The sequence below is a fragment of the Cyprinus carpio genome, chromosome A12 (assembly GCF_018340385.1).
Source record: "Cyprinus carpio isolate SPL01 chromosome A12, ASM1834038v1, whole genome shotgun sequence".
Lineage (NCBI taxonomy): Eukaryota > Metazoa > Chordata > Actinopteri > Cypriniformes > Cyprinidae > Cyprinus > Cyprinus carpio.
In genome coordinates this window covers 12,102,293-12,369,162 of record NC_056583.1, presented here as the reverse complement: position 1 = coordinate 12,369,162, position 266,870 = coordinate 12,102,293, and the positions used below count along the sequence as shown (strand labels likewise).

Sequence of the window (266,870 nt, the reverse complement as noted above, 5' to 3'; positions counted from 1 at the left end):
CTCAGTGAGCATATTCGCTTCTCATGCAGCATGCGGGGCAAACTTGGTGGATCTCTCCCCTCGATGTTTCAGAGAACCGGGGTTATGTACAGTAACCTACTGTTCTCTTTTATCATCTCATGTTCAAGATCCACCTATGGGAGATATGGACATCTCCCCGGTTGCCCAGTACACTCACAGCGAGGCCCTGTAAGCCAGAGGATGGCCACCTGGCAAGGTGGTGCTTGACACATCACCAAGTATCTGACCCCACACAAAGTGAGAATGCAATACCGGCCATGTAAGAAATGACATGTGGTAACATGCATATGAGAACTGACAACAAACATAATACCAAGGCATATATTATAGAAACACACATATGTATTGTAAGACATATATTGAAATATACATACATAAAGAAATATAATAATGTGTCAGGGGAGGGTACAGATGACATGCTTAAAGGGATAGTCCACCCAAAAATGAAAATTATGTCATTAATGACTCACCCTCATGTCGTTCCAAACCCGTGAGACCTCCGTTCATCTTCGGAACACAGTATAAGATATTTTAGATTTAGTCCGAGAGCTTTCTGTCCCTCCATTGAGAATGTATGTACGGTATACTGTCCACGTCCAGAAAGGTAATAAAAACATCTTCAAAGTAGTCCATGTGACATCAGAGGGTCCGTTAGAATTTTTTGAAGCATCGAAAATACATTTTGGTCCAAAAATATCAAAAACTACGACTTTATTCAGCATTGACTTCTCTCCCGGGTCTGTTATGAGCGCGTTCACAACACCGCAGTTTAGTGATATCCGGTTCGCGAACGAATTCTGTTCTTTTCCGCGAACCGGTTCTTTCGGACAGTTTGATTCAATAAACCGGTTGCCGAAAACGGTTCACCCGTTCTTTTGCGCTCGACGTAATGACTTCATTGGCGATGATTGCCCTTGATTCAAGCCTTCGGTTTACCCGCGCTCATAACATTAGCACAGAATCAGTTCAGAATCAATCACCAAAAGAACCAGTTCGGTTCAGACGCGCTGTGTCAGTCTGAATCACGCATGCGCAGTATCATCAGCTCCTCGCTTCTCGAACCGGACGCGTCCGACAGAAACAGTTCTTGACTCGAGAACGAGTCAATGTTTCGTTCGTTATCTGGCTCGGCTCAGTGTTCATCAGTTCTCTCTTCACAGCAGTTCAGTCAGTGTACTGTTTGAGTAAATGAATTACTCCGGGATATTGGTTTATTTGAACTCAGAGGGAGTGTCAGCCATGTTAAAAAAGTATAACAGCTTAAGTCATTTGTGGATTAATGCTTATTGTTGACGCGAACCGTTTCAAATGATTCAGTTCGATTTGGTGAACTGGTTCAAGAAGATCCGGTTACATTGAGTGATTCGTTCGCGAACCGGATATCTCTAAACTGCAGTGTTGTGAACGCGCTCATAACAGACCCGGGAGAGAAGTCAATGCTGAATAAAGTCGTAGTTTTTGGATATTTTTGGACCAAAATGTATTTTCGATGCTTCAAAAAATTCTAACGGACCCTCTGATGTCACATGGACTACTTTGAAGATGTTTTTATTACCTTTCTGGACGTGGACAGTATACCGTACATACATTCTCAATGGAGGGACAGAAAGCTCTCGGACTAAATCTAAAATATCTTATACTGTGTTCCGAAGATGAACGGAGGTCTTACGGGTTTGGAACGACATGAGGGTGAGTCATTAATGACATAATTTTCATTTTTGGGTGAACTATCCCTTTAATGAGATGAATAAACCGGGCTGGACAACCCAGGCCTAAAAAGGTGTAAAGGGTCTAAGGGCACAAGGCTACAAAGAGCCCACACCTAAAACAGAATAGTTGTGGGTAACATCAATCAAATGTCCTGCAAGGAAACCCCTTTAAACAAAGCCCACAAGGCCACTATGTCCCTAGTGAATTGTGCTCTGAGGCCCACATGGCCGCACTCCATTTGATTCATACATCAGAGTCATGGCTTCCCAATGAGAGAGGCATTACTTAGAAATGGATTTTCCCCATGTTCAGGGGGTCCATTAGATGAAGAGCTGATCACTCCACTTGAAAGGGCTGGTCCCCACACAACAGGACCTAAAGCATTTAGCCTCTGATCCTCTGCAGAGGAGGGTGAAAAGCAGAAGCTCAAACACTTTACACATGAAAGCTGGGAAGCATTCTAGCATAAGGCCTGAGAAAAACCTATCTCCACTGTGAGAGAATTAGTGCATGAGGGATGAACAGAGAGCCCGTGTAAATCACTAACATGTTTGGTGGAAGCCAAGGCCAGGAATAGAGCTGTCTTAAAGACAGAAGCTAATAGGAGATATCTCCCTGGGGCTCAAAAGGCTGTTGAGACATGGCATCCAGCACTATGGAGAGTTCCTATTCTGGAACTACCCTTCTAGTGACTGGAAGGGAATGGCGAGTGCCCTTCATAAATCTATGAAAAAGACAAGGGCGTGTTGCCCCACCGTAGTGCCATCGAACCCAACATGGCATGCAGTGATAGCCGCTAATAACCAAAAACATCAGTGACTGAGCACTGATATGATATCAGCTGGTACCCCTTGCACCACTTCTCAAACACATGCCACTTGCAGAATAGGCTCCAGCCTTCCGAATAGTAATAACACGTGGGAGGGAGCCCCAATGTTTTTAAATTTGCCCTCTCATGGGCCATGCCAGAAAGAGCCACCCAGTCCGGGTGAGGGTGGTGGATTTCCCCATTCGCTTGGGATAGGAGGTCCATGAGTAATGGGAGGGGCCATGGCTAGGCATACAGAAGAGGGATAATCTCTGCCAACCATAGAGCCTTGGGCCACCTGGGTGCTATCAAAATCAGAGTCAAACTCTGTTATTTCACCCTGTCCAGGGTAGTTGTTATTGGACAGAGCAGAGGAATAGAGCAGCACAACAGGCCATTGGTGGGCCAGTGCATCCATGCCAAGTGGGGGCGTCCTTGTCCCATAGCGAGAAGAACATAGAACAGTGGGCGTATTGGCATGAGGAGAAGAAATCAATGGCTGCCTGACCAAACCTCTTTCATAGCAGTTCTGCTGACTGAGGGTGGAGGAGCCATTCTTCGTAGAATGGGTTCCCCCACGACAAAAGGGCTGCACCCCTGTAATGTTCTTGTGGCTCAGTGGTAGGGCATTGCGTTAGCAGCACAAAAGGTTGTGGGTTCAATTCCAAGGGAACACACATACTGATAATAAAAAAAGTATAGCCTGAATGCATTGTAAGTCGCGTCTGCTAAATGTAAATGTTTCAAATGTCTGGGACATGGGTCGCTCACAATAACAGAAAGTGCTGCCTGCTCCGTACTAACAGCCTGTGAGCTAATGCATGGAGCTTGGAGGAGTGCATACCACCTGACGGTTCATATGGCTGATGCACCGTGATGACCTTGGAGGCGGGGCAGAACATGTTTCAGAGCTATCCAAACTGTGAGGAGCTCAAAATAATGTGTGTGGGCTGAGTAGATTGTGCTCGGTCACACATGTTCAATGTTCTGCTCTCCTGGATAGTTCCCCATCCTGTTAAGGATGCCGTCTGTTGTTTCCACTTTCCACAACATGATGGCCCCAGAGATGGTCCCATGAGTGTAAAACCCTTCCATTCCCCCAGCACTGCTGTGCACAAGCATGTCACTGTGACTGAACAGCAGAGATCGCGTAATGGGCTGAAATGAAGAGATAAAGCCATTTCATGAACACCCTAATTCTCAGACGGCCCAGAGGCAGGACATGGACAGCTGAAGCCATAAGACCCTGTAGTCTGAGACATGCGAATCTTCATGCTCGCCCCTTCCTTGAATTGCAAGTAGCAATTCTTGAAGAAGATAAAGCGCACTTGCCACAGGTGCGCGCACGTTGTACTGGAATTCAGCTCCAGACACAGAAATATCACATTCTGCCCATGAAGTGAGACCGCTCTTGCTCACATTCACTCTTTGGCCAAGGGCTGTGACATAAGCGGCCATGTTTTGCATCACCTTCTCAAGTGCGCGAAAGCACTGTAATGCAGTTTAGCTCCAGACACAGAAATATCACATTCTGGGCAGGAGTGAAATCGCTCTTGCTCACATTAACTTTTATTGCCAAGCACTTTGACGTGAGCAAGTACACGAAAACAGTGTTTTGCATCACTTTTTGGATCACTTGTAATGCAGTTCTGCTCTGGACACAGAAATATCACATTATGGGCATGAGTAACATTATGGGCACTGTTTTCGCTCAAATTCACTCTGACACTGAACGCTGTGATGTGTGCGAGCACACAGGCTGTGTTTTGCATCACTTTCTCTCTTGAATCAGCTTTAATCAGCCAATCATCTATATATGTCAGGGGCTTGAGACCTGCTGAATGATTCTGTGCGCGCGATCTGCGCGTAACGTACAAGCTACTGTCTATAGCCTATGTGTGTGAGTTACAGTGCAGCAGTGCATTAGATTAGAACAGCGATTAACTTACCTGTACAATAAGCTGTTTAGAATGTGCATGCTCCCGTTCAATTTAGATCATCCAGTAATATAATCACACATGTCTTGTGTCTTTCGGAGTATACTTTTATTTGTCATTTTAACTGTTTGGAAACGGAGTGTAAATGTGAAAGTCCTTCAAAGATTTATTATCCTGTTGCGCCCTCTATAGGATCAGCAACTAGTCGACGTCATGGCAGAGTGTCATGGCAAAACATTTAAGTCGACTAGTCGATTATTCTGTGCAACCCCTAGTCTGAACCCCTTTGTTATTGTGTGAATCACCCGTTTGGGAGCTGACAAAGACAGCCAGACTGTACGTGATTTGCGAGCATCCCCACACAAACCGGAGAACTTCTTAGAGGTGCTAGTTCGGCCAGTGTCGCGACATTTTATCCTAGCCATCAGATTGTCCTACCAGGGGTTACTGCACATGTGCACATCAATATTACATCCTTTTTCTCATACTGAACAACAATATTTAATGTATCTGCATTACTGTAAGGGTAGGTTTAAGGTTTGGGGTAGGTGTAGACTTTAATAAAACACAATCTAATAGGTAGAAAAAAAGATTTATTGTTGGTTTCCTGTAGCTGTATCCCTTCTTGCTACAACCTTGAATATATCACATAATTACTGTATTTGCATTACGTTAAGGCTAAGTTAAGGGTTGTGGTAGGTGTAGATGTTAATAAACCATAATTTTACAAGTAGCATTTTTCGTTGGCGAATTGTACTACCCACTGTTTTAATGGGAGGTAGCAAAATCTGACAGGGTAGGACAAATCGATAGAACGCCAGTTCGGTCATTTGTGGTACAATGGCACCATCTCGTGGGTAACGAAGCAACATGTGGGGCTGTAAAGAGATGTTCTCTCTTATTAACGAATTCATGTGATTTGTTTGATTTTTATCTTTTTTTGTGTGTGTTGGGCAACACTGAGACCGAAGCCTTTATTGAATTTGTGAGAGAAGTGAGAAGGGAGCTGTGTGGTGACACTGCTTGTGCACTTTTTACAAAATTTAAAACCCTTGTCCTCCTTTTCCTTATCATTGCAGCGCTGCTGTATTAGCACAACAGCAGGCCCGAAGAGAGCCTGGCCAGGGTTGACCAGCGATTCTCTTTCAGGGAGACCGGAAAGATTAACAAAATCTATGAGAGTAAAAAAAAACATGCACGGACAAATTCAAATTAAACCCTGCAGTTCGTGATGATACATTGATGAGTGAAGACACAAAACAATTGGTCTCTGCAAGAAACTGAACAGTATTTATATTGTTTTTTTACCTCTGATTCACGCAATGTCCGAACTGTTAGAACTCTTGTGAACGCGCGTTCACAGCAGCAGGCGCTTGAGGCATCTTCTTCATCTTCTTCTTGGCATTACCGCCACCTATCTCTCAAGTCATAGATTTTGTTACCATTGCCATGCACTATATGACTGACATACTCCAACGATTGGAGTTAAAAATCGTCATTTGTGTTCTACTGAAGAAACAAAGTAACCTACATCTTGGATGCCCTGGGGGTAAACAGATAAACATCAAATTTAAATTTTTGTGTGAACTATCCCTTTAAGGGGTGGCCCCGTACCTGACATTGAGGACGCGCTCAATAGCCGCTTTTCCACTGTTGGGCCAGTGCGAGCCAGGGCTTAAAACGGGCCGGGCGGGGCTAATAGCCTCGGACCTGTAGCACCAGGCCAAAATAGCGCTACGTTTCCACAATCGGGCCAGAAGCTCCGCTGCGCTTCACTAAAACCCGCCCTTTACACACCTCTCGGGAACAATGTCATGCAAACCCATCATTTCACCAACAAAGAGAAGTTATCAGAAAACTAATAAGAAATAATTCACTGGAACTAGCGCGATCACAAAATGAACACGATAACAGTGGCCATTTGTTTGCATGCTTTGTTAAATATTTAAATACAAAAGCATCAGTGTTTTACTATAATAAGTGATACATTAATCGTAATGAATTAATTTATCAGGATTTAAAAATTAGTCAACACAGAAGTAAAGCGTTATGAACAGCCTGCTTATTAAGTCAAGTCTGTTTCTGTTTATTTGGAGTCACAGTAGCCTATATACATCACATTTAGAAAGAATGATCAACTTTATATTTTTATAAAAGCTCCTGAACAAAAAACATTATTATATTTTAATGGCATAGGCTACGCGGAGCTAAACTCTCGAGACGAGACTTATGACAGATAAAATATGTTAATAAATAAATACACAATTGTGATGGAGAATAAGAAGCTGACGTCTGATTTCTTCAAGCAGTCTTATTTACCATGTTTACTATGGTAACGTTAATACCTAGCATGCAGTCTTTTGCATCGCTTATAAATATTTCTGCCTCGTATGGTGATTATAATCCACATCGGATCAAGTTATTTCAAACACTCGCTGCTGATTGAAAGTGAGTTTTGAGCTCAACTTATTTTAAAAAGTGTTTAATGCTGGTGTTATAGCTGTAGCTTTATGAAATGATCCGCGGCGCTGACGCTCTTCAGGCGCGGAGAAACTCCGCCTTTGTTCATAACCACTCCTCTAGCCCCAGCTGGCCCGCTTTGGCCCAAGGTTTTCGTCAGGCCAAAAAAAACGGGCCATTGGCCCTGAGGAAGCCCCGACGGGGCACGATCAAGCATCAGAAGTGACAGTGGAAACGCGACTGGCCCTGGCACGCACTAGCACGCCCGCTTTTGGCCCGACAGTGGAATCGCGGCTAGTGTCTGTCAAGCCAGACTTGCTGCTATTAGATGCTTCTGCGGAGGTCAGGCGCGGATGCCCTTCCCATAGGTGGATCTCGAACACGAGATAATGAAAGAGAACAGGGGTATCAAACAATAATATAAAATAATGAATAAAACATTTTGAAAATTAAATAATGTGTATTCGCTACAATATTTTATTTTTAATTTAAAGCGGAACCAATTGCTCATTTATATGCAGTGATGTTACACCACGGGACACCTAACACACATGCATGGATCAAGCAGCAGCGCCAAAAATCTCATGGCTCTGCAAGCCATGATGCTTTGGGCCACCTGGGAGCTATTAAAATCATGGTCAAGCTCTGTTCTCTCACCCTGGCCAGAGTCGGTGCTATGAGGCAAAGGGGAGGAAGTGTGTAGAGCAGCATGTCTGGACACAAATGGGCCAGTGTGTCCACAATGAGGGGGCATCCTCATCCCGTAGTGAGAAGAACATAGGACACTGGGCGTTTCCCCTTGACAGCAAGTCTGCGACACTCTTAAGAATGCCCGGGACATGGGTCAACCGTAACAACAGAAAATGCAGCCTGCTCCATATTAATAGCCTGTGAGCTAGAGCATGAAGTTTAGAAGGGCGCATGCCCCCTTTGCAGTAGTAATGCTACCACTGTAGTATTGTCATAGCGCACCAGCACATGATGCCCCTTGGAAAGAGGCGCACACATCCTAATTGTATTCAGTTCCTGACCCAGAAAAATAACCTTCTTGGCACGAGTGAAATTGCTTTTGCCCACATTCACTCTGAAGCTGCACACGAGCAGTGTTTTGCATCACTTTCGCTCTCGAATCAGCTATAAAAGATAAATATAAAAGAAAAGAAAATATATAAAAGAAAATATAAAAGATCAAGATGGTGCCGATGATGGCATGCTCCGTGGCGTGCTCCGCAGTTGTTTTTGCGTTTTTGTTAGTTTGCCCTGTCTTAAGTTATATCCCTACAATCAGTTTCACCAGAGACAAATTGCTGGACATTCGGCACTACAATATTATTGTGTTGAATGTTCAGCTGAAGTCGATGAACAGCATTCTAACAAAGGAGTCTTTATTTTCTAGGTGGGTAAAAGCCAGGTGGAGGGTGGAGGAAATTGCATCATCTGTAGAGCAGTTTGGACGGTATACAAACTGGAGCGGATCGAGTGTGTTAGGGAGGCTGGTTTTGATGTTGTGCATGACTAACCTCTCAAATCTCTTTATCATGTTTGGAATCAGCACTTTTGGACGGTAGTTGTTTAGACAGGACACAGGTCATTTCTTTGGTACCGGTATGATTGTTGTGGATTTGAGACATGTGGGGACGACTGCCTGGCTCAGCGAGGTGTTGAAGATATCTCTTAGGAAATCTGTCAGCTGTGCAGGACAGTCTCTCAGTACACGGCCAGGTATGTTGTCAGGACCCGCAGCCTTGCGTGGGTTAATCCTAGATAGGGTCTAGTCTAGTCTAGAGTGTATCTGGGAGGGATGTGTCATTATCACACTGAATGCAGTCCTGTACTGTTGAGGTAGCATCATCGGGCCAAATTGTGATGAGTTTTTGAACCAGTTTTGGGGGCAGCTGAACCCCCAGTTGCTCCCCGGGTGCTGGATATAGCTGCCCACTGCTCCGGGTGTGTGTTCACAGTGTGTTCACTTCTCACTGCTGTGTGTGTGCACTTGGATGGGTTAAATGCAGAGCACCAATTACGAGTATGGGTTGCCATACTTGGCAAATGTCACGACTTTCACTTTCACTTTCACAGGCCTGTGGCGGGGGCTTGTAGTCAGTGATGGTCTGAATGGCTTGCCACAGGCTCCGTGTCTCTGCTGTCTGTGAAGTGATTGTTGATTTTTTGAGCATATGACCGTTTTGCATTTTTGATGCCACGTGACTGATTGGCTCTTGCTGTTTTGAGGGATGCTTTTTTCTTCTGATCTGAATGCTTCATCTCTGGTCTTTAGCAGCCCACGTATCTCTGCTGCCATCCACGGCTTCTGGTTTGCACGTGTGATGATGGTCTTGGTGACTGTCACATCATCAATGCACTTTTTAATATAAGCACTCACAGTTTCAGTGTATTCCTGCAGGTCTTTGTGGTTGTTGTAGGTGGCTGCCTCTTTAAACATGTTCCAGTCTGAATGCAGTCCTGTAGTGTTGAGGTAGCATCATCTGGCCAAATTGTGATGAGTTTTTGAACCGGTTTGGTGAGTTTTAGAAGTGGTCTGTATGCTGGAATTAGCATAACATAGATGTGATCAGAGTACCCTAGGTGGGGGCGGGGTACAGCCTTGTACGCATTCTTTTCTGTGTAAACAAAGTCCAGTGTGTTTTTTTCCCTTTGTTGCAAAGTTCACATGTTGGTAGAACTTTGGCAAAACTGTCTGTAAGTTTGGGTGGTTGAAGTCACTAGCTATTATGAAAAAGCCTTCTGGGTTATTTATCTGTTGTTCGCTGATGGCGCTGTACAGCTCGCAAAGTGCGTCCTTAGCGTTTGCACATAGGGGGAATGTAAACTGCGACAATAACAATGGCCTTGAACTCCCGCGGAAGATAGAAGGTCAACAGTTCACAAACATAAACTCCACCAGCGATGAACAGTGTTTTGTCACTACCACAGCATTGTTACACCACTCTTTGTTGACATACACACAAGCCACCCCCACGAGTCTTACCAGACAGTGCTTTATCTCTGTCCGCTCGGTAGCAGGTTAACCCGTGCAGCTGGATAGCGGAGTCCAGGATATTGTTGTTTAGCCATGTTTCAGTGAAAACAAACACACAACAATCCCTAGTCACATGCAATGTAGACCGACTGAGTTAAGACCAATTAAGTCCAGTTTTTTTTCCAGAGAGCGAACATTTGAGAGCATGAATGATGGAATCGCTGGTCTAGTGGGGTTAGTGCTTCTGTCCCCTCTCACACCGACGTAGCGTCAGTAAGCGAGGGCGGGTAGTGTCAGTAAGCGAAGGGCGCAGTCTCGTTATTTTTCTCACGAAAAACAACTTTTGCCAACAATGAAAAAGTAGCCCAATTATGTTTTTTGGGGACCGATGCTGATACCGATATTACGGAGTAAAAAAAGACAGATACTGATATATCAGCCGATATTCTTTATGTGTAGGCTATATTATAGTACAGTATAGTCAAAAATTTTGACACACTTCCCATTTGGGTGTCCAAACTTTTGACTGGTACTGTATATAGAATACAGTATGTAGCCTACATAAACAATATATATACATGAACAATATCTTATCATTTTGCAATGATAACTCAAATGTGGTGATCAAACACATAATTATGTGACAAACATAGGCCTTTGTAGTGGAGGCAGGGTTTTTAACAATTTAACAATAAACTTTATTATTCAAAATGAGTCTGACATCAATGCACTTAACAGTAAACTTCACTTCTCTTATTATGAATAACTTAAACAACACAAAAACTACACTGTGTATATCCTTATAACCTTACTGTTGTCACATTTCCCTGGTTAAATAAACATTACATAAAAAGGCTAAAAATACTGGTAAAAAAAAATTGTATAGCCTGAATGCAATGTAAGTTGCTTTGGATAAAAGCGTCTGCTAAATGCATAAATGTAAATGTAAATGTAAAAACAGTTATATTTTGTATTTTTACACTAAGTAATATTCTGTTTATCAAAACAAATAAATCTAATCAAGTAAGTGTTTTTCTGTATTTTTACATTTCTTCCAAAATAATAATAAAAGACAGTAATAAAACAAAGAATATATTTTACAGTTACTTTATAAAAACTAGTGACTTTTACACTTTTTGTCACATTTTTTTATTTATTTTTGTAATATCGATAACTTTCTCATCCAGTTTTTTTTTCTTTAAAAAGACTCTGCCTCCCTTGTCTTGACTGATGGCAGAAGCCATTCAAAAAACAAACTTCATAAATTTATTTATCTTAAAATATGATCCTTGTGGCTTTGAGGTTATGTAAATTTTGGCAGGTCATTTTACATTCATTTCATGCATGCAAATTAATAAAGTGATGAATGGAAATTGGGCAATTCAAATAAGTATAGAATTTAAATAAAAACGGGCAAATGTGGGATCACCAAGAAATAAAATGTATTTTTTATTACAATTTGTATAACTACGGTTTTACTACAAATAGCATGCTGAAAATATGGTGAGTATAGCAAAATGTTTTAACTGTAATAACCTTTTTTATTTGTTGCAATACCATGTGTACTTTTCATACGTTTTGTTGCAAACAATTCTTACTGTTATTTTATAATGAAAAACAGTAGTAATATATTTATAATATTTATAGAAAGCATTCAATATTAGAAAAGATCAGAATCAGAATCAGAAAGATCTTTATTGCCAAGTATGCTTGCGCATACAAGGAATTTGTTTTAGTGACAAGCTTCCCGTACACAGAGACAACAACAACACACAGAGAAAAAAGAAACAAAAATTGCAAATAAATAAATTGGATGAACAGTTGTGCTATAGATGATAATGGAATAGAATAGAGTAAGATGCAGAGATGTACTTGGATTGAGGGGTAACAAATAAATATAAGGATATTGCACATTTTTATTGCATAAAATCATGTACCTTATGTCATGTACTGTAAATGCTACAAGTTTGAGGCATTAATTGTAACATTAGTATATACACCAAATATTTTAACCATACTTTGACAGCAGGAAAACATTTATGAGAGACACCAGGACTGCCGCTGACTGGTGTGGTAACAGAAATTAAAATTAATTTTCTTTTTTAATTTTTTTAGAAAAAATTTATGATGCATACTACATACCAACAAGCAGATGAGCACCAAATTAAATCCCTACACAAAGCTGCATGGGCAGAAAGTTCTCCAGCAGAACTGTTTACTTTTGTATTTGTGAAAAAAAGATTATGAGGTGTTCTGGACAGAAATGGTAGATAAAGCAAAGTACAAAATCTTCGCCAGATTTGAGGAAGAATGAGTCATCCTTCAAGATCATAAATAAAAAAATCAATCAATGATAAAAAGTACATATAAAATCAATAAAACTTAAGGGTTTCAATTAAAATGGTCTCATGATTATTTTAATATATATATTATAGTTCCTATAAAAAGTACCCCTTCATTTTTTTCGTTTTATGTTGCAGCCTAATGTTAAACTGCTTTGAATTACTTTTTTCCCCACATTAATCTACACTCCATACACCATAATGACAAAGCAAAAACAGAACTGTCACAACTTCATAAATGTATTAAAAATAATAAAACTGAAATAAGTACATTGCATAAGTATTCATACCTTTAACTCAGTACTTAGCTGAAGCACCTTTACAGGCTCAAGTATTTTTGGGTATGATACGATAAGCTTTGCGCATCAGAATTTGGCAATTATCTGCCATTCTTCTCCTCAACTCTTCACCTCTCAAGCTCTGTCATGTTGGATGGGGGCAGACCCACATTTTCAGGTTTCTCCAGAAATGTTTGATTGGCTTCAAGCCCAGGCTCTGGCTGGGCCACTCAAGGACATTCACAGAGTTGTCTATAAGCCACTCTTGCTGTGTTCTTAGGGTTACTGTCCTGTTAGAAGGTGAACCTTCTGTCAAGTCAGAGGTTTTGAATGCTCTGGACTGGGTTTTCATTAAGGCTATCTCAATATTTTGGTGCATTAAGCTTTTCTTCTACTCTGACGAGTTCCTCAGTCCCTGCCGCTGAAAAACAGCCCCACAGCGTGAGGCTGCTACAAGCACACTTTACTTCTGGGATGCTACCATGCAAATGATAAGCAGAGCTGGTTTCTTTCAAACATGATGCTTAGAATTGAGGTTCATCAGAGTCTGAGGGACCTTTAGGTGCTTTTTTGCAAATTCCAAGAGTTTGGCCATAGTGCCATAAAGACCAGAACAGTGGAGTGTTGCAGTGATGCTTGTCCTTCTGTAGGTTTCTCCTATCTCCACATATGATCATGGAGCTCAACAAGAGTGACCATCAGGTTCTTGGTCACCACTCTAACCAAAGCCCTTCTCCATCAGTTGCTCAGTTTGGCCAGGAGGCCAGCTCTATGAAGAGTCCTGGTTGTTTCAAACTTTTTCCATTAAGGGCAACAGAGACTACTTGCTTCTGTGACCCTTCAGTGAAGCAGAATTTCTTTCTGAACTCTTCTCCAGATGTGTGGCTTGACGCAAACCTGTTTCTGAGCTCTACAGGCAGTTTGTTTTACCTCTGATATGCTTTTTCAACTGTTAAACCTTTTAATAGGATGTGTGTGCCTTCCCAAATCATACACATTCAATTGAATTTGCCGCAGGTTAACTTCACTCGAAGTGTTGTAACATCTACAATCAATATGAATGTTCCTGAGCTAAATTTCAACTGTCCCAGCTAAGGGTATGATTACTTATACAGTGGAATCATTTAAGTTTTTTTTTTAAATAAATTTGCCAGTTTTCAACCAGTTTTTTGCTTTGCCATTATGGAGTGTACATTGATGTGGAAAAAAAGGTATACAAAGGTAAATATACATACATACACGGCGCCGACCCCCACATTACTGGCATCAGTGTCCACAAGGAAAGGTTGGTTGGGATCAGGGTAGGCCAGGAGAGGAGCGTCTTTGAGAGCGTCTTTTAGCTGGCGGAAGGCTGCTGCACAGTCCTCAGACCACCCGAATCGCCGACCCTTGTTTGTCACTGATGTAAGGGGCTAGCGATGGTGGCAAAGTCTCTGACGTTCCTCCTATAATATCAGGCCAGGCCCAGAAAGCTCCGCAGCTCAGTGATGTTGGTTGGTGTGGTACAGTCCCTTACTGTGGCCACCTTTGTTGGGTCGGTGGCCACCCCGCTCTCGATAACCACGTGCCCCAGGAACTGCGTCTGGCGGGTGAGCAGGTTACACTTGGCCGGGTTCAACCGCAACCCGGCGCTACGGATGGCTGTCAGGACCTCCCGTAAGTTGTGGACAGCCTGATCAAAGTCTCTGGCATGGACCAACAGATCGTCCAAATAGACCACACAGTGGGTACAGGGAACGTCTTTAAGGACCTGCTCCATCAGCCTCTCAAAGGTTGCTGGGGCATTACACAGCCCAAAGGGCATCACCTTAAACTGCCACAGTCCTTGCCCTATGGTAAATGCAGTTTTGGGTCGGGCCTCTGATGCCAGCTCCACTTGCCAATACCAGCTGCGCAAATCCAAAGAGCTAAACCAACAGGATCCAGCTACATAATCCAATGCGTCTTTGCGAGTGACCGCATTTAGCCGCCGAAAGTCCACGCAGGGGATCCACCCCCCCCCAGTTTTCTGCTGCACCATGACCATAGGTGCAGCCCAGGGACTGTCTGAGGGCCCTATAATGCCGTTAACTGCCATATCTCAGATCATTTCTTCAGCAGCCTGGCACTTGGCGATAGGCAGTCCGTGGGGGCGCCAGCGGATGGGAGCAGCGGGGCCAGTGTCAGTGTGATGCTGCCCCAAAACTGTCGTGGCACAGTCCTCCTCTCGGGCTGCAAAAATGTCCACAAAGTCTTTCAACAGGCATTGCAGCTGCTCCTGCTGCAGCACGCTCAGATGCTCACTGCTTCGCTGCCCCAACTCCTCAACAGCAGCAACAGACTCAGGTGACGGGGGGGGGGGGGGGTGAATGGAGCATGCTGTGGTAACAGCTGGGATGCGCTGGTCTGAGCTGCAATACTCCCCTGGGGCTCCTCCTGAGTCTCTGCAGTTCTTGTGTGGCGGCTGGGGGCCGAAGCCAGTGAGCACTGGTGTCTAGGTGGTGGCTGCAGGGCGATGGCCTCTCCATGATGGCTCTGACCCGACCGGAGTGGTACAGTCTCATTACCGAGGTAGAGGGCGGGCCCCGGCACGTCGACACGTGCTCCCCAGTGGGCCAACAAGTCCAAGCCAACAATGCACTTATCTCTGATGTCGGCGAGCCAGAACTCATGGCTTGTCTGGCTCATCCCCACCACCACAGACAACAGCTTCTTCCCAGGCATTACTGTCCTTTCACCCGTGATGGTGAGGAATTCGGTATTGGTGGGGGTCCAGTCCTCTGGAAGAGGACCGGCCGTCCTTGGCAACAGTCCTTTTCGTAGCAAGCAAATGGTGGACCCCGTCTCCACCAGGGTGCTGCAGGGCTGCCCGTCAATAACACAGTCCAGGTACAATCCTCTGGCAAGCCTGCAGTGCCCCACAGTAGGGCAGTCATTGTGGAGGGGTCACTGGTTGAGCCCGGCTGACCTCCTCCTGCTCAGGCTGGACCCCGTCTACCTCTCGTTCTGCTGCTCTCGTCAGCTGGCACTGGAGCGGAGATCGACCTGTCACCGGCCCAGCCTGCAGAACCTCCTCAGCTCGCTCAGCCTCTCTCAGTGCCTCACTCAAATTTCAGGGTGACAACAGGCGGACATGCTGGCATTGCCGCTCAGGTGTAAGGCCTCGCAGGAAAGCGTGGAGGCTCAGCTCTTCCCTCGCTGTGGCCAGGAAGGTAGGGTAGCCCTTCCGGGAGTAGACACGTATGTCATCGTCAAATGCGCACACACTCTCTCCTTCCCGTCGATGTCGGTTAGTAAGCTCCTCCCTGCTCTGCTCTGCTCTGCGGAGGTTCTCTGCCCGAAGCGGCAGTTGTGGGCGGCGGTGAGGGCCTGGAGATCATGCTGCTCTTGGGGGGACAGATCGATGAGGACCTGAAGCGCAGGGCCCTCCAAGGCGAGGGCCAAGTGAGTCGCGGTCTCCTCGCGGCTCCATCCATCGTGGAGAGCGGCCAGATCGACCTGGGCCAGGTAGGGCTCCAGGGGCATCAACCCGCTGTATCGTGGCAGCTTAGCGGGCGATCGTGTAAGGAGGCCCAGCTGGCCATTGATTTGGAGTGTCAGTGTGATGGCCGGAGGTTCGTTCTGCCCATGCCCAGGAGAGCGGTACACGTTCCGGGGAATGCTGGCACCATCAGGCCGTTGCGGAACCCTGCTTCTCCGCGTCGTCTCATTCGTCAGGCGCTCTAGCATGATGCTGTTCTCTCTGAGGGCACGCTCTAATTCGCTTATACTTTGCTCCATAACAGCGTCTTCAGAACGGTCTAAATCCCACTTCTGACACCACTGTAACAACTGGCAGTTGTTCTAAAGAGTGTGGGCTGACCCGAGCTAAGCTAAGCTGCTTTGCTGTTGCTAAACTAATGGCTAGCAGGGTGCTAGCACCTAAACATCATGTTTACTTTGGCTAGCTGTTAAAAGCAAGCACTCGCTTTACACAAAATAAGCCAGCAGGAGGCAGTACTATCTGCTTTTACTTTTTATTCTGAACACAGAATTAGAACTACACAGGCAAGGCCATATCACAAGTCACTCCCCTACACATCTCTCTCCATGACGGTGACAGTCACCCTTTTTTTCATAACAGGGCAGTAAATTAACCAAATCAACCCAAACTAACTTGAACATATACACACATAACATTGCTAACGCAAAAACCCAACCATCTCGCTTAAATAACACATAAATCAACTCTAAACAAATACCCATAATGCACCTGGCTGCTAGCGCTGACTGCCGGGTCATTACACAATAGATTAATCTTTTCTCAAGCAACAAAAGTTAATCAGCGACTAGAACAGTCGAGTGATTTCTCTTTTTCGTTTCCGTGATTTCCATCAATGACAGACTTCAGCAAGTTTCACTTTAAAAGCAACGCTGTCTCTTTAAAATCTGAGATCAGGTTTTCTCCCAGCTCTTTACGATTATTTTGGACTTTATAACTCATTTAAGGCCGTGTTTAAAAAATCACTCGCCAAAACTGTGTATTTTGACATAATTGTGTGTTTTTGTCATTTGAAGTGCTACTGGCATGCTTGTCTGAAGCGGCTAGCCAGCATATATGTTCAGCCGAACGCGCAGACTTTCAAATTATACTGCATTTGATAATCACCTTCGTCCAGTCTGCGCTATTTCTGCGTTATGACCATTAACACTGTCTTTATACTCGTTTTAAACTAGAGTTGTGGATATCTCATGACTCCCTCTCACAAGCTCTTGTCAACACCGCCATCTATTGATGTTGTGTTCTCAGGTAGATTGTAGTTGCCAGGTTTTCACAAGAAAACCTGCCCAACGCTACTCAAAACAAGCCCAAAACTAGCCCAATCACATTTCGAGGGGGTCCCCAATTAAAAATCAAATTTTTTGGCGCAGTTCCCCTGCTTAAATTTGCATTCCAGGGGATAAATATCATGTTATTGGAGTTGCTTCAACCCGCGGACATGAAAAACAAACCTTGGCAACGTTGTTAAAGTAGACTTGGCAATGTTGTGTCTCTTCCTTTTCTTTTCCGGCTGGCCCAGGCCAGTGATGCCACCTTGTGGACAAACTAACTTAATTAGTGCAAACACAATTCAAGGCATATATGCGATCTGCATGTACTCTTTTCACGGGCCGGATGAAGATGATTGGCGGACCACATTCTGGCAAAATTGAATAGCCCTGATGTAGAATATGGTCACGCATAATAAGGCATTAGTATGTGCTTTATGATTACTAATATTCAGCTAATATAGTAATTTGCAAGCAACTAGTTACTAACTAAAGTGTTACATTAAATAAATGTTTGTGTGTGTGCGCACTTGTGTGCGTATATTAGGGGTTGCACAGACTAATCGACTAGTCGACTTCAATACTCTGCCATGACGCTTTAAGCTTGACGTCGACTAGTCGCTGGTCCTATAGAGGGCACAACAGGATAATAAATCTTTGAAGGACTTCCACATTTACACTCTGTTTCCAAACAGTTAAAATGACAAATAAATGGATACTTCGAAAGCTCCACAAAACATGTGTGATTATATTACTGGATGCTCAAAATTGAACAGTAGAATGCCCATTCTAAACAGCTTATTGTACAGGTAAATTAATCGCTGTTCTAATCTAATGCGCTGCTGCACTGTAATGCACACACATAGGCTACAGACAGTAGCTCGTACTTCACTCGCAGATGGCGCATGCACAGAATCATTCAGCACGGAAATATAGTCAATGCTGTTCTGCGATTTCTTAATAAAATAGCTTAGAAACTGAAAAGTTTAAGCATATATTTCTTAATAACTAAATCCCACAGCATCACTACTACTAGAGAGAGGCTGCCATGTAGAATTAATTCACACATGCAATCGCTCTCACTAATGCATTCATATAAATGTAATCTTTACTGTGCTACTTTATCTATAACTGATTTAGAACGAGCAGAAATCTGTGAAAAATAAAACGACCCAAAAGTAAAAGAACTGATAAAAATGAACTGTTATAAGACCAATAGCCATGTGGGCAGCGCTGTGTCATATACCATAGCTGTACACAAGGGGTTTGTCACAGCTCCAGACTTATTTGTTCATTAATGACGTCATCAGCAACTAGTCGACTTCGACTCGACTTTCATCACATAAAAGTCGACTTTAAAAAAAGTCGTTCAACCCCTAGCGTATATACAGTATTGGCTAGCGGCAGCTGCAGGGCCATGCACAAACATTTTGAAGGGCAGTGGCCCAAAACAAAAAAAGGGTCACAAGGAGGGTGGGTTCTTGTTAATATGAATTATCCAGTAGATGTTTTGATTAGAGTGGACTCTCCCTCACTCTCTGAGCCTGCTTCTACCTTCATCTTCAATGGAAGTAGGGGAGAGTGGGGTAAGTTGAGCCAGTGGGTAAGTTGACCCACCCCCTGCATCTTGGCAACTGTACACTTTTAGTGTCATGTGACCATGTATTTTGGAACCACGCATCATTTCTGCCAGACTGTGAAAAAGAGAAACACACTGGGAGAATGGAAGGCACCATGGCCATAGCCAGGGTTTGAAGATAAGTGTGGTCTGGGTGGGAATTGTGCTTTAATAACCCCACTCATTTTATACACTAAACAAATTAAAAGAGATAGATATGTAGATGTTTATGAAAGATGTTTTCTCTGTTTTGGAGGAATGAGCATTGTTAAATGATATCACATTGCACCATTACTTTAGATTAGGGGTATATAATTTTATCAGTTATTTTTATTTAATTTTTTATAATTCGGCAATACATAGGCCTATTACTGTTATAGTTTTCATTAATAACCATTGCTATATAGATAATAACTTTGTCTAGTATTCTTATGAATGTTGTTGTTGGCACGACTTTGTGAAAATTTAATTACAATATGAAATAGCATAGACGTAACATACTTGTTCTACAGATCTCTGGACCAGTGTTATATGCTACTCTTTTTATAGCGTTGATAATGTTTGTGACAGATAATATCATGATGTGTTTTTTTTGCGTTTGCCTTACCGTATGTGGTATCCTGTTAGCAATAACATGTCTGTGGGGTCTTTTGATTACTATCAGTTTAAGTTCTGGCAGTGTTGCAAGATATTGCAATGACAACAAGTAAAAATAAATAAATAAAAATATCTTTCCACCTGTAGTCACTAATGGCTAACAAACTCTCTGTTTAGTCTGTTTTTAGGAAGGCTAACTCTTTGGTGTTCAACTTATTATTTCAGAGATGCAAACAATTAAATATTGAAATTTAAACTTCATTTGGTTGGTTTTATGTTGTTAAAGTTAACTTTAAGAAAGCAAAATATAACTGTCTGTAAAAGGAAATTATTAAATTAGTTTTTAAATGATAATTTATTTAACATGGGTTTGAATCAGATTCAGTCAGATGGTCATTTTACACCCAAATGGTGCATCTTACCCACTGACTCGACTCGGGTCAACTTACACCAAACACGGGGCAAACTGAGCCATGGGAACACTTTTTTATAAGAAGCCATATTTTTAGAACCCTTTGTCATAGATACATTCTGATCATTTAAAATGATAGGAATACTTTCATTTGGATAGGATAAATACTTTCATTGTACTTCTGCGTCATTTTCCCTTATCTTGAGGACCACATAAGTAAAAAGTGGCTAATCTTACCCCACTCTCCCCTATAAGTATTAGACATTTAATTTAATATTTTACAGCATAAATCTATATTATATACTAATTAAACGACTAATTTAGAACATTTATACATTTTTTTTATTTTATTTTTTTTACTATTTATAGGCCTACTGTTAATTTGGTTTTAATAAAATATGACGTGTTATAGTTTACTAGTATCAAGACAAGTAATTATAATGGGAAATATACTTAATTACAAGAATTAAAGTGTGACAAACTGCTAAATATTCTATATGATGATTTACCTGCTGGCTTGCTGGAGCTTTGTATTCATGTTTGCAATGTTGAACTGCCTTTAGCAGCCTCCCTTCGCTCTTTCTCTCTCTGTCTTCTTTTTTGTGAAGGGTTTTTTTTGTCTATAAAGTGTGCCAACAACTTTTGTACAAGTTATTAGCACTTTTAGAAGGCTGAGCCATTACCGACAAAAACAAAAACAAACAAACTACCAACTAATTACTAATTCAGTGGATCAACCACTGACTAATGTAGATCGTTATGCATCTACCTTGTAATGCAACGACCTTCGGGGACTGTGGTCTCCACTCTCCACAGAGGCACACAGATTGTAAGTGATGCTGCGAAGCGGCGGGAAAACACGGAGCGGATTAGCGGAATCAGTGGATCTTTAGCGGAGCGGTAACAGACAACTTTAAGCTGGGGTGATGGAGGGACTGGTGAGAAGGCACCTCAGCCAGTGAGGGGAAATGGGCAGTGGCTCTAGCCACCAGGCCACCCCCCTGTGCATGGCCCTGGGCAGCTGGGCACTCCTTATGTGTGTTCTTTATGGGAAAATGCTTATGCAGTTTATAGGGGTCATATTCTGATCGCATCTGCTTGCTGGTATATAATATGCATCATCAAATCTTTTATTTAAAAATAAAACAGTGTAGTTTACAGCAGAAACAGTGACAAACGATCGTGACTCCTGGCACAAACTCTTGGCAGGTGATACATAAAAATGTATAATAATAATAATAATAATACAATTGTGGGAGCTTTGCATCATCATTTAAAAAAAACACCACTGCATACCACTGAGAACAGTGTAGTTTTTACCGAGCAAACAGCAGAAATTGTGAGAAAGACCATGGCAGCTGCCACGAACTCTGGGGATGCCACCGGAAGGGGCGCTGCGACCTGCCCCTGCCAGAGAGAGCGCCAGCCCCTGCAGCTCAAACGAAGAACGAAAACTAATTTCATTTTAAGTATATCGGGGCCTTTAGAGCAGAACCATCCATCGTTCATTTATATACAGTGCCCTCCATAAGTATTCAAACATTAAAGACAAAATTGCTTTCTCTACTGTGGAGTCAAGACATTTGCAAATATGATTAAAAGATGAATATGCGACAAAAATGTCACATTTTATTATTAAGTCTTTTGACACATACATGTTTTACCAAATAAAAAGGACAGCACTTTTAGAGTTCATCCCACTATTTGATGTGAGCATAAGTATTGGAACAGTTGAATTTAAGGCAGATGTAAAAGATTAAAAGCTAATATTTAGTTGCAGATCCCTTGCATGCAATCAGAGCAGTGAGTCTGCAGCCCATAGACATCACCAGACTCTTGGTCTTATACTTTGAAATGCTTTTCCCCAGCCTTTAATGCAGCCAATTCCAACTGTTGCTTGTTTGGGGGTGTTTCTGTCTTTAGTCTCTTCTTCAGCTGGTGAAATTCATGTTCAATCAGATTTACATCTGGAGATTGATAAGACTTTACATTTCTTTGCCCTGATAAAGTCCTTGACTGATCTGGCAGGGTTGTTTTGGGTCATTGTCCTGATCCAATATGAAGTGCTTTCTAATGAGTTTGGTGGCATTTTCTTGAATATTGGTAGCCAATATGATTTTGTACACTTCCAAATTCATTCTGCTACTGCCATCATACATTAAGTCATCATTAAATTTAAGAGGTCCTTATTTAGAGACAGCCATGCATGCCCATGCCATGACACCACCTCCACCAAGCTTTACAGATGAGGTTGTATGTTTAGGATCATTTGCAGTTCCCTTTTTTTCTCCACACTTTTGCTTTCCAATCACTTAGATAAAGGTTAATCTTTGTCTCATCGGTCCATCAACTCTACTCTACAACAAAACTCTACTGACTCACATTTGTGAAGAATCTTGCCTTTCTATTTTTGGTGCTGATCAGAGGTTTGTAGCTTCTGTAATTCTGTGTCAAATTCTCCTGCGGACTGTAGATTGACAGAGCATCACCCCAGCTTTCTGGAGGTTGTTGGTGATTTTACAAACATGTATTTTAGGGTTCATTTTCACAGCTTTTATGATTTGTCTGTCATCAACTACTGTTGTTTTTTTCAGCCGATCAGGTCATCGTTGGTTGCTAATTTCGCCGGTAGTTTCCAAACTCTTGATTTCTCCATGCCCTTTGTTTTTCCTTTAGTTCTAATTGACTTCCTCTTTTCTTTTAGCATCCAAATTGCTTGCTTTTCTTTCAGAGTCGGCTTCCTCATCTTCATCCTGGTTTGTGTGTCATCATCGAATGCAAGACTTAGAATGCAGAAGCAATGGATATAACTGATAAGACACATTCCCTGCTTTTAATATCTGAAGAATTAATCCAACAGGACACAGCTGAACACTTAGAAAGACCTGTGAGGCAACTGTTCCAATACTTATGCTCACATCAGATAGGAAGATGAAACTCTAAAAGTGCTGATCTTCTTCATGGTAAAACATCTTTGTGTTGAATCACCCAATAATAAAATGTGACATTCTGTAGTTTTGTCTCATATTCATCTTTTAATCATATTTACAAATTACTTGACTCCACAGCAAACAGAACAATTTTGTCTTTACTGTTCCAATGCTTATGGAGGACACTGTATATGGCTCCCTGCAATACAACTATGATTCTTCAATCGCGCTATCTAGTGGTTTGTTATTGATACAACGCTAAAGCGGGTACTGCAAGTCATGATGAGGTAAATAAAAATGTCAAATTAATATTTTGCATTCAATTATTTACTTATCAGGCAAGTGGCCACATGATAAAAATTACAAAGTGTAGTCTTTATCACCCTGCAGAGGTTTCTTTTGCAAAATAATCTGCTGACTGTACACTATTCCTCAGCCTCGCCATGCCCCCCAGTTTGGGAACCACTGATCTAAAGTGATGTAAAAGTCGCATGAATTCCGATATGACTGTTCACACTGCAGTCGCTTTGCAAAACATCTGGGGTCTCATTTATAAAACTATGCGTAGGATCTTTACTAAAAGTTTACGTGCGCCCAAAAGCCAAAAATGGCGTACGCCAAAAAATATTCCGATTTATAAAACCGTGCGTACGCACACCTGTAAGCAATGTTCCCTTTATAAATCACAGATCACCCGCAGATGTGCGTACGTGAACCAGCCTCATATCCCGCCCTGTACACGCCCATTTTTAACCATAAATAGTCAATGCAAAATCACCTCATGATTGCTGATCAGCATGTAAATGAGAGTGGAATCCCATATATACCTGGAAAACTGGCATGCGACCCGCCAATTAATTAATCCAAGAAAGTGAAAACGTGCATTTCTGTTAGCCTAATTTTAATAATGGCGACAGGTGAGAAAAGAGGAAAAAAAAAACGTAATTTCTCAGATACTGAGATTGAAACACTTGTAGGGGAGGTGGAGGCTCGGAAAACTGTGTTATTTGGTGGCCACAGCAGTGGGGTCACTAATAAAAAGAAGCAGTGCGAGTGGCAAAGTATTGCTTCTGCCGTCAATTGTGTCAGTGGGACAGAACGGACAGTTGCAGAATTAAAGAAAAAATGGTCCGACCTGAAGGTATACAAATTTTTTTTTTTTACCAACATATTACATTTGTGTTTTATTAGGCTATATACCTATATAAATAGCAATATTGATTTTCAAAAAGTTTTATTTACATGTGCTTACAGTATGCAAAATATGTGAAATAAAGATTCTCATTCATTCAAGGTGGAGGCAAAGAGAAAACTGTCCTCCCACCGCCAGAGCGTGGCTGCAACTGGTGGGGGCCCATGTACAGCTGATCTCACATCAGTGGACAGCAAAATCGCGGCTATAATTGGGGAGGTCAGCGTGTGTGGTATTGTGTCGGAAAAGGAGGGAGACACTGACGTGACTGAAACCACAGAGGAGCAAGGTTAAACCGATTTTTAATCATTAACGCTGTACATTTGAGTGTGTGGGGTGATAAATGGATAAATGTTGCCAATTGTTTGTCCTCCAGTCCTTCCGGAGTCTGAAGCTGTAAATGAACAGGAGGTTCAGGGTGAGGGGTTCTCAGATGCAGATGCACAGCGTCCGGCTCAAAGCAGTGCCCCTTCTGCGTCTGGCACGTCCAAAAGTGGTCGGGTACTCACTGACGCAGTCCTGCAGTTACAGCGAGAGACAATAAACGCTGTCAACGGGGTTGCAGATGAGCTACGGCAGATGAGAGAAGTGATGCAAGAAATTGCACAATCATTAAAAGATGCAGTTAAAACATGAACCTTGAGTTTTGTCTTTCTTTACAAACGCCGCATGACATCCTCACGGATTCTTGCACCTCGTTGATATCCCTCTTGTCGGCCAGGGGGCTGTGGCTCGGGGTCGTAATGCTGGGGTAGAGGGAGATCAGGAGGGAGAGGAATACCGTTTCTCAGTGCTATATTGTGCAAAACACCACACGCCCCTGACAATCTTGCACACTTTTGCTGGATGGTATAAAAGTCTGCCACCCGAGGCATCCAGAGCACGCCATCTGCATTTCAGGATGCCGATGGCACGCTCCACAACTGCGCGGGCACGAGAGTGGACCTCGTTATAATGAGTTTCCTCTGCGCTCTGCGGGTTTAAAAATGGGGTGAGGAGCCAGCGTCTCAGGGGGTAGCCACTGTCGCCTGCAGGTTATAATTATATTAAAAACAATTGTTACGGTTTCTACTTTTTAATATTGTTAAACTCACCAAGAAGCCAGCCATCACGTACTGCGCCTGCATTTAGTCTGTTCCCTACACTGCTATGTGTCAAGATAAAGGAATCATGTGTTGAACCAGGCCAGCGTGCCACAATGTTTGTGAGGGTCATGTTGGAGTCACATATGATTTGCACATTAATAGAATGCACATGCTTTCTATTAACATAAGCAAATTCATTTTCAGATGGTGCCCTTATAGCAACATGAGTGCAGTCAATTGCGCCGATTACATTTGGGAAACCAGACATTGCTGCAAATTGCGTTTTAATTTCGGCCTGTTCTCGCACAGTGTAGGGGAACCTGATGTATCGACTAACCATATTAAGTATACCATTTAAAACGACAGATATTATGGCACTCAGGGACGGCTGTGATATACCAGACCTATAGGGTGAGATGATAGATTCCAATAGAATTATTTCATATACAAAAAGGTCTTAGAGACAAATTTGAGGATTACTTATAGTTTTTTTATATTATTAATTTACCTGTCTGCCAATTCCCGCTGGAAACAGCCGGTTGCCAAGAACCCCAGAGTGGTGAGGACTTGTATTTGGACTGGGATGGCATGGTTCCGGCGTGTTGCCCTCTCTAATACTGGACCCAATTCAGCACATAGATCCAAGAGCACAGCTCTAGGGAATCTAAATCGGCTTATTAGCCAGTCATCATCATGGGCCAGGAAATCATCATGGTCCCTGAAAACTCGTTCTCTCCTTATTCTGCCATTAGCGTAATCCTCCAACAGTGCCAGGAGTGCCATCATGAAGCATTACATACCCGGGTCACCGGAGAATTTATATGTTTCTAGCAAATAGACTGATCGTTAACACCTTGACAAAATCACTTAATTAATTTGTGGGCGAAAAATTTAAGACGAAAATGTTATAGTGAACACATGCTTCTTGACGGTTTTGTAATGAACACCGTAATAGTTAGGACCGATGATGAGTAGCGATTGTGCTTCATGACTGTATTTGCAGACTTTGACATTTTATGATATAGGCTATGTACATTAAGGAAAATATTTCCTTTTTACACTGTGTTCTGCAGTTCTCTAATAAAAGGGTATTTCATGCTATTCTGTAGGCTATCACATGTATCGCGCCATGTCCTCCTGTGCTCCCGTTGTGGACAATGTGACTGTAAGGCAGCGCTGATTATTATTTTATTTTACTTTTAATACATTTTGAATTACGTTTGGATTTTACTAGATGTATATAGCCTAAAACAATCGGCACAAATAACACTGTTGGATTTAATCTTCATGATAATGTGGATATAACGTATGAAATGGAGTGAAAATTAAATGTCATTCATTCTTATAATCGTTCTTCTCACATTTATTTTCTACAATCTAACTTCAGTTCACGACCTCACCATCGGTGTCGCCAATTCCCTTTGTCTCCAGAATGTGCGTACGCACGGCTCAAAGTTTGCTTAAAGGTGCGCACATTCTCCCGTCAAGTTTGTTTTTTAATAGATCACAACCTTTGCGTGGGAACTGGCGTACGTACGTTTCCAGCCCCGTTTTTAGACAACTAACCCTTTACAAAACAGCACCATGCACCGTATCGCCTGGGAACAATTTTCCCCAGTCTTAGTCTGAACACCCTCTGCCAGTGTGTGTGCTAGTGATGGGAGAAATCAACCTTTTCGAAGTTTTGAATGCATTAGACCAATTGCTTTGCAAAATGATTCACTGTTTCAAAGTGCTCAAAACACCACACGCTGGTGATGCCTGCTAGTCAAAACTTGTGTATATGCAACAGAAACTCATGCCAAAGTATGCAAAAAACAAACAAAAAAAATCATTTACAAACCCAATGCAAATGCTTTCTTGAAAGTATAATATATTAAATTCAATTAAAATAATAAAATAGCATTAAAAATGAAGTGTCTGTATAATATGTGTTTTTAAAATAATTATTATTAATTTGCAAGACTTGTTTTGTTTGTTTTATGGAGAGCTTGTCTAAACAAGCCAGTAAGAGACTATTAACTAATACTCAATTTTAATTAAACAATTGTCTGGTTAAGAATATCTACAAATTGATAAAACTGATTAAAGATCAGGTAAAAACCATAGACACTGGTTCAATGGTTTGCCACTGGGGGGGCGATCTCAATGAACTTGCATGATTCACGGGGTCACAGAGATCATCGCCCTCCAACGGAAAACCACTGACATTTCGAAACAGTTATGGGACAGGCATAACTGCTACTGGGTTGATGTATCCTTTTTTTATCCAGGTTTTTGAAGCTTCACGAAGCCATGTTTCAAAAGTGGCCAGCACTAGTGTGTGCTGGAGTGAAAACCAGTGTTAAAAGCTTTGAGCTTAGTGTGGACCTGTTTGCTAGCATTTGTGTGTCAACTATAAAGGCCATATCGAACTGCTTAACATTTTGGTGTAACTATAGTTATTTGTAGTGTTTTAACTTGCCTTTATTTGTTTGTCTGTGTGTAAATTAAAAGATATTACGATATTGGCATTGGAACTGCCTTAAAGCAGATAATTATTTTGGAAAGTAGGGGGAGAATGCCTTCTTTTATTTGCAAATGAACTTTTCTCCTATTTTTGGTCAACAAGGAAGTTAGGGAAGTTTATGTTGCTGATTTTCATCTTTGTTTTTGTGAAGGGCAAGTATCTCCTTAGTTTGTGTTTGGTTTGTTATTTTAGGCATGATTCTCTCATGAAAACTGATTCCCTAACAGAATGTTAGTATTAAAGGGTTAGTTCACCCAAAAATTTAAATTAGCCCATAAATTACTCACCCTCAAGGCATTCTATGTGTATATGACTTTCTTCTTCCAGACGAATCCAGTTATATTAAAAATTGTCTTTGATCTTCCAAGCTGTTTAATGACACTCAGCAGATGTTGCAGTGCATCAGTCCAAAAGAAGTGAAATAAAAAGCGGCCATTATAGAAAGTGCCTCCTGTACCAAATCGATGCGTTTTTGTAAGAAAAATATCCATATTCAAAACGTAATAATCACTTTAATGTAGCTTGCGCCAACATTTGTACACGGATGCAGTTCCGGGCTGATGACTTATGAGGTCAGCGTTGCGCATGTGCCAGTGAGTCTTGTGCAAACCAACGTATGTTTACATGATCAAAAGAAGCAAAGTTGCCTTACTTTAGCAAAGGAAAACCAGTCTGCACTTGGCTTATATCGAAATCCTCTGACATTCTTCTTTACAAATCCCCTTTTTGTACTTCTTATTTTATAAATATCTTATTTTTTTGTTTTATTTTGATCTCTCCCCTGCGCTTCCATGTACATCACATCTTAGCGGCACATGCACAATGCCGACGTCTTACATCATCTGCCCGGAGCTGCTTCTTTTGGACTGATGCACTGCAACACCCGCTGACTGCCATTAAACAGCTTGAAAGATCAAAGACAATTTTTAATATAACTCTGACTGGATTCGTCTGAAAGAAGAAAGTCATATACACCTAGGATGCCTTGAGGGTGAGTGGGCTAATTTTCAGTTTTGGGTGAACTAACCCTTAAAGTGTTACATTTTAGACACAATGTTTTTGACAAAGCTGGAGCAGAACATTTGTGTGTTGTGTTTTCCTAGTTTTCTTGTAAATTTTATTGTAGTTTGTAGGGTTAATATTAAAGTAATTGTGAGCAAACTAATGTTTAACAATTCGGCCCACACAAGGGGGACGTTTTATCCAATCCGGCCCTCAACCTAAAATGAGTTTGACACCCCTGCTTTACGGGAAGGTCACACTTCAGGGGACTGAAAAAAAAGGGAAGATGGTGATGGTGTGAATTGGTGTGAAAGCAGTAGACAAATGCAGACAAAACTCTGACACTGTTTGCTTTTTATCCTCTGGATCTACTTACTTATGTGAAGTGGCTTTCTCATTTTTGACCCAAGTCTAAACCAAGCAGAGGAACAAACTCCAAGTGGTAAACAGCCTTATTACAGCAATGGCATCACTGTCAAGAAAACTTTTTTTTCTCAAAATTCTCTTCAAAAAAGGAGGAATTATGAATGAGCCTAAATGAATTTCCACCCACAGTACAGTTACTATTAAATATTATTACAATATAATATAATTATTATAATAATATATAGGCCTATTTCTGTAATCAATTTAATAATATAAGTTTGTTAGCAGATTAAATAAAAAAAAATATATATATATATTTTTTTTTGTTTGTTTGTTTTTTTATGGATAAGCTTGAACTTGTGACCTTCTATCTTGAACTTAAGAAAATGTATCATGGCAATCATAGGTTCCACCAGAACACCATGTAAGTTAATTGTCACTACACTAGAACTGTGCTAACTTAGTATTATGCCGGGTTACCACCACTGGAACTTTACCCAAAAAGTTCCAGCTGGTACTCGGTGTTTCCACCACAGGAACAAGGATCTAAATAAAGTTCTGGGTAAAAAATTGCCCCTCACAAATTCCCTGCCAAAGACTATAGAATACCTAAGACATGTCACTCGTATAGTTTTGAATGGGGAAAAATGCAACGCTCAATATGGCCGTTTAATCACAGGAAGCCCCGCCTTCTGAATGAAGGAGCCAATTGCTAATCACTAAAGTCAGTGCGTCACTGCAGCTGCCATTAGAAGCGTCCCGGTTGTTATAGAAACAGTCAGCGTTCTGAGACTTGCGCTCAGGACTCCGCATGTGCACTGCATGATCTAGCCTAAATAATACGCTTTTTATAATGCTATTTAAGCAAAATAAACAACATTTATGACACAGTTGTTATCAGATTTCTTTGGTGATTTCAAATATGAAATTTAATCGCAAGCCCAGTGAACAGTTTTGTAGAATTTGATGTTTCCCCATTCAAAGAGATAGGAGTTGCACTTGGATGCCGAGAGACGTGTCAAAGATGGCCGCCGAGTGACATGACTTGTCTTAAAAGGACTTTGGTCCTGCTTGCAAGGTATTACTTTTTCAAAGGTCTGGAACTTTCGGGGGCGGGACCTGGGCACTAAACATGCTGATTGGTTAAGTTCACACAGCATTGTGATTTTAACCACTATTTATTCGGACAATTTTCAAAATATTACTGTTATTGTGTCATGAAATATAGTTTTAAAGGTATTTCAGGCGAGAATGTAGTTGTTTAAATCTCAAATCTGTGGTTTATTTATAAAGACAGTGCCCATTTAAAAATGTTTTCGCCGATTTCAGAGACGATCAGCTCCATGCCATCAGTGGGCACTCAGTGCTCATGTTTACTGACGAAAGCAGTCATGACTCGGCTAGTCCTTCTGACATTTGCCGCTTGCTCTGATGTCTCTATAATGGTTAAACATAAAATATAATTCGTTTTGGGTAAATCTAACCGGTAATCTTTGGTCTTTATTCAATTTAGCTATATGTTAAAATGAAAATAAAAAGAGCTTGTCTCTGTTCTAGACTTGCACAAACTGTGTTGCAATGCAATCAGTTTCCAAAATATAATTTATGTGAAAATATGAAGTCTGTAAACACCCGTTTACACAGACCAGAGACGTTGAAGATGGACACAAAGAGAAAAATACTGTAGCAGGACGATAACTTACTGTTCATGATGAACGAACTATTGGAAGAAAATCCTCAATATTGATTTGGGGTTTATATGAATGTGTTTCTGAGGGGAGCTGACTATCTTCTGAAAAGTTTACGTGGTATTTTCTTTTCATCTCATCTCTGTATAGTTAATATTAAAGCAGTGTTTCAGTGCAGAGCTCCTTTGTTTACAGCCGTAACCAAGGAAACGCTGTATCTGGTGTTCCAGAGGCGCCTCCTGCTGTCAGAGAGTGAATATGCAGCTCATTCAGAGCTTCTGCTGTTTGTTTCGTTCAGGCATGTAGTATAATTTCACAAAGCTAGTCCTCACAACATTCTGTTTTTGCTTCAAATTGCTTTATTATTCAATCAAATTATGTATATGAAATTATATAACTAAATGGTATAAATTATATGTCTATGAATTATATAACAAAAATTTAATTACTAATTAATTACAGATTTAGGTTAAATAACGATGTCGGTCTTTATTTTTCTTCTTTTCAGGAAACAAATCAAATAAAAAATGAGCGAATTCTACTGTTCCTTATATTCTGTATGTTGCTCAAAAACAAAATATATTGTGTTCAGTGGAAAAAATTTATACTTTTTATTTTTACCCAATAAAAAATATTTAGAGCTGTAACGTCAATACCGTGATAACGTGAAACCGTGATATTTTTGCTTAAGGTTATCATACCGTCAAAATCTCATGCCTAGTTGTGATTAAAAAATGGATTTGGATTTTGAAAAGATTGTGAAGGCTTCCAAGACCGTTTGATTGAGATTTCATATTAATTTACTATGGTTTTACAATAGTAATAGAAATTGTAGTGGTGTTGGCATTACATATTTTTTTGTGCACCATCAAGCATAACAAACAAAAATGAACGTAATGTCACAAACCTTTTCATGAACATTGGTGTTGTTCCCTTGCAGTCCGTGAGCTGCATTCTGGACACAATAAGATTTATTAGCATCAACAAGAAGCAAAATCTTTGGTAAGTTATTATAATAGCAAATTTGCAATTAACATATTCACAAAGACGGATAATATAAGTTGATTACAAAAACAATGAAAAACATATACTGTTTTAGTCAGTGGCACCTGCAGGAGTACGGCTGTACGCACTGTGTACCATAAGCGTTCTAACTGACCTGAGAAACATTTTCCCTAAGAATATTTCAACAGTTATTACCTATTTATGTCACTTATTTCTGTTGAATGAAGCAGCGATGCCAATCAGTTGTTATCTAATCATTCTTTTTAGTCAGTTCTCACTTTTTGGTGAATTGGCCAAATGCGTTTGGACTGCTTTCTCACTGAATCATACAGCCTTCCCCTTGCCTCGGGTCTGAAATTAATGGGGAATTGAGGAAAAAATGCCACCAAACTGGACAAAAATGCCCTACACAATTGAATCTATTACGGCTGTCACAAATATAGTGAAAATGAAATGGAAAAAGTGTTTATTGCAGCACAGGGGCCTTTTTAAATGGACTTAAGCCTGTGTTATACTTTCCGCATCCACGAGTCTGCTAGTGTCCGCTATGGTGCGCGTGACGTAAAAATCATCATCGGAGAGTGTACGCAGAGGCTCTGAGCAGACGACCGCGTGCCACCCATTTTTTGTGGTCAGTAGGCTTCAAAAGCACCAATTGCACATGTGCAGGCTGTGTGAAGAAGCCCGTTGCTACTCGAACCTGTACAATCCGTCGATAAAACAATAGAAAGACTGCCAGATGTGCAATAATTCTGAGAACTTGTTTGTTCACATGTTTGTTGCGGAGCGGACTATCAGCGTACGCTTTCGGTAGTATAAATGCAAGTAGTCCGCGTCCGCGCTGTCCGTGTAAGCGTCCTGATTGCTCATGTGGAAAGAATAACACAGGCTTTACTGTAAGCCCCCCGTACTGTCATCTCAGCCCCTCTAAAACTATCTGAATGATCAGGCCAGTGCTGCTTCCTCAAGAAGGTTTACCATTCTCATGGGTTTTAAGTAGGGCTGCACAATTAATCGAAATTAAGTCACAAAGGCAATAAATCGCGATTAGGCAGAAGCTGCGATTGTCATGTGTATCTTTCAGTGAAGCACAGTTCTGTGAGCAGCAGTAAATCTCCATCCAAAGGCCAGAGGGCGCGCTGAAAATCCAAATATGCCCCAAAGCAGAAATCCAGGAAATGCCTATAGACCCCTTAATCGCCTACGTCACTGTGACGTCACCGCTCTAGCTGGAGGCAAAACATAAGGAATAACTCATAGCAGGCATGCTAAAAGTTTGAGGTTTTGACTTTAAAATGTCGTCTTGTTGTGTTTTTGGCTGCAAGAATAGAAGGAACAGCACTTTTGGTTCAAAACTAAAGTTTCACCGGACCGGATCCCGCCCGACATTCCTTCACAGAAATCAAGAAGACAATTGTGGTTGAATGCAATACGGCCTACAGACTAGACAGAGACGATCATAAATAATGCTCGTGTTTGCAGTACACACTTCATATTAGGTAAAAATAATCTATGCATATGTACTGGTGTGTTGGTTTAGCTAGTACAAATCAGCAAGTTTATGTTTTATAGGTGAAAAGTCGCCAACCTTCAGCGCACCAGCTAGCTTAAATGTTAAACAAACATACAGCGATAGATGTGTGTGCCATCCTTTGAATGGTCTCTTAAAATAATCCACATTGCTAATCATAGTTAGCCCAGCGATAGGTTACATTAGACAATAAGCCTTGACAAAATTCCCCAAACCACCCGAAAGTAATTCATATGTTGTCTAGGAAATATCAAAAACCTGGTTAAAATGTTTCCAATGAGAACAAGATACAAGAACTACACCAGGCTTACCTAAAATAAATAAATTAGGCTACTGTAATGTTATCCACTCGTCATTATATTTTGGTCAGATAACCAGTTTGGTCAGTGAACTGAGTGATCAACTGAATTAATTGATAAATGTATGCTAACTCCCACTTTTTTTATTATTATTTTTTGTCACGGTCCCGCAGAGTCAGTGACTGTACATATTCGGATAGTTCCGAACCTTCTTCTGCTTCCATGTTTAATAAATCCCTCCTAAAACGTGCTAGTTTATGCTTGTCAACATTGCGTCCGCGCCTCTTTTTGCCTCCAGCTAAGCCCCGCCCACCCGGAGACGTTGCAATGTTTACAAACTTTTAAGGGGTCTATAGCTGCAGCTGAATAAACAGAAGATTTAACTGCTTTCATTGTTTCAACGTGATTAATAAATACAAGACTACGGCAATATATGGTTTATCTAATATGGTTTATTTAATAGTTCTTATTATTATAATTTTCATCATAATAAAGACAAAGTACATCTATAATGAAATGCTAATCAACATAGCCATTATCACTGCTTAGAATACAATGGAATATTGTGTTCCTTAATTATTCTGTTTAAGAAGCCACATCATCTCACAGAAGGATTTATTTCAAACACATGACTGTCGTTATGAAGTGAGTTTGGAATAAAAACATGTTATTAAATGTGGTATTTTCATGTGCTTTCAGATGGAGCAGCATTACTACCATAGACTGTAAAAAAGATGGATGACGCACCTTCATTCACTTCCATTGAAGAAAAGTGAAGCCACCATTGTCCCAATAGGATGCGGCCATATTGTGCTGATTTGGGACCAGAGTCTGCGCAGTGGAGTCGTGGAGCCGCATTCCGCCCACACTCCCGCAGAGTCGATCGCAAACACACGCCCCTGAACCTTTTTTAAATTAGCCTGACTGGTCCAATTTTCGTCTGCTGATTACCATATAAGAGACTTGTGTTAAAATAAGGTAAATACAACTCCAATCTCTTCCTGAAGATCCCGAAAAAATCAATTGGCACCTCAGTTTTCTCAGACAAGCTGTCAGTCTCAGCTGTCAATCATGACATCACACTACCATTTTTATAGCATCACATAACTAACTAAAACCAAACTTATTTAAAAAACGAACACCCTAACTTACATCAGCGTGATAAAATCTACATCAAATGACAAAAACCATGTTTGAAAACAAAATATTTGAAGTAAAATTTAATTATTTAGTTTGTCTCACATCCCATTAGATTACATGGAGAGGGTGGGGTTTATGACCTATACTGGGACAAGCCACCTGGGGGCGATCAAAACGCGATGGCTTCACTTTTGAGGACTAGTGCGACAAACTTGATTACTACACAGAGCCCTAGTTCACTTAGAAGATACGCAAACAGCTGTCGTTATCGCAAATGATTTTGTTGATTTCAAAATCCTACGATTATATTGTCTGCGATTATGAACACGATTTTGGATAGCTTGTCAGAGAACTATGGCTCTGTGTAGTAAATGCTGCTCCACCTGAAAGGAGGTGATGGAGATTTACTGCTAATCACAGAACCAGCTTTACTGACAAAATGTGCATGACAATCGTGATTAATTGCGATCGATTAATCATGCAGCCCTAGTTTTAAGGCTTGTCGGTTTAAGCATTAAGTGATTTTAAGCAATTCAAGTGCAAGATGCAAAATCTCAATGTGATAGTTGCGCGCTGTCATAGGTCGCCTCAGTGCATACACACACCTGAAGCATGCACATATGGCAAGCCAAAGTATTCATATATAGGGCTGGGTATCATTTGAATTTTATTGATTCCAATTCTTATCGATTCCTAGTTTCGATTCCATTAAGATAAAAAATCCAATATAAAAAAATAAAGTCAAACATTTAGATGTCAAACATTTTTTCGTCAAACATTTATTCTGTGTCTTTTTACAAAGCATTCTGTTGCAGCTGAATAACATGGGCAAAAATCAGCAAACAGAACACTGCAAGAGGAATTTTGCCTATGCTTTTGAAAAAAAATACCACAGCAAAAACAACTAGATTAATATAAATTTTAAATATTAAAGTGTTAAAGACAAGTAAACAGTCAGTAATAAAATAGGAACAAACAAATCAATTAATAGCATAAATAAATACAACTGAACCAAATTTTAGGTACAGAAACTGTAATTAAAATTGTAAAAACATTAGACTAATATTAGCATAGTTTTATTTTCATAAATAAAATATAGACTAATTAAAGTTATTAAATATATACAGTCAAGATCAGTGAATGATTTTCTTTTGTTCTTTGATTAACATTAATGACAGGCAGCGCGTTTATAGGCTCCTGTCTCTTTAACACCGAACACATGCAGTGCTAAAAATACTGTGTCTTTTCTTCTCATCTGTTTACGTCCACTTAAGACTTTTTATGAAGATATACTGACTTAGTTTTCTGCATACTGGTCGATAAATATAAAAGAAGTCAATTTTGGCCCAGAACAACCTTTTCTACAGTGGAAATACACAGAACGGTCCAAGAACAGACAGAAACCAGGAACCCAAACAACGACCGCTGTTCTCTGTGCACGCACTTGCTCTTCATGTGCGCTGCATGCAAACAGGGCGCAGGTTCTTTCCATTCCTGCAATTAAATCATTTTAAATCACATTAAAAAGTGAACGCAGGAATCGTTAAGCAGAATTGAAATGAACACTTCTTATCGAATACCCAGTTCTTGGAAATTTTTGGAACGATGACGATGCCTCAACATACGGCAACTAGACGATGCCGCATCACACCAGGGGCGGAGTTAACACCGGTGAAACAAATGTGAAATGGCGGCGTCTCCACTGCCATCACATAGATTACTTAAAGTTTGTTTCATTTCAATGAAGTTATGTGTTTTGATGCAATGGCTGTACCAGTGCTCAAATAAGTAGAGTATGATATAAAACCTTGCGAAAGTGCTGGGTGATTACCAGCCTGCTGCCATGCAAATGTACTGAATAGATATGCCATTTGCCCAGGCCCACGAGGACGCAAGTCCGCAGGTTAAGTAGGCCCAAATCCCTATAGGACATTTCATGTCCTTAGAGCCAAAAGCCAAAGCAATTGCGTCAATAATCCCGTGTGACAGCTTTTGCTTGGACACAGGCAGACCTTTTGTACACCCTACAAAGCATACATACAACTATCTGCTCCAAGAGCCTGAACTGTATAGAGCACTCGGTATAAATGCACACTGCACTTACAGGGCACAGCAAGAGTGTATTGAGCGGCTCCGGCCCGGCCAGTGTTTCTGGGCAGAAAGCAGATGTTATGACCTGCGCTTTACATGGAGTTGAAAGCACTTCAGGCACATAACCTTTCCTAGGCTTTAAGTTGAGTGTGCAATCACCTGTTCCAAACTCAATACACAAGTTGTCAATTGACAGTGCCTGCAGGTCCCCAGCTCGCTTAACAGAGGACAGCGCGAGCAGGAGTGCTGTCTTGAAAGAGAGCGCACGCAAGCTCGCTGATTGTATGGGCTCGAATATTTCTCGGGCTTGGGCTTTTTTTTTTTTTTTTTGAAGGAAGGCAAGAATTATTGGTATTGGGTAGTTGAAGGGGCCTTCGCCCCACGACCCGCACCAATTTCTGAAAACTCCTCATTAATGTGTGTAAAGACGTCTAGTGGAAGGAGACCTAGCCTCAGACATAGTGTTCAACACGCGCTGAGGAAGTGCATCCGTTACAAGCAAGCTCCGTCGAGCGGCCAGACATGAAGAAGGCTCCATGACTCCAGATTTGGATGCAATATGGTTAACTGTGCTTGAGAGAGGAGGTCTCTCTTCAGTGGGATAGACGACGGGGGGGCTACCAGCATCTCCACCAGTTCTGGGTACCACAGTTGATTGGGGCATTTCGGTGCCACTAACAGAACAGATTTACTTTCCTCTCTGATTTTGCAAAGCACGAGAGGCAGAAGTTTCCCTGGAGGAAAAGCATACTTGCTTACTTTCAGCCAGCTGTGAGCTAGTGCATCCACTCCCAGTGGACTTTGTGTCAGTGAATAAAACAGTGGACGGTGAGTGTTTTCCGCTGATACCAAGAGATCCACCTCTGCCCTGCCGAACACACTCCAAATCATATTGACTTTAAAAGGGTGTAATCTCCACTCTCCGTGGATTACCCCGCCCCTCAACAGTAAATCCGTGCCATGATTCAGGCGTCTGGGGACATGCACTGCCCGGATGGAGAGGTGTTGATCTGCCAACAGAAGAAGGTCTCTCACCAGCCGCAGCAGCGGGCATGAGCTCACGCTCCCTTGGTGATTTATAGACGCTACCACTGTCATGCTGTCCATCCTGATGAGAACATGACGGTGGAGAATGTCCGGGAGAAAGCACTCGAGCGCTGGGTGTACAGCTTGGAGCTCCAGACAGTTTATGTGCCACAACTTCTCTGTTTCTGTCCACGTCCCGAAGGCTGGTCTGCCGTTGCATACGGCTTCCCAGCCGTGCTCCATGCATCTGTTGTAACAGTCTATCGTGCCAAGGGGTCAGTGCAACCCAGCACTCGCACGTCACTTTGATACACAAGACATGCTCGCATATTGGTTGAATTCAGCTCCACTCCTAAAAGGGATCAGTACCAGCATACTCTTTTGCATTTTCAGTCAGCCTTAAAAGCTCTGAAGATGAGCTCTTTGAGGTATCTGGGATTTGTCTAAGCGTAATCATTTTGAACGAATGCTTTGAAAGCGTGCGGTTCAGCTGTCTCAGGTCCAAGATTGGGCGGAGTCTGCCGTCTTTCTTTGGTACCAGAAAATAGCGACAGTTGGAGCCGCTCTCGCGGTCTGCTAGGGACACTGTCTCTACAGCGCTTTTTGCGAGGAATTTGTATATTTCCTCTAGCGGAACTGAGGCTTTTCGCTCCCGTACAGTGGTCATTAACACACTGTTGAAACGGGGCAGTCTGCGGAAGAACTGTAGCCATTCTTTATTGATTTCATAAACCACTCTGATACCACTGGCAGTGCCTGCCACACTTCTGTGAACTGTGACAGCGGGGGAAGCGGGCTGCACACCGTGAGGGATAATTCGCCATTGGGGGGCAGGGAGTTTAATACCACACGAGTGTGAGAGTGAGTGATGGGGAGAGGGGAGTAAGAGGAGGAGAATTGCTCTGATATTGAGATGAGTTTTGTATGTTTTTCGACTTTATTGCACTGCATAGTGGAACAGTCAAACACAAACATAACAATTGCTCTTGCTGCCTGCAATAGGCAGGGGCGAGGTGAACACACACAGCGGAGCGAGGAGACTTTTTCAGTGACTCGTCTTCAGTGCTGGGTGCAGATTTCCTCCTCTGAGAGACATCATCAGGAACGTGGCTTTGTTTCTTGTGCCAGAGGCCTGCTGTCTCTGTCAGGGCGCGCTTTGGCCAAGGCTGTCTTGGTCTCACCGCCGGCTTATGTTCGCGCCGAACAGCAGTAGAAGATGCGGTTTTCCCATGCGCTGCGCTGAGGATGAGCAGGTTTGCGCCGGCGCGTTTTGGCAGGAAGTGGCTAATAGCCTTTGACTGTTTCTCCGTGAACGTCTCTACCGCTGCTCAGAGGAGACCTGAGGGATTACGGGAGCGTCCAGAAGGGCGTTTTTTTTTTTCAGTCCTCCATGCATCTGTTGTAACAGTCTTTCTCTTGATCACTTGGCCAATAAGAACACCCCGGCGATATCATATTGTGCCAAGGGGTCAGCGCAACCCAGAACTCACGCGTCACTTTGATACACAAGGTGCCCGTGCGCCATGCGCTCTGTGGCACCCGGCACTTTAGCCAGAGCTGAAGCGCTCGCACATGTAGGAGCCCTAGACAGACCCCTTGAGCAGCTTGGACTGATACACCTGGAGTATCACCATCACGTGCAGTGCTTTAAGCTGCTTGGCCCACCGCGGAGAAAGCCTTGTCGGCGAAGTTTGCAGTGGTGCAGCAAGGTTCAGAGGGGAGAGGCGCGTTGTTCACTCTCCAGTTCGCCGAGGCTGAAAGACAGAGATGGGTGGCAACGGCTTCTTCCACGAGGGGAGTTTAACATACCCCACTTGGTCAGTGCCGTCCACAGAAGGGAAGATCCCAGGTTTTGTGCACTCGACTGGTGTCCTTTCGGCCGCGATCCGACTGGAGGTACTACTCGTCCAGACAGCTTCTGGTCAGCTCAGCAGGAGGCGCCCACTCCAAACTGAGCTCATCAACTGCCTTGGACAGGACGCTAAGGAGGTAGACATCACTATAATGAAGGTCCCCCGCGACGCTGCCGTGGGGCTCAGTGTAATCCAGTGGGCTGTTAGACCACTCCTCTCTCGCAGACGCTGCCACGAAAATGGCATCATCCTCCTCTTCAGCGCCCTGCATGGCACCGAAGGACACCACATCTTGAGCGATGGGGGAGGGGCGGAGAACAGCGGTCTATTAAGCTCCTTGGAAGGGGACCTACAGCAGGGGGGTGAGGAGTGCGTGGGCACTGAGCCGACGCAGGCTCGTCATCTGACCCTGACAGATCTGCATCAGAAGCTTGTGTGTCCCAGTCAGAACCCCGGCGTGACAAGACAATAAAACAATAAAACAATAAAACCCATTACAAACGAGGCATTTGTTGCATCCAGTGGGAACATAATTACCGATTATAATGATTTATACTGTGTTTTTACACATTGTGTTGCATTGCACCGTGTAAACTGTGACGGGACGAGCCAACGACAGACACAGTGGGCGTGGCGTCAGGCCTCGGAGAGATTTTTATTTAACAGAAAAACCAAACAAAGGGGGAATAAAGTGTCCAAAAGGGGAACAGTGTCCAAAACAGGGAATCTGGTGTCCTCGTCGTGCTGCGGGGTTCGTGGGGGTCTGGCAGTGTTCACGGAGGGAAGGGTCCAGGTAAGGGGCGGAGTCCGGCGGCCGCACGCGCTCCCCTCTTCGGTCCGGGGCGCGAGGGGCGGCGGCTTCTTCTAGCGGCTTCATCCTCCTCGCTGGCCGCGGCGCTTGCAGGGGATGGACGGCCCGGCATCCTGGCCCGACGGCCTTGTAGACGGGGGTAGACGGGTGGGTGTTTCTCGACCGGACCGCGGGGGGTCCGGCAGCTCACGTCTCTGGTGGCGCGGGAGTCCCTCAACGCACCCTTCCTGGACCCACGAGGACACCAGTGTGCATGCACGGGGAAGAGACCGGTCTCCCGAGGAGAGGCGCGTTGGGCTTTTAAACAGCGGCGGTGATGAGGCTCCATTTCCTTCAGGTGTGCCCCATCACACGCCGCCAGCCCTGACTCGTCCAGCGCCCCTCCTCTCTCCCACACCCCACTCCTATCGGGAGCCTGGTGAAGGGCGGCGATTTAGGACGGGGTGCCGGTGATTATCAGGGAGGAGGCAGCTGACTCGCCACATTCCCCCCCCCAAGCGACATCCCCGTCCTCAGGGCGCAGCCCACACGGGAGTGCTACCTTCCTCAACCAGGCCCCAAACGGTCGGAGTGGGCGGGGCGGGGATTCCTCTCCGGGCAGTCCTCCCTCTCGCAGCGCGCCGGAACAGGGACAGAGGAAACGGGATTTAGTCGACAGCCTCAACCAACCACAGGGTAAAATGACCGTAAAAGAGAAGTCACTTACCCCTTTGTGTGGTTGGGAGGCCGTCTCCTCCATTTCTCCGTCCCAGTCCGGGTACGCGCACTTTTGCAAACGAGAGGGAGTGTGACGTCATCAGATGTTTCCCAACTGCGCTGTCTAGGCTCCGCCTTGCCCGCATTCTCCACCACTGTGACAGGACGAGCCAACGACAGACACAGTGGGCGTGGCGTCAGGCCTCGGAGAGGTTTTTATTTAACAAAAAAAACAAAAAAGAGAGGGAATAAAGTGTCCAAAAGGGGAACAGTGTCCAAAACAGGGAATCTGGTGTCCTCGTCGTGCTGCGGGGTTCGTGGGGGTCTGGCAGTGTTCACGGAGGGAAGGGTCCAGGTAAGGGGCGGAGTCCGGCGGCCGCACGCGCTCCCCCTCTTCGGTCCGGGGCGCGAGGGGCGGCGGCTTCTTCTAGCGGCTTCATCCTCCTCGCTGGCCGCGGCGCTTGCAGGGGATGGACGGCCCGGCATCCTGGCCCGACGGCCGTGTAGACGGGTGCGGTTCTCGACCGGACCGCGGGTCCCGGCAGCTCACGTCTCTGGTGGCGCGGGAGTCCCTCAACGCACCCTTCCTGGACCCACGAGGACACCAGTGTGCATGCACGGGGAAGAGACCGGTCTCCCGAGGAGAGGCGCGTTGGGCTTTTAAAACAGCGGCGGTGATGAGGCTCCATTTCCTTCAGGTGTGCCCCATCACACGCCGCCAGCCCTGACTCGTCCAGCGCCCCTCCTCTCTCCCACACCCACTCCTATCGGGAGCCTGGTGAAGGGCGGCGATTTAGGACGGGGTGCCGGTGATTATCAGGGAGGAGGCAGCTGACTCGCCACAAAACATAAAACCATTTCAGCATTTTTGATCTTAGAAACAACAAGCGCTAATCTACACCAGCGATTCTCAATTCCAGTCCTCGCCCCCAGCTCTGCATATTTTGCATGTCTCTCTTTGTTAACACACCTAATTGAATTATAATAGAATTGAGCTCCGTGCATGAAACTGTGTTCCCATTGACATGGTCCCTACACAGTGTTCATTGCTCAACTTCGGAACATTCATTCATGGATTTGCACTGCGCAATGTCTTGACACACGGACAAGTGTGACATCATATACCTCTGTAAATAAATACAATATAAATTCACATCTTGCACACTTCAATCCACTTTGAATGGAACATATACATTCATTTCGAACTGGAATCATGGCAGAATATCCTGTGATGTCCACTTTGCCGGCTACTTACGTTTGAATAGAATGAATGTCTGAAGCCATAAGAGAAACATGTGCAGAGCAGGGGGGTGTGAACCGCTACTCTACACTGCTCGAAAAACTCGAGTTTGAATCATCAGTGGCAAATCCTTACATATGTAAACATACTTACAGAGTGTAGGTACATTTACATGGATACTTTTTGCTTCCATCGGAATGAATTCATTCTGATTGATGAATCAGTACGTAGTGTTTACATGAACTCTAAATGAAGTGATCCAGTTGATGTGCGCGTTTATGTCACAAGCATCTGATCGGATTTAATCTTTTGACATGTGCACACTGCATTAATATACAGAGTTTCCCGCTGTTGTCGGATACAGTTTTAAAAAGCACACGCGTTATTTATCTACTTTGGGTACTAATTAGGCGACAACCAGAACATGAACTGTTGTGCAGTGCTGCTTAGACTACTTAAAAAAAAAAAGTAAAAGTGCCCCTTCCTGCACCCAAAACCAGTCGTCTGTTAATGAGAGTCTTAAACAAGGACTGGTGGGACATTGTCCTGCTCCACTTCACAGACACTAAGTGAAAGGGGAGTTTTATAATGATGGGACACTCATTTACGGGACACTTATATTCACCAGGAAAACAGCTTGTTCCGCGCGTCATACGTCATTACGCTAGTTCTACATCACTGCGCATGTGCAGTACTTTCCAGTTTTGGTTTTCAATCCGATCAATTGTTTGCATGTCCTCTTGGGGCAGCTGTGGCCTAATGGTTAGAGAGTTGGACTTGTAACCCGAAGGTCACAGGTACAAATCTTGGTGCCAGCAGGAGTTGTAGGTGGGTGGGGAGTGAATGATAGGATTACAAAAGGAATAAACCAACCCTTACAATCCGATCGAAATTTTAGTCGGATATGGCCAATTCAATCCGACTGACCTGTTTACATGTGACGTTTTTATTCTGATTGTGCTTCTAGTCCTATTATTATTGGATTAGTAGGGTCCATGTAAACGCAGCTTGTGAGTCAGAACAGCCGGCATTGTAGTCTTTTCTCCCAGGATCAGGAAACAGTCCTCCATGAATGTGCTTCAAACATCTGTATATTTGCCTTGAACTGTTCTGGAACAGTGTTGTAAATACAACTTAACCACTGATTTCTAGTTGTGTCCTCTTTTGGAAGGCCAAACAAAGTATTTTCGCTTTCACAACAAAACACAACAACATGGCGCTGACGGCAACAGCGAGAATCTTTCTTTGCGTGAACATTTGGGCGGCATTATGCAAATCTTCCCACATCATGACGTAGACATGTGGGGGCGTGTTTAAACGAGGCATTTTAGGAGGGCATGGACAGGGCTCTAATTGAGGGAGGATGCGGGGGGATGGCATCCCTCTGGTGGAAAAAAATGACAAAAAGCATCCCCCCGTGAAACCACCATCCCCCCTAACCATCCCCTTTAGATGAATAATGTTGTGTATTATGTAAAATTTATCGTGCAAATTAAATGTTCAATTAAATGCACCAACTTTGCAAAAAAACAAACAAAAACACATCTTGAAAGTCCAGAAGCATTCACTGTGCGATGTAGCCAATTAGAATGCAGTTAGAATGCCCTTATAATTCAAGCAATGAAAGAAAAAATTCCCATGTTTGAGTTTTTATGTATTTATATTCATTGCACAAGCAATGTACTTTTCTGAATATCAGCACATAAATATGCTAATAATTTTATACAACAGTGTAGAGCAACGCGGTGTTTCATTCCTTGAATGAATCTGTTTTTGAACGAATCATGTGAGCCAGTGATTCAAAGGTCCATTCACTTGTTTCGTTTCTAGTTGAATCAGCCGTTTTGAATGAATCGTTTGATTTGAATGATTCAATAAATCATTTATTAAAACAGTCCTAAACCAGCCAAGGTGGCAGCACAAAATCACATTCAGCAAAATATTGTTTAATTAGCAGTATTGACCCAAATTCCTCAATTTCAGACCCCAGAAGAAAAAAAAAGGCTTAAAAATAATAGTTTGTTTTATAAGGCTAATTTTTCATTAAATAAAAACCACTTTAACAAAAAAAAAAATAAACATTAAATTATAGTACCTACGGGAAACTAGCTAGGCCAACAAAGCTGCTTGAATACACCGTTTAATCAGAGCATAAGCCTGTAATTATGTCATCATAAGCAGTGTTAAGAACATAACTATAAGAGGAGCATCAGCACGGCGGCCACACCACACACAAACACAAGAGTGTTTAGCGCTCCGTAATGTTTACAGACCCTTTTTTTTTAATAAAAATTATTCTTTTATAAAAATTAAGGGGGACATATACCCCTCATATTTTATGCCCGTGGGCATGCACTACTCTCAAACCTAAAGAATCAAGAATCAAGAAACAATACAATTTATTTTTATAGGTCAAGTATTGTGATAATTGCAACAAAATTCACTCATTAGGCTACCTTGTAAGGGAACTGACTGGGTGGGCCTGACTAACAGCTACACGATCCCATAGCTACACGACTGATATGAATACTTGCAGCATGCAAATACCAAATTGAGTAAATAGGGACAAACAGTGGCATGCACACAGACCTCCGGAGGGGCAGGGGAGAAGTGGTGTGATGAGCGCACAATCAGAGCAGTGTAGACAGCTTCAGTGATAATAACGGGAGTGTTTTTATTTATTTATTTATTTATTTATTTTTTGAGAGTGCTTAAACTCACACTAAATTATATTCAGTGATAGCCTAATGTGATTATGTAAATGTTCTTTACTCACTTTCTCTATATAATTTATTTGCTGTATGAATAACAATGGAAATAAAATAAAATAATGAAAAAATTAGTAGCTTACAATGTTTTTTATTAAACTGGTCACGTTAAACACAAATTCAGTCGTATTAAAATCAGTAGTGGCTCCAGACTGTACATTTAGGTGGGGCAGATTCTGGGTCACATAGTGCTAGTTTATAATAAACTCAAGAAAGCTAGAGGTCTTTATAGTCTAAACACATGAACACACACTTTTGGCAGAGATCTAATGTCCTTGCACTATTCAGCCTGTGGGCGGCAAGCTAATGTTGATTGCAGGCTCGAAGTACACACACAGAATGCTATAGAATTTTTGCCTTTATGTCGTCTCAGAATGTTGATTTAGAATGTTATAAGTTGTAGTGGAATTTAAGTAAGGAAATGAATATCATGTCTCAACTCCAAACAAACATAAAACAAACACAACATATAGTTGTATATTATAGTTGTGATATATAGTTTTTTTTTTTTTTTTTTTTTACGTGAGCACATTTAAACTAAAGGATTAACACTTTCATCAATTGAAAACACTACTCCACATAGGAAAAACAGACATGCCAACTACTTACTGATCTGATGCAAACACTTAGCAGAAGCTGACTGATATCGTCTTGGTCTGGAGCAGTGCGTAGCCAGGGTTTTAAATTTACCGAGGTCCTAAATCCCGCCCTCTTACCCCCACCCCCCACCCAAAAATAAATAAAATAATAAAATACAAAAAAATCTCTCTTTTTTGCATATGTGCTAGGGCTGTCAAATTACAATTAGAATTCCGAATATTCTTCTAATTTACAATAAAAATCCACATTCAAATGCAAAAACTGTATTCCAATATACTGCACCCTCTTGTAGCCACAGGAGACAAAAGCTTTCCCCCAACTGAAATTATGACTTTTAAATTTGAATATAACTCGAATATCATTAATAATATTTAAGTATAAAAATTATTTAGCCATTTTGACAGCCCTATAGTTTGCATGTTAAGAGGAAATAACAGAAGGCCAAACATTTGGATAACAATTTAACAGTGGGCAGTATTTTTTTTTTTTGTCAATACCAGCTCTCTGCTTTGATTGATAGTATTTTCATTTTCATCTTTATCAGTAAACAAAGTAAACAAATGATCGACTGATATTTATGTTTTATGAATCATTTTATTAAACAAGTTATCATATTCAAAACTAACCCTATGATAAAATAAGTTTAATAAATTCACAAAATGTACCCATAAAAAACAAATCACAAACCTAACCTATCATAAAAACAAAAACGGCTTCTTTTCTAGGCCCCTCACATTGACAGTTAATCACATTAAATTAATCACGTCAATAAAAAAAATGGGAAATCAGACAAGTTTATTAGTTTGCATTCCTGATTATTTTGATCAATAGTTAAAAAAAAAAATATCGTAAAACTGCTGTCAGATATGAAATGTTTGGCTACTTACATCTTATCCCGCACTTTATAGCCGCTAACTGAAGCGTCGCGTTGAAATTCGCGCTATGCAGCTAAAGCCCGCCTACTTTGATTTGATTGGTCATCTCATGTTTTTTGACATTGACGAGCGATTACTGTCAGCGTGACAGACGGCTGATGCAGCCCAGATGAGGAGGTTTAAATTTAATATCGGTGCTGTGCAATATCTTTGCAGCACGAAGAAAGATTTAATACTATATTAGGCAATTATTTCACAAAGTACACCTCGGAAAAATGGGTGACCTCATAGCTGGCGAGATAAGGTAACGTGAAAATAAGCGGGGCAGTCTCAAAACTGCCCAAATGGCTCTCAATTAGAGCGTGCTGCAGTTCCACTTTTCACCACAGATTTACACCTTTGTGAGGCGCTGTTGAGTTCGGGAGGACACCGGCACTACTGCCCCCATTTTACGTGCCTGCCGAAGCTTGCGATGAATTTTAATATATACTGCGCACTTTAAAGTCTTAAAATTGTCAAGAAAATCCGAAAAATATTTGTTGCAGAATGCTAAACACATTATTTTTTCAGTTTACATAATGGTCTATGTTTTGGTTGAATATTTTGGTGGGGCTTTGCACCAACTGCCCTTAGAGACGAGCCTCGCCTGATTAAAATATTTTATGAGATGACACCCATATCAGTTACTTGCATAAAAAGACGGGATTATGATGCGCCTGCCGCCAAATTAATAGATTAAACAAACATATAGACTAACATACGCACCCTGGAGTTGGTTCACCCTCCACCTATGCTGAATCATCTGAAACGGTTTCTCAGTCAGCAAAACAAGCAAGAAGAACACAGACCAAACTGTGCTGAATGAAACGGGCAATCAACTACTGAAACAAAAGACTACATTTTGAGTCCTATGAATAAGCGACCATTCACACCGAAACAGTTTTCACTTGTTTTTCACTTGTTTTATAGCCTATGTGAACATGCGCTAGTCTTTGACCATTCCGTTGCTTTGCCGTTTAAAGGGTTAAAACAGTATATGGTCTAGAGACGACTTCATTAATTTAAAAAATAAATAAAATAAATCTATCTGTGTCTCTGTGCGTACCCTCAGATAAAATTCAAAAATAATGAATTAAAATTAAATGCATATTCAGCAGTAAAATTTATTAATATTACCAACAGCAACATCTATGAAAGGTTAAAATTTGTGTTGTCAATCAAAAAAAAAAAAAAAAAAAACCTAATTAATCACACATTTTCTGTAATTTATCGTGACTAATTGATTACTAATATATTGTCATCATTTGAACCCCCAAATGAATGTAGAAACAATATAAAGATGGTATATTTTAAATATTTAATGACATCTCTTTATAAAGTCTCATTATTAAATTATTTTTTGATAATACTGCTGATGATGTCTCTATTAAACGCATCTTCCTCTCAATTTTAGCCATTAATTATACTCATTCAACATTAGGCTACAGTATAATTATTAAGTATTATTATTTAACATTTATCTAGGCTCTGAAAAATACAACAACTTTTTAATTCAATTGAATGCAAAACAATCTTCACATAAACTATAAATTGTATATGCATAAACTATATATTAATCTTTTTTCAAGCAACAAAAGTTAATCAGTGACTAGAACAGTCGAGTGATTTCTCTTTTTCGTTTCCGTGATTTCCATCAATGACAGACTTCAGCAAGTTTCACTTTAAAAGCAACGCTGTCTCTTTAAAATCTGACGTGCGTGAGATATTTCTGATACAAATCAGGTTTTCTCCCAGCTCTTTACGATTATTTTGGACTTTATAACTCATTTAAGGCCGTGTTTGAAAAAACACTCACTAAAACTGTGTATTTTGACATAATTGTGTGTGTTTTTGTCATTTGAAGTGCTACTGGCACGCTTGTCTAAAGCGGCTAGGCAGCATATATGTTCGGCCGAACGTGCAGACTTTCAAACTATACTGTATTTGATAATCACCTTCGTCCATTTCTGCGTTATGACTATTAACACTGTCTTTATACTCGCTTTAAACTACAGTCGTGGCCAAAAGTTTTGAGAATTACATAAATATTGGAAATTGGAAAAGTTGCTGCTTAAGTTTTTATAATAGCAATTTGCATATACTCCAGAATGTTATGAAGAGTGATCAGATGAATTGCATAGTCCTTCTTTGCCATGAAAATTAACTTAATCCCAAAAAAAAACCTTTCCACTGCATTTCATTGCTGTCATTAAAGGACCTGCTGAGATCATTTCAGTAATCATCTTGTTAACTCAGGTGAGAATGTTGACGAGCACAAGGCTGGAGATCATTATGTCAGGCTGATTGGGTTAGAATGGCAGACTTGACATGTTAAAAGGAGGGTGATGCTTGAAATCATTGTTCTTCCATTGTTAACCATGGTAACCTGCAAAGAAACGTGTGCAGCCATCATTGCATTGCATTGCATAAAAATGGCTTTACAGGCAAGGATATTGTGGCTACTAAGATTGCACCTAAATCAACAATTTATAGGTTCATCAAGAACTTCAAGGAAAGAGGTTCAATTCTTGTAAAGAAGGCTTCAGGGCGTCCAAGAAAGTCTAGCAAGAGCCAGGATCGTCTCCTAAAGAGGATTCAGCTGCGGGATCGGAGTGCCACCAGTGCAGAGCTTGCTCAGGAATGGCAGCAGGCAGGTGTGAGCGCATCTGCACGCACAGTGTGGCGAAGACTTTTGGAAGATGGCCTGGTGTCAAGAAGGGCAGCAAAGAAGCCACTTCTCCCCAAAAAAAACATCAGGGACAGATTGATCTTCTGCAGAAAGTATAGTGAATGGACTGCTGAGGACTGGGGCAAAGTCATATTCTCTGATAAAGCCCCTTTCGGATTGTTTGGGGCATCTGGAAAAAGGCTTGTCCGGAGAAGAAAAGGTGAGCGCTACCATCAGTCCTGTGTCATGCCAACAGTAAAGCATCCTGACACCATTCATGTGTGGGGTTGCTTCTCATCCAAGGGAGTGGGCTCACTCACAATTCTGCCCAAAACACACAGCCATGAATAAAGAATGGTACCAAAACACCCTCCAACAGCAACTTCTTCCAACAACAGTTTGGTGAAGAACAATGCATTTTGGATGGAGCACCGTGCCATAAGGCAAAAGTGATAACTAAGTGGCTCGGGGACCAGAATGTAGAAATTTTGGGTCCATGGCCTGGAAACTCCCCAGATCTTAATCCCATTGAGAACTTGTGGTCAATCCTCAAGAGGCGGGTGGACAAACAAAAACCCACTAATACTAACCAAGAAGTTATTATGAAAGAATGGGTTGCTATCAGTCAGGATTTGGCCCAGAAGTTGATTGAGAGCATGCCCAGTCGAATTGCAGAGGTCCTGAAAAAGAAGGGCCAACACTGCAAATACTGACTCTTTGCATAAATGTCATGTAATTGTATATAAAAAATCCTTTGAAACGTATGAAGTGCTTGTAATTATATTTCAGTACATCACAGAAACAACTGAAACAAAGATCTAAAAGCAGTTTAGCAGCAAACTTTTTGAAAACTAATATTTATGTAATTCTCAAAACTTTTGGCCACGACTGTAGAGTTGTGGATATCTCATAACTCCCTCTCACAAGCTCTTGTCAACGCCGCCATCTATTGATGTTGTGTTCTCCGGTAGATTGTATAGTTGCCAGGTTTTCACAAGAAAACCTGCCCAACACTACTCAAAACAAGCCCAAAAACTAGCCCAGTCAAGTTTCGAGTGGGTACCCAGTTAAAAATAATTTTTTTTGGCGCGGTTCCCCTGCTTAAATTTGCATTCATGGGGATAAACATCATGTTATTGGAGTCGCTTCAACCCGTGGACATGTTAAACAACCCTTGGCAACACTGTTAAAGTAGCCAAATTCCGCGGGAAAACCGCGGACTTGGCACTGTTGCGTCTCTTCCTTTTCTTAATTTAGTTTTCTTAATAAAACTTAATTAGTGCAAACACATTTCAAGGCATATATGCGATCTGCACGTACTCTTCTCACGGGTCGGATGAAGATGATTGGCGGACCGCATTCGGCCCACGGGCCGCCAATTGAATAGCCCTGTTGTAGAGAGATTCTGGATTTTTTTTTAACAAATGAAACAAGCATTGCCTCCAGTAATTTGGGGAAAAAGTGTTTTTAAAAAAAGAATCATGAAGCGTTCACTTTATAGTCTGCTTTTGCATTGCTTTTTAAAGGTTCACGAGACTTTGCCAGTGATATATAGCAAAAATGAATATATATGGCTAAATTTAAATCAACAGATTCCTCCCAGCTATGTATGAGTGTATATATACATATTCATTCACACACACACACACACAAACAAACATATATATAAAGGAGGAGGCTTGCTTAAGGTCCTCTTCTGGCCCCGTTGCTCTTTAGTCTGAGGACAGGTCCACATACAATTATTTTAATAAACACTACTTTTTAATAAAAGCTGGACTGTCAAATAAATACTATGTTCAGTTAGACTTAAATTACAGGTGTGTTCTCAGTACAGTAGTGCAGTGCAATAAGACATTTGGCGACCTGTGTTTTATGTTTTATTAATACATGTTAATCATTCAGAGCTTCTCTAAAAATAAATAGCTAAATATCTAAATATCTTGTTGTAGTTATCTTATTAACGGTTACAGGATTGACAGACAACACTCAGAGAAATAATTTGTGTCAAAACACATACTGTTACTTGCATACATGAAAGTAGACAAGCTTAGATACATTTTTATAATCAATGAGCCACATAAAATATGCATAGATAAATTATATAAATTAATAAAGAGACACATAAGTGTAGCAATCATTTTGAGGGACTAATAGGAATCACTTTGTAGTTTTAATAGCTCTCATTAAGTGGTTCCAGCCCACAAAGGTGTTGATTCGTCTGAATGGAAAAGTTGGTATTAGAAATAGCTTTTTATTGGGATCCAATTAATAATTTTCTAAGGTATAAATGTTCAAACAGAAGCGCAAAATGAAAGATGGTCTTTTAAACCTGCTCTGTTGTTAAAAGCGGCTATGCTCTTCAGGAGACCATATGGTTATAACTCCTCTGCCATCCAGCAGGGCAAAGAAAGGGTACAGCTTCTCACGAAAGTGTCCCGTGAAGGTGTAGATGTGTGATTTGTTCTCTGCATTGTAGAACGAAATCTGTCCCTCTTCGTAATCAATGTATATTCCCATCCTTCGGGGCACCAGCAGCAGTGGCAGTGTTGTTTCGGGATTGGTGCATGCGAAAAACTGTCGTGTGCTGCGCCACAGGACCCAATAACCAGTAGAGGGATTCATTGGAAAGCGGCCATGCCTCTTTGACGAAGCAGTTGTCACTCCAACTTTCCAATAACCATTGTTTGCAAATTCCACTTCCCAGTAATGACGGCCACTCATGTAGCCCTCCCAACCTAGGACGCAGGGCAAGCTATCAAATCGCTGAGGGCTGAAAGGCAGATTGGCCTCTGTTTGGCCCTCCTGGACTTTCTTGTGGTCTTCAGAGAGCTGCAGCCAAGCTTGGTTGGTCATGGGATCAAGAGTTACATCAACTATTTGAGAGAAAGATGCGAAGGCATTAGGACTAATGCATTTAACACTTTGTTAATGCTGGAGTGAAGGGTTTTTTTGTTGGGGAGAGTCATATTTAAATATGATATAAACTTACCTTCTGCACTCACAATCCAGTTCCATACTGAAAAACAAGAGAAAAATATTGTAGTCTTGAGTTTAGACACCACATTTTAATACTCAACTGACTGGCTAAGAAACTTAATCATCATGACAGCTAGACCAATACACTCCCATGGCAAATTGTAACTATGGGCTATTTTTACAGACTGATAACACATTCCCACAGTTATTAACATCGTAAATCTAGAAAAGTTTTTTTTTTTTTTTAATTAATATAAATTTATAACACAGTACTTTGTTTTATTTTACCTTGCATTAAATTTCAACGATTAAACTCAAATTTGAAATCTTTCTTTCTTTTGAGCATAATCAATCTCTCAATATTTTTTTCCCTCTTTTGGCAGGTCATAGAAATGCTATCATTTTTTAATATCTCAAATATGCTCCATGGTCTGTTAAAAGTAATAGTTACCTGAATTAGGGATGTATCGTGGCATGCCTGTTTGGAAAAGAAAAAAGAACCAAGAAAAAAGTTAAAAAATTAATATTCATATGTGTACTTTTCAGCTTTATTCATTTAAGGTTAGATTTTGGATCCCTCACCAGCTTTCCAGGTGCGTTGCTTAGCTGAAAGCCATAGATGAGGAACCATGCCCTGAAATAAATATAAAAAAACATGAATTAGCAGCTAGCAATTTTAATAAAGGGATCCTATGAGACACCCTGCATCTCTTATACTGTACATTAGGATTAAAACAACATGATATATGATGTATTTACAGACTTTGTTGTTTGAAGATGAAAATCAAATAAGCGGACCTGTTGCCAAACTTTTATCACACAGATAACACACTGATCAAACCGTAATTGAGCTAATTTATGATTTTAAAATCATCATTAAATTATTTTGTATCACTTTTAAACATACAATTTGATATCATGTTTCTCTGTCACTGTTCGTATTGTACATAATAAAAGTCTCTCAAATGCAAATGCTCAAACATCAAAGACGGTAATAAACGGTCAACCTGCTGTAAACCAATGCTTGCTCAATTGCATTTTGCTCGTTAAACAACCAGAATGAATTATTTTTTTCCATCCATGCATTTACCAGCACTATCTCTAAAGCAATTTATTTTTATAGCCTCACACTTGCCCCTAATAAGAAAATATAACCTATATTACATATTCTATCACAGGAATAGAACTATACTTGTATATTTGTGAATTAGTGTTCTTGTTTGTTTCCCTAATAAGATAAAGTGCTGCAATATTGACAAAATGTTAGTCTCTGGTTTTTTATTTATATAATCACAATTTCCTCATTAAAATGGCACCACTTTCCAAAACATCCCCAATATTACACTACGCAATGTCCTAAGCACAAATAGTGACAGAAGTGCATTCATAGCCATCCAACCTTGCCGTCTTCTTTCAGTAAACTCCAAGTGATGAACTCCAGCAGTGGCATGAGGGAAACCAGCTTCTTCTTCTTCAGTCCCAGGAGACGCAACAGCCGTGCCAGTTCATCTCCCAACACTCCAGAGCTCTGCATTTCGACAGAAAGAACAAATATAACATACTTTATCACTTCTGATTATCTTATCCTTTAGGCTAGTTAAACGTACATGCACAGTATATTAAAGTGCCATTTTACAAGTGGACACTTTGAAAGATAAACTAATTCCAGGAAAGCAGAAAACCATGACTGGATTTAGGACAACTTAATGTGTTTGTGACAATGAATAAGAGACCTGATAATATAGATATGCATGCTGTCCCACCTCTGACACACTCTGTATCTCTTTGGCCCACTGCGTGATCCTGTTCTGTACCACCTCACACTGATCTTTATCCTCCTTTGTGTCTTCCTCTCGAACAATCCTCTCCTTTATCCACGGATGCTTTTCAGACAGCTGGGTTGACACAGGAACAAAGAAAGCTTAGTTTGAGCAAGCCATTATATATGATGAACAGTATGATTGAGAATTTTGTCTTTATTTAGTATAGTCATTTTCACCTTGTCTACACTTTGAAGCTCACTGGCCCACTGCAGAATAAGCTTGCGACTCTCTTCAAGACTGCGCTCAGTTCTGGGGTCTGTCTGACGCTCTGCTTGCTTGCTGCACCCTTCACCAGGATCATCCTCATTCTGTAAATCACAGACACACATTTATGGATGTGTGATATATATAGGAAGCATGTCGGTTATCAGACGATATTAGATTTTTGTTTAATTTATTATTAGTTGATTTTGGATATTTAATTGTGCATGCTCACTTCCCCTATTTCAACATTTGCCATCATCTAATGCTCACTTTAACTTTAAAAACACTGAAAATTAAATTATACTGTCAAATGTATTTTTTTTAGCAAATTTTAAAATGAATATCCATTTTTCATACTATACATTATAATGTTGTGATACCAAAATTTACTTACAGCATTTAAAATTATTTTAGTTCTTGGTGATTTATCATTGTTTATTTAAACAATATAGTAAAGATATTGTTTTCATATTGTCTGTTTATTGGTTATTGACCATAACATGACTACAAACATTAGCTTATCACTATCGGCCTAAAATCAGTGTATCCCTAAAATCTTTCTTCCTTTGCCATCTCCAGATGCATTTTTTGTTCTTGATGTCAGAGACAAACTATTAATTGAATACTTCCAGGGCTCACATCTAGTCCCCTTGTAAGGCCCCTCTCTCTGAAACTTAAAAACAGCCATATTCATGTAGACCCATTGATAATGTATTTGAAAATAAATAAATATTATATTACAGACATTATAAAATAATGTTCTTTTATGTTGTTATATTAAATACATATATAAATACATATCTGAAATATTATTGGAAAACTGTTCACCACATACATAGTGTGACAAGGCCCAGAATATCACATGCTGAATTACTAGGTTATCAATATAGGTCAGTGCTTCCCAAACTTGTCCTAGAGCCCCCCCCCCCCCCCCCCCCCCTTATCTAACACACCTGATTCCACTCATCAGCTCGTTAGTAGAGACTGCAAGAACTAAATTGGGTGTGTCTGATTAGGGAGACATACCAAATGCGCAGGGCAGGGAAACCTCCAGGACATGTTTGGGAATCACTGATATACAGCAGGTGTTATCAGTTACCCTGGGCAAACATTAACTTATCATCTAGCATCATACATTTCTCACATGGCAATGCTTATCATATGATAGCATGGATAATAAAAAGTAATTGCCATTGAGTTTGCACGCGAAGAGGAGTTTGCCAAGAAACTATTACTCTATGCTGTGAAACACATCTTTCTCTTTATATATATATATATATATATATCTATATATATATATATATATATATATATATATATACACACACACACACACCATTTTTTAATATTATTTTAATGCTATTTCAATTTTAAAATAATTATTTTAATACTATTCTATTGTTATTTGTTATTGTTATAAATAGTTATTTTTTTTCTTGTCATTAATTGTTTTTTTGGATTTATTTATTTTATTTTTTTTTAATAATGGACATTTTTCTTTTTTTTCAAGAATAGTATAATCCATGGCCTACCTTGCAGACTTGTGCCACCTGTTGCTTCCAGTGGTTTATGAATCTGATGCACTCATCCAAGCTCCGGAGATCTTTCAGGCCTTGCTGACGTTGTCTTTGCTGGAAACAAACACAAAATAATTACCAAGAGTGTGGTGTACAAGTTATTGTGATCATGGCTGAACATTGATCTACCATAAAATCTGTGAGTGAGTTAGTTAGTATTACCTGTGAACGGGTAGAAAATCCACTACTGTTCTTAAAGGTGGGGGCAGAACTGTGGACCTGAATATCTTTTTCTGATAGTGTCCAGCGCACGGCCCCAACAGAGTTACTCTGCTTCTGGAACACTGCGGGCAGACGAAAAGAAAAATGCGAAGGATTCAGACTTAATTAGTTTCGTATGACTGTGGTTTCAGTTTGAAATGAATGTAATGTGTTACAGTTAAACAGAAAGTATGCACTACAGACAGCTCTACTTGTGTAATATTAAGAAATAGAAAAAGAACAAGAGCCATACTGTTGTCCTTCAGGATGCTCTTCAGCGTCTTCGTCTGTTCACCTATACAAAAGATATATTTTAAAAGTTATAACTTTTTTTTAGAGGGATGTATTTATATTTTTAATGTAAACTAACTCAATAGATGATGATGAAAAACATAATAATAATCATTATTATAATTATTCCTGTTGATAACATCATGGGCTTGATTCCCAAGGAATGCATGAATTCATAAAAAGATTGAATGCAAAATAAGTTGCTTTGGATGAAAGTGTCCGCTAAATGCATAAATGTAATAATAATTACAATACTTCTATCAAAGCAGTTAACAATATTAATTTCATAGTAATGACACCTTGTAATTGACATGATGATAAAAGCTATGCATGACACACAAATGAGACTTACCCATTATGAAGTGTTGGGGAGGCAAGTGAACGCTGAGGGTGTCTGGTGAAACTGAACGTTGGCGCTCTCTCATCCTTATTTTAGCTGCCTGCATAGTCTGAACTTTGGACCTGAATTATTACTGTCATGACTGTATGAGGTGGAGAGCAAGAAAAGCTACGTGATTAGATATGGTCTTTCCCAGCAATGATTCAGAGAGTAGTCAAAATGGCATGATGCCAAAAAAGAAGACTGAATACACTCACACATTGCATATCATGCATTAACTATCATGCCACATGTGCATTTACTGATTCACTAAACACTCACTAACAGATTGTACGTGGAGTTGTTCATCAGATGAACCTTTTGCATAATTCTCAAAAGACCTCACATTTGTGTGAGCATCCTTCCTCTGCATGTTTTTGGATGGTTATATGACTGTAAACAGGTTGTATAACTATCAATAAATGAATGCTATCCACAAGTGAGAGAGTTCACTAGAAAAGGATTATAGAAGTATGATAATTTGATCCACTGAACTGAGCAACCTTTACTTACCTTAAATTCCAGAAATGCCAATAAATTAAGTTCCTGCATGATATGCATTTCATGACAGTTCATTTAAATAATTTATCATTGGTTCACAGGCAAGCATCTATATTATCACAGCCAAACATGTAATGATGCTTGACCTTTTTGAGGGGAAATGTTGATTATTGCAGCTGCTGAAGATACAGCTACAACTAATGTCATGAACTTTAGTAACAATGTTTTCAGACCGTAAAATTCCATAAGGGTGAGATGGAAAGATTTGGAAATTATTTTGTGGCGGTAATGGACATTTTCCAACTTTAACTTCATGAATCTTTCAAACTGTCCACATTCCCCATGTTTAGTTGCTGTTTTTGTGCTAACCAGAAATGATTTGAGGAAATAAACTTTATTGCTCCAGTTAAACTTAATTTGATTTGAGGCAGCAAACATGATGCAGAATTGTAATTTGTATTTTAATTTAAATAGAATTCAAATATAACTACTAAAAAAAAATCATATAACGATTATAAGCTCTTTTAACTTGACTCAACTTTGTTTAAATAAACACAGTTAAACTTGCACACAACATGCGTTTTATACAGAAACATTTAATGTCTAAAAAGCCACAAGAAGACATTTCTACTTATTTGTCGTTTAAATTTCATTATGTTTAATTTTTTAATTTAATTTCTAGACGTGGGGGAGTTAAAAAGTGCTTGACTTATATTGTTATATTGTTTGATGTCAATACATATTTGATAAATTTAGCTGAAAATGCAATTTTAATGGCTGTGTTAATGTGGCAGCATTGAACAACAACAACAACAACAACAACAAAAACATCTAAACATGTCTAGAATAAAAATTAAGCTTCATAGTTCACATAAAAATCATGATAAAAAGATGTTATAACAGAGCGGGCTAGAATTCACATGAACTGTAACTGCTGTATCAGTGTCATCTTATCTTTTCTGTCTAAAGGAGAATTCCATGGCATTAGTACAATTGGGGGCGTATTACAGAAAGATCCTAACTTTAAAATCTTATCTTATCTGTTTGTAAACTATGGTCATTTAAGTTAGGACCACGTTACGAAGTTCATTTTCGTTCTTCGTTTGGGGGCAAAAAGCAGTTAGAAAAGGTTGAGCGATGGTATACTGTTTTCGAACATTCCGACACCCCCGCGTTGCTGGAGGCAGGGTGTAGATTAATGTAAACGTGACTCGTGACGCTCACGCTTATCCCCTAAACACAACAACAATGAAATGATGACATGTAGGCAATCTAGGTGTGAGACGGGCACCAATGGTCAGAATATTATAGACAAAAGAATAATGATTCAGAATCAAGTATCATGTTTGCAATACAAAAGAACCATTCTATTTCCATATCAGTCCCTTTATAGTGCAAGTGACTAATGCCTTACGTTTTATTGCAAAAGGCGATTTTCAAAGTGAGGAATAATCCCAGAATTCTCTCCTGTTTTTGCATATGCTTTTTTATTGCCATGCTCCAATTACGTACACAAAATGCATAAAAAAGGAAGCAACCTGTGAAATTGTGCGTTGGCTTGAAAAATGGTTAGTAGCATTAAACTGATTTTAAGTAGAAGTAGTATCTACTCAGGGGTTTGTGGTTATGAAGGTTGCAAAATAGATTTTACTTTCATAATCAAAATAGGGGAAATAATTCAAAGCTCTTTAAAATTTGTATTAATCAATATAAACACATTTTAAAAGCCATAAAAATATGGTAACAGACAAATAGTAAAGCCTCTCTCAATCATATGCATTTTTACTGTAACCCTCAATGAATAAAAGCTGATCTTATTTGATAAAACTGTACATTTGTTTATAATGTAGTATCTCTGTGACCTTATTTAAGTAGATTACAACTGGTTAAGTACAGTTTATTCTCCGATCATGCAGGGAAATTTGGTTTAATTCCAGTTTTGGAAAAACTGTTTAAAGATAACAGTCTCTTTGCCTTGTGGTAAAATCTCCACCTGTAAGACAAAAAACATTTATAGATTACAGAGGGTCTGGCATCTATTTACAAAGTGAGGGATGGTGTTATAAAATCAAGATTTTAAATTTTTTTGCATAATGCCTCAAAAGACTAAACAAAGACAATGAACATAGAATACTTTTGTAAACCACTGGCAGGATTGTATGGTGTATGAAGTTAGAAGATAGATATTGTACATTTCTAATTGTAAATCACTCACCCTCATTATAATCAGAATTTTATGTGCACATAACTTGCAGCACCAAAATCTGTTTAAGCAGTCTAACTAAACCAGGCACAACAGCATTAGCTGACCTGTGTTTTCATCTTGGGGTAATTCATTTGCTGAATGAAGTCATCTGCCATTTTCAGAGCCGCCCTCTTCTCTTCTGCATTGGCTCCACTTCCTGCCAAAGAAAGAAAAAAAACATTTTACAACCTTTTTACAACAACTTATTTTCAATGAAATACTTCCTTGGAATTGTGCGTATATGCATGTATGTACACTACATTCAAACATTCAAAAGTTTCAGGTCTGTACGATTTTTTAAATGTTTTTTTTTGCTCACCAGGGCTGCAGTTATTTAATCAAACTACAGTAAAAGCAGTAATACTGGGAATATTACTACAATTTAAAAGAATCATTTTCTATTGTAATATGTTTTAAAATGCAATTTATCTGAGATTGCACAGCTAAATTTTCAGTAGCAATTACTCCAGTATTCAGTGTCACATGAGCCTTCAGAAATCAATTCAATATGATGATTTAGTACTCAAGAAACATTTATTGTTGAAAACAGTTTTTATTTCTTTATTCATTTTTGTGAAAACTGTGAGACTTTTTTGAGAATTCTTTGATGAACAGAAAGTTCAAACAAACAGAACTGTTTTGAAATAGATTTTTTTCTAACAATGTAGAAGTTTTTACTTTCACTCTTGATCAATTTAAAGCATCTGTGCTGAATAAAAGGTATTAATTTCTTTAAAAAAAAAAAAAAAAAGGTTCATTCACCAGACACATATAGGCCAAACTAAACTAATTTAGCTGCATTATTGTGATAAACATGCACAATTTTCTTACCTTTCCAAACAAAGATTTTTCCATTGGCCCCATTGTCCAGGATAAAACAGTCATCACGTGCCAGCAAGTCCTTGGCAAATGGACTTTTCTCTGACACCTTGGTCAACTTCATCGACCCTGTTGCATCTGAAACCTATGAAGAATTGACCGTTTTTTCATACTGGATGCACATGAAATGGGATGACAAGGTATGTTTTTTAGACATACACATGTAGTCCTATGGATTTAGATGAATAAATACAAGGTTTAGATGAATAAATACAAGGTTAACTGTGGGTTGTGGTACCTTGTAGAGTGAGGCAATATTGGATGCATCTGCTTGGCTGTCCTCCTCTGGAGTGCTTTCTTTGAGCTCTGGCTTTGGACCAAGAACCTTTTTTTTTTTTTGTATTTGAAGACAGAGAAGATTTTTTGCTTTAATTTGAGTGCAAAAAAAAAAAAAAAAAAAATTCCACCTATTTTAAAATAAATCAACACCCACAAACTTAACCTTCTTAACCTTACACTGCTTCCGGGCCCAAACCTCTTCATTTTAAACAGCCTTTATGAACATTATATATTTATAGCATACTTTTAAGCTAAGCTTTTAAAACAAGTATCCTTTAGCACCATTTGTTGTTTCCTTATGGGACCTGAGGGAGTTTTTAGACATGGAAACTGTGACAGGTGATTTCAGATAACCGGTGACTGAACTGGAATTCTAGATATGTGTAAAGCTAAAGAATCACAGAAGGGCAGAGTTCAACAATAGTTTTTTTTTTTGTTTCGTTGCTAGAATACACTGGCATGTTGTTACCTGCAGCATTTCCTGAGTCTCCTCTCCCTCACTGATGTTAGTGATCTGGGCTTTGCCGTGTCGCTCTGTGTCTCTGATCAGAGCGGCGATCTCCCTCACCTTCTGCTTCTCAAAGATGTTAGCCTGAGATCCTACCCATGACACAATCGTCTGCAGAATAAAAATATTTAGATATTAATTTAAAATAAAAGCTACATGGTTTGAAATATTATTACAATTTAACTGTTATAACTGTATAATTCAATATTTTGAAAATGTCATTTATTCCAGTAATGGCAAAGCTACATTTTCAGCCGTTACTCCAGGCTTCAGTGTCACATGATCCCTCAGAAATCATTCTAATATGCTCATTTGGTGATCAAGAAACATTATCATTAACTAATTATCATCAGTGTTTAAAACAGTTGCGGTGCTTAATATTTTTGTGAAAACTGTACAATTTTTTTTTTTCCCAGGACATTTTGATGAATAGAAAATTCAAAAGATCAGTATTTATTTGAAACATTTTATAGCATTATAAATGTCTTTACTGTCACTTTTGATCAATTTAATGCATTCTTGCCTAATAAAAGTATTAATTTCTGAAAAAAAAAAGAAGAAAATGTTACTGACCCCAAACTTTTGACGTGTACGACATATATAGTCAATAGACATAGACAAATACACACACCTCGCCCAGGTCGAGTATGAAGCAGTCCCCTTTGTTAAAACTCTGCCAGCTCAAATCCACTTCTTTGGCCCTGATGTTACGCTTCCCTTTGATTTGGTATAACCTCTGAACGGGTCCAGATCCAGACTGTGTTCTTCTGAAGCCGGACTCCACACCTCCCTCCTGTAGAAACAAAAGAGTGTGACTATGCAAAGAGCATAAGCGCTCTTTAATTGAATTTTGCATACAGTATAACTATAACAATCAGGTTATTTTTATATCAAGTCTGTTTGTATACATGTGCTCTCTCTGAAAAAAAAAGTTAGAAGTACCCTTTCAAACAGTACATATTATGTACACTTTAGGTACTAATATGTACCTTTAAGTTAGTATTTGTATACGTAAATAAGGTATACAGATGTAGATTTTTTGCCACTCTAGTGGCAGCTTCGTACCTTTTTTCCTGTGTGGTTGCGTGTGTTAACATTATCTCATATCTCACCTTATAGCTGACACCTCGGGGGAAGAGGTTCATGAACTCTGGGGACTCATAGCCTTGAACCTGCCTGTGCTGGACCGGATCTCCACCCAGGAAGTTATCCAGCTGTGTAGCCAACATGGCACAAGCTACCTGTTCATCACGAGATGATTTTTCTCCTAAAAAGGAGAAAGAAGAAGATATATATTCAACCTTTTCAGCATAATATGGAATTCACATACGTCATTCAGTTTACAAACTTCCTCTTTTAATGCCAGTAAAAAAGTCAGGGAAAACAGATAAGAGAAAGCAATGAGGTATAACAGCTAAATCATTCCGTCAATATGGTTGCCCCTGGAAACGCTGTGTGTGTTAACACTTGTGCAATATTGCACAGTGCCTCCTACGCAACCACTTCCTCTATCTACACAATTAGATTTTGAGCAACAGTTTTTGGTTTGATAAACCAGATGCTGAGCTGTTTGACCTAAATGAAAAGCAGTTTGCGGTAGTTCTGGGCAATCAACCAAATTTTATTTTCAATCATGATTTTGGCTTTCAATGATTATGATGAAAAGATAATCAATATAAATTTATTATTGTGCTGCATTCTGTTATGCAATGATTCTGTTGTTCTGTCTCATGTTAAACAAAGCACCACCCTTTCCTTTACAGTGGTGAGCTTTTGCCCCTTCCTAAATGTTTAGTAGTTTTCAGTAGGTTATGGAAGTGCCTTATTATTTTGATTTATATTATGTATTTGATTGTGCACCCATAATGATTTTTAAGTTGTTATTTTTTAAAATTTTGAATTATACTATATAATATGATTTTAAAAGACAATATTTCCAGAGTCTAATTGTGAATATGTATTTATTTATTTAACATTGTTGTATTTCTTTTTCAACACAAGTATACTTTAGGTTCAAGTGTTCTTTAATTCAATAAAAGCATGATGTGTCCAAATTTTACAAAGTAACTGTAAAACAACCATGATCTCAATAATAATTTAAAGGAGCTGTATGTAAGAAATCTATTTCAATTAATCATAAAATGGCCCTGATGTGTCACTAGACATTAAGAAATCATGTTCATTTCAAATACTTAAATCACTGACAACAGTAGTCCGGCCAGGATATTGTCATTTAAAAAGTGGACTTGCAGCCCTCAACTGATGTTGATGTTATCATTTTGTGTTTTGGCCTGACGCGCCTCCCTCCACCTATCTACCAATCACGAAGTCAGTAGTGTTTCGGGATTCGTGTTGCCAGCTTTGCTGTAACCTACCCTAACTCCAGTCGGATAAAAATGTCTAATGTTACTAAATCAAAAGACCTCGTTATAATTCAGAAATTCGTCGTGACAAAGTCCGAAATAAAAGCAGAAATTTTATTTGAGATGCTTTTGAAAGATGGAGACGGCTGAAAACGGAGAAGAATTTGAACACAGACGCCAACGTTGCTAATTTTCTCCTGGACAGGTAAGATTCATCTATGCTTGGCTAACTTGTACTTGTCAATGGACATTTCATATATTCATGACAGTCGAACAAAGTTATTCATGTTTGTGCAAAGTAACATAACGTTAGCTCACATGGACGTATGCTAACATTAGCAATGCATTACAGGAGCACGTTTCTCTGTCATATGTTTACGATTATACTGTCACATACGAACATTAGCACGCCCATTATGGCAATTTGAAACGTAATTGAGACAGTAGCCTAGACTAACAGTTATCGTTCTGTCTGTCACGTACGAGCATAAATCTTTACGATTATACTGTCACATACGAGCATAAATCTTTACGATTATACTGTCACATACGAGCATAATTCTTTACTATACTGTCACATACGAGCATAAATCTTTACGATTACATTTAACTAATAACAATTAGTACATTTTTTAAATACATAATTACTTATCAAAATATCTCTCATTGGAAGCTCATTGAAGCAGCCTACGTTTCTGCTGAATCCTGCAGCTCATCTGGCAACCTCGAGTCAGGGGGTAGGGGGAGGGGGTACACCTCTCTACAGTATTTTTATAGTGATTGTAGTACCAGTTTAGGCCACAATCCTACATACGGCTCCTTTAAATAAAGATTTATTTTTTTTTTTTTTTTTTACCTTAAATAGATAGTTCACCCCAAAATGAAAATTCTGTCATCATTTACTCACACTCAAGTTGTTCCAAGTTTCTTCTTCTGAGAACAAAAGATATTTTGAAAAATATAGGTATAATGTAACCAAACAGTCGACAGTAGCCATTGACTTCCATATTATGGAAGCCAATGGCTACCGTCAAGTGTTTGGTTACCAACATTCTTCAGAATATCTTCTTTTGTGCTTGACAATAAAAGAAACTCATACAAGCTTGGAACAACTTGAGGGTAAGTAAATGACAGCTTTAATTTTATTTCTTTTTTTTTTTTTTTGATGAACTATCCCTTTAATTAAGCGGCCCTGGTTTGTGGCAGAGCCAAAAAAGAATGCATGGCACTAGGTACACCATCATACTTTAAGAGGTCTGTGGATGTTCAGAGCATGGTGGTACATGCAAAAGGTTCATGAATGAATGATATGGTGGGGTTAGGAACTGACACCATGTATTCTGAAGAAGAGATGAGGGTGTTTATGGATGAGGCATGGCTAACAAGAAGGCATGGAAGGAGATGGCTCATCATGCTGACATCCAGCTTTGTGTTACCTAAAGCACCGGATACACCATAAGACAATAGACCTAACTGAAGTCCTGTCACGGACATGCTGAAACATTAATGGGCTATGAAAATACCCGCCCATGCCTTTTTCCCTTGGGAAAAACCCCTCTCTCATGTGCATCAGCTGTTCTATCCCATCTTTCTGTGTCAGGCCCACTCGACTGTCTGATCAAGTGTATCATTTAACTCAGCGAGATATTGTCTCTCTGTTGTCTTTCAGACCCCATACCCCGCTAACATGATGAGAATGAATTGTGACTTTTAAGGTCAGGACTTTATGTTGAGGTGCTCATGTGTTTTTAAGCCACATCTTCTGTCCCTTTAAAACCATCAACATAATCATAATAATATATATTTTTTTATTAAATAAATTAATATTTAGTTACTGTACATATGCCATTATTATTAAAAGTATTAAATAATGTTACCCTAAATACTGAGTGTCTATCCTGTGTCTTTCAGACAGCACAGATGAAAGTGACAAAATGAATGAATAGAGAAAATCAGCAGCTATCATCTCACCAATCCACATGTGGAGGTCTGCTCCCTGGTCACCTCGGTTATCCAGCACAAGGTAGGAGTCACCGTTGAAGAAAGCCCCCACCTCACTTTGGGCCAAAGGAACAGCCTTCATCTTCTCCACTCGCCAACATCTCAGTCCCGGCTGCCTGACCTCATCCCCAAACTGTCCTGGAGCAGCCTGAAATGGGAGCATTCTGCAGAGAAACACATAAAGTTGCGAGGAGGGACAATTAAAAAAAGAATAACAGATAAATAAAGTCCCCAAAAAGACTACAGTCAGCAGACATCTGATTTCAGATTCTTTTATGTATTTATTTGGCATACAAATAAATCAATCAGTCTAATTAGGATGCTCTTGTGATGTTTTGACACTGACAGGAGCTCTAGAACAGAGCTGCATTACTTCACTCACATGTAAAGAAGAGGCCTCAAAGGTCATCTCGTGTCACTCTAAGACATTCCATAGAGAGAGCCAGGCACGTCCAGTTTTACAATGCAATAAAGAATTTGCTCACATATGCACTGTTGTGAACACACATAAAATAACAGCTATGACAGAGCTGAATGACACTGCTCCACCCTCTTTATCTGTTCATTCGGTGCCACATTTTCTGTTTAGTCACCATTTGTGCATGGCACCTCATAAACTACAAGGAAGCACTAGCAGGGAATCACTCCCTCATAAATATTATGTTTCGGTTTTAGCTTCTCCCAGTTAATCAAATATGAATCATATTTTATGTTTGGTTTAAAAGAATCTACAAGAAATGCTATATTTAAAATCCACTAGTTAGTTAGCAATTGTCATTTATAGAGAAGATAGAGGATGTAATGAGTTGTAAAAAAGGTCAGTGTGGAAAGTAGTGAGCTAGACTGTTTCAGTCCTAAAATATCATCAAAACCTTTTCAAAATGATCATATGATGAAGTGTGGTAGAGCATGTAGAGAGTTTGGTTTACCTGCTCATGTGAAAACCATACATAAAGCAATTCATCTGATTAGACAGAATCTTTATGTGCCCTCCATGTCATGAACATGTCTTGACCTCCACTTCCTTCAGTGCTTTAACACCTCACCCTCACACTACAGCAATGTGTAAAGCAGGAACTAATACAGGCTTCTCATGTAAGCTGATGTGAAAGTGTCTAAGTTTAACCAAAATGGTCAAAAGTGTGTATGACACGCACAACTACAGTGAGTTGAGTCATGCAAACCCACAGGGCAAAGAACATGCAAACTGACCCACAATCTTCAAAAATAATATTAACTGAGCATGACAAGGGCCAGATCCCCTTTACTGGCTGATTTGAAACAGGATGCAACACCCATTCATTAACAAAATTACAGACATGGATCTAATGATCCCTTTCCGTGGTCATTACCATTCAGAATCAGCATAATTAACTCAAATCATAACCTCTATAATATGAAAAAAATTCAATAAAATAAGATGTAATATAATATAATTAGTGCTGTTAAATGATTAATCACTATTAATCGCATCCAAAATAATAAAATTGTTTACATAATATATATGTGTGTGTATATTTATTATGGGTATATAAATACACAAACATACATGTATATGTGTGTGTGTGTGTGTGTGTGTGTGTGTGTATATATATATATATATATATATATATATATATATATATATATATATATATATATATATATATATATATATATATATATATCATTTATACTATATATAAATATAACTATTTTATATAAAGACAAAAAATATTTTTCTTAAATATATACATTAATGTGTATTTATATATACAGTACACACACATTATGTTAACAAACACTTTTCTTTTGGATGCGATTAATCATGATTAATCATTTGACAGCAGTAATTATTTTATATTATATATTATTTTATATTTTTCATATTATAGAGATTATTTCAAAAATAATATTGTGTCCGAATATTATCTACTATTCTAGAACTAAAAACAGTACACTAAAAGAGTAGTATGTCTGAATTTATAGTATTTAGAAAACAGCAGGCGAAAAGTACCCCGATGATTTACTATCTAGCGAGATTCTGAAGGGCGCATCCAACGGAGACTTTACAATCCCATGAGGCCACATTAGAAGCTTTGTGAATAGCAGTGAAGCAACACAACTGACACCCATAAGTAACATGGCAATGACAACATAGTGGATGTAGCATGTCTGGATTTCATTCATACTACACACAATCATAGAAAAAAATTATTTTCTTTTTTTTTTTTGCAATCGTTAAGTTCTTAACAAATGTAGTACCTATTCAGACAGCATGCAAATGTGGACGTAGCTTCAGTGTAGGTACTATGATTTAAGTGTAACTAATTTGTGACTGTTAAAAAAATGTTATATAAAGTATGTATGTGTGTAGTATGAATGTAATGTCCTACATCCACGATGCTGCCAGTGCAAAGTTGTCTATTAAATGCGCACTTCAGCCTAGTGTTTTAAGAATGCTATTAATTCGGGCATAGTAATTTAACACACTGCTTTTCATTTACTATAGAGAGGTATGCATGTTCAGGATTGTTTTCAGACATGTTTCCTTAACACCCCTCCCATTTTCCATTGGTCAACAAACAAATAATACCGCCCCCTCTGCCACACCATTGGTTGACTGTCACTATTGTGAGCTGGGAGGGAAGCAAACAGCTTCAGTGTTACACTTCTACTGTAAATCAACTTACAAATGGTTTACTTGTAGTTGTCTCTATGTATACAAGTTTTTAGCATTTTAGCACTGAAAATAATACACACTTTCACTTTAAATTTTAAACAGTGATCACCAATCTACTACAGAACAATATGAAATATGACAAACATACAGGTACAGCGCAGGATAGTGGAATGAGGGCCCATACGCATAATGTGAAGACAGTGATGACAACAGAAGATCACAGTCTCCCTTGGTAAGTAAAGAGTGCACTCAATGCTACAAAACACACTTGTCCACTTAACTGTAAAACCCCTTGGGCCTGCTCCGGCATGCTTTCTGAGTCCAGCTCCATTCTGCCTGTTCCAGTGTGTGTGAGTTTACCTGGCCTGGTTAGCTTATATGTGTCCAGTAACTGGACACGAGGGAATAATCCGAGCGGCCCTGCCGAGTACGGCCCACAGCGAGGAGAGTCGGGTTGCCTGACAAACGCTAAACACTAGCGTGATAATTACTGCAAGGCACCATCCATCTTTCCTCCACTCATCAGAGGGAGTCGATGGAAAAAACTACTTAAAACATGGCTTTTGTTTCTGAGACAAAAAGTTCAGATGCTGTGAACCACACGCAAAACTATTACCAAGTCAAGAAAGTTTTTTATTTAATTATCATTTATTAGTTTTGACACCATTTTTGTGGCTCATCCAATTAATTAGCAGAAATTGTTTACTTTTCTTTGTATTAACAGTTCTCTAATCATTTTTGATGAATTGTAGGCTGACAATGGGAGCTTGGCCTAGTGGCTCATAAATTACAAAACAAATGCAAATGACCAGTTAATGTAGACCGAAAATGATAGTTTCCAGAAACTATGAACCAATTGTAGAACCATATGCAAAACCATTACCGAGTCAAGACAGTTACAGTTAACTTACAATTTAAGTTTTAACTATTGTTTACCAAATTTGAAAACATGTTTTTTGTGGCTCATCCAACACATTTTTTTTAAAAATACAAATCTTTAATAATTCTTAATAAAATGTAGGCTAACAATATGAGCTTGGCCAAGTGGCTCAAAAAAAAAAAAAAAAAAACAATGACCGGTCAGCGTAGCATTATCACAGCATTATTACATAACAGAGAAAACAAACGATAAGAAAACAGTTAAATAAGAAAGTGAGATGAAAAACAGAGAGAGACTGATAAGGCAAACCGATAAATAATCTGTTACAGTCTATATCTTTCAAGCAAGTAGAATGTGTATAGATAAACTGCAAGAGACAAGGGTGGAGCCATAAAAATATGTTTTTCTTAGAAAGAACTTCAATCAAAGTGTTATCATGTAACAATCACTCAATGGAGGGTTTGTTTAGTGTACAAGAAAACACAAGCTATTTCTGTAAATGCATTTCTTTTCAAATGCTCACCAAGTTCCTTATTTTAAAAATTCAGAGTCAAGGTCAAGATTTGCAAAATATTCGATTGACCTTCATGTTTAAAACGTTAATGAGCAGCATTTCTAAACAAACACATTTTCAAATGCACCCCCTTGGGTGCACATTTACTTTAAGAAATAAGCTAGATGTGAGCCTAAGGACAAAGGCGTAGAGCTTTGGGAGGGTCTCTCTTGCTGAAAGTTCTCTCTGCTTTAAGTTACTTTGCTCTAAAATGAATCTGGCCTAGTTTTGAGGGTTATGCATGTATAATTTGTGAGTTTCTGAGTAGTTTTACAGTGCTTACCTTGCTGCTGTTGAAGTTGGAGAACCCTGCAGTTATGAGAAAGGAAGGAAGAGAATTTGAGAGAGGAGAGAATGTGTACAAAATCACTTCCTGCATTAGTTCTGGCCCAGCCCCCATGAATACACCCCTGCCTAAACAAACAGATGTCAAAAAATGAGGGGGAAAAGGCAAAGGCACAGAGAGTGACATTCACAGATTTGTTAATAGTCCCAAAAAATGCATAACCTGTTTTGACTAAATTTGAGTGCAGGAAGACCTAGACTGCGTGGACTGAAAGAGAAGAAAATATCACAAAATCACATTTAGCCAGAGAGGTTTCTCAGTTTCTCTTGTTAGATGTATATGAGTCACACCCAGTCAGTCACAAAGCATTCCTGATAATGTCAGGGCTTGCCCGTAGACACAAAAGAAATGAAGAAAAAAAAAAAAAAAAAAATTCCGCTAGGCATGCACACTCAGTGGCTGTGACTGACTGCATTCACTCAGACACTTGTAAGAGCATAAGAAATCCAAGGGCTAGACTGTGGTTTCAGTGGTTTATTAAAAACAGGAACCTGTAAGGTATAAAATGTCTGTAACATTGGCTCAGGTACCTTGGAACAAGAGGCATGTCTATGTAAAGAAATACACAAATTTCACACTTTCATTTTGAAAAATAAAAAATGGTCTAAGACTTCAAACCATTGATGGTGAGCTGTTCTTTTAAGGTTAATTATAATGTACACCCAACAGCCATGTTAAAAAAATACAAATGAACAATAGTTTAGTCAAACTTTTTATTTTTCAAGTCAAAAAACAAACAAAACAGAGAATGAAGTATCAGATTGATGTCTATACAGTGGCAATTTCTCTTAATTTAAATTGTCCTTTCGTCATAAACCCGACCCAGTTATCACTCAAACTCAAGAAAACCCTGTCTTTTCCATTTATGCTTTCATGCACACACACTCGCACACTCGCACACACTCTTACTGGGAGCCTGGGTATTGAGTATTAACTGGACTTGTTTGAAATATCCATGAAACTGAAGGCAAATAAGGGCATTAATGAGACTGTCATGTGAGATCTAAGGCCTTAAATCTAAAGCCGAAATGTGCAAGAGCAATAAAGTCTTTTACAAGTCCTCCAACTACCACTGTCCAGTTGAAAGAGTGAGTTGAGGGGACCACAGTAGCCTCTTGCGTTCAGGTTTTAAATAGGTAACACTCAAAAAGATCTCAATGGCTCTAACGAGTCAAATCGGTCTCTGTCGCCCTCTACTGTTCAAGCATACGACGATTCAGAATCAGCTGACGAAATTTAGGTTAACAAGTTATCTCAAAGTCTAGGGGTAAAATGACGCCAGATATGAAACGGTGCATTATCGAAAGGAAGCAAACCAAACTGCACCCCCACCCCCCCGCACTTAATCCAAAAAGCAAAGCTGACCCAACGACAATGAAGCCAGCACAAGAAACAGTGTAAAATAAATGCTTTTCCTCAGAAATTCACAAGATATTATCAGTTAAAATTATGCAAATATCAGAAAAAAACAATTACACACTTTCTTATATTAAAGGGTTAAGTGCTGAGGACAAGGATGGACTCATAAGATTTGAACCAAGGGGGTTTAAAAAAAAAAAAAAAATCATGGTGCATCTTATTGTAAAGCTGTGCTCCAACCTCACTCAGAATAAAAGAAAAATAACACCAAAAATGTAGCAACTTCACACTCCACTGTGTACTCAGAGGTACAAGACTGCTGGTTACCACCTTTTTTTTTTTTTTTTTTTTTAAATTGTAAATTACTGGGCAGATGCTGGTGAAGGATAAGGCTTGCATCTTTTGGGGACAATTGACTAGAAAGTGAATGCCTCAAATCAAGCATCCGTTCCCTCTCTCCGATTCTTGAAGAGGGCAATCACTACACAAGACTTTTAACCATGCCATGGGCCGGCATACATTAGATTACAGTATTACAAGACATTTTTAATCTGCACACTGTGTCAGCTTTCTTTAACACGTTTCTAATAAACAGCCATTTTGAACCTCCTGCTTCTTTAGAAATAACATAAGTGAACTCAAATTAGACAGAAAATCAACATTAATATTTAAACAGTTCTCAGTTCTGACCTGGAATAATGAATCAAAACTGCGAGCAAGCACTTATTTACACTGAAGATGAAACAAAAAGTTGTAAAATGTGAGAAAGGTTAGTTTATCCCCCTTTCCATTTACGTTATAGATATTGTTCAAGGTTTCATTTGAAACTTTTTTTTTTAGATACAATCCACTGTTTTCTGTTTGAAGGCTTTTGGCAATACTTCTTAGATTTCCTTTACATCCAACACTGAATTTTTGAGAGAAAGTAAGGGAGATAGAAATTACTGGATGGAAAGAGGAGGACAACAAAATGATCTTTCTGCTCCAAAAGCAGTCAATCTCCTGCAACTTTCCACCAATTTTTAGTAATGGTTCTCCCTCTAAACTTAGAGTGATGAAAATGGTCAATACAAAGGCAGCCTTGTTTGGCTTGTAGTTCAAACCTCTGACATAACAGATTCAACCACTGAAGCCTGTTTAGTGAGGCTATTTAAGAACTGTTCAAGAAGTCCAAAAGAGAAAAATCAAAAAGGAGGATGTCACATGTGGGATCCCAGTTTCCTCAGCCTTCCCTGTAAACCACAACAACCCCAGCTGAGTGGCTTTCCTTCAGTCTTTATCCCGGGGTCAGAGTGCCAATCAGGGAAGTAGGACAAACCCAGACGCCAACCATCTTTAATTATTTTCTTCATCGCTGTCGTCAGGGCTGATGGCTGGGCTGTAGGTTGGAGAGGTGGGGCTGTAGCCGGGAGAAGTGGGGCTGTAGGTGGAGCCCTTCGGACTAGTTGGAGAGTAGGTAGGGGATGTGGGTGAGTATTTGGGAGAAGTTGGAGAGTAAGTCGGAGAGGTGGGGGAATATTTGGGGCTGGTTGGGGTGTAGGTAGGAGAAGTTGGAGAATAAGTAGGGGAAGTGGGGCTGTACTTGGGCGTAGTTGGGGAGTAGGTTGGAGAAGTGGGACTGTATTTGGGCGAAGTGGGCGAGTACTTCGGGGAAGTGGGGGAATATTTGGGGGATGTTGGGGTATATTCGGGAGAGCTGGGACTGTAGGAAGGGGAGGTGGGAGTGTATTTTGGAGATGTGGGGGAGTAGGATGGAGAGCTTGGGCTGTAAGAGGGTGAGCTAGGGGTGTAAGTGGGAGACTGTGGGGTGTAACGTGGACTGGATGGAGAGTAGGACGGCGAAGTTGGGGAGTAAGAAGGAGATGTGGGGGAATAATTCGGACTGGTTGGGGTGTAATTGGGAGACGTGGGAGAGTAGGAAGGTGAGGTTGGGCTGTAAGATGGAGAGGTTGGAGAGTAACTTGGCGAGGTGGGCGTGTAGTTGGGCGAAGTGGGACTGTAGCTCGGAGATGTTGGCGAATAAGATGGGGAGGTTGGAGAGTAGCTTGGAGAGGTGGGAGAGTAAGACGGGGAGGTCGGGGAATAAGATGGAGAAGTTGGGGAATAAGATGGAGACGTGGGACTGTAACTCGGTGAGGTTGGGCTGTAGCTGGGGGACGTTGGGCTATAGCTGGGGGATGTTGGCGAGTAAGACGGTGAAGTCGGGGAGTAAGACGGTGAAGTCGGAGAGTAAGACGGTGAAGTCGGAGAGTAGCTTGGAGATGTTGGAGAATAAGATGGCGAAGTCGGAGAGTAGGAGGGTGATGTGGGCGAGTAGGACGGAGATGTGGGGCTGTAGTTCGGACTGGTGGGAGAATAAGATGGCGAAGTCGGAGAGTATGATGGAGAAGTCGGAGAGTAACCAGGGCTCTGCGGGGTGTATCCACCAGGAGAACGAGGCTCGTAGGCAGGAGAAGTTGGAGAGTAATTCGGAGACAAGGCTCCTAAAAAGAAAAACGGAAAGGATTGCATTAGTGGTCTGTTTGGTTTGCAACCTACTAATACAACCAAGCAAACAAAGTACATTATTATTAAAAAAAGAACAAGACCAAAATAGACAGTAAAGTAACCTGGTGAGGGGATATAAGGGCTAGCTGGTCCAGGGGATCCAGGAGAACCAGGAGTAGGAGACCAGGCAGGAGAATAGCCAGGCGAGAAGCCGCTGGCATCAGATGCAGCGCTGGGAGAGAAGCCTGCAGCACCTGGTGTCATTCCGCTTCCTGTAAGGGAAAAAGAACAGGGCATGAAATGAAGAATGTAGACAAACAAGATAATGCACTGTAAATACGGCTGGCAGTAAAACAAAACATGTAGCATTTCGTCACTCACCAACACTGGGAGACCAGGCACCGTATGCAGGAGTGGCTCCTGTGTTCCAGGGAGTCATGGCAGGAGACATGCCACTCATGGGGCTGGGGGCAGAGCCAAAGAACATACCCGTGGCTGTTGTGGAAAAAAAGCAATGATTAACCAAAGGTTTCAATTTGGGGACAAAGTACAAGGTTTAAGCCTTTAAGCATTCAAAAAGAGGAAGTAAGTTTGACTTACGTCCTGCGACACTGATACCAGGGATATTGGTGGGAATCTCCATGCCATACTTGCACTTCTCAGCATCCAACAGCAGGTCAAAGCAACCAGTGCCTGCAGGCGCCAGCTGTCCCAGCATGATATTCTCAGACACTCCTTTCATTGGGTCACATTCACCATGAGATGAGGCTTCCATCAACACATCCACCTACAGAAGGAATAACATTTTTAAACATTTCTTTGCAAGATCAACCTTACACCATTTTAAAACACTAAATACAGCCTCACCGTCTCTTCAAAAGAGCACTTCATCAGCGGACCAGTGTCCTGCCTGTTGATACCGTGACGAGTGATTGCCATCAAGTGACCCCTGCAGGTCATCGTGTCACAAAGCAAGGCAAGATGGCGGTAGTTAACGTAAGAACCGTCGAAAGAGATGACGTGGTACAACTCTCTTTCAAGAGCCTTACGCACAGCCTCAATACCAAGAACCTGCAATTGAAGAGCCGACATTTCTGAATTTGATCTTAGGACTTAATAGGTCACACAGTTTACACAAGCTATTAAACGATTCTTACAGTGAAAATCTCCACAATGTCATTGGAGGTGGTTCTGACAGGGTCCACGTCCTTCTCACTGAGGACCCTCATAAGACTGACTCCATCCGTTTCCAGGATCCACTCTTGCAAGGCTTTAAACTCTCCCTCTTCTGTAATGATGATTTTCTTCTTGTTGTCAGTCTGTGGTAGATGCATGTACACCTACAAGGGCAGAGAGTAGGAGAAAATTCAACTCCAATCTCATGGCCATCTGTGAAGTCCACAAAACTTTAAACAGGTGTCCTGTTTGCCATTTTATATTTCAGGTGGATGCCAATTAGCACTCCCCATTACTCAGGAGCATGTAATTGCCATGTGCCTTTTTTGATAAACCTGCACTGCCACATGGGCTGTCAGGTTTACTAAAGTGGAGTTAAATACTGTCAAAAGGAGGAAGAAAAATACCTTGCTGATCTGTTCAATGCCTTGCAGTGTCATATCTGTCAGCATGTTCGATTCGATGCAGCGAAGGAAGACATCGTCATCCATCTTATCCACTACCTCCTCATCCTGGGCACAAGATTCAACATTATTATACAACACAGAGAGAAGAGGCCAGTTACGTGCTCACCAGTAAAAATTCAAATTACCTCTTGAAACTTGTTCTCATCACTGTTCATGATGCGGATTCGCAAAACCAGTTTCTCAGCATTGTCATCATTGAAGATGCAGTTGAGGTCATCACCAAATCCTAGATGACAGACAAAGATTAGAGTTAGAAAATTACCCATCACCTCTGCGTCCATGCTGTTTGCCATTTAAAGTGTTGTATTAACATTAATTTATTCAGTGATAATCTCAAGCCCACCTGAATTGATCTTCTCTGCAATCTGCTCCATAGTCAGTTTACGGTCAGTCATGTGTTTGCGGTCAAGTTCGATACGCAGCAGCCAGGGTGAAATGCGGGTCACGTCGAAGTCAGGCATCTCATAATACACGTTGACCCACTCCTGATCCTCAGTCACCACAGTGTTCTGAGGGTTGGGGTCATAATAAATGGCTGTGTTGGCAGTGACTTTGCGCAGGGTTGTGTGCTCCAACCGACACAGGATATCTTTGGCCCTCTCTGCATCACGGGCCGCTTGGCCCAGGAGAAAGACGGTCAAGGAGGGGGTCTTGGGTCGCTTGGAGATGTTGATAAGCTCTTTGAGTCGAGGCACACCGAGAGTGACATTTTTGGCGGACACACCGGCGTAGTGGAATGTATTCAGGGTCATCTGAGTAGCAGGCTCTCCCAGGCTCTCCAGAGACTGGGCAGCCAGAGCACCTACCATCTCACCAGGGTGAGCCTGAGGAAAACAATAAGAAAGTGTCCAGCTTCAGGCAATGAGACAACTTGATAAATGGATAAAAGATATTACTTTTTTCCAGGTGCGGACAGTCAACCCTCAGCATGCATTACTTACAATGGACTGGTTAAATTTGGTCTCTATTTCTCCCAGCAGCCATTCAAAAGCCTCTGTACTAAGACGGAACTCCTCAGTCATTCGCTTGGAGCACAGGGTGGAGCGCAGGTGGATGTTGAAGAGCAGAGTGGCATTCTCCTGAGCTTGCCTGCTTAACTGGTCTTCACCATTTACAATTACCAGCTTCTTACTCAAGTCATAAACTCCTGCATAAAACCAGAGCAAATATTCATGTGCGATCATTACAAGGCAACACGCTTACAGCTCAATCCAATAATACCACAATAAAAGGGTGGGTGCCATGACTATAATGACACGTAATGTCTTCAGTCAACAAGTATACAAAGATGTAAACGTGGCCTTTATAATCAGCTTCTACCACAAGACAGTGATAAGCTATTGGGATCAGTCGTCAGCAGGCTTTATTTAGCTGCCACAAGCAGGAGTCTTTATTTAACTGGGAGACCCGCTCAAACGCAGAAAGACTTGAAGCAGTGCATACAGTGTGCATGACAAAATAAGTTAATAAAATAAAAGTTAGTAAAAAAAAAATACCCAAATAAAATCAGGCTCAAAGCACAAACCAATGCGTTTAACCCACCTTCCACTACTCGTACTGGGTTGAGGTCAGTTGGTGTTCGAGGATTGATGCGGAAAATCTTCTGAGCATTCCAGATCATTCTGGCCAAATTGCACGGTAGTACCACCTATGGAAAACACGACAGTTTGGGTCTATGGACATTCTATAGAAGTGTGCAAATACAGTGATATTCATGCATTTCATTTGATACAGTTGTAACAGAACGAGAAAAATCCCATCCAAACAGCATATGGATATTGATGGCGCTTAAATCTTAAGGGTCAGACCTTGCTGTCTCCTGTGGGGAAAATAGCCCTCAAGATCTCTCGGTCTTCCTTCATCTTCTCAAACTCTCTCTCTAGAGAACTCTGGACATGGGCATTGGTCATCACATCTTTCACCACATCTTCCTGTAGAGTGCGGCGGAGAGCTCGGTCATTGGTGTAGTCAAATTTGAACCTGTGCAATAACAGAAAGATGCAGAAAGTTGAAATCAATGACTAGTCTGGATATTGGCTCTGAGCTGATGACCAACAATGACCTGTGTGACTTGAAAACATACTCCTAAATAGCTTAACATTCATGTCCTTGTGTTAATACAGCTAATATTTATTACTTAGTTTTAACTACTCATTCCTGTAAATAATCTGTAAACACAAGAGCACTCACTTCTTCTCAAAGGCTTTGTTGGATGGCTTGAGGGTAGCCATGTTTTGGAACTCGACAGCCTCTCCTGCCAGACCATCCTCTCCATACCTCAGCTGGACAACTTGGTTTATGGAGTTTCTGACTGTAGCATCATACTTTACCATAACAGACTCCATAGACTTGATCAGACGACGCTGAATATAACCTGAAGGAACGAGAAGAAATTCATTAAAACTCATGAAGACAATTCCAGTCTGATGACAATTTCACATCTCACTTAGAGACTAGAAATTTGAAGTTCAGTTTACATTTAGTATTAGCCCTCAACAGCTGCTCAGTCTATGTGTGTTCATTACCTGTCTCAGCAGTTTTGACAGCTGTGTCGATCAGACCCTCTCTGCCTCCCATGGCGTGAAAGAAAAACTCAGTTGGTGTGAGACCGGCCAGATAGGAGTTTTCTACGAAGCCTCTACTCTCTGGACCATAGTCATCCTTAATGAAGTGAGGGAGAGTGCGGTGCTTGAAACCGAAGGGGATTCGCTTACCCTCAACGTTCTGCTGCCCCACCACAGCAATAACCTAAATAAACGAAGAGGAAGAACAAATACAGAGATTGTGAAAAAAAACTGACACTGACCACATTTACATGCACATTGAGATTAATGCCATTTGGGATTATATTAAGCCTTTTAGTCGTTGCTTTTGAACTATTTTAAGATTTAAACACAATCTACAGTCTTCTCTCACCTGAGAAATGTTAATTTTAGAGCCTTTTGAACCAGCCACCACCATGGATTTGAAATTGTTGTACTCAGACAATGACTTCTGGGCAGAGGATCCAGTCTTGTCTCGAGCATCGTTCAAGATGCGGTTGACCTGGTTCTCAAAGGTCTGTCTCAGAGTGTTACCTGGGGTGGGCTCCAACTCATTGTTGTGGGCTTTCTCAATGACCTGTGAGAAAGAAATCATCATGTACAACTGCATTCAAGTATGAAAGCACTGATCGGTTATATTTATAAATACCTAATGTCGTCAACTCACCTCTATCACATCCTGTTTGGCTTTCTTAATCGTGTTCTGAATGTCCTGATATGTCGCCTTATCGGCAATGGAGTCTCCAATACCAATAGAGTGGCCTGAAGCAGATAAGATCCTTGTAAATAAGGCAGACTTGAATTTACTTAATAATTGCACATATTTTGAAATATTTGAAAAATTTACAATCCTTATTTTTTACCCTCAATAAGCAGCCAGTTGTTGACAACAGTCTGGATGTTGGAATAGAAGAGTCGTGTGATGTCATGGCCCATCTCAAGGTATGAGATGTGGACAAGAGAGCCAGCTGAGGTTCCCAGTGACTTCTTACACAAGATCCCCATGATCAGCTCACCGTTCTCCACAATCACCTGCAAAATGAATTGAAATTAGGACAAAACTGCATAAACTATGTCCATGTTTGGGCTGCACTACTGCACCTTAGTGTCTCCAGGGGAGATGTGTTTATAAGGGCCGCTATCCTCTTCATCAGGGTGAGTGCTGTGTGTGCGGATGGCATTAATGTGCCCAGGGATGATCAGGCTGAAGATCTGTTTGCCAGTCCAGAGAGGTCGAGGCTTCAAGATAGCCGGTTGGGGCACTTTCCCATCCCATGTGGAGAGAAACATGAGGAGGTTCATAACCTCACCCTAAAACAAAGCACACACAATAATTTATTAGTACCTGCACAACCTAACTGCTCATCACATTCAATTTTATCCCACAGCTTTGTATACGTACCCTCTCTAAGAAGACATCTCTCTTGGTAAACTTGCGCACAGCTGTCAGGGTGTCCTGCACAATACCCATGACGGGTCTGTTGGACTGTGGTGTGACGATCATACGAGGCACCATGGCCAGCTCCTGGATCTCAGCACGGGTCTCCAGAGACTGTGGCAAGTGCAGGTTCATCTCATCGCCGTCAAAGTCAGCATTGTATGGGGTTGTCACACTAAAAGTGAAAGGAATGTCCTCTTAAAATGCGTTTGTAATCTTTATGAAGTCAAAAACCATTATATTAGAATAAAGGAGCTAAATATGACCATTAACTTGCTGTACCGACACGTAACAATTTCAGCAATTACAACTGATGATACAGTATACTAATTCAATAAAGTGCCTATACACGTATAAATCCATAAACAATGCGATGAATCAAGTATTAGAAATCCAGTGTACCTAAGGTTGAGTCGAAATGTCGACCATGGCAAGATTCGCACTCTGTGGCCCATCATAGACATTTTGTGCAACGTAGGCTGTCTGTTGAACACAATAATGTCTCCATCACACATGTGCCTTTCAACCTAGAAAGAAAAAGAAAAAATCAGGTTTTAAATCCAAAAATGACATTACATTAAACAAACAAACAAAAAAGACTGTCAAAACTGACTTTGTATCCAATCTGAAGGTGAAGGTCACTTGGCTTAGGGTGGAATCGCAGGTCAATTCTGTCCCCGTTGTCTCGGATGATATATTTGGCTCCAGGGTACTGACTGTTACCTCTCCTCACAAGCTCTTGCAGTCTATAAAGTTAAAGAAAAAGAAAATTCAGAGCACTGAGTTACGGAGACCTCTCAGAAGACACTAAAATATTTTGTAAATGAGATGTGCGTTAATAAAGAGATAAAAACTACTATTATTACCTGTCAATGTTAAAGGGTGTGACGATCTCGGGGAAGGTCATGTTTGCGGCGATGGAACGGGGAACCCCGACCTGGTCGATCTGCAAGTTGGGGTCCGGCGTGATGACAGTTCGGGCAGAGAAGTCTACACGCTTCCCCATCAGATTACCTCTGACACGTCCTTCCTTACCCTTTAGCCTCTGCTTGATAGATTTTAGTGGACGACCAGACTTTTGCATTGCCTGAAACAAGAGCATACGAGAGCAGTCTTCATTTATCACTTCATTGATTCCCCACTCAACATAATTGCGGATTAAAGATCAATTATGTTTTAACTGGCTGCAATGACATATCACGCAGCAGTTTTATTTTGTGTACACACACACTTTTTACAAATGCATTTTATTATAATTTCAAAACATCAATTCTAACAATAATGATAATAGTTGATTAATTATACTTATAAAGTAAAACATTACTACTATTATTTTTATTATAATGTTATATTTTTATTAATAACACTACGAAGACTGCTAATTATCATGTAATTGTTGCTTCTTATAGCAGCCTGGATTCAGATCTTCTGAAGTATAGTGTAAATCTTACCCTAGGTAGACCTGGCAGTTCATTGTCTACCATAGTGGCCACGTGGAACTGAAGCAGCTTGACATCCTCTGCTATAACATGTGCTGCAGCTCCACTCTGCTCATTTCGCTTCAGCTGGTTATTGATCTTCACAATGTCAGCCAACTTGTGTGTTAAATCATCCTAGTGGGGAAAAGAGAAAAAAAAAAAGCAATTGAAACAAATCTAACAGCTATCGGAACCATGCAATACATCAGACTCCTTTCTCACTGTTTAATAAGAAATGCTTACCTGGTTTCTAGCAGAGCCCTGCATGACCACAGCTGGTCTCACAGCAAGAGGGGGCACGGGCAACACTGTGACGATCATCCACTCAGGACGGGAATATTTGGGGTCCATACCCAAGATCATGTCCTCTTCATCTGAAATGCGTTTGAAGATCTCATGCACACGTTCAGGACTGAGGAGGATCTTCTTCTCCTGTGAGTCTTCATTCACGTGCTTCCACTCAGCATACAGCTCCAGGCCAGAGCGACGGATACGCGGCTGGTACCTGCCACAGCCTCCATGACCCTTGAGATGTGAAAGTAAAAAATCAGTTTTAAAACTTCCAGAGCAAGCTTCAAATGCAAAACTGCCCTGTGTGCTTGGAGAACTTTATGTCCGTACCTTCTCTTTGGTGAGGTCTTCTTCTGTGTCCTGCTGCTCAACTCCAAATTTGTTGTCCATCTCCTCTCCACCCTCACAAATGTTTTTGCCTTTACAGAGGTCATAGACGTGGGTCAGACGCTTACGTGGCTGCCCCTTCGACTTGGTCAAGATGTCTTTGATTTTTGGATTGTTCTGGGTAAAACAAAATTAGAATTTAAAAGACACTACAGAACAATTTGACCAAAGGATCTAAATCAGAAGAACCATGGAGGAAGGAATATTTTCACAAAGAAATAAATCACAAACAAAGGGCAAATTGAAAACACGGCATACCGCGTCCACAAGCAGTTTCGAACAGAAGAAACAGACACAGCGGAGGACCTTCATGATCTTTGTGATGAAGCCAACATGAAAAACTGGCTTTGCCAGCTCAATGTGACCGAAATGACCAGGGCACTCAGTCATGTTACCTAAACAACAAGCAAACAAGCAGAGGCTTGAAATTACTGCGTCACACATTATAAGGACAAGCTTTAATTGTTTAATACCAACCAAAAGTGGATAAAAATCAGTTTATAAACATACCTGCACACGTCTGGCATCTGCCTGATCTCTCAATTACCCCTTGCCGGGGGTCCATAAGTCCCCCCAGTTTAGGGCGCCCTCCTTCTGTAGTCTCAGGGTACTTGATGCCCCCTTCAGTAACGGACATCCGTTTCTGAAAATAACGTAAATGCCATTAAAATGTCTTACATTTTCACAACAGCAGGAAAACATTGGTACACTGAATACATCCTCAGGTAAAGTTTTAAAACTTTAAGTTTGCAATAAGCAATTACTTAGATGGCACCTGGCAAATTATGCATTTTTTTTTTTACATTTTAATTTTAAATGTAAATAAGGTTCTATCTATAATAGGTTTTTACCACCCATGCAAAAATACAATAAACACGAAACGAGGCGTCAGAGATCGCTCAAGTGTGCATTCATTAAAAAAAATTAATTCAAAAAAGGGTTTGAAAGCCCTGAAAAATGACGACATTACTGAATAAAAATTAGTTATTTTTTTAATCGCTCTCTAAAAAAAAAAAAAAACCATCACATCTCAACTCAAATGTGTCATTTGCTCGTCATTTATTTGAAAACAAAGTGTACTTTATGAACTGCACGTATTTGAGTATTTTAAATAAATGGAAGCATGCACATAAAAGTACACATTTTATTGCCAGTAAGATAGACATATAGGGAACAATGTGGAAACTTGGGGAGAAACTCTGGGTCTGCCATGTGACTCCAAAATTGTCAAACAAAATAAACAATAAAGATTACAACAACTTAAAGTTACATAACTTCAAACAAGGCTTCCCGTGTCTTGTTGCTAATTGTTAAAGCAGGACTCTTGTGTAGTGTTTCTTCAACTTTCTAAACACATGCTCTTACTGAGGAACAAGTGGCTAGCCGGCTAAGTTAGCAAAACACATGTTCACAAAAGACACTGTATGTTAATAACCGTATTTAATATGATTTTAACACGATGATGATTTGAGTAATACAACAATACTCAAAGAATTAAGAGAATACCCCCTCCCAAGAGCAAAACCTACAAGTTCATCAGGGCTGAGGACGCCGAATTGCACTCTCTTGATGAGGCGCAATGGGCATGCGCTGTCGCTGGAAGGCGGTCCGTGCATCCTGACTATTCAAAGAGACGCGTCCTCCCCCGGCACGCCGCTTTGTAAGAAGGAACACCTCTGAAACGCCACCAAGACTCTCCTGGCACCCAATGGTGACCGGAACTTGTCCGATGGCGGTTTCCCAGTGACCACCGTGTCTTGCTACTCAATGTGCTTTTTAAATTTGTGTTTATATACTAGCTATTGTAGCTACCGGCAGTCCCCTTCCCTTTCCCCGATCTACTCTCCAGTGCGCTCCAAGCGCATCTGAGAGAAAACTGCTCTCACACGTCTTTATATAGACTGGATGCTTTGCTACAGGTTTACACAGCCTACTTGGCAGGGGCTGAACAGTCAGAGGGCGGGTTATGGATCGATCTTTCTGTGCGCTCATTGGCCGCGAGACTGCAGCATATGAATAATTAATTAAAGTTGACGCAGAACCAATGAGGTTGTGCGCTTTTGATTCCCGCGAATCCTATGCAGCTGGAGGCGGGACAAAACGAATGAAGAGATTCCATAGGACCGTATAATCCAAGGGAGTATCCGTAGACGCTTTTAACATGAATATTAAATAACTTTCGTCAACATGAAACGTTATTCGTCAAACATGTTCTTAATATTAATGAGCAGAGAGCATTTGACCAATTGCAACCAACGCTTGACGGCGGTAAAATAACTTGCTTACTGCCCGCCTTCTTTACGAGCATTGCCGATTTCACCCGACTGATATTTTTTCACCCTCTGAGCAAAAATAAAAAAAACCTGTGCTGTTCCGTCCGTCTCGCTCTGGATCAGCTGAGAGTGTTGGAAAAGAAGCTCGTGTGAGAGGCCTACACCTACCGTCGAGGATTAACACATTATTTATGTTTTAAATACGATTTTTATGTAATTCAAATTATCAGCTGGCTTTTATTTTGTAAGCTTATTAACATTCTTCGAACTATTTATTATGATTTCCTTATTTTATTTGTGTTCTACGGGAAAGTGCAAGAATCCACGAGGTCGAGTAGAAACAATGGCTGGACGGCACGCGCTTTTTTCGGTATGATCAGCTGGAAACACCGCTGAAAGCCTGGGGCTTCGGACAGTGCGTTTTCAATTAAAAAACATTAGAGATACGTTGTTGTTTTAAACATTTGATGTTTTTGGAACCATTTTGAGAATTATTACGTTATTGTAGCTCACTGTAAAATAATAAAAAAATAGAATTATACATCCAGGCCATTGTGTGCTACAAAAAGGCGCTAGCTTTAGTTTTCTTTTTGCCGATTTTCACATAAATAATCGCAAACCCATGTTTCGTAAACCGTTTGATTTGATTATCTCATACAGTTAATTGTTCTCGCAAGTTTGGAGTGTAATCAAGAATTTGTAGTAATGTAACATGTTACATAGCGACTGCTGTGAGCTTCTGCTGTTTGTTAGCCGCCATTCTTTGTGGAACGGGAACATTAAACAGCACTCGTTTAAAGTTATTTTCTTTGAAATGTTAGTTTACATCTTCACAATATTAGTGTATGTATTTGTGTTATTGAGTACGTAGGTTTATATCAGAGCAAACCAACGTTATTTGGATACATAGTTATGGATTGAGTAGATTATAGTTTACAGTGTAGAGAGATGGTTGTAAAAAACAAAACCTTTTAAAGTTGTTTTTATAGGTTCAGTCACATATATACTCTATTTCGTCTCTTTGTAACATATTGATATAGACACCAGAAATATATCAGACAGTCATTTACACGAACAATCACGACTTTGATAAATTTTGGCTTAAAAAAAGGTATTTTGGTTGATCTTGGTCTTGTCTTTGTACGGTTTCAGACGTAGAAGTGACTTTTTAACCGATCGTGTGTTAGTTATATCACGTTCATGTTAGCCTGTTAGCATTGAGCTTGGATGGCTGTGCATCTATTACATAAAACATACAGAGGTTCTCTAACTTTTGAATTGGTTTCCGATTATACAATAACACCGATTTCTTAACACAAAAAGATGATTTCTAGCAGAAAAGACTTGGTTTATAACGGTTATGTCTATAAGGCTAATCGGATAATGGAGGAAGAGTTTGGTTGTAGCTCATGTATCAAACCCAAATCGCCTTCTGTGTAACCACATGTATCGGGAAAATTGGTTTTACAGACGGTTTGTTTTAGATAAATATGAGCTATTGGTTCTGGAAACTGATTCAAACCGGTTTTAGTCCCAATACGTTTACAGTCAAAACGTCATTGTTATTGAATGTGATTGTTGTGTCAAAGGGTCTCCCCACTTAAATCAGATCCTTGCTTAGAAGTAACACCGAATGGATGTGGATTTTTGAGGGATCATGTGGTATATGGCGGGTACAGTGGCGGAGAGATGAACTAACATGGAGTCGGGTGCTTGTGTACTGGGGCGGGTTTACAGGGCAGAAGGGAAGCGGAGTTGCGTAACTCCAGCCTGAAGTGAAACGAACATTTGCATTATGTTCACTTTGAAAACCATCACAAAAGCGAATTCATTTTGATGTTTTTATAAAGGCAGTACCGTTCTCTCTGTGTATGTGTACAGTATATAAGCGGTCTAATGGTCATTTACTTGGGTCGGTGCAACATGAAGGCTGTTTTCTACACACTGTGCTTTCAGTACCAATGTTGAAAATCTCATTTACATTTGTAACCAAGTTAAACTTAAAGGGGTCATATGATGCGATTTCAATTTTTCCTTGCTCTTTGGAGTGTTACAAGCTCTTGGTGCATTAACAAGATCTGTAAAGTTGCAAAGACTAAAGTCTCAAATCCAAAGAGATATTCTTTATAAAAGTTAAGAGTCAACCACCCCCCCTCCAAAATGACTCATTCTAACACACCGCCACATCTCTACGTCACTGTGTGGGAAGATGTGCATAACGCAGCCTAAATGTTCATGCAAAGAAAGGAGTAACTTTTATTCTCGCTGTAGTATTGTTGCTGCCGCAGTGTTGTGGAAATGCTGTGTTTCGATGTGAAAGCGAAACTACTTTGTTTGGCCTTCCAAAAGAGGACACAATTAGAAATCAGAGGTTAAGTTGTATTTACAATAGTTCAACCCAAATATTCAGATGTGTGCAGCGCATTTTATGGAGGAAGAGGACTGTTTCCTGAGAGAGCAGCCTATAATGCCGGTGTCTGTTTCTATAAAGTGGGGCAATAACAACTTTGCAAGGACAGTCTGGCACTTCTGACTCACAGCCTGTAAGTACTTTAGATATTTAAAGAATTTGCCACTGACGATTCAAACGTGAGTTTTGAGCAGTGTAGAGTAGCGCTTGTTTGACATTTGTCTGACGGCATCACAGTATAGTAAGAGGCATAACATTTCGGTCACACGCTTGAGGTATTCGGCCAATCACAACGCACTGGATAGCTGGCCAATCAGAGCACACCTTAGTTTTCAGAATGATGAGCTTTGTAAAAATCGACAAGTTTTAGAAAGGTGGGAGGAGAGGAGAAACAATAATGTACATTATGTGCAAAATGTGTTTTTTGAACCTTAAACCACATAAACACATTGCATTACACCAAATACACAAAATAATGTTATTTTTAGCAATGTCGTCATATGACCCCTTTAAGGACTCTCTTAATTGTTGAGGGAATAGTTCACTCCAAAACAAAACTTCTATCATTTGTTGTTTTAAACCTGTATGACTTTCTTCTATGGAGCACAAACGTTTTTAAATTTTAGGGGTTGATATGAATCAAAAGACGCGTTAACATTAATTCTACCTTGGTTATGACTCTCTTGTATTCCGAAGATCAATCACTTATTTGAAATCCCGTGAGAGTGAATAAATGGGTGAGCTGTCACTTTAAATAAGTTGTATTTGACATCATAATGCCAGATTGGGATGGTTTCGCTTTAATGTGTTTTAGTGAAAGAAAGTAGGTTTTCATCAAAAGACAGACATTTGGACTCATTTGTCACATACCTTTACTCTGAATGGTTTGAAAGATTCTCTTAATATATTCATGTATTATGTGTAAATAAAGTACATTTGCATTGCATTCAAATTCTTGGTTTCAGTTTTTTAAAGCCTACCTTCTTGAAAAAATTAGTGTACTTAAAATTTTATGTGTCTATTAAGTGAATCAAACTCTGAAATAACAGGAATGCATTATGTTATGTTTTAAGCACGCATTGCGTAATATTTTGTGTTTACGTGAGTAATGCTGTGCAGGGGTTCTTAAATGGATTTAAAACCGAGCTGCAGCACCACCTTGTGGCAGATAAAAAAAAAAAAAAGTTAGCCGTACTTCACTTATTTAGACTCACTCTCTAGAATACTTAAACTACGGCCTGCGTTGAAAAAAAACTACGTCTGGTCTGTGCGTTTTAAACTGTAAAGTCTAATCACTAACTGTTATATAGCATTTTTTTTAAAACCTTTATAAAGGTTCTGTGGAATTTAATACGGTCGACCAAAATATTATCTTTGTCAAGCTGGAACCTAAAAGGCAAGACATTAACAAATAACTTTTTATTCAAAGAACGGTTTGGCATTTTTACACACTGCAAAGCAATTTAGAAACATTTCCTTCAGGAAAACATACAGACATTATTTATTTAATAAACAACACAATTGTATTAAACAACGATGGCCACACACATAATAAATATTGCAGTGCTATTCCAAAAATAGGAGTCAAAACATAATCTCACTTTTTTAACATAAACAAGAAAATAATTAAGGCTTACCAAATATTACCCAGATTTTTTTCTTTTCTTTTTCTTTTCTTTTAATACCACATATGGTGGTGTTGGATTATCTCCTGTACAATTTTTCTTGATGTAGCTATTAATGTTATATGTTCAAATGTTACATTAAGATTTTGTTACAGTCATGTGTAAATGAAAAAGAGATGCTGAGAAACTCGTCAAGCTACAAATCAGAGGAGAGTCATGACCACTAGATGGAAGCTTTGAGCGCAATACAGACACAGCTGAACGCTTCTGGATCTTCCTCTTCCAAGCGGAAGCCACAATCAAGCAGAAAATGGGCTGTGCTTTGATCAGGAGCTCTCAGGAAAACCCTGTTGTTCCAGTTTAGTAATCACAAGGCTCCATAAACAAGCTTCTTTGGCTGAAAAAGTAGAAAAAAGCACATTTGCAAGGCAATCTAATGATGGGTTTTCAAGATGGTAATGACTGTGAATGGTAAAGTAAGTTTTACAAAATTAAGCTCACCAAGCAAAAATGTTTCTAAGCCTATATTTTAATCATCAAAATGTTCTATTATATAAGACCAGTGAGAATTAACAAAAACATATCATTTCAAATATTGGGACAAAAAAAAAAAAAAAATTTAAATAAAATGGAGTGCTAAAGTAATTACACTAAATGGCACTTCTCACATAAATTATACTTGGTCTTTGATTATCCCAAACACTAATCATCCCAAGCTTGGATCGCAGAAATGTCATGGTTGTAACATGGGGTGAGTTGTAACACTGTGAGTTGTAAGTTCACCACTTAGAAACTGAAATTACTATCATACATAAACACAGCAGAGGATACACTCTTAAAGGTTCCATATGGAAGTTTTCGCAGTGATGCCATATAGAAGAACCATTTTTGGTTCCCCAAAGAACCAAAAAAATGTTTAACATTTTCAGTTTCCACAAAAATAGTAAGAACCAAGTCAGCATATTAGAATAATTAATGAAGGATCGTGTGACACTAAAAACTGGAGTAATGGCTATACTGAAAATTAAACTTTGCCATCACAGAAATTAATTATATTTTAAGGTATGTTAAAATAGAAAACAGTAATTTGAAATTGTAATAATTATACACAATATTTTTTTTTTTATTAACTAACTGCAAACTTGGTGAGCACAAGAGACTTGTGAAAAAAAAAATTAGCCTGCATGCATACACACAATGCATCAACACTCTTTCTCTAATTTAACCTTCTTAAAGCGACAGTTCATCAAAAAGGAAAATTTTGTCATGTGGTTCTAAATCTATATGGCTTGGTGGAACACAAAAGTAGATTTTTAAAAAAATATCTCAGTAGTTTTCTTGTCCATATGATAAAAGTCAATGTTGTTTTGGACCCCTTTTATCTTTCATTGTATGGAGAATAACCAGCTGAAACATTTCTCATTTCTATTTTGAGTTCTACATAATGTATGTATTGTATGAATTTCTTTCTTCTGCTGAACACAAAATAATTGTATATATTTTGAATAATGTGGGTATCCAGTTTCTGGTCCCCACTGATTCCATAGTAATTTTTTTCCATACGATGGAAGTCAGTGGAGACCAACAACTGTTTGATTAGCCTACTCAAGTTATTCCAAAACGTTTTTTTTAGGGGTTCAAGCACGTTGTGCTGAATCCCTATTGTTTTTGTAGGGATTTGTATTATAATTATAATTATTAATAGGCTATTCTGTGCTAAACTGATCGAGAAGACCAAACCGTAAGGCCTAGAGACCTGAAACTTGGACACTCGCTACTCAGACACAAAGACTTGCCCCAATCGGTCAAGAGGGGGCACTACAGCGATCGAAAACGCGAAAGCACACATAACTACAAGACCAGGGGAGCCCAAACTCTGTCCTGGAGGGCCGGTGTCCTGCAGAGTTTAGCTCCAACTTGCCTCAACACACCTGCCTGGAAGTTTCTAGTATGACTAGTAAGAGCTTGATTAGCAGGTTCAGGTGTGTCTAATTGGGGTTGGAGCTAAACTCTGCAGGACAGCAGCACTCCAGCACTGACATTGCCTATCCCTGCTCTAGATCAATAATTATAATTTTTTTATTTTTTTTTTATTTTACCCTTTGGGTAGCTATAAGGGGATCATTTAGAAAAGGGATGTGACCAAATATACCAAAAAGCCTATAAATCCTAAACAAAAACAAAAACTTTACAAAACTATGTGAGCACATGCATCAGATGATTCTAAACAAGCATGCAAAGTTTCATGGAGATCGGAACGTAGGTGGCACTATAACAGTTAAAAAGGCTTCAAAAATTCAATATTTCTATACTGTCAAATTGCAAAAAAAATTAATATATTCACAGAGACACCAGATCTTCAAATCATATGATAGATCTCCGCATGCTGTACATCTTTGCCTCTAAGACCACTGCTGTCAATCAAATTGTTCTATAAATATTTGAGATCATTAAAAAAAGAAAAAAAAACTACTTTTGTAAACTAGTCCTAGGTTTTTAACGCAAATCAATAAAACAAGTGCAGTACAATTCTTTGCACTCTCATGTTCGATAATCATCATTAAATTTTAAAACTTTTGTATTTGGACAGCTATAACAGGGTCATTTAAAAATATTGTATTGAACTAGTGTACCCAAAAGCCTATAAATCTTAACAGAAAACTCTAAACTTCTCAAAACAGTGTAAACTAATGCACAGTATGATTCTAAACAAGCATGCAAAATTTTATGGAGATCAAGCATAAAATGGCACTAAAATATTTATAAAAGTTAAAAACACTATATGTCTATCATAAACTATGTCTATCATAACCACTAGATGGCAGCAGAGGACCACTAATGGGCTCATTCAACTCCCTAATATAGTACTCTTCACAGGTTTGCTTTTGGATTCATATTTAGACAATATAAAATGACTATTAAAACATTACACATCACATTTCATAAAAGTTTACCACTTCATTTATACTGAGGAATTCATTTTTGCAATTATGCCACATTATGATTACAGTGAATTCTCTAGTGTTATAAAGAGGAGACATTCAGTAAGCATTTTGTTGTCTAATTTATTTCAAATCTCTATATCTACAACAAAATGTGTTTGCATGTGTGTATATGTGTGTAAGTATGCTTAGTGTGTATTAAGTATTAGAATTTAATCCTTTAATTTCAGTGTGTGTATGTGTGTATTATAATATTCTTCATCGTGGATGTGTTGTGATGTCAGCCCAAAATTTCAGGTTGGGCCTAAACCCTAACAGCATAGATGCGATAAATGCCTTAAAGTGCTTGAACCCCAGTAATTGCAACTTGCAGCTATATTTAAGGCTTATTTTTCTGCCATAAAACTGATCGTGCAGACCAAACCGTAAGTCCTAGAGACTTGAAACTTGGTCAGATGGTAGAGCTCAATTTAGGCAGAGACTGGCAAAGACTCACCCCAGTCAGCCAATAGGGGCACTACAACGATCAAAAACGCAAAATTGCTTATAAATCCTAGACCGTTTGTGTCTTATATCAGTGTAATCTTTGGCTCAAGCCAAACAAAATGTCTATCTCCAATTTTATAATTTTCATTTTCATAAGGGACATCAAACGTTTGAGGTGGGTAGAACCACTTTTACTAAAATGCCTATAACTCTTGAACGGAAGGAGATGTCTTCACCAAAATCAGAAGACTTACGTAAGATCTCGATCTGAGGTCAATAATTAAGAAACAAAAAATAGAACTTTCCCCTTTGGGTAGGTATAACAGGGTCATTTAGAAAATGGCCATGTTCAAATATGTCCAAATGCCTATAAATCCCAAACGAAAACTCAAAACATTACAAAACTAGGTTAACACATATGACAGTTGATTTTCAACAAGCATACAATGCTTAATGGAGATCGGACCATAGGTTGCGCGAAAAAAAAAAAGGCCCCTTAAAAAGGCTTCAAAAACACAATATTTCTATGGTAAATGAACTCAACTTGCTAAAAATGTTAATATATTGACACATACACTAGATTTTCATATCATACGATAGCTCTCCTCATTCTGAACCGTCAATCTGCTGTCAATTAAATTGTTCTTTGAATAATTGAGATTATTAAAAAAAACCTACGTTTGTGAGCTAGTCATAGGTTTTTCACTCAACCTCAATAAATAAATGTGTGAGTTCTCTGGCTTTCAACAAAAGTTTATTACAATGATTAAAGGGATATATAAACAAGCTAAAGTAAGAGTGATGTCTAATGGAAATATTTTGGAAGCATTTTAAATATTGAGAGAAACAAGACAAGGGGATCCATTATCACTATATGTATCTGCTATATCTATATAACTTTAATACAGATAAAATGTCTTAAAGTCGAGGGAGACATACATAAAATTAAAACCATGACTGAGATATTATCAAGTTTAAGCTTATAGCATAAAGGCTTATCCCTATATAAATACATTTAAATAAGATGGAAGTAATGTAAATTTGGAGCTATTTAGAAAAAGAATGAATTTAAGAGGGTATCACTGTCACACCAAGCTCTTGCTCCTCACTGACTCAAGCCCTCACATTTTCCAGAGTTCTAATCGCACACATGTCCCTTGTCACAACTCATCAATACCATTACAAAGCACACATGCACACTGTCATTTACTGTTTGGCCTTGTCAAGAGAACACAGACTCTCTTACCTGGAAACTTACCTTGGGAAACCAACCATAAACTCTGTGGATTATCTCTGATGCTGTCTCCTTTTTCCAAGTCGAATCTAAGTCATCTCCTGGTCCGGAAATCATTCAAGTATACGAAGTAAGTACATGGTGCTCAGACAGAGTGTGGTGAGACTCAGGACTTCCAATCATATATTCATTTATATATAGGCTTTATATTCATGTAAGCAGTTACAAATCTTTTGGCTACACAAATAAAGCAAATCTTTTATGAAAAGATAGGAACAACAGAAAATGCAGTTTTCAGTATATGTCTTGTAAATTTCAAACAGGGATGAACTAAGAATCACAGCATTTTCAGTAGCATCAATAAATTGCAGGAAACAGGAACTATATAATTAAAATCATATATTAATAATATGGAAAAACAATCAAAATCAAAATTAAATACTGAATAATTAAAATTAATTTTAAATTAAAGGAAAATTACAACCAAAAATGAATAATAAAAGAAAAATGTTAAAATAAAAAATGAAAATTAGAACAATTATAGTCATACCAGCAGTAAGTATTTAAGTAAATGTCATCTGTACAATGTTTGATAAATATGAATAAAAGAAAAGATTCTGGGTAGTCATGCTATTCTCATGTAAACATTGATTATTTGTACTCTGATAACAAATCTATCAAACGTCAGAGGGTTAACATGGCATTTCCTTCATCTGCCCACTGCCATATTTGTTATCCAGTCCTCACATTGCAGGCGGACATCTGACAGCCCCCTCTTCCCCAAAACGCACCAGGAGTCTGTGTGTGGCTGACTCCAGATGTCCCAGCCTCTTTTGTTACCGTGGAGATTCAGCTGGCCACTGCCTTCTCATTAGTGTCTGCTGATCCATATGTCATGTTAAAGAAGGCCTTTGATCAGCAGTGAGCAGGGGAACATTTGAGCCACCTATTTTCACAGCAGACAAAGATTAGAGGCAATCAAATGACAAATACAATAATTTAGAATATGAAAAAGCTTGTTTACAAAGCTGAATGGCTTATTCAAGAGGACAGTTTGTGAAGACCACCTCTGTCGGCATACTTCTGTTTTTTTAAACAAGAAATGAAAAGTTACAATACAATTTAAATAATATAATATAAATTATATAAATGTATTATTACTGAATGCATAATCCTTAAACATTTGCTATCACACTGACTTTGGGTTGAACTGAGATCTTATCCCAAAACTACCTTAAATCAAACAGACATACTTCCATAGAACTTCCTTATCATCAACTCAATTTCCTTATTGATACTGAGTGATAAAACATCCATTGTCTACATATCTTGACATGTTTTCTGGGCACCATGCTCTCAATATTGACTGTGGTGAAATATTTTGCAGTTTGAACTCTACTTTTGAGTTTCTTATATCTATGTTCCAATTCCCAAACAGCTCATAGTGTAAAAATACAAAAACTTTGGGGTTATCCTTACTGAAGACATTACCCAAACTATTATAAATTCCAAAAATAAACATAGCAAGAAACAAATAGTTTAAAACGACAAAATACAAGCATGTGAACTGAAAGTTCTATAATCAAGCTCACAATAAGAACCACGTGGAAGTGTGAGAAAAGTGACAAAGTTCCAACAAGTCGGAGAGATCATAAGAACAACACCCCTTCTAAACCAAGTTCCCATGGAGACAAGTGGGCTGGCATACAATAGAAAAGAAAAGAAGGAGTGCGAAAGAGAAAGGAAAAATAGAGAGAAGGACCGAGAGGCACAGGGAAAAGGAACGTAGGATAGGGGTATAATGAGCTGTTCAGCAGAAATTTAGGCATGAATAAAGTGGACAGAATTCAATATGAACCCTCATTTTCCTTATCATGTTGCCCTGCTCTCTCTGCAGGTCCGTTTGGGCTGGAAAATTATTTCGGAATGTCAAGACAGACAGTTTTAAATAGTTTTTCACACACAATGCTGTTTTAAAACAGGTGGTTCCTGAACTTTTCAGTAGCTATAGATAGATTAGGAATTGAGAGTAAGTTGGATCGATCGATCCAGCAAATGCCAGATGGGCTGATTCAGCAAACGAAGGCAGGACAAAAAGTATGCAGAGGTGTTATTTCTTTGCTCCACGTAAGGGCGAGAAGGCCAAATCTGTCATAGAAGGCCGTCTCGGCCAAAAACTTCAATGTTTACTCTGTTCCAACGCTTCTTGCCATAAACGTCCTCCTCTTTAGTCAGGGAAGTAGAGCGAGGATAAAATGGAAACCAAAGTGCATGTCCATGCCCTCCTCTTTGATCTCTTTTTTGGCTACCTCACTTATTTCAAGAGTTTTACCCAAGTATTGTCTGGCGTCTCTCTCTCTTTCTTCCCGCTCCTACTCTTTATCTCTTTCCCTTCATGTCTCTATGGCCAAGCTTTTTTTCTGTTGGCATGGCTCCTGTTTGTTTTCAGCCATTTTGGGGACTGGCAGTGCTCGTAACAAACTGCTTAAATGGCGTCCTCTCACTCGCTCATTCTCTCCCTCACTCCCGCTCTCCCTCCCTTCCTTGCTATCATCAGGCTTGGTGTATGTAGAGTAGAGAGTGTGCATGGTGAAAGTGTGTCTAATGAACAAAAAAAATTTGAATATAAAGAGAACTGAAATTAAAATGAGGCTTGGAGGTGGGTGTGGGTGAGTAAGGGGTACGAGGTTGGGAAAAAACAAAAAAACAAAAACAGCCCAGAATCATGTGTCAGTGGCAAACTGAAGTGTGAGAGAGCGAGTGAGCGGGTGAGGGAAGGAGAGATAGAGCGGCAGAAGGAGGGGGAGAGTCAGAGTGCGAGAGAGTCGTTTCTGCCCTCTACATAGCGCTGCCTGTGTGCACGCGCTCGTCTTTCCCTGTGTTCTCTCTCTCTCTCTCTCTCACTCATACACGCACACGGGAACACGCAGACCAGGACAGACAGACCAAGGGAGGGAGAGTGAGAGAGTGAGAGAGAGAACACATCGCAGCCGAGATGCAGCAGAAGGTTTTTCGAGGTACGTTGTCTTGTTGTGTGCTTGCGTAGCAGAGAATGGGAGTGAGAAGGAGAGACTTTTTCCTCTGATCTATCTCTCTGTCTTCACCTCTTCCTGCTTCTTGCATTTCTATGCCACTCTCATATCATATCGATGTTGTTTTGGTTCTGTGTAGACACCAGAAATGAGTGTGCGTGTGGTTTTGTGTGCGCGCTAATCAAGGCCTGTCTCCCTTATCCTCGGCTGTTGTGGCTGAACCACGCAGTTCTTTTTCAGGGCTGGTGAGTCGCTCAATGATTAAAGTAAAATCAGAATAAAGCTTTATACTTTTTTTTTGCATTCTCTTATCATAATTTCTGTTCTGCTAGATTTGGATACTTTATGATGTGGCAAGTTCATATCTGATGAAATTATCTCAGGCACGTTTTTAGAATTAACGATCAAGCAGCATCTTAGAATATGGAGCCAGTCATTTTCCTAAAAACAGCACCTACCCGTTTTTTCGTAAGGTGAATGTTATTAGATTTTATAACATGCACATGCACTTTTTTTTAAAGAGTTTAGATTTGCACTGTCTTTTCATGTACTGCATAGTTGGAAGTACACTATTAACATCCCTTGCAAGGCCATAGGGTCAGAGGTCGTTAGAAGCCAATCAGCCAAGTTGTATGGTCTTGTTGAAGTGAGTTGCATATACGCTAGAAATCAAATTGAATTTCCTGTTGCTGCTTAAGGGTTCACGTCAGCTAGCATGGGATATTTGCTATTCAAACTCACACAGCATAAAGTTTCTGGCATATTGTAGTGACAGAGGCATTAAGTAAGAATGGAAACATGGCAGTGCTGCTCACCTTCCTAACCAAACTGAAGCATTATAGAAACAGGTTCAGGCATGATCTAAAGGAAGTAGCTTCAGCCAGGTCACTAGCAGGGTTTTTCACTCTGTCTGTGATGGCAATTTTCTTCAAGTTTTGCTCTACTTAGAATATCGTCCTTGATCATATTACAGCAACAGATTTCTGGGAATCACTTGATGAGTTTAAGCTCAGCGGACCATGTCAAACACAGCATGTAACATGGGCAGACTCGCTAGAGCATGCGTCATACCAAATCACCAAGATACCAGAAACTGCTTAGAGGGGAAAGCAAGGAGCGTGGAAATCTTACCGTGGACACAACCTCGGACCATCCGTCTCCATCTCCCAACTGCTTCCCTCTTGTTTCTCCAAACCAGCCCACTCCTCCTTTTTGCTCTTTTCCCTACCTCTCATCTCTCCTCTGGCTGGCTCCACCATGTTTTTGGCAGGGGGTTGTGCAGAGTTCAGTATCTTGCGACAGCCCCCTTTTCACAGTCTGCCTCACCCTGGTGGGCCCCGTCACGGCGATACGGAAACAGGCGGCCTTCACTCATTACCCTTTTCCACTGACATTCAGTCCATGGTCTCTTTCAGTGGCACAGCTAAGTGCGAGACCTTTAGCTCATTACCCATCTTCTTCCGAGACTCTTCTTAGTTCCTAACCTACCCATGACCGCATTATAAAACAAGTCATCTCATGTGCTTAAATTGAAAATCTTTACCTGGATGACTAGCATGCACTTCATGTTCCAGCTGATGACATGGTTCTGACACTCGTTTTCAATTTCCTACATTTGGGAGAGAGTCAGTTTGTTAACCTTAATTTAATCGACTCAACATAATATTTTATAGTGCAAGATGCAACAGCTTAATACTTCAGCTCTAACTCTTTCAGATGAACGCATGTAGAGGGGCAGTCAGGCAAAGGCCTTGTCACACTTGGCCAGCCTCTTGCGCCAGGGACTGTTTGTTGAGAGGCAGTGTGTGCGTCATATGTGAAGAAAAAAGGAGGGTGAGAGGAAGAGATAAATAGGGACAGACGTACAGAGAAAATGAGGGGGTGGCAGATGTGTTTGTCCATTCCCTTTGTGAACACCATGTAAAACTGTGTGATTCTTAGGCCTTGTTTCATGCCATAGCAGCCACAGCCACAACAAGTGCTGGACAGGTTTGTCTTCCTGTATAATTGTACTCTTACATAACATCTATTATTATACAGGTCTCCTGGTATACATCCTTTGCACACTCTCAGCAGCTGCATTTGTGATATGATGGATAAAGTTAGCTGTCAAGCCACTTGTTTACAGGCCGACCGGTTCATATGTGCCTGCACGCCTGCAAATGTATTTGCGTGTTGAGAGGAGAGTGTATGTGCGTGTGCATAAAGCATGTTGACTGCTTGTGTGTGTGTGTGTGTGTGTGTGAGTGTCAGTGTGTGTGTGTTTCTGTGCATTTTTAAGTGTGTGTTTGTGGCTGTTCCTGTCTCCAGGCCTGGATCTTGCTTTCTTCCCCACCTCTCTCTGTCTCTCTCTCTCTCCATTGCTCTCCCTCCTCCTCTCTTTCTCGCTCTGCAATAACAGTGCTGACCTAGTTTCAGTGCGTTCAGGGCTGCTTGTGGAATTTTACAGAGGCCTGCCTGCCTGCCTGCCTGGCTAAAACGCAGGCAGAAAACCATGACTGGGAATTTTCTCTGGTGTTGCATCATTAGTGATAACTAAGAATGATCACCATCATATATGGTAGATTTTGATAAAAATGGTTAAGCAAAAAAAAAAGATTGTCATTAAATAAGCAACTAACGAGGTTATATGAACACAACAACACTGTAGACTATTCATTCTCAGACTGCTAAAGAAAAACTCCTTGACAGTACTCATCACATGGTCATTTGCTTTAAATGCTATAAAGTGTAGTAAAAAAAAATATATTATATATAAAGATATTTATAATATAAATATATATAAAGATCAGCATCAGGAACACACGATGCTTCGGTTCAAAAGGCCATCCATATTTTGGTACCTTTTCAGTCTAGCCATATTTGGAGCACTTTGACTATAAATAACACTCTGTTGGGGAAATCTTAATTAAATTTTAGCAATCTTCAATTAGGTGCAGGGAATGAATCAGTGGGGTTAATTGCTGAGATTGTTTCCACATTTTCAGATTTTGCCATGGCAAATTTGGAAACTAAGATGACTGCAACCAACCATGTCTGACTAAGTTGCCTGTGTATAATAATCATAATGGATTGCTTATTTTGTGCTAGCTTGTATTTTATAGGCAGTAAGTCTGTTTTAAATTCTAGCATGCTGATTTGCAACCACACAATGCACACTTTTTGTCATGTGCTTTTCTTGTCGTCAGTATAATACTACTACATTCTCTGGTTTGTGGTTGTCTTAAATCTATAATGTTTTTTGTAATTAAAACAGAATATTTGAACTATTTTTTATTTATTTATTTTTTGCAGGATTAAGAGTGGGACCATGGTGTCGGGAGAGGATAGCTGGGACCCTCTCCACACCTGCACTGCATTCTTGGAGCTGAATGTGCAATCCATGGCAATCCTTGATCTGACACTTCTGGTTTTCACAATCTTTCAACTGTCAACTTCTGCACTGAAGACATAGCTAGAACAGACACTCTTTAAAGCATTTTCCGGGACCTTGCTGGACTACAAATACATCCTTTGACTGTCTAGTGCTCTGTTTTAGGCCAACTATAGCCTTGGAGAGCATCTCAGAGGACTTGCACAAGGATCCAATGAAACACAGAAATAAACACATGAGAGGAGACAGGATGGGTGAGGGCACGGAGGAGGCGGACAGTGCCAAAACTACGAGGATATCGCTCAGTTTTCCCCTCAGTGCTGGATTGCCTAGCTTTTCTGCACAGAAGCACTGCTCCTCAACCCATCCCGCTTCCTCCACTGACATCCATGGCAGAGATGGCTCAGATGGCACAGCATGGATGGGAGAAGCATTTCGAGACAAACAATTATCGAAAACGTCATCAAAAACTGACCGCCTGTCATGCGCTTCCTCTTCCTTCCCTGTTGATCTAACTGCTCCAGTCAGTAAGAACTGCAAGTCATCTCGGTCCTTTTCCGTTGATGGTAGTGGTTCCAGATACCCAACATCTCCCTTACAACACTCTAACAAAACTGACTATTCAAAAGAGACAGCTGGGGTTAGTCTCAATAATGGATACAAAGAGCATTCGACAACAGAAACAGCACACATCCTTTTCAACCTCAGCGCAAGAGCCTACCAGGACCAAGGTGTGAAGGATCCAGAGAGTTCAAAAGGCAAAAAACGCAAGGCAAACAGCCTCCATGTTGAACTGAGCCTTCCTCTCCCTAGCATCAACCCTCACTCATCCTCATCAACCCCTCCTCCTTCACCATCTTCTGTCTCTCTAACTTCCTCCCCCTTGACTACCCCCACGCCATCTTTCCATAACTCCTTTAGGGCAGTGCCGAAGCCAGAACTACTGTGTGGGGTGTGTCACCGTCTGTTCAGCACTGCCTCGTCCCTCACTGTCCACATGCGTCTCCATCGGGGGGGACGAGTACTCAGCTGCCGCCACTGTGGCAAAGCCTTCATCCATAATAAAAGACTGCAATCCCATGAGGCCACCTGCAGGCAAAGGCTGCCAGCTTTTCCAGTGCCACCCAAAGAAGAGCCCCTGGAGGAGGGTGAAGTGGTGGGGGAGAGAGCAGATGAGGCTGCAGAGCCAGAACAGCTTGGACAAGAAACAAGGCCTGGCCGACCCATAAAGAAAGTGCGAGACATTAACGCTCATCATGCTGAAACATTGACTTGCAGGGATGCCCTGGAGGAAGAGGATCACTTTGTAAAAGTGGTGGATGGACATATCATTTACTTTTGCTCTGTGTGTGAACGCTCTTACATGACTTTGTCCAGCCTAAAGCGACACTCCAATGTGCATTCATGGCGCCGGAAGTACCCCTGTCACTACTGTGATAAGGTTTTTGCTCTGGCTGAGTACCGCACCAAACATGAGGTATGGCACACAGGTGAAAGGCGCTACCAGTGCATCTTTTGCTGGGAGGCATTTCCTACTTACTACAACCTTAAAACACACCAAAAGGCGTTCCACGGTATCAATCCTGGATTGATCTCAAGTGAAAAAACAGCCAACGGTGGTTACAAGCAGAAGGTAAATGGCCTTAAACTGTACCGCCTGCTGCCCATGCGATCTCTAAAGCGACCTTACAAAACATACAGTCAGCCAATGGCTGATGGACTACTCACTTCTGATTCCTCAGTTACTCTGCCTTTATCTATAGACAGCAGCCCCCCACAACCTCTGGACACTAAGAAATTGGAGTCTTTCCTGAAGGAACTTCATACCCCAGACATCAAGTCTGAGCCAGAGGGATTACCTATCAGGGTGGGTGTTGAGCAGGGTAAAAAACTAGCTTCTCCTCAAAAAGACATGGCAGTAGAAGCAAGAGAGACAGAGGACTCAGATTTATGGCAGTCAGGTAGTAACAGTGGCAAAAGCAAAATTCCAAATTGCCCAGAAGGAGCTGTCTCTTCAGTCATTGCATTTGCACACAGCAAACCCTCGGTCATCATGCACAGTGCTGCAGTTTCTTCCTCTGTCATTGTTCACAGAAACAAGATGGACTCTGAGGAGAGAAAAAGAAGTCCAGAAAATCATCTAATGACAAAAACAGGTCAAAAACAGATGAAAAAACATAGCCAGAGAGAGCACACAGAGGCATACAGGGAGTGGGATGCTGTCAGTGTAGAGGCCTTGAAAATGAGACAGCCATCAGAGAAACATCACAAGGGACGAAAAGTTCACAATAAAACAGAGTCAAGTAAGACAATACCTTTAGCGGTGGGATCAGAAGTCAAAGGCAGCGGTCCACTTTGTCAGATTACTGTGCGCATAGGGGAGGAGGCCATTGTCAAACGGAGCATCTCTGAAACAGATCTAAGGAGGGACAAAAGTCCTACACGCAGCAAACCCAAAAAGAGTAACCTCTCACAGGAGGACCAGAGAGAGCAGCGGCACACCAATCATCACCAACGTAAACACCGTAACTCCAGTCAGGAAAGAAAGGAGGTGGAGTCCAAATGGAAAACCCCTAAACTAAAAGGCAAGGTGAGGAAATACTTTTTCCGGCAGGAGGTCAGGGAGGACAGAAATGACCATGATGTGGAGGACAACCTATGGAGGCCTTACTATTCTTACAAACCCAAGCGAAAAGCCCTTCATATGCAAGGGGCTAAAGCTTGGAACCGCAAATTGCACTACAAACGATCCCTGAGACCTATGAGGAGAGCTGAAAGACTCATGAAAAATCTGAATAAAGAAATTGAGGTTAAAGATGCAGATGAGGGAGAGGAGAGGAGACAGAAAGTAAAGAAAGAGCGAAGAGAAGTCTGTGAATCACAAAAAACTGAAGTCAAAAAAATGTCACACACTTGTCCTGTCTCTTCAAGAACAGAACAGAAGGAAAAAGAAAAGGGAAGTCATGGAAAGCCTGATCTTCCTCTCCCTACATCTGTCCCTCAGGCTCCAAACAATCCTCAAAACACAGTGTCCTCTATCATCAAACAACAATGGTCAGAAGATCAGGCCTCTGAGTGTGGAACATGTGGGCGTTGGTTCTCCAGCTCAAGGAAACGAGACAAACATGAGTTGACACATCTATTTGAGTTTGTGTGTATGCTTTGCAGAGCTCCATTCCCCTCACAGTCCAAACTAGAGGAACATCAGAGAACTCAGCATCCCAAAAACAAGCCCCTGTCTGCTCCTGCTTTCTTCACCTCCCAGTCATTAAGAAATGAGGTAGAAATGAAAGCAGATGATAATGGAGTGAATGGACGTTCCATAGAGAATGGCAGCCCAGTTCGCTTGGGCAGGAGGCCTTTGATCAGATATACATGCTCACAATGTGATAAGGTCTGCAAAACCTCTGCTGCACTTAACTGCCACCTCAAGCGACATGAGTTATGCAGTTCAACCAAGGTTGAAGACACACAGGAAAAGCAAGATATGCCAAGGTGCACACCTTCTGCAGTAGAGACTACACCAAGCAAAGGTTTAGACACCAATTGTGAGCAAGTACAGCCCGTGTCTGTCATATATTACTCCAAAACAGACTGTAAAATCACTGACAACCAACTGGGTGAGAAGATGGAAGAACACCAAAGAGTCAGAAATTGTGAAAGCCCCAAAGTGGCAACCAATGACAAAGTCCATAGTCCACTGTGTGCACAGTTTTCCCAAGTTATGCACAGCCCCACTTTAGAAAGGTTAAATGTCATCTCTCCTAACCTCCCTAGTGTACTAGTAATGAATGGTGCAGAGTGCCTAGACTACAGGACACCAGAGAAACGGAATTTAGACACACTAGATCAGCAGAAAAGAAGCCCAACGCCAGGCGACAGGCAAATCCAAGTTTCTCAAATGCTGACAGAGCCTCAGATTAGAAAAGAAACAACTCCATCTGGACCCATATCACTAAAAGCAGGCAGAGGTTATGTGTTTAGAGAAGGTGACAATCTTCCAAATGAAGATTTCAGTGATTTACAAGATGCTCAGGATTTAAGACTCTTTCCTCAATCCAGCAGCCGAGCCCAAGACTTATCCATGCCAACAATACTGGCAAAAAAGAAGGAACTTGTTCAACAGATTAAACATCCATCCAACATTTCAAAGGAACAGTCTTGTAATGAGGAGGTGTCGTTGCTAGTACCCAAAGAGGAACCACTCAGTCCTATACCATCTCCTACATTCTCTGTCATTCAAACCACTCCAAAAGGATCTTCTAAAAGGTATTCAAAGTCACCTTGTCACTCTCCAGGACCACTGGACCTACAGTTGCGGCCACAGGTGGAGCAAAGCCAATTATACAGAGGAAGGCACAACACTGAAAAACAGGGTCTTATATTGCCAGCAAATTCTGCTGGGATGAGCGATACTCCTTCATCCCACAATCTTCTACATCCTCAAGTGCCCAGAGCAGAGCCTGAATCAAAGGACAACACCTCTGTCACTCCTACAGAACACCACAGAGGCTCGGGCTACCCTGTCCAGGAGCTTACTCTTCCCTTGGTCATACCTGGAGGGTACTGCTCTGGTAAGAAACAGGAGGAGCAAATCCTGATGTCTTACCCTGCTGGACCCCTACCCTTTCCGCCACTTGGGAAGATGGTACCACACTCTGACTCCACTAAACTGCCCTTTTACCCTGACCCCTATCACCTACTGTATGGCCCACAGCTACTGCCATACCCCTATAACCTTGCTGCCCTTCCAATGGCTCTAAATATGATGGCATCAGGGGACAAAGATCCCTTACCCTTCTTGCCTTTTTTCAATTACGCAGCTGCTGCTGCCCCTTTAACAGGCACAGTGCCCCATCCTTTAGTGGTGAACCCCAGCCTATACAACAGTGGCGGCAGCAGTAGCACAAAGCAGGACAACCCATAAGTGAGTACACAATGGCAGCAAGGGAATATCTGTAAAAGAACAGCTGAGGCCATTATGGGTGGAAATTGTTTTTCTGTTTGTTAACTGAACAATCTTGCACAGCTCTTACTTCTCTTTTGTAAAGCAGTAAATGCATAGGCATACATAGGAATCAAACGTGGTGGAAAGATGGAGAGGTGTCTTGATGTCAAGAGGAAAGGATAAAAGGGGGGGAAGAACAATAGATATAACGCCCCCTTCAGGCACTGCCAAGATGCACCTCCAACACACCACTACTTTGCCTCTTCTGTAGTGTTGTTAAAGCTTGGATATCTGTCCCTTTCAAAATCAATATGATATTAGGGATAACACATGAACAATAACAGCTAACAGGATATGTGTTTTGCTAAATGAATTCTGTCTGTTTCCCATAATAGGGACAGTATAACAACAGTAATGATAATAATAGTTGTGTTAATTATGCTTCTTATAGTAATACAAGGGTGGCTTATTATTGAAAGCAAAATGCTATGCCTGAAGAGGCTCAACATACTCAACACACAGACACACAGGGAAGATGCAGCAGCAGTTTTGTGTGTGTGTGCTTGTGTGTGTGTGTGTGTGTGTGTGTGTGCATGCATGAGTGTGTATAGTGTGCGATTTTGTATAGAGGCAATGCATGGAGACTTTGGGGTAGCTCTTAGTGTCATATCTTACAACATCGGTACTCCAGTCATGTGTTTTTCAGTATTTCGGCTTTATGTGTGCCTGCAGGTTTGTGTAAGTTTATTTGTGGGGTGTGTTGGGGGTGTAGGCATGCACATTTAAAATCATTTGTGCTGCATCAGCCTTGGTCAGTTTCATGGAAGTTCACATAAAAGCATCATTCCTGGAAAACTGCTATAATCTTAATAGGTCAGTAAATAGGAATCATAGACGAAGTTCTTCTTTCGTAAGTCATAGCATAGCAACTTAATGGTGTAGCTACATGTCATATGGATTAAAATTTTATTACGTGATGCCTTCACTAACCAGGAACATCATGACAAGATCAAATGTATGGTGATATAGAATCCACTCTACATTTGATCGTGCTATGTCTAGAGACAGATTGTGTTTCGCATAGTTTGGTTTGTAGGATGTTGGTATTAATCCTTGATCATTTATGAAATAAGTCTGTGTACTTCCAGTACTCCTGCCAACTCTGTTTCATCTCTTCCAACAACATACGTTCCAGTCGACTTCATGTCTGTGGCCTTCTCCTCCCCACTGCCCCCTGGTGTCTACCAAAGACACTCCATTCACTTGACTGAATTTGAGACTCAGCAGAGAGGGAGAAACCAAGTGAGACAAACAGACAATGATACAGAGTGAGAGCATGAGCAAAAATGGGAGAAAAGCGCAGCTGGGCAGTGCGTTACAACATAAATGGAGCTTCCTTTATAAAGAACGCTTGTAAGAGGCAGTAGTTGGTGAATGTTAGTTTTAGAAAAACATAATCTACTACAAGCGAGCCACCATTTTTTTGGTTAGCAGATTCTCTCTCCGCAGCAGAGAAAAGAGAGGAAGAAGACGTCAGTCAGTCCTGACGCCCCTGCAGGACCTGCACTATGGGACTTATAGCACTGGAGTAGCTTAAGCTCTCCCTTGTACTTTATTGTTTTTTTCTTTTGTTTTTCACTATATTATTTGTTTGATTTACATAATTTTCCCTTTTTGGTAGTGAGAAAAGGCTTGTACTTGAAGCTCATTCAAGTACACAAGAATATGAATGTAATTTAGTCATGAGGTTAAAAATAAAGACAATATCGTAGATCATTTCTGTACACTGACTTGAAAAATAACAAGTAATATTGAACAGCTATGAGGTATTCATATATACATATATATATATACAGTAGTCTTAGGGACATGTCAAGGAAGTTGGATTCAATATAACCACAACGCATGAGCAACAATTGCTTCTTCAGTATCTTCTGGTGTTGTCACAAAACTCCATTTTCCTCCATACGTGGTTCTTCATTTTCTCCTGCTTTTTTCTGGAGGCATGTCCTCACAAAACTTTTTGGTCCTCCTTTTTTTAACCCTTCAGTATCAAAATTTCAAATCTAAAACCAAAAAGAGAAACTCCTATGTTGCCTTATTTCTTTTTCCCAAGCATTAAGAAAGCTTTTCAAATACCACCCTTCCATCTCCAACTCTTTTTCATTCCAACACCCTCTCCCTGTCTATTCTCCATGTTTTATCTTCTCCCTTTGAAGTAAGTGTGAAACTGTGCAATGTAGCCGCAGCACTGTTCATTTCCTGAGAGTAAAACACAATGCAGTGAACGGTTGTGGATCATGTAGCTTCGCTCGGGTATGAGTACAAGCCTTTTGTTTGCATTGTAAAAGTGTGTGTGTGTGAGAGAGAAAGGGTGTGTGGTGGTAAAGCAAAAGGAAACCAAAACAAGGTCTATCTCCCTAGATAGCAACCAAGAACTTGTGTTTGATTTTGGACCTTTTATTTTTTGCTGTATTTCCTTCACCATGACAACATTTTTACATGAATTCTAGAAATGTGTAAATGATTGAATTACGTCAACCACTTGTACCAGTGATTGGTAAAAAAAGTAAATGTTAAATTTGTGTAAACAAATGTAAAAAAAAAAAAAAAAAAAAAAGTTAACAATCATATGTTGTTGACAGGTTCACATAAAAAAACTGACAATTATTTTCAGAGAACTAATAACATTGGCTTTGTAAAAAATAAATAAAAAAAAAATCTGTTTCCATTGACTATTTAAGCCTGACTGGGTTTAAATATTGGCCCGAATATCAATTGCTAAATTCTGAATCAGTAACTGGTTTAAAATGACTAAATCTAAAATTCTAATGTTTACATACGAGATGCCTTTGCATTTTTTATTTAAATAAGCTAATAAGAATATGCACATAATCTGAACGCACCTTACAAAGAAAAATTTGTCATACCATTTTCTATAAAACATTCTATTTAGGTACTGCTTTGCGGAACAACATAATGAGTTACAAGTTATGTTCTCATGTTTTCCGTTTAATCCATCAGCAGACATTCAATGAAATTCAGTGGATAGTATGCTTGAAAGAGGTCACTTGTGATTGTGTGGGCTACTACTACTACTAGTCCTTCTTTGGAAAAAAAAAATATAGGCTATTTATCAGTCAGCATCTGGAAAGACTACTGAATATTTGCACAGACTTAAAAAAAAAAGTCTTAAAATATTTTAGAAATTAAGCTTTTTGGGGACTTATGTGGTGAAATAATCCCAGATCTGTCCAGTGCATTTGGTTTTGAACAATACCGAACTACAACAAAATTAGCATCATCTTGGTCCACCCAGAACAAGGACCCTTTGGAGGCTTCAACTGTCAATCAAAGTGACTAAAATCTACCAGCTACATATGTTCTGCACTTAGTCATAGTCGTAGGCATGTGACTAAATTGTCTGGTATTTTGTGACAATGTTATATTGTGCCATTGTTTTAGAGGTCCACGTTATTTTTGGGCAGTTTCAAAGAAGTGAAATGTTTGAAAACTTTATTTGTGTCTTGTTGACTTTGTGACCATTTAATACAAAGGTCGGTTGGCACACATTGCCTATTCAAGTCTACAATCAACAGTTAATTTCTTTGCTCCTGTTCTCTTTACTCCCTCTGTCCACGCTACAACCATACAAATAAAGTATTAACCTGATGATGTGCAAAATATCTTTTATCTTCATCATTAATATGCAGTGTTGGCACAGTTTTGACAACATTCAAAACAGAATGTGTTTAAATGTTTAAAGCAAAATAACTAGAATTTTTACACTGTCAGGAAAAAATGCTACCCTTTGAGGTACAACAGCTTGTCACTGGAGCAGTACCCTCGAGGAGAATACATATTAGTATGTTTTTAGTAAGTGTGCATATTAGTACCCTTAAGCTACTAATAATATGTGCGCTTTATGGGTAGGCACTGACAAGCTAAATGTATAATTTCAGTACATTATTTCTGGCACTGGAATCATTTACAGATTGTTGGATGTATGGCCAGGTTTTCCTGCTCTTTGGCACCGGCCATGGAATTGGGAAAGTCACCCTACCAAATAATTAAATTCTTAAAAACTAATTTGACCACTGTTCCTAGTAATTGTTAGCTTTAGTCTGAAATATACCGAAAAACACTGGTACTTCTATTTTAGCATTCTAACATTTTTACACAAAAAACAACAAAAACAAAACCCACCTATGCCTCACTACTCATACATCAAGGTTTCACTGTAGTGGACGAACAAACATCAGTTACCTTTCAAAGTTCATTTGTTATGTAATCAGACTGACTGGCAGGTCGAATATGGCAAGTGAAGTCTTCACAAAAAAAAAAAAAAAAAAACAATTTCCATATAATTATGTTATATTTATTATACTTTTTTCCTATGATTTATTTTATATTTTTTTTATTACACACTAAAAGAGAGATTGGAGCCACAAGGTTTACTCTACAACTCATATTGCATTAAGCTATGCCTTTAAGAAGGTTCCTCATTTGCCACTTAAAATCATTTTTACTAACCTAAGAAATTACAGTATATAAGACAATACATTTACAGAAGGTAGTTTGTGCCAGAAAATTATAGTGTTTAGCTTTTGATTGTTATGACCATTCTGATATATATTATCAGCACTAGATGAAAGGATTTATAAATGTCGCTCTGCTATTTTTCCTAATGTTCTGTACTTTTTAAGCAGTCAGAAAAAAAAAGTCAGAAATGTATCTAATCTATTCCTGAAGGCTATATTAGTCTTTTGTTGTACTAAAGGTACACATGGTGTCCCTAAAGGTACAATTTTGCACTTTTTCCCCCTAACAGTGTACTCTACAACCATTCAGTCATTCATTTTTTATTTGTATTTTTTTGTTCCCAACTTTCACCCACTTCATGTTTTGTATCATTAAACACCATAGCACAAACAAATAACTGAATGCCAGTTATGATGGTGTGATAGTACACTGGTGAAAATTATCACCATGTTATCAGCATACAAATGACTTGTACACTCAAAAAAAACAAGATCAATATTTTCCGGTGCTGTGATGTCGAAATCCTCATTCTCCGGCCTTCTAGGGAAGCTGTGTGCTAGACTGGAGTTCACGCACTTCTCAGAGAGAGAGAGAGAGAGAGAGAGCTAGTCTGATGGCAGTAGGCTAAACCAAAGTCCTCTAGCTTATGTTTTGATTCCATTCCCTCTTGTATCTACTCATGTTCTAAGCTCTGGAGTTAAAAGAGAATGAACTATTTAAAGGAAGTGGTCATACTACTGTCAGGCCTGTACCTGATTTTGCTGTGCAGGAGAGTGTCAGGTGATCAGGTGAGTATAAGACCTTGAAATGATAAGTCTAAAATTTCTTTTTTAACTAGAGTTTCACAAGTAATAAGAGAAATATACTCACAAAGGCCTTTTGTTTTTTACTAGGCAGTTATGTTGAGAAAGTAGTGCTTGTTAAATATAATATGCAAGCGTAAAACTGCAGAAGCAATTGTTACCATGCAACTGAATCAACAAATGAAAAGGTAAAGGCTGAAGTTGACAGCACAGATATGAATGAAGATTCGGTGTACTTGATCCACTTCACCTATTTTACACTTCTTGTAATATTAGATAATACAGATTTTTTTTTTTTTAAATAAGCTTAATTTTGAAGTATGAAATGAGTTCATATAATGCCAAAGAAAATAAACTCGCTTTGCCTTTTAAATGACTGTATTGCCCCCTTATTTTAATATCTTGTGAAACTCCAGCTACAAAAAGACTTTTCTTTCATTTAAAAAAAACAATTTTAATAAAATTTCAATAAAAATAAAATCAAAAAAAAATATAAAACAAAAAATAAATCAAAAAAAATTCAATCCAAATATATTTCATAGACAATACATAAACAATATTGTATAATGTTTGTTTTATCACATAAATTGAAATTTGTAGTTATTTACATTAAATTTAATAAAACTGATGTTTTTATTATTCATTGAAATTTCTTTATTCCATGTATGACATTTAAAGGATTACACAATTCAGTTTGATGGATTTTTTATGTAATTTTATTTTTATTTAATTAATGCATAAATAGAACAAATAGGCTTATATACATTTTGAGTGTATTTACTAAAATATAGTGAATATATACAGTTTATGAAAAACATCTAAGCTCTTTCTTGTAATAATTATATTTTTCCTATATAAAAAAAATATCCTGAACCAGTATTGGCATGCTAAATGAAATCAATTTGGTATAACAGTCCCTATGCATCTGCTAACATGTCCAAATTCTACATTTTAAAATGTATTACAGAAGAGCTAAATGGCTGGCTTGGAAGCAACTTTAGCTGACAAATTCGTTGCAAAGTTGTCATATTTGACTCTGAATTCGTTGAACCCTGGTTCCACACTTGCCCGGGGCAGCGGTATTTACACTGGCAGCTTGTCTGGGGATATCACAGATGCATGTGTTTACTTAGCCTTTAGCGAGAGTGTGAGAGATACGTCTAAACGTAATCTGAGCATTCTTGGCTGCTATATGATTGTTGTATGATGTCAAAACCATTTTCTGATTTTTGGGATGACAGAGACAGATATCTAGCAAGGGAGTCATCAATCTTGCACACAGACGGTCCAAATGGACTCCCTTAATGCAGATGAGCGCAAATCTCTCTGACATCACAAGGTGAGTTGACTCGATTTCGCTTTGCCTTCTAAATTGCGTTTAATTGCAGTAGCTACTCATCGTGCATCTAATTCAAACATCCAGAACATCATAGTGTCAGATTTCACTGTGAGATGTCTTACCTCGCACATACAGCATCAGATCTTTCTTTGAGTTTCGGACCCTTGATCCAGAGGGGGCTGTCTTTTATGGAGACACCAAAGAAGGACGGGACTGGTTTGTACTTTCACTGCGTGATGGCATACCTGAAATGCAGATTGGGAAAGCAGACATCTTAGTGAGCGTAAAGGGAGGTCGCAAACTCAATGATGGGGCCTGGCACTTGGTAAAAGCTCTTTATCTTTTCTTAATCTCCACTGATTTCTCTGAAGCCTGATAGCAATTTAAAGCAACAACCCTATGTCTATGCTCCTATAAAGACCACAGTTGAAAAATGGGGGTCTGTATGTTTTTTTTTATTTTTTTATAGTCTTTTATGCTCAACATGGCTGCATTTATTTGTTCAAAAATACAGCAATATTGTGAAATATCATTACAATTTAAAATAACTGTTTTCTATTGTAATATATTTTTAAATGCAATTTATTCCTGCAATGGGAAAGCTGAATTTTCATCCCCCATTACTTTAGTCTTCACTGTAACATGATCCTTCAGAAATCATTCTAATAGGCTAATTTGAATCTTTACTTATATAATCAATGTTGAAAAGATTTATTTTGATCAATTTAATGCATTCTTGCTGAATAAAAGTACTAATTTCTTTAAAAATGTCTTACTGACCCCAAACATTTGAACAGTAGTGTATATATTTTTCTAAAAAAAAAAAAAAGCATTTAGCATTCTTTGTTGGTTTTGGACAGCTGGAGTTGCGCAGTGAGGGCAAATTTGTGGTGCTAGAGGTAAACAACAAGGTTGAGCTTGTAGTCGGCCTCCATTCTAAACTGGTGGAAGACGACCTAACAGGAAAGATACGTCTTGCTCTCGCTGGCATGCTGGTGGACAAACAAAAGCTCTTCCATCCAGTACGTTTACTCGTATTTTCCATTTATATTTTAACTGAAAAGTGAAAAATAAGTAATTATCCCTGATAGCATTGACTGGCCACATTAAATATCCATTCCTTTATTTTATTTCTCAGTTTGAGCCAGAAATAGATGCTTGTATAAGAGGAGGGCATTGGTTAAATCTCAGCACTACCTGGGATACAGACTCAACATGGGAACCCCAGCCCTGCTTCTCCGAGATCAAGAAAGGGAGCTATTTTCCAGGAACCGGAGTGGCTATGTTTAATACATCTGGTGAGGGAATCATTCATGTTTAAACTCGCATTACAGATTGGATGACATTATCCTTCCATGTACACATCATGACAGATCTTCCTGGACTTAAGACAGAAGAGGCCGGTATTACAGTGGAGATCTTCGGATCCTGGACTGGGACAACGTTGAGTCTCCAAAGCACAGGATTTGAGTATGTTTTGGGAGAGTTAGATGGGAATAAAGATGTCAAGGTATGTACAGAGTAAGAAAAAAATCCTTTGTATCATTAATGAAATTCTATTGAGATTTAAATGATGATGATTATTACAAAGAAAACTGATTTATAGTAACATCTGGTCTTTGGTTTAAAAGTACACAGGTCTATTACAAGCAATCTTGTCATAACATTTATTGGTAATACTTTACAATAAGGTTCCATTTGATAACATCACATTAGTTAACATGAACTAATAGAGAAAAATAAAGCATTTATTAATCTTTAATTTATTAATAAAGTTAATGTTAATTTAAACATTTACAAATACTTTATTAAAAATCAAAAAAGAGTACCTGTTAATATTATTTAATGGTCCTGAGGTGACAAAATAACAATGAACAGTTGTATTAACAAAGATTAATTAAAACTGTAACATATGCTTTGCTCAATGCAAGGACATTTTAGCTGATGCATCAACTAATGGGACCCTATTGTAAAGTGTAACCCATGTATCTGCACTGTAACAGGAGGTGCAGTTGGGCCTGAAAGAGGAATCGGAAAGTGTTGCCCTTCCCGGTGAACCTGCAACACTTACTTTCACCGTACTGAAACATTCACTTGTGGTAAACAGTGTATCAGAGCTTGAAACAGAAAGTCTGGACTTTTTCTCCATGTGGAAAAAGGGGATGCTACTGACTTTTGGGGGAGTGCCAGGTAAATTTGCGAGTTGGAAGTAAGCGAGAATTTCCGTGCTGGAGCTCTCCATTCGCCAATATCCATATTCTGTGTTGAATTCTGTATGTTTCACTTGTTTCTGTCAAAAAGACAATTTTTTTTTTGTATTAAACAAATCCGTCTACTTCACATTGAAGCAGAGTATTTGTTTTAGTTAATTCACTGAACCCTTTTTTTTTGTCTTTTGTCTTTTCAGGCGACAGCGAGAAGGCAAAAAGTACACATTACCTGCGTGGGTGTCTGGAGAAAATCCTCGTCCAAGGCCAGGTCATCGATCTTGATCGGGCATTGTACAAACACACAGCGCTGTCATCTCACAGCTGTCCTACAGAAGCAATGAATGAACTCACTAAATCGTCATATAAGGCATTCATCCTGGCAGGCTAAACTCTAAGATTACCTTCTTATATCTGTCATAGATAGGCCTATTTAAAATATTCCTCAATGTTCAGTTGACCCAAAACCTCCAAAAATGTACTGATGGGCTGTTATGTTACAGTGAGCAATAAAATACATTTGAAATGCAATGGTACATCTTTCAGGTACATTAATGATTGTAAAAGGTACACTGAACTCTGTTTACAAACGCATCTAAAAGGGAATGTTTTTCAATGAAAATCTTTTAGTCAACAAAATAAATCAAGATCAATAAAATATTTGTTGTTTCATTAATGTATCATACCATGAAGTAAATACAAAAAAGTGCAGGTTACGTAAAACAAACAAACAAACAATCATTAATATTCATTAATCATGGTTCAGTCTGATAATGTCTGATGTTCAAACCTTACTCTTTTTCAACCCAACTTTGTTTTGTCCACATTACAAATATAGTGCATCCAAGATACACTCAGTATAATCAATCCTTCAATCAATCAAATAAATAAATAAACTATATCTATCTATCTATCTATCTATCTATCTATCTATATATATTATGATGGCTAAATTGTTGTAGTGGAACCAACGCACCACTGTAGGTCATAAAACTTGAAAAATGAATTTAAATGATATTTTATTTTTTATGTCTATGTTCATAGTTATCACAGTTAAACATGTAATACTTCATAATGGAAGTTAATATCTTAAGACTTTTAAGTTTATGACAACAATAAAAAAATCTATAAATAAATGAAATTTGACCGAGCAAAATCAGGAAAATATAATTATTAATATATTATAAATCGTTTTAAACATGATCTTTATATACCAATAAATCAACCCCTGGAACACAGAAATTGTATTTATTTATTTAAAAAAGACATTTTAAACATTATCTTTATGCAACAAAAACGAATAAATGAATAAATAAACAACTCCTGGAATACATAAAGTCAAGTTCATCTCATGTTTTTGGCTGCACGAGCTTCATAGATCAGTTGTTTTGCAGGTTTCTCTGTAATCCGCTGCCATCTAGAGGACTCTTTAGTATAGCTCCCACAAATTAAAAATTGGGTAATTTTTTATATCAATAATAGATTAATCGCGTTTGTGTTTAAATTATTTTCCTTAGGAAAAGAAAAACTTTTATTTTGTTTTGTCTTAACAATTCCCAAGTACAGTTATCGAGAGAGTTGTTACAGTTATCATATAATAATTGAGCTCTTCGTGTGAGTGTTGTTTATTTCATCGACTTTATGTATTTATCCACATATTACCTACCTCCAGCATATTTATCCAGTTTTATCGGCTCACGCACGTTTGCTGTATTCTATTTACACTCAAATTTAAATTTATTTATGCCAACAAATATGCCCAGAGCCAATGGCGAATTGCCCACAAGCGACACTCCACTGTCGCAAAACGACGCTCGGTGTCGTGCACCGCGCCGCCCGTGCGAAGATGGCGGCTGAGTTGCATCCGCGCAGCGGAAAACTGATCGGTTTGTCGAACTCCAACCGAACCGCTCAACGGAATCAGCCGGTACAGGAATTCAATCACGGCCTGGTCCTCAGTCGGGAGCCGCTGAGGGACCGCGATGTCTTCACTGTCCGCATCGACAAGAAGGTAAACAAGCATGTCCCACCAGAGAGAGAGAGAGAGAAGGGTGGGAGTGTGTGTCAGCTCGTTTGCAGTGGTTCATCACTGTCAGCTTATTCACGGGTTATGCGTGGTGTTTAGGTGTGTGGATGTCTCAGGATGTGCGTGTGCTGCGGGTTTGCAGGGATCTGTCATGGTCTGTCAGTGTCTGTGCTGTAGATGTTTGGATGCTGCTCTGCTTGGCTATTCCTGGACTGTCATGGGGTTAACGACATGAATCTCATCTGATCATAACAGTCTGCATATACACAGCATATTTTTAGGAATTACTACTATACATGTTCCACTGGAAGCCCATGTAAACATGATTTTGACTCATTTCAGTGAATCGATTCTTTTGAATTCACTGATTAGTTCAGTGACCCAATCAAGCGACAGTCTTTTCGCGTGTCGTGAGTCATTCATTTATTCATTCATTTATTCATTCAGTCAGCCAGGTGATTCGTTCAGAACGCTTGCTCATTTGGGACTGTGGGAGAAGGGGACCCCACAATCTTTTACCACAAATATTTTGTCTCAGGTTCCATGAATTGTAGTAGTGGTCCTGAAATGATTCATTATTTGTGTGTTTACAAATCTAAGCTTGCATAAGCGTCAAACACATCTTCCCTACAAATGATAATAAATTTATATTTTTCTTCTTTTTGTCAGTTGACAAAAATCATCAGTCGTAACCTAGATACACATATTCATTTTTTATGTAATAATAATAATAATAATAATAATAATAATGCCTTTTTCAGTTTGTGCATGAACAAGGTATCTTAATTTTGTTTTCAAAAAGCACGGTTTTCATAGTTAATGTTGTAGAACAAAACTTAAAATTTGTTGCCTGTATACAGATGCTCATTGCTCATGCTTATTAGCTTCACATCGAGCTTGCAGCCAATAAACAGTTTAAATCGAACTGTAATATTATCTTACAAGTCTCATAATGATGAAAAGCTTATTCTTTAATATTCTCAGCTCTCAAATTCTAGTCTGTATCTTTTCATACATTTGAAGGCTTTCTAGGAAGTCCTGTTTTTATCCCTGTTAGTGCATTTCAATAGATGGTTGAGCAGCATTTAGTTCATGTTGGTCATCTGTAGTGTTGTCTATGGATGTTTAATTAGAAGTTTGACCTTACTGTCTGCTCACGTACCATATGTACTAAAGAAAATACATCACACACACACCCACATCCACTTTTTTTTTTTTTTTTTTTTTTTTGCAGTGTATAAGATATGATTTTAATAGTGAATATAATAAAGCTATGGGTGATTTAATGATCATTCAAGGGCAACCAATTATCGCTTCATCTAAGGTAAGATATTCAGCTCTTCTTCACTTAAAATAAACACTGGGAATGGCTTTGACTACTGGCGTAGGATGATGTTGTTATATATTAAAACCCTGTTTTTCTTTTTTTCAAAATTGGGTCAGTGTATAATTAATTGAATTTATCATGTGACACTGAACAGACAGCAAGCATTTCTGAAAGATTTCTGGGAATTAAGTACTAGCTAATACTAGTAAACAAAGAGACCCAATGCATCTCATTCACTGAACGTATTTGTTTACACTCACATTTGTGGCTGAAAACTTGCGTACGAGCAAATCATGATTCCCCAATAGCTTTTATACTATTTTTTTTTTAATTAACAGAAAAAATGTAGGAACAACCAAAACCACACTTTTGCATAAAGCACATAGACTGCATCAGAAATAGTTGGTAGGTACTTCTTTTGAATAAATAATTCGTTTGTGACGATTAATAAAAGTATGTTCTGTATAGCAAGAATTTAATATGGATGTACTACATTCACCATGTTGTCATTGTCATGTGACAGTTGTGCTGCTGTTCACAAATCCTCTCCTGTGGCTTCATGGGATAGTAAAGTTTCCATGGAATGCACACTTCAGAGTCTCACCCAAAGTAGTAGGACATCTGGGAACTTTTAGCCTACTGCTTTATAAATACTGTAAATTTGGACATACAATTCTTTGCACATACTGTTTTTTGCGTACTATATAGTACAGATGTACTTTCAGATGCAGCCAAGTCAAATGGTATTTTTATACATAAATATTTCATCTTAAATATGTTTCATCATATACAGTGAAAAAGCTTGCGTTACAGTTTGAGCTGTGAGAATGAGAGTCAGTAATCTGTGTCTGTCTTAAAATGGTTTTGAGGATGGCACATGCTGTCAGGCAAGAGAGTGTTTTTTCATGAGTTTCAGATGATGAATAAAGCCTGTTAAACAAGGAAAGGCAGTAAGGAAAAAAGCCTTTATATGGAGATGATTTGGGCATGTTTTATGTAAATGACTAACCATGGGCACGTCGTCACTCGTTTATAATACTCCAAATTTATTTCAATTAAAACTTTAAAAGTTTAAGAAAAAAATTAATGTGCCTACAATTGTGTGTTATGTTTTTTTGTGAGATGTTCTCTTAGAAAAATGTGAAATAATCCATGCAATTACTAGTGAATGTTACTTATGATTATTCAAATCATAGTTCTGCCATAGTCCTTTCTTGTTGTCATCAGCGAATACTTTATATTTATAATTCGTATTCGCCTATGTGCTGATTCTGTACATTTTTGTCATGTTCTTGAACTGACATAATCTTGCATCTTGCATCTCCTACACAAAATGTTGGTTGGAAAATGGATTCAGGAGAAAATATGTTTTAGTCAGATTTGGTCATACAAAAGCAACTTTATGATGGGCTGTGTCTAATGTTTAAAAGAAATGACTTTCAGTTTTATAGAAATTGAAGCTTGAGAGAGGAAGAGCACAGCAAAAGAATATTATTCCTATAGTGTTCGCTGATATTATTCCAGTTTCCTGTATTTTTTCATATCACTTCTAGACAGAGTGGAAAAAGACAATGAACAGATTGCTGGTCACTTATGCAACCAGATTAGAGAAATAGCTTTATCACATTCAGTGCCGCCCGTCTCTCTTCTCAGCCTGCCTTAACCCAGATACACACAGCCCTGCTTCACTGACAGTCTACATACCATCCACATAAAGACAGTTGAGGAATACAACGATGATGCAAAAGATAGAGACAGCATTTCAGTGAAGGCTGTGATATAGAGATCTGTTTAACTGAAAAATTCTGGGTTTAGCTCAGTTATTGGCACCTGTGGCATGATGTAATTACCAGGGAAAATAATTTATCTTTGGCCCTCGAGGAATGGCCATGTGAATGACTTGTAGAGTAATGCACTTGCGTTGGAAGTCTGTTGGACAAAGCTATGCCTATGAGTAAACAATAAAATGTTACTTTGAAAGTATAGCAAGTAGTTAAAAGACTTTCCTGTGTTGACTATCATGTAATGCTCATATGTGCAAGAGTATACCAGAAAGGGAGGTACCCATCCACAAATTACTGTTAACATTGGAGCTCCTGCAACTCCACTTGCAAGAAGTACATTGGTGGATGAATAACAAAGTTTGTCAGACTAGAACAGTCCCACCACTAAAAGGATGATTTAGACAGCTTTTATATCTCCTGTAATACAATTTTGAAGAGAATTAATATAATTTAATATAATGATTGTTACGTCCCTTTTGTTCTATTTCTGTTTTCTTTTGTTTTGGGAGGTGTTTGTGTGTCTCTGTCCAGGAAGAATACCGATTGGTTCCTGCAATCTAATTGGTGCCACGCCCTGCCCGGTCAGCTGACTCCTAGCTGCCTATAAAAGCCTCCTTCTTCACTTCCTGCATCAGCCTTGTGCTCACTTGCTGTGTTTGATCTACTTGACTCTGCTAGTTAGTTACATTCGTGTTTGTAAGACTGAGAGTATCTTTGTGTGTTCAGTTGAGTGTTTGCCTGTGAGAGATTGATTGTTGTTTATTAGTTCGTGTGACGAGTGGGGCGGGGCCGAGAGCCGTGGGAATGGGTCGAGGCCAGTGGAGTAATTGGAAATGAGTGACACCTGCACCACTCCGGAAGGATAAAAAGAGGAGTTACGACAGTGAAGGAGGAGAGAGGACCAGGCCCCGCCCCACTCGTCACAATTCGTAATACCGACCCCCACACGTTCGCTGACTTTGATTCTTTTTGGACCTGTTTGCTTACCTTTGTAAATAATTGGACATTACATTTTGGGGATTTAGAGAGAACAATGCCATTTTTGTTGGAACCTTTTATTGATTGTTTTTGAATAGGGAGGCAGGGAAGTAATTGTATTTTCTTTTCTTTTGTGAACGAGGGCAGTTAGAGGTATAAGAATTAGTTGGTTTTTGTTTGTTTTTTTGGCCTTGTCTGCTCCCGAAGCTAAAATTCCCCCAGTTGTACTGTAAAACCATTGTGCTCATTAAAATACTGCTCCTTGTTTGTTTTTTTTACACTCTTCCGTGTCGTACTGTTTCATGTTGTGCCTTTACCCTACACAGGGGCATAACAAAGTAGTATAATTGATATGTAATTAATTTTAATTAATAATGAATGTTAGAAATTAAAATATTTTCTTAAACATAACTATATGTTTCACGTTTTTGCTTTGAATATCATCTCTATGGACTTCAAATGTGGATTACTATAAATGTAGGATTTTTTTGTTTGTTTTTAAATCTTTTTCCCACACATTTTTTTCTCTGTGGTAATAGTTATACTGAACCTGGAAAATTCTTATACACTACCAATCAAATAACTTTGAAAGAAGTCTTTTTAAATGCTTGCCAAGGCTGCATTTATTTGATTAAAAATGCAGTAAAACCAGTAATACTGTAAAATTGTATTACAGTAACCTTTCTCTTTTAATGTTTTCAAATGTAATTTATTTGCTGTGGTGGCAAAGCTGAATTTTCAGCAGCAATTACTCCAGTCTTCAGTGTCACACAATCATTCCGGAATAATTCTAATAATCACTTTTTTTTTAACATTATACTTGTCTTAACTCTCACTTTTGATCAATTCAATACTTAAAAAAAATTACTGAACCCAAACATTGTGTGTATATATTATACATTAAATTTTATAACACTATTGAGAAAAGGCAGGGGAACTAAGACCATATATGTTGCAGGCCTGACTTGAACTTGTGGAACTCATTTAAGCCCCATGGCTCACCATGCACCATGATTCTGAGACTTCTGAGATCATTTATAAAGGGATTGACTAACATTTAACTAACTCACATTTCTATTCCATTTGGTCCAGGTTAACTCGTGGAGCGGTTCTATAGAGATAGGAGTAACTGCGCTGGACCCAGCCGGTCTGGAATTTCCCAGCAGCGCCACAGGGCTGAAGGGGGGCTCGTGGATCGTGTCCGGCTGCTCTGTGCTAAAGGACGGTCGCTCAGTCCTGGAGGAGTACGGTCGCGACCTAGACCAGCTAGGGGAAGGGGACTGTGTGGGGATCCAGCGAAATGGGAAAGGAGAACTGCATCTGTGGGTGAACGGACAGGACTGTGGCACGGCGGCAAGTGGACTTCCTTCTCGTTTGTGGGCCGTGGTGGACCTCTATGGGAAGTGTACTCAAGTGACTGTGGTAAGCTGTGAACCCCCGCCTGAAATAGATGGGGAAGAGGATGAAGATGTGGAGGATGAGATGGTGTCGACACAAGCGGTGTCCATAATGGCAGATGCTTGCCATAGCCATGATGATAGGGCTGAAGCTATCGTGCTGTCTGCAGCTGGTGCTACAACAGGCGTAATGAATGGATCAGCAGAGGAAGGTAAAACTAGACCACACTATATAGTGTGATTGAAAGGATTTCAAGTAGTTGCATCAAATGCTAACAAAACTTCTTAGTGATATTTGAAAAGCTTTTGTCCATGATGCTTTGAAACATAATTCATGACCCTTTTTAAATCCACGATACCTTTTTTAATCATGAAAAATATATTTCATGTTTTAATAGTAATAATATACCCTCACATGTATTCAGGGTGTAAAGAAATTTTGTAATTACAATTTACTTGATGTTAAAACACATTACATTTGATTACAATTGAAAAATGTTTTTTTTTTTTTTTTACTTTTTAAACTTAATATGTCATTAGCTCAGTTGTAATGAACAAATGTTCTCTTATCAGTGCCTGAGGTGTCAAGGACGCACAGTCGGCCTGACAAATTTCCAAACAACTTTGAGCCTGATAGTGGTATGTCACTTTTAAAACCAGCCTCAGTTATTTATCTTTGTATAAGTGCATCTCAATAAATTAGAATGTCATGGAAAAGTTCATTTATTTCAGTAATTCAACTCAAATTGTGAAAATCGTGTATTAAATAAATTCAGTGCACACAGACTGAAGTAGTTTAAGTCTTTGGTTCTTTTAATTGTGATGATTCTGACTCACATTTAACAAAAACCCACCAATTCACTATCTCAACAAATTAGAATATGGTGACATGCCAATCAGCTAATCAACTCAAAACACCTGCAAAGGTTTCCTGAGCCTTCAAAATGGTCTCTCAGTTTGGTTCACTTCGCTACACAATCATGGGGAAGACTGCTGATCTGACAGTTGTCCAGAAGACAATCATTGACACCCTTCACAAGGAGGGTAAGCCACAAACAGTCATTGCCAAAGAAGCTGGCTATTCACAGAGTGCTGTATCCAAGCATGTTAACAGAAAATTGAGTGGAAGGAAAAAGTGTGGAAGAAAAAGATGCACAACCAACCGAGAGAACCGCAGCCTTATGAGGATTGTCAAGCAAAATCGATTTAAGAATTTGAGTGAACTTTACAAGGAATGGACTGAGGCTGGGGTCAAGGCATCAAGAGCCACCACACACAGACGTCGTATTCCTCTTGTTAAGCAACTCCTGAACCACAGACAACGTCAGAGGCTTCTTATCTGGGCTAAGGAGAAGAAGAACTGGACTGTTGCCCAGTGGTCCAAAGTCCTCTTTTCAGATGAGAGCAAGTTTTATATTTCATTTGGAAACCAAGGTCCTAGAGTCTGGAGGAATATTATGGTCTGAAGCTCACAGCCCAAGTTGCTTGAAGTCCAGTGTTAAGTTTCCACAGTCTGTGATGATTTTGTGTGCAATGTCATCTGCTGGTGTCCATTGTGTTTTTTGAAAACCAAAGTCACTGTACCCGTTTAACAAGAAATTTTGGAGCACTTCATGCTTCCTTCTGCTGACCAGCTTTTTGAAGATGCTGATTTCATTTTCCAGGATTTGGCACCTGCCCACACTGCCAAAAGCACCAAAAGTTGGTTAAAAGACCATGGTGTTGGTGTGCTTGACTGGCCAGCAAACTCACCACACCTGAACCACACCACACTTGTCAAGAGGAAACTGAGAAACAAGAGACCAAAAAATGCAGATGAGCTGAAGGCCACTGTCAAAGAAACCTGGGCTTCCATACCACCTCAGCAGTGCCACAAACTGATCACCTCCGTGCCACGCCGAATTGAGGCAGTAATTAAAGCAAAAGGAGCCCCTACCAAGTATTGAGTACATGTACAGTAAATGAACGAACATATTTTCCAGAAGGCCAACAATTCACTAAAAATGTTTTTTTTTTTTATTGGTCTTATGAAGTATTCAAAATTGTTGAGAGATTTTTGTTAAATGTGAGCCAAAATCATCACAATTAAAAGAACCAAAGACTTAAACTACTTCAGTCTGTGTGCACTGAATTAATTTAATACACGAGTTTCACCATTTGATTTGAATTACTGAAATAAATGAACTTTTCCACAACATTCTAATTTATTGAGATGCACCTGTAAATCTGCAGTGTCATTGTGGTTGATTTTATCTTTTTGTCTTTTTTACACTTTTTTTCCTTCCAGTTTTGACTGAGCACCAGTTATTTGATGTTTTCAACAATGCCATTGTCTCTCTCTATCGTTCGGAGGAAGAGGGTGGAGAGGACTTGGGGGTCGGAGGGGGAGGCTCTGACTCCTCAAGGGGCGGCACAGGAAGTAGTGGTGGAGGCAGAGGAACAGGAAGCGACAGTGGCATTGGCGGCGGAGGGGCAGGTGGAGGCAGTAGCAGCAATAGCAGCCCAGCGGGGAACTCTGGTGGGGTGGCAGGACTGGGGGTGGTCACTGGCAGCATGACAACCAATGATGCGCTGCTGTTCCATGAGAAGTGTGGCACGCTGATCAAACTAAGCAACAACAATAAGACAGCAGAAAGGAGGAGACCACTGGATGAATTCAATAACGGAGTGGTCATGACAAATCGACCACTCAGACACAACGAAATGTTTGAGGTATATAGTTTATTTTATTTACTTATTTTTTAAATAAATGAATACTCATGTTTAGCAAGTATACATTAAATTGATCAAAAGTGACAGTAAAACATTTATAATCTCACAAAATATTTCTGTTTGAATTAAATACTTTTTGTTTTTTACTTTCTATTCCTCGAAGAATCCTGACAAAGAAAAATATGTATCACATTTTTACACAAAATAAATGAATGGCACAACTGTTTTCAGCATTGATAATAATAAGAAATGTTTCTTGAGCACCAAATCAGAATATTAAAATAACATTAGGTTTGTCGTTACTGGAATGAATGATATTTTAAAATGTATTAATGGAAAACTGCTTTTTAAATTGTAATATATAATCATTTTTGATCAAATAAATGCAGCCTAGGTGAGCATAAGAAAGTTATTTCAAAAGCGATAAAAAACCTTACCAATCTTAATTTAGTATAATATCAAGTATTTGAACATTAAAAAGTCACATTTTTATTTTCCACCCTTGTAAATTGACTTTAATTAGAAAATCTTAAGTAACTTTGATTCATAAAATAATGTATCAAATTCCTTAAAGTACAAACTTAATATAACTTTAATGATATGATCCTTTAAATAATTATACAACAGTTATACAAAACAAATTAAAAAAATATAGTGAAAATACAATTACTCATGTACTATATACACCTCTGATTATATTGCTGCACTTATCTGTTTCAGATTCGCATTGACAAACTGGTGGATAAATGGTCTGGTTCCATTGAGATAGGAGTGACAACCCACAACCCAAATAATCTTGACTACCCTGCAACAATGACCAATTTACGTTCAGGTACACTTTTTATTATTCTGTCATGTAATCACATCAATACGCATTTCTCACAGAATCATTACAATATCCATAGCAGGCACATGTGTCTAAATCTTAGTATTCGTCACATTCTTATTGTCTTAGGCACAATCATGATGAGTGGCTGTGGGATTTTAACCAATGGGAAAGGGACTCGTCGGGAATACTGTGAATTCAGCCTGGATGAACTCCAGGTAAGTTGTCAGCTAGATCTGTGAGTTTTAAGATTATCTCATGCAATTTAATACTCAAGGTGATTGCTTTTGTTTATTTATACACAACATGCCCATAATGCTTTTCATGTTGTTGTTATTTATAGGAGGGAGATCACATAGGGCTGATGAGGAAAGCCAGTGGAGCTCTGCACTTCTACATTAATGGCATAGATCAAGGTGGAATTTCAGATCTCAGTGATAATACATTCACACACAGTTCAGATTATTCTAAAATACTTTTCCGAAATGATGTCATAGGGGTTGCAGCCAATCAGACCCCTGGTGTAGTGTATGGAGTGGTGGATCTCTATGGCATGGCAGTAAAGGTCACCATTGTCCACAATCATAACCATAGTGACCGTTTACGTCGCAACAATGCCATCATGAGGGCGCTGTCACCTGACGTGGGCCGGCCTCGGCCGGCTCTTTCATTGACCCCTGAGCCGGATGTCCCAGACCGCTTGCTCTTCCATTCAAACTGTGGGCAGAAGGCTGCAATCATCAGTGATGGCCGCACTGCTTTACGGCCTCAGTGAGTTCATTTAATCCAAAAATTAATTAACTGATCTCTGCCTACTGCATCATTTCAGTGGCAGTTCAGTGAAATGTTATTCTCTGGCACAGTGCGACGGATGACTTCAACCACGGCGTTGTGCTTAGCAACCGTCCGTTGCACTCCAATGAGGTTTTCCAGGTACGCATCGACAAAATGGTAGACAAATGGGCGGGCTCTATAGAGATTGGCGTGACTACTCATAACCCTGCCTATCTTCAGCTACCATCAACCATGACTAATCTGCGCTCAGGTAAGATGCTGACACACAGTTACACCCACAGTTCACAATTGAAAGCACAGCTGACTGATTAAAGTGTCCGTGAGTCAAGGCCACATTACCTGTAGCATCAAATGTTAAATGCATGAGTGTTGGTCGATAGCTAACCTAATGCACCGATATCTCCACAGGAACCTGGATGATGACAGGAAATGGTGTCATGCACAATGGAACTACAATTCTTGATGAATACGGGCACAACTTGGACCGCCTAAAAGTGAGTTTGCAGCCATGCTTAAACTTTTTACTTCTTTTTTTAAATCTTCTTAAAAAAAGTGTCATTCCAAATCGGTATTGTGGATAGAAAAGAAGAATTTTGGAAAAAATTTCAAACAGCTTTTTATACAAGAAGTTCATAGTGACCACTAGTGATGCACTGAAATTGTAGGTACTGAACTGAAACAGCAAAAAGTTTCATTTTTGGTTTTGACCCAGATAGTTTTGGAGTACTGAAATCATTGACTGAAACAGTTGTGACTGTGTCAAAGTGTATTTTATGTACACAACATGGATAAGCAACAGCCAGTAAACATGCCTGCAGTGTGGACGCACTTCATTGTAATCGAAAAAGGATCCTAGAGTAGCAAAATGTAAAATTTGTTCAGCTTAAATATTGAGAGGTGGCTCTTTACCAAATAATTTCTCCATGAATGCTTTATCACCCTAAATGGCATACCGAGTTCAGTTACCCATCTACCCAAATTTAATTACAGTATTCAGATCAATGAAAACTTCGGTTTTGGTGTTTCAATAAAAAAAAAATCATCACTAGTGACCACATCTGTCAACCCCCAAAAATGATAAAAAAGACTAAACCCGATAGTGTCTTAAATTTCACCCTCTTCCAAATGATTTTTTTGACACTTGACAGAACTGTAACCTGGGTGAATTGAGACTTTAATGCCTGTTCTCTTAATTATAGGACTAGATTTTTGGGAACTTATCGTGGTTTAGCTGGTTTTATATTCATGTGTCTCATGCGAAAATCTATAGGCTGGAGATACAGTGGGAGTTGTCCGAAAGGAGGATGGGAGTTTGCATTTCTTTGTGAACGGAGTGCCTCAAGGCCCCGCAGCCTGGAATGTTCCGCCCAGCGTGTATGCAGTGGTGGACCTGTATGGACAGGCTGCCCAGGCCACCATCATGGATGATTTGGGTGAGAGCAATAAGGAAAGAATAGAAATGGGTGGATGGATGGTAGACACCCTGTAGTACTCAGTTGTCTACAGACTTTTAAAAATCTCCTTCTCTCTCTCTTTTAGCCGATCTCCCTCCCTTGCCCGATGACAGCTCTGAGGGCCCTACTGCGATGTCTCCTGGTAGCCCATGTTCAATCTCGGGAGCTACAGCTGCCAACGACCTGCGCTTTCATCAGCTACACGGAACAAATGCAGTCATCACCAATGGTGGCCGAACAGCACTTAGGCAGAACTGCCGCAGCGAGTTCAACGATGCCATTGTTATTTCAAACAGGTTACTTTTTTTTTGTTTTAGCATGAACTCTTAAGTGCTTAGATTATTATGGTTGATCTTGATGGATCAGTCATCGATTAAATTAATATTTTATGCTTGTGTGTCTCACTGAACAGGTGCCTTCGGGATGGAGAGCTCTTTGAAATTGTAATTCAGAAAATGGTGGATCGCTGGTCAGGCTCAATAGAAGCAGGTCAGTGAAACTCTGATTCACTAAATAAATACCACTGATTCAATAGAGAAATTCCACTGATTTACTGAAGAAAAACCACTAGTTTATTACATACCTCAGATTCACAAATGAAATTGCACTGATTAACTAAACACTGTTTACTAATGAAATGGCACTGATTCACCAAAGAAATGCCACTGATTCGTCAAAGAAATACCTCTGTTTAGCTAAAGATATGCCACTGATTCACCAAAGAAATACCTCCTGATTAACTAAAGAAACTCCACTGATTCACCAAAGAAAGAACTCTGATTAACTAAAGAAATGCCACTGATTCACCAAAGAAAGAACTCTGATTAACTAAAGAAATGCCACTGATTCACCAAAGAAAGAACTCTGATTAACTAAAGAAATGCCACTGATTCACCAAAGAAAGAACTCTGATTAACTAAAGAAATGCCACTGATTCACCAAAGAAATGCCTCTGATTAACTAAAGAAATTCCACTGATTCACAAAAGAAATGCCTCTGATTCACTAAAGAAATGCCTCTGATTCACTAAAGAAATGCCTCTGATTCACTAAAGAAATGCCAGTGATTCACCAAAGAAATACCCCAGAGTCACTAAAGAAATATTAATAATTCACTAAAGAAATAGCCCTAATTCATGTAAGAAATACCACTGATTCGCTAAAGAAACACTGCTAATTCACTAAAGAAGTGGCCCTGATTCGCTTAAGAAATAGCACAGAGTCACTAAAGTAATACAGCTAATTCACTAAAGAAATTGCCAAGATTCACTTAAGAAATACAACTGATTCACTAAAGGAATACTACTGATTCACCAAAAAAAAAAAAAAAAAGTATGCATTTGATTCACTAAAAATAACTGGTTCATAAGAGTCATGTTTTGGAAATTACAGTATAGCTGTTCATGCTGTAGTGCAGGAAACATGGTTGTTTCGTTTGGTGTTCTAAATCAGTAGAAAAATACTGGTTCTAGAAATATAAAAGGAACCATATATTATTATTTCCAAAAATCATTGTTTATGTATGTATTTATATATTTTTTTCAATGGATCCTGGATCTGAGCAAGAACCTGTTGTTGGTTTGTATTTTTCACAGGAGTAACAGCAATCAGACCAGAAGAACTGGAGTTCCCTAATACGATGACTGACATTGACTATGACACATGGATGTTAAGGTGAGCTGTTGGTTAATGGATTAGAAATCCTTTCTTTGCCAGACCTGATACCTTACATCTCTCTTTGCTCTTTCTGTTCTGTAGCGGCACAGCAATCATGCAGGATGGGAATACCATGAGGAATAACTACGGCTGTGACTTGGACTCTTTGACCACAGGCTCCAGGATTGGGATGATGCGTACAGCTAGTGGAGACATGCATTACTTCATCAACGGGCTTGACCAGGGTGTAGCTTGTACCGGGCTGCCACCAGGTAATTGTCAAGGGAGCTAATTCACCTAACTTTATGCAACACTGATATATCAGAACTTCGTAATGTCTTACATCTCCCTCCCTTCTTTTCTTCTGTCTTATTTTAGAAGTATTTGCTGTGGTCGATCTCTATGGTCAGTGTGTGCAAGTGTCCATTACAAGCTCATCGGGGCCACTAGATAACAGTCTGTGTACCAGTAACATCACAGAGAAGAGCTTCCCCATACACTCTCCAGGCATTATATTTTTAACCTTATTTTTGCATTTGAGGCAAAATTTATTTATTAGGATTGAATATGTTAACATTCATGTCACCAACACCAGTTGTAAACAGGATCTTATATTTTGGTCTATTTTTATGTCTTTGTCACCCTCTAGTGGCAGGGGTTGCTCATCGCCTGCACAGCAAACATGGTAAGAATGTGGTGTTATTAGGAGACGGTTGTCAAGCGCTGAGGGTTGATGGATATGCCCATGGAATCGTGTTTAGCGCGAAGGAGCTCAAGACAGATGAGGTGTTTGAGGTGAGATGTAGGACGTGCTTTAAAGGGTTACCCCCCCAAAATGAAAATTTTGTCATTAATCACTTACCCCCATAAAAGCCCCCATAATCCAAACCCGTAAAAGCTTTATTGTCTTCGGCACACAATTTAAGATATTTTGGATGAAAACCAGGAGGCTTGTGACTGTCCCATAGACTGCCAAATAAATTACACTGTCAAGGTCCAGAAAAGGATGAAAGACATAGTCAGAATAGTCCATAACACATAAAAGTTAAAACCATAACTATACGAAAAGACGGGAATACTTTTTTTACGTGAAGAAATTAAAAATAACGACTTTATTCAACAATTTGTCTCCTCTGTGTCTCTCCACATCACTGTGGAGCCATTTTGGAGAATATGAGCTGAACGCCGGCAGCGTACGCTTTTCTGTGTCAGCCACGCTGCACGGATGCACTGTTTTCATTCAAATCAAACTATAAATACACAAAGAAAACATATCCATGTGGCGTGTTAAAAAAACAATAACTTACGCTTCATTCGCACACAAAAAATACTCCAAAATAGCGCTACGGTGATGTGGAGAGACACAGAGGAGACGAATTGTTGAATAAAGCTGTTATTTTTGTTTTCTTCGCATACAAAAAGTAATCTTGTCGCTTCATAACGTTACGGTTGAACCACTGATGGCAGATGGACTATTCTGACGATGCTTTTCATACTTTCCTGGACCTTGACAATGTAATTTATTTGGCAGTCTATGGGACAGTCTCAAGCCTCCCAGTTTTCATCCAGAATATCTTAAATTGTGTTTCGAAGATGAACAAAGCTTTTACATGTTTGGAACGACGCGGGGGTAAGTGATTAATGACAAAATTTTCATTTTGGGGTGTAGTATCCCTTTAATTTACAACTGGAAAAGAAATGAAATAAAAAATGTGGTAGCACTTCACAATAAGGTCCCATTAGTTTATTAATATATTAACTAACATTAATGATGGGCAATACGTTTGTTACTGTATTTATTCATTTTGTTAACATTAGTTAATACAAATACAACAGTTCATTGTTAGTTTCTTGTTAAATAATATTAAATAATATTAACAGCTTAACTTTTGATTTGAATAATGTATTAGTAAATGTTGAACTTTACATTAACTAGGATTAAGAAATACTTCAGAAGTATTTTTCCATTATCGGTTTATGTTAACTAATGTAGTTAACTAATGCTAAAGGGATAGTTCACCTAAAAATTTAAATTGTCATAATTTACTCACCCTTACGTTTTTCCAAACTTGTACGAGTTTCTTTCCTCTGCTGAATGCAAAAGAAGATATTTTGAAGGATGCCGGTAACCAAACAACCATTGACTTCCATAGTATTTAAAAAAAAATATATATACTATGGAAGTCAAAGGCTATTTCCAGCATTCCTTAAAATATCTTCTTTTGTGTTCAACAGAAGAAAAAAACTGATACAGGTTTGGAACAATTTAAGGGTGAGTAAATGATGACAGAATTTTAATTTTTTGGTGATCTATACATTTAACAAATGTTACCAGCAATTTTACTGTATTATTTATGGTTCTGTTGTTCTTCTCTTTAGGTGAAAATTAACAAGGTAGATGACAGATGGTCCGGTTCCCTTCATGTGGGTTTGACCACCCTGCAGCCCCCTGACCTACCATCCTGCCCTCTCAGCGGCCTCTCTCCTTCGCTTACCCAGCTCAGGTCAAAGGTCACCTGGGTACTCGCTGGCTCCGAGGTCAGACGCAACGGAGTGCTGCAGAGACAGAACTATGGCTGTTCTCTGGATCGGCTCACAGTAAGCGATTACAGTCGCATTCATACCAATGAATTATGCGTTATATTTGTATGTGTCTATCTGTTGAGTAAAAAAAGTCCAACATTTAAAAACATGTTTCAAGGATTTACACAAAATATCTAATAAACCAACACAAGTTGTGGATTTGTTGTATTTTTTTTTTTTTAAGATGGGTATGAGTCTACTTATAACCAATTTCTTCTAATGTCTGCAATATACTTCAAGCTAAATCGATGAACAAACTAGTATAATGTAATTTCGGAAAAAAGAGAGGCCAAAACGAAATTTGTTTGGAGTTCAAAAAAGTTTAACAAAGTGAACTACCATTGGTCCGGTAGGTGTGCTCTGGGGCTCTGCCTTCTTAGACGTGGAAACCTTCTCCGGTTTTATTCCCCTGTTCAGTCCGTCAAGATCAGATGAGCGGCTTGGTGGTGGGTTGACGAAAAAGATATCAGGGCCTTAACACCTCCATTCTAATATAGGTGGGAAATCGTGTTGGGGTGAAGAGATGCAGTGACGATACCATGCACATTCTCATTGATGGAGAAGACATGGGACCAGCAGCTACTGCAGTGGCAAAGGTACAAGTATGCCACTATATCTGTTAATATGTCTAATTTTTCAATTGTACAGTTTGCTCATCCATGTTTGCACTGCATGTTTCAGAACGTATATGCTGTTTTGGACCTGTATGGAAAGGTGACGGCCGTGTCCATTGTCAGCTCCACACTAGTTGAGGATTCAGAAAGTGTGAAAGCTCCCTCGCTCTCGCCTGACAGCTGCAGCGAGGGAGAGGAGGACAGCACTCCTGTTAGAGAGGTGTGACATCTTAGAGGATCATATTTTGAAGCTTGTATATCAATGTTAAGCTTTATTGGTAATTTTTTTTTCAACTCTCAGTGTGAGAATGAGCCTGCCCTGGTGCCCACGGTCATGATGTTTTTGGAGAATCATGGAAAAAATATCCAGCTGTCCAATCAGAACCTGACTGCCGCCCGGGTGTCCAGCTACAACCAGGGTCTTTTGGTCACAGCTCAAGCATTGCCCCGTCAGCAGCTCTTCCAGGTGTGTGTTTTTGTGTGGAAGTGTGTTTGGAAGTGAAAGACAGTGTCTGTGTGACACTAATTGTTGTTCTTCCTCAGTTTCAGATAGACCGTCTGAATCCATCATGGACGTCCTCCCTGTCACTGGGTGTGATTGGTCATTCGCCAGACCGCCTCAACTTCCCTTCCACAGCTTGCTGCCTTAAACGCTCGGTCTGGCTACTGCAACGAGACTCTGTTTTCCACAACTCGTTGAAGGTGGAGGTTTCCCTGATCTTCACATCCTTGTTTTGTTTTCTTTTCTCATTTCACTTCATTGCTTTCATGTTTGTTTTTCATCTATTTTTAATTTCTTTCCTTTCCCTCTTTCCGGATTTTTAAAATCCTGTTTCCTTCTAAGTATTTACAGTATTAATTTCAGTTCCTAACTTAATTCTCTTTCTCTCATTTCCTCAGATTTGTGAGAACTATGGTCCTAACCTGGACACCTGTCCAGAAGGGACAGTTTTGGGGCTTTTGGTGGACAGCAGTGGTTGTCTCCATCTGTTTGTTAATGGCATGGATCAGGGCGTAGCAGCCCAGGATATCCCGAGCCCCTGTTATCCCCTCATTGACCTTTACGGACAGTGTGAACAGGTCAGTACTTATGACTGTAATATCCTAAATCATGATGTTGCTAAAAAGACCATTATTTTGTGTATTTGGTGTAATGAAATGTGTTTATGCAGTTTAAGGTTCAAAAAACACATTATTTTTCACATACTGTACATTATTGTTTCTCATCTATGCCCCGCCTTTCCGAAACACGTTGATTTTTACAAAGCTCGTCGGTCTGAAAAGCAATGTGTGCTCTGATTGGCCAGCTATCCAGTGCATTGTGATTGGCTGAATACCTCAAGGGTGTGACGGAAATGTTACTGTGATGCCGCGTCCCGGTGTTCTAACAAATAATTCTACCTATCAGATTATGCTACCAACACTGTATTTATCCTACTGTAAGGGTAGGTTTAGGGTTGGGATAGGTGTACATGTTAATAAAGGATTATGCTTCCGAATTATGCTACCATCTGTTGTAATGGGAGGTAGCAAAATCTGACAAGGTAGTACAATTCGTCAGAACACCGTCGCGACGAAACAAAACCAATAAAACCCATTACAAACGAGGCATTTGTAGCATCCAGTGGGAACATAATTACAGATTAGAATGACTTATACTGTCTTTTTACACGTTAACATAAACATAAAACCTTGTCTGCATTTGTGATCGGAGAGATTACAAACAACAAGCACTACTCTCTACACTCCTCAAAACTCACGTTTGAATCATCAGTGGCAAATCCTTTACATATGAAAACGTACCTACAGACTATGAGTCAGAACAGACGGCATTGTAGTCTACTCTCCCAGGATCAGGAAACAGTCCTCAATGAAATGCACTGCACACATCTGAATATTTGGGTCGAACTGTTCTGGAACAGTGTTGCAAATACAACTTAACCACTGATTTCTAGTCGTGTCCTCTTTTGGAATGCCAAACAAAGTAGTTTCGCTTTCACAACAAAACACACAGCATCTTCACAACATGGCGGCTGTGGTGGCAGCAACAATAAAGTTACGCCTTCTTTCTTTGTGTGAACATTTGGGCAGCGTTATGCAAATCTTCCCACACAGTGACGTAGACATGTGGGGGCATGTTTAAACGAGGCGTTTTAGGAGGGCGTGGACCAGTCTTAACTTTTATAAAGAATATCTCTTTGGGTTTGAGACTTTAGTCTTTGCAACTTTAGGGATATTATCTATTCACGAACAGCTTGTAACACTCCAAAGAGAAAGGAAAACTTGAAATCAGATCATATGACCCGTTTAATATTTTTACATATCCTGCCAAAATTTTTACAGGCCCCTTTACAAGAAAAAAAAAAAAATTGGGATTTGAGTCATTTTCTTCTTTACAAACATCTTTTTGCAATTGTGAGAAAATATTTATATTTTTCATTAAAAAATTTATTATTATTAAATATTGTATAAAAAATTATTTTTACTTGCCCTGCCAACATTTTCTCAGACCCTGCCACAAAAATGAGTAATCTGAATATTTTTACCAGCATCTTTTTATAAGTGTCAGAGAATATATATATTTTTTCATTAAACATTTTGTTACTCTTATTATTTACATAATATTCAATATCTTTGTTTGCCCTGCCCATCACAGAAAATAAGTAATATGAGTACTTGTTTTTACTTTACATCTTTAAGGCCCTATGTTAATTAGGGACGCACCGAATGTTCGGCAACCAAAATTATCAAAAGAATAAGCAAAAAGACTGAATAAATTGTATCGAACAATGACTTGATGCGATCAAATAGCAAGCAGCGTAGAGTGAGAGGCACACACTCTTTATAATGCAACAAACATGTCAGCAGTGTGGAAGCATTTAAAACGGCCATTCTTCTTACGATGTGGCAAGTACATCAGATGTTATGGGAAGTGTTCCCGGTTCCGGTTGACCTAATTAATGCAGCTTAACAATCCTTTGACAGAATAATTAGGGCTAATATGGTCATACTTCCTGGTTCTAGTAAGAACTCTTAGCTGCTGCATTTTGGACCAGCTGGAGTATGTTTATTAAGTGCGCAGAGCAACCACCCAATATAGCATTACAATAATCTAACCTTGAGGTCATGAATGCATGCATTTTTTTTGCATTTGACATTGAGAGCATAGGTCGTATTTTAGATATATTTTTAAGATGGAAAAATGCTAAATTTTACAAATGCTAGAAACATGGTTTTTAAAGGAAGATTGCTATCAAATAGCACACCTAGGTTCCTAACTGATGATGATGAATTAACAAAGCAGCCATCAAGTGTTAGACAGTGTTTTCGGTTATTACATGCGGAGGTTTTTGGTCCAATAATTAAAACCTCAGTTTTTGCTCAGAATTTTGCAGTAGGAAATTACTAGTCATCCAGTTCGTTTTGCAAATTTGTAGGTTTCTTCCGGCCACGATAAAAAAATAGAGCTGAGTATCATCAGCATAACAGTGAAAGCTAACCATGTTTCTTGATGATCTCTCCCAAGGGTAATATGTAAAGTGTGAAAAGCAACGGTCCTAGTACAGAGCCTTATGGCACTCCATACGGTACTTTTGAGCGATATGATATTTCGTCATTTACTGCTTCAAATTGATGACAGTCAGATAAGTAAGATTTGAACCATGACAATGCAATTCCACTAATGCCAACATAATTTTGTAATCTAATCAGAATGGCTTAGAATGTTGTGGTCGATAGTGTCAAAGCAGCACTAAGATCCAGTAGCACTAATGGAGAAATACAACCACGATTGGATGATAAGAGCAGGTCATTTGTAACTCTGATGAGAGCAGTCTCTGTACTATGATATGGTCTAAATCCTGATTGAAAATCCTCAAAGATACCATTTCTCTCTAAGAAGGAACATAGCTGAGAGGATACTGCCTTTTCTAGTATTTTTGACAGAAAAGGGAGATTTGAGATCTGTAATTAACTAATTCACTAAGATCAAGTTGTGTTTTTTTAAAGAGAGGCTTAATAACAGCCAATTTGAAGGTTTTAGGGATATATCCTGAAGACATTTATGAATTATTAATATATTTTAGTAGCTTAGATGGAATAGGGTCTAACATACATGATGTTGGTTTTGATGATTTGACAAGTTTATACAATTCTTCCTGTTCCATAATGTTCAAATTGGGATCTGTTATATTTTCTAATGTTTTTAAAAAAGTCTCTTCTGCTCAGCAAGGCTGCTTTTATTTGTACAGTAAAAAAATAGATGCCTGATTCAAGAAGGGGGTCTGATGGCCAAAAAATATTATTTTACTAACTTATTAATTTTAAGTTAAATTGTGCTTTGTTAGTGTAATGTCTACTAGAATGTTAAAAATGTTACATATTTTTAAATTGTTTTTTTAATTGATTTTTTTTCTTTGAAAAGCAAGACAAAACAGTAAATGTATATATATGTAATGGTGAAAATAATTGGCAGAAAATCTCGAAAAACTGTGTTCAGTATTTGAACCATCGGCCCAGTGGTTCATTTTGTTCAGTTTCAGCTTCGGCCAAGAATTTTCATTTCGGTGCATCCTTAATGTTAATATATTGATGAAAATGTTTTTGTTATTTATTTATTTATTTTTATTCATAATAGCTTCTCTATATAAAAGCTTTGATTGGATGCACAGGAAATAATTGACTTTTGTTGGTGTTGTATTCTCAGGTCACTATAGTGACAAATCACGTGTCGGTGGTTGGCGGGGAGAGAGGAGACATGCGATGTCAGGGGGACATGGAGAAGGCTGATATGGTGGATGGTGCGTGAGATTTTGACCCCATGTCTTACAGTGGTTGTAGTGTGACTCTACTTTAAACACATTTGGTCTGTCTGTCTGTTTGTGACAGGTATAAAGGAGAGTGTCTGCTGGACGCCTCCTCCAGAGGTCAACCCCAATAAAACGTGCGAGTACCAGGCGCTATGCTCCAGATTCAAAGAACTGCTCACACTTCCCGGTACAGCTGCATTATACCTCACACCCACAAAAAAATTCTTTCTGGCCACAGATTCAGTGTGGACCTATTAGTAGCAGTTTTTGTAGCACTTTTCTGATTATGACCGTATATTGACTGAACATTTTTTTTTCCATCTCCTACTCTGTCCTCTTTTTCAGATGGTTATTTTAATGAGGATGCTAAGTACAACCTGTGTTACTGTGAGTCCTGTCACAAACTAAGGGGTGATGAGGCCTATTACAAGCGAGGGGAGCCTCCTAGAGACTATGCTCTGCCATTCGGCTGGTGCCGCTTTGCCCTCCGGTCAGTTATTTTATATTTAACTCCATAATCAAGCTCAGAAAATGTGCAATCTTTTTAGTATTAGCAGTATTAATTACTTAAAAATAGCTCTTGTCTGAATTTTAACAGGATCAAGACCCACTGTGAAGTCTCCAATGCCTTCAAGAAGTGGCATATTGCATACCATGGCACTAGTGTCGGCTCCCTTAGACGCATCCTGGACCATAACCAACTCTTGTCAGGTTGGTAACCGCTATGATAATAAAAAATGTTTCTTGAGCACCAGATCAGTAAATTAGAATGATTTCTGAAGGATCATATGACTATTTTTGATCAATTAATGCAGCTCGATTGCACAAAAGAGACTTAAAAAGTCTAAAATAATAATAACAAGTCTAAAAACATAAAAAGAATCTTATCTACTGCAAACGTTTGAACTGTAGTGCAATATATATAACAGGGCTGTACGTTAACTTTTTCTTGCACATAGCACTGGTGCTACAGAGGTTGAAAGATTTGTAGCACAGGCCAAACAGTTGTAGCACAAGTTAGGGGTAGGCAATATGGCAAAAATAACATATCACCATTTTATTCAGGATTTCACGATTTTATCACAATTCTTTGTCTTGTTGGTTTTTACTATTTTGCAAGTTGCCTGAGCAGCACAGCCAATCTAATTTCCCTAATTTAAAAAAAAAAAAGCCTTTCAAGGTAACACAATATAAAATAAAAAAAAATGACAGACATTTAGGCCAAAGTGGGTGAAGATAAAAATTATTTTGTCTTTGTTATTAGAAAATAAGAACAAAAGGTTTACATTACAAAAACACATAATATGCAAATAAAACAAACAGTGCTTTATTTTTCAAGTACAGTATTTAGCAGTAACATTCAGTATTAAAATAAAACACTATATACATCTATTATAATTTTTTTAAGCAACTGTATTAAAGTTCATCGGTCATGAGCAGTGAGTGATTTTTCTGTTATTTTTTTTTTTTTTTATTAATATTAAAGGGATAGTTTACCCAAAAATGAAAAACCTGTCATCTGTCTGTCTATTCTGTCAAAGTGTTTTATTCTTATACCATCATTTACTCACTCTCAAGTTGTTTTAAACCTGAATTAGTTTCTTCTGTTGAACATAAAAATGATTTTGAAGAAAGTGGGTAACCAAACTGCCAAACAAGTTGCTGGTCCACAGTGACTTCCACAGTACTTTTTTTTTCCTACTAACAAAGTCAATGTGGACCAGCAACTGTTTGGTTACCCACATTCTTCAAAATATCTTCTTTTGTGTTCAGTACAAGAAAGATATTAATACAGGTTTGGGACAACATGTGAGTAAGTAAATAATATTTTGAACTTTTTGGGTGAACTATCCCTTTAATGACAAGCGGCAGCATGTTTAGTACTGTCGCTTTAAGAGCTACTCGCATCCGTTTCACTGTCAACTGTTTACTTTCATATTAGACATAACTAAATGTGTTTATATGTAAACGTTGTGTGCTTTCGACAGTATTAGACGCAAAATCAATCAAACGTGAAGACAACTTATAAGTTGAGTTAGGTCTTAAAGTTAAAGGTGCTGTATGTAGAATTGACACCGAGGGGTTGAACTAGGTATTGCAATCCAAATTCAAAATATTGGAGAGGGTTTTTTTTTCACCTGGCCCCTCCTCTTTAGACTTGACACACACGCAGGTTGCCAGATTGACGACACCAACAGGAACAAGCGCACTTGACTCGATGAATGAAATGAAATATGCTGTGTTTTCTGCAACTGGCAACCCGGGGTGCCGAAATACAATTAGATAAACTGGCAGTGGGCGGGTTTCACAAACTAAAACAGAAACTGAAGTTGCAGCCCGGAACGCACATTTTCAAAGGAGAATAACAGACTCTAGCATTGTTTTACAGATAAACAAGTATGTTAACTTACCATGTTTCTTAAATATCTGCTAACATATTGTTGTATTTTTATGCTTCAGTAGAGTCAAAAACTTACATACAGCACCTTTAAGTCCAGTAATCAGGCTGTTTTTGAAAGTGTGCACATGCTTCATGTGTATGCGCTCAGAAGCACGTCAGAACAGCACGTGAATTGAATGTTTAACTGGCAAGGCTTTAAAGCAGATGCAAATAATGTTCTTTTGGGATTGCGCACAATTGCTGTGTCCTGTAAGTTTTTGCTATTCAGTCTGTTTAAACCGTAGGTTTAGTTCCGGTTTTACTTTTCTTTTTGTTTACTCAAGATGAATGGCAAAAAAAGCCACACAGCAAATCATCTGATAATGAAATGCATGAATGTGTGAATTAGGTAGAATAGATCTGCACATCTGAGCTTACCTGTTTTCCCATGAGCAGAATCGTCCTCCATTTTCTCCTTGTCCCCGGTGAAGACAGAGGGTCACGGCAGCTACGGGGAGCCCGAGGAGAATAGCGCCCCAGAGCGAGAGATTCCCCGTGTGCAGCTTTCTCCAACCATGCGCTTCTCGGGCCTGGAGGTCTTTGCCCCCAAAGTGCAGTAAGTCATCACCGGTGCTTCTAAAGAAAAAGACCAGAGAGAATATAACACGATTGTCTAGAAATTGAATTTGAAAATGATGACAGTTACACTTTTCTGCACAGATTCAGAGACCCACGTTCCCTCCGCTGTCACCAGGCCCAGGTGGGCTTCCAGGTGTGCGTGCGGCCAGGCTCCTACAAAGTGGGGCCGACGTCGTTGGGAACGAGCGAGCCCCTTGATCCTCGATTCAGCAATGCAGAAATCGATTGGATCACCAAGGAAAAAGGAGGCACGCTTCTGTACGGCCTGCTCATTCGGGTGGAGTAAAAAGAGACTCAAGGCATTATCTTCCTCACTACCAACCAAATTTCAGCGCAGCCCCCCCACGTTGAGGATTAAGCATTGTTTTGCTGCCCAATCTCATTCATCTTTGCATGTTTAAGAGACAAAGACACTGCCTGCACTTTATGTTTCGGACACTGGTGGGCGCTTTTTAGTCTTTCTCATTAAATTCACTCACTCAGCAGGCTCTCCATTATTTTTTTCGGTCTCCTCATACATCTTAATCTATGTATCACAACCCCCCCACCCCGCCTCGGTTTCTTTACTTTGAGAGCCTGTTGTTCTCACAGAAATAAAACTGGACTGAAGCAACACAAAACCACCTACAGCGCTGGATTTATACTTGTGTTTTTCTTAAGACTTGCAACGGACAAATCAACCTGGAAATAACCAAGACTACAATGTCAACAAGATAAAAGATGCAGCGAAATCACCTAATCAGGAAGAAACTCAGTGTTACTGTTATATCATCGCTTTCTTTGTTTACTTATTTTACAGATTCTGCTCTATTTTTGGTTCTTACAGCTGTGTATTTATTCTCAATTTACAGCAAATACAGTGTATTTTTTTCTGGTGAATACACATATAACTGTAACCATCTAAGGAGTGGAACTCGCATTTCTTCCATTTAACCTATCATACCACTAAAATCACTTCATGTGACCTAAATTGTGACAAAAGTACATAGTTTAAGTGGATGGATGCATATAAACATAATTTCGCCCCCCCCAAAGCACTCTAAAAAGACCTGGAGAAGAGAGTTTATGAAGCTATATGTGTATTCGTGTGTCCGTTTTGGCCAAATGCGCGTCCATTATTTAAGGTCAGTCACCAGAAGTTCTTGTCTTCTGTTTGAAATGCTTCAATGCTTTAGATGTTGTTTGCACATGGGTTATGTTCGAGTTTGTCTTCTGTTCTGAAGTAACGTGTGCTGTTGAGCCCATTTGTTTACTCATAAACCTTAGTGTAAGAACCAGGATGTAAGCGTTTCTGAAATGAATGGTGGCAGGTACAAAAACTGAATGGAATGGTCTGTTTATGTTCTGTGTTCAACATCCTAATCAACAAGGAGGAGTGTGTATTCAGCTATCAGGAAGATGTGCCTGGACTCATGAGGAATCGTGGGAAGTTGTCTACTCGAATCCCTGACCCCAGAATTGGTGTTTACACTGGGAATGTGATAGATTGTTTACTCCATGCTAGATATATTGCCATTTTTTTTTTTTTTTTTTTGTATTCTTTTATGACTAAGATTGCACAAATGTAAGCTCTTGCTGGAAAAATGACAACAGCAACAACAAAAAATCAACTCTCTTTTGATTGTATCTAGTTTTACAGTACCCTCTGTGAAGGCATATCTATTTTTTTTTTTTTTTTTTTTTACATTTTGCATTAGCAATCCTGTTTTATTGCCAAGGGCAATGTCTGAATAAATGCTTGCTATGTAAATCAGAAAATGTGAAAACACAGGGTTTGTGTCGGCCCATTGCTGCTTTTTTTTTATTATTCGTTCATGTTTGTGTTATTTTTATGTCTTTACGTTGTGTTGTACAGCCTGTTACATAACACTAACATTACCTTCCTGGTTTTTGTTATAAGGAAAAATAAAAAATCCAAAAAAAGAGACAGTTATGCACAACATGGAAAACGTGTCTGTGTCTTCCTTTAATTCAATCTCATTAAATTTCATGTCAATTAAAAAGATTTCTGTCATTACCATTGCAAAAATAATGACCCATATATATATATATAATTGAAATAAACCTCACTAATTGACTAGTTGGTTATTGGACAATTTTTTTTTCATACACTATCATTCAAAACTTTAACCCTCTGGAGTCGATTAACGCGTATACGCGTTTTGGGGTTATTTTCTCCTGATAACCCGAAAAGAAACTTAAATTACACTTTCAGTTTTGATCGTAACAGATTAAGTTGCCAATACATCAATCGGAATCTGTAAAGGGTTTGTCTACCTTTTTTTTGTTGTACAGCACAAATAACAACAAAAACTTTGTGCACTTAGAAAAATAAAGATAACAAACAAGGAGTGCCTGTCAGCCTTGTCTGCGCTGAAAATCTTCAGATACAAATTGCGTCATTTAAAATGAACTGTAAACTCAGTGAATACTTCAACGAAGAGCCATGAGACATGAGAGAGATTATCTATAGAAAGTCTGACATGTCTACTTTTAAAACTAAACAAGTGCTGCTGAAAACAAAAATATTCTGTGATAAAATAATCATATGAAAACAACGCGGATGTCGGTTTTGTGCAGGTCTACTTCATTATCTTCTAATGCGACCACCGCCCCCGCGCCGAGCGCGCTTTTGAGATGGCAAATGTTTCCCCTATATGGCCCCCCCCCCTGAGATTTCACCCCCCCCCCCCCTTCACTGAAGCGCGCGGGGGGGGGGGGACTTCTTGGGAAATACGCCCACCACAACAGATGACAACCACCGCAGCGAGACTGTTCTCAAGTTCAAGTTTTTATTTTTACTGTTGCTCTTAGCGCTCGAGAGGAATAAGACATAATTCCACCCAAAAAGATCTGTGATGTGGTTGAGGATTTGAGATTTGGATTTCTCAGAAAAAAAGAATGCAAGCACTTTATTCAGCAGAGGTTCAACATGAGTAAGTCTCTTTTTATTTATTTATATACTTGTACTAGTTGAGTCACATAACGTGTCCAACTTTGTACTAGTTAGACTTTTTTCCAAAGACTTTTTCCAAACTATACTTCCTGACTAAATGTATAATCAAGCTGAAATATTATGAAGTTTCAATAACAATATACACTACTAACATTCAAAGCCTGATTGTAAAAATATAAATGTAACAATAAATGTAAACTGTAACAAATGTTAACAATCATTGCTGTTCTTTCAAACACAAAAAAAAAAAAGTTTATCCCCCCTAAAAAAAAACCTAAAAAAAAATATTAGCAGCTCTTTTCAAGCATTAACAATAATAATAATAATAACTAATAATAATAATAGAATAATAATGCTGTTGTTGTTGTGCCACCCCTAATAATAAACAATAAATGTTTTTTTGTAGAAAAATAAGACTGTTAAAAGGATTTTTGAAGGATTTGTGTGGACAGGGAGTAATGATGCAAAAAAGTTGCAGTTTGAAAGTCAGCTTTGTTTTTTCCTAATAAACTGTTTAACTGCACTCTCACAAGTGAAATAAATATGTTGTGGGATGAATTAAATATACTTCTAAATAAACTACAGACATAAAATTATATAGATTTATATTTTGTCCTCACATTCTTGCTTGTAACTTCATCCCTCTCAGTGCCACAGCTGACTGAATGGCTCATTATGCAGCTCATTAGCAGGCATTGTTCTCTCAGGTGTGAATTCATGATAGTGACGCCTACTAGCATATGACTCCTTTTACCAACAAAAAAGTGTCTAGAAAAATTTAAATCAAGTATATTGTTGTCTGTAAGTGAGTAAACAAGAAGATGATTTTCACATACATTAGAAAAAAAAAAAAAAACTTCTAGGCTACCAAGCTCCAGTTCTCAAAATTCCTGGGAACCAATTTTCTGTATGGTTTTATTGCCTTTTTCAAGTGATTTAAACCATTTTTAGTTTTTCACTAAACCACGCATAACATTTTTTTTTTCTCAAAAACACAATCATGTACATACATGCTGCTCAACATTATTATTATAGCCTAGTTTTGGGCTGATTACAGTGAGATTAGACTTTAGCCATTAGATATTTATAAGAACATGAAAAAAACAAAAAAGCACAAATGTCAGGGCAAAAAAAAAAAACAACACCCCAAAAAAACACCCAGACTCCAGAGGGTTAAGGTCTAGAAGTATCTTGTGCTCACCAAGGCTGCATTTATTAATTTAAAAAAAAAAAAAATACAATTTAAAATACCTATTTTAATATATTTTAAAATGTAATTTATTGCAGTGATGGTTAGGCTGAAGTTTCAGCAGTCATTACTTAAGTCTTCAGGTTTAGTGTCAAGAAGTAAAAGATTTGTCTAAGATATATATATATATATTATATATATATATATATATATATATATATATATGTGTGTGTATGTGTGGTTCAATAATAGATAAATACAGGTCCTTCTCAAAAAATTAGCATATTGTGAAAAAGTTCATTATTTTCCATAATGTAATGATAAAAAAATTAAACTTTCATATATTTTAGATTCATTTGCACACCAACTGAAATATTTCAGGTCTTTTATTGTTTTAATACTGATGATTTTGGCATACAGCTCATGAAAACCCAAAATCATTGACACCCTCAAGCGAGAGGGTAAGACACAGAAAGAAATTTCTGAAGGAATAGGCTGTTCCCAGAGTGCTGTATCAAGGCACCTCAGTGGGAAGTCTGTGGGAAGGAAAAAGTGTGGCAAAAAACGCTGCACAATGAGAAGAGGTGACCGGACCCTGAGGGAAGATTGTGGAGAAGGACCGATTCCAGACCTTGGGGGACCTGCGGAAGCAGTGGACTGAGTCTGGAGTAGAAACATCCAGAGGCCACCGTGCACAGGCGTGTGCTTTTGAACCAGAAACAGCGGGCAGAAGCGCCTGACCTGGGCTACAGAGAAGCAGCACTGGACTGTTGCTCAGTGGTCCAAAGTACTTTTTTCGGATGAAAAGCAAATTTTTGCATGTCATTCGGAAATCAAGGTGCCAGAGTCTGGAGGAAGACTGTGGAGAAAGAAATGCCAAAAAGCCTGAAGTCCAGTTTCAAGCACCCACAGTAAGTGATGGTCTGGTGTGCCATGTCAGCTGCTGGTGTTGGTCCACTGTGTTTTATCAAGGGCAGGGTCAATGCAGCTAGTTATCAGGAGATTTTGGAGCACTTCATGCTTCCATCTGCTGAAAAGCTGTATGGAGATGAAGATTTCGTTTTTCAGCACGACCTGGCACCTGCTCACAGTGCCAGAAACCACTGGTAAATGGTTTACTGACCATGGTATTACTACTGTGCTCAATTGGCCTGCCAACTCTCCTGACCTGAACCCCATAGAGAATCTGTGGGATATTGTGAAGAGAAAGTTGAGAGACGCAAGACCCAACACTCTGGATGAGCTTATGGCCGCTATCGAAGCATCCTGGGCCTCCATAACACCTCAGCAGTGCCACAGGCTGATTGCCTCCATGCCACGCCGCATTGAAGCAGTCATTTCTGCCAAAGGATTCCCGACCAAGTATTGAGTGCATAACTGAACATAATTATTTGAAGGTTGACTTTTTTTGTATTAAAACACTTTTCTTTTATTGGTCGGATGAAATATGCTAATTTTTTGAGATAGGAATTTTCATGAGCTGTATGCCAAAATCATCAGTATTAAAACAATAAAAGACCTGAAATATTTCAGTTGGTGTGCAATGAATCTAAAATATATGAAAGTTTAATTTTTATCATTACATTATGGAAAATAATGATTCCATAATCTGCCAATGTGCAATACTGATCTCACTGCTGTACTGTTGCGTGTAGCTGATGATATATATATATACAGTACAGGTCAAAAGTTTGGAAACATTACTATTTTTAATGTTTATTAAAAAATACTCTTCTGCTCATCAAGCCTGCATTTATTTGATCAAAAATACAGAAAAAACAGTAATATTGTGAAATACTATTACAACTTAAAATATAATAGTTTTCTATTTGAATATACTTTAAAAAAAATAATTTATTCCTGTGATGCAAAGCTGAATTTTCAGCATCATTACTCCAGTAACATCCAGTCTATCACATGATCATTTAGAAATCATTCTAATATTCTGATTTATTATGAGTGTTGGAAACAGTTCCTCTCTAAAATATATTATAAAAAAAAAATTAAAAAAAACCGCATTTATTAAAAAAAAAAAAAAAAAAAAAAAAAATTCTAATAATATATATTCTAATAATATATTTTCTTTACTATCACTTTTTATCAATTTAACACATCCTTGCTGAATAAAAGTATTGATTTATTTATAAAAAAAGAAAGAAAAAAAAAATTACTGACCCCAAATTACTGACCAGTAGTGTATATTGTTATTACAAAATATTTATATTTTAAAAACATAGCTTCTTTTTTTTATTTTTATTTTTTTACTTTTTATTCATCAAAGTATCCTAAAAAAGTATCACATGTTCTGAAAAAATATTAAGCAGCAGAACTGTTTCCAACTTTGATAATGAATCATCATATTAGAATGATTTCTAAAGGACCAGTGATAATGATCCTAAAATTTCAGCTTTGCATCACAGAAATAAATGATAATTTAAAGTATAATAAATTTAAAAACAATTATTTTAAATTGTAATAATATATATCACAATATTACATTTTTTTTTTCTGTATTTTTGATCAAATAAATGCAGGCTTGATGAGCAGAAGAAACTTCTTTCAAAAACATTAAAAATAGTAATGTTTCCAAACTTTTGACCTGTACTATATGTATATGTAATATGTAATATATATATATATATATATATATATATATATAAATATATATATATATATATATATATATATATATATTTGTGTATGTGTGCGAATAACAAAGTTCAAAAGAACAGCATATATTTAAAATAGAATTCTTGAAATCTTTGACCTTTGCTCAAATTAAAGTGTCTATGCTGAATAACCATATAAATATATTAAAAACAACACATATGTAGGCCTATATACTATTTATGTAATATATAATTATACAATTTATAGAACTAGATTTAATTTAGTTTGAACTGATGATCTATTTGTACTTTTCCTTAAGTCATAAACATGATCTTTTTTTCTCCCTTTTAGACATCTAGGTAAAACTTGAGAAATGAAAAGCAAAAATACATTTACTTTTATTGAAATGGGTTTTTATTCGGAGTAGGAAAGTTCTGTCACTGACATGTTATTGCAGTGTTGCATATCAATGTCATCAAATCTTGGTAAAAATATCCTATGGCAATAACTTCTTAAGGCCGATAGTGTTTCTATCACCGGTTGGTTGTAGATGGTTCTTCACTCAACTATGTACACAAGCATACCTTCACACCACATACGACAGTGATTCACAAGACTTAACTAGCAGGACAGCGAATGAGCCTCAATGCCAAAATATCAAAATATAAAAGTGAAGTGTGTAGTTTCTGCGCCACCACATGGAATTGCAAAAAATTTCATGCAATACTTCCCCCTCTATTATTAGTCATTCAAACAAACTCTTGCCATTGGTTGAGCCAATGTTGCTGTAACAGGCTGGTTGTGATGCTCAAACAAACAGAGCAATGTGTTGAAATGTATTGATAGCGCCACAGAGCCACCTATGAATGGCTGCTCACAGCTCTCTCAGTAAATTAAGACATTAATTTAACATTAAAAAATGACACCAATCACCTTTAAGTAAATAAATGCAAATTGAGAACCAGCAATCTGCATGAGTATGAGTTTGTCAATCATGGTAAAGCAACTGTAAGTATTATTATTTTGTTACCTTGAAATTCTGCTACTACACTGTCTTCTAATAAGGCGAATGGCTTGTTTATCTAGATTGTTGTCTATCTAGTGTAATTACGACAGTGAATTCCACTCACTTAACTGTAGGGGACTCTAAAATCGCAAAATACACAAAACAGTTGCTTTAATTGTAATCTTTTACTGTGAAATTTTATGTAAAAAAACAGCTTTCCAGAGACTTTTAATTTGAAATCTTGAAAGTTTGTCATGCACGCTCTGGTTTGAAAAAAAGAAAATCTTCATTTCCAGTGCTTTGAAAAAGTTAAAGACAAAGGTGAAGTGGAAAATGCTTTTTAACTATAAACAGCAGATTCAAAGACAAAATTTTGAGATTCAAAGTAAATCACACACAACACACACATACGTCTCGTGAAAATGAACTATGACTAAGACACGCACAAAAAATATTTTCCTGAAGCAAAAGAAACCAAACATACTGCAAAATAATACCTACTTTTTATGCTTCAAAACCATTCACACTCATCAGAGTTTTAATATTCAGTCACTGAAGAAAATCAATAAATAACAGACATATAAATACACTAATATATACAGAAAATAGTTTTAAAAAGATCAGTATTGACCAGCCTTCATCTCTCTGTCAGTGTCAAATGAAAATTCAGTAGACCAGGTGCATTTAGATGGATCTCTCTCTCTCTCTCTCTCTCACACACACACACACACACACACACACACATAAAAAGAACAGTAAAAACCATCAAGGACTTAAAAAATAACTCACACAGTGAACTAGGGGTTCTCTTGCAATAAACAGTCCAAGAAATACAAAACTTCTGCCTCGTTCTTCAATGCCTAGCCATTTGTCGTCCAACTCAAGAAAACAAAAGGTGGATAATGATGGTAACTGCTACTTGAGGATCCTTTTTTGTGATTTCAGACTGGCACAACAGCAACTGACGTGTGACCACCTGCGGACAGGTGAGGAACATTGAAGAACATCTATCCACCAAATGATAAGGAACTATTCAGGTAAAGGAAGGAGAGGACTGAAGTAACTCCTCCAAGGGCACTAAACGCACAAGGAGAAAGACAAGAGCAAAAAATATGGAATGTTCTTGTTCTCAAGTGCCAGAGATTTGAGATCCGGAGTCAGAACAAATCTGTTTCATTCAGCACTTTTTGGGTCCCCATGCAGACGTCTGTTTCGGTGCTATTCCAGATCCGAACGTGGGGAACTCTTCAGCACTGCTCATGTCTGGTGCCTGAATGTTGTGAAAAGAGGAAAAAGGAAATCGTTAACATGACGATGACAGGGACAACATGAAATTAAGGTTTTACAGTGGCAAACTTTTAAACCTTGTTGCCTTGTGCGTTCCAAGGGGCGTCCCGCACAACAAAGCCTTTAGCCAGAGCTTTGTTATCCTCGTCATTTCCTCCTGCCCCCATCGTCTTTGAAGGAGGCTTCATATAAGATGCCATAGTCTCTGTCTCTGTGACACTCAGCATCTAAGAGGGCAGATGAACAAGTAAGAATGCAAAAGAAAGAAAAAACACAAGTGATGAAATATATATCTGTCTAGAAAGCAGCATCTGCAGTTCTGCATTCCCAACTCACATATTCTTCTTCTAGGTTAAGCAGATGGTCAATGGCATTATCAACATTCTCCGGCAGTCCAGTTACAGTAACCTTGCTCGGGTCCTCAGAACCTGGCTGAGGGAACCGTATATCAACCTGAAATAAAGAAGATCATTATTAAGGATGCTATGAACCAAATATGAGATATAGCCACTGATCTATGACAAAGAATTATATAGATCAGTAGATAACTAAAATTTTAATATGTATTTTATTATATTTAAATTATTATTAAATACTTATATCACTAAATGTTTTAATAACTAAATGTTTTTTTCTTAAGTATTAATTATTATTACTGTAAAGTTAATTTTTCAATAATAATACTAACAACAACTAATAATTATAACAACAACAACAACATTAAAAGTTAAGAATATTATTATTGGTGAGGGTAATTATTTTTTAATAATAATAATAATAATAATAATTATTATTATTATGGTTGGTTTTGATTATTCTTATATTATTATTATGATATTAAATATTATTGGTGATGTAATTGCTATTGATCATCATCATCATCATTAATAATAATCAGGGTGTCTACAGATACGAAAAAGTTTAACTTATGTGAAATTTAAGATCAAACCTCCGATGGAATTACACATTATATTACATATGTATATGTAATATTTAATGTACTTAATTTAAAAAAATATATATATATATCATTGTCAAAAATGCTATTTATTATGATATATAGTGAACTTTTCATACAAGCAGACAATATCCCATATGAAATATCCCCACGTAAACACCATAAACAATTAATTATGAAGCAATATTTTTTATCAGTGTTCTAATCTTGTTTTGTTAATATTTACCCCAGGATGTTATTTACCTTCATAAATGGCAATACTTTTTAACCTTATTAATACAACCTTATTGCATGCGTCATCTTTCATGTCAAATTCTTACAATTGATCAAGAAATTCACTATACACTGAGGCTGTTACCAATCAAATTAAATAATTTACACTGCAAAATTACAACTGCAATATATAATGTTAAGAGAATATTGTTTTAAATAAAATTTCTGAATATATAAATAAGAAATGTTAAGGAAAAATGCATACTTTTAAACATGAGACTAAGCCGCCTATAAGTGGCGTTGAGTCATTATTCATTCCGATTCCTTCAAAACGCTGAAACGGCTTGGAGAACGTGCAATACTTCTGTTCGGATCTTTGTTTGGAACCATTTTCATTTGTGAAAGAACAAAACAGTCAATACTGTGTCTAAAATGTAAGAAACTTAATAGACTTCTCTATTTGTTTGTTGAACTAAAAACAATGTACTGTAAATATTCAGCAAAATAGCTCACTTGATATGGTATATTAACTACATCATGTTATCGATAAACTAAACATTTTGAATTTTCACCTCAGTATGTTTGTTCTGAGAGTTTCTTTGTGTGCCGCTAGGATCAATTGATTTGTTTTCTCCATGAAAGTCTCTTTCACAGGAACAGGCAGCACGAGCCTCAACAGCGAGTCGTTGATAACAGAAATACACTTTCCATCATCAATCGCTGTTTCAGCTCAATGCTTTAAAATCAGAAGAATCATTCTCACATTTTGATGCGTCACTATTTTTGTGTCACATAAGTCTTTATCAGGCTATTTGTCCATTTGGGGAGAAGTAAAGTTCTCGAGCCATTTTCAGTAACTTGCTTTAAACTACCTAGGAGGCTGCTCAGCTAGCTGTTGTTCGACTGGATTCTGCTACTGCAATGTTCTCTGATGACGCAGTAACTACAGCAGGGAAAAAAATCTTCAGTCTGTCCAATGATTGTATGGTTTACGTGGGGATATTTCATATGGGATATTGTCTGCTTGTATGAAAAGTTCACTATATATCATAATAAATAGCATTTTTGACAATGATATATATATTTTTTTTTAAGTACATTAAATATTACATATACATATGTAATATAATGTGTAATTCCATCGCAGGTTTGATCTTAAATTTCACATAAGTTAAACTTTTTCGTATCTGTAGACACCCTGATTATTATTAATGATGATGATGATGATCAATAGCAATTACATCACCAATAATATTTAATATCATAATAATAATATAAGAATAATCAAAACCAACCATAATAATAATAATAATAATAATAATAATAATTATTATTATTAAAAAATAATTACCCTCACCAATAATAATATTCTTAACTTTTAATGTTGTTGTTGTTATAATTATTAGTTGTTGTTAGTATTATTATTGAAAAATTAACTTTACAATAATAATAATTAATACTTAAGAAAAAACTTTAGTTATTAAAACATTTAGTGATATAAGTATTTAATAATAATTTAAATATAATAAAATACATATTAAAATTTTAGTGTGCTGGCTGTGCCTCACACTTCCTGAAAAGTGAAGCTGCGGGCTCTTTGATCGCCCCCTGGTGGCTGGCTGCAGTACAGGTCATAAACCCCACCCTCTCCATGTAAAAAAATGAGACTTGAGTCAAAATAAAAAAATTAATAACACTTCCAATAAAATTTTCCGAAAAATGGTTTTGGTCAATTAAGACATTAAGAATGTTTAGTTGTTCGTTTTTGTAATAAGTTTGATTTTAGCTAGTAATTTGATGCTATAAAAACGGGGCGTGACGTTGATGGTTGACTGGGTCTGCGGGAGTTTGATATTGCGGCTCCACCTCACTACACTACTGCGCAGAATCTGGTTCCAAACGAATCTCTACTGCGCAGAATCTGGCTCCAAACGAATCTCTACCGCGCAGACTCTGGCTCCAAATGAATCTCTACTGCGCAGACTATGGCTCCAAACGAATCTCTACCGCGCAGACTCTGGCTCCAAACGAATCTCTACTATGCAGACTCTGGCTCCAAACGAATCTCTACCGCGCAGACTCTGGCTCCAAACGAATCTCTACCGCGCAGACTCTGGCTCCAAACGAATCTCTACCGCGCAGACTCTGGCTCCAAATGACGTAATTTACTCAAGATGGTAGCGGCCATACTGCGATGCTTTGGCTTCACTTTTCTATAGTGAAAGGAAGTGGAGACACATCGTCCCTCTTTTTTTACAGTCTATGTAGTAAACAGTCACCAGGTCCATCAAACTGGTAAAAATTTTGCGGTAATGTGACCAAAAATATTTAAGACCCATCGAATCTGAAAACATTTTACGACTTTTTAAGGACCCACCACCCTGATAATATTATTATCATGATTATAATGTTAAATATTATGACTATGTACTACAAACGAATCAGTTGGGGGTTCGATGCCTTGCTCAAGGGCACCTAAGTCGTGGTATTGAAGGTGCATGTACAGTTCTCTCTCCACCTTCAATACCACGACTTAGGTGCCCTTGAGCAAGGCATCGAACCCCCAACTGCTCCCCGGGCGCCGCAGCATAAAAATGGCTGCCCACTGCTCCGGGTGTGTGTTCACAGTGTGTGTGTGTGTTCACTGCTCTGTGTGTGTGCACTTCGGATGGGTTAAATGCAGAGCACTAATTCTGAGTATGGGTCACCATACTTGGCTGAATGTCACGTCACTAATACATTTAATAATAAATAATAATGATCATCGTTATTATTAATGTTAAATATTATGACTAATTTAGATATATATAGTTTTATCACTATCTGCAAATATGCAAAGTGTTCTTACTTTGAACTCCTCCATGAGTTTCCGAATGGCTTTGCCACGTGCTCCGATGATGCGTGCGTGGACCCGCCGGTCCAGCCGGATGTCCTCACTCACCATATCCTGCAGTGCTGCCACCAGCTGCTCTATAGCTGCCCTGGCCTCATTAGCATTCCTCTCATAACCCGAGATTACAATTACATCCTACAGGAAGACAGAGTCGCGTGAAGAAAGAATGACAGGCAAAGAGACAAACAGGATGACAGGTATGAAAGGTATGAGCTTCTTTAACCAGTCTGGGTTAAAGAATGAGGAAATGCGCTTTCGAAAACATACCTGCTGCTCATCACCTTTGTCAGGGAACTGCACATTGACATCATAATCTTTGCGTATTTGAGAGATGACGGCTCCTTTGCGGCCTATAATTTTGGGGTGATATTTCGGGTCTACTGAGAGCGTCACCTTATAGCTTCGTAAGGCCTACAAACAGACAAGAAAACAATATATTCTATTGCAAGAAGTAGATCTCAGATTGTATTTTGAAATTTTGTTGTCACAGCATGTTCTGTCAGCAGAGTGGTGTTGAGAAGAGCTTGTACCCGATCTTCTTGCTCGGCCTGCAGCTCCTTGACTCTCTGCAGCAGTCCCTGTTTGGCCCGCTCCACACTGGCCACCTGTCCTGTGATCTTTATGATATCTGACTGTTGCTCAGGCTGAGGAACCCAAATGTTCACCTATACAGACACATTAACATTCACTCATCAGTTTAACTTTCTTCCATTAAACACAAAGGGGGATGCAATTTGTCCATCAGACTGTGCTCAGCTGTTGCTGTATGGAAAAGAGCAGCTTGGGCATTGTGTCTTCTACAGAAGAAAATAAAATGAGGGTGATGTAATTGATGACAGGATTTTCATTTTAGCTTGTACTTATCCCTTTAACAAGATTTTGTTCACTTCATTTTATTAAAGCTGGATGGTTCATCCCTACACTACCTTTTAAAAGTTTGCGGTCAGTAATATTTTTTTTAGGAAATTAATACTTTTATTCAGTAAGGATGCATTAAATTGATCAAAAATGAAAGCAAAACATTTATAATATAACAAAAGATTTCCATTCAAATAAATGCTGTCTATTCATCAAAGAATCTTGAAAAAAAGATATCATGGTTTCCACAAGAATATTAAGCAGCACAGCTGTTTTCAACTTTGATATTTGAAATAATAAGAAATGTTTCTTGAGCACCAATCAGCATATTAGAATGATTTCCGAAGGATCATGTGACAATGAAGACTGAAGTAACAGCTGCTGAAAATTACAAGAATAAATTAAATTTTAATATATATCGAAACATTTGTAAAAAATATTTGACAATATTACAGTCTTTACTGTATTTTTGATCAAATAAATGCAGCCTCGGTGAGCATAAGAGACTTGTTTCAAAAACACTTTCTTGGGGTCACAAACTTTTGAACGGTAGTACAAATACAATTCAAAATGTCTCTACCTCATAGTCCTCCATCATTTTCCTTATTCCAGCTCCTTTCTGTCCTATGATGTAACGATGAAGGTCATAGGAAACCTCAACATCAATCGTCACAGGAACTAAGGCCTAGAATGCAAAACGGGATAAAAGAGAATGAAAACCAATCCACCATAAAACTAAAGAGACAGCTAGAATTTCCAGAATTCCTTACAAGTAAAGCTGCACGAGCCAACTCGCACTTTTCGGCCCGTCCCGTAACAATGATGATATCGCACTTCCGAGGAATGAGATCCGTATCCCCATTCTCTTGAGATGCAGGTTCCTGAGCTGCAAGCCACAAATACAACAAAGCTCGTAAATATTCTTGTCATCAATAAATAGGACGAAAAAATATCTGAACTAATTGAGAGTGTAAGGAAGAGACCTGCACACTCATCTCTGTCTGGAAATTTGATCTGAACTTCATGTTCCCGTGTAATTTGTTGTATTTTGCAGCCTTTGGCTCCCATGACGGCTCTGTGGTACCGCTGAGGAATCAACACCTCCACATTCACCTGTGACTCCTGATGACACATTAGCAGATAATGACAATCAGAAATCATTCTAATATTATTTGGAATATATTTTTTTGTAAGTGTACAGTACTGTCACTTTTGATCAATTAATTACTAATTTAATTTATTAAAAAAAAAAAAAAACAGAGTAACCCCAAACTGCTGAACGGTAGTGTATATACTGTTTATGGTGGAAAAGTCACTGCATTTACATGCAATATTTATACAAGGACTGGATATGAAACTCACAAGCTCTTGAACAATCTCCTGAATGCGTTTCTTAGCAGCGTCAACACACTCTCTGGGTCCTTTGAGAGTGATATTGTCACTCTGTGTGCCCGTGCGAGGGAAGCTAACAGCTACGCCGCCATACTCCTCCGCCAACTCTCTCAAAACCTGCCCTCTCCGACAGACGAAGTGACGGTGATGCCGGGGGTCCACGACCAGACTGTCCTCTATCACATCATCCTGAAAAATAAGGACAGATGAGGAGGTGCATTCAAAGAAACACTAACTCAAATGCTTTACAGTTTCTTCTGTCATACCAGATTTTTAATGAGGGTCTCCAGCTCTTTCTGGGCAAGCCATACAGCCTCCTCTTTACCCATGATGGTAATGTGCTCCTGTTCTGGCTCATCTGGTGATGGGAAGATGATTCGTGCTCCGGTTCGATCCCGTACCCGTCGGATATTAGCTCCTCCTTTGCCTATCAGGAACTTGTGGTACTCTGGCTTGGCTTGAAGCTCCACTGAGAAGTTGTTGACTTGCTGGTGGGACAAAAAACAAATATCTCACATAGACTGAATGACTCAAAATCTTGAAAAGTGGTTTTCTGCACTGCTGTCTTTTTTGCTTTTCTGCCTTAGATCTTTATCTCATTACTCACCTTCTCCTCCGCCAACTGCAGCAGTTGTCTCTTGGCTCTCTCCACCTCCTCTGCAGGACCTCGGATAGTGACCTTGTCCAACCCTGAGCCCTCCGCAGGGAAGTGGATGTGAACACCCCCACACTCTTCCATCACAGAGCGCACCAGACTGCCCTTGGATCCAATCAGAGAGTTGTGCAGCTTGGCTGGGATGGAAACCTCAGCCTCCTTCAGGTTGGCCTGGGAGAGTCGAAAAACCAAGCAAGAACGCATGAGAGAAGAAAAACGAAAAGTATTGAGAATTACACCCATAATACATTCCCCTAGCTTCCTGTTTCTCTCACCAGCTCTCTCTGAATGGCAAGGATCCGATCTCGTGCGGCTTCACAGCTGCTCTTCTTGCCAGTTATTACAATCATCTCTGAGTTGCTGTTCTCCATTGGGAGATCAATCTTGGTGTTGGTCTCCTCACGTATCTATATAGATTTTCACAGCAACAAAAATTTATCTTTGAAAACAAAACAACTTAATTAGCACAATTTTTAAATAAGTAAACTGTACTGTAATTATTTCTTCAGATGCTGAATGTTATTTTTTAATATTCGGTGGCCACACCACAATACTCCGCCACCAGTGCTTTTAGTGCTTTTATGGTCCTTTTTTCTCACATTTCTCATTATGAACTAGTTTTAATTGTTAATTAAAACTAAAATAATGTATCAATTATTGCTGTTAATTTTCATGTAATTAATCATAGTTATTTGCATATCAATATATTTATATTGTGAAAAATTTTTTTTTTTTTATAGGCTTTGAAAAAATATAAGCTTTTTAAGTAAACTTACATATATTGTATAAGCAAAAACTATAAATTGTATATAGATTAATCATTGTTCAAGTGACAAAAGCTAATCAGTGAGCAAAGCAGTGAGTGATTTCTCTTTTTCTTTCGATCTTTTAAAAACTGATGCACGTGACGTGGATCTGACACAAATCCGATTTTCTTCCAGTTCTTTACAGTCGTTTAAGACTTTTTAACTCATTTAAGACTGTTAATGAGCAGCTGCTTCACAGACAGCATGCCAGTAATGAATTAACTTTTGCGTCTTATTCAAGCGGCAACCTTCTGCTCTCTCTTGTGAAGCCAACAAGGAAATGACTAAAACTGAAATTCATCGTCAGGCCGCTAGATGCTGGCTCTAAACGGGAGTCGATCCCATAGACTCCCCATGTTAAAATGCCAAACTTTACAGCAGAAAAAACATGTTTACAGCCTGGTAAAAAAAAAATATTTTGGTCTATATAGCTAATTTTGCCCTTCATGACAACTGTGAGGGGGGTGAATTTTTTTTATAATTCATCCGTTTAAATTATTTTAAGCCTTAAAGTTCTGCATAATTAAGGGCGTGGCCACTTGAGTGACAGGCCGCTGCTGACACTGCCGTCCCACTAGGTGGGCATGATTTCAGCAAGCAGCTCTTTTTGCCCATTTTCGATGATCCGGGAGTGACGCGCTGCCAAGTTGGCGATGGCCCGCTCCACCCATTTTGAGTTTCAAAAACGCTCTTCAGAAAACTACGGGTGACGTCACGGACACTACGTCCATGTTTTTATACAGTCTATGGTCTTATTGTGCTTGATATTGTGTTTATATTGTCTACTGTAAAAATGCAAGGAAAAAATGGATGCTGCGTTATTTACCTTAAATATTTTTAAACAACCACTAACTGAAATTAAAAATAAATTATATTCAGTTTTGGGTGAACTATATCTTTAAATGATGAACAAGTCAACTTTACAAATCCAAAAAAAAAAAAAAAATGCTTCTTTTGTGTCCTCACCTTTTTGATGTTGGCACCTCCTTTGCCAATGATGTTTTTGTGGAACTGCTTGTGGATGGGTACAGAAATTGAGAAGCTGCTCTCAACCTAATAACATGAACATAATTATAATTAAAAATATAATATAAAAACAAAAACACTAAACCTCAATGCCATTCAAAGAGTTAACTTGTCAGCTGTTCAACAGATGATTTTACTTTAAAACTACAACAGCATTGGAGGAAGTTGCCATCTGTAGGCTGAGTGTAATAATTTCATAGCTGTCTGAGCTCATAACAGCTGCTCTCTTTGTGACCCTGCATTAGTCACGAAGCAAATGTAATTTGAGAGCAGGAAGGAATCAAGAGGAAATGACTCTCGTACCAGCTCAGCGATGAGTTTCTGCAGAAACTTCGCACATTTCTCCACTTCGTTTTTAGGCCCTCTGAGCTGTACTATGTCACTTTTCTGTTGCTGGTCTGGAAAGATGATAATGACCTGTGGAAATGAAACCATCTGCATGAAATCATCTTTCATGTAACATAATAATGTGCAGCCAATATAGATATTGGTGTGTTTAACAGAATGAAGCAGTTAGCACCTCAGGGAACTTGTCCCGTACTTCTTTGATCTTCTCTCCTTTCTGTCCAATGATGCTGCGGTGAAACTTCTGCTCTATTATCAGGTCTTTTGTGCGTTCATTTTCCTAAAGTATCAAATGACAGAAAATGACACCTCAAACCATGCATGCAAATGTTTCAGAGAGCTTCATAATGTCATAGAGTGCTTTCCATATAGTACATCTCACCATACGTTGGGCCATGTCCATCAGTTCCTTGCGTGCGAGCTGTACCCCCTGAGGATCACCCTCAATACGAACCAGCCCACATCGCTCCGAGTCCTGAGGAATCCGCACTGATACCTTATACTGCTCCTTTATCCGATTTACTAGGAAAGGCACCAAATAATAAGTAAATTTGCCAAATAAAGTACATTTGCAACTGTTGCATATTGACATTGTGCTCTGCTTGTAATGAAATCATTTGTAAAACCACAATTTGACTATTCAAACATTACTCTTATATCTGTGCTATGAGCTCTGTTTCTATCCAGACATCCCAAACATGGCTAAAGTTTCAGACTGAGCACTCCAGAAAGGGTTTAAACCTACTGTTGGCCCCGTTTTTGCCAATGAGATGTCTGTGGAAACGGTGGTCAATGTTAATCTCTGCATAGTCCATTCTTGCCATCTGGAGGGAGGAAAAGAAAATCCTTGAGGACTATACCTACACTGTTTCTTTTCCACAAATGCAGAAACCTGCATTTAAAATTTTACAGTTTTAAGATATGAAGCAACCATTTTTAGCAACCAAATTTCCCATTCTATCTTCATTTTAAACAACAACAGCTAAAAGCCTGACAGTAAGAGATCTGAGGGTTCTCTTACCAGATCTTTAATGATCTCCTGCATCTGAGCCTGGGCTTGTTCCACCTCCTCGGTCGGACCCTCCAGACTGATACGCTCCTCTCCATCAGTAAACTCTATATGCACCTGATGATGACAAACGGCCACGTTTTATTCAATGAAATAAAACACATTAGTAATACCCCCATTCATGAATTTTTTAAGCTTTTATGTATCTTAAAAAAGGCGGTTGCTAACAAGTGGCTTAATAGGACTATAAAGGTTGACTGAGACATCAGAAAAAACATCACACTATACAGGTAAACTCATCTACTCATGGTGTTGTGTTAAACAACATTTAGGAATCATAAACTTTTGTTGGTCACATAGCTTATTTTCTGAAATAATCCAAAAGGCAATGTAAAAATCCAGCACTCTATTCTCAGTTACAAAAAAACCAAAAACATTTGACTTGCTATATTTTAAATCGAATATCTCATAACAGACTTCTCATTTCAATTTTCTATACCTTAGGCAGCTGCTGTGTAATGCGACCGATGTTTTGTCCTTTCTTGCCAATGATGAAACGATGGAGCCAAGCCGGAGCAATCACTTCCACCACTATCACACTTTTAGCCTGCAAAACAAACATGTGCCACGTGAAAAGCTGCCTTTTGCATGCATTCTGTTGAAAACAAGGCCAAACAATGCCAAAACAACTGACCTTGGCGTACACCTGCGTGAGAGCCGGACCCAGCTTGTCCGGTTCTCCTCTGAGGATGATGGTCTCAGATGCGGAGTCCAGAGGGGGCATCTCCACAGACACCCCTGTGTTCTCCAGGATTTCCTGCAAGGTGTTGCCTTTGGGGCCTACTATGTACTTATGTTGTGACTTCTTCACCTCCACTGAGATTGTGGTTGTTTTTCGTTTCTGCTTGTGCAAATTCAGAAGAAGGTCAGGAAATGTCACGAGATGCATGTTTTTGAAATACAAAGACTGCCTTTATTTGATCAAAAATACAATAAAAACTGTAATATTGTGAAATAACTGTTTCCTATATTGTGTTGCTTAATATTTTTATGGAAACTGTCATAAAAATTTTTTTTGTATCTAACAGGTTGAATTGAATGTCTTTAAATGTCTTTGTTGTCACTTCTGATCAATTTAATGTGTCCTTGCTTAATAAAGGTATTAATTTCTTTAACAATTCTCACCTTCTCTTCATAGATGGCCCGGATGCGGGCAATCGCCATGGCAACTGCCTCCTTCTCGCCGGTAATGACAATCTCATCTTTGGGTACGCTGGGTGGCGGGATGCTAATACGAGCTCCGGTCTCTTGACTGAGTTCTTGAACGAGTCGATTATATGCACCAGAGATGAATGGATGAAAAGCCTTCTCAAAAGACAAACGTTCCACGGCACGCTTATCCTAAAGCAAACAGTGAAGTCATAGTGAGGTTCAATTAGAAATGAAAAACAAAGCCTCATCTCATCTAGCTTTAAAGATTACCTGCTCAGCGGAGATGAGCTGGATTTCATGGCGAGCTTTCTCTATGCCGTCCTTGGTGCCGGTGATGCGGATGTTGGCGTTGGGATCGTCAGATCGGGGGATGGCGATCTTGGTGGCTGTTTTCAGCTCCAGCTCCTGCAACTTCTCCCCGTTCTTTCCGATCACAAACCGATGATGTTCTTTCGGAATAAGCACAGTCGCCGAAGCCTGGGAAGTTCAGCATGAAGATACAACTTTTACCAAGGAGAAAAATTAAGTGAATAAGAAATGCAAGACTCAAACAAGTACCTGAGTCTGCAGTCGGGCCACAATCTCCTTCCTCGCTTTCATAACCGAATCTAGTTTTCCAGTCACCATGATGGAGAGGCCTTGGTCCTTGGCAAGAGAGAGTTCGATATGTGCCCCGGTCTTCTGCATGATATCCAGGCACACTTTCGCCTCCTCACCCTCACCAAACTGACTGTTGTCTTTATACCGCCGCTCCTCCAAAGGGACATGGAACACCTGAAGGTGCAAAGGGTGAGGAAGAAGAAAAAGTGTGACAGGCCCTTAATAACAATGAAAAGATATGGTGGCTTGATGAGCAGCTTACTCAGACTGCACAAACCTTCTATAGAGGATTATATATATGTTACCTGAGTGATTACAGAGGCTTTGATGGGTCGGATTTTGCTCCAAGCACCTGCTGGCTCACCGGTCTTCTCACCTGGAGTGCTCTTGTCTGGCAAAGGTGGAAAGGCTTCCAGGTAGGTGGGTATATATGCTTCGTCTTCAGGCACACTACCTAATCACAGACAATAAGAAAAGGAATTGTAAAATGCACACAAAAACTTTTCTTTGAATTATTTTGATAATAACAGTATGATGCTATATAAATACAATCAACCAGGGTCATCAAGACTGAAGAAGAACAGAAGAAATACCAACAGCATAAACAATTATTGAAAATACTGACAATTTTTTCACAAAAAAAAAAACAAAAAAAACGAAATGTTGGTAAATCATATGTATTTTTGTAGAAGAATAGTTTCACCCCTAATTCTGCCACAGTCGTCATACCTGTGATCTCAACGTCCTTCAAGCCACTGCGGTGCTCCGCAAAACTCTCCTGAGTCAACACTGCCACAGAGCTCATGTTTCAAGACCTGATCCGCTATCCTGCAGAGACCAGGAGGAAGAGGAGGGACATGTGGAGAGAAAATACAGAAAAACAAAAATATCATCGCAGAGAATATCTAGGCCAAACACACAGCCTACAATAAAACGAACTAAAAGAGCATAGCGGTAATGGACTACTTTCATTTGAGTGATGCTGAGCTCTAGTCTCAGCGGTTTCAGCAGCCCAGCAGGGCCCCGGCACACACTGGCATCTCCCTGAGCCAAACAGCATCGCTCTCCACCTGAGCTCTCCAATTAAAGATGCTGCAGCTGTGAAATCTGACGAAAAGCCTCGTGTGAGCTTGACTAATGTAACAATTATTGATCGTTGTTTAAAATGATAGGCTAACTGTTTAAACTTGTCAATCTTTTAGATGCCACGGACCCCCAAATATGATCATACTCGTCTGAGGGACCCTAACCTAAAATTTCAAAGGCATTCTTGTATAAAGGCCAAATTTTATTTAATTTCAATAGTTTAAAAAATAATTAGCTAAGTCTCATTAATATATATTTTTATTTCTTATAATACTCTACTGTTAGATGTAATATTTAGTAATTTAAATATTTAAATTTAATATTTTTTATTCATTTAATCAAACTTATTATAATCAGATTTGTATTTATTTAATTTAAATATATATATATATATATATATATATATATATATATATATAATATATATATATATATATATTTTTTTTAAAACAAATTTTTAATTTTAATCAAATTTTTTACATTATTTTTCTCTAAACTTTTCCATGGACCCCCTAGCACTCCTTTGCAGCCCCCAGGGGGTCCCCGAACACCAGATTGAAAACATCTGGTCTAAACCAGTGGAACTGTAAAGAAGAAAGATGTGATGATGAAAATGATTTTTTTTATATATATATATATATATATATATATATATATATATATATATATATATATATATATATATTATATATATATATATATATATATAGTCATTTAGCAGATGCTTTTACAAATGAGGTCAATGGAAGCAATCCTTATATATATATATATATATATATATATATAATATATATATATTCTTACACTGAAAGTCACATTTTCAGGTTTCAGAAAATTTCACTGCAAGCTTATATACTGCGCACGTGCATTAAAAACAAGCTGTATTAAATTCTGTAAGTGCATGCAACATTCTCATTTTTCAAATATGCCTTAATATAGCAATCTTGCCAAAGCCAGAAATTTTTACCTGCAAAGGGTCGAAAACCAGAAAGTCCGTCCAGGTGGATGCTACTGAGAGCTCTTCAGTGTCAGTCTGTTTGTTCAGCCCTGTGTGGGTGAGGTTAGCAAAGAGTTTGTAACCAGCCTTGTGATTACATACACAGCATAAAAAAACAGCATCTTGTGGCAAGGCCCCCTGAGGTTGACTGAGGAGGGGGGCCGAGTCACAGTGGTCTGTCCTGTGGGAGGCAATAGCTAGATGTGGTGCTAAGGATAGGCTCTACTTCAGTCTCAGGTGACTAGGTATCTAATTGGCGTGTGGGTGTTTGTGCTTACTGTAGTGTGTTGGCAAAAATACACACACGCATTGTATTTACACATGGGACTGAAACATTTTACACATATTCATCTTAACACTCAATAAGAGAGCAAATTGCCCATGTAGTAGAATAATACTGGTAATAATAATATGGGCTAATAGGCTTGCCATTATTTTTCTAATATTATGAGGATCTAATTGCCGAGTGTTACTTTGTTTGCTTTTGCGGTGATGATAAGTTTGTAGGGGAAATGCCTTATATAAAAAAGGTTTTCAAAGCTTTTAGGTCTTGAGGGACCTATGCAATCCACAAATATATATATATTTTTTTTTACAAAGCTTGCATGTTCAGTATCAAAACAAAATACAATATAAGCAATTATCGCGATCTCCTGTTTATTTGCATACTACATAAAATGCATATATCATGCAGGATTCATATAATCTGTAAGCTCAGTGCAGAGCAGCAGTTCTGTGTAAACAAATACTGGAGCAGGCTAACAACACTGCCTGACATATAATAGCGCAATTGCCCATTAAAACAGCTGTTAAAACCTCGATTAGCAAAGTGAGGGAGAGATGCATTCTGCATCGTGGTGATAGTCTTGGTAGTAAATGTTCTAGCCTGCAGAATATATATTCAGGATATCTGAGTTTAGCTGGCCAGCTAATCTGCTACATGTAACAGCTCGTTAGCTACAGAGCTACTGTCTTTCTCTGCTTTAAACACGATAACGTCAATCTGACTGCAGAAAACGCGGATATGTTCATTCAGTCAACAAAACGGTGCGATAAGAAGCACGTCTACGGAACCAAAAGCAACTGATCACCTTATCAGACGGAAAAGCCTAGCCGCTGTTCTGCTGACAGTAACCACTGCTGCTGAGAATCGACTCTCCAACTGAATCGAATCTTTGATTCATGAGTTATCTTTAATGATTCAGAGATATTCTTTTTATGTTTTATGATTTTTGTGTTTGTTTATTTATTTGTTAATTATTTTTATGTTGTAATCAATGTTAAGTTCAAGGAAACAGATCATTGTTTTATTAAAAACTGTTCTTGAATCGCAAAATATTGGTAGGTGTAACGTTACTGGGCAAACCGACAAAGTAAAGACAATTTACTTTAGATGTATTTGTCTCTTTCCATACAGAGAATATAATAGAGCACATAATACGGGTTTAAACTTTATTTGTAGATATAGACCTACTTTTAAAGTACAGTAGTTTTAAAGTAGTTTTGCTTCCATCACTACATTTTTTTACTTTTAGGAGTAAAAAATGGCCCCGTCAGAATTTTTAATATCCCCGGTTTAGCCCAATTTCTTTATTAAGTAACTCTGACGCCATCAATATAATTTATTTTCTTAGCACCCCCACATATTGGTCTAGCCCCCCCTTAGCACCGGTTGAGAAAAAAAAATCTGGTGTCGTGCCTGTTCTCACAGTAAAGCATATATATTTTATATATATTCTATGTTATTTTCTATGTTTATTAAACCGTTTTGCTTATAGTAAATAAATGACCATTTCGTAACTAGATGATTTCAGGTTTTACTCTGCTTGATTCCCTTAACCTGACACACACACACACACACACACACACACACACACACACAAACACAAAGAGTCTCCGCTGGGTGGCAGCTAAAGGAGGGTGTGCATAGGCATAAATGGGAAAGGGTAGGGTGAGTTGGGAGGAGGGGATCCACTAATCACACTGTTTCTCTCCCACTGTTCAGATACACGCTCACGAGCAGGAAAACAAAGAGCCGGAGATGCGCGTGGATTTACCGGAGAGGACAACAAAAGAGGGAATATGTAACGTCTGATCAGATCCGTACGGTTATGAAGTTCGTACTGGAATGCGGCGATCTGTTGCTGTCATTTTAAAGAAATGTATTAACATGGGTGACTGTATAACTGTTCGTACACTGCTGTGTTCATGTGCACTGTGAGTGTTACACCACGCCACTCTAATGTTTTTGTTTTTATGAGGAAGTTTGCTCTGGACACGTTTCAGGAATTCGCTTTTCTTTATGGATTATATAGGAGAGTGAAACACATTTGGTGAGTAGTCTGGTGTAATATAACAGATATGACTTTTAGCAGCCTCAGTTGTGAATGCATCTTAACTAATGTTACTTTGTCAGACATACAAAATAATGGCAAATAAAATGAGTCATTGGTTACATCACGTTGCATTGCCACATTCAGTTCACACAGCAGATCCTTAGGAATATTGACTTTTGGATTACATTTTTCATTGGTCCATTGTTTCTGAAACATTGTCAGAAATGATTATGTAAGAAATTAAATGTTAGGTCCGACAACACAAAGGAATTTGTAACCCAATGGATTACAATATCTCAAATACCAAAAAAAAAAAAAAAAAAAAAAACCTTCAAACACACACACATCTGGTTTACTATCCTAGTGGGGACTCTCCATAGGCGTCTCCATTGGTTTTTATTATGTACAAACCGTATATTCTATCTCCCTACACCAACCCTACACCTAAACCTACCTCTCACAGAAAACTTTCTGCATTTTTACATTCTCAAAAAAAATAAAAAAAATAAAAAAAAAATCATTCTGTATGATTTATAAGCTTGTTTATAAACCTCAGTTTAGGTCCCCAGGGTGACACAAGTCCCCATGAGTCTGTGTGTATTCAGGTTTAATCCCCAACAAGATAGAAAAACGTACACACACACACACACTTCTATCGATCTAAAAGGGGACTTATAGACATCTGTTGTTTTTATTTACAGGTAGTTATAAATACTATAATCTAAGTCTAGCAGAAAAGTTTCTGCATTTTTACATAAAAAAATACTGTTTATACATACATACATATATATATATATATATATATATATATATATATATATATATATATATATATATATATATATATATATATATCCCAATGATTCTCAGGAATTTGAAAGCAAAGCCAAGGTTCACAACAGGAAAGGAAGATTCCATTCGCAAGATGTTTATAGGTGGGAGGGGAAGTGTCTTGTACACATTTCTGGAAAAAACTGCCCAGCAGGGGATACTTGGGTGTCCTGTTGCTTTAGGGGATGTTTATACCTTATTAAAGTTTGAAATATCAGAAGGATGTAAAAATGCCGAAACATTAACGCCCTTCTAATGGTAACCTTTCCAAGCATCCTGTTTCACCCCATGGGAAAGCATTTCTCTCTGGTATTCTTTAATGTTGAGCTTTGTATGTTCAGGATATCAAATGAAATCACAGCAGCACAGTATAGAGAACTTGACAGACCTGCTTAGTCTGTCTGAGGGGTGCAAGTCAAGTGAAATCAGTGACGCCAAAGTTCAACCTGCATGTAGAATTACTGACAAAGGAAGTCATGTTGACACACCCTTTACCTTCCAAAATATCCAGAATGGGTTTATTCCAAGCCAAGATTGCCAGTCAGTTCCATTCAAGTCATTAGTATTGTTTTTAAATAAGGAGAAACAATAAGCAATTTTATATAAACACCTAATCATATTACTTTAATCTCATCATGCATTCCTAAGACATGCATAGGCTTTTATAATCCAAAAGGTCAAAGAACCTGGCACTTTACAAACATGACATACAAACACATTCCTAGCTATATTTCATACTGTTTCCAGCATGCTGTTTCGCTAAAGAACCAGTCTGATTGCAAGTTCAGCTCCTATTTTATACGAAAGTGTGACATGTAAGAGCAAAGTCCAGTGTGTTTGTACCTGTACGGTTTGAGGCAACTCAAGTACAAAGATCACTGTGCCCTTTATTTTATTTAATGAGTTACCAGACGGTAATCGTCTTGACAAATATATATGTAGTTCTGAGGACTTTGTCTCTGACTGAGGTTTCAATGACAGTACTCTTCATGAGGGATATGAAACTGAAAGAATGAAAACTAGGGTTGGACAATATATTGGTACTATATCTGTTATTGGCTGTAGTTATTTCTGTACTGTATATTAAAATATTGTGATGTCACTTGTAGCATTTAAAATGACTTATTTTGGTTTTAGTGTTTTAATTGTACAAAATAAGATAAATGAGCATGAAATGAAAATTCCTCTATTTTCTAAATGCATGTTTTAAATCTGAATAATTCATCTGCGAGACTCCGATAATCTAGTCCTGCCTCTTCACATTCACACAGTTCACATTCATGTGCCTCCACTTTTATGTGCAACGCCTATTTTTCAAAAATCCAATCAACAAATTGATACATACAACCAAGTCACCCCACTACATTTTTTCATGTTTGATTAATTTGTTAGACTCGGAATTCCGTTTAATTGTGACTTTAACATCGCCCATTTATTGTCCATTACTTGAAAATAATGGTCAGTTTAGCAGAATTAGCCAGAATTGTAATATATCTAATGAAAACAATGCAATGTCAGGTGTTCTGGGATTGATTAAATGATGGAAAGAGTTTGTTAAGGTGCATCAGTAATGTTTAATGCCCTAATTATTTGTTACTGCAGGTTGAAGATTGAAGGCCCTCTGTGACCCTGCTGCATGGCCTCATATTGGCCAGGTTGCTTTGGTTAAAACATCAAAACCATCAAGATGTCTTCTCAAGAGTCTCCGCATCTGGCTTCAAAACCTGAGGTTAAACAAAGACCCCCGATTCCCACTAAGCCATCCAATAATACCTCAGACACGTCATCTGTGGAAGGTGCAACCTCACAGAACTCTGGGAATGTCAAAAAGATAGTCAACAAATTTAGCAAGCCAGAGACTAAGATTCCTAGTGGAGATACACCAAAGAGCACCAGCATAGAATGGAGACAACAAAGACCTCCTGCAATAAAGCCCAGACGCAAATTGAGAAGTTCTTCCCTCACCAGCGCTGGCAAGGCACCTCCTCTGCCTCCAAAGACCAGACAAAATCACAGTGGACAGAAAGACGAGGTGGACAGCCAAGAGAGACAAGAAGGAGCTTTGAGTGCTGTTGATGGAGGCCGTTCAGGTATGGTGTATTTACTTTCATTTTCAGGATTTGTTTGACCTACTTCCATTAAATACCTATGCATGTTTCCAGGAAGTTTCTTTCACAATATTCAGTCACAGCATTTTAAATAGCAGTAAACTTAAAGGAATAGTTTGCTGAAATTTGCTCACCTTTAGGCCAACCAATATGTAAATGAGACTGAGATTTGGAGAAATTTAGCATTACATTACTTACTTACCAGTGTATCCTCTGCAGTGAATGGGTTAATGGAATGAGAGTTCAAACAATTGATAAAAGCATCCCAATAATCCTCAAGTAATCCACAAGACTCCAGTCTGTCAGTTAATGTCTTGTGAAGCAAAAAGCTGTGTTTTTCTCTCGTGAATGTAAATTGCTAGTTCACTTCCAATTAAATTGATCAACTTTTTTGTATTGGATGTTTTAGTTAGTTTGTTAATTTTTTTATTGCTAATTCAATGAAGCTTAATTCAGGCATAACAAATCGGAGGTCATTTTGTTGTTGGTTGGTCAGTAGGATTATACAGTCTGTGTCGTCTGCTGAACACTTGGACAGATGGGTGTGGGGGATAAAATAACCCCTCTTGGAATTAATTATATTAAAACTACACTACTGTTCAAAAATTTGGGGGCAACACCAAGACTGCACTTATTTGATCAAAAATACAGTAAAAACAGTAATGATGAATAAAAAGCTTGAAAGCTTTTTCCACAATATGTATTAAGGTTGGAGAGCATGACTAAATATTTTATTATGGCAGGAGTAAATGGTGTTGTTTTGGTGGAAATAACTCTGGAATTTTACCTTTTTTTTTGGAACTTGATGGACTCAACACTGAAACAAAAGAATGATAGGCTAAACCAAAAAAAAAAAAGGATAAATATGATCAGTACTGCACATATATTTTCTATATTATATGTTCAGTACTGAGTCATATTTATGCAATATTATATTTTGTTAGCAATTCAGTTGTCTGCCTCACTAAAGACTTACTTAGAATAAAGTCTGTTTCAAAGTTTAAGAGCCATAACCGGAATAATACTTTTTTTTTTTTTTCATAACATTCCTCTATGGGACATCATCTGAGAATATAGTGTTCATAAAACTCTTTTACAGTGACAATTATGTGAACTGAGCTAGTTTGACTGTCTTAGAGGCTTGAAAGTAACATGCAAGTGGACCTTAAGTGATTACTGGGGTAATAAACCGGTGTCCTACCCTTAAGTTCGTGCACTCAACTAGTCCAGAATCTGAGAGAGCTTAGAGCAGGTCGGTCACTGGTATAGTGAAATGGCAGAAGGGCTAAAACGAGCATTTGGCAAGATTAAGCAAAATGTATTTGAGGCGATTGAAGATCTTCGGGTTAAGGAGGGGGAGGAGGGATCGACACAGCGCAAAGGTTCCATGCAGAAGTTGACGGCACTGATAACAGCAGGCTCGAAGGGGGAGGTGGACCTGTCAAAGCAGAAGCAGAGACGAGATGGTAATCTAAGATCTTATACACTGGAAATGGGAAAGGATATGAAGATATGAAGCCTTTCCAGAGCAATATAATGTTTAGAGTACCGCAAAGACATTCAGTCATGGTACTACTAAGGGTTATAGAGTCAGTCTTTGCTGCAACTTGTTTTGCATATGTTTATGTAAGAGCCAAAGATACTTAAGAGCATCCATAAAGAAAAATACAGTGCATAAATCAAGGTTTAGAAATGTAGTCTTTGTACCATATTTGTTTCATATGATTTAGAAAACTTTTCTGCTGTTTTAAAAGTAGTTTAAATGTAATGAAAATGTCATGTGGTATAACCATAAAGTAAAAAGTAATAAAAATGTTCTAACCTCTTGAATACATCTTAATCTTAACAATTTGTAACATTTTCTGAAATGAAGAATTCCAGGATGGAAATCTAAACATTGGATAAAGCCAGATTCAAAATGATTGCTTCATTTTGTTGACATAGTAGAGTTAAAGGTTAACAACCACAAAAATACAAACAATGGTTTTCCTAGTGTCTTGCCTTATAGTTAAAATAGCATTTAATAACACAAACTAACCTTCAGGGGTTCTTTACTGACATGTTTTTTTCTATTATAATAGCAGGACAGTTACAGTCAAAATTATTCAACCCCCACATGTTCATTGGCAAAATGTTGACTTTCATCTGTTTGCAATGAACAAATCAAACAAAAGTATCTTAAATAGTTCAACACAGCAAATGTTTCAAGTGGTTTCCCCAAATTCAACTGAAAATACAACAAAATACAGTCTCAGTCAGAACTATTCAACCCACTGAACAGAATCCCACACAACAGCACAAATCTGCAAAACAGGTGTTGTCTCAAGCACACCTGTTGCAATTAATCAAGGGCTTCATTAGTTTCACCAGGTGTGCTTGAGGAGAAACACGTGAAATACCTGAGTTGGAAGAATGGTCCAAAAAGAGATCATCATCCTTCACAAACAATGAACAGGATACAAAACTAAAGTGAAGGCACTGAATGTTCATAGAGACAATGTTGGAAGCATAGTTCGCAAGTTCAAACATAAGGGAACAGTGGTTACAGAAAAAGTAAGCTGTCAATGGCTGCAACCAGATTTCTGAGAAGGCAGGTTCAGAAAAACCCTTGAGTGACTGCAAAAGATCTGCAGCAAGACTTGGTGGCAACAGGCACTGAGGTTTCAGTTTGCACAGTAAGGTGCATTAAAGGGATAGTTCACCCAAAAATCAAAATTATGTCATTAATGACTCACCCTCATGTCGTTCCAAACCCGTGAGACCTCCGTTCATCTTCGGAACACAGTATAAGATATTTTAGATTTAGTCCGAGAGCTTTCTGTCCCTCCATTGAGAATGTATGTACGGTATACTGTCCACGTCCAGAAAGGTAATAAAAACATCTTCAAAGTAGTCCATGTGACATCAGAGGGTCCGTTAGAATTTTTTCAAGCATCGAAAATACATTTTGGTCCAAAAATATCAAAAACTACGACTTTATTCAGCATTGACTTCTCTCCCGGGTCTGTTATGAGCGCGTTCACAACGCTGCAGTTTAGTGATATCCGGTTCGCGAACGAATCACTCGATTTAACCGGATCTTCTTGAACCAGTTCACCAAATCGAACTGAATCGTTTGAAACGGTTCGCGTCAACAATAAGCATTAATCCACAAATGACTTAAGCTGTTAACTTTTTTCAAATAAACCAATATCCCGGAGTAATTCATTTACTCAAACAGTACACTGACTGAACCGAGCCAGATAACGAACGAAACATTGACTCGTTCTCGAGTCAAGAACCTTTTCTGTCGGACGCGTCCGGTTCGAGAACCGAGGAGCTGATGATACTGCGCATGCGTGATTCAGACTGACACACAGCGCGTCTGAACCGAACTGGTTCTTTTGGTGACTGATTCTGAACCGATTCTGTGCTAATGTTATGAGCGCGGGTAAACCGAAGGCTTGAATCAAGGGCAATCATCGCCAATGAAGTCATTACGTCGAGCGCAAAAGCACTGGTGAACCGTTTTCGGCAACCGGTTTATTGAATCAAACTGTCCGAAAGAACCGGTTCGCGGAGAAGAACAGAACTTCCCATCACTACCGGTGATCCGAAAACCGATGCAACCGGTTCTTGACTCGAGAACGAGTCAATGTTTCGTTCGTTATCTGGCTCGGTTCAGTCAGTGTACTGTTTGAGTAAATGAATTACTCCGGGATATTGGTTTATTTGAACTCAGAGGGAGTGTCAGCCATGTTAAAAAAGTTAACAGTTTAAGTAATTTGTGGATTAATGCTTATTGTTGACGCGAACCGTTTTCAAACGATTCAGTTCGATTTGGTGAACTGGTTCAAGAAGATCCGGTTACATCGAGTGATTCGTTCGCGAACCGGATATCACTAAACTGCAGTGTTGTGAACGCGCTCATAACAGACCCGGGAGAGAAGTCAATGCTGAATAAAGTCGTAGTTTTTGATATTTTTGGACCAAAATGTATTTTCGATGCTTCAAAAAATTTCTAACGGACCCTCTGATGTCACATGGACTACTTTGAAGATGTTTTTATTACCTTTCTGGACGTGGACAGTATACCGTACATACATTCTCAATGGAGGGACAGAAAGCTCTCGAACTAAATCTAAAATATCTTAAACTGTGTTCCGAAGATGAACGGAGGTCTCACGGGTTTGGAACGACATGAGGGTGAGTCATTAATGACATAATTTTGATTTTTGGGTGAACTATCCCTTTAATGCAGGCCGTTTCCATGCCAAAACTCCAAGATGATGGCTCCAATTTTGCACAAAATCACATAAATAAGCCACAGAAGTTTTGGGATTCTGTTCTGTGGAATGATGAAACAAAACTGTAACTTCTTGGCTCGATGGATCAGCAGTATGTCTGGAGGAAGAAGAATGAATCATAGACTGAAAAGAACACTGCCTACAGTTAAAGGGATACTCCACCCCAAAATGAAAATTTTGTCATTAATTACTTACCCCCATGTCGTTCCAAACCTGTAAAGGCTTTGTTTGTTTTCGGACCACAATTTAAGATATTTTGGATGAGAATCGGGAGTCCTGTGTCTGTCCCATCTTTTTAAGCATGGTGGTGGCTCGGTGATGCACTGGGGCTGCTTTGCATTTTTGAAGAATAAGTGGGGAAACCACTTGAAACATTTGCTGTATTTCGTTATTCAATTACTTTTGTTTGATTTGTTCATTGTAAAGTCTGTACATTTTGCCAGTAAACCTGATTTGTAATGGGGGTTGAAAAAGTTTGATTGCAACTGTAAGTCATCCTGACATTTTTGACATTTTCAAAAAATATTTCTGATTGATTTTTAATACAAAAACATGCATAGTCATATTCCGGTCATTGAGTGAATTGCATTTTTAATGTATTTATGAAAAATAATAGCAAAAAAAAAAAAAAAATAGCATCATGTTATTGACCCATCTTAAAGTTCATTCAAAGCCTTACCATAATCCATATCCTCTTCTAGCTCCTGATGGAAAAGAAGGCGGCAAACTGCGAGAAGAGCAGGATTCCAGCCCTCTTCCAGAGCCTCAGTGTGAGAAGAACTGCGGCTGTATATGTCACCTGCAGAAGCCTGGCATGAAGCTCGTATGGGTGCCAATAAGCGAGCAGGATGATGACGAGGGTAAAGATGATGAGATTGAATACAGTGACACGGAGGATCAGAACAAAAGCGGAGAGGGAGAGAATGAAGACAATTCAAATAAGGAGTCGGATTCTTTGAGTGAGTCAATAGCTGAAGATGAGAACAAGAAGGAGGAACTGCAAGTTAAAAAAGGCAAGTTTCAGGAGACTCGAAACCTAATAGAACAGCAGCTGAGGAGGAAATCAGACCCTGGACCTCCAACGTTGATCGCCTCTGTTGTCCCATTTCCTCAGACTCCTCTAAACGTCCCCAAAGATCAGTCTTTGGAGGAGCCAGAGGAGTCCATCTACGATGTTAGCCTGGAGGTGGTCATTCCACCCAGACCTCAGAAGGGGTCGGACACTGTAAGCAAGGACTCACCTCCAGCCATTCCTCCCAGGATGCCTTTAGATAACAGGGGTCCACCTCGCATTATTCTGCCTCAGCCTCTAGCACGCCCTGGCTCCCCTCTGCTTCCCCCTAAAAAGTGCAGCCCACCTGCCAGTCCCCGTCCACAAAGAGCTCCACCACCACCGCCAGCCAAGACCTATGAGAACGGAAGACGCCTCAGCAGTTATTCTCTCAAATCTATAGGTACATAAAGACATTCAAAGCAGGCATGGAATCAAAATGCACCCTATTTATGTTCTTTAAAAAAAATCAAAATTGAAAATTATGTCTTCAATGTTCCAAACTGTGTTATTTTATATACATATTATTTGTTAATATTTTGAATTCGCTTTTATTTTTATATTTTCAGTTTTTAATTTCCTTTTAGCAATTTTGTTATTTGATTTGGACATTTTTATTATTATTATTTTAAATATTTCTATTTAGTTTTCTTTTTATTTTAGTTGTAATCATTTCAGTACTTTTATTTACTAAAGGACTTTTATTTCAGTAAGTAATATGCACCAGTAACTAACAATGAGCAAGACATTTGTTACAGTATTTTTAATTTTTGCTAACGTTCATTGTTAGTTCATGTTAGCTCAGTTCTTAAATAATATTAGCAGATAAAACTTTTGATTTCAATAATGTATTAGTAAATGTTCAAATTAACGTCAACTTATTCAAATTGATCAAAAGCTTAAAGCGATAGTTCACCCGAAACTAAAGTGATAGTTAAGTCTGTGTATTTGTTTTATGGTACTTAATTGTTGGTTTCTCCTTTGTTGACATCAACAGATGAGAATGACAGTGCAGGGGCTGATGGGGAAAAATGTGGATCCACTGAGAAGTATATATGTTTATGTTTTTTATATTTCTTTCACCTCTCAAAGAGTCTCTGCTCTCTTAAGCTTTAATATTGTAGTCACACAACTGTCATATTTGTCTTTACTATGTGTGTAACTCAATCTCTGTCTCAGCTCTAGATCTCCACGAGTCATTCCACATCACCAAAAATCTGTTGACTTGGAAGCTGGGGCGTCTGAGGGTATCATTTTTTTCTAAATTAATAAATTACCAGTTTTAAATTGAAAATTGTAAGGCAGATGAAAGTTAAGAAAGAAGCACTATAAAGAAATTGTGAAGAATGGTGTCATTCATATATTTCTCAATAAATAGATTTTAGGGGGTTGAGTTTAATGCCATATTTTCTGACCCTTGCAGAGCTGTATCAGTTTTACACAGAAACATATATACACAAGGAGATCAGGAGGACAGTATGTCGCAACATCAGTAAAACCAGCATGGACTTCCAGATGGACCCACACAATACATCCAGCCCAGAGAAAGGAGAAAAACACAGATCCAGTAGTGTTCCAAATCTCAAGCAGGCCAATTTATGGCGGGAGCAGCAAACAGTACGAGACAGTGGTGTCTTGCAGACCCTAAGTTCAGAGGAGTGCAAGTACCAAGAGGTGAGCAGAAATCCTCAATGAACACGGAGGAGAGCATGTACTTCTTAGCAAGTGCTGAGATGACAGAATATGTGTTTGGGAATATGGAAAAAGTGATTTGAGAGGAAACGAGAAGAAAGAGAGGATGGAAATCTCTAAGAGAAGACAGGATGGAAAGGGGTGAATGGGAAAGGAAGTATGAAGAGTGTTCATCTCACAAATATGTACATATACACTACTGTTCAAAAGATTGGGGTCAGTAAGATTGTTTTAAGTCTCTAATGCTCACCAAGGCTGCAGTTATTTGATCAAAAGTATATTAAAAACAGTAAAACTGTCAAATATTATTACAATAAAAATTTTTCTTTTACTATATTTTTAAATGTAATTTATTCCTGTGATGGCAAAGCTGAATTTTCAGAAACATTTCTTATTATTGGGGAAATGTTGAAAACAGTTGTACTGCATTTATTATAAATGTCTTCAAAATAATAATAAATAGTTGATTTCTTTTGATCAATTTAATGCATTCCTAATGAATGCATCCTTGTTTTAAAAAAAAAATAATAATTGTTTTGAACAGTAGTGAATTTAACTACTGAATAGAAAATTAAGGCACTGTGGATAGAGAACATTAAGTTTTTTTTTTCCTTGTCAATTAATGACCATAATGCAACAAAATCCCATTCTTATTGCTGTAATGTAATGTGTTTTTAAACAAAGTGTTGTTTTAATAAACTATTTATAAGTGTTAAAAAATTACTACATAAAAAAAAAAATGTAGATGCATTATAGTAATCAGGGAATTTTGAGGGAAAATTTTCTCAATTGTTCTAAAAATAATTTCAAAATGCACCAAAAAATATTAATAGTACAAACGTATTATTTTCTATATTCAGTTTTTTTAATTGTATTAATACATTACAAGAAGTGCAATAACACAATACAGTGTAATACAATACAGAAGATAAAAGTGAAATTACTAAATTGAAGAGTAAGTTGCATTTAAATAATAATTATGTTTTCCCCTTCTCTGTGTGTAGAGCATGTTCGAGGTGATTACATCAGAAATGTCGTATTTGCGCTCTCTGCGTGTCATAACAGATCATTTTATGGAGTCAAGTGAGTTGAATGACACTCTTATTAACATGGACAAAAAAACCCTCTTCTCGAACATTCTGCGCATCCGAGAGGTCAGCGAGAGGTGAGTACCTGTGTGTGTAAAATGCAGACACTTACAGTTTAGATTTGCTGAAATAGCACTGCCTGAACCCACAAATTAGTTTGGTTTGTATACATGAACCCCTTAGACTATATTTGCAAAATTGTTATTTTACTGCTACAAATGCTTTGCCAGGTGTAACCCATCAGAGTTTGCTGACACAGCGGCGTTTGATGTTTTATTACAATAATTAGAGTAGAAAACGATTAAACATGAAATCTCAGGAGGATAAATACATCATCATCTAATAGTCTAATGCTTCGACAATGCAGTGTAGCCTGTTAAACAAGTCACAGCATTACAAACATTAATTTACAAATACCATTGTCTATTGATATTCACAGGTTTCTAAAGGACCTAGAGGAGCGTGTAGATGAGAGTGTCATCATTTCTGACATCTGTGACATCATCCACTATCATGCCCAACATCATTTTCCTGCGTATATCGACTATGTTCGAAACCAGATTTATCAGGAAAAGACCTACAGTAATCTCATGTGAGAAACTCATACGTCTACACACACAAGCAAGGACTCAAAAACTGTTTTTTTTAATCATCCATTTAAATGTATTTTGTATTCTCTCACCTAATATCTGTCACAGGCAAACTAACACTCAATTTGCGACTGTAATCACCCGACTCCAGGAGTCGCCCATTTGTCAACGACTGCCCTTCATGTCCTTCATGTTGCTGCCCTTCCAGCGAATCACACGCATTAAAATGCTCATCGAGGTGGGTGAATAACTCACATAATCCACCTTAGAATGCTCTTCTTTTGAACTGTCTATTCGTCTAAGAATCCTGAAAAAAATGTATCACACTTTCCACAAAAATACTAAGCAGCCTTGACCGTTTTCAACATTGTTGAAAGAAGAATGTATCTTGAGCAACAGAGGATCATATGAAGGATCATATGATAGTGAAAAAACTGCTGAAAAATCAGCTTTGTCATCACAGGAATAAATTACATTTTAAAATATATTAAAATAGAAAACAATCATTTTAAATTGCATTAAAGGGATACTCTACCCCCCCAAAATTTGTCATTAATCACTTACCCCCATGTCGTTCCAAACCAATTTAAGATATTTTGGATGAAAACCTGGAGGCTTGAGACTGTCCCATAGACTGCCAAATAAATAACAGTGTCAAGGTCCATAAAAGGTATGAAAGTTGTCGTCAGAATACTCCATCTGCCATCAGACGTGCAATCTGGGTTATATGAAGCAACGGGAACACTTTTTGTAAGCGAAAAAGCGAAAAAAAAAACCAATAATAACAACTTTATTCAATAATTCCTTTGTCAACGGTCTCCTCTGTGCATATCACTGTATGCTGTGTATGCTCTTCTGTATCATCCGCGCCACAAGAATGCGCTGTTTCTACGTGTATTTAGCTTTGATTTGAAATAAAACCGCACATCCTTGTGGCGTGGATGACACAGAAGAGCATACACAGCAGACGGTGATATGGAGAGACATAGAGGAGACCGTTGACAAAGGAATTATTGAATAAAGTCATTATTTTTGTTTTCTTCGCTTACAAAAACTGACAGTCTCAAGCCTCCAGGTTTTCATCCAAAATATCTTAAATTGTGTTCCGAAGACGAACAGAGCTTTTACGGGTTTGGAACGACATGGTGGTAAGAGATTAATGACAAAATTTTCATTTTGGGGTGGAGTATCCCTTTAATATTTCACAATTTTACTGTATTTTTGATCAAATAAATGCAGCCTTGGTGAGCATAAGAAACGTCTTTCAAAAACATATCTTAATGACCCCAATATTGTAAACTGTAGAATGTATGTAAAAGGTTTTTTTTTTTCACAATTATACTTGGTTTGTAAGACATCACATTATTATCAAGCTGAGTTGTCTTAAAGTGATCCTGGTAATATGAAGATAATTCTGATTTGTAAAAAATTCTTTTTTTCTTTCATCAGAACATCCTAAAGAGAACAGCCGTCGGGACGGATAAGGAACAAACAGCTTCTAAAGCTCTGGACTCTGTGTCCAAGGTATGCACCCTGTTTTTCCTCTCATTATAAAGCCACTCCTCACCCACTGATCTATGATCAAACTAGACCTCATTGTTCTCAAAATAGCCTATTAGAGAGGAAGATAAAAGGAAAAGAGCGAGAATGAGGGGGGAGAGAGAGTGGAAAACAAAGGTAAATGCAGGTCGGCTCACTAGAAATATATGTTTCAGATTATATAAGGCTGCCATAATTTAGTTAGAGTCAAGGATAACTACTGTAATAAAGTAGATTTTATAGCATTAGGCAAATAAAGGACTTTTTTTGTTCATGAAGGAACCAAAATAGGTCATGTTTAATGTTTGCCATGTCATGATGTATTCAGTTTCATTTGTCTGCATGGAAAGAATGTTTTGGTGATTGTGTGTATTGTTTATGGCTGTGTTGTCAGATGTGATCTTAAAAAACTTCTCACGCATATCCTCACAGATCATTGAAGAATGTAATACTCAGGTTGGTAAAATGAAGCAGATGGAGGAACTGATTCAGATTAATGGTATGCTGGAGTTCGACAAACTAAAGGTGAGCAATTGATTGTTGTTTTAATGAAACCGTTGGTTACAGTGAGATTTAAAATTCAGAGACCCCTAGTGAAAGTTGCTCTGATTTTATTTTTTAATAATGAAAAAAATGACAAATTATATGAGCTTAAAAAAGTATTAAAAAAATAATTAAAATGAATTTCAGAAATGCAAAACTTTTGATTAGTGACCTAAAATAGTTTAGAATCTTAATTATTATGGTTTAAAATCATGAAATGTTTTTTGAAATAAAAATTGTATTAAAAACTATTCAGGCAGTGCCAATTGTCTCTCAAACACGATATTTGGAGAAACGAGGAGAGCTTCAGGAAGTAAACAGAGGAGGAACATTCTTGAACCTCCGCCCCAAATTCAGCCCCGTCTACCTCTTTCTCTTCAATGACCTGCTTATCATTGCCAGCAAGAAAAGGTAGAAAGCTGAAAAACCTGTTTGTTTTATGAGGGTTACAAAACACTGCATTATGTTGACACGCCATTTATTTGTATTCACTTTTTAATTATGGTTTAAATAGTATCACACCTTTTTCAATAACTGTTTCACTAATCCTATTGTTTCTGAATCAGACTTCACTCATTTATTTCGTCTTCTCTTTCCCCGTGCTGCAGTTCTGAGCGGTATGTAGTCCTTGATCATGCCCATCGCTCCCTGGTCCAGGTTCAGCCTTTCAGGGAGGACACAGCTGTCCTAAACATTGAGCACAGCTTCTGTCTGACACTGCTGGAGAATCATCAGGGACGCCAGATGGAGAGAGTTTTGAAAGCTCCTACACAGTGCGTGCATATTATTTATTTTACTCAACCGAGATTTTTTTTTTCTGTAATTCACATATACAAGTCTTTTCAATGTACACTACCATTTAAACATTGTTTTTTTTCTTTTTCTATATATATATTTTTTAACATTTTGAATATGTTTACCAAGGCTGCAATTATTTGATCAAAAATGCTGTAAAAAAAAAAAAGTAAAATGAAATAACTTTAAAAGAACTGTTTTATATTTTAATATATTTTAAAATGAAATTTATTCCTGTGATAGCAAAGCTAAAGCAGCCTTTAATTCAGTCATCAGTGTCACATGATCCTTCAGAAATCATTCAATATACTAATTTGCTGCTCAGTAAACGTTCCTTATAATGAATATTGAAGAAAAAAATTGTTATACATCAATAAAATAATCTTAAATAAATAATTTTTTTCAAAATTACATCAATTATTCTCAAAAAGAAACACTCCAAACCAAAGTGTCTTAAAGGGATACTCCACCCCAAAATGAAAATTTTGTCATTAATCACTTACCCCCATGATGTTCCAAACCCGTAAAAAGCTTTGTTCCTCTTCGGAACACAATTTAAGATATTTTGGATGAAAACCGGGAGGCTTGAGACTGTCCAATAGACTGCCAAATAAATAACAGTGTCAAGGTCCAGAAAAGTATGAAAGACATCGTCAGAATAGTCCATCTGCCATCAGACGTGCAATCTGGGTTATATGAAGCGAAGGGAACACTTTTTGTAAGCGAAGAAAACAAAAATAACGTTTTTATTCAACAATTCCTTTGTCAACAGTCTCCTCTGTGTCTCTCCATATCACCGTATGCCCTTCTGTATCAGCCGTGCCACAAGGATGCGCTGTTTCTACGTGTATTTAGCTTTGATTTGAAAGAAAACAGTGCATCCTTGTGGCCTGGCTGATACAGAAGAGCATACGCAGCATACGGTGATATGGAGAGACAGTGTAATTTATTTGGCAGTCTATGGGACAGTCACAGGCCTCCCGGTTTTCATCCAAAATATCTTAAATTGTGTTCCGAAGATGAACGAAGCTTTTATGGGTTTGGAACGACATGGGGTAAGTGATTAATGACAAAATTTTCATTTTGGGGTGAAGTATCCCTTTAACTCTCACTATTGATCAATGTACTGCACCCCTGCTGAATAAAAGTAATAATAAAAAAAAAAAATAAAAAAACTTTCCCAAAATGTTTGGTGTATGTATAATCATTGCATTAAAAGGAATACAAATGTACAAAAAAATAATAATTTAATATTAACAATGTATCAGAATGTACAGTATGTACCACAATTTTGGGGGGGGGGAAATGCTTTTTTTTTTTCAATTTTGTATAAATCATAAATGTAATCTTCAGTATTATATAGTCAGTTTGACTATAAGGATGTACGCTGCTTTTAAAGACTGTATATGTCACTTTTCTTCAATCTCTCCAATCAGATCTGACCTGCACAGGTGGTTGGCAGCATTCCCCAATCCTGACAACCCCCACAATGATCAAGAAGAAGTCATATATGAAGATTGGGGTAAGTGTGGGTGCTTATTTCTCTGAGCCGCTCAGGTTTATATTCATATGTGACGTGTCAGTGCTTGCCTTTTCTTTTATTTTGATCACATTCTTTTCTCTCTACAGATAACTTTCTTTCTAACCATATGTGTCTTTGTGTGACAGATTGCCCTCAGGTGCAGTGTGTGGAGCAGTATGTGGCAAACCAAGCAGATGAATTAAATCTGGAGCCCACAGAGATCATTAACGTCGTGCGCAAAACCAACGAAGGTGTGTCACACTATACAGTACCTTCCATTTATCGGAAGCACATCTGACATGTTGAAATGTGTTTTCGAATTTATTTTTGTTCATCCATCTGACCACTTCTTGCCTTCTTTAGGATGGTGTGAAGGAATCCGTCTATCTGATGGACAGAAAGGCTGGTTTCCGGAAGCAAATGTACTGGAAATCACCAACGAGCACGTCCGGCGACGCAACCTCCGAGAGCGATACCGTGTTATCCAGGCTGCCGGCATCGTCGCCAAGACTCAGACTATGGCATAGACTAAATCAACTGCATCCTGGCAGATCGAGAGTTCTTAAAATGGGAGGAGTCTTTTAAACTGTAGACCTTTGATACAGGCACAATACAGACGGGAAGTGTTTTGAATGTATTTTGAATGTAAAAAAAAAAAAAAAAGAACATATGAAAGTCACTTGTTTTTGTACAACACAAAAGTCTCTTTGGCACTTGTTTAACTAAATCTCATTTAAAGGTGTCCATTTTATTAAAATGTTCTGTTGTTTTGGATCCTAATATGGAATGTACATTATTTCAAAAACGTATGTGTGTGTGCGTGTGTGTGTGTACAGGTATGAGTCTGTGCGTGCTTGTAATGTTTAGCACTTCTTGTAAGAATGCCAGACTACTGAAATTCCAGTTAAGCGGAGCAGAAGGGTTAAATGGCGCAGTTTGATATGTCAGATGATAACATATCATGTGATCTGATTGGTTGGTTGGTGCTCACATGCTCTGATCAGGATGTGTGACACAACCTGCATGACTAGTCTTCAGTTTTTAATGTAAGCACTGAATGTGCACAAATCAGCTTGTGTTTACCATAAACAGAATGTGTTTATGCTATGGTACATTAAAATGGAATGTTTTTATACAGTTGGACTGATAAATCGATATCGTCAGCCCAGACAGAAAAAATGTCCTTGTGTAATTTTTCATAATTTAATCACCTCATGCCCTTCCAAACCTGTATAACTTTCTGTCTTCTGTAGAAAACAAAATGCTCTTTTCCATTTAGAATGACATAAAGGTAAGTATATATTAAAAAGTGTATCATGATCTGCTACACTTATGTGATTCATGCTTACAATTTGCTGACTTCTCAGAAATGGCATATTCACCTGCTCAGTTAAAGCCACACCCTTGTTTTGTGAGACTGTGTGGGCATGGGAGTTAGTATAAATGTACATTAAACTCTTTGTTTTTGATGTTTAAACATGATGGGGAGTAATTTTAACCCCTTTATAATTATGTCCTGGGAACAGTTTAACCCTGGAAAACAATAAGAGTTATCTTTATGTAACAATGTAAAACTTGACTATTGAAATAGGCCTCTTTTTTTAATCAAATGGATTAGTTTATTGAACCATTGGACAAACTATAAAAGAAAATCTCAAATACAGCGTGCAAATGTACCATAATCTCTGAAGCTGGACATTGTTGGGATTTTACTAAAAAGGCTTTTGCTTACTTTAACTTACCAAAACAGTATGAACCATCAGTCAGAAAGCATGTAGAACATTATGTACAACAGGTTTTTTTTTTTTTTTTTTTTTTTAACAATTTTAATTATTTTGATAATTTGAGGACCTAGAGGAGATCTTTATGCCCCTGGCGCCATCTAATGGTCAATGTGCTTTGATTATTGCATTAATAAGTTTAGTTTGATGCGACAAACATTGTTTTTTGGTCTCATATAAACCCAGTAAGATACTCAGTTAATTCTGTACAAAGACTAAATTACAAAACATGCAAACATGAGAGGGCAGGAGTTTATACATATGAGCTAAACATTTGTAAGTCGCTTTTGATAAAAGCGTCTGCTAAATATGACTAAAACATTATGTACCCATAATAAATAAATTGTGGTTATTATAATCATTAAATTGATTGCACATTTTCTATAATTGTTTATATAAAATATAAAGTTCGATTTTAAAAAAAGTTATTATAATTACATTATAATAAAAAGTTCGTGCTTTTATTTTGGTGGGGTTTCGCTTCCGGTTTGATGTTTGTGTTTTAGCTGAGGGCAGTCGCTAGGGGCAGCTTCTAGTCGTGACGTTCTTGCGGAATTCATCTCGATCACCTGATAAACGCAAAAATGGCTGGACGGGTGAGTATTTCTTTATGATTAAAGTTGTTTTGGTGTCGCACAGAAATAACTCATAATCTCGACAGTCTGCTCAGCACATCCAGAGCTCTGCTCCATTCATTCGTGTTGTGTTTGCACACGTCATTCGCACTCGTGCAGTAACTTACCGGAAGACAAGTTCCACATCACGTCTTATGACTTTTCAGGAAAACATTACTTATACAAAAAGTCACGAGAATATTTACAATTTTTAATGTGGAAGCGACAACTGTCTTTTCTTTAAAGGCATTTGAAGAGTGACTTTGGCAAATGCATGCTAATATAACTGCGGCGGTTGTCATTACAGATAGTTGAATCACGAGTGAATGAGTTAATATATTATAAGAGATAAATACTGTTTTTGCAAGGTTATTGATTTATGAATTTTCAACAACCTAAATGAATACAAAAATACATTATGAGGCTTTTAGTTTCTTTCTTTCTTTCTTGCAGTGTTTTTATATAAATCGTTTTCGTTCTTTGAAATAAAGCCGGAATAAAATATAAATATTAGACGAAAAACTTGAACTTAACCTAAACTAAAATTAGAATAATATTAATATTATCTTAACAACTAAGTAAAATAAAATAATTGTAAATACTAAAATTACTAATACTGAGAATGAAATAAAAATAAATTAAAGTGAAATAGAAATATTTAAAAATAACAAAACGACTAAAAAATAATAAAAAAGCACGTAACAAAATGACTAAAACTTCAACAAAGTTAAAATGAAAACTTATAATATTATATATATATATATATATATATATATATATATATATATATATATATATATATATATATATATATATATATATATATAAAACTAATTCAAAATATTATTCAATTCTTTAAAAGCAGATAAATAATACTTAAATAAAACTGGACCTAATAAATTACTTTTTTTTTTTTTGAAAACAGATAAAGTTACTGTTTGTTATATGTAACATAGTATTTTCTATATGTATTAATATCATTTTTGATATAACATTATTATATAACATTTTCACTATAATGGGGAAAAATGAATTAAATGAAAAGTATTTATTAGATTATACGAATTAGAATGTTCTCAAACCTAGATTTGATTTCCACAAAATTTACTGGTTTAAATAATAATAATAATAATAGTAATAATAATAAACAGCTTTTCGGTGTGGTCTCAAACCTTTGGACCTACTGTAGCATAAGCAATGGTAAGCTAGGCATACTAAGCAATATGCATTAGCCAGCATTATGATTACAGGCTGTGTGTTTGAGGAGATTACATGAGATTCAGAAGGTCTGGAATTCATCTCATGCTACTGGTAATACCACATGAGGGTTTAGTAATCCTATAAGATCACACAGCATCACTGCATGTTCTCAGTATTTTTAAGAGCGAGCTTCAGCTGGTTAAACATAGAGATTTGTAAGTGTTTGAATAAGTGAATATCAGGTTACAGAAAAGGTAATGGGGGAGTGACTCCTTATTCAATGAGTGTTTTTCATGATGAAATGATTTTAACACACAGCTGGTGTACACATATATAGTTACAATGTCTGGAGTTTGTTGAAAATTATTTCTGCATTCTTTTAATCTAAAATCTATATATCTTTATATATAGTTAACTTCAAACAATGCATAAGCAAATATAGCCCAGTCTTAAAATGTAATGCAATGTATAACCCCTGATCTAGACAAAAGGTGGCTTCTAGAAAACAATCTTTAAAAAAGACGATTGAGTATATACAAGCTTTTGATTGAAAGTGTATATCAAGGCTGAAATGTCAGCTTCTGTGATTTGCTATCCCTTCATCACTGCTGTGCTCTTCTTGTTTTTTTTTTCCTCTTCTTCTTCCCTGTACAGCTAATGCAAGTAGCGAGATGCCCAACAGATGAACTGTCTCTCACAAACTGTATGGTTGCAAGTGAGAAGGACTTCAAATCTGGGCAGTGAGTATTTGATGTGTAGTGAATCAAAAAAGAGGATTGTCATTATGTTTAAATACAATACTGTCAGAACGCCTATGTTAAAATAAATAAATCAGAATTATATATGTGTGTGTGTGTGTGTGTGTATATGTATATATATATATATATATATATATATATATATATATATATATTATATATATATATATATTAATATAAATATATATATATATATATATATATATATATATATATATATATAATAATTTGTTTTACTTTTTTGTTTTATTTCTTTCTAGACATTTGACCATTAAAACCACACCCACTCAGAAGTTTGTGTTCACGGTGAAAACCCACCCAAGCGTGGTGCCGGGAACCATTGCCTTCAGTCTACCTCAGGTACATGTTTGTGTCATCATTCCAAGAAGGGTTCTCTAACATCTCATGACATACGATATACTCTGAATATGTTTTTATGTAACCATCTTTATGCCGTCTGCCTTGTGAACTACATAAGTATGTACTGTTGTTGTCAGCATGCTTATTTCTTAATGTCTTGCATTGTTTTTGCCTGCTTCTCGTTCATCTGTTAACATGACAGCAGCAAGAGTTCTCAGGTACTACAGTAACATTCTCACTAGGGGTGTGACGAGACACTTATCCCACGAGACGAGAGACGAGACTGGGTTCACGAGAACGAGATGAGATATTTAGACTTTTTTGAAGAAATCATCAATGATGAAATATAAAAATATAATAGAAATAGAAAAATAGTATTTAATTCAACTGAAAAACACAAATGACCTACTTTTGATTAATTAATTCAAAATGTGACAAATTCCGTGACATTCCGCGTTAAACTTTGAATTCTGTTTTTATGACTGGATAAAGACTACACTGAGTAATTTTCCCTCTTATCATGAGGCCACTTGCCTGATGTGAACATAAAATATCTTACATACCACCAAAGATGAAGGAGCCAGTGTAATGCAAAATAATGTATATATATATCTGAAAGGTCTGCAAGAATATCGTCATGTTCTCGTGAGATCTCATCACACCCCTAGTTCTCACAGTGGTCTTATTTTATGGCATGATGTGATATTTTATAAACAAGAGACCAAGAATTGAAACGCATCTAGAGAAAAGTACACATTTTGTTGTTAGTGTGCTCTACCTTAAGACCAGCTAACAAGAGAAAGTTGTACAAATGTATTGTGTGGCTTTTAGCAGTAGCTTCTTCCAAATAATAATTGTGGGGCTGGTAATATCCTAAAAAACATACAGTCTAAATTCTAAAGATAATAGAAATTCATTGAAATGCTCTCTGTGTCATAGAGGAAATGGGCTGGACTCTCTCTAAACCAGGATGTTGAAGGTACGTGTACCGTTTCACATTACTAGTTACTAAACAACTCCGAATTTGATTGGCTGCAAACTAATAGTGCAATAACTCAGGGAGTTTGTTTCCTTCAGAGAATAGAAATATTAATAAAAAAAAAGAAAAAATTTGCTACCGCCAAATTGAATTGAATGTTGAGTTGTTTTGGAAAGACATATTTCACACAAAGTCTTATTTTCATTCACGTCATAATGAATATGTCGTCTACCCCTGACTAACATCTGTAGTATATTTCAACAGTGACCGCTGTCTTACTCTCCACTTGTCTCTGTTGTCTTGTTTGCAGTGAGTGTCTACAACTTTGACCCTTCGAGACAGTATGTGGGAACCATGACGCTAGAGATCGACTTCCTCCAGAAGAAGAGCGTTGACAGCAACCCTTACGACTCTGATAAAATGGCCATTGAATTTATCCAGTTTTTTACCGCACAGGCCTTCAGCGTGGGCCAGCAGGTGAGCCATCAAAGAGCTAACTAAATGAATGTCATACCCACACTTAATGAAGTCTGAGAACTTTTATATAGTGTGGGTGTAGTTGCACATTAAGCCTGTATTGTCTTCCTGACAGTTTGTCTTGAGCTGCTTTGACAAGCTTTTTGCACTGCTCATAAAAGATATCGAGGCCATGGATCCCAGCATCCTCAGAGGCGAGCAAAGCTCTAGCAAAAAACAGAAGGTAGCTTTTTATTGCTTACTTTCAAATCATGCCAATTCATGGGTTAATAGAGATATGGCTTAAATATGGTTTTTCTCCGTTTTTCTTTTTCAGATTGAGATTGGTCTGTTGCATGGCAACAGTCAGGTGATTTTTGAGAAAGCTGAGAGCTCATCTCTCAATTTGATTGGTTAGTATTTAACTGGCAAACACACACTTCCACTGTGGCTCTGATATACACAATGTGTGTATCTTCTGAGTCTTCAGAATACTTCATGATACAGCACCTACAGTATTTAGTTCAGTATATACAAAACACATAAAAACAAAAACACCCCGTCGTTAATAAAACAACATCATCAGCTGCTGCTGATAAATATATTTAGTCTTTTTTTATTATTTATTTTTTAGCTGTAGTCAACTTGCTAACTTGATACTAAGTAGATCACTAATTCTTGTGAGTTGGGATGAAACATGCCACATGCTTTTACTTAAAGATAGTTTTGGCAATGTTAGCACTTATCATAAATCACTGGAATGTAGTTTTATGCAAATATATAATTAGAATGATCAGAATTACAAAATGAGTTCAGTTAGATTGCATTTTATCTGCACGCACATTCAACAGAAAGAAAAAAATCTTTTCATTACCTTACATTTACATTCAATAGCTTCTCTATTTTAATCTTCACTCCTCACCAACTCCACAGTGTTTTAAGAACAGTTTAAAAGGTCTGTAAGCTCTGCCACAAATCTTATATTTATCCCTCATAATATAAATATAAGTTTTCTTTTCAATTGATATGTTTGTTAAAAGAAAAAAATTCCCCCAGTGTCCTATATTTGGTGCACAAGTGCTTTATGTCTGCTCAATTTGATGAGTTTCCTTATTTTAAGTAGTTCCTGTTATTAGTTAGCAATGTCAGAAAAACACAATGCCTTCTGCATGTACAGGGTTAGTTCACTCAAAATGAACATTCTGTCATCATTTACTCACCAATTTGAAACAACAATTTGAAAGTATCCTGAATTGGTAATTCATTCTTAATCACATAGCCTACTACATTTTTAAAATATTCATATTTGACAGTCCACATTTTTGTATCACGGTGTTAAACTAGATGGAGTGATAGGAAGTGAAAAACACATTTTGTGAACAAAAGTTAAAGCACGTATGTAACAGATTAATCCAGAATAATTCCTCTGTACATAAACTGTTATTTAAGTTCTGTGTTGTCCAATGACTCAATCTGTGGCTTCAATTCAGTTAAATTCATATGCTTCAAATAGTGTAAAAACCAACCTTCACCACTAGATGGCATTCAGAACACAAGGTTTTACCTCATCTACCTTAATTAATTGATATCTCTACTAAAATGTTTTAATACATCCCTTATTATTTGACATGTTGTATAACCATGGAAAATTAAATATAAATATGTAATTTCTTTAGTGTTCCTCAGCAGTCTGTTTTTGGTCATTTTTCTCCAGGAAAAGCAAAGACCAGAGGTTCTCGGCAGTCCATCATCAACCCAGACTGGAACTTTGAGCGCATGGGCATTGGAGGCCTAGACAAGGAGTTCTCAGCCATCTTTCGTCGGGCCTTCGCCTCGCGAGTCTTTCCTCCAGACATAGTGGAGCAGATGGGTGAGTCTTTTCTATCCTTCTACCACTTTGAAGCGAAAACTGTTCAGTTTCATACAGGTGCTCATGTTGATGAATCCTGAACGAGGAAGTGCATGTCACAGTTAAAAATTAGCATAATGCACAGCCAAACCATCTCTATATATTGGCTTTCCACACAACATAACTTGTACTGCATGGTGTTATTTTACTCAAATGTCTAGAGTGCATTGTTGTAGTGCGAAAGTACATTAATATGATGCATGAGCACGCAGATTTTTTTTTTTGCTCTCGCACAAAACCAGATGCGCGCACTTAAAACATAGCTGTTGCAATCACAAATCTCTCCTCTCGCTCGAAGCGTGCTCAAACTGTGTGCTGTGCACTCGCAAATCTCTCCGTGCTCTTGAGCTAGAAATTAATTCTTTTCACTCCTGGACTAAACGTTGTAAGTCAGTCTGGCCACTAGGAACCTACTACAACCTTTGGAATATGAAAACCCTTTTGGTGAATTACTGTAATTATTTACATGAAAATATTTGTTTATTGCATGTACAGTAGGGGCGGTATGAGAAAAACCCTTTTTTGTGAATTACTTACTTATATAAATTTATTTGTGTACTGTAAGTACAGTAAAGGAGGTATTCACAAAATAAGTCTGTGTGCTCACTAGGCATGTACTATAACCCTTTAAACATTCATTTGAATGAATTATTTGACTTCGTTTTGCACTGTGAGTGGAATTGGTAGACTGTCCCTAAAGAAGCCTAGGGGAATATGCAGCGAATATCAAAGCTAAAACTAACTTTTCAGCACTGTTGTATATTAATGTACATTATATTAGTGTACTTTCATGGTACAACAATACGCTTGTGAGATTTGTCAGTAAAATAACACCATAGTACTACTGATGCAGTTGTGGTGTACATACACCAAGATCTTTGTATAAAACTTATTTGGACTAAGAATATAATTGATCGTGTTTTGGACTTCTCATAAAGCAGTTGTGTGTACTTTTGAGCTTTGACTTTTTTTGTGTGTGTGTGTTGCTTAGCTGTTTAATTTCTAATAATATTTTTCCTAAATATTTCAGCTTAACACAATCCATCTTTTCTAAGGCCACAGAGAGTCTGTGGTTTTTGCATACATGTGGTTTCAGTTGGTTTATCGTAACTGTTAACACTCAGTTCTGCAATTGCCAAACTGTGCACAAGAATGCTAAGTCAAGCATCACTGTTACTGTTGCTCATTTTTAAGATTTAAGAATTTGAACAAACCCAGGATACTCTAGCAACCATCTACCAGCGGCCTAGCAACCACCCCAATATTAACCACTCAGAACACCCTAATAAAGCAGATATGAACAGCCTACCAACCATCCAGTCTACCGTAAAGCCCAATTCATTCTCCACCAACAGATGCAGGCCAATGGCAACAGCTGACCAACTAAAATGTGCCACTTCTCAGATGTTCCAAGACCCTACAAACACTGATTCAGCATGTTCAGTCAGTGAAAACAAGCGCTAACCAATGCCGACAGACGCCGACATGGGTAACACACTGATCCAACAAAACCCGACTAATGTTTCTGTTGCCGTTTGTCAGCATCTGCTGATGCAGTGTGAATTGGCTTTATCAAGCACCTACCAACAGCCTAGCAAGCAGCAACCACCCTGAATATTGTACCAAGCACCTACGAACAGGTTAGCAATCACCATCAACACCATAGCACTTACTACAACACCCTAAAAAACGTCCACGAGCTGCCTAGCAACCACCTTGAACACCCTATTAAGCACTTAGGAACGGTCTAGAAACCACCTACCAACAGCCTAGTATAGATTTGATTCTCTTTTTATGTTTTTTTTTTTTGGTACCTTTCAAATGAGGTTTTCTTGTATGCCCTTCACTACTGTTCATTTTCAATGTAAATCAGTTCACAGTTTAATTTTAGAGAGTGTTTTGATTAACCCTGTTGAGGAAAATGCTTTTATTATTCCTGTAAACTGCCACATGACTTGATCATGTACACACACACACACACACACACACACACACACACACACACACACACACACACACACACACACACACACACACACACAGACTTCAGAGGGCAGTGTGTGTGCAAGAGAGAGCGAGAGATGACCTTTGTGGTGTGATGGTTGCAGGAATCGGCCTCTGGCTCAGGCAGCTGGCTGCTCTAATTAGATGGTGGTTCTTGATAGCGCAAAGGTGGGCACCTAATTGGGGTTGGTTTTGGAGCCCAGGTGCTGAAGGAAGGTGCGGGTGTGTGTCTGAGTATGTTATTGTCTGATTGCGTTTGGGTGGGAGTTTACACCAATATACCCAGTTTCTCCCAAAACTCCCACCAGCTAAAGGTCAATTCAGTCTGCCCGGCCACGACCTGCCCTCCCTCAACCCGAGTCTGTCATCAGGTGTAAATGGCCGTGCTGATTCTCATCTCAGGCCTGCTGGTTATCTCTAGCCTTTCCACTCTCTCCAAATGGCAGCCAGCAGATGTTGTTAACCAAAAACAAGGCTCTTGTCTGAGAAATGCCATTGCTGGTCAAAAAGACCCCTGTGCTTCTGTATTAGACACTTGGCCATACTTGTTGTGTGTGGGTTTATATTATATATGGGATAAGATTATTTTTTTTTTCCCAGCAAGGATGTATTAACTTGATAAAAAAGTTCACAAGTTCATTCAAGATCACAGTATCACTGGTTTTTACAGTGTTTTTCATTAAATAGATGCAGATTTGGTGAGCATTAAATTGAAACTCTTGTTAAAAATATTATTCAAGTAGTTTTGAAACCATATAAAACCAACATGAACACATTTTTAAGAGTTTGCCACATGTTTTAAACTAGTTTGTTAAAAGATTTGTCCTTTTATTTATTGTGAGCACTCCTTTACAGTATGTCATTGATGCTTAAACCATTTTTTGTGATGTCTTATGTTTCATATCCTCCGGTTTTGACTTTACACCCCACAATCCCTTTCTCTTTCTGCAGGCTGTAAACACGTGAAGGGGATCTTGTTGTTTGGACCACCCGGCTGTGGTAAAACCCTGATGGCGCGTCAGATTGGTAAGATGCTGAATGCCAGAGAGCCGAAGGTGGTCAACGGGCCAGAGATTCTGAACAAATATGTGGGCGAGTCGGAGGCCAACATCAGAAAGCTGTTTGCTGATGCCGAGGAGGAACAGAAGAGGGTAAGAAACCAGGAAAAAGGATAAAGGAAAAAATGCCGTTTCAACAAAATTATTAAACATTACACAATTAGGAAAAACCTCCATTCTCTCATGCACTTCACAAATCACTGTTATCTTAGAAAGGCCATATGGATGTTTTGCACAACCTTACATTCATCTGGCTCTGTGACCGAACCCACCGATATCTGACACTTTAAAGAAAGGTTGCTCTATCAACAGTCAAAAAAAAATCATGGCAGGCAAACTTAGGTTTGCACGAAGGATGCTGTTCCCAGTTTTGGGTCCTCCAGCAGCTTTACAAATAACTCCAAATTGCTGAAATATACTTACTGAATTACTGTAAATGGCCTAGTGTTTGCGTAGAAACATTATCATAGTTAGTTTTTTTTCCAAGGGTGATATGTCATGAAGTGTTGGCGGTGAACTGCTGGTTCTGGCTGTGCTTGAGTGTGATGTTGTGTTGGTAGACTGTGTGACTACATGACTTTGAAGAGCTCACTCGGCACCTCTTAATGAGAGTGTCCAGCTATCTCTAACCCCTCACTCTGACTCACGGGAGGCTAGCACACTCATACTGGCCTCCCATCTGTGCTAAATGTTACGACCTAGCCTCTGACAGCCTCTAAGATGAAGAAGATAACTCTTAATTGTAGGCCATTGTCACAGAGTTTATACAGTCACAGTCCATTCACCAACCTGGCATTTAAGCAGGGAGCTCAAGAGAACTAAATGCAGAAGTTTTTAAAGGGATACTCCACCCCAAAATGAAAATTTTGTTATTAATCACTTACCCCCATGTTGTTCTAAACCCGTAAAAGCTTCGTTCGTCTTCGGAACACAATTTAAGGTATTTTGGATGAAAACTGGGAGGCTTGTGACTGCCCCATTAACTGCCAAGTAAATTACACAGTCAAGGTCCAGAAAAGAATGAAAGACATCGTCAGAATAGTCCATCTGCCATCATGGGTTCAACCTTAATGTTATGAAGCAATGAGAATACTGTTTGTACGCGAAGAAAACAAAAATAACAACTTTATTCAACAATTCGTCTCTTCTGTGTATATATATATATATAGTAATATCCGCTGAACGCAAGCAGCTTATGCTCTTCTGTGTCAGCTGTGACACAAAGATAAATTTTCTACGTGTATTAACGCTTTGATTTAAAAGAAAACAGCGCAACCGTGCAGCACGGCTGACACAGAATTGCGTATGCTACTTGCGTTCAGTGGATGTTCTCTAAAATGGTGCTACGGTCATGCGGAGAGACACAGAGAAGACGAATTGTTGAATAAAGTAGTTATTTGGGATAGTCACAAGCCTCCCGGTTTTCATCCAAAATATCTTAAATTGTGTTCCGAAGACGAATGAAGCTTTGACGGATTTGGAACGACATGGGGGTAAGTGATTAATGACAAAATTTTCATTTTGGGGTGGAGTATCCCTTTAAGACCACATTAAAACCAAATTAGAGTTTTGAGGCTTGTCATCTAACCTGACATTTTATTTTCCTTTGAGGCTATCTAGTCTGGTACTAAAAGGCCTATTATTATATTATATTATATTATATTATATTATATTATATTATATTATATTATATTATATTATATTATATTATATTATATTATATTATATTATATATTATATTATATTATATTATATATTATATTATATTATATTTATACTATTACATGCTATTCTGTGGTTTTACCGTTAACTAAAACAAACTAAAAATATGAAATATTGTTTTCATTAATTTAAATAAAGCTGAAATTAAATAAAATATTTGATGAAAAACTTAACAGTTAAATGAAAATAAAATGTACAAAAGTTCACAAGGTCTTGGCAACTAACTAAAACAATTAAAATTGTAAAGTATTGACTACTTGTCTTTTAATTTGCCATTTTTAAGTCACAGAAACCTTAAATAATATTATATATTAATATTACAAGAGAACCTTTATATGACAGTTTTGAAATTACGGCTACCCTGCTATAATTATTTTTCTCTTTTTTTGGATTTTGAAGTTGGGGGCCAACAGTGGACTGCACATCATCATATTTGATGAAATTGATGCCATCTGTAAACAACGTGGCAGCATGGCGGGCAGCACTGGGGTCCATGACACTGTAGTCAACCAGCTACTGTCAAAGATCGATGGTGTAGACCAGCTCAACAACATCCTGGTCATAGGTGAGAACTTCCTGCTAGACCAGCCAGCCTAAAGAATCATGACCATGCTTCATCTTTTGTTCATTAATTTGGCTTTGTTTTCATTATTAAATCATACTTTATTAGGAATGACCAACAGGCCTGACTTGATCGATGACGCCCTCTTGAGGCCGGGTAGACTGGAGGTCAAAATGGAGATTGGTGAGAGCTACACTAGCCATCATGGCCCTTTTCAATAGGTCGCATATTCTAAGTAGCCTAAACAGCTTTTTAATCATCCTTCTCCAGGCTTGCCTGACGAGACGGGCCGTGTTCAGATCCTGAATATCCACACGGCAAAAATGAAGCAGTCAAAAATGCTGGCCAAAGATGTTGACATAAAGGAGCTGGCTGCTGAGACCAAGAACTACAGTGGAGCAGAGCTGGAAGGGCTTGTCCGGGCTGCCCAGTCGACTGCCATGAACCGTCACATCAAGGTCTGATCTAACACCACAATCATAACTAATTATGGTTAATTTAAACAAAATCAGTTCTGAACTCTGGTTGGAACTTATCTCAAGTTACAAAATTGGTTTATTATACAAATAAAATGCCTTTTACCTCAGATTATAGCAATGTTGTGTTACACATTTGAATACCATCTAAATGCTGTGGTTTTTATGTAAATACAAGAAAAGATCGTTTCAATGCTTGAGGTAGTGAATTGTTAACAAATTAAATCTTGCTTTATTTGAAAAGAAGTTTTTAGAAGCCTGTGGATATCTGTGTATAGCTAGACAAAATGTGTGTGTGTGTGTTAGTGGCTCACACATGCCCATATTTGATGGTGTTGACACATAATGCTCCCACATTTGATGGAGCTTACACTGGTGTAATAGGTCTCTCTTTCTCTTGCTACTAGACCTATTTTGATTAAGTGGATGAGTTTGAGGATCAATCTGTATTTTTTTTGCTCCTGTAGGCCAGTACTAAGGTGGAGGTGGACACAGTGGAAGCTCAGATGCTAGAAGTCAGCAGGAGTGATTTCTTGGCGTCTCTGAATAATGACATCAAGCCTGTAAGTCCACTCTTCATTATTGTTCACTATCAACATTAAGTCTGGCCCACATTGCAGTTCATTTTGGCAAAGAACCGCCCACTCAGACTTGAGGTTATTATTTTCATCCAACATGTAAAGTAATGTTCGGTGAATTATTTTGTGCATTCTACACTGTGTGATTGGGCTTCCTAAGCTTGAATTTACCAAAAAAAAAAAAAAAAAAGTCAAATTAATTATGCAGTATCAAAATTGATCATTTTAGCAGTGAATAAAGTAACGTATTGCTTTAATATTTAATGCAATTCTCTCTGTTTTTTTCTGTAAAGGCTTTTGGCACTAATCAGGAGGATTACTGTAGTTACATCATGAATGGTATTGTGAAATGGAGCAATGCTGTGTCTGACATACTGGAAGATGGAGAACTTTTGGTGCAACAGACCAAGAACAGTGAACGCACTCCGCTAGTAACTGTGCTTTTAGAGGGCAAGTCTTACAAACTTTACGGACATTTGCATAGACGTAGACTGATACAGTGTTATGGGCAATTAGTATTACTACTGCAATATAACAAGCATTGCTATTGTAATAACACTATTTCACTGTGAAATAAAAATTTAATATTTAAAGGGATAGTTCACCCAAAATTACACCATGATTTACTCACCCTCAAGCAGTCCTAGGTGTATATGATTTTCTTATTTCGGACAAATGCAATCGGAGTTATATTAAAAATGTCCTGGCTCTTCCAAGCTTTATAATGGCAGTGAATGGGGGTCGAGATTTTGAAGCAAAATAAAGTGCATCCATCCATTATAAAAAGTGCTCCACAAGGCACCGGGGGCTTAATAAAGTTAAATAAAGAATTTAAAGGGGCTTAATAAAGAATCGATGCGTTTCTGTAAGAAAAAATATCCATATTTAAACCGTAATCTCTAGCTTCCGCTAACTGTCATATGGTTGTTCACAAGAGAGTGGTGTTCCGGCGGATGACGTAGGTGTAGCATAAGCTCCGGTATGACAGTTAGCGTAAGCTAGAGATTAAAGTTTTAAATATGGATATGTTTCTTACATAAACACATCAATTCACTTCAGCCTCAGGCCTTTATTAACCCCCTGAAGCCATATGTAGTACTTTTTATGATGGATGGATGCACTTTATTTTGCTGCAAAATCTTGACCCCCATTCACTGCCATTATAAAGCTGGACATAAGAGTCAGGACATTTTTTAATATAACTCTGACTGTATTCGTCTGAAAGAAGAAAGTCATGTACACCTAAGATGGCTAGAGGGTGAGTAAATCATGGGGTAATTTTAATTTTTGGGTGAATTATTGATTCAAGAAAAAAAATAATAATTTTATTTTAGAGTAACTGTAAAATTACAATTAGAATATCCTTAATAGCCTATTTTGTTCCTAAATGCACATTTTAAAAGACCCTAACTCAGAATAGATGCAATATTTACTATGAACCAAGCCGCTCTGAGACACTGAAAACAATGGATCATGAGCTTCTAACATGTTAATGAACACAGTGCCACACTTCACTCTGAAATAAACTGCACAGGTTTATTAAATTATATAACAGCATTTGAGATTTGATGGTTCCAGAAATACATATTGTGATTTAATTTATAGTGAATTATTTAGCCGTAAGGGAGGGTGTGTTGATAAAGATGGCAGAATTGAAACCATAATAATGTCAATGTCATCTAAGAGCTAATAGCTAACTGTTCAACAGGGTAGCTGACTGTAAATTTATGAGTAACTTATAGCTTGACAAGTTACAGTTGCACACATGTACACACAAACGCTGAGAGAATAGCATTTCTCCCTTGCTCTTGTTCTCTGGTTCACACAATCTGATATGACTGAGAGTGTGAATGCTCTCTGCTCCCTCAGGGCCTGCTCACAGTGGTAAGACGGCACTGGCAGCCAAGATCGCAGAGGACTCCCAGTTCCCCTTCATCAAGATCTGTTCTCCAGACAAAATGATTGGCTATACAGAGACCGCCAAATGTCAGGCCATCAAAAAGGTAGCAACCTCGTCACTGTAGGTTAAGACAATAAGAGATCTGTGCGTTCTGAAAGCAGTTGTCACGGGGAATGTTATGGATGTGATATTTCCGCTGCTGGCCTTTAATAGTGGGTTTATGGTTTTCATCTCTCTAGATCTTTGAGGATGCCTACAAGTCCCAACTGAGCTGTGTGGTGGTGGACGATATAGAAAGACTTCTGGGTGAGTCCGTCACAATGAGGATGATGCACTTCCTGTCAAACCTGATAATTTGTTCAAAAGATTCACTGTGCTCATTGTGTGTACCTATTTATTTAGTATTTATAGGGATTCGGAGGGGACTTACAGTATGTCCTCTCTCTGTACAATGTAATGGATTGTCTACATACCAAACTTACCCAGTACTGTCAATTCATCTCTGATGTTTCTCCACTCCACAGATTTTGTTCCCATTGGGCCACGGTTCTCTAACCTGGTGCTGCAGGCTCTGCTGGTATTATTGAAGAAACCTCCTCCTCGGGTGAGAAAGTTGCACATTCACACCGGCCTGTAATACTGCCATCCACAGACAGGGGGCAGCACCTCCTTTTCACCAGTAGACAGCATCAAAAGAGAGACACTCTTAACTGCAAATGAGTAACTCACTACATATGTTCTTTGTTCATAGACATATCAGTTCTTTTAGTCTGCTATGATTATTTTGAATTTTTTTTAGAATTTATTATTTTACCCTTAATGTAAGGGTTTTTTAAAACCTCGAACCCCAAGTATAATCCTAAACCAGTGATTCTCAGACTGTGGTCCGTGAGGGATTCCTAGTGGTCCTAAATAAATACAATTATTGACAAAAGTTCGAATTAGTTTTAACAATGAACTCATAGCAATGAATTAACTCGTTGAGCTAAAGTTAATATGTGATAAAATGTTTCTGTCGTCTAATTTTGCATATTATATGACAGTTACGTGCTTGACTCAGCATTTTAGCTAGTGAGCAGTAAACTATTTTAAACTTATTGGCTAAAAACAGCAGGCTAGTTCATTTTTATATATGTAATAAATACATATTAAAAAGCAAAACAGCAGTCAAAAATCATAGTGTTTATTAAATAGTCCAGTTTTATGTAACTACTGTTCAAACATTTGGGGTTAGTAAGATTGTTTTAATTTTTTTTTTTTTGAAAAATTAAAAAATCTATATCAAATTAGACCTTTTCATCAAAGAAAAAAAATAATGGTTTCAACAAAATACGAAGCATCACAACATTTTTTAACTGTGATAATAATAAGAAATGATCCACTGAACACCAAATCAGCATATTAAAATGATTTCTGAAGGATCATGTGAGACTGAAGACTGGAGTTATGATGCTGAAAATTCAGCTTTGACATCACAGGAATAAATTAAATTTTAAAATATATTCAAATAGAAAACAGGTGTGATAATATTTCACAGCGTTACTGTTTTTACTGTGTTTTTGATTAAATAAATGCAGCCTTGGTGAGCATGTTTCCTTCAAGTTTTGAGTCCATTTTTTTCATAGTGTACAGGTCCCCCAAAAAGCTACTGTTGTGTCAGCCTGCCTGGTGGCTGTGAGTGTGTTTGTCGGGCAGGAATCGGTGTTGTGCTGTGTGTGTAAGGTGTTTTGAATAGCTGAGGGTCTGTTCCTCCAGATCAGGACTGTATAGAGCAGCACTCAGCGGGGAGCCGGGTCTTGGGTGAGTTGATAGAAAGAGTTTGTGAGAGAGCCGGGACCTGGCAGGCCCGCTGCCTGTGTGGCTCCTCATCTGCATGCACTAGCATATACTGGGCACCACAGGGGGGCGACCCATAATCCCCTCTGCTCGCTGGGGCCTCTGGGAATGGCCCACCTCTTTACTTCACGTAGATAGTCACCATAGCACAGCTGTAGTAGCACATCTCGAAAGTTCTCCAATGAGAAATTTTGACCTTTAGGGTTTTAAAAAGTATTACCATAAATCACTTGACACACGTTTGCTTGTATTTATACCGCAGGGTCGTAAGTTGCTGATTCTTGGCACAACTAGCAGGAAGGATGTTCTGCAGGAGATGGGCATGTTGGACTCTTTCAGCACTACTATCCACATCCCTAACATCTCTAGAGGAGAACATCTCATGGAGGCCCTGGAGGTGAGGCTCTCAGAAACACAAAGAGTTTAAGAGATAAAAGAGATGTACAGTGGCCCCAAAAGGATATAAAGCCTAGTGTACTATATTTGATACATAAATTTTTAAAGCCTCTACATTATATCAACATAATCAAATCTTTCTGAAAAAGCTGTTGTACATAATCTACTACATGACTTCTGTCATCTGAGTGATAGTTAGTACTGTTTTAGCAAGTAAAAGGCCTTGTAGTATAATTGTAAAAATGTCTTTTGCTGTGAAATCTTGACAGATTTTTATAAAGTAAATATAAGAATAACTTTTAGATTGCAATATTCCGTTTCAACTCAACCAAAGGTCCCTGGTTCAAATTTTTGATTTGTTTATATTTTTTTCTGAAGAAAGTGAAACATTTAAAATAAAAATATATAGAGTAATTCACTATTTTGTAGAGGGGGGTCAAAATGATAATTTTCAACTCATAATGACAATTAACGGGGGTAAAAATGGAAAAATTATTATTAGTAGTAGTAGAAGTAGCATTTTTGTTACATTGAGTCTTAAGACTGCTAAATAGTAATATATTTTTGACAGTAAACTAAACTTAAACTAAAACTTTATTCCCACACGTTACCCGTGAGGGACTTGTAGCTGCTGTGTTTATGATATGACGGTAGTTTTGTCAAATTAAATGGTAAAATGCTAATGAAGTGACTCTCAGAGCAGCTGGGGATGAAATTCGTGTATTCATATCATAGTGAGACGACGCCTTTACGCACCTTTAGGCGCCTTTATGCGTGATGTCAAATGCTTCCGCAGATTTTTAGTATTACTATAGAATTTTACCTGAGCATTGCAAATTGCCCATATTGCTTTGTTCTTGGTTCTTGTCAATAGTATCTCCGCCATGATAAGCACTGAATGAGTGACAGGCTTTCTGTTGTAACATTGTGCAAGGTAAATAAGAGGGTGACATCTAAAAGACTAATGAAAAGATTCAAATTAATCAGATCTTCTTTTAACTGTTTACTGAAATAAATACCAGAAAAGATCGATTCACATCTTTTAAGAATCAATATCGAATCGACGTCATTTAAAAAAACGATTAATCGAAAAATAATTTTTTTTGCACAGCGCTAATTCAGCTGATACTTTTTTCTTTTAAATATAAATGTCTGAATAACAAATAATATTGAAACTAGAAATGTATCTTGTTTCCCTCTTTTTTAAAAAAAAAAACAATTGGATAGAACAGACCTGTCTGTGTGCCATAAATATTCTTTTTTAAATGTTTGCGTGCTGTGCAACTCAATAAATATTAAAGATATATCAATATCATTTTAAATTCTGGCTCTTAATACACTTTTCTTTTGAAATCTTCATTTTTAAGGTCCTAGATGGTTCAATCCCAGAGATATGGGGAGTCCAATGCTACTCAATGTCTGATTTGTTGAATTTTACCCATTTTCAGTGGATGAAAACCAAGTTACCCTCATTTAGTTTTTGACCACTGAAGATGGGTAATTTTCAGCAATTTGGACATCAAGCCGCATTGAGATCCCCATATCTCTGGAATTGAACCATATACTCACTATATCAATATATGGGCCTTAAAAGCCCATATATATTATATCAAATATGATGCAAAATATAAAACATTTCTAGGTTATATTTCATATAAAGGTTCAATATTCTTTTCCATTTAAAAATAGATTTTTCTGACTGTTATTTCAGGCTGTTGTCATCGCTTTCATGAAAAAATAATTTCATTGCATTGCAGATAACGAATGGTAAATCTACAGTTTTATCATTTGAAACCAAGGAACTAGGTGTCCACATATGTTTTGGAGCCACTATAATAGGTTTGAGGGGCAGAAAAACAAGGTTCTTGAAGAAAGAATGGAGCAATCTACTTTGTAGAAGATGTTTCTGGGGACTCATTAACATTAAGCAAATAATCTTAAAGGGATAGTTCACCCAAAAATGTCAGTTCTGTCATCCTATACTCCCCCGTGTTGTTCAAAACCACTATGACTTTGTTTCTTCTGTGGAAAACAAGACATTTTGAAAAAATGTGGCACTTTCCATAAAGTGAAAGTCAGTGGGAGATCAATGTTGTTTTGGACCCCATTGGCATTTATTGTATGGGTAAAAATATTTGAAACATTTCTCAAGAATCTTTTAGAAGAAAGTATGTCTTATGGGTTTGGAACGACATGAAGGTGAGTAAATGATTATAGAAGTTTCATTTTTGGGTGAACTATCCCATTAAATCTTAGAAGTACATTTCATAATTTCCATAGTTTTTGATTGTTAGGCCTCAACTGACTTTTTTGTTTTCTTCTGTGTGGTTCAGCTTCTCGGGGGCTTCCAGGAAGAAGAGCGAGCAGTTATTGCAAAAAAGGTGAAAGGACAAGCCGTGTGGCTCGGCATTAAGAAGCTGCAGATGCTCATTGAGATGTCACTGCAGGTGAGACGCAGAAAGACCTTTTCACCCTGAGGGCTGTCTAGACGACTCCCTGAGTCACAGCTTTTCCTGTGAAATCGTTTGCGGTTTGAGTCAATGTCAAATTTAATTACTTTATGGCATTAGAATGAAAACAAGCCCCTCCAGATGCACCTTCTCTCTTGACACACAGACACACACACACAAGTAAACAGAACTCCATATTCCTCATCTGCATGTAATTTGGTGTATATGGACTGCTTCTGGAGTTGATTGAAGCCTTTCACTTTCCTGCCAAAACAGACTGTGTTCAAAAAATCCTGCAATAATGTTAGCTGCATAATACCTTAGTGTGTATATATATATATATATATATATATATATATATATATATATATATATATATATATATATATATATATATGTATGTATATATATGTATGTGTGTGTATGTACTGTATGTATGTATGTGTGTATATATGTGTATATATATGTATATATATATGTATATATGTGTATATGTGTGTGTATATATATATATATATATATATATACACGCACACACACACACAAACATATATTATATATTATAAAATATTAAAATTATAAAAAATTTTTTTACAAAATATATTATATGATAAAATATTGCTTTTTATTCAAAAAGCAAAATCAAAAAATTATATTTCAAGTAAATACTGTTCTTTTGAACTTTCTATTCATCAAAAAAAATCCCAGTTGTCTTAATGTAACAGAATAATTTATTGTGAAATAATAAGAAATCTTTCTTGAGCTCCAAATTATATATAAATGATTTCTAAAGGATCATGTGACACTGAAGACTGGAGTAATAACTGCTGAAAATTCAGCTTTACCATTACAGGAATAAATTACATTTTAAAATAAATTAAAATACAAAAGAGCTTTACAATTTTAATATATACATAAACCGTTTTTTACTTTGATGTTTTTGATGATGTGATTCATCTCAGGCAAGGCTGGTTAGAATTCATTATTGAAGACATTTTTGAAATCCATTTTGAAAACCAAAGCCACTGAAAAAGATGCCAGTCACTGTTTTGCTTTATTATGCCATTGTTGGGTCTTTTGAAAACCTGTATTTTAGAAAATATTCTGGGTTCTTTTTTTGGGAACATTTTAAGCCATTAGTTCTAGTTTATTGCTAGTCTTGTTTAATGAGAATTATAGTCGTGTTTGTTAGTGTTGTCTTGTTTTTGTGGTGGCATAATTGGAGTTGCAGTGGTGTTTGTGCTGGATGCTGTGTAATTGAAGTGGTATGCAGTAATGTGGCAGCGCTGAGAGAGGAATGAGACCGAGTCTGCCGGGACATGCTGCACACAGCCACACTGCGTTTTCCTCCCATTCCCTCTATTCTTTCAGTAATTTCCACTTCTCCAACAGCCCCAGGCAACTGAAAAGTTATTGCATACACCTTCATTAATTTTTCTCCTTGGTGCCATCTCCCTCCTCAGAGCTCTCCTCTGTCCTTAAATCACATTCTAGTCTATAAAGGAAAGTTTAACAGCAGAATTGAGTTCATCACTAAGATTAAACCTGTGCAGCTTCTTAATTAATCTTTCCATAGACATTTCATCAAATCATAAGGCAATTAACGGTACAGTAAAATTAATCTGGGTTGTATTGTTTTTTATTTTCCATTATGGAAATTTCACTTAAAACATCACCAAACAAAATTAGTATGCAAGGAGATCAGGATTTGGCTTGTCTATCACAATTGAAGTGACGTGACATACAGCCAAGTATGGTGACCCATACTCAGAATATGTGCTCTGCATTTAACCCATCCAAAGTGCACACACACAGCAGTGAACACACACACACCGTGAACACACACCCGTAGCAGTGGGCAGCCATTTATGCAGTTGAGCAGTTGGGGGTTCGGTGCCTTGCTCAAGGGCACCTCAGTTGTGGTATTGCAGGCCCGAGATTCGAACCCACAACCCTAGGGTTAGGAGTCAAACTCTCTATCCACTAGGCCACGACTTCCCCTAAGGCTAATTGCTGTCTTGGGTGAAACAGGTATGCCAGCATGCTGGATTTATCACTAGTCTTGTCACTTCCCCTTCCCGACAGCCATTTACTGCCGCCCCTTCACAACTCCTCACAGACAAACTCAGGGCCCCTCCGAACCCTCCAGGCTTTACATAGCTGACAAGGTTTTTGTCTTTTCAACATCTCAGAACTTTCCAGAAAAGGGGGCTTGCAAGGAATTTACAGCAGCGTAGCCAAAACAAACCCCAGTTTTTTCATTTCTGATTTCATTTGTTCTCCATTTTTCACCTCTCATGTGGGTATTTTACTGTTTTATTTTTCAGATGCCTACGGAATACAGAGTTAACAAGTTCTTGGCACTACTGAAAGAAGGAGCGTAAGTCCATCTTTTGGTTGGCTTCAAATGGATTTTTTCTTTATCATTGATTGTTGTCAATAACATGTTGTTCATGTTCTCCAGGTTGGGCTCTGATAAACATGTGGCCATGTAGTCTCGGGATCAGGGGAGTAACATGACAAACAAGGCTAATTTGGTAGGACTGACATGTAGTTACCAAGCCTCACTTTTTACATTTGACTGTCAGTATTTCAATATTCTCATTCATCCTCTGTGCACAGTTTAGAGGTTATCAGATACTGAAAAACTTAGACAACATCACAAATAGCAATCGTAATGCATTTAACTTATGTAATATTACAACAGAATATTCAGCATTCAGCTGAAATTTATTTTTTTCCTTTGGGATTTGAATGGTTTGTAAAAAAAAAAAAAAAAAAAATGTATAATGACATTAAAAAAAATTATTGTTGAAATTACATTTTCCTTGTTTGCACAATATTTCAGAAGTGGAGGGCATATACCTTTTTTTTTTATACCTTTATTCAGCAAGGATGCATTAGATTGATCAAAAGTGACAGTAAAATTTATAAAAAATATTAATTTTCACCCCCCCCCCACCAAAAAAAAAAAAAAAACACGTAAGCAATTGTTTTCAACATTGCAAAACCTACATATTAAAATGATTTCTGTAGCACCATATGACACTGAAGACTGCAGTAATGGCTTCTGAAAATTCAGCTTTGCCATCACAGGGATAAATGACATTGAGCAATTTAGGTCCATCGCGCTGCTCAGTTCTGAGGGCAAAACCTTCTTCAGAGTTCTGTCCAAGCAGATGACCGTCTTTCTGCGTTACATTGATACATTAGTGCAGAAAGTAGGGATCCTGGGACGCCTGGCTGTCTTGAGCACACTGGAGTAATCACCCAGTTGACTTGACTTGGGCACTGCATATGGTTCCATACCACAAAAGTTAGTAGAGACTGCAGTGAACAGGCACCATGTCCCCAGTAAGATCATGGACCTCATCCTGGACTACTGTAACAACTTCAGGTTGAGAGTCATGTCTGGGTCTGTAACATCAAGTTGGCATTGTCTGGAGAAGGGTATTATTACTGGATGCACAAATTCAGTAATCCTTTTTGCATTTGCCATGAACATGGTTGCCAAATTGTATAATGATTTAACACAGATTCTATGGCCTCTGCTGGAATATGACGTAGTGATTGCATCAGTCGAGCTAATGGAGAGGAAAGTTAGCAGCTATCTCCACAGATGGCTCGGTCTTCCACGCAGCTTGAGTACAACAGCTCTGTATGGGACGAACAACACCCTGCAACTCCCTTTTAGCAGCATCACAGAGGAGTTCATGGTCTCCCGCGTCAGTGACAAATGAGACTCCAGCGATCTCAGCAGCTGGCATTGATTGAGGTCCATACTGGCAGAAAGTGGAGAGCCTCAAGGGAGCTGGATGTAGCAGAGTCCAGACTAAGGCACAAGGGTATGGTGGGGGCAGTAGCTTGTGGAAGAGCAGGGCTTAGTACTTTCCCCAATGCCAAACTACAGCCAAACACCACGCAAGGGAAGGCGATACCTCATGCAGGTGAAGGTGATTGCGACAGTGGAGGAAATTCACATAAGCAGGGTGACCGTTATGAGGCACAGAGGGGCATGGATGAGATGGGAAGGTGTAATGGAACGGAGGCTCACATGGTCTGACATCTGGCAAGCAGAGCTGCAGTGCATGAAATTCTTAATCCAAGCTGTCTGTGATGCCTTACCAATCCCAGCGAACCTCTCTATCAACCAAGGCTGATACTCCTTCCTGCTCCCTCTCTAATGTCACTAGAACACATCCTGAGCTACAGCCCAAAGGCCCTTGACCAGGTTCTAAAGGCAGTAGTGGAGAGTTTCACCTTGGCCATAAGTACCATCAATAAGCTAGAAAGGAAATACAGATTGTGAAAGAAGGAGAGCAGCCAACACTGCAGCACAAAGCTCCAGCAGGCCTTCTTCATACATCACGAGACTGTCAGCTTTTGGTTGATCTGGAGAAGCAGCTGAAATTACCAGCACACATCACAGAAATATCTTTGCAACCATGATATCATCATTCTATTTGAGGTCTCGCAAAAGCTGTGGATAAAAAGGGATGATCTGTGGCCATGCGCTGCTGGGACGGGCTTGATCGGGGCTTGATCACCCCCGACTGGGTCACCTGGGTGAAGGTGTTTGTATGATGTTGAAAGACCTGAAACACTGGATGAACCATGGAAACATCACTGATGATTCGACACTGATTTCACCACATTTGAAAATATTTTACTGTATTTATGGTCAACAAAAATGCAACCTTGATGAACATAAGAGACATATTTTAAATACTTTTTTGTTGTTGTTGCTGCTTTAAATAATATACATTGTTAAATCTTCCAAAATGACACCAGGGATATTTATTAAGAAAATAAGATTTTTTGATTTCATTTTTGTTCTTTTTTTTTTTTTAGCTTTCATCCATTTGTATTACTTGTGCACTGTTTTATAAGGATTCCTGTTTGTGTTTTCTACCATATCTTTCAGAAGCAGTTAAAGGAGTCAGGAGAACCCTGGGTGCACTTGAGAGACTGAGAGAGAGCAGACGTACCTACAGAATATGTCTCTGTCCCTCACTTTCCTTAAGTATAGTGTACTGTATGTTTCTAAGGCAACTACAGACTTCCCGCTGTTCAACACTAGCTCCTTGAAGTGCACAGGGTCTCATATTTGTACAGTGCCTCAGATGTCTTATGACATCAGGAATTTTGAAATAGTACATGCATGTATATGAAGACCTAAAAGGTGTTTATATATATAAAATGTATCATATGTATATGTATTTACTGGCATGAACCATTCCTGTCAACGATGCCTTACTCCTAAAATTGACCATACTGGGCCAAATCCTCTGCTCGCTTTTCTCTGTCATGGATGTACTTAACAAATTAATTAACAAATGAAATTATCTTAACATTTTAGTCCCTGCCAATAACTGATATTGAACTGACAACAATATTGAAATGCTCACTCCAGTGCCTTTGCATGACAGTATATTGTTGCAGTTTGTTCATTGCTTTTATTGATTTCTGACCAAAAAAAAAGGGTACTTTTAAAGGGAACTATCCGTCCTTCTTATGTGGCTCTGGACATTTCATGTCAGGAATATATCAAAGCTCTTAGTCTCAGTAATGGGTAACTTAATAGTGGCCTTAATCATTGTGAACTACCTCCCCTCTGCCAACAGTGCCAAGATAGTTCACATTGGCCTTGAATTCTCCTCTTCTTTATCTTTGTTATATCTTTCATACGCATGCTTTCTCTCTCAGAACATTTAAGAAGAACATTATGACCCCATTATAACTTACTGTTGAACTGTGAAAGTCATTTTTTCAAGTCACAAGAATTTGTGTTTTGTGTACATTTTGGATCTTGGACTGCATGTCACACACTAGTACTTGTAGTGCTTATCATGGCATGACCCTTAAAAGAATTAATAAATGCAATCATTTTTCCTGTTAAATAGAATTATGAAATATTGTCTTCAATGATTCCGTAGTTAAAATGCCGTGTTAGGATTGCAATAAATGACTGCCATTATTGTTGATTGGTTCATTTGAATAAGTGTGAAGGTTGCCATCTGAATCTTGGTGTGCACACAAAAGTGGCTCGAGAACCCATGAAAAGTGGGTCTTGGTCCGATATATGAACCCAATAAGGACCAAGGACATCTAAATGAAACAAAAACAGGACATGATGTCACAAGGTACTCCCCTAAAAAGACAGAATGCTTAAGCTCTCTTACTGGTTTTTCTCTCCAACGAGCTATGATGCTCATTAACACAACTTAAATGAATGCATGGTTGCAAGTTTAAACTCTGGTTTTGTGGATAAAAGGGGTCATTATTATATTATAAATAAGGGAGTGCTCTTTGCGTGCTTTCTTGGCTAGCAGAATATAAGCCATTCAGAGAATTGGAATAAAATTTTGCTTTTCGTGCTGCTAACAGGACCAACAGCCATGTATAGGCCACAAAGTTTCAGAGAATTGCAATGACTGACACATGGCCATAACAATGCACAGGACAAAAATATCTAGTCAGAATAGATGTGCATTAAGGGTAGAGCACCCTCTCTAATTTTAGAAGTATCCAGTGATTTGATTGTGTAATCAGGTCTTGTCACATTGGCTGCCTTCACATTGTTAGTGTTTTTTATATTAGGTGTAACTCTCAAATTGACCTGTGCATACAGCAAGGAACCGACTGAGTAATATCTGCATGAACAGGTAAAAGAAGTCAGCTTTATTCAGTCATTATTTGTAATGTGCATTGTGTCATGGTTTACTCTGTCATTAAGTGGAGCTAACGTTACTGTAGTGGAGACAACATCATCATCAAACCTGCAGGATGATGTCAGCGCTGGAATGACAGAGTAGATGCAGACAAGAGGATCAAATGATTGTGATCAGGTAGATTGAACCCTTTATTTAGCTGCGTGCCAATGTCACACAGTATTTTTATTTTTATGCTATGCTTTATTTTAAATATCTTTTTTTTTAAAAAGTGTTGTTATCCATATTATATATTAATATAAATGAGGCTACACACAGCATAATACATCAGCAAAGCAAGAGTCAGTCTTATATTAAAAAGCAAAATCATGAGACTGTTTTGTTCTTCAAATATATAATCTTAGTTCAGTCATACAGATATATACATTGTGTAATAAATAATATTTATAAAAACATAACATTTTCAGATTATAAAATAAAAAGGGAATTATGAACTTTTAAAGGCTTTGTACAAAACTTTGGATATAGCGGAAGGAGAAATGGAAAAGGGAGTGTAGATGTGACTGGTGAGAGGGCTCCTTAGGGATCGTGTGAATGTGAAACTAGCATTGCGTAGTTAAACTTAATTAATGGGAAGCGTATGGGACTGTCAGAACATGTCCTATGGAAACCTCTGCTAGTCTGCTGCAGCTTTGTGAAGCTGGTCTTTCTTTCACACACTCGAACCCACAGCAGTCCTCCACTTGCAACACACTCTCATGATAAATTGCAAATTGGTGGCTACTTCGTATAAATGTGTACGATTTTCGTACGTTTTCATATGATCTGCTTATGCCCAACTGATGATTAGGTTTAGGGATGGACCCTCAATTCTTTCTTTTTTCCAAAAAATCGAAAATTTTCCTACGTATCAAATCGTACGAATTAATACAAAATCACCACCTTGCAAAATTGTTGCGTTTTTATTTCATGAAATTGGGTTGCCACTTCCCTCCTTTATTTACCCTCCTATTTCTTTCCTTAACTATCCTGCTCCTGCTCACTTGTTCTCCTTCCTCTACGCAAACTTCTCATCAAGGAAGTGTTGAAACGGAGCCTTCACAGTCATATACGAGGAGCTTTATCAAAAAGAATATGTTAAAAAATAATCATCGTAATCTCTAGAATTAGTATATTCATTAGTAGTTTTGTAAGTGCAAATTTTACTGGTCGGGTGCACATGAGCCCAGTGTGTCGTCGCATTCTGCTGTCATGCATTTCACCAGCTGTCCTGCACTCATCCAGAAGAGTTACCGATGGCTTTGCATGAACATGTTCTGCAAAACAATTCGGAAGGTATACATGATTCCTTTTCCTGTTTGTACCCAAAGCATTCTATGCTAATATATCAATTGCATCACTCAAAACTGCTGTAAAGCAAATTACCAGAGTTTTTACGTAGCAAACAGCAATATGTTCCATGATCTGAACATATATGATTATAGGGAATATGGTAGGAGTGTACAATATGTCCTTGAATTGGGAAACCTCGGGAGATCATGAGGGAAAACATGGGCATTGCATTGGATTCAGTAGTATAGCAGGGCATATTTCAAGACCCAGCGTTCAGTAGTTAACCGAGAGATTCTCGTCATCCTCTCCCCCCTTCTCTTGTTCTTTAATGTGTGCCTAGTGTCACTGGTTGTATTTGAACATATCGTGTTTTGGCCCCTGGGCAGTAGGGTGAGATGATCAGAGAGATGGTGTTACAGGAGACTGAATGATAACAAGGATTTTTTTTCTTTTGCAGAAATAATGCGTGCCACAAAAAAAGAATGAGAGGAATGGCAGTAGTAACTATGCTGCTCACGATGGGCATCTTTTGGGGCATGTAGATCAAAAAGGGCACATTAGTAAAGGGTTCTACCACAGAAGTGCCACTATCTTGTGTGTGTTCTCAGTCTCTCCTTCTCTCTTTCTCTCTCTTTCCATCCTTTAATGTCCACCGATCGTTTTCTTCCCGCACTTATTTACATGTGTGCATGTCGTAGACCCTCACACACTCCTGGCAGCTGACGTAGCAACACCAGTGGAAGATGCAGTGGCATTTCTCCTTGCGCTTTTCTGTCCGTGTGTTATGGCCACGGCCACAGCATAACAAGTCGCAGCCCTCGATGCCGTGTGACGACACGTTGCAGACGCGGTCGCGGGTGCCAAATGATCCCGTCTCTGGGTTCGGCTCACAGAAGTTGGGCGATCCCTCGTAGTATACCAGGTCTCGTTCTGTGGGGTGCTTGAAGAAGGCGTATTTGGCCCGTAGTGTTTCCACCCAGCCTCTGGATTCCCGGTGTTTCTCCACCGCCATCTCAGAAGCACTGTCGTACTTGTCTTTCAGGTAGTCCCCCAACAGCCTGAAGTCAGGCTGAGCCCACCAACAGGTCTTGACTTCGCAGCTGCCTGACAGTCCATGGCACTTACAGCGCAGGTGCATGTTTTCCAGGATGGTCTGAAAAAGAGAAAACATTGGAAATTGGTATTAGTTTGCTGTTATCTAACAAAACCTTTTTAAATTATTGTGATTTTAGCCACTTAAAATGCCAGTTGCATTTCTTCCTTTTTTCTCTGCCAGATGCTTTTCTTTTATCCATTTACCAACAGCCATAAGTGAGCAAATTTAGTGTGAAATGTTGCTTGCTTCCTGTTTGAAGAACTATAGCACAAAACCAGTATCCCAATTGCAGTCATGCTGCATATCATCAGTGGGGCATCGCTAAATATTGCCTGTGTTGTCAACCTGTCCTTTCTAAAGCAGATTTTTAAAGCAGGATCTACATCAAGACTCCAACAACCTGGACTGCAACTTCTTCTGCATGCTCTCAGGCTCAGGCCACAGGTGTTTTTCAGGTGCTGAGCATGCAGACAGGCCCTTGCATTTCTTGGCTAATTCTCTACTGAAGTCCCGCTTAATGGAGTTCGCCACAGGCACTATATGTCTTTGTTTTGGTTTGTTTACCTTAATTCACTTTCTATATTTAGCTTCAGAATTCCCCTGCTGCGATGGAAGGCAGGTGTTTGCAGGTCCCTTAGGGTCTAGTTGGGGCCGCTGACATCATGTCCCGAACTCTTTGGTCCCTGAGCAGGTCCCTCAGGCTGTGTCGAAACAATGGAGTATGCGAGGGTCCTGCCAGGGCCGACTGTCTCAGTGCCTGCTCCTGTGGTCCCTCGCTGATCAAAGCGGCATTCTGTTTCAGTGTGGTCTTGCCTTTTGCCCCTTAAGCACCTTTAGCGCAAAGACTCCAATTCTGAGTCATGACAGCAGCAGTGACGGGCTAAACCCTGAACCCCAGTGTTATTCTGCACTCCCTGCCTTCTCCAAACCACCAACTGAGTGTCACGAATTCAGTACAGATGCAACTTATGAGAGGCATGAAAGGATAAGAGAGGTAATTACCCGGTAATTTCTCATGAAAACACCAGTTTTAAAGTTGAAAGTCTCTCGGAAAAGGGATCAGGAGATATTTGACAGATGTGCGGTGCATTAACACCTTTGTGAACTGTAGGGCAGGACCCACCCAGGAGCGGCACAAGTACAGCTTTGTTCTTTGTTTGGTTATCATGAACCTGCTGGCTTAAAGGTGAAGTGTGTAATTTCTGTGGTACTACTGGAATCACAATCTGTTTCAATGGCCCGGCTGGGACAAAAACAACATTTTGCTCAGCCAGTCGTGTGAATTTGGGACGGAACTAACTGTTTGTCCCAGCAATGACAAATGGAGTATTTGAAAGCAGCAATTATTTTGTGTGATTTCACAGATATGGTGTGTTTTCTCAGCCTTTCTCTTTTCACGTTATATATGTCTCCCTTCGGCATGTAAAGAGAGGACACAGTATTAAGTTGCAAAACTGTGGCGATCATATCCATTGGTGCTAAGTAGGGGGAGAAACAAGGATACTTAAATAAAGAAATACACAATAAGGCTTTAAGTATGTAGACACCGAAATGTCATGCCTTGGAAATTAATTGGGGTCAAAAGTTGTTAAATATAAGAAGGTGTCCAGTACAAGTTAGTCCAAAAATTTGGGGTTTTATTATTATTTTGAAAGAAGTCTCTTATGTTCACCAAGGCTGCATTTTGTTCAAAAACACAATAAAAATGTAATATTCTGAAACATGAGGATATCATCAAATAGATTTTCAATTTTAATATATTTTAAAATTAACTTATTCCTGTAATTGCAAAGCATAATTATTACAGTCTTCAGTGTCACATGATCCTTCAGAAATCATTCTAACATGTTGATTTGCTGCTCAAGAAACATTTCTTATCAACGTTTTTTGAATTTTTGAAGTAAGAAATTTCTTTCAGGATTTGTTGATGAATAAAAAAGTTCAAAAGAACAGCATTTATCTCGAATAGAAATCTTTTGTAATGTTCTAAATATCTTTACTGTAACTCTTGATGAAGTTAATGCATCCTTGCTAAATCAAAGTATTAATTAAAAAAGTCTTACCCCAAACCTTTGAATGTAGTGTACATACAGAATTGTTCAGAAAAATAGCATAGAATATTTTCCATCAACATTACATTTGAAATCAGTTAGAAAGATCACGAATCTCTTACCATCCGTCCTGCCTCATTGTTGTGTCTGTTCATAGCACTCCGAGCATCTGGTCGGTTCTCACGAGCATCTGCAAACTCTCGAGACACCAAAACCCCAAACTCTGCATCTTCACTGCAGCCACCCCACTTCCATCCCTCTCCCGGCGGACCTTTATGATGGGAGTCACAGCCGCACATGGTGGAGGTCCCCTCTGCACATGAACGGGTCACTGCAAATGCCACTCCAGCTGAAGCAATCGCATGAACAAACGCAGACTCTCTTGTGGCTAAAGAAAAGAAAAAGATTTCTTCATGTTATGGTTATAAGTTTTCCTTGCTCTGACAGACACATGTCCTTCTCCAAAACCTAGAGAGTTGCTTAGTTATGTTGCCTTTTAAAGGGATAGTTCACTTTTCTTCATAAAGATGATATTTTGAGTATTAAGTGTTTTAACTGTATTTTAAGTGACACCTTGAATTGTGTTGTGTTTTATAGTTAAAATGTCTGTAAATTTAACACATAATATCCTGGCAGAGATTTTAACAGTAAGTTTTCTAATAAATAATAATAATTAAAAAATACTGATTTGTTTTACTTACAGTATAAGTCATACAAGTTTGGAACAACATGAGAGTGAATAAATGATGACAGAATTTAAATTTTTGGGTGAAAAACAGCATTGTGTATTTTATTATTGGAGAAGGCAGTCCCAGAATGCACTGCAATGACCTCATTAAAAAAATCCAATATTGCGGACAAGGTGTGAGAGATATTTATTATAAATAAAGTCATATTTCATTTACTAGCAAAAAGTATCAATAAAAGTTAATACTAAAAACAGATTATTTTACTTAGTTATTTTAAGTGCGCTATATATTTATGCTTGTTGCAGCACAGCTATTGTAACTTTTCAAAACTCTTCAAGAGTCTCCAGTGCTGAACTCATGGCACATGGTGTTGCTGCATATCTAGAGACTTCCAAATCAGTCATTTCTGGTACCATGACAGTTAGGATGCTGCCTAGTTATGAAGTCCATGTATTTAGACAGTTCTGTTTTGGAGCTGAGTCTATCCTGAGGCTCTTGTAAAAGGTTTGAAGGAGATCCCTGCCTCTTTAACTGTGGCCCTCCCAAAAGTCTCTCATCTATCTGTGCTGTGACTTCAGGGCATGGATCATTTTCTGTGATGAGCTCTGGAATATACTGACGAGGTATTTGAGTGCTGCGCTGTAAACGTCCCTGACAGCACTGGGACGATTGTTGATCATGTCACTTGTGGCTAATGCAGCCTGAGGTTTCACTGGCACTGTGTCATCTCAAAGGTGTGCTGGTTTCTCTCTGGATAATGTTTCGGGAGCCCCCATTCGTCCCCATTCTCCCACCCGTCCAAGCCCCGCGGCCACGTTTGTGAAAGCCAGCAATAAGTTTGCGTGTTTGGTTTCTGAAGGCATGTTCTGAGAGATGGAGTTACGCCCCCTTTGAATGCAAAAGCTTATTATGTAACCAGACACCATCGTTTCACAATCACCGCACACTTACTGTGGCTCACCAGTTCTCTTGGTCCCTACAGGAAAAACTGCTACCCAACCACCCCATATGACTACATCACCCCAAACATTTAAGTGCCTCTAATGACAGTGGTTCTCAGACCGAGTTTGTCAGGGATCCGTAAGGCCTATAATGGTGTAAGATTATCTAAAGGAGCGCCCACACACATTGAATATGCTGGTGTATTGTGGGTAATGTGTGACCAAAACACAGCTCCTGTTCACAATGTTGTGTTTAGATGATGGATGTCATGGTAACGTGTTATCATTCTAGAACAATAATTTTGTAATTCTGTCCATGCACTCTCCAGCATTCTTCTTTAAATGTCTTCCTGAGCAAAATCTTGGATGTATTTTGATGTTTCAGCTGTTTTTGCTCATGCAGTATAAGTCAATGGGGTTCTAAATATCATTGGACAACTAATTGTGGGGTCTGGATTTCATTCATAATACATATGCATACTATAGAACATACTTTATAGAACATAGAACATATTTTACTGTATATGTTAGCATAGTCCTGAAAAACGAACAAAGTTAGCATTTAGCAGATGTCCACATTTAAAACTTTCAGTCTTTCTCTTCCAGGAAAATAGTGATGACTCATTCTGCACTACACAGATTTTTGTCCAGTTAGATGCTCTTTAGAATGAGAATGTCACTCCTACCATCTATAATCCAACTGAATAGCAAGTAGCAAATTATGGTTCATGAGTGTGACGTAACTAAAGCCGTATGCTATTGAGGGCTAATCCCTTTGAATATGTCCCTCTCAAACTTCCTATTTCGACAGGAAATGCATAAACACTGAACCAAAAACTGTGTTTGACAAGCGTTTCACAGGGTCTTTAAGACATTATGGACGTTTGTTGCAGTCTAGCTGTTTCTCATGAATTTGCAGACTCATCTCACCCCTGGTATTCTTGTTTTATTCTTGCAGGAAGTTCATGTCCGCACACATAGACAAACAGTCCTTTTTAATAAAGGTTGTGTTTGGGCGCGCACCTCTCTGGGTTTTGCGGCCAGAAGGAGGCCCAGTTAGTTCTGGCAGGCCCAGCTGGGTTCACCACAACAGAGAACTGTGAGCTCTGGGCCCCAGGAGCCCTGGCTAAGGGCCAAGAAGAGCGCAGCTCCCGCTACCTGCTGGGTCCATGAATCCTCCTTTGTCTCTATGTTGTCACACCGTATTACTAACACAAAAGGGCCCAGCACCCCGCACCCCATAGCCCAGTTCAGCGCTGCCCAGAGCAGGGGCTGGCATTCCCAAAAGGAGCACCCCCCCACCTCCTGTGACACACATACACAAAACACACATACATCTCATACCAGCCACTATGCCAAAATATTCCTAAGCGTTTAAAAAAAATCCAGTCAGGACCCATCAGCCCAAGCTGAACACAAGCAGAGAACCTTTTTCCTAATCTTCACCTCGTACTGTCCGTCTCCTTCATGGTCTCCTCATCCCCCTCTTGAGTTCCCCCTGCCTTCCACCTCTCTTCCTTCATGATGGGGAAAGATGGGAGATTCCCTTTCAGCCTGCTTTCATGACACAGTCAAAAGGGCGTGTGAATGGGGCGTCCGTGGGAGCCGGGTGGTAAGAGGCACACAGGGATGGCTCATTCTGGCCTTCATGCACAGTAGGGGTCGAAGTGAACCCTCTAGCCCTTTTCTATTGCTTGTAATCTCATTTGGCCTCCCTTCTCTTTTTCTCTCTCTGTCTCTCCCTCCCTCACTGTCTGTTCCTGCCGAGGTCTTGCACTGTGGCTAACTGTCCAGCATGTATAGGTATGTCCCAGTTTGTGTACCCAGTTCATGTACTGCTTATACCCGGATGTTGCACTTATTTAACAGAAAAAAATTAAACCTAAAATGTTGGACACATCTAAAACTCATACACTAGATCAGGGGTGCCCAAACTCGGTCCTGGAGTTTAGCTCCAACCCCAATTAGACACACCTGAACCAGCTAATCAAGCTCTTACTAGTCATACTAGAAACTTCCCACCAGGTGTGTTGAGGCAAGTTGGAGCTAAACTCTGTAGGAAACTGGCCCTCCAGGACCGAGTTTGGGCACCCCTGCACTAGATAGTAGAGTACATAGTGCATAGAAAAAGTCTATAGTCAATGTTCTGTCATATCCTTTATTTAAGAAATAATTAAAGTGAAGTTGTCCTTGTTCCCATCACCTCAAACATTCACATCTAGAGTATCAGAAAATTTATGGACAACCCAACAAATGTACCTTCAATCAAATATAGCAAGATGTGCATAGAAATTGAAAATGTTACACTACTACAGTACATGGACTGTTTTCTTAAAGACCGATGAATCACTTGATTTTCATTGACATTTTTTCTATTTGAAAAGGAAGTTTGGGTGGGACATATCAAAGGAGTTGTTCATTTTTATACTGACTGAAATGGCAAATCAATTTGGCTGACAAAAATAACACTAATTTAATAATAAAACTTTATATCTGGTACTAAACATTTAAAAAATGCGTAAACATTTATTAATTTAATGTCAAAATATATAAGATTTAATTAAAGAGAAATTAAACCAGTGAAAACTGTCTTTGTGAAAACATTAGCTAAAATATAAAGACTTTGAGGTAATATTTATATTAGCTAAGCTACAGAATTTAAATTTATTTTCATGTATAAATCTACTATAATTGAAATGTATGTGTTTTGGAGACTTTTACGATGCTGACTCACATGTAGCTTGTTGTTATGAAAACAGAATGTTACACATTCTGACTAGTGTGGTTCCTTGTGATTTTGTTTTATTGTCTGTGCTGTTATACAATAAATTGTACCAGTATATTTATGCTGCGGATATCGCTAATTCATCTCATATGTGTAGGATCTGTTTGAGTAATTAATTATCCCACTGAAGTGGTTCAGTTTAAAGCGTGCAGCTATTTTAGCTAAAGTGGAGTAATGCCCAATATACTATGATTACATTATTTGAAACGTTTTTCTAAAAACATTAATATCTTCCAGTGTTACTTTTCTCATCATATATATATATATATATATATATATATATATATATATATATATATATATATATATATATATATATATATAGATATATATATTTTAAATAGTTCAAATATCTCCATGTTGTGTCTTTATTTTAATCTATTTTTTTGTCAGTAATTCCAGAAAAAAAACTTATTTTTTTTAATATACTAGCACATAGACTAAAAGCAATATGTAAAGAATTGAATTATTTTCTGTAATTGCAATTTAAATACTATATAATTTGTAGACTGGTGTGTGTTGTTAACCCATACCTTTATCAAGTACAGGTCCAAATATAGCTAGATTGTCCTTGATAGTGGTGCAGTTCCATCTGCGGCCTCGGAACTGGTGCTGACACTCCTGGATTCCCAATTTTACACCCTCTGCTACACTGGGCATGATCTCGATGTAATTGCGGCAAAAGCGCAGTTGTTTTGGCACCAAACCAGGTATGGAGCCACACAGGATGGGTTGGGAGCCTATGGATGAGTACTGCTGCCCAAGGGCCAGGGACCTGAAACACAAGTGTCAAGAATAAAGCCAACTCTGGGCACACCTAAGATATAAGGCTACATTTACACAACAACGTCCCCATCTTGGCAGTGCATCACCGCGCGTCTTTCCCGGATAATCGAAAATGGGCAAAAAGGTGGGAGCTGGTTGCTGAAGCCACACCCACCTAGCACGACGGCAGTGTCAGCAGCGGTAATCCACCTGTCACTCAACTCATAACTTTAAGGCTTAATATAATTTAAATGGATTAGTTATAAAAAAAAAAAAATCACTCCCCTCACAGTTGTCATGAAGGGCAAAATTAGCTATATAGACCAAAATATTTTTTTTGAACCAGACTGTAAACATGTTTTTTTTCTGCTGTAAAGTTGGGCATTTTAACATATATAGTCTATGGGATTGACTCCCTTTTGGAGCCAGCCTCAAGCGGCAAGTTGATGAATTACAGTTTTAGTCACTTCCTTGTTGGCTTCATGAGAGAGAGTGGGAGGTTGCCGCTTGGTTGTATATGATGCATCTCCGCTGTTGGTTGTGATATTGGTGAAGTAAATCCACATTTTGCTGAAGAAGTGTTAGCAAACTCGAGCAGCGACAACAGTACCATGTTCTCCACCATTGTTGTGTATGTTTGTTCGCGCTTGCCTTTAAAATCGACACATACTGCGCATGTCTACATACCTAACACGTACTACGCATGCGCATGACATCACCGCTTTCAAAGATTCCCATTTTGGGTGTTTTTACACAGAAACGATAATGGCGGCGTTTTCAAAAACGTGTACTTTGAAACCTGTTTTCAAAAAAATTGTGTTTTTTTTAGTCCCCAAAACACCGTTGTCATGTAAATGAACAGGCAAAACGCATAAAAAGTTTACCGTTTTTGTCTGAAAACGTTGTCGTGTAAACGGCCCCTAAGTCTTCAGATGGAGTACAGTTATTTATAGTGATTATGTAATCAAATCATTTACTTAATGTGTATTTTTGTCATGATTATTATGGTTTGTATAGTTTACTTTAGTATTAGGTGACTGGATGTTAGTGTTGAAAGTTGTGATCTATTTCAACAGTTTCAAGAACACTTTATGGAAACAGGCCCAATCTATTAATCATTCCAGAAATGATACTTTAACACTGGTAATTAATCTTATTGGCTTCTTTCTCTGTCCATTAAAATTGAATAAGAAGATCACAGTTTTAACGTCGTCCTTGTTTTGACATGCATACTGTAGGTGTAACCCTTACTCTCCTTTAGCTCTCATTGCTGTTTATTGCATTTTTTAAAATGTGTGTGTGTTATTGTCTCTTTGATAACATATGCAGAACACACACGCTCTGTCTTGAGCTGGAATAAGTCAAATATTCAGTGTTATAAATCCTGTGATGTTTGGAAAAGATTCAGTTGTACAGCAGAGGAATCTGTTAGCAGTTCTGTCCTCATTTTCTCACAGACAATGCATGAACCTCTGAACTTAGTGACACCTAATCTGTTAAATGTCACAGTCTGTTAAAAGCATTTAAAAATGTATAAAACAATAGTTCAGACTCTAAATTGTGATCATATAAGCCAATGTAAAAAGACATTGGAAAATGCAAGTACTAAGTGCAAACTTCTGACTACACATTCTACATTTTATATTAATGCAGCAAGCTGTTATATTGCCTGGCAACCACTAAAAAGCCCAACGTTTGGATAATAAACTATATTATTTTGCAGAAGAATTGTTTATTCTAAATAAATCAAACAAACTTTTTAACAGTCTTTTATCATATTGCCATAGCTTTTTTAAAACAATACATTTCAGGTTAAAGTCACAATGAAAGAGAAGTAGTGACTGATCTTTTCTTCCATATTGTGAAGTACATCAGAGTGAAACAAATATAATATATAAAAAAAAATATGGTGGGGACTCAATTCTGTTCATCCGTTGTTGATTGTATGGAGGCAGATCTGAACGTGAGTTTGCTGTTTTTTCAAACTTCTGTTTGGATTTTTCAAACAGAGTGGATTTTCTGTTTCCCGAAAATGCTTGTTTAACATTATCACTAAATATAACGCTCTAAAATGTCCTGACTTTGCTCACACAGTGTATAACAACTTTTTCACCCCCCTGTAACACTTAACACTATAAATTTCTTGTTATTCCATATTAAGAATTACAAGGTAAAAAAAAAAAAAAGAAAATTCATAAATGTCAAAAAAAAGAAACATTCATGGAAGAATTATTTACAATAAGATCCATAAAATGCATTTAGAAAACAGATGCTGAATTTTCATTTCATACTGACTTTAACGGGGTTTCAAGGCATCTTCTATGAATTCTATAAAGGGAATTCTCCATAAAAGCATCTCTACACTGCCAAATATATATTTCTGTATATACCTGTGAATTCAAGCAGCTGCCCTGAGTGTGCAAAGACAGTATTCCATGCTTTCATGATGAGATATGCTTCCTGACAGCGCTGACATAGATGCTGTCTTGTGGGCCAGAGGTTTACCTGGTTCCTCCTTCGAGCCAGTGGAGGATCACACATTTTAGAGATCAGCCACTCACGATGACCTCAGGCCCCCCGCGGGGTGCAACCCTATCACAGCGCCAGTCTCTCTGACAGATGAGTGTCCTACTGCACCCCTCACACACAAAAGCACCAGCATTGAAGTCAGAAGAGAAAAATCCCCCTCAGAGGCTTCTCTTTTGCTCTCCTCCCTCGCTCCAGTCACACATTCTCTCTGTTTGATGTTGTGTGAAATCATGAACACAGAGCTGGGAGATGTTAACGGCTTGCCAGGTATCAGAGGAGGTGTGAGAGGTGAGTCTTTGTATCAGAGGAGCCGAGAGTCTTATGTAGAGATTACTTGTGCGTCTTGCTGCCTTTGATGCATCATATGGGTGCATCACGGCACCGTCAACTTTGTCAGGGAGTGATGTTTGTGTCCGCTTGGAGGTGAAAGTGGAAGCGTTCAAACGGCTGAGACAGTACACGTCTCTCCACTATATAATATTTCATTCTAAATACCCCCTAATGTCCATTTGAAGGATCCACATATTAACACTGGTATTTCTGTTGTAGTATAACAGAATTATTTGCAACTCCAAAAACTGGCAGTGCAAAACATTAAATTAACTAAAGAAGATTCAAGATTTGGATTCTGCATGTTTTATAATATAAACAGTAGTTATTGGGGGAAAGACCTGGGCCTCATTTATAAAATGTGCGTACAATCAGATTTGATCCTAAATTTCATATCAGTGTTAAAAGAGAGGAACAAATTGTTTTTATGCATACACCAGCTAAAAGTAATTAAAATAATCCAACTTTCTTTATTAAAATTAAAAAATAAATAGACTATCACAATATGAAATAATATTGTTATATGTGCAAATGAGCAACTGCTTTGTGATAGGCTAATTACTTTGCTGAAATAAATTCATTAATAATATATGACTTCCTGAAAAAAAGTAAAATAAAAGTATATACTTGTACATAGAGTCTACATGCATAAAGGGATATATCTGTGGACATTCTGTTGATGCGCTTGTTTAGATTGCACTTCAATATAAGATGAACTACAATTTATAAAGTTAGATGCATTTAGGACATGCGAATGGACAGTTTACAAAATGTTGTAGGAACATTTCAGAAATTGTTGCACTTTTACATTTAGAATTATTATAAACATGTCTTTACAGTATATGACCATGTCTTTATAAGATTTCTTGAATCTTATTTGTGTGTGTGTTTTATTTATGATTTTAATTAAGTATTAATTGATTGTGAACCACTGTCTTGAAGGGATAATTCAACCAACAAAGAAATGTATGACTTTGGTTCATCTCTGGGACATTAAAGAAAATATTTTGAAACACCTTTTTTGTTCCCATGGTAACACTTTATAATAAGGTTCTAATAGTTATTATATTTAATGCCTTAACTAAAAATGAGCTATTGATTTGTTACAGCGTTTATTAATCTTTATTTATGTTAATTAAAAAAAGAAACAACTGTTCAGTGTTAGTTCATGTTAGCTCAGTTCCATTAACTAACATTAATAGGTACAACTTTTGATTTTAATAATGTATTAGTAAATGTTTGTATCAACATTAACGAAGATTAACAAATGCTTTATAAGTATTTTTCACTGTTAGTAGTTAACACATGGAACCTTAAAGTGTTACTGTCCACACAATGAAAGTCAAGTCAACATTTGGACCCCATTGACTTTAATTGTTTAAAAAAACAAACAAACTGAGATGTAATATATATATATATATATATATATATATATATATTTTTTTTTTTTTTTTTTTTTTTTTTTTTTTTTTTTGAAAGTTTTGGAATGACATGAGGGTGAATAAATGATGACAGAATTTTTTTGGGGTGGACTTTCAACAAAAAACACAAACAAACTGAGATGTAATATATATATAGTTTTTTTTTTTGAAGATTAATTATGAAATAGTGTGACGCCTTTAATATTCATTAATGTAAAAAATACATATATAATTAGTAGTTTTGGAATGACATGAGGGTGAATAAATGATGACAGAATTTTTTTGGGGTGTACTTTCACTTAAAGGAAGAGCAGTGAAACTAATGCCTGTTTTTCTTTGCCTGTATTTATTACCATAATTCCATCCAAGAAGCCATGGCTTCAGTATGAAATCTTTTATAGTGTGTCATTCATTTACGCCACCATGCATTATTCCTATCAGTTTGGATTATTATTTTCGAAGTGTCTGACAGAAACCCCGGCCCCTTACATAGGAACTTACTGGAAGTGGAGCTTGTTTTTCTGCTGTTTGCTGAGTGAGTAAATGACATAATTACACATCTGCTTGCAGCATAACTGTCCATTAATCTCTCACCCATGTGGATGATTAGTGTGTTGGTGTGTTCTGTTGAATTGTGGATCAGCCTGTCTCTGCCCTTGACAGTGTCTATGTATGAAGTAGAAGCTCTAATTAGATATGGATGTGTTTTTGATGAATTTAATTACTAATCTGCATGCTTTGATACAGACTGAGCGTGCTTTCATCGCATGCTTCACGTCCTCAGTGATCTGTGGTTTGTTTGGTTGTGATCTGCACCATTGACTCTGAAGTGGACGAGAAGAGGAACGTGTCAGTGTTGGGGGATCGCAAACACATAAATACGCACCAAAACTGTTTTGAGGAAAGAAGGGTGTGGCGACACAACCGAGTGGGGAATACAAACATTGGGTTGATGTGAGTTGCTAATTTGTCTGCTACTGCGAGGAGACACAGTGAAGCTTTAGGGTCTAGCAGGTGCTTGTCTGAGCAGGTTTAGGACCACCTCTAGCCTTCAGCTCACTTTCCGTGCTGCTGGGTGGGTGGTGACTGCAGTGCTAGAAAATAATGACGCAAGCATTAATGAGCCATTGCAAACCACAGCTACAAGGATTATGAAGTGAGGGAATTCCTCTCTACACAAAACAGAGAAATGTTATTTTGCCATTGGCCAAAGATTAAAGGGATACCCACCCAAACATTAAGTCTCTTGAAAATCTCTTTTCAGTATAATGAAAGTGAATGAGGAGTTGTCAAGCTGGTCAAAAAAGCATAATAAAATTGTTTTAAAATGTAGGCTGTTTTTAACACATTCTAAAAAAAGGATGTAAAATAAGGGCCAATGTACTGAAGGAATTTTCTGTTCCCGTTCACTACATTTGTGTGTAATTTATTTTTTTCTGTTTCACAGAGTCATACTGTACATGTTTGAAACTACATGGGTGAGTAAATGATGATGAATCGCATGAAATATCCCTTTAAGCTACCTTTTTTGCTCACCCTCCAAATAAAACATCCCTAGACAAAGCATATTTTAATGTCAATCGCCAACTGTTTCAGCTCTCATGCATTCACCAGCTTCTCCAAAAAACTGGGAGATGAGGCACCTGTCTATGACCATGCTGCTGAGTGTTCTGTTTTTGTCCAGAGGCAGAAGAAATAAGAAACTCTTTGAACTTGTGAGTTTTTGACATCCGACCCCTGGAGCTCTTAAAGGTTGATGCCTTGTTAAAGCTGTGTTTGAGTTCATTACAAGGCCACAGCTTTGGCCTGCTACCCCATGCCCCAGACAGGTCAGGGAACATTCACCACACATTCCTGGCCAGCTTCTCCTTTATTTGAAAGCTGCTTGGAGATACACTGAGGTGTGTTTTAAACCAGAGATCTTAACATTTAGGCCGCTCATTCAGATATAAAGCTTTATCAAGTATCCTCATGTCTCATCACACCTTAATGCTTAGTGTACTCCCATAATGCATCTATGCCTGTCCGAGCAGCATGCGCTCCATCATGACTTGACTTCACAGCAAAGAGATTAAAGTCATGGCTTATTCAAATCCCAAATGTTGGTCAAGATTGACAGCATGCTTAAAGATCTCTGTATTGTTAGGTATGGATCTCTGCCCTTTCCTCAACTCATACTTGACATTTTAAGACAGGAAGCAGGAGATAAGAGAATTTTGAAAAATAACACACACCTTTTTGTGTCAAATGCATGGAAAGCATGTGTGCCTTAGGCTGCATGACTGAAGAGAGGTTCAGAGAGAGCGAGAGAGAGAGAGAGAGAGAGAGAGGAAAGGGATTAAAGAGAGAATCATCTTGTCATAATCAATTCCTCTATTGAATGATGGAACATTTGTGTAATTTAACAAATGTCTCTAATTTAGATGTCAGTAAATTGGTCTACAATTGATTAATTTACAATTTCCCACTGGGCAATACAGTGGGCCATACAGTATATTCTCCATTTTAGAGTCTTGTGGTACATTACAGTATTTATGGAAAGTATCACTTGAATTTTCAGAATCATATTTGGAATTTGATCAAATATTCCAAGTTGTATCCATTTCAGTTTAATTATATGCTGCTTTAATTTTGGTCAGTTATTATGACTTGAGCTCATTTTCCACTAATTTAAAAAAAGCCTTAAAATGAAGAGAGAGAGAGAGAGAGAGAGAGAGAGAGAGAGAGAGAGAGAGAGAGAGAGAGAGAGAGAGAGAGAGAGAGAGAGAGGCTTGTTAGCCTGAGGATGGGGCTTTTCCTCAGTCATTCTTTCAGAAAAGGAACACAAGCTCCATCAACAGTTCAGGTTTTTTTCCGCCACACTTCTGACTGGCATTTCAACTGCTCTGGGCTTATCAGATAAAAAAAAAAAAGGAAAAAAGTCAGAATCCTTGATAAATGTTCAACGCAGTTTTCTCTCTCTCAGTTCCTGTTCTTTTCCTAATGATACCCCATGTACCCTTACTAGTTTCACTAGAGTATTCATATTATAATCAGCAACGCACTGCTGCAAATGTGTCATTGATTAATGCATCGTGGGTGTCTGTTTTCTGTGAATTTTTTTGTGGGAGGTGCCCACCCACCGCACCATTGTACAGTACAGTACAGTACTACTATTTGTGCGAGTCTCCCAGTGATGTAAAGACAGTATGATAACTTGTTGTCGTTAGCACTATACTAAACCTCAATCATAAACTGCTGGCCTGGTGTTGTAGTATGGAAACTACTGTGACGTTTCGGCTCTGTGGCTCTGTCTCCAGGAGCTGCTGCCTGTCACTGTTCAACTAGCAGAGCTGTCAGAGAGCTTTGATTCCACCGGCAGTCCCTACGTAAGTGACCTGACACTTTTGATTAAAATTGTGATGCATTACACAACTCCCTAAAGCCCTTCTAAAGAGAACTGAGATGGACGTAGAAGTTTGGTTTTCACCAGAGCCTAGATGGTTTTTTCAATTCCATTCGGAAGCCTGATCAAACATTAGCCAAATGTCAAAATGTGGTTATTGCAGACTGGACAGTCTAATGTACTTTTATTGTTATAACAATGTTTAAAAATGTGAAATAGATTATTGGAGCATATTTAAAAGAATGCTGAACTCCTGAATACTCCTGAATTTTTTTACTTCAAAATTTCACATTTAATTCAATGTGTTACTAGCCATTCCTTTGTAATGATTTATGAAATTTACTAGCAATTTCAAAAAGTGTAAATTGTTTTTAAGTAACCACCTAACCTAACCCATCCCACACAATTGCTGTGCAACAGTACAACTGATTGGTTTGCTACTGATATTGAACCAATACATTTGAAAACTAATACTCTTCTGACCAGGCTATCTGTTTCACCCTCCTTTTCCTAAGTGGCCCCCATTATCCCCGAACATCCTTGATCTTTTCACACTGAATTGCAGCTGGTGGATTTTCTTGCAGTATCATTAAAGCAGTGACACCGGCTGACATGCAGGGGGTTTGGTATGAAGGGTGTATAATGACATTCCTCTCTCGCAGAGATGAGTCAAGTCCCATTGAAGCCAGCAGGGGACCAGAGCAGGTCAGAATGCTGACTGGCCTCCCGATGCTGTCTCCTTCACGCCTATTCTCTCAAAAAAAAAATTTTAATTAATTCAGAATTAGAGTTTTATGTTAAGTGTTTGCATATATTTTCCGTCTGAAAGGACTCTTTCCTTTTGAGAACTAAGAATAAAAGCCTATATATTCTTAAATGTGAGTCACATTGTTGCAATAACAAAAAGAGCAGCTTAAAATCCATATTATGTGTATATTATTTAACCATCAGTTTAGCTTTTTTAGCTTTTTTTTTTTTTTTTTTTTGCCAATTTTATGTGTAAACTATAAAAAAGCTATTCAAAAAACCCTAAACTTATTCCCTAAAGCTATTCAAAAAAAATTAAAATATATTTTAAAAAGGTGGACAAATTTAGAATTTCATTATTAATTTAAAGTAATTAATTTTAGTAAACTTGTAAACCTCTCTAATATTTAAAAAATTGTATTTGGTTTGAGTGGTTAATTTCCACTGTTTTGATGGGTGCTTCAGATAATAAGAGCTACTGAAGTGTTTCCAGGTCAAGCCGTGACTTGATCATCTGAGGTCAGGCCTCTTCTGAGCTGTAGGTTCTGATAGATAACAGATGAACGGCGGTGGAAACAGCCAGCTGGACCCGAACGGATGGTGGCTTTCCGGTGCTGTTGTGGGAAGAAGCCACAAATACCTTGTTCCTCTCTGTCTGGTATTCGGAGTGACTGCGGATTGTGTCTCAGCTTGCTCGTCATCTGTAATGCATGTGAAATTGAACAAAGCTAGACAGGCTGATCGCTTTCAATAGCTCTCCCTGCTTAAGACTGAGCTTAATTAGTTCATCTTGAGAGGATAAAGTCAGATATCAGGGGCCTGGTTAGCTGTTGAAACAGATTAGGGAAGAAATTGGCCTGATTATTGCAACACTGTTCGTCATAGATTTAAAGTCCATTCAGATGTGAAGGGATTAAAAGGAGAGGATCTACCAAGTTGGATTAAAATCAAACTATAAGACACAAATACATTTGATTGGCACCTTTAAAACGACTGACAACACACAATTATTGCTATTTACATTATATTTTTTTTCTGTTTCTATTATAGCCTTTTTTTATTTTTTAATACAAGTTAAGTTGATTCAGTCACATTATTATATTAATAGTTATATTATTGATTATTTTAATTGTTAAATTCAAATTGTTCCCTTAAACTAATTTGTTAGGAATAACTGCTATACAAATGTGTACCTGTGTCATGTAAAATCATGAATTTGAATTGTAGAAAATGTCTATTACATCTATTACATTTTGTTACATAGCACCACTAGTTTTTATAGTTTTTGTTTATTTAAATCACTCAGTAGAGATATTTCACCTGATGCATATATTATTTTCCTGTTCTTTTTTTAGGACCCCACAGGTTCACTGAAGGCATTCAAGACAAGAAATGATGACACATCTACCCATTTACCTGCAGCCATGTACGTTTTCGTATTGCTTTCTATCTCACGCTCTCATTTTCTCTCCCCTCCACTATAAATTTATCCAAATCAAAGAGGTTACGCATTGTCAGTGGGTAAATATTACACAGTTGTCAGAGAAAACAGCTGCGGGTCAATGACTCGAGACTTCTTTGCTCTTTGCCGATTTCTTCTGGTGGCACTAATGCCAACATACAAGTAAAGCCATGCAAATAATAATGCTTCAGCCCCATGGCCTTTGTGTGTGTGTAAGTCTATGAGTGCGACTGCATGTTTGGCAACTCTCGCTTCATAAACGAAACCAGAAGATGCTGGTGGTTTGGAACGAGAGTGCAGCGGGGACCACATGCTAACTGGGACTACTAAAGCACATTAGTTCTGACAAGTATTTGTATCAATAGCCAGGGGGGCTTTTGTCGTACGCCTACACAAATATTTTTGCAAAAACACTCATGTTACAAGAGAACCTTGTGAGGTCAGTGGCATTTTGAGGATGGGGTAATTAGTGGAACTATGACATTATCAGCACTATTCAGAGTTAAATATGATCTCTGCAGAATGTAGCAAAATCTACTGAACATAAGTGCTTTAACAGTACTAACCTGTCAAATCGGAATGACATAATTTAAACAAATGGAGAAAAAAAACATATTCTGTTATAAATATATACAATGATATGTCATTTATTTGTTTCTGTAATATACAGTATTATATTCATTATTTTAATATATTTAATTAATTTTGCAGGATTAATTTAGCTAATTATTTAATTTGTTCCTATATTTAAATGGCTAAACTCAACCTGCCAAGAAAAAAATGAAAGAAGGATTTTAGTAATTAAAAGGAGTCTACATTTTTAATGTCATAATGATTTAAACGGTTTTGATTTCAAATGAATAAACTGAAAAGTACAAGTATTAAAACATGTGTGATATCTTTATGCAGCCCATTTAAGTATACTTTGTATGAATTATGCTGGAAAGTGAGCTCTTAGTTTTTTTTTTTTTAAATCACAGATACGATTGTAATACACAACACAACGACTTTAGAGAAAAATAAATGTCCAAAGCAGCTTCAGGTTTAAAGTGTAATGATACTTAGGGTTTAAACCCCAATGAATTTATTGAGACCCAAGCCACGGGACATCCACACTAATGCCCCAATTAACACTCCTAACACGGCTGGAGTGCTGAGGCTATTAGCGAAGACAACAATATACCCCATCCAGCAGCCTGCTGGCTGACACCTTAACCTAACCTTATCTCTGACAAACACACTGCATCTATTTCACAACACTCCAACCTTCAAGAACAGCCTTGTTCGAACATTCAAAATAAATGGAGCTAGCCGTAAAAGACAGGCTAGCCTTTTCCGTCCCTCCAGTGGCTGAGGTTAAGATTCTTTGGACTGAGCCGAGAAGCTTTTTTCCACGCAGTCAACTGAAAGTGTTCTGTATTTACTGCCCTCTGAAAAATGGTCACTGACCACCATTCTCCCCCAGTGCTACTGGAGAAAGTGATGCAGAAAGTGGGGATTATTGCTACTCACCACCAGATGGGATAGCCTCCAAGCACCCGAGAGCTGGACAACCACATGCACATGAGATATCCAACCAGGTACAAATCCATGAGGTATGTCTTGTGTGGATGGAAATTGTCTATTGATCAGTACATAGAATTCCTAGAGAGGGGCTGAAAATTAAGTTCCAGCCGGCAAGTCTTAAGGAAAAGATGGATGCTTGAGAGAATAATTAGCAACTTTGGGGTTTAAATAAAAAAAAAAAAAAAAAAAAAAAACCATCTCCAGGGTTTGCTGCTTCTTTGAGTTGTGTGAGGAAAGTGTGTGTGTCCCAGTAGTTAGGAGAGTAAAGTGTCTCTTTCACACACTCGCACACACGCTCCTACTCGTCCTCTGATTCCCTCCCTCTCACTGAGGTTCTTCCCTAAGGTACATATCTTTTTCTCTCCCCACTTTTTTTCCCCTTAGGATCATCAGGGCCAATATTAGAGAGAGAGTGAGAGAGAGAGGGGAAAAAAAACGACAAGTGAGGTTTGGAGATGTCAGCTGGCAAGCCAATCACAGAGCATGGCCTTAGGTTACGCGAAAAAGAAAAAAAAAATTATTATTCCTGCCCATCTGTCAATCATGCACCACCCCCTGGTAATGTAGCAAAGAAAGAAAGAAACAGAGGGAGAGAAAGAGAGAGAGAGGAGGCTGGGAGGGAATAAGAATAAAAGGGTGTCAGAGTTTCAGAGAGGTGGATTTGTCTTATTAAGGTCTACATTGTCTGTATTGACATCAAGGAAAACCAGCTGTGTCAGAGTCGGCCTGCTGACGGCATCGGGGAACGTCATCTCCATATTTAAGTATGCCATGCCCCGAACTAATTGTTCCGGATACGTGTGCGTGCACATGCATTCACACTTTAAGAAGAATTTTGTCTTGGAGAATTTTGATGGCCGCGTCCTCCCCTTGTGACGATGGGGCACAAAGAGAACACAATAAAGAGCCGTAAAAGGTGGTGTGGCAGGGCCAGGCATGCAGTGTTCTCTGCCCCTGTGGCCCAAAGGCAGCACATCTTACATAAACACTATTGTCATTCAGATAGGATGAGGGCAGACGGAGCTGAGAAAGAGACACAGCAATAAAAGATGACAATGCAAACTAATATAGCCTCCGTCTCAGACTGACCATGGTTTCAGGTATAAATACTGGAGACCTGGGAAAAATTGCATTCAAGTGAGTTTTATATCAGTAAGCATATGTGCTTTTCAATTCAGAACAACCTAGAAATGCATTAAGAGAGTAAATCATCTATTTTGTCAGACAACAAAATTCGAACTGAATAATTACAATGCAAATGTGACAAAGTAGAATTTAGCAAATTCATAGAAATAAACATGACTGTAATTGTGAACTAGAAAATAATAGCAAAAAAAAAAAAAAAACCTGAACGTTGACTTGAAAACAGTTTCTTTGGAAATTTTGAAAAAAGTTTTAAAAGCTTTCAAGTTTGAAGGTCTGTTGGACTTACAGAGATGAAGATAGATAGATTAAATGTCACCTAGAAATGTGGAGTTGTTAATATATTTCATCATGTTTAATAAATTAACTTTTGGTGGAAGAACACTTCATTTCCTTTGTTGAATTTCTCTGAATTGCAATTCAGCGAATTCCTTTTCCTGTCATTCCGATTCAAATTCCAATTCAGCTTCCTGTATGTTGTGGCCAATTCACTTCAAATTCCAGTTGATATAAAAAAAAAAAAAGTTTTCACATAAGTGCCCACCTCTTTTCCAGGAATGTTTAATTTGTGTTATTGTCCAGTATTCTCTTGCTTGGCTGTGGTCGGATAAACTGCTAGTGCATGTATCTGTCTCACTCACAGCAGGGACATGGTCTGTGCGCAGCCACCGCAGGAGCAGAAGAGAAACACTGACAGCTCTGACCGCGGTCTGGAGGTCATATTTCCATTGCCCCATTCTTTGCCTTTATTCTCCCACATCAGAAGGGTCAGAGCTGCACTGCAACTGCACTTGGAAGGATGAGAGGTCATTCTGACATCTTAAATAAATTTGCATTTCAGTGTTTCTAACAGGATGTTACATCCCTGGTCTGATCTAATATGAACCTGTTAGTTAGACTGCAGGTTACATCGATGTGTAGCATGTGCTGTGTTCCCGACATCGAGAATCAAGATCTGCTTTCCATCAGCTGCATTGTGCCTAGATCAGCGGTTTGATTCTACATTCTTGAAGAGTGACAGACATGGATCTGCTCGCCAGGATTGGCTGGGAAAACCTGATCGGAGTATAATTTACGAGTGGAGGCGAGGAATGGTCTGCGGTCGGCATCTCAACAACAGTGAAACCACATTTCCCAGGTCAAGGCTGTAAGGCCATGACACAACAGACCGGCTGGAAATGAGCTGACGATTAGAATCTCAAGGACTCGAACCCCAGTGTGCACCGCAACGGTGTGAAGACAGGACAAAAGCCAGAGATACTTGACATAGCTACAGCACAAACAAGACCATTCCCTCCTAGCATAGCCACTGTGCTTAGGAGGAAGTTTTGATTCTCGTATCAATCACACTTAATGAATTTACTGAAGTGGGCTCTAGAGCATGGAAATGAAGTGCACTAGCAGATCAATGGGAATAAAGAGACTAACCCGGAGCTTTGACCCCTGGGTCAGGAGTCTCTCATCCTCCCTCATTAAGTCATGTTTGTGGACACTCCTGCTTTTTATTAGGGCTAGGCTAATACATCACCCTACACACCCACAAAGTAGCCCCGATAATCTGGGAAAGACACCCTTTTGGCTTCCTGTGAGTGAATGGAAGATAATTCAAGCTATCGCAAACAACAGAAGCCAACTGGTGAATAAAAACATAAGATGTGGTCACTTTTAACATTGTTCTGCAAATTAAGTTGGTGTAATCAATTAATTTCACTAGGAATACAAAAGACTGGGAATTTCATGTGTGGGCAAAAGACTTCCTCACATAGATTTCGCAACCGGTTCAAGTTGGTCATGCAGTTTAGCCGCGTTAACCAAAATAAAGATGCTTGATTTGAAAGTGACTTGTTCTTCATACATTGCTAGACTATTGACAACAGATAATGTATCTTTTTTGACTGCAAACGTTCACTGAAACATTGCTAATGAGACAGCACCTTTAACGTTAGCTTTAATCCGTATGTGTTTGCTAGCAGCATGCGCAGGCAATGCAGAGACATACACAGAGGCCCCCTGTGGTGCGGGTTTCTAAGACTACCCGAAAACGGCCGCAACCAGGTCCGGCTCTTTCTCAGGCTTCCCTCAAAGAGGGACATGTGTAGACCCCCACTGTCCCTCACACACACATACTCAATCCGGACAGTGTGGCCGGACACAGGCAAGCAATAAAACCTGGATTAGCAGAGCGTTCACACATAACACTAGAGCGAGAAAGTTCTTAACACGCCCGAGCCCACCCTCTCCTCACACACGTCTCTCCTCTCTTTCATTCCCTCCATCTCTCCTTCTTTTGTGTCTGCATCTCTCCTCCCTCCTCTTCCTTTGCACCTTTCTCTTCAGAATTTCATTGTTTGTTATTACCATGTTAGAGATAAAGGAGGTCTGAGGAATTAGCTTGTTCTTACAGTTGCAGAGAAAATCCGCTTAAGTCCGCAAGCTGCAAATTTGCGGTACCCAGAAGCCCCTGCTCTCGGGATTTAACTAGAATGCGTATCTCTGTGGTGGGGGGAAAACATCATTTTGTAAGGTGCCAACAAGGCTGAGATGGAGCAGTCCGACCCATCTCCGGGCCCCCGTCTCTGCATCATGTCCTGGAAATGGGTGCATTTGTATAATATCACTGCTTTTGTCCCTACTTTGTAAGCTGTTGACAAAGCCCAGACACTCCTCCACCCCTCCCCGCTCATCCCCCCCAAACAAACCTTTTTCATTAGAGCAGCAAACACTTTTTCCTTCAATAGCCCTGATACCACGCATCATCCCCGGCATCTCTGCAGGACTTGAGCGCTTTAAAGCACCTCTCTTCTCTCAGGACACAGAGCTCGCTTAATTAAACCACACTTAAGCCGTACAATAAGCAATAAGAGAGAGAGAGAGAGAGAGAGAGAGAGAGAGAGAGAGAGAGAGCTATATGCCAGATACTTTGTTCACACAAGATGAAGAGTCAACAGCCACCCCCACGCCATTTCTCTCCTAATAACCACCTTTAGAAAGTCTCCATCCCTGCACAATGCTTCTCCACTCCCCTCCTCTCGCTCTCAATCACCCTACAGGACAATGCCTAAAGCTCCGCAGCCCCCCAGGACCCTCGGCCCCACAACAGACACTTCTTTTATTGGAATTCTTTGGTGTTCTAATCCTCAGCTTCCTCTATAGGACAATAATGGAGTGTCAGTACTTTAGCTTTTTTTCCAGTGTGGCTATCATTAGACTGGCTTGGGTCACAAGCCCTCTCTTCCTCTTCTGTCAGGTTTGAAATTATTCTTAACTTGAGGTTACTGAAGCTCGAAAATGAATGCATTACCAGGGCATATTGCATATTACGAGGTGCGTCGTCTGGCACACGTTCTTAAGCGAATGTCAAATCAGACGTGAGAAGCATAGACTGTGTTTATTTTCAGAGTGCGACAGTCCAAACCCCAGGCCCCAGATGATGATATTAGAGTTTTGAATGAATGGATATTATTTTAAGAAAGGGCAGTGGAAATAATGTCACTTGCATGTGTTAAATATGAGATTTCTCAAAGGGTTAGTTCACCCAAAAATGAAAAACACTGAAAGGGTTTGTTCTTGCACATCAAGCAAGTGTGCTTCAGCTTCCATGTGTAACATATTTAATGTGCTTTATGTATGCACATTGATCATTGTTTATTTATGAATAAAAGGCTAAATTAAATCTTTTCATCATACCGAATAAAACGATTGTGTCTCTACAGAAGACTTGGATTAAACTGCTCGATTGATATGGATTACTTTATGTCTTTATGAACTTTTTGAAGCGTCAGTGTTTTGGTGGAATGATGTCAATTGGAGGGACAGAAATCTCAGGTTTCAAAAATATCTTAAATTGTTTTTTAAAGATGAACAAAAGTCTTATGGGTTTGGAATGACATGAGGGTGAATAATTGATGAATTAAATTTTTTTAGGTAAACTATCCTTTAAGATGCCCAACTCTTCTCTTCTGAGTATTTAAGGGAGAATTCACCTAAAATTGAGGATTCTTTCATTTACTCACCCTCACACACCAGCACAATAAAAGCATGAAAAGTAATCCATATGATTTGTACACTATAATGCATGCCTTCTGAAGCCATATAATAGATGTCAGGAAAATCTGAAATTTATGTTATTATTCATAAGGCAGCTCTCAAATTGATTTTATATATATTCAGATAGGGCTCATGTAATGCCAGATTTTCACCAACAATGGCAAATTTCAGTCGGTTTCTCACATAGAGCTATCACATCTTTTTAGAAGACATTTAATTTAGTGCATGGTTCTATGGACTGCTGTTATAGGTTGTTTCTGGTGTGTTTTGTGTTTGTTTGTTTTTTGGAGATTAACAGCACCTGGTGACCATTTGCTTTCATTATATAGAAAAGTTTTAGGGCACATTTGTCAAACTCTGCTCCTGGAGGCCCAAAACCCCTGCCTGCAAGTTTCTAGTAATCCCTTAGACCTTGATTAGCTGCCTCAGGTGTGTTTAATTAGGGTTAGAGCTAAACTCTGCAGAACAGTGGCCCTCAGGAACTGAGTATGACACCCCTGTTAAAGGGTACAACAGCTTGTTGTGAGGCAGTTCCCTTTAAGGGACAATTTTGTACCTTGTCTACTCCTGAAACGTGTGTATCATTGCCTTAGAGAACTACTATTTAGGGATGAATAAGGTACTAAGATGTCCTTTTGAGGGAACTGTCCTAGTGACAAGCTGTTGTACTCTATTTTTGGATATTTTTTGGGAGTATTTTAGTCCATGGTAATAGTGATGTACAAATTGCTCTTTTTACAACTAATACTCAAACGTGTTTTTATGCTAATCTCAATATACGATACAATATATACAAGGTATATTTATACATATATACATTGTATATTTATAGATGTATACATTTATTTGCTAACAACATAAAGCAAACACATAAGGCATATACTGTATATTATTATGATTATTATTATTTATAAGTTCTTATAAAGCAGTAAACATTAAAGCTCTATAATATAGTAACGATGGAGAACGTAGTAAAGTATTATATTAGGTGAGGAACAGAAATTAAATATGACTTAATTCAGTGAGTATCCTATAAAACATTGTGAGTATAAAGTCTCTTTATAGTGCGACAAAACCATCAACAGTGTATTTATACTGACATCTTTTGGTTACTCACAGTACTGTCACATATTTATCTCAGAATTTGCTGTTAAAATTCTTTTCTGTGTAGACACTGGAGACCATCTTATAGACTGCTGTGCTCCTTAAACCTCCATATCTTGTTACATTTATTTGGGAAAAGTGGAATCAGTATGCTAACGTGTTTTTTTTTTTTTTTTTTTTTTTTTTTTTAAACAGGAATAGGCTGGGATTGGCTTGAAATATTTGAGGCATGCAGCTAGGGAATGTTCCAAATTCGAGTTAAAAACCTCTGGGGCAAATATGCGTACATGTGTAAGAACATGAACAGTCAGCGAAACTTTCATCTTGTATAATCTCGTATAAATTCCCTGAGCTGTTGTCTCCTGTAAGACGAACAGTAGTAATTATGGAAGCTCTTAAAATTAAATAACTTCATACTTCTGTATACTTTATGATTTTCATAGACTGTTGTCAAAAACCTCAAGGCAGCATCTGTTAACGGCAGAGGCAGAATCTGTTATTTAAGTATAAGTAAATAAATAAAAAAGGAAAATGGTAATTTAATGAAAATACCCACAGTTTAACCTCTCTTGACAAAATGGCAATTTGATCTCATCTGCAGCCATTGATTTACTCTGTATAAAGTCATCATTTAAAGGCTAATTAACGTCACATGCATTTGTCCCTCAGGGGACAGAAAGACACAGTGCTGCAGCAATTCTATAGTCTAAACGTAATTTTGTCTTTAAAAGTAGCCTACATCCAACAGGCTCAGATCCAGCTGATGGAATCACATCAAGTTGGGAAACATAAATCTTCTGGCCTAAGGGTTGCATTGTTAAAGAATATCAGAGTAGCATGTTCTGAGCTCCAAGATATAATTTAACAGCTTTTAAAATGTAGTAGCTCCCCTGCCAAGAGCATTGTAAGAGCAAGAGAGGGAAGACCACAGCGCTTTGAAGTTGTGTGCGTTTGCTTCAGTTTAATCATCAGTGAAGACGCATGGCTCACATTTCAGTTCCTACAGGGCAAAATGACAGAGTTTGTGTAGCAGAGTTGATATTTCACACATCTTTGGCCCAGAGACTAAGCAACGTCTTTTAGAAGCTTATTAGTGGCCCTACAGCCTATAAGTGCTCTTATAGCATTTGTTGGAGCATTAGCTTCACATAATGCAAAGTGTAGGATGGAAGGACTATACCACAATGAGCTGTGCAATATTACAGGACTACTGCAATGATGAGCTGACATCATGAATACCTCTTACAAATTCTTCAAATATGGCAATTTTAAGCCAGTTACATAGCTTTTAGGTTATGCATCACTGCAAAGCATTCTCTGTTTTTCATTGTGAAAGTATTTCATCTCGTTTTAGGTGACTGATGTGTGCAGCATCTATAGATAAAGCTTCAGAATAGCATTATTTTCATAGTCGACTGGCCTGGCCATAAATGGTATTTCTGAAACTATGGACACTTTTGGCCTTAAATTAATAATTTGTAACTATGTCCAAAAGTGAACATACAGTACATGCATCTTTTTTGTCATGTTTCTGAAAATTAAAGAACATTTCCACCACAATATCATTTTCTTAACATCTCAAATCATGCACTGTGTTTAATATTAATCTGTGGTGCAAATGGCAGTGATGAAAATGACATTAAAAACATTTTTGTAATAAAATGCTGCAGCTAATATCAGAGCTAGCATTTTATCTGTCATAAATACACATAATAAAAATAATATTATTAATATACACACTTTTTTCATAATTTTTCAAAATTAGAGCTTAATTAGAAAGAATACATGATACATGATACCCCCCCCCCCACACACAGTCATAGTTTACAAAAATAATAAAATAATATTCATTCATATTCACATATTTAATTTTTTATTTAATGTGTTATTTTAAAGTTTATATTCATTTAACTTTTTTAGATTTCACTGATCAATTATTCAAATTTATTTTATAGATTTCATAGTATGATATTCTCGGATAAGGAGCAAACTCTTTACTTGAAACTAAAATTCTAGAAAATCTTTAAAAAAAAAGGGTTTCCAAGGTGACCTTCATATGTGATCTTAATTTAATAAACATCAAACAAAAAAAGTTAGGAAGAAAAATCTGTTTGTTTTAATAAAAATAACCCCAGAAAGGATGTCAAAAAACACCCATGATATATTTTTTTTTTCAGTGCACAGTAGAAATGAATAAAAAGAATTACCTCTGAATCTAAACCATGACACATTATAGTTTAATCCCATACCTTTTCACTCTATTGATCAGTCTCACATGTTTTAATAATAAATAGTTGCGTTATGCAACATAAGATGATACTTAAAGGGACAGTTCGGCAAAATGAAAATCCTGTCAACATTTACTCATCCTCACAGTGATCCATACCATCTTGTCTTTGTTTCTTTTGTGGAACACAAAGGGGAAGTCAGGAAGAATGTAAGGGACAGACATCATTTGTCATCTTTCAGTGACAGTGCATTAGTGTAGTGAAATTCTGTAACAGTTAAGCTTATTACAGAAACAGACATTTGAGACTGCTACAGTTTGGTTAATAATTTGTTTAAATAAACTACCATTCCCATAAATCTCAGTAATTTTGCATAATCGGGTAATCTCTCTGACTAGCAGTTTCTGTCACGTTAAGGGGGCGTGCACCTTTTCAGCAAATTATCAACGCATCGAACGTTGATTGGGCGACATCCTCCACGTGACTCACATCATCCAATCAGCGGCTACCTCGATGAATACATTCCCATCCTTCTAAAGGTGAGTTCTGAAAGAATGATGACGTGAAACGATGAAGTCTTGCTGTGTTGTCACCATCTGTTTACACAGGAACAAAGTGCTTCAAAGCAAACATGATGAAATAAACAGACGAGTCAAGTTGCGAAAAACGGCAAGGCTACATTGCAAAATGGCTCCAGAACGGAAGATATCTCGATAACGTTTTTGAAACAAATTACAGCCAGAGGAAATAGTTATTATTTGTTCGTAAGTACTGTGAAGTTTCTGCGTGACCCGTGTTTCGTCCCGCTTATCATTTTAAATAACAACAAATTAACAGTTTCAGAAGTTGTGTTGATTTTCCACACTCTGCATATTGTTTGGTGTTTATCTTTACATTGTGTTTTATTACTTTTTAAGGTCTATGCGTCTAAATGTCAGTGAACGTGGTATAATTTTAAACCCATACGTGCATTTATTTACACGTGTCTCTTGTGTCTGACAGTAAGTACGCAGTAGTTCTGCGTGCGTCTCTACTGCGCGAGGATGAACGTGGGTACAGCGCACAGTGAGGTCAATCCAAACACACGAGTGATGAACAGCAGGGGTATATGGCTCTCCTATTTGCTTGGCATCGGCCTCCTACACATCATATTGCTCAGCATACCCTTCGTCAGCGTGCCTGTGGTCTGGACCCTCACCAACCTCATCCACAACTTGGTAAGAGCTGCTAAATGTCATCAGGCTCGAAAGTTTATCCGTAGTGGTGGTTGTTTTGCTAAATTACGTGGTCCAACACAGTACCAAAATTGTTTGTTAAAAAAGGTACCCGAATTATACTTCAAACCAAGCTCTGAAATGTATTAAAAATGACTATGAACTTAATAGGCCCAAAATATGCAAAATTATTAACATGGCATATTGACTGAATAGGAAAATTTCCGTGGTTTCATGCAGTGACTCATTATACAGAATTATTATTGTGCTCAAATCATGTTTGTCCTCACTGGAAGTGATCCTATTATATTTTTTATATACGTTTTTATTACTATTCTATATCCTTTTATATTATATTTAATATAGTCTGTTGTATTTGTAGTTTGTTTATGGTTCGCCATTCATCTAATTAGACAAGTGTCTAAGTGACTTTGTACAGTTTTTGCTTTATACATCCAGCAAAAGTTATGGGAAGCATTTGTCCTCCTACAAGTTGGTTATTGGTATATGTTTTGTTCAGGATAACTGTAAAGTTTTAATTAACTTTTTAATTCAGTTAGAATAGTAAAGTCCACAGCTATATAATGATAACGACACAGAGGAACAATATATTTGTAATCACTTTCATTATTTTTTTCTCCTGCTAATGAATTTTAAAAACATTGACAGCCAGTCACAATGCACCTGACTATATAGAGCTTGAACATTCAGATCGGCAGGCAACATAACTAATTAATAAATAGAACATTATCATGCATTGATGTAAACACTAAAATAGTTATTATTAAAGAAATCTTTATAATTTATGAACAGGCCTTAACCACAGTAGAAACACTCCTGTAGTTAGTAGCATTGTTATTTCCTGGTGTCACAATCCATAACAGATCTGCGACACATTTTGGCTCACAGTCTGCCATTGCAGAAAACCATTGCATTATAGTGTAAAAGCAGCACATATGCTTTCTTAAGAGATTTTTAAGATGCAGAGGCTTAAAATAATCATTTGTTTTGTGACAGTCCCCAGCTGCGGAAACTCTGAAACGGCAACATTTTTTTCTTGCTGAATTTTGGCCCATTCAGTTGCTGACTCCAGGTTCTGTAATTTCAGCCAATGTTGGACTAACAGAACCATCCTGTATCATCTTTCTTAGTCGTCCTGCTGCCAAAACGGTTCAGCTCTTGCTGTTGTCCTAAGAGTTTCACAACATCTGCTGAGAGAGCTTTGAGGAATTGTACAAAAGGTCATCATGTTCTGTGACTCTCTTTCTGCCATAGTGCATGTATATCTTCCTACACACGGTAAAAGGAACACCGTTTGAGACTCCGGACCAAGGCAAGGCCCGGCTTCTGACCCACTGGGAACAGATGGACTACGGGGTCCAGTTCACCGCCTCTCGAAAGTTTCTCACCATCACCCCTATTATACTGTAAGAGTGTTTGCCTTTGCTCTGTTCTGTTAGAAGCTTCATTCTGCCTGTCACGCTTATTTGTCCCTTTTGGTTGTGTTCTGCACACGCACTGGGAAAGCTTTCACAGCTTGCTCTGCATGACCATGAGCAAGAGGCAGTGATGCTGATTTCCTGTGGTGTCTGCTGGCAAGGGATTTAGAAACAGTTAGTCAGTCAGTCAGGTCATTTGCTCCTTTCTTCTCTCTGGTGTTTTTTTGGATTTGTATACCTATTTGATTGTATTTCAAAGTGACAAGATATTAAAAAAAAAAAATGTAGAGTGAGACTTCCCTGCTGACAAAACCTGTTTAAAGCCAGCCTTGTTTGCTGGTCTTAGCTTGTTAAAGTTGGTCACTGATGGTCTAGCTGGACTGCTGGTGTTTAGGTTAGTCTCTTAGCCTGACTAGCAGAAAAGCACTTCAAGCACCTCTAAAACCAGCCAACAGACCAGGCTGAGCAGTCTGAGAGGTTGTTTTCAGCTGGGTTGATTATATCCTTTGAGAATTTGATGGTGAAACGTGGGCATTACATAGTAGCAGTGTTGTTTTCATATTATTTATACACTATTATGGTATTATTTGATATTTTTAACTAGCTTTTGCCTGATTTCCTGTTGTGTTTCTTTTCAGCTTTAATCTATTTAAGCAAACTCCAACGTCAATTTAAATTAGACAAGACAGATATTTAAGGCATTATGTACAGTTGTATCACTAACTACACTACTTTACTTTTCACCATAAAAATAAACACGAGGATATAAAATGTTATTTGAGAAGAAAATGTTTTAAAATCATATCTGTTTATTGTCTTAAATCCCGTACAAAACAATAATTCTGGCAACAAGACAAACTAAATTAGCATATTAGAATGATTTCTGAAGGATCATGTGACATTTTATACTGGAGTAATGGCTGATGGAAATTCAGCTTCGCATCACAGAAATAAATTATATTTGAAAGTATATTAAAATAAAAACCATTATTTTATATTGTAATAACATTTTGCAAGATTACAGTTTTTTTTCTGTATTTTTGATCAAATAAGAGACTTCTTTAAAAAACACATTACGAGTCTTACTGATCCCAAACTTTTGAAAAGCAGCACATGTATGATAAGTATTCTGTTGCAGCATGAAGAAACCACATCCTGTGTTTCCATTAGATGCAGTCTTATGCTGTGCTTGCTTGAGCAACTTCTGTAGCCTCTGTATCTGTGCATCTCATGTTGCTATCTGACATCTGACTTGCTCTTGTCCTTCCCCTCTACAGGTATTTCCTGACCAGTTTCTATACAAAGTATGACAGGGTCCACTTCATCATCAACACCATTTCCCTGCTCACTGTGCTTGTCCCCAAACTGCCTCAGTTCCACGGAGTCCGTCTCTTTGGAATTAATAAGTACTGACGAGGCTTTGATCTTCAGCACAAGAGGATGTGTGGGAATAAAAAATGGGGAAATTTAGGGCTTCATCGGATGCTCTGCTGCTTTGCGGTCAAAGTGGCCGAATACTCTGCTATGGTATCACTTTTACTGATGTTTTTTGTATAACATTCAGTAGATACATACACATTTGTAGAACCACGAGCAGAATGCAGAAAAAGAGGGTCTCTGGATATGTTAGGACCACCGTTATACTCCTTATCGAAATGGAGAGTGTTGGTTAACTGCGGTATGTACGTCATTTAGACCCATGTGTTAGATTTCAGTCACTTTGGCAGAAATGCTACATTGATGCAGTGTATCAGATGGGTCAAAATAGGCTGGTTCATCTCTTCTTAACTGTTTTGGGGGCCTGAGTCAGCACTGAAGAAAGTGTACAAGGCTATTTTTAGCCAAAAGACTGGCTTTTGTTAGACAATGTCACCCTGTCCTGATAAAACGTTTGCCAGATCCGTAAATGCACAACCTGTTAAAATTTTTTAATCATGTGTTGGTTGCAGAACTACATATCTAGTCTTTCACAACTCTTTTATACATGCGCGCATGGGAATTAAAAACCTGTAAGAGTGGCTTCAGATGGGGAGAACGGGATTGGAACTTTTTTTTTTCCCCAGGAGAGAAACCGCAGACTAACTGTGCATATGACCTTTAGACCACAAATCTGTCTCTTTGGACACTTGTGTACAGCTACTGCACTTCATGTCCAGGTCTGAGTGAGGATAGATTAAATGGTAATGCATATTGGTAAAAATTGTGATATTTCTGTGAAGCATCATCAAAATGTGTATTAGATGTGTAAGTTCTTATCATAGTTTGCGGTCAATCACAATGTTCACTTTTACCATGTCGGTCTCACAAAGGCAGTAACTGAAACAGCTTTTTAAAATTTAATTAGCCATTTCAAAGCAAACCTGTCTGTCACAGTACAGATCTACAGATTTTAGTTTTGACCAAATATGGAGCTACTGCATTTTGCTTTTGTACAGCAGTATGGACTGATGACAGGCCCTGAGATATGCATTTTGCATTTGACGGTACTATACTGAGCATAACTTATAATAATTAATAATTGTACTAAAACGTTATATTGGAATGATGTATGGTCTGTGACTAACCCAAGTACTTACCAAGAAAGATTCACAAAAGGTTGTTTTGAAAATGACATTGCTTGGCTTTATTGTCTAATACAGCATTTCACTGTCATTTTTAGTAGCTGTTATATTAGTGTCTCCGTCATGCTTCGTGTGGATTTTGTTTTATTGCTGCCCTCTCTTCAGTGGTACGGATAACTATCAGAACAATTATGAAACCAGTAATCCTGCATACATTGAGCAATGCCTTATCTAGCAGATCAGTTGACCTTCTTAGTTTGCTTTGTTAGTCTTATTCTGTGTTTTTTCAACATTTTGTGACAGATGCTTGTTTATTTTTGACATGATCGGTATATTACTTATTATTACAATGGTAGAAACTGTATTTTGCAAATACTTTTATTACTTCATAATTGATATGTTGACAGGGGACCTTTCGCAATCGTGTTTAATGCAACTGCAGATCAGCATTGTGACAGGTCTGATACGATGAGAAAATCATTTTTGCTGTTGATTGTTCATTTAGTGCTCATTTGTTCATCAGCTGGGCTTCAGTTCTCATCATTTGTCTCTCGTTCAACTGGCTTCATCAGTTGTAGCTAATGGGGTGCTCCCTGAAATTAAATTTTGTCAAAGGCTGTATTAGTACATTTACACTGCTATTAAATCGTGTCTAATCTTTTGTTACAGAGTTTATACTGCAAGCAGTGAATCTTTATGTTTTGGGAGCTGTGAGAACAAGAACTCCGGCTTGAGAAGTCGGTCTGTTGTGGTGTGGTGTAATCTGAGGTGTTGCGTACCGTGCTGCATCTGGCAGGATGCTGATGTCTTTTAGGTGCTGCAGAGCCTCTTGGAAAGATTGTCAGTTGTGGTACTGTTCTGCCGTCTCTTATTCAACAGTTTCTCCTGTTTACATTCACACAGTGATTGTGATTGACAGCAGCAGTGAAGCGACTCTCATCAGCAATTCACTAGCTGCTCGGCGGGATGCTGTGCAAGGTTAAACAGCAGGGATAGTCTTCTCTTGTGACTGATGAAGCGTATTCATCAGTTAATGTGAAACAATGCACAGTAATGAATGAATGAATTCTACCTGACATTTTACAATGAGCCAGATGAATAAAAACAGACATTTAAAGGGATAGTTACTCACTTACTCACCCTCGTCTCATTCCAAAGCTGATTTTCTTTGTTGTTTGGAACACAAAATTATATTTTGAAGACTGTTTCAACTTTTCTGTACAATACAAGCAACATTACACCCCATTCACTTATTGTATGGTCAAGTGATGAAAAAAAAAAAGTATCCGGGTTTGGAACGACGTGAGGGTGAGTAAATTATCTCAGAATTTTTGTTTTTGGATGAACTATTCCTTGATCTATGGCTTCAACTTAGATCAAACCAGGAAAATGACATTTCAGAGATGATTTAATCTAGTTTAACAAATGAGAAAATGTACATTAAAGACAGCAACAATATTAAGAAAGCACCACGCCAGTGTTCCAGTGTGCAACATGACTCAGGGCTGTGCTCTTTGTGCAACTTTTTAAACATTGACTGGGTGAGAGTCGGTCAGAATGGTCGAGAGTGAGGCCTCATGTGTCAGTGTCAGCTCTCCATTACTAGCTACAGTCTGTGTGAGCTGTCTATCACCCTGTCAACACCTCAGTGAGCAGATCCATTCCAAACATGAGGTGTTTCCTTCCTTCTGCACACATTTTACAGTGGTCTTTTTCACTAGCACAATTTTATGACACCCCAGATGTTTTATTTTTAAAATATTGTATGCTATGTTTTGGTGTTTATTGCATTTCAGTATCATAAGCTGTAAAAAGTGCACCTGTAGCATTTAAGATTATGCAGTGTTATTTATTTTTGCTCATTAAAAAATGGAAAACATACTGGTAAATTTCTGCCAAGACTTTGTCTGTTAAGATTACATACATTTCATTCAACCCTAAAACACAATGTAGTACATGATTTAAAATACCGGTTAAACACCTGTGAAAAATCAGTGCGGAAAATTATTTCATATTAACACATTTTTACAGACTTTTCTTAGTGTGTGGTAGATGGTAAAATGAACTGAAATGATTTTAAATCAACTGAAATGCTTTTAATTATCCATTTATGTAATGTCATTAGAAATAAAAGTGAATTCTAAAGGAAAGCGTCTTTTTTTCATCCTTTTTAGCAAGCTGACATGATGTGCAAACATCTAAAATATCTGAGTTGACCATTAGGTGTCAGCGTAGCTACTGCTATAAAATGTTACTTTACTGATAACTATTCAATATAGTTTGTGGTTACCACAGAAACAGAATTATATGGTCATTGTTAATATTTTTATGGTTTTCCTTTTTTCTGTATCTGAATATTTTCAGGAACAAAACTGAATATTGACCCTGTCAACAGTCCTTGACTGTAGTCTCATTGATAATATAATAACCTGAACATGTGTTGTCTTTGATAATGTGACTTTAAAGGACCCTGCGTCATATTCCAGTTGTCTTCAAAAGGCAGTCTGTGAAGACAGAGTTTTAATTTTGGGCTGAACTGTCCCTTTAACAGGGGTCCCTGATCCATGTCCACCAAGGGGTCCTGGGTCTAAAAAGGCTCTTCTCAATTCCACTTGTTTTGTATTATGTAGCGTCTGTTTCAGTCAGCAGGGGGCAGTACGTGCCACATGTTGACGCTAGTCCATAATGGCATTTGCCTGTGGATAAAGGCTCTATATTTATTTTAGCCCAGATATTTAACAGACATAATGAGTTTTGTTTATATTCATTGCTGTTGTTAACAGTGATATTTTGTCACCTTAGTCTACTATTTGACATTTTTAAATGGTATCAAGGCTAATGCAAATCTCTGTGGTCTTTCATTTGAAAATATACAAAGGCTGATTTATCTTTCGCCACCCACTGCTTTCATTCTGTCTTTTATTATGTCCTCAAATTCTTTATGTCCTTGACTTTCTTTCATTCTTTCTGTTTCTCTCTGTTTCTGTCTCTACCCATCAGTTCAGTCAGCTGGATGTGAACATGGCTTAAATCTGTGCACTGGGAACATGGGGAGCCCCATGGGTTTTAAAATATTCCTCACTTTCCTCTGCAATGCGTTGGCATTTGAAGTTGCTCCTCTTCATGCCGAAATGTGATCTCTGTGATTTAAAGGAGCTCACTTTGAAAGGAAGCGTGCTTTATTAAAAAAAGAAAATCAGCTTTCAAAGCTCAGGATGTGAAATATAGATGCTCTGTGGTGCCTTATGTTTGTTTGTGCTTGTATCTAAGTGCTTTTTTTCCCTGAAACTGAACCTTGGGTAGGGGGATTTAATTTACACATTTAAATAACCGAACAAATGAGGACTATGTGAGGATTGTGTCCCTCAGTGTGTGAGGACACACAGGAGACTCGGACACCACGGTCATGTCCTACAACCCCAAAAGTAGAGCTACTAAAGTGGAGGTTGCAATGAATTATGGATATAAATAGAGTTGCCCCTGATTAGGTGCATTAAACATGAAGAATTGGTTCCTTCAGGATCTGCACGATGGAGAGTCTCAAGGTGCGGTGGTCCAATATGTTAATGTATCTACATAGAACATAGAATTTTGCGTACATCTTACTAATGTAATCTGATGGGAGCAGCTCTGTACAGTGACTAAATCGGATATAAACCAGTTTAACACTCAGTCTCTACTGAGTTAACTAAACTCCACATGAAAACACGGAGCACGCACATGTAATGCAGAGTGACTTGTCACATTGTATTGTGTATTTTACACAGTTCTGTCAGGACCACTATCGTCAAAATGATCGACACTTAGCATACAGTTTGGATTTGGCAGTATGGGTCTGTTCTGGGCTTCTCCCTGCCCATCCATGCAGCCTGTCATGATTGAGCAGGGAGGGCAGCAATAACCCCTCAGGGTAAACAGAACAGAACAAAGCAGATATCATTAATGTTCTTAATGATATTGTAAGTGCAACAACATTATTCAAGATAAAAAGGAGTCTAAATAAACAAGGAATATCAGAAAGCCGAGTCCTGACTGTGGCGAAAGGAGGAGTTGGGGATGGTGGGGGGTAATTTGCTCCTGAGCAAGTGATAAAGCTGCTGAATAAGACTGAATAGACCTTATATACAGTAGGAATGCCATGACAGGTGACGTATTCCAAAACAGTAACAATATCAAGATCACACTATACAAAGCTTATACAAGATAAACTTAGATGGTATGGCTGAAGGGAGGCTGGATGCTTTATTTTATCAAAAACTCTGCAGTCGTGGGATCAGATGTTACAAAATGAAAATAACCAAATTAGGTATATTTAGCACTGTAAAACAGAACTGACAACTGTATTCCTCTTCCGATGTCCATGATTGATATATAGCCTGTAAACTAATTTACATATCTACCTTTGTACAATGTTTTATTGCTTTCATTCTCATTTGTGTTTCACAGCCTGTTTTCACCTAATGCGGCTGGCTTGATAACTTTTTCAAATGTAAGCACACCTGTTTTTACACAAGTTACAATTTATTTTTTATTCTATTCTATTCTATTCTATTCTATTCTATTCTATTCTATTCTATTCTATTCAGAGCTCTGAACTGACCAAATTTTACCTCAGGCAAAACACAGTGAAGCTGACAGGTGACAAAGATGAATTTGTTTAATATCTGAGGGATATAATTAATATCAGTAATCATCACTGGCACAAATGTTGAGGTTTACTTTTTAATAACTTTATATTATGAGACATCAATCATGTCATGTATGAACATTCAAAAACTGTTTAATAGTGCATCTGTTTTACAGCCAAGATGTGCTTCCACAGAAACTCTTACAGGATTACAGCTATGCAAAAATAAGTCAATTACTAGAGCTCTGATGAAGGGCAAATTAGCATCCCAAGCACGAGGGATTAGCATATCAAACATTTATCAAACATCTCAAATGCCTAATCGGACTGCTTAGAATAATTTGCCATCAGAGCAGATAACGTAAACTTCCGGTTGTTTGTTTGTATGTTTGTCTATGTAGCAGTGGTGGTATGCTTAATGTAGTTGGACTAAATTTCATTTTTGTTATTTTTGTTGATTTATATGATTAGTAAATATAAAATATTAATATTTAATAATAATTAACATTTTAATATTTCTATACACTAATTCTATTTATTATTTTCAGTAGTACAACTTATATCCATAATATTGCTTTCTCAAGAGAAAAAAGTCGTCTTGTTTAAATCAGGAGAGATATATGCACAGATCAAGCACTCTTTACCAACGAAAACAGTCAAAAACAGTTCTAAGCAAATATGTATAAAAATAATGTAAATGATATAAAACATTTTCCAAATCATTTCTATGAAGAAACAAATTGATATACATTTTTGATGGCCTGGGGGTGAGTAAATTTTCAGAAAATGTTAATTAGGCAGTTAATTAGGGGTGATCATTTTGTCATATTGATTCACAATGTAATTGCTAATCTTTTGAAAAATGTACTCCTATGTAGACCCATGCCTGTGTAAACAGTCAATGTTCACTCCATGTTCTCTTGACAATCACTCTCAGGAAAGACTAGTACTCTCTTTAAGAGATCATATTAGCATTACTTACAGTTAGATTGATTTTCAAGGCTTTTAGTGTTGGAATGAGACAAACACCATGACAGGCAGGAGTTTTTCAATACTGGGACATGTCTTGTGTTTGTCACCTCTGCCAGAAGCTCTAATTGATTCCCGTTTTGCTTTACAGAAACTTGAAGAAAAAGTCTTCAGGCCTACATCAATATATTCGGTCTGAGATTTTCACTAACTCATTAGATATATTACCTGTAGTCTATATACTGTTCTGTGATATTAAGTATTTTTCTGCTTGTGTAAACATTGCTAATTTTTCATGAAGTACAGTACTTGCATCTGTATACATATTGAAGCAATTGCATATAAATTTGACTCATCCTGATCAAGTTTGATTCTATTTTTTTCAACAGTATTTGTATAGTTTTTTGAATTCTATTGGGCTTTTAAATTGTCTTTGTACCACTAAAGTAAAGGTGAATGTGGCCTGTGGGCCTTTGGTGAGTCGTACATTCAAATCAAAAGGTGATTTGTGAAATAGTTAATATTAGCACACAAAGCTCTCTCCCAAATGGAAACCTGGTGATCACAGGGCTTTTTATTGGGGTTAACATGACACTTCTAATGCCCTTCATGCCTTTACATCTGCATATTAGAGAATTTCATTATTTCATCTTCAGGGTGACATATGAAAGTATGTGGGACCAAGAGAAATAGAGATAGTGATGTGTTATATGGGCTGTCTCGAGGAAAGTAGCACATCATGTGCTGTGTGCAGCACAGTTATACAGTGTGTTTTTAGTCCATTTCCATGCACCACTGCATGTATGATTTCATGCTTAACCAGAATTACCCAGCAGCCTCTGATGAGTCAACAGGGTGAGCTGTCGCTACAACTCCAATCTCGCATTTACCAGTCCATCCATCTTTTCATTGTCATTTGGTGAAAATCTATTTGAAAATGATGGTGTTCAATTCAAGAGAACTATAGAAAGTGTTTTAAGTAAGACTTTAAGCTTACGTTTACTCTGGGCTCAGATATGATGTCTGTCAGTGTGAGGATTGTTAATGTCACATGACAGTTGCTCCAAATATGGTTCTAGATGGCTCCCTATATACAGAGCAAAGGAACAATGACAGTGTTTACGTACGAAAGGCATCATATTGTGCAAACAGTTCTCTGCTCTGTTACATGAACCTTCCCCCTCGTTCATAAGATCTCAACCACCTCTGATCAGCTGATGGCAATGCAATGCATTAAGTGTCTTTATGAGCAACAATGAAACAGATAGGCAGCCCGTCACGTCTCATTAAGCAGGAGAAATACTCTGTCTCTGCTTGCAGGTGACTAATATGCCTCAGTGTACTAAACCTCTCAATTTGTACAATTTGTTGCTAATAGCTGTTACAATATGCAGAAGACCAAATGATGCACTACATCGGTTGATTATAGTTTACAAGGTAGAATGAATTCACATCACAACTCAGTCTTTTAATTGGTATTGCTTTGGCACCCTTTGTTTATAAGGCAGTTTAGTAGCTTTCAGTTCATTCATTTATAAATGTTACTGACAGTAGCAACAGTACCTATTATCAAAATGAGCTTTGCCAGTAACAAGTATGCATTTTCCAACATCCCTATTTTGTTTTTTTGCAGAGGTAATAATTAACACACACTCTGTCTTTCATATGAACTGTCAAATAAACCAGTTTGTTTATTTTAAAAACCAATCTGAATTGTTTTTTTTTAATTGCATGAACAGATTTTGAGTTCATAGCACATCAAAGTCCAGTTTAAGGGAATGTCAAAAAATAATTAATATGCAACATTAACATCTTTTTTTGTGTGTGATTTCACTATGATTTTGATTCAGTTACACTCAAGCTCTATGCACAGTTCAAACATTTGGAGTCGGTAAGATTTTTAAATGTGTTTGAAAGAATGCTTATGCTCATGCTATTATTTGATCATAAATGTAGTAAAATCACTAATATTGTGAAATATTATCACATTTTTAATAGCTTTTTTCTATTTTAATATATATTTTGGTGGTAGTGTAGTATCATTAAACTATATAAAGTTTCAGTAACAGGTTTCCAATATATGGTGACAGTGAAACTGTGTACTATGTGCAATTAGTGGAGCTAAGTTAATGACTTTGCATGAAGGTATTCAATACCTGCAACGATATTCCTCAGCACCAGCTCTGAGTCATAACAGGGGTCGTCCGTCTGTTCTCCCTGCATGCATCACCCTGACAGTTGGAGCCGAGCTTGCATTTGCGGTCCCATTAGTGGTAATTTACAGGCATATTTCATAGGGCATGGAGGAGGATGGATAGCTCATATTAAGGGCTGAGGACAGGAGGTGCATATGTGTGTGTCTATGTGTCAGACTTTAGGGGGCTCTTTCCTCATTTGCTTCAGAGGGCACCTGCCTCAAGAGAGAAGTGCTTCTCAATGAGTGCTGAAAAGTAATGCTCACAAGGGCTTACATCGATTAGCTGTTCACGCAAAATTGTTCCTCATCTCCTAACTCATTAACGGCCCTCTCTTCATATAAGTGGTGCCATTTGCATGGCAGAATCCATAATGACATGGCAATGCCCCTGTATTTGAGAAGGCTGGCTGGCAGACTCGGGTCTCGGATTTTAAAAGCTTGTGAGCATTTTTCAAAGGGTGCTGTCAGAGCATATTGTCGTACTCTAAAGATAAATTGAAAACTGGGTGGTACTAAGCGAAACAGTTTGACAGAATGAGAGAGCGATCTTAATGCTGGGTTTGGCATTGGCGAAACCATTCATTTGATGTCCATTTGTTCATGAAACAAAAGCTCCACAGTCCTTTTTCATTCAGTGATCTTGTGAAGTGCACAATGAGAATCAGATCTTCATGTTACCTTCCTCCTGACTAACTAATGTTCTGTGGTGTACAAAAAATCTTCTCATTGCTTTTATTTAGCTTTTTTAAATATGAATTTTACATACATGTTTGTTTGTTTGTTCGTTTGTTTGTTTCCATTTATTTATTCATTATTTTGAACTTTATAATCACGTTCTCCAGTATGATTTGAGAATTATCAAAAGAGCATCTGTGCTTCAGTGGAAAAGGTGTTTAATTATATTTTTTAATCAGAATGTCCTAATGCACACTTTAATTAAAACAACCAACCCAGACTAGTTGGAAAACCATGGTATTTCTGCAAAATATTACATTGTTGCTTGCACGTTTTGTGACAATTTCAAAGTGAAATGTCAAAGATAAATTTCAGTAGAGTAATGTCAATCTGGCAATGCTTTATTACTTTGAATGTTGTATATATCACGGAAGTTCGGTAATGAAATGTCCAGTGAGTGGGGCTAAAAGGTTAATGTTCTGTTGTGTCCAGAAATAATACTAACACTAACACTAAACCCTACCCTAAACCTAACCGGTAGTGTTAACCAAAGCAAACATGAAATATATATTTATTTGTATATATTTGCTGAAGCAATCATGCCATTTTAGCAGGCTTCTACAAGTCTTTGAGGGATTTTTCTTTCTTTCTTTGTTTTGACATCACAGTTCGGTATGGTTTCGTTACAGCAGGGAGAAAAACTAAAATTTTTTTTTTTTTTTTTTTTTTTATTAAACAGTGGTTTACTGAACAAATTGCTCTCTCTTTAAATTCAATTATAGTTAAATTTGTCTCTGATTTTTTTTTTTTTTTTAAATCTACCTCAGCTTATGCTCTAAGGAGGCCTTTTACATTACTATAAGGTTACAATGAACTACAGAGCCCAAACTTAAATTCAGTTACTAAATATTTTGAACTATCTCTTTAAGTTTAGATTTTGATTAGATCTGATTTGAATCCAATCCACCAGAATCCCCAGCACTATCAGCACCAAATTTCGAAATGCTCATGACAGACATCACCAACTTGGCTTGCCTTCACCTCACAGTGATTGACTGTTGTTTGGCACTCTTGCCTTTCATTTGCATAAAGTTCAGCAATTTTGTCCTGCACCACTGTCAATCCCTCAATCCCCCAAGCATGACCCTCATCTCCTATAGAGAATGGATTGGAAGCACCCACTCATGCTCCAATCAGTGGACACGTACGGGTTCATACATCCTGCATCAGTAAACAACCACATCAAAATATCACACAAGCTTTTGTGCATTCTGAAAACCTTGATAATTTCACTGCTTTCCCAGCTGAGCATGTGACACTATGACTAAACTAAGAGTATCATTGATGAACACTGGTTCTTTATTGAAAATAAGGCTGAATCTGAGAGCAGTATTCATGAGGAAGTGCTGTCCGAGGGGTAAGTGATATGTGTGAGGGTTAGTGTGTGTGTGATGGTATTATGAAGGGTGTTTTATGGGCCCTGGGGACATAAGCCATAAGCCACAGCAGAAAGAAAGAGATGCTCACTAAACACTTAACATAAATGATTAATCAAACAGATGAAAGGTTCTCAGGGCTTGATTAGTCTTCACTGGATTTGGAAAGAACTTTCAATAGCTTGAAACTGAGTGTGATGACTAATATGTTTAGCAAATTATGAGTCTGATGACAGTCACTGTTTAGAAAACAATGCTGTGAATCTATATCCTTTATAAAGTGTCTTGTGCTGAACAGGAAACAATTTTATTTTGCACTTTCTGAAGAAAGTATGAGTGATATTTTCCAGTGGAAAAGTCACTTCTGTGTAGCTTGGGTGTTGTTATGTGATTGCTAAGTTGTTTTGAGTGGTTTTTAGCATGTTGCCATGTGGTTGCTGTGGTGTTCTGGTTGGTTGCTAGGTGGTTACTTTATATTCTGATCCATAGTTGAGTCCTTCCTTCAGTGGAAGTCTATGCGAGTTGTACTGTTTTACTGTCCACCAGGCAAAAGTCACCATCAACAGTACAGCACAGAGCACAAATTGTGTCAGCATTTAACATAATTCAACATAATTCCAAATCTGTATATATTCCAGTGGAACACAAAAGGATTTATTCTGAAAAATGTCTCATGATTTTCTTGTTCATACAGTAAATGCAGTAATGTTGTTTTAGACCCTGTTAACTTTAATTGTGCAAACACAATTGAAACATTCTGCACAATGAAAAGCACTTTATAACTTTATTTAAATTTAAGACAAGTTGAGGACATCATGCCACATGCCAAAGAATATTTAGGTAAAGGCACTGGTGTTGTCTTTGCACTTTTTTCGATGACTTCAAAGGCGCTTTATGCTGTCTGTGTCTGGTACTAAGAAGGATGTATCCTCAGGGCTCTCAGAAAGAGCTGAGCGCACAAGTGTGTGTGTGTGTGTGTGTGTGTGAAAGATAGGTGGGACTGACAGAAGACACATGGATGCATGCATGGTTTTTAGTTCACCTGAAGGCTCTTAGCACAGCCATCATTTAAGGTGATTGCAGTGGAAATCACGGAGATGACATGTAGGTCAAGAGAGGACAAAAAATAGTAAAAGGGAGTACCTTGAAATCCATTTAGAGCCTCTGTGAGCTTGTTTTTCCACTTTAGGTCGATCTAAACATTTTACAACACAGTAAACACATTAATTTTAATGAATGCATTTTAAAGGTGAAGTGTGTCATTTCTGTGCCATTGAACTGTACTAACAGTTACAAACAGGTCCCACTCTTAACTCACACTATTGGTTGAATGGCTAGAATTTGATACATGTAGGCCACTCAAACAAATAGCAATGCTCTGAAAGCATCACAGGGTCACAACACTATTAATTTACACTATTAAGGGAACTATGAAAGGCTTCATTATAGTCTCTGCTTACAAATTTAGATGAAATTGGGGGCAAAGGTGATTTTGTTCATTAGTATTTTAGTACTAATTAGGTGTACTAAGTACCCCTCACACAGAACCTTTCGAGCATTCTATGTCAATGTGTCTCATGAATGCTGCATAAGTCATATTTTATCAGTGAATTATCTTTGCCCACAGCAACAGGAAACTTCAATCAGCTATTTCATTTGCAATTCAGGTGATGTCTATGTTCCATTGCATTTTCGGAAGGGTTGTCAGCAGTTTAGTGACCTCAAGATATTGCCATTGGACGCTTTGATGTGTTAGAAATGGCCGTGTTGATAAGGGGATTCGTGGAGCCCAGACTGTTATGCAGTGTTCGGTCCATTACCTTTCTAGTAATGTCATGACTCTAAGAAGTACATCTGAGTATGTTTGAATATATGAAAATGTGTAGTTCCTACTGTTTGTTTCCTATTATTAAAAATGTACTGGATAAAATATTATGCTGAGTTTTCAGCATCCATTACTCCAGTCTTCAGTTTCATGTGATTTTTCAGAAATCATGCTAATACGCTTATTTGGTGATCAGGTTACATTTCTTATTTTCAACAGTTGTGCTGCTTAATATTTTTCTGGTAACCAAGATATGATGATGATTATTATTATTATTATCAATATTATTATTCAGGGTTAAACAGGTCTTTACTGCCTCTTTTGATCATTTTAATGCATCCTTCCTGAATAAAAGTATCAATTACTTAAATAAACTAAAAGTCTTCCTCCAAACCTTTGAGTGGTATTGTAATTTTAACATGTAAATGAGCATATGTATTTCTGGTATTTTTTTTTTTTTACTTCTCTTTTTAACTTTATCTCCATTTGTACAGTACCTTCTCTTAATTTTGTTTCTCTTGCTTACTGCACCTTAATTTTTTTCTGGTCAGTCTCCTTCATTCTTTCTCATTACTGCATCTGATACCATTTCATCTGTGTTGTCTTACAGCAACCTCTCCTTCAGTCTCCTGCATTCTGCTTCTCAGTAAATCAGTTCATGCTACATCTAATGTAGCACCAAACCCACCTCTCCTCCACCTCTTTCTCTCTATATCAGTCATTTCTTTTTATTTATTGTCTTACATCCTGAGGACACGGCACCTTTTTGTGTCATGTCCTTGCAAGTGCACGGAGGAGGGAGGGTCTGGCCAAGAGCCACACTGGTCTCCATAATATCATCCATGATTCATATTTAATGCTTTAAATTACAGCTATCCTTCTCCTTTTTTTCCTCCCTCAGTCCTCCATATCTGACAGTGACAAATAACAGTACTGATGGGCAGAAGTTACTGGGCATGCTCAGAAACATGATTTAAGATATTTTTTTTCCTGACACCCATAATATAAATATAAATATAAATATATATATATATATATATATATATATATATATATAATTACTCAAACTGTAATATTTTTTGAGTTTTAAAAGTTTAGGTATGTTAATGCTTTTAGTGGATGATATTAAGGTATATAAACACGGAGCTCTGTCTTTAAACTAGGCATCCTTCACTAAAAAAAATATATTATTTCATAATTTACTCACCCTAATTCCATTCAAACTTGTGTGTCTTTCTATATTCTGTAGAACATAAAATAAGATATTTTAAAGAATGTTGGTAACCATACAAACCAGACCAAAGTTGTGGTAGCCATTCATTTCCATTGTGTGAACAAACAACATTTCTCAAAATAACTTCATGAGGGTGAGCAAACAATGACAGAGTGTTCATGAAGTATCTCTTTAAATACTAAAAAGTTATGCAATGCACCTGATTCAAAACTGATGGATGTGAATTTACTATTTTGGATGCGCAGAAATAACAGGAAATGGAGGCTGACCAGTGCAAATGTTTAGTCAGGGGAACAGGATTATCCAAGTTCTTTACTCCATCATCACAGTGATTTTCAAATAAGATCAAAGAGGAGGAAGTCCCTTTGGTTCTCACATCATGTGGCTCTTTGAAGGCGTTAGCATTTTTTAACATGTTTTTGAAAAGTAATCTAAGGGAGGCCCAGAACTAATTTACAGTCTTTAGATAGCTACTGTATAAAATATTAGCCCCTGAAGACAGCACCAAGATCTTCTCAGAAAATTATTATTTCAGCATATGAGTGAGTTGCAAATGGCAGATGTGTGTATCACACAAACCTTTCCTGACTTTCCTGACACACACACTCACACACACACACACACACACACACACACACACACACGATGATACTCTCCTCTAGTTGCCATTAAGATGATTACATTTCTCTTTTTGCTTTTAGCTTCTGTCCTGACATGTTCTCTCTCCTCAGCCTGGGAGATTCTCCTGCAGCTGTTGCTTTGATATTAGCTTTATGATTTTGCGTGAACCGCATATACCTCAGTAATCTGCCTGAATGCTCTGCTGGCACAGTGTTATCTCCCTCGCTCCCTCCCTCTCTCTCTCTCTCTCTCTCTCTCTCTCTCGCTCTCTTTCCCTCGCTCCCTCTATCCTTTCTTCTCTCGCTTTCCCGTCTCCCTTCACCTTCAAACATTAATCCTTCCATCAAAGTCTTGAATGTGCTCTTTTTGGTCTCTGCCTGTGTTCATTAATGAAATGAACACGGGGTGACAAGCCACTGATGGGATGAAGACCCACCCCAACCCCACTCCCACTGTTTTCATTTGATTGAATGCCCTGTGTTCTTCTGAATGTCACACATAGACCAGACTGCACTTTTACCTCAGGTAAACCACAAAAATGAGTCATGCAGCTCCAGGTTATGCTCTTGACTTGATATTCCCCTCTCTTTTCAGGTATTAGAAACCACAATGCATCATTGATCTGATTGTGAAATCCTACTTCAGCATGGCTTTATGAGGGGCTCTTTCCCCTGAGCTGTTAAAATTAGGAGGTTCATTTTGATTCAAAGGACAACAAGAGCCTGTTTTTATTTTATTTTATTTTATTTTATTTTATTTTATTTTATTTTATTTTATTTTATTTTATTTTTTATGGTCTAGTTATATATTGTACTGATAAATTTGACATGCAGCAATAATTAGATATTAGTTTTCTTGTTCAATAATTTTTAAATAAACTTTACAAATTAGTCTTTTTTTTTATTGTTGTTGAATTTAGAATTTTTTATACATTGTAGCTCTGAAATGGCCCCATGCTGCCATAAGGACCCTGACCGTCAAGGACCCCTGTTAAAAATCTAACACATGACACATAATTCAAGCAGTTTCTGACCTAATAAGCTTTAAAGCAAACACATCCAAGTGATTTTCTAAGAGAAACCCATAGAGACTTGCTTTGTACACCTCAGAATGTTTTTTTTCTGCCATCAGATCAGTGGCGTCACAGTGTGACCCGAGGGGAAGAGGAAAGATGAAGAGCTGACAGCCTGACTCTGCTTTGACCTCACCCCAGCTTCCTTTATTGCTCACTGGTTGCCATAAGAACGGCAAAGCATCACATGCTTTCTTCATTTAGGAGCTGCACAGGGAGTGAGTACTGCCACAACAATGTGATAGAAATGTGTGAGTGGTTTTTATTATGCTTACATTTTTCTGGCTTGTTAAAAGTATTATTATTCTAACATAGTTGTTCTAGTGACTCATGCATCATCTTTTTTGAGCGATTCTTCAATTAGAAAAATTTTCTATCCACTGTGATGATTTTAATGAAAATGTTTTCACAAAAAAAAAAAAAGAAAAGAAAGAAACATAATAATAATAATAATAATAATAGCTTTAAACTCCTTTTTGTGAGTCCTGTATTATATATATAAAAATGATATAATTTTTTATAGTTTTATTAAATTATATTACATTTTTTATATATATTTTTAACTAAAAAAGATTTTTTTATTTTACAGTTTTTTATTGAATAAAAAATATTGTGCACTTTTTTGTTTATTTTGCATTTAAGTGTTATAAACTATTACATTTTTGTAATTTGTGACCAATTTAATCTTATTTATATATTTTTTGCTTTTATTGATTTTTTCATTTCTTTCTTTATTTTTTTAAAGATATGCAATATGAAAAAAAGACTAGTAAAAAAAAGTGTAAATGGTGTAAATGGTCATAAAAAAAGTTGGACTGACATCTTTTTTTCACAAGATGACAGCAATCCGGCCAAAATACATGATGAATTCTCAGATTTTCTTTGTGTTTCAATTGATAGAAGTGTAAGTTTTTACTGTTGTGAAGTTCCGAACCTTTGTGTATTTGCTTATGCAAATTAAGTGAAAGTGACATGACATACAGCATGGTGGTGACCCATACTCAGAATTTGTGCTCTGCATTTAACCCATCCAAAGTGCACACACACAGCAGTGAACACACACCGTGAACACGGAGCAGTGGGCAGCCATTTATGCTGCGGCGCCCGGGGAGCAGTTGGGGGTTGCTCAAGGGCACCTCAGTCGTGGTATTGCAGGCCCGAGACTCGAACCCACAACCTTTAGGTTAAGAGTCAAACTCTTTAACCATTAGGCCATGACTTCCCCAATGATGGTAAAATTTACACATAATAAAATAAAAATAATAAATTTAAATTTATACATAAATATAATTTAAATAAGATCTAAATGACCTGAAATCCTATAAGAAGTGCATTGTTATTACTAGGAAAATTAGTGTTATATCTGTTCCCAGTCAACAATTATTGCAGCCAAATTGTGATCCTTTTTTTGAAAAGCTTAGGAGGATTAAAAACAATATTGAGTCCATAATCAGGACATGTGATAAATATTACATTTATAGATGCAACAGAATGTGAGGAAGTTTAGTTATTCATGATTTCAAGACAAAAGTGCAATCAATTGAAAAATTCATTCACTAATGTGTTTGCTTGAAATATATATTTACATATAATAAAAGTTATGTTTATACACACACACACTATATTATATATATATATATATATATATATATATATATATATATATATATATATATATATATATATACAGGGTGCGATTTGTGAAAAAAACAGAGGGGGGGATGTTTTGAAACATTTTAATTCATAGAAATAAATCATGAGAACATGAACTTCATCACTGCATTTGCAGGAATTGTAAAATCTTTTTTCTTATTAACTCATGAAGCAGCCTAACGCAATATTTTTACTCTAATAGCTTATCTTTCCCCACACATATGAACTGTGATCATGCACAATGAAAAAACACGCAAGAATTAAATCCCCCTCCCAGTAACATGGATAGTGTCACTCGGCTAGACATGTCAAAACACTTTTATGATGGTAAAACTAAATGGCACAACGTAGTGTCAACTTAAACATAAATAGGCTATAGTGTAGGCCTATGCATCATACTAGGAAAACAGTCTGCCTTGATGACGGACTTCTGTCGTCTTTTTCTGCTTTCCTGTGGGGGCGTCATCGGCATGTCGTCCCCTCTTTTACCCACATTTCTGCGAATCTCCAGGCAGGGAAGTAGGCAACCCCTGGCCCATTTGTAGGTTGTTCAGTGTGAAGAAGTTTGTTTGTTTATTTGTACTTGGTGACATTCTGTAAAGCCGTACATGGATCAAAGCTAATGGACAGGATCAGATAAATTAGCCGCAACGTCATCTATTGTATCAGAAGGCTAGCGCTGACAGTGGGTGGTCCATTTCGGATTTTATTTGTTCTACTATCGCACTGACAGTTCACATTACAGTGCTTTACTTCGTTTATATATCAGCCTCTGCTGAACCACGGATTGATTGCAAAGTTAAACCATCACAGTAGAAACAGGATTTACTGCTGCTTTTAAAGTAATAACGTTAACTTTACAGCGATGCTGAGCTACAGTGAAATGATAGAAAAGACAGATGCATCATCTGTGTTAGTCAATTCGCCTCATTTGCGCGAACTGGACGCGCCCCGCGCCGCGCTAAAACGCCTCATTCGCGCCCGGACCTCTACATTGACTTAACATTGAAATCACTCGCGGCAGACGCTCAAGAGTGAGTGAGTAATCAAAAAACCTTTGCTTTAGCCTCAATTGAGTGAAACACCGTATGTGTGTGACTGGGACACTAACTCTGCTTGTCATCATAGAAACAGATAATCAGATTGTGATGTTTATTCCCGCTTCAGTAATATGCTGAATATGCTGCCTTCCTTTTTTTCGACACACAGCTCCACTGCCCAGCGGACCGGATTCAACCGTCTCGCAAGTGTTGATAGGCTATTACTCGTGAGGTGTAACCAATCAGATAGCGCCGTGGACGGGACATTGAGCAAGTCTGCAGAGTAGTGAATACAGAGAGGCTGCGCGGCAGCTATATCAGAGTCAGCCAAAGTAGCGCATTTTAAAATAAAATTGACTTTAATCAAACCACGGATCCGTGATAAGTTGTGTGATCCGTCTCGCCACTAGTGTAGTAGCACTGATCACTTTGAGGGGGGGATAAATTTATCCCCACCGGGGATAAAAATAATTAAGCAGAGGCAGGGATACATTGACCAGAAAGGGGGAAATCCCACGCATCCCCCCCGGCAAATCGCACCCTGTATATATATATATATATATATATATATATATATATATATATATATATATATATATATATATATATATATATATATATATATTCTGAGTTATATGTATGCGTTATATTACCAAGCTTGAGCAACAGCAGTAAGTTGTATTCTGGCTAATGAGCAGTGCAGCTCAGCTCTTTATAGGAGTGCTTGAGTGTTTTACATCTCCTGCTGTAGTGTTATTCAACCTTTGTGTTATTGTTCCAGAGCAGCTAATCATCCTGATATTAAGAACACTGCTATCTGATCTCTCTCTTTCTCCCTCTCTCATGCTTTCAATTTCAATTTAGTGTAAATTACTAGCGTGACAAAACCATCCACTTGTACTGACAAAGGCATAGCCATGTAAAATGAGAAACTGTGCCATGTAAAACTACAATAATATGATTAAATAAACAGTATCATCAGTGTGAAATAAAGTCAAAGAAAGTAACAGTGCAGAGTAAACTGTAAAAGCAGCAATTAAAGAAAAATTAATATTAATTGAAGTCACTTAAATAAACCAAAGATGCAGAATTTGGCTAAACGTGTTCTCCTAATCATAACTTTCTCTATTTTCCCCTCTCTCTTGATCTATTTCTGGAGTTTACTGTACAGCATCAATGAAACGGACAGAGGAATGAACAGAGCAGCAAGCGTGGAGAGGGAATGGACTGAGAGACAGATGAAGAAGAGAAAGTAACAGGGGTGGGGGGTGGGGACACATGTTCTTCATTTAGCGGGATGAGTGAGAGAGAGAATGAAAGAAAGTGAGACAAAGCACTGAACACTGGCTGTCTTTGATTTGAGCGCATGTGCTTTAAGCTCAGGGATACAGTATCTCAGCCTTGATCTTGGAGATGATTCAAGATACTTTTAGGACGTTGCTAGATTACTGTGATGTAGAGCGTCGGTGGCATGTGTTTATGGTACAATGCTTATTATATAGGTCATGATCGATGGTGGTGTTGAGTAACTAAGGGGAATTTTGGGCCTGGTCATTCAGAGCATAGACAGACTATAAGGAGCTCAAGAAATGATCAGAATAGTGCAAGAATTAGCCCTAATTTGGACTCAAATATGACATGGCAATCAGAGATAGCTCAAACTATAACATATTAGCATCCAACAACATGTTTGTTCTGATTTTGATAACAAACAGAACATCTCTGTGAAGTGTTTAACCACAGATTCTCATCCTGGCTTCGTGAAACTATCTGTAGCACTTCTTTGCCAAAAGATAAACAACTAATCTCTCTTTCTCTCTCTGTCTTTTATATTTTCATCCAGCTTATTTATTGTGTCCCATTGTCTTTCCCCACTGCATATATTTGGTCTTAAGGCTCTATGTTTTTTGTTCTCTTGGCAGCCATTTTCTTCTGCTGGATGTTGTTTTGCATTTGTCTTTGTTAAGTTGAATTATTATGAAGTTGGAGCCAAGTAGATGTCTGTAAATTTTCCTCCAGCCCCCCATCACTTCTTTCAGCTCTTTTTCTGTTCCTCCGTTCTTCAGTAGCAGTAGTGCTGCTTTCATTGCCCTGGTCTTGCAAGAACTTGGCCAGAACGCAGACCTCTTTATTGCCTCCCTACAGACTCTGTCTACATCTTATTGATTTGTTGCTGTCAAATTTGCTTCACGAGGAGGGTCTAAACATTGTTCCTCAGCTCCATTAATTGATGAAGTACTGTAAAAGGCCATATAAGCGTACTTAAAGAGAGTAAACTTTCATGACTGTTTCTTAACACACTTAAGTACACTTTTAAAAAGTGCACTTTGTTATAGTAATTCAATATAAATATATATCTTTTTGCATGTCATTACATTTTAAATGTACTGAATTGAAACTAAATACAAGAATCAATAGAACCCTCCACTAGCTACATCGCACCAGAACATATAATATTTCGAACAGAAAACATTCATCATACTGATGAAGAAAATGTAACTCTCTGACATCCGTATGAGGTCTGCAATTGGTGTAATATATTTACTGTGTTGTTTATGTAAAGTGCTGCAGTGCTGATGAAAGTGGAGATGGTACTGAACACACAAGCGCATCCATTAATGAAACCCCACGCTGACCTCTTGCCTCCGACATGCGGATCCTTCCAGGAAAAACACACAAATTTAATTTTATCAGCTTAAACTTGTACCAAAACGCCATTCGTTAGACTTAACGAACGCACTGCAAATGATAATCTCTGATAAAGTCTGGTCTGCAGACTCCCCCAAAAGCATTCAGTTACTGCTTGATCACTTCATATATAATATTTAACAGAATCTGTCCAACTTCAATGCTGTTGTAACCTAAAGTAGCCCTGCAATGGAGAGTGTGCACTACTTTAGAATACGGTTGTACCTGGAAAAACCATGGCTTAGGAAAACTTGTTTATTAGCCCATCCATTAGCCTCATAAGTTGCCATTTTTATACCATCTATTTTGTATGCTTAGATATGTACTGATTAATCCACATCTTTAGAAATATAAAAATCCCTTTCTGTATTTTTATTAAAAAAAATTATTTATTTATTTAAGATACATTAAACTGATAAGTGACAGAAAGATATAACGTTATAAATATGCATAGTTATGTGTTGTTCTTTTGAACTTTCTATTCATGGAAGAAAAAAAAATCATAGTTTCAACAAAAATATTAAGCAGCACAACTGTTTTCAACATTGATAATAATAAGAAATGCTTCTTGAGCACCAAATCAGCATATTTGAATGATTCCTGAAGGATCATGTGACACTGAAGACTGGATTAATGGCTGATACATTTTAATAATATTTCACAATGTTACTTTTTATTGTATTTTTGATGTACATATGAGAGTTCTTTCAAAACATTATAAAATCTTACCAACCCCAACATTTGAGCTGTAGTGTAAATAATATCTGCACAGATAAAAATCACATTACATAATGGACTTCGATATAATGTCAAAATAAGGAAATGTGTTAAATAAATGTGAAGCAATTAGTCATATTATCATTATATGAAATATTAATATTATCAACTTATTAACTCCATGAATTCAATTTATTATGACCCTAAAGTCTAAAATACTGTAAAGTATCATAGAAGATATTCATAATCATATTTTATTTCCTCTGTATTCTCACCCATGTCAAAATGGGATTTGTTCCTTCTTTTTTCTAAACACTGAGTTTACTCAAATAATCTCCTCTCTGCGATTGGCTGGAACCAGTTTTCTTGATAACTTAAAACTGGAAATGCTACATTTTCTCATTGAATTTGTTTTGAGAAATAATCTATTGAATGTTGTTACAACATCTGTGCTTAATTAAAGACTAAAATCAGAAAGACTAAAGAAGAACTGCACAAAATATACAGCAAATCAAAAAGAACAGCTGTTAATCGCTTTTAATTAACTCTATGACAGACACCATAATTGCAAAATAAACAGTTTTTCCTCTCTGTCCAAGTTGAAGTTATTGGCCTCCTATTAACAATGTTTATGAAACATTCAGTGATCATCTGTTTATGTTGGACCTTAAATAAGAATATTGTTGTCACTCGTGTGCTGCTGTAATGAGATTATGCCCTGTGACTTTGGGGGCTGTGCCCAGTCAAAAGCATGTGTCGACATGCACTGCATAATTGGGTTACCTGCTGTCACTTGATAAGGCAGCTTTCTGAACTCCTCTACACGAGGAACATGACATCCTGTTGTTTATTTTTTCTCCGTTGGACTGAATGCATTATGAATCAGTGTAGAGGCTCACAACGTGACATGAATGACCACCCAGTCAACACTGTCAATCATGACCAAAGTCTTTAGATGTATATCAAACAGACTGGCATAAAATAAGGTTGACGATGCACAATCTGCCTTTTTTCTTTTTTTTTTTCTCGCAGTGGTCACACCATATTGTGTCAAGCAACTACCATGATGAACAGAAAAAGTTTAGCTGATTAGAGCACATTAGTTGAATAAACCAGTATTTCACTGTATGGGTTCTGCCTTCCCATGTAAGAAGAAGAAAAAAAGGTACACTAAATTGCACTGAATGTGCATTTGTAGTATACTTTGATCAGAATCAGAATCAGAAAGAGCTTTATTGCCAAGTATGCTTACACATACAAGGAATTTGTTTTAGTGACATAAGCTTCCAGAACACAGAGACAACAACAACAACAACACACACACACACACACACACACACACACACACACACACACACACACACACACACACACACACACAAAAAAAAAATTGCAATTAAATAAATTGTATGAACAGTTGTGCTATAGATGATAATGGAATAGAATAGAGTAAGATGCAGAGATTCAGATGCAGAGAGTCCGAACCTTTCTCTGTAGTCTTCTGATGTCTGATTTTGTAGCTGAACCAAACCAGACAGTTATTGAAGTGCACAGGACTCAATGACGGCTGAGTAGAACTGTTTCAGCAGCTCCTGTGGCAGGTTAAATTTCCTCAGCTGGCGAAGGAAGTACAACCTTTGTTGGGCCTTTTTAACAATGGAGTCAATGTGATTGTCCCACTTCAGGTCCTGAGAGATGGTGGTTCCCAGGAATCTGAATGACTCCACTGCAGCCACAGTGCTGTTCATGATGGTGAGTGAGGGGAGTGCAGGGGGCTTTCTACAAGTCCACAATCATCTCCACTGTTTTGAGAGTGTTCAGCTCCAGGTTCTTAAGACTGCACCAGACAGCCAGCTGCTCAACCTCTTATCTGTAAGCAGACTCGTCACCGTCCTGGATGAGACCGATGACTGTAGTGTCATCTGTAAACTTCAGGAGCTTGACAGAGGGATCTTTGGAGGTGCAGTCGTTGGTGTAAAGGGAGAAGAGCAGTGGGGAGAGAACACATCCCTGAGGGGCACCAGTGTTGGTGGAGCAGCTGTTGGACATGAATTTCCCCAGTCTCACTAGCTGTTGCCTATCTGTCAGAAAGCTGGTGATCCACTGACAGATAGAGCTAGGAACATAGAGCTGGGTCAGTTTGGTCTGGAGGGCTGTTGGGATGATGGTGTTGAAAGCCGAACTAAAGTCCACAAACAGGATCCGCACATAAGTCCCTGTTTTGTCCAGATGTTGCATGATGAAGTGCAATCCCAAGTTGATTGCATCATCCACAGACCTGTTTGCTTGGTAAGCAAACTGCAGGGGGTCCAGTAAGGATCCAGTGATGTCCTTCAGGTAAGCCAGAACCAGTTTTTCAAATGACTTCATGACGACAAACGTTAGAGCCAAATCTACAAAAAAACTAATTCCTGTTATCTTGGGTTTCTTTGGAACGGGGATGATGGTGGAGCGTTTGAAGCAGGAAGGCACTTCACACAACTCCAGAGATCTGTTGAAGATCTGTGAAAAGATGGCGGCCAATTGGTCAGTATTAATCAATAATAAATACAAAATATAGTATATTTTTTCAATTCAATTTAATTCAAGTTTAGCCAGGTTTCAGTTCTGATGTTATCTATTTTATCAGTGAAGAAATTCATAAAGTCACTACTATACAACTATGAAATATTTATGGGATTCATCTGCTTATTTTTATATATTAATCTAGCCACTGTGCTAAATAAAATCCTTGGATTGTTTTGGTTATTTTCTATGAGTTTGTGGATATGCTCGGCCCTGGCAGTTTTTAGATCCTGTCTGTAGCTGGACATACTGTTTTTCCATGCAGTTCTAAAAACTTCCAAGTTAGTTTTTCTCCATTTGCACTCAAGACTATGAGTTTCTTTCATGAGAGAGTGGGTATTACTGTTGTACCATGGCACAGTACGTTTTTCTCTAACCTTTTTCAATTTGATGGGGGCAACGGCTTCTAATTTATTAGAGAAGATAATGCGCATGTTGCCAGTCATTTCGTCTAGTTCATATGTATTTATGGGTACACAGAGCAGGTTATTTGCGAATCTGTCTTTGGTGGCTGGAACAATAGTTCTGCCCGGACGATAACGTGAAGCCATATAGTTAATATTAGTAATATGCAGAATGCATGATACAAGGAAATGGTCAGTAACATCATCACTTTGAGGTACGATATCTATATCAGTGAGATCGATTCCATGCGATATAATTAAATCTAGTGTAT

At 38.3% G+C, this 266,870-nt stretch overlaps 12 protein-coding genes and 2 long non-coding RNA genes across 21 annotated transcripts; 7 read left to right on the top strand and 7 right to left on the bottom strand.

The window, feature by feature from the left end:
- Positions 1–23,658: 23,658 nt before the first annotated feature.
- Positions 23,659–24,710, top strand: LOC109111595 (myb-related transcription factor, partner of profilin-like). Its single transcript, XM_019124555.2, has 3 exons — positions 23,659–24,022; positions 24,176–24,362; positions 24,450–24,710. Exons 1-3 carry the CDS (start codon positions 23,789–23,791, stop codon positions 24,707–24,709), a joined length of 681 nt encoding a protein of 226 aa, XP_018980100.2. The 5' UTR covers positions 23,659–23,788; the 3' UTR covers position 24,710.
- On the bottom strand, positions 24,359–24,887 carry LOC109052147. The gene is made up of 2 exons (XR_006161345.1): positions 24,712–24,887; positions 24,359–24,592 (listed from the first exon to the last, which is right to left on the bottom strand). It is a non-coding gene; the product is annotated as an uncharacterized LOC109052147 (long non-coding RNA).
- Positions 24,888–51,078: 26,191 nt separating this feature from the next.
- Positions 51,079–57,719, bottom strand: LOC122147003 (E3 ubiquitin-protein ligase TRIM39-like). Its single transcript, XM_042767580.1, has 11 exons — positions 56,790–57,719; positions 56,400–56,441; positions 56,108–56,229; positions 55,901–55,999; positions 54,341–54,472; positions 54,105–54,236; positions 53,741–53,869; positions 52,924–52,975; positions 52,793–52,819; positions 52,355–52,381; positions 51,079–52,238 (listed from the first exon to the last, which is right to left on the bottom strand). Exons 1-11 carry the CDS (start codon positions 56,881–56,883, stop codon positions 51,706–51,708), a joined length of 1,389 nt encoding a protein of 462 aa, XP_042623514.1. The 5' UTR covers positions 56,884–57,719; the 3' UTR covers positions 51,079–51,705.
- Positions 57,720–58,785: 1,066 nt separating this feature from the next.
- On the bottom strand, positions 58,786–70,124 carry LOC109100129 (macrophage-capping protein-like). Its single transcript, XM_042767581.1, has 9 exons — positions 69,971–70,124; positions 65,563–65,756; positions 62,341–62,495; positions 61,860–62,021; positions 61,190–61,339; positions 60,680–60,766; positions 60,394–60,526; positions 59,628–59,719; positions 58,786–59,310 (listed from the first exon to the last, which is right to left on the bottom strand). The coding sequence occupies exons 2-9, from the start codon at positions 65,753–65,755 to the stop codon at positions 59,245–59,247; spliced, it is 1,038 nt and encodes a 345-aa protein (XP_042623515.1). The 5' UTR covers position 65,756; positions 69,971–70,124; the 3' UTR covers positions 58,786–59,244.
- A 608-nt stretch (positions 70,125–70,732) lies between these two features.
- Positions 70,733–83,538, bottom strand: LOC109056007 (RNA polymerase II subunit A). Its single transcript, XM_042767579.1, has 28 exons — positions 83,189–83,538; positions 82,170–82,302; positions 81,918–82,054; positions 81,603–81,776; positions 81,225–81,506; positions 80,955–81,116; positions 80,370–80,590; positions 80,117–80,249; positions 79,906–80,030; positions 79,468–79,678; positions 79,167–79,376; positions 78,929–79,097; positions 78,733–78,827; positions 78,439–78,642; positions 78,048–78,270; positions 77,713–77,896; positions 77,331–77,502; positions 77,065–77,170; positions 76,464–76,669; positions 75,866–76,346; positions 75,648–75,748; positions 75,463–75,567; positions 75,037–75,219; positions 74,747–74,950; positions 74,480–74,666; positions 74,261–74,374; positions 74,002–74,151; positions 70,733–73,875 (listed from the first exon to the last, which is right to left on the bottom strand). The coding sequence occupies exons 1-28, from the start codon at positions 83,273–83,275 to the stop codon at positions 72,728–72,730; spliced, it is 5,907 nt and encodes a 1,968-aa protein (XP_042623513.1). The 5' UTR covers positions 83,276–83,538; the 3' UTR covers positions 70,733–72,727.
- A 9,668-nt stretch (positions 83,539–93,206) lies between these two features.
- On the bottom strand, positions 93,207–110,914 carry LOC122147002. Of its 2 annotated transcripts, none has more exons than XR_006161344.1 (3): positions 110,789–110,914; positions 96,793–97,270; positions 93,207–93,575 (listed from the first exon to the last, which is right to left on the bottom strand). It is a non-coding gene; the product is annotated as an uncharacterized LOC122147002 (long non-coding RNA). The 2 variants fall into 2 exon arrangements; XR_006161343.1 differs by lacking the exon at positions 96,793–97,270 and adding an exon at positions 93,654–93,712 and having other exon boundaries at positions 110,789–110,863.
- LOC109056006 (zinc finger and BTB domain-containing protein 38-like) lies at positions 95,399–107,666 on the top strand. Of its 3 annotated transcripts, XM_042767578.1 has the most exons (3): positions 95,399–95,646; positions 98,956–103,961; positions 105,131–107,666. In XM_042767578.1, the coding sequence occupies exon 2, from the start codon at positions 99,249–99,251 to the stop codon at positions 103,959–103,961; it is 4,713 nt and encodes a 1,570-aa protein (XP_042623512.1). In that variant the 5' UTR covers positions 95,399–95,646; positions 98,956–99,248; the 3' UTR covers positions 105,131–107,666. The 3 variants fall into 3 exon arrangements, with proteins under 3 accessions (XP_042623512.1, XP_042623510.1, XP_042623511.1); XM_042767576.1 differs by having other exon boundaries at positions 95,400–95,646; positions 98,956–107,666; XM_042767577.1 differs by lacking the exon at positions 95,399–95,646 and adding an exon at positions 95,891–95,906 and having other exon boundaries at positions 98,956–107,666.
- LOC109055975 (sex hormone-binding globulin) lies at positions 108,391–113,531 on the top strand. The gene is made up of 8 exons (XM_019073158.2): positions 108,391–109,312; positions 110,569–110,666; positions 110,802–110,991; positions 111,527–111,688; positions 111,805–111,964; positions 112,040–112,176; positions 112,670–112,856; positions 113,074–113,531. Exons 1-8 carry the CDS (start codon positions 109,232–109,234, stop codon positions 113,262–113,264), a joined length of 1,206 nt encoding a protein of 401 aa, XP_018928703.1. The 5' UTR covers positions 108,391–109,231; the 3' UTR covers positions 113,265–113,531.
- A 1,118-nt stretch (positions 113,532–114,649) lies between these two features.
- Positions 114,650–140,743, top strand: LOC109056005 (neuralized-like protein 4). Of its 2 annotated transcripts, none has more exons than XM_042767575.1 (29): positions 114,650–114,884; positions 120,081–120,597; positions 120,959–121,024; positions 122,673–123,097; positions 123,818–123,929; positions 124,053–124,141; positions 124,267–124,339; positions 124,421–124,694; positions 124,787–124,968; positions 125,127–125,212; positions 125,989–126,151; positions 126,258–126,468; positions 126,585–126,661; positions 127,767–127,845; positions 127,930–128,099; positions 128,206–128,232; positions 128,477–128,622; positions 130,207–130,425; positions 130,908–131,006; positions 131,092–131,244; positions 131,326–131,490; positions 131,568–131,726; positions 131,925–132,104; positions 135,730–135,823; positions 135,912–136,019; positions 136,178–136,322; positions 136,431–136,543; positions 138,669–138,828; positions 138,933–140,743. In XM_042767575.1, exons 1-29 carry the CDS (start codon positions 114,720–114,722, stop codon positions 139,135–139,137), a joined length of 4,662 nt encoding a protein of 1,553 aa, XP_042623509.1. In that variant the 5' UTR covers positions 114,650–114,719; the 3' UTR covers positions 139,138–140,743. The 2 variants fall into 2 exon arrangements, with proteins under 2 accessions (XP_042623509.1, XP_042623508.1); XM_042767574.1 differs by having other exon boundaries at positions 128,206–128,334.
- Positions 140,744–146,002: 5,259 nt separating this feature from the next.
- On the bottom strand, positions 146,003–163,134 carry LOC109055973 (vigilin-like). Its single transcript, XM_042767573.1, has 28 exons — positions 163,041–163,134; positions 161,920–161,999; positions 160,596–160,694; positions 160,172–160,320; positions 159,825–160,040; positions 159,537–159,743; positions 159,240–159,455; positions 158,749–158,955; positions 158,554–158,661; positions 158,067–158,171; positions 157,791–157,869; positions 157,428–157,567; positions 157,221–157,325; positions 157,004–157,117; positions 156,641–156,727; positions 155,144–155,275; positions 154,821–155,039; positions 154,480–154,701; positions 154,184–154,402; positions 153,805–153,943; positions 153,592–153,707; positions 153,402–153,506; positions 152,494–152,628; positions 152,231–152,374; positions 151,919–152,098; positions 148,236–148,352; positions 147,977–148,126; positions 146,003–147,882 (listed from the first exon to the last, which is right to left on the bottom strand). The coding sequence occupies exons 3-28, from the start codon at positions 160,669–160,671 to the stop codon at positions 147,790–147,792; spliced, it is 3,780 nt and encodes a 1,259-aa protein (XP_042623507.1). The 5' UTR covers positions 160,672–160,694; positions 161,920–161,999; positions 163,041–163,134; the 3' UTR covers positions 146,003–147,789.
- A 776-nt stretch (positions 163,135–163,910) lies between these two features.
- LOC109056004 (rho guanine nucleotide exchange factor 15-like) lies at positions 163,911–181,467 on the top strand. 3 transcript variants are annotated; one of them, XM_042767570.1, is made up of 16 exons: positions 163,911–164,282; positions 166,719–167,206; positions 172,212–172,964; positions 173,559–173,610; positions 173,741–173,808; positions 173,985–174,235; positions 175,258–175,418; positions 175,781–175,933; positions 176,040–176,169; positions 177,381–177,455; positions 177,903–177,995; positions 178,270–178,424; positions 178,622–178,786; positions 180,245–180,330; positions 180,477–180,581; positions 180,694–181,467. In XM_042767570.1, the coding sequence occupies exons 2-16, from the start codon at positions 166,804–166,806 to the stop codon at positions 180,855–180,857; spliced, it is 2,814 nt and encodes a 937-aa protein (XP_042623504.1). In that variant the 5' UTR covers positions 163,911–164,282; positions 166,719–166,803; the 3' UTR covers positions 180,858–181,467. The 3 variants fall into 3 exon arrangements, with proteins under 3 accessions (XP_042623504.1, XP_042623505.1, XP_042623506.1); XM_042767571.1 differs by lacking the exons at positions 163,911–164,282; positions 166,719–167,206 and adding an exon at positions 168,236–168,690; XM_042767572.1 differs by lacking the exons at positions 163,911–164,282; positions 166,719–167,206 and adding an exon at positions 169,258–169,899.
- Positions 181,468–182,584: 1,117 nt separating this feature from the next.
- On the top strand, positions 182,585–207,346 carry LOC122147000 (vesicle-fusing ATPase-like). Of its 2 annotated transcripts, none has more exons than XM_042767568.1 (22): positions 182,585–182,707; positions 184,580–184,665; positions 184,944–185,043; positions 185,983–186,022; positions 186,333–186,499; positions 186,615–186,722; positions 186,816–186,891; positions 188,193–188,348; positions 191,343–191,542; positions 193,571–193,736; positions 193,842–193,916; positions 194,004–194,191; positions 194,677–194,772; positions 195,081–195,237; positions 196,657–196,790; positions 196,927–196,993; positions 197,212–197,291; positions 198,786–198,920; positions 201,253–201,366; positions 203,697–203,749; positions 203,834–203,906; positions 206,294–207,346. In XM_042767568.1, the coding sequence occupies exons 1-21, from the start codon at positions 182,696–182,698 to the stop codon at positions 203,862–203,864; spliced, it is 2,241 nt and encodes a 746-aa protein (XP_042623502.1). In that variant the 5' UTR covers positions 182,585–182,695; the 3' UTR covers positions 203,865–203,906; positions 206,294–207,346. The 2 variants fall into 2 exon arrangements, with proteins under 2 accessions (XP_042623502.1, XP_042623503.1); XM_042767569.1 differs by having other exon boundaries at positions 182,637–182,707; positions 206,297–207,346.
- On the bottom strand, positions 207,050–229,936 carry wnt3 (wingless-type MMTV integration site family, member 3). The gene is made up of 4 exons (XM_019113280.2): positions 229,086–229,936; positions 217,468–217,709; positions 212,642–212,907; positions 207,050–210,525 (listed from the first exon to the last, which is right to left on the bottom strand). The coding sequence occupies exons 1-4, from the start codon at positions 229,163–229,165 to the stop codon at positions 210,046–210,048; spliced, it is 1,068 nt and encodes a 355-aa protein (XP_018968825.1). The 5' UTR covers positions 229,166–229,936; the 3' UTR covers positions 207,050–210,045.
- Positions 229,937–238,191: 8,255 nt separating this feature from the next.
- LOC109099474 (ORM1-like protein 3) lies at positions 238,192–244,756 on the top strand. Its single transcript, XM_019112991.2, has 4 exons — positions 238,192–238,425; positions 238,664–238,878; positions 240,151–240,302; positions 241,592–244,756. Exons 2-4 carry the CDS (start codon positions 238,705–238,707, stop codon positions 241,725–241,727), a joined length of 462 nt encoding a protein of 153 aa, XP_018968536.1. The 5' UTR covers positions 238,192–238,425; positions 238,664–238,704; the 3' UTR covers positions 241,728–244,756.
- Positions 244,757–266,870: the final 22,114 nt, after the last annotated feature.

Bases quoted from the DNA above. Each gene is read 5' to 3' on its own strand.
- LOC109111595 (XM_019124555.2), top strand. From the start codon at position 23,789: ATGGCGACAGGTGAGAAAAGAGGAAAAAAAAAACGTAATTTCTCAGAT. The intron at 24,023-24,175 runs GTATACAAATTT...CATTCATTCAAG, and splicing joins AAAAATGGTCCGACCTGAAG to GTGGAGGCAAAGAGAAAACT. The intron at 24,363-24,449 runs GTTAAACCGATT...TTTGTCCTCCAG, and splicing joins TGAAACCACAGAGGAGCAAG to TCCTTCCGGAGTCTGAAGCT.
- LOC122147003 (XM_042767580.1), bottom strand. From the start codon at position 56,883: ATGCAGGCAGCTAAAATAAGGATGAGAGAGCGCCAACGTTCAGTTTCA. The intron at 53,870-54,104 runs GTGGGACAGCAT...GTCGAAATGCAG, and splicing joins AGATACAGAGTGTGTCAGAG to AGCTCTGGAGTGTTGGGAGA. The intron at 52,239-52,354 runs GTAAGTTTATAT...TCTCTCAAATAG, and splicing joins CTGGATTGTGAGTGCAGAAG to TTGATGTAACTCTTGATCCC.
- LOC109100129 (XM_042767581.1), bottom strand. From the start codon at position 65,755: ATGCTCCCATTTCAGGCTGCTCCAGGACAGTTTGGGGATGAGGTCAGG. The intron at 62,496-65,562 runs GTGAGATGATAG...TCTCCTTTTTAG, and splicing joins AGACCTCCACATGTGGATTG to GAGAAAAATCATCTCGTGAT. The intron at 59,720-60,393 runs GTAAGAAAATTG...TTTCTTTGGCAG, and splicing joins AAAAATCTTTGTTTGGAAAG to GAAGTGGAGCCAATGCAGAA.
- LOC109056007 (XM_042767579.1), bottom strand. From the start codon at position 83,275: ATGCACGGACCGCCTTCCAGCGACAGCGCATGCCCATTGCGCCTCATC. The intron at 75,568-75,647 runs GTAATTTGAATT...TCTTGTGCCCAG, and splicing joins ATGAGAACAAGTTTCAAGAG to GATGAGGAGGTAGTGGATAA. The intron at 74,152-74,260 runs GTGAGTGACGAA...TTTCCCTTACAG, and splicing joins TGCCTGGTCTCCCAGTGTTG to GAAGCGGAATGACACCAGGT.
- LOC109056006 (XM_042767578.1), top strand. From the start codon at position 99,249: ATGAAACACAGAAATAAACACATGAGAGGAGACAGGATGGGTGAGGGC.
- LOC109055975 (XM_019073158.2), top strand. From the start codon at position 109,232: ATGAACTATTTAAAGGAAGTGGTCATACTACTGTCAGGCCTGTACCTG. The intron at 109,313-110,568 runs GTGAGTATAAGA...TTGGGATGACAG, and splicing joins GGAGAGTGTCAGGTGATCAG to AGACAGATATCTAGCAAGGG. The intron at 111,689-111,804 runs GTACGTTTACTC...TTTATTTCTCAG, and splicing joins AACAAAAGCTCTTCCATCCA to TTTGAGCCAGAAATAGATGC.
- LOC109056005 (XM_042767574.1), top strand. From the start codon at position 114,720: ATGGCGGCTGAGTTGCATCCGCGCAGCGGAAAACTGATCGGTTTGTCG. The intron at 123,930-124,052 runs GTACACTTTTTA...TTATTGTCTTAG, and splicing joins AATGACCAATTTACGTTCAG to GCACAATCATGATGAGTGGC. The intron at 124,340-124,420 runs GTGGAATTTCAG...ATGATGTCATAG, and splicing joins CATTAATGGCATAGATCAAG to GGGTTGCAGCCAATCAGACC.
- LOC109055973 (XM_042767573.1), bottom strand. From the start codon at position 160,671: ATGAGCTCTGTGGCAGTGTTGACTCAGGAGAGTTTTGCGGAGCACCGC. The intron at 153,708-153,804 runs GTCTCTTCCTTA...TGTGGCTTGCAG, and splicing joins AGACAGAGATGAGTGTGCAG to CTCAGGAACCTGCATCTCAA. The intron at 147,883-147,976 runs GTTTAAAAGTTT...CACAACATTCAG, and splicing joins GGAACGCACAAGGCAACAAG to GCACCAGACATGAGCAGTGC.
- LOC109056004 (XM_042767570.1), top strand. From the start codon at position 166,804: ATGTCTTCTCAAGAGTCTCCGCATCTGGCTTCAAAACCTGAGGTTAAA. The intron at 172,965-173,558 runs GTACATAAAGAC...TGACATCAACAG, and splicing joins TTATTCTCTCAAATCTATAG to ATGAGAATGACAGTGCAGGG. The intron at 177,996-178,269 runs GTGAGCAATTGA...AAAACTATTCAG, and splicing joins TGGAGTTCGACAAACTAAAG to GCAGTGCCAATTGTCTCTCA.
- LOC122147000 (XM_042767568.1), top strand. The intron at 188,349-191,342 runs GTGAGTCTTTTC...CTCTTTCTGCAG, and splicing joins AGACATAGTGGAGCAGATGG to GCTGTAAACACGTGAAGGGG. The intron at 196,791-196,926 runs GTAGCAACCTCG...TCATCTCTCTAG, and splicing joins AATGTCAGGCCATCAAAAAG to ATCTTTGAGGATGCCTACAA.
- wnt3 (XM_019113280.2), bottom strand. From the start codon at position 229,165: ATGGATTTGTACCTGGTTGGATATCTCATGTGCATGTGGTTGTCCAGC. The intron at 217,710-229,085 runs GTGAGTAGCAAT...CTTGTGTTTCAG, and splicing joins GGAGGCTATCCCATCTGGTG to GTCCCTGGCCCTTGGGCAGC. The intron at 210,526-212,641 runs GTAAGAGATTCG...TCTCTTTTTCAG, and splicing joins ACAATGAGGCAGGACGGATG to ACCATCCTGGAAAACATGCA.
- LOC109099474 (XM_019112991.2), top strand. From the start codon at position 238,705: ATGAACGTGGGTACAGCGCACAGTGAGGTCAATCCAAACACACGAGTG. The intron at 238,879-240,150 runs GTAAGAGCTGCT...TTTCTGCCATAG, and splicing joins CCAACCTCATCCACAACTTG to TGCATGTATATCTTCCTACA. The intron at 240,303-241,591 runs GTAAGAGTGTTT...TCCCCTCTACAG, and splicing joins ACCATCACCCCTATTATACT to GTATTTCCTGACCAGTTTCT.